A 288,358-nucleotide genomic window follows, 5' to 3' on the forward strand; every position below is an offset into this window, starting at 1 on the left:
TAATTTTATATAGTTTTACATGTTCTCTTGCCTCTACCTCAGATCTCTTCTTAGGAGTTCTGTAATTACAGACACTGCTGCATATTTAGGTTTTATATGGCTTCTAGTGAGTCAAGCAGAGGTCCTTACTCTTCTGTCAACTAAACCATCCATCTCTTTGTCCTTAGTTCATATCTTGACTTACTTAGGCCAAACAGATTCTCTACTCAGACATGTGCCTTTTGAGATATAATCATGCTTTCCCATGTAGTACTGTACACTGGGTCCAACAATTGTATAGACATATGGTCACTTATGGCTTTAAGGCAAGCCATAACAGCAAGGAAAATGAGACAGATTAGCACAAATGCTAACTTAATGTTTGAAAGAAGTTCATGTACCCTAGGTCTATAGAAAGATGGAGAAGCATAAGACAGATGTCACCTGGTGACATTTATCTCTTTGGGATCCTCAGAATGTGTTTGCCAAGTTTTTTCATTTAAGCTGTGTCTGTGCATGTAGTAGAAAAAAAATTAATACAACATAACAACACTCGCTTTCTTGCTGGCAGTGCAGCCTTTGCTGTCTCACCAATACTGATCTTTATTTCTGGTACACTGATGGGCGGGAAGAGTTGATATGGCTGACAGTCTGTAAGTATCCAGTTGTCTTCAGGGGGCCTCCAAGACGCTTGATGCAGCAGCATGTTCTTGTTAGTCCCCCTGGGAAGATCTGAGGCATGCACTCTTACCTTTTGAATAATAGTAGACCTCCTTTCTCTCCTTCTCCCACAGTTTGTTAGAAATGAGTGATTAAAGCAAGGAGTATTAACTAAATGAAGGATAACTCACAACAACAACACAGTTTTGTCATCTGAAGCTTAGAGTGATGATTTCTTTCTGTGTTTTTTGGTGGATGTGATAGAAATATGCTAAAACCCAGCAAGGCTACTTTCTCTGCTAAAGACATTATTAGCCAGCTACAATCTGTCTGGCTGCCCTTCACTAAGACCAGGGATCTACTATTTTTATAAATTAGAAAATGGAGGTCCTAACAGCGTAAATGAACAGTAGATTAATACTTTGAGGGGCATGCAATTTTATGAGGTCCCATTTGTCAATTCTTGATCTTAGATCATAAGCCATTGGTGTTCTGTTCAGGAAATTTTCCCCTGTGCCTAGATATTCGAGGATCTTCCTCACCTTCTCTTCTATTAGTTTCAGTGTATCTGGTTTGATGTAAAGGTCGTTTATCCACTTGGACTTGAACTTTGTACAAGGGGATAAGAATGGATTGATTTGCATTCTTCTACATGCTGACCTCCAGTTGAACCAGCACCATTTGCTGAAAATGCTGTTCTCTTTCCACTGGATGGTTTTAGCTCCTTTGTCAAAGATCAAGTGACCATAGGTGTGTGGGTTCATTTCTGGATCTTCAATTCTATTTCATTGATCTTCCTGCCTGTCTCTGTACCAATACCATGCAGTTTTTATCAGTATTGCTCTTTAGTACTGTTTGAGGTCAGGGATGGTGATTCCCCTGGAAGTTCTTTTATTGTTGAGAATAGTTCTCGTTATCCTCATTATTCCAAATAAATTTGCAAATTGCTCTTTCTATCTCTATGAAGAATTGATTTGGAATTTTGATGGAGATTGCATTGAATCTGCAGATTGCTTTTGGCAAGATGGCCATTTTTACTAAATTAATCCTGCCAATCCAAGAGCCTAATATAGGTTTCTCCTTAGAGGTCTGCCAGAGTCTGATATATTCAGAGGCAGATGCCCACAGCTAACCATTGATCTGATCAATGGATTCCCAATGGAGGCATTAGAGAAAAGACAGAAAGAGCTGAAAGAGTTTGTGACCCCATGTGGAGAGCAACAATACCAACTAACCAGAGCTCCTCAGGGTCTAAACCACCAGCCTGGGAGCACATAGGAAGGGACCCATGACTCCATCTGTACATGTAGGGGAGGATGGCCTTGTTGGGCATAGATGGGAGAGGAGATCCGTGGTCCCATGAAGGCTGAACACCGAGTGGGGGGGATTTTGAGGGTGGGAAGGTGGGAGTGGGGGAGTAGGTGGGGGAACATCCTCATAGAAGCAGGAGAAGGGGGGAATGGGATGGGGGTTCCTGGGTGTGGGGGGGAATGGGGTAGGGGATAAAATCTGAAATGTAAATATAATATCCAAAAAATAAAAATAAATAAAGAAAGAAAATATTCTCGGAACAGAAAAAAAAAAGAGAGGGCATGAACTGGGCAGGGTGGGTGGTGGAGGTAAGTCCTAGAAAACTTAAGAGAGTCTTGAGAAATAAAATTCTATTACAACAAGGCTACCATGTAAATGATAGCACACAACCTTACTAAACTGCTAGACAAAAACTGCTATTTAAACTTTGCCACATATGTTTAAATGCATAAGCAGTTTACTTTTCAACCCATTGGGATACTCTTTACTCCTTTTCAGCTTTTAATTAAGTCATCAGTAGATATTCCATTTGAAGCGATGCTGTGTGCAGTGGACTGTAGTAACTGCACAGATTCACTTCACTAAACTGACTATTCTGGTCACTTGCAGCTGATTAAAAATGAAACAGTCTTTCCCTTCTCCCTACATCTCTTCCCTTTCTTTTTCTCAATTAGATTGCCTATTAAGATTACTTCTGTACCAAATCCAGGCCAAGACAGAAGATATGAAGATCCCATATGCCTTCCACGCACATTTTGAAAAGTCTTGGTTATTTACTTCTCGATCTGTAACATCATTTCATATAGAAAATTGGGAGCAAATGGCTTTTCAATGTGAAGAGGCATTGCTTGTGAGCTGCTGACTGCACGGGCTCTAGGCCTCAGCAGAACACAGAACACAGCGAACGCAGCAGGTGGCATTATCCTCGCTGCCTTTATGTGAATCCAAAGATTAGTGGGAACCATTCTTGCCTTCCTAATGAGTCCATAATGCAACAAAGCAATGTAAGAGCTTGTCACCTCACCCCTCACCCTCTTATTGTGTTCTGGAGGAGATTTCACCATTGAGTTGGCATTTTATTTGAAATCTCATACTGAAGAGAGAGAATGTATGAAACACTGGAAAATGATGCTTCAGAGTTTATAAAGGAAGAAAATGTGTCATTAGTTTTTATAATTCTTCCTTTTATACATTTACAACAAAAAATGCTTTTCAGATTCTTTAAATTTTTTTTTGGTGCCTACTGCTGAAAGTTATAGTTCTCATTTTAGAGCAAAATTGGATTTCAATGTCTTCTATTAGACTCAGATCAATTTTTTTTAGCCAATGTAAGTTCTTAAGACCCAGGTCTACTTACTAAATTATGACATTTGGATATGAGTTTCTGGGATTTCACATTTTAAGTAATTAATACATACTAAAATTTAAATAAATGTCATATAAATACTAAAATTTAATATAAAATGTATACATATTAAAATTTAGTGTGTATAAAAGACATACTGATGAAAAATATTTAAGAGAATTCACAGTATGTATAGTAACTGGCTAAAACAGCCATCAGTTGATTGATTCTGTAGGACCCAAGTTTTCTATGACAGATTACAAAAGCTTTGCTCTATTCAAATGCAGTGAAGAGAGTCAAAATTGCAGCAAGAAACCGAGAACCTGGCTTATAAATGAAAATCTGATCATGACATAGATTTCAGAAGTTTTTTGACTAAAAGAGGATATTTTAAATATCTATACATGAAGATTTTCATGGCCATCAAATTGAATTACGAGTGCAGAAACGGCTTTCACACAGACACCACCTAGATAGATCACAAATGTGTCCAGGGCTATCCTGAAATACTCCGGTGTAAGCAGGAATACTGAATGCTTCCTTTCTCAGGAATCCATGTTATGACTTCTGTGAACCACATTGGGTGGAAGAATGGGAACATTCCAGTTGGGATTCAGAAACCCAACTCTGTGGCTCAAGAGTCATGGTGGTTATTCTGCTTGCACATAAAGCCCAACCATGTTTTTGCCTGCTGAGGAAAGATGGCTTTCAGCTCTCTGTGGTGGTACACTGCCTCACTACATACAAAAGGACAACTTGCTATGGAAGGACATGCTTTGGCAGCTTTGAAAGTGGCTTTCATTACCAACACTCTCATCCTAGTAACTAGACCTAAGTCAAAAGGGATCCCTAATGTCTAAGGGGCTGGAAACCAGTCTAGGAGAAGAGCCAGCAGGCTTGTGCTTCACTAACCTCTGCTATGCAAACCCTCTTGTTTCATGCTTTTTTTTCCTTTTCTTTATTTCAGATGTTTTTGTGCTGTTTTGTTCTCAATGATTCTATAAATTATTGATTTTCCTCATAACTCTGTTCTAAGTCATACTGTCTTTGGTTTTCAAATATTCCTGAGGCGATCTTACTCGTGCACTTGGCTTTAAAGCACATCTCTGGCTCTTGAAAGCATAAAAGCAACGTTCAGTTGCACAAAAACTCTGCACCTTAGTATCTCAAAGGAACAGAGCGCAAAAGCAAGTATCTTCCAGTTCTGCCCCGTGTCTTCCTGGACACAGAATATGGCACTGACCATCACCAAATAATTCTAATCAGAGGTTCAGAAAGAATGTTTCCATGAATTCCTGCCACAATCTACTCTCTGTGTGACAACCAAGGTACTATTTATGACATTAAATCATATCTTATGTGTGTTTTAAAAACATACAATGACTTTCCTATCTCAGTGCATTGAAGTGTACCTCTATAACATGGTTTTTGTCCTTTCTTCATGATTTGATCATCTCAGGATGTGAAAGACCGCCGCCCCCTTGTTGTTTGCGCATATGACTATGATAAAACACTGTTAAAATATGGTGAATGCAGCACTAGTGTTAATGATAAGCTTTTTACATTGTTAGCAGAAACACTTCATCTGCTATTCATTTTCCTGTAAATAAGCAAAGATGTTGAGAAAGTGGTGTAATCTGACTCCCTAATTTTAGAAGCTGTTGCTGCCCTGGCTGTCTTGCCCATAAGCACTTCAGTCAAGAAGCCAGTTGGACTGCCCTTATATAATACTAAACTGCCTGGAATAAGTACTTCAATGTGTTGAAGAAACATGACAGCTGCTGCTGGTTGCTCCCCGACCAAGAATTCCAGAAAGCTGTCAAGACTAGCCAAGGATCTCAAATTCCAGGCCAAGAGTTCTAACACTCGCAGGCTGCTTAGTGTTATTGGTCTTAAGACAGCATTTCTCAAATGGTGGGTTGTGACACTTTTGGGGAGTTGAAGGACCCTTTCAGAGGGGTTGCATATCAGATATCCTGCCTATTAGACATTTACATTATGATTCATAACAGTAGCAAGTTATAGTTATGAAATAGCAATAAAAATAATTTTATGGTTGAGGGTCAACACAACATGAGGAAGTGTATTAAAGGTTTGAAGCATTAGGATAGGTGAGAATCAGTGGTTATAAAGGCTGAGGAGTACTTTAGCAAGCCTGGGGTCCTTAAAACCAGACACATCTAAAGACTAAGCAGACCAGCAGCAATAGTGTTTGAGATTCCAATATTCAATACTCACATGAGGATCAAGAGTAGAGGGTATTGTTCACTGCTGCTGCCCTTATCTGCTGCCTCTGCTCACTGCTGCTCAACCCAAGGTAAAGGAAAGCTGCTAAAGACCAGGGAGATGTTCTCCTTGCCTGCTTATAAGTTATATCTAGGAAGAGCAAAAGGACCCCTCATCTAGCTGATTGGCAGTACTCCTACCATCTGGCTCATCATTGCGTCTGGACCTCCAACTCCCCACACTCAGCCCTTACTATTTCCTTTCACTTAAAGTGGTATTAAATGTTTTATTTTATTTTTAATTAAAATATTAGTAAATCATTTCCCCTTTCCTCTTCTCTCTCCAGTGTACTTCCAGTCCCTCTCAAATTCATGGCCTCTTATTTAATTATTGTTGCTATATACATACATACACATATACATACTTACATACATAGTGTGTGTGTGTGTGTGTGTGTGTGTGTGTGTGTGTGTGTGTATACAACCTGATGAATCCCTTTTGTGTTGCTGACCACTAATTGGATAACCCATTAGGGAGCTCATTCTGAGGAGAGACTAATGTCCCCTCTCTTTCATCTTAGACAGTCTCCCTATGGTGTCCATGTTGGCCTCAAACTTCCGTGCATCTTGGGCTGGCCTTAAACTCATGATCCTTCTGCTTCAGTTTCCCACGTTCAATGATCTACATATGCCAATACTTCATTTAGCGTTTTCTATTTCTAAAATAGAAGAACTTAGAATAAGTTCTTGGTCTTGGCATGCTTGCTCAAAGGCTGCTTCTGCCCTTGTAAATTTGATGCCAGTGTTGCCTTTATTTGCTTTGGTTATATTAGGCTCTTTGGTTATATATTCAAATATATGATTCTGTCTCTTTTAGATCTCTGGACATGCTGCCTCTTTAACTTAGATCTAGATTTCTGACCATTTTGAAGCACAAGCTCCACTTATTTTGCCCACTTATTTATTGAGCCTATATAATGTTTTAGGGACACACACTATGGCACCCTTATGGGGGTCACAGGAATAGTTTGTGGAATTGGTTTTCTGATTACATCATTATATGGATCGTGGGTATTGAACTCAGGTCATCAGGCTTACATTATTGGGCAGCAAGAACCCTTAGTCACTGAACCACTTCATACCCCTTTTCCTTTAGTTTCTTTCTTTCTTTCTTCTTTCTTTCTTCCTTCCTTCCTTCCTTTCTTTCTTCTTTCTTTCTTTCTTTCTTCTTTCTTTCTTTCTTTCTTTCTTTCTTTCTTTCTTTCTTTCTTTCTTCTTTCTTTCTTTCTTCTTTCTTCCTTCCTTCCTTCCTTCCTTCCTTCCTTCCTTTCTTTTTTTCTTTCTTTCATTCTTTCTTTCTTTCTTTCTTTTTTGGTATGTTCTTTTTGTTGTTGGTGGTGGTGTTTTTTTTTTTTTTCCTTTCATGTCTTGAAGGTCATTTCCCTTTAGAAAGATAAGAATCTCTTAGTTCAGATTATCTACCCTGCTAAGGTTTCTTATTTAAGATCTTTATTTACCCCAGTATTCAGCTGTATCCCCAAGGTTTGTAGAGGACACGTAGACATTTCTGATGAGTAAAGAAAGTTATTAAGAGACTCAGACAGCTACTGACAATTTCTGTTTGTTTTTAATCATCTGAATTGCTGCTTATATGTCCCAGTTACAATCACTGTGAAATGACTTCCTTATCTTGCCAGCACCTCCAGTCAGGAAGAACGTCACTGACCTTTGTTCATAACATTCTTGCTCATTCTTATCTTACTAGATTCTCCAGCAACCTCTGCCAAAACCAAGAAGTAATTTTCATAATATTTCCCAAAGAAACTCAATAAAGAAAATCTGAGACATGTGTGATTTGGCTAGATAATCCATTAGTCTTCCCTGAGCTAATGATGTCCTTGACCAATGATGATCAAGAGGGATAAGACGGGCAAAGAGAGGACCGTGAGGCCCAATTTGGTACTTTCTAATACTAACACCTTTTATGATAGGATTAATAATTATAATACCAACCAAGAAATGTCCACATATCAATCATAACCCTAAAAATATTTGGAATGTTTTTCAAAATACCAATTTATATTAGGAAGCTTCCTTGACTAAGGGAAAAGCCTTGTGGTAACCACCCCTCTGGCATCTTTCAGCAGTGACAGATTGGTTCTTCCAGCTGTGGAGTGCTGGCTGTTCTCTTTCAGGATTTTAGCAAAAGGCCTTGACCTAGTTTACACCTTTATCAGGGCAGCATGTTCAAGGGACCAGTTGACTTGACCCAGTTCTTACAGGTGTCTAGTAAAATTTGAAGGTTTTCATAGTCTTGACTGAGGCCTTGCTTGAATACACCAGCACCTATATTCTTTTCTGTCTACCTTTGCTCACTTTTCTCACATGGCTGGCTTGAGCACCGGGACCATGTTACCCTTTGTGAACATTAATCTTCTTTTAAGGTTCTGTAATTAGAATCTCAAGTTCTGTATGGTAAATCAGAAAAATCAAATATGGCTTCCTCAGTGCTGTGGAGGAGGAAGTACTGTTAGGTTTGGCAATGGAGGTAGGCACTGGAATGTGTGTGAGAAGACAGACGACTCAGAATATTTAGCTTTACCTGCATGGAAATGTTTAACCCTCTTAGTTAAGCCGTAGGTCCTATGAGAAGACACCTTTCCTGCCACTAACTTATATAATGCTTTGTGGCCACCAAAAATTCTGGCTTTATGTTTTGCCTTCTACTAGTTTACCACATTTTTATAAGTACTTTATTACTTAAGGCTGTTTTCAGAGACTTGTCAGACATTGGCTCTCCCTAATCACAACTTTTATTTTTCGCTTAATATCTTGGACATCCTGATAGTTTACAGATACATTTTAAGTAATAATAATTGAATATTGATGGATAAGATGAAGTTTCTTAAATAAACAAGGCTTTTGCCTGCTCAGGCCTTTTCTTTTCCTCAGCCTGGCTCATCCATGTTACAACATTAAAAAAAAAACCAAATCCGATATTAAGATACTGTTAAAAACACTTTAAAGTCTGGGTACCTATACAGTCTTTTGTATTTTCTGTATAATAATTTTTATTTAGCTTTCTATGCATCTGTCATTAGCACAACCATTGAGATTCAGAACTCAAGTGCACACAAGCCTAATATGTCCCAAGGTCTGGCCAGATTGCTGTATTTTGACAATTTGTTTTGTTTTTTTTTGTTTTTTTTTTAAAAACAATTCTACACAGTGTACTTTTCCTCTTTGTTATGTTTTATTGTGTTTATATCCTTTACAAATTGGCAGTCAATTTAGGAGCTAATTAGACTAATGTTTCTTAATTAGAGCACTTGATTAATAACAAAACAAAAACTCATATTTGTACTCACCATGTAACAGGAAGCCTAGGCACTGTAGTCATATTTCATCCCAAAGTACTCAGCAGTAAAATAAAATCTTATGGGAGACGGCCACTCATGCCAGCCCACTGGGCCTTCTTTGACATTTTATGACCATGACCTATTTCGGTGGCTGTTGGAATTGCTTTAGTTTGTCGGTGGCATGGTGAGCTTGCTTCCCACTCACTTGATGGGAGGGAGAAAGCTCATAGAACCAAGACCATTAAAGGAGGACAGAATAACTAATTAAACATACACACTAGTAACCTGGGAGAGAAGGTAGAAAGTGACTATAAACGTTCAAATAGAAGAGTAGATTAGGAAGGGATGTTAGCAAGATGGCTCAGTGGAGACAGACACTTGCGGGCAAGCCAGATGACCTCAGTTTGACCTCTGGAGATCCCATGGTGGAAGGAGGAAACAGACTCCTGTAGTTTGTCCATTGGTTAACCCACTCACGTATGCGTGTTTGTGCACATGAGCGCACATACACTCACACACAGACACACACACACTCACAGACACACACACACAAACAGATAAAAATAAGTTAAAAAAAATGGATACAAATGTTCTGTGCAGAACAGGATCTGGCAAGAAGAACAAGATTAGAAACGTCTCAGTTCTGCCTTTCCTGGATCCACCCTGTAGTCAACACTGGAGATGCCCATGGAAACAGACCATTGATGGCCTTAGGCAGGTGCTGACAAAGGAGTAGACAAAAGAGTACTTAGAGGAAAGCCAAAAGAGTACTGACAATTGGACCTGTGCCTGTGGCAAGCTAAGCAAGTTTTCTTGCTTGTATTTTAAATGGTTATTTCAGTAAATTGGGGGTGAAAATGCCCATATATTGCTTGACAGAGTTATGTTTCCAAATGCTCTGCTTGAGAAAATCTTGACATTTAAAATAAGAGATGGCCTGGAGCAATATAACTTTATAGTCGTATTGATAGCAGGATTAGTAGAATTATCTGTGGGAAATGCACCTTTATTCATTCTCTCAAAAGATCGGCTCCATATCCAAATTGTTCTGAATGACCAGAATCTATTTTCTGCATTTACTTATATAATAAAATGAAAACCATACACTTCTTTCCTGTGTACTTCTATATGATGCAAGGGTCTGCACAGCTGAGATATTTCCACTACATCTCAACAGAAGCAGGAAGAACCAGGGAGGAAAGGCAGTGTGTAGATGCATTGTCAATAAGTCAGGACATTTGTCTAGATTACAGACCCCACTGTGGAACTTTAAGTATACATTTCTTGATCTGTTCTTTCATATTTAAAGAATAAAAACTATTTGAATATGACAGAAAGTAGTGGCTACAACAGATCACTATGGTCTGAAAATATGCCTTATTGATAATTATTTTATGCATGTAAGAGACAGAATTTGGATGCATGTTGACTGGTTTAGCTTCCACCCACCTCTGCCACTGGTTAATTGCAACGGAATCCATGATTTGACACTAATTAACCTAACATGTATGTAACCATGTCTCAGCTTCCTGGCTGAGTTCAGCATCTTTAAAATAAGCAATAGTGCAGCTATATTGATTTATTTACAGTTGAAACTGTTTTTGTAAATACTCGTAAATTTAATTTGGGCTTTAGGTATTTTTGTTGGACAGAGAGAAAAATCTTTCAGCTAAGGGAGACAAAGTTGTTTTAGGATTTAAGAGTGAGCAATGAAAGCTAACAATGTCTCCTATATTATTCATGTCTAAAATGCAATACCACTTAAACAATAGATCATATAAAATCCAGTGATTATATTACAAAAAGCACTTTAAGGGGTATCAAAGATTAAGTTAACTGTACTATTTTAATGTAAATAAAGTATCAGAAAGTACAGGATGCTGTGCTGGGAGTGGAACTTACAGACACATAAGTTCTCTCATGCTATAAACTCTGTAAAAACAAAAGGACAAAACCCTCCAGCTAACTTAAGATGCATATATTTATGTATGAGAAATTGCTGCATATAACGGGAAAACCTTAAATAAAGTAATGACTTAATCAAAAGGGATAACTCTATTTCTTACAAAAGAAGGTTTGATTGCAGAGCTTCCCACTCTTTTGGGCAAATCTTAATGTGCCATTAGAGCCCCAGTATTCTATATTCTTATTCCCTGTCTTTAAGATTTACAAAGACTAGACTCAGTTCGAGCTACCTTGTGGTCCAGGGCAGCTACTGAATGACAGGCTTCACATCCGAGTATAAAGCTCTAAGCAAGAAGGAAAGTAGAAATGTTACTTGTTCTTTCTATCTAAACAAACTTCCCAGAAGTCTCATGTAACACGCACAGCACACATGTGCATCTGTCTTTTATTTTTGCCTAGAACTAAATCATTTGGTTATATCATATAAAATGTAGGGTTGGCTGAGAAGCATAGTACTTTTCTGGGTAGCAATTTACACCTCTAAAAATATTTGACAAGAACTGATAGTCTCTGGTGTAGACAGGGAATAAAGAAATGGACAATGTCTTCACTGGCAATTTTACAGAAAATTCAGTATAGCTTTTGTAGAAATGCATTATCAGAAGCAAGAGCACAATGTCTTGTGCTCATAAAATGCATGTTTATTGCATTAATTTAGGTCTCAGAGAGTGAAGGTTACAGCCCCAGAGAACTTAATAGACATTTCACAGCAGGGACCAATCAAAAATTTAAATATATTAAATATCAAATTGAGAATGTAAAATAATATTTTTTAAACTTTTTATTGGATCTTTGTGAATCCCACAACCTGTACCACAATCTCACTCATCTCCCCCTCTTCCCATACCTGCATGCCACCCTTACAACCTCTCCCACAACAGAAAAAAATACCTCACTGTGGAAGTTGTAGGGTGTCACAGTGTGTCCCTCAGTATAGATAGCCTTTTGTCCACACTTCTTTGTTTGCAAATGTTTATCGTAATGACTCGTTGGGTAGTCTAGTATAAGGCCTCTGGCTTCTGCTACTTTATCAATACTGGAACCACTCTAGGATGCCTCTCAGATATTCTGTTCCACCACTTGCTACTCTTAGTGATGCCTGGGGCCTAAGAGTGTCTGTGGTTGTCTCAGGAGTGCTCTCAGGAGTGTTTTACCCAGCTTGTGCATTATGGAGCCAGTAGGAGTTTCTGCAGTTTTTGATCAGTAGGGCTGGATCTTTATGCACTCCAGCCATTCATTGATGGGGTAGATGTTGAAGTGGGCCAATTCAAAGCCTTGGATCTGGACTGGAGAGGTATCTGAGCTGGTCAGACCCCTGATTCTCCCGCTATCACTCCTTGGGGCTGGCTCACCTAGCAACCTTCTCAACCAAGGCCAGCTCTACCCTGCTGTGCAGGTGAGGTGCTACAGGGCTTGCTCTCCCTAGTGTTTTAGCTGGTGAGGGACATGGCCAGTTCTCTTAATCTCATTTCCTAGGGCCAGCTCTCCATCCTGCCAAAGATAATGAGGGTCAAGGGAGGCAAAAAGGTCATCTATCCCCCACCTACACTGCCTTGCAAACAGGGGCAGAGCCAGCTTCCCTACATTCATGCTTTTGGGGCTCGTTCACCTGCAAACCCCATATCCAGGGTTGGCTCTACTGTTTTATCCAGGCAAGGTACTGGGCCAGCTCTCCCAAGCACTGCAGCAGGTGAGGGACAGGGACAGCTCTCCTGGTCTCATGACCCCAGGTCCAGCTCTCCAACCTGCTGTAGGTGGCAAGGGGCAAGGATAGAGGAGGGCATCTCTCCCTCTTCCAAGCTGACTGATGACAGACAGTTGTGGGACCAGATCTCCATGCTCACACCCTCTAGGCTGCAACCCTATAACCAGGACCAGCTCTCCGGTGCTGCCCAGTTGAGGTGCAAGACCTGTTCTTCCAGGTGCTGCAGTAGGTGTGAAGCAGGGCCAGCTCTCCTGCTAGTGTGATCCCAGAGACAGGCCCAGGTGGTGAGAGGTGAGGGCGAGGAGGGTATGTCTCTCTTGTCCATGAGCCACTGTATGGGAGATGAGTGGCCAGCTTTTCCTGCTTGTATCCTTGGTGATGGGGGTGGGGGGGTGTTGGCTCACTGTAACTCCCTTAATGAACAGGGCATACTCTCCAAAGTACTATAGTTGGCCAGGGGCAGGGTCAGTTCTCCCGTGATACACAAGTGAGGAATGTAGCCAGTTCTGTATAGCCCTCAGACATCAACTTGCCTTCCTGGCTTTTGGTGGTTACAGACCCCTGCTGCTGCAGGGCCATGAATCCAGAGATAGGCTCTGGTGGTACCACAGGCCAGGATGCCATCATGGTTCCAGGTGGCATCACTGGCTACTTACACCAAACTGCTCCTCATTACTCTCGTGTCTCCAGTTCTGCCTCTCTTCATTGTGCCCATGTCCTTCTGTTTCTTTCTCTTCTATTTCTTCATCACTTACTTGCTACTCTTAGTGGTGCCTGGGGCCTAAGAGTGTCTGGGGCTGTCTTGGGAGTGCTCTCAGGAGTGCTTTATTTGGTTTATGCACTATGGAGCCAGTCACGAGTAATCTTGGGCATGTGCTGGTCATCTCAGATTAGGTCCCTGCCTGGTCCCCATGGCATCAGTCTGGTGGTTGTTTGGTGCTTGATCCTTGTCTGCCTGGCCCACCCAGGTGGCCTCATGTAAGGGTCATCTGTCTGAGGCTCACTTCCCCCACTTTAGTCTTCATATCCCCAACTGCTAGGAATCTTAGCTAGAGTCACCCTCAAAGACTTCCAGGAGCCTCCCCCATACCAGATCTCTGGCACCTCCTAGAGATCCCCCCCCCATACATAATAATTTCTGGCCATTCTCCAGGCCCTTTCTCTCCAGCTCTCCCTATACCTGATCCCTCCCCTTTATCCTCCCCATCCTCTCTCCCACCCAGTTCCTTCCCTCCATCCAACTCTGATGACTATTTTATTTCCCCTGAGTGAGATTCAAGCATTCTCCCTTTGGATTTCCTTGTTATTTAGCTTCTTTGAGTCTTTGGATTGTAGCATAGGTATCCTGTACTTTAAGGCTAATATGAGTACAGACCATGCATGTCTTTTTGTGTCTGGGTTATCCATTCCTTATCCATTAAATTTTTTAAAGATGATTTAATAATCCATAGTGTTATTTTCCTTTGACCACCTAACATATAATAGCTACACAAAATGGTCATTTGTTGTTTCTGTAATAACTTAGTTATGGAGAAAAGGCTTTGCACATATTCAGTGTAGACACCAGGAGTTACTCTAGGTCCATAGATTGATTTGAGCTCCATTTCTTGAACTGGAAGACCATAGCCACTTCCAAGGTTCCCAGGGTACATTGGTGTCTCATACTCATCCCTGTCTTTGGCCACTTGCTTCTACCAGTTGGTTTTTTATACATGTTGTTCTTTGTCCATACTATATAGATCTTGAGGTAGGGCTTGAATATTTTCCCCATACAAATAAATGCAAACCCAAATATATTCTTCTAGCTGAGCTCTCTTGTCTGGCCTTAATAGGAAAGGACACATTCAGCTCTGCAGAGACTTGATGTGCCAGGATCAGGGGATACCCAGAGGGGGCCTCCACCATCTCAGTGGAGAAGGGCAGAGGGGATGAGGAGAGGGCTGTGGGATGAAGGAGACCAGGAGGGCCAGTAATCAGGATTTAAAGTAAATAAATAAATAGGAAATAAACCAACCAAAAATAAAAAGCTAGAAAACTTCAAAAAAAAAAAAACAAAACAATTCTGCGATTCAGCATTTCTTGCAATATATTAGTGTACATGTATATCACATACATGTACATAAACTGTAACAGTTGATAATGTTGTGACAAAAGCCACGTAGCCACCAAAATTCTGGGTATTTTTTTTTTTTAGGAATATCATTTTCATTTATGCTCTCGCTAATTTCTATCAGCCACAAAATAACTTTGCTGGCTTCTCTTAGTTTGAACACTGTCTATGTGTTCCTTAACCACCTCAATATATTCATAATGCTATTAGCTGCACAGAAGGTTCACTGGTACGGTCTCACGTGTGTGCTGTGGCTGCATCTGGTTGGCGCTGTCCTATGACTTATTTGTAGGATCATAACAATGAAAACTGGAAACCTTGGGGAGATGAAATGAAATGATAAATGTAAAAGACAAAACACAATGTCTGCAAATCTGTGAAAGGCCATCTTTCATAATGGATAGGCGTTATCACAATACACTTCAACTGATATACTTTTTTCCTCATTAAGAAAAACACTCCTATGGAGCAGAATGTTTCTAATTTAAATACACAAGCCTCTAGGATATGAATTTGGGGGATGAGGTTAAAATAAAGATAAGCATTCAGGTACTTCATGAAATAGGTCAGTTCTTAGGATGGTTGTTTGTGCACCCTGAGCTGCTGTACTATAACTGTGTGGTAGAAGGCTGAGGCTAGTCATGCAAGAGACAAGCAGGTAGGTTCCTACCAGTGGTCAATGAACTTCCCTTCTTAAATGTCACTCTCACTGAGCTGTTTGGTTATAGTTTCCTCTGAGTTTCGTCCTCAGCCTGAATGAACACTAGAATTGTGGGCCTACCTCATCTTCTGCATCCATCTATCCATCAGTTCTTCACCTCTGCTCCTTACCTTATTGTCTTCTTTTTTCCTATCTGTTCTTTCTCCCTTAAAAAAATTGTCAACCTGTTTAAATCTCTTATTTTTATTGATCATGATTGGTGAACTGTAGTAATTATCTGTTCCCTAGAAGTTATTGTATGCACTAGATAGATGGTCATTTTCAGTTTTAAGAGGAAGCAGACAATATTTACCTGTATCTTCATATTTTGTAGGGCTCAATAAATTTCTCATTTTAAGAATACTGTCCTTTATGCATACAAGTCTGGATATTTTACCCACTAGGTTGTGGGTTACCACCATATAGCTTTTCAAGCTATATGTCTTGGTTACCTCCATATAGATTTTCAAGTTTCTTTCTTTCTTTTTTTTTTTTAAAGATTTATTTATTTTATTTATATGAGTACACTTTAGCTGTCTCCAGACACACCAGAAGAGGGCATCAAATCCCATTACAGATGGTTGTGAGCCACCATGTGGTTGCTGGGAATTGAACTCAGAACCTCTGGAAGAGCAGAGGGTTCTCTTAACCACTGAGCCATTTCTCTAGCCTGCTTTTCAAGTTTCTTAACAATCATCTCTTGAAGATTTACTGTAGAGCATACAGGGAGACAGATGCTTCAGATTAAATAAAACTCAATCCCCACCCTCACCCCCAACCCTGGCCCCTCTCAAGGAACATGTAGAATATTTGGAGAAGCAGCTCATGAAATCCAGAAGATACAATTAGAATAGTGGTTCAAAACAAAAACATATACATGCCTTATGGCCCGTTCTCTGAGAGGGTTTGAAATGAATTGCTCAGGCACAGGTAAGCAATGTAAGTACATTGCCCCTAGTTTCTGAGTACATCTAAATTCTAGTGAAAGACTTCTCAAAGTGCTTTTCAAAAAGAAAAGCAACAGTAAAATCGTTGACGATACTTCCGTGAATCCCATTAAAAAGAAGTATTTTCTACATTTTGAAAATTATCCTACTGCACTTTTTTCCCTTATTCTATATTCACTGTATGGCACTCATTCAAAAATAGAGTATCACTTTGAATCACTTTGTGCAAGTTATTTCTTCACTGATACCAATGACTAATGTTTCATTTAAAATGTCATTTTAGATGCGATAGTCAAATTCCTGGACTCAAAGACATAAAGGGATCAGGATTCTCCAGAAAATCACACAGATGCATAAAAAAGATAACTTTATTCTTTTAATTTAGGAAGAGACTATTTCTTGAGTGTCTAACTAGTGGTCTTGAATGAAGAATAAATGATCTAGTTTTGAGATGTCCTTAGTTCTTACCCAGCATGAATAAAGCATCTTTTATTATTGTAATCTTGGGGACATGTGAAAGAAGATGACATCTTTTACCATCAAAGATGAGACATATATTTCTCTTTTTGAAATATTCACATACCTTGTGGCCTCAGCTAAGACCATAGGTTAATACAGAGAAAGCAGCTGAGAATTGAAAACAGTTTCACATTATTTTTTATATCTACTTGCATTTCTGAATAAGTATTCAGAAATATCATCTTCAGTCTATGTGGAAAAGCAGATACAAGAGTAGAATCCATGGGGAAAGTCATTGTTGATATACGACTTGCAGGCTCTTGTTTCTCTGCTTGTTGGCAAAAGTATCTTCCCAGAGCCTTTCGACTGTTTTGAGCTTAAGAAAACAAGGCATAAAGTAGGAATTCGGTGTGTAGCAGACAGAGGACCCATGTACTTGCCATGTTGTTAAAAATAGGGGCAAAGAAATGAAGGGGCACACACAAAAGAATACTGACTTGACAGGTTGGGAAATGATCGAGAAGTTGGAGATCCATATTATAGAAGAGACACAGACCTATGAAATGCTTGAAATTCAGTAAAAACAGACAACTTAGTTTTTTTTTAAAGGAAATTTTTAGTCTTTAATGTACATGTTGAAATTAATAATATATTTGTGTTTCAAATGTTTAAAAGGTTCATGAAGGCACAGCATTAAAATGTCCTTTCATTCACTGTTCTCAGCCCCTTAATCACAACCACAGAAACATCTGACATTACAAGGTTCTTATGTATTCTTCCAGACATATTTTAAGGATATACTATGGCTATGCCTGTTCTCTTACTGTGTCCATATGGTAAAGGAGTTCTCAAGCCTCTTGTTAACATGGTTATCAGTGAACCGACTGACAGTGGCATGCTTCCTCTTGGGTAGAAAGCCCAGACTATCAGACTTGGTCAAAAAACCTATGTCTTTTTCTGAGAGATGAAAAGGAAAAATAAAGCAATACATACAATTGCTCAGCTAGATGTCATTACTTGTATTTGTATTGTATAGAGATACCACATTTCCCCCTATCTCATATTACTGGTTGTGGGGGTTTAAATATGTTTGGCCCCCTCATAGACTTATGTGTTTGAATGCTTGGCTCACAGGGAATGGCACTATTAGGAGGTGTGACATTGTTAGAGTAGCTGTGGCCTTGTTGGAGGAAGTGTGCCATTGTCAGGGTAGACTTTGAGGTCTACCTTTGAGATTTTATGCTCAATGCAGAAGAGAATCTCTTCCTGGCTGCCTTTATTAGTTATTAGTGCGTACATACCATGCATGTCCTTTTGGTTTGAGTTACCTCACTCAGGATGATATTTTCTAGTTCTATCCATTTGCCTGCAAAACTCAAGATGTCCTCATTCTTAATAGCTGTGTAGTATTCCATTGTATAAATGAACCACATTTTCTGTATCCATTCTTCTGTGGGTTATTTCCAGCTTCTGGTTATACAAATAAGGCCACTATGAACATAGTAGAACATGTGCCGCTGTGGCCTGGTGAGCCATCTTTCAGGTATATTACCAAGAATGGAACTGCTGGGTCTTCAGGTAGATCTATTTTTAATTTTCTGAGGAACCACCTGATCAATTTCCAGAGTGTTTGTACCAGTTTGCAATCCTACCTGCAATGGAGGAGTGTTCCTCTTTCTCCACATCCTCACCAGTATCTGCTATTACCTAAGGTTTTGATCTTAGCCATTTTGACTGGTGTAAGGTGGAATCTCAGCGTTGCTTTGATTTGTATTTCTCTGATCACTAAGGACTTTGAACATTTCTTTAGGTGCTTCTCAACCATTTGAGATTCCTCTGTTTAGTTCTATACCCCATTTTAAATTTTTTTTTTTTGTGGTTAGCTGCTTGTTTTTTTTATATATATTTTGGATATTTGCCCTCTATCAGATGTGAGGTTAGTGAAGATTTTTTTTCCCAATCTGTAGGTTGCTGATTTGTCCTGTTGTAGGACAATATGCCTTGGTCATGGTGTCTCATCAAGGCAATAAAACCCTAACTAAGAAACTGGTCATACATTTAAATAGTGGAAGTGCCTTAGAGATATATTTTACAATTTATTACATAAGAGTTATTGGGTTACTTAATGATTTTAGTTTTGAACTTTCAGGTAACTATTTTCAAATTTGAGTTAAAAAGAAAGGAGGTAGCCTTTAATTACTGAGTTATTGACATATTCTGTTCTTCATTTACATGAAAACTTGTCAAGGTGAAATACTGGCTTATTTATCTATTTAGTGTTTAGAACATAATTCTCTATAGATATGTGCTGATCAAATGACCAAATAAATACATCTATAAATAAATCATCCAACTCATCAATTAATTGATTTAATTCCTGTATGTCACAGCAGTAACGATTTCCACTTGAGCTTTGATGAAACTTTGGAGCTGGCATAATCACTTAGGTCTTACAGAAGTTCTTTCAAAAATCATTGAGTCTGAGGCGCTGGTACTAGGTGGGTTTGCTAGGTTAAAGTTTAATGCAAATAAGCCATGAAACAGAAGTTTATTTTTTTTCTATTTTTTTTCCATTTTCAATTGTTCTGTCTTCATTTTACAAAACAAACAACTATATATCTGGGGGTGGGTTTGGAGGACAAAACAAGAGATTCATCAATTGAAGCCATTTTAAGGGATGATTCTTTAGCTCCATAGAGGTGGTAAAATAAATCACTATGAAAAAAATAATAAATAAAAATAAAATTGTAAAACAAATGCAATGTGCTTGTATCGCAGGGTTTAAAATGTACCAATTAATTGCACATAAAAGATGCATCAACAGTCACAGCTAACATACTAAGCAAACAACACAAACATTTACAGATTAACACAAGCTTCTGAAGAATTGTTCGCTAAGTATTATAGTTTCTGGGTAGGAATAAAAAACAATGTGCTTTGCTTTGTTATTAGGAGATTTCACATTTAACATTTTAGAAGCAAGAGAAGCAAATGGCTTAAAAAGGTGAAAAGCCAATTCACCATGATGGGTGACATTTGGAAACTGATGTTATCATTTGCAATTTAAAATTCAGAAATGATAAAGCACAATCAAAGGGCCTTATTGAAATATATGCACTCATCTTTGAAAACAAGACAGAGGGGTTTGAATTTGCAAGTTTATGCCTTCCCATCTCCACTTATATTTTACAAAATGTTTCTATGTTCTGCTCACAGAAAACTATGTCCACTTCAAGAAGATAAACAGGATTGTAGACCCCTAGCCCACCTAAACAAAAGAAGTGAGATGAGACCCAAATTAACAGAATCACAAGCAAACAGGAAACATTACAACAGACACCAAAGAAATTCAAAATTTTGTGATGAATACTTTAAAAATCTGTATTCCTTTAAGGTGAAAAATCTGAAAGAAATGGATGAATTTCTAGATTCAGCCAAGTCACCAAAATTAAACCAAGAAGAAATCAACAACCCAAAGAGACTCATTATTAATGACAAGATTGAAATAGTAATATAAAATCTTCTAAGAAAAAAAAGTTCAGGGCCAAGAAAAAAAAAGTTCTGGGTCAAGTGGATTGACAGCAGAATTTTGCTACTTTCAGTCCCTTTTAAATTTTAAAAAATGAAAAGAAACAGAAGAAGCACTCTAAAATTTTTTCTGTGGAGCCAATATCACTGTAATACCCAAATGAGGTAAAGATCCATAGAAAGACCCACAAAAAAATAGACTTGTTGAACATAAATTTTAAAATGCTCAATAAAATACTTGCAAACCCAATACAGACATACATAAAAAAAATCTTACACCATAATTATGTTGGCTCTCTCCTTGAGATGCAGAGATGGTTCAGCACACACCAGTCAATAAATGCAATAGACTTGAAAACCACATAATGGACTTAAGTCAAAAATCACATGATCATCTCAATATACTGAAAAAGCTTTTGAGAAAAAAAAAATCTAACATGTCTTCATGATAAAAGTCCCAGAGAGAGTAAAACTAGAGGGCACAGACTTCAACATAATAAAAGCCCTGTGAAAGAAACCCACAACCAACAGCATCCTGTTGAATGGAGACAAACTTGAAGCAATTCCCTGAAAACAGGAATAAAACAAGGATATCTGCTGAACTCATTCCTTTCCAATGCTGTGCTGAAAGCATTAGCCAGAGCTGTAAGGCAAGAGAAAGAAAATAGAGGTATTTAAAGAGCAGAAAAAGAGGTCAAACAATCCTTTCCAGATGACATGATACTGCACATTAAGGAGCCCCCAAATTCTACCAAGAAATAGCTGGAAATGATAAACAATGTTAGAAAAAGGGAAGGATAAAGTATCAATTACCAAAACTCAATAGCTTTTCTACACACGACCAACAAACAAACAGAGTATGAATACACTATTATTATTCACAATATCCTCAAAGAAAATCAAATCTCTGGGAATAAACTTAAGCAAGGACTTGAATGGCATCTTAAACCTCTGAAGGAAGATGGAGAAAGACATTAAAACTATCAGTGGCATCCTGCGCTCAGTACTGATGGAAGTGCGAAAATGACGATTTTACTGAAAATTATTTACACATAGACTCAGTGCAATTCCAGTCAAAAAGCCCCATCTCATTCTTCACAGAAATGGCAAAAAACCCAACAACAACAACAACAACAAACTCTGACGTCCATATGGAACCCCAAAAGACCCCATAATCCTGAAAGGGAAAGGATGATGCAGAAAGGGATTGGCATTTTAGATCTTAAACTGTATTGAGTTGTTAACAGAAAGGAGAATAAAGTTACCACCAGGATGTCTGAAAAAGTCCCAAGAAGCCGCACTATTAACTATCTACCTAAAAGCACATATAATATGTGTACATCTATTAATATGCAGGTATAGTTTAAATCAAAAATTTCCATCTGGGTGACAGTGTTCTCATCAAGAGTCAAAGACTAACAACAACAACAACAAAAAATCCAAAACAGGTGTGAGAATTCTTTTGAGTTGTTGGTTAGGGTTGTCTAAGGGACTATCAAAGCCATTTTTCAACCTTTTTGTCATGCCTGAGACTTCTTGAACACATGTGATGTTGTTTGTTGGTCCTTTGTTTGCTTTATTTCTCTTTTCTTCATAATTTATTTATTACTTTTGTTTTTATCTGATTAATTAATTTTTTTTTTACTTATTCACTTTACGTCCTGTCCTGCTCATTGCCCCACCTTGGTCACCCCCTCCCACAATTCCTCCCCATTCCTTTCCTCTTCTCCTCTGAGTGGGTGGGGATCTTGCAGTGTATCCCTCCCACCCTGGCACTTAAGTCTCTTCAAGGCTAGGCTCCTCCTCTCCTCCTGAGGCCAGACAAGGCAGCCAGCTAGTAGAATATATCCCACATATAAGCAACAGCTTTTGAGATAGCCCCCGCTCCAGTTGTTCAGGACCCACATGAAGACCAAGCTGTACATCTATATATCTGTGGGGAGGCCTAGGTCCAGCCTTTGTATGCTCTTTGGTTGGTGGTTCAGACTCTGAGAACCCCAAAGGTCCAGGTTAGTTGACTCTGTTGGTCTTTCTGTGAAGTTCCTACCCCTTTTGGGGCCCACAATGCTTCCTCTTATTCTTCCATAAGTGTCCCCGAGCTTAATCCACTGTTTGGCTGTGGGTGTCTGTCAATCACAGCCCCCCTCCCAACTCTCCTCCCAGTCCCACCTTTGCAAATCCCTTTCTTCATCACCTGATTCCCTTCTCAAGGCACAGGGAGATGTGGTAAGAAGTTGACCAATGGAAACCAAGTTATAGGAGGATGTGTTATTCATGGCAGAATAACTTAATATGTTAAGTACTGTATGACTCAAAAATCTAGACAAACAGTAGTTGCTACTTTACCCTGAAATAGTGATAGAGCCAGGCAAGTTTACCGTGATGTAACCATTACATAACGTGTACACTTATTTAAATACAACATGCTACCCATTAATATACATAATTTTGTTTTACTCCATTAGCTAAAAATCAAACTACTATCAAAACTAAGATAAAATAAAAGCTAGAACATTTAGAAGGTCTTATTCTCCTGGCGTCCTAAATCCCCTTTGGCTCATAAGCTCTTAGGGGAGGAGTTTGATGGAGACATCCCATTTAGAGCTGAGTGTTCCAAGGTCCTCTCTTTCTCTGTGTAATGTCTGGCTATGGGTCTCTGTATTTATTTCTATCTAATACAAGACGAAGTTTCTCTGATGATGGCTGAGCAAGGTACTGATCTATGAGTGTAGCAGAATGTTATTAGAAATCATTTTTTTGCTGTTGCCTTTATTTTTTTAATATTTATTTATTTATTTATTTATTTTTAGAACAGTAGTATTTCATTTTACCCCAAGTTTCTGAGCTACAGTCTCAGGTTCTTGGTCACCTAAGCAGTGTTGGTTATGAGCTCCATTTTGTGGAGTGGGCCTTCAGTCAAATTAGATATTGGTTGGTTACTCCCATAGATTCTGTGCCACCATTGCCTTAGCATATTTTGTAATCTGAACACCAATCTAAATTAAAGTTTTGTGGTTGGATTGGTGTTCGCTTTCTCTTTTGGTAGCCTGTAGAGTACATATCTTCCCAAATCAAAGTGACAAGAACATAAGATGCTCTATGTTCTATGTAGGCACAACTTCGATGTCTCCATGTTCAATCAATTGTCACTTTGTGGAGAGCAATATGTTGTCTTGGCAACAGCCTGGGTCATTTGAGGATTTCCACGAGACCCATTTGGTCAACAATTCAATTGGTTGTAATGCAGTCCCAGTACTAGAAGCTTTGTTTAATAACAAGAGATGGCCACTTAGTATTCTCTTTCCTCCATTATTTTGAGACTTTATTAGGATTACCTTTATATGTTTTAGGAAGATTCCACTAAGCTAAGTCTTCATACGACCTCTCAAATACCCCTCAATTCTAGCTGTTTCTCCCCACATTTTTCCCTATCCTACTTGATCCTCCCATTCCAGTCCCCTCCACCTCAATGTACCCATAAAATTTATTTTATTTCCACCTTCCACAGAGACCCATGTGATCTTTTTGTCCAGTGGTTCTCAGCCTTCCTGAGGCAGTCACCTTTTAATAGAGTTCCTTATATTGTGGTGATTCCAACCATAGAAATGTTTTTGTTGCTAATTAGTAACTATAATTTTGCTACGGTTATGATTCTTAATGTAAATATTTTTGGCGACAGTGGTGTGCCAAAAAAGTCTTGACCCACAGATTAAGAACTGCTGTCCTAGTCCCTTCCCCTATACCTAAGCTCTCTTGGTCTATGGAGTATAGCTACATTATCATTTATATTATGGCTAATATTCACACAAGAGTAAATACACATGATATTTACATCTCTGGGTCCACTGTATCTCATTCATGATGATTTTTTTTCTAGTTCCATCTATTTACCTGGAAATTTCATGATGTCACTTTTTGTAACAGCTAAGTAATACACCAGTGTGTAATGTACCATATTTTCTCTGTTTTTCTGTTAAGAGACATCTAAGATTTTTCCAATTTCTGGCTATTGTAAATAGAGCAGCATGGTTTCACAAGACCGAAGCAGAAAGTACAAGGTCTGCACAGATTGCCATCAAGTCCTCTGTGTGTATAGTGTGGCTTTCAGTTTAGTGATTTATGGGACTCCTGAGTGTGTGAATGACGTGGTCTCTGATTCTTAGGACTTCTCTTGAGCTGTTTTCCTTCTGTTAGGTTGCCTTGTTCAACATCGATGTGATGGTTTTTATTTTATATTATTATACTTTATTTTATGTTCCATTGTTATCTCTTAGGAGCTTATTCTTTTCTAAAGCTCTCATCAGAAAGTAGCAATAGGGTAATCAGGAAGGGGGCTATCATTTGAAACATAAATGAATAAAATGATTAATGAAAAAAGCATCAAGGGACTGGGTCTGGATGGGAGGGAAGGTGGGGAGGGAAAACTAATAAGAATACATTTTATGAGAAAAGAATCTATTTCAAATAAAGGGGAAAATAAATTTTAAAAAGTGTGCTATTAACCATATGAAAGGATGTGAAAATCTGCCCATACGTACCAGGAATTCTGCTGTGAGTGTCAGTAGGCATCTCGTGCTGCATGCTTAAAAATAAATCTCCTGGCAAGGGACCCCTATCTGCTGATGCAAGAGATATTCTCAGTAAAATCTTCATCAAAATATGCCCGTTTTGTTTTTTTTTTTAAATAAACTGTGACTACAAAAATCACAGATACTGTCTTTCAGAGTTTTAGAGCTTAGATGAACTATGCCCACATCTGACCATCCCTTCACTTTTTGTGAAGGAATAATGTTGGGCTCGATTTTCCTGGTCTGGAGTTGACAATTCTTGTCTTTTGTAAAAGATTGTCTTGCCCTGTGTTCTATGCTCTGCTTTCTTGTAGTCACTCTCAAATGAACAAAGCAAAATATTCCCTTTTTTCCATCTTTACACCTGCTGCAAGAAAAATGACTGAGTTTAAAAAACAAACAAACAAACAAAGACCCCCTCACATTCTCATTAACATAATCCAGAAGTGCTTGGTCATCACCTTATGGTCAGGCATGCATTTCACCGCTACTCCATGATCTAATTCAGAGAAGAAACAGCTGCTGCATTTCAAATTGATTTATAAAGTTAGCTGGTTGCAATAGACAACATCTGACATCAGTAGAATCATTAACAAGCAGTGACCAGCATGCTCAGTTGAATCAATTTCAGCTCAATGTACAGGTACATGAATCCTTAATTTTTCCTTCCTCCCTTCCTTTCTTCCTTATTTCCTTCCTTTTTAACTTCCTTCTTTCTCTTCTTCTTCCCTAATTGTCATCAGTCGCCTAGCAAACATGTGGGTGTGATCCATGATTAAGATCTTTTGACTAATCCCTGGTACATAATCATCTGCAAGAGACCTGCTGTGCTTGACAAAGGTCTCTCTTCTGTCGCTGTGTTTGACTTCATGAAAGTGCTCAGCAGAATCTTACCTAATTTCTCCGCCTACTCTACTGGTTTCTCTACTGGTTTCCAATGACAGGCCATTGCCTTGAAACTTCTAGAAATGATTGAAGCAGGAAGGTACAAGACTGAATAGCAAGTAACATGATGCCAAATCTTATTTAAAATTTCAGAAGTTGGAACTCATCTACAGAGCCTGATATGGACATAAAACTATCAGAAGAGGGACTTAAGGGTACATAGTTCAGTTGGAAGAGTGTTTAGCTAGCATGCATAAAGTCCTGAGTTCAATCTCTAGGACCACATAAAATGGAGCATAGCAGTAAATACCTGTAATCATAGCACTGGGGAGGGAGAGTCAGGATGGTCAGGAAAACCAATGTCATCCTTAGTACATGGAAAGTAATAGGTGAAACTGGGCTATATGAAGCACAATCTGTTTATCTATCTATCTATCTATCTATCACCTATCTATCTATCTATCTATCTATCTATCTATCTATCTATCTAAAGTCATTCAAGCTTTGAAGTGCAAATCTGCAAAGTCTACTATCTCAGACCCATGAAATGTGCCTGGCCCTTTCCCCCAAGTAGTGTCTCACTTTTATTCCTCTGGCTCAACCTGAGTCTTGCCGTTCTGCCTATGACTTTGAAGGAGTCTCACCTCATCACTTTGGTATCAAGTTCCTTTCCTTTCTCTTCAGACTATTGGTTTTTTTTTCCCCCTTAACAAAAAGATGTTTTCTGGACCCTTGTTCATAAACATCCACTTCATCTTTCACCACACCAGGTTTCAAGCCTAGTAAAATAAAAATCTGAGTGGGTGAACCTCTTGCCTGATAATCACCAATATCTTGCTAAGCAAGAATTCCCCATCTCATATACCTTAACCAAACTATTTCATCTATAACCTAGCAGGAAGCCAACTGACAAATAGGCTTTTCTTGTTCGTATAAGCATTTACAGGATATAGTATGGAATTTGACCAATAGTGGTACACAATTAAAATATTAATTTTATAAATGGATGATTTCCTAGTTATTAATTGAGAATAATTTTTTTATTTAGTCAGGAATAAACAATGAACATTTTTATGCCCAATACTGCAGCAAGTGAAGCACTGGGCTGTACACCATTCTTTATAAGAATTTTTTTTAACTTCTCTTTACAATTGGAAACCACGTGTGTACAGGAAGATAGGCTCTAATCTGGCCACTTTAGATAAGAGGGGTCTTTGTGATTGTTAATTGATGTCTGAAATTGTGTTAGTTAATTGTCCAGGGGAAGTCAGACCTTGCTCTTTTGTTTAAGTGCATCAATAGATGTATTTATAGTGTAGTGTACATATACACAGTGTAGTTAGTCACCAAAAGCTATGATCAAGCAATGCCAATGGGAAACAAAACAATCAGATTAAATCAATAAGGATGACTGAGGGCAATTACCAAAGAGGTGACATTGACTTTACGTTGTGTGACCTGTTTCAAGTTGTGTCTTTGATTTAAATATATTTGCTTTAAGAACCAATTCCTGACATTATTATTGATACTCTGTTATGCTTGCAGACGGGAGTCTAGCCTGGCTGTCCTCTGAGAGGCTCCATCCAGCAGCTGACTCAGACAGATGCTGACACCCACAGCCAAACAGTGGATGGAATTTGGGGACTCTTATGGAAGAATAGGACGAAGGATTAGGGCCCTAAAGGGAATAGGAACTCCACAGGAAGACCAACAGAGTCCATTAACCTAGACCCTTGGGACTCTCAGAGACTGAAATACCAACCAAAGAGCATTCCCTGGCTGGACCTAGGCCCCTGCAAATATATAGAACATGTACACCTTGATCTTCGTGTGGGTCCAGAACAATTGGAGAGGGTACTGTTCCAAAAGCTATTGCCTGTAAGTATTTCTCTAGCTGGGCTGCCTTGTCTGTTCTTAGTGGGAGAGGACATGCCTAGCCTCATAGGGACTTGATGTGCCAGGATGGGGGAAATACTAAGAGAGTCCTACCCACTCAGAGGAGGAGGGGGGATGGGAGGATTGTGGGAGGGGGTGATGGAGGCAGTGAGTGAGATATAAATAAATTAAAAATAAATTCAATAAAACTTTATTTGCTGCAATCTTATGTTTTATGGGTGGCATTTTAGCACTCCTTTAATTAGAATAGCCTTCAGTTTTCCAGTCATCTGTTTTCTCCTTTCTTCCTTCTCTTTCTTATTTTGTTCCTTCTGTCAACCTTTTAATTTAATACAAAGAGTATCAGCTTGGGAATTACAGGGTCCTGATTTGTAGTCTCACTTCCATACTTTGTATTGCTAAAATCTCTTGGTTGTCATCCTGTCTTCACAGGGCCTGCTCGGCCTCCTGCAATGCCATCAAGCTGGATAAGTATCAGTATCTTTCCTACTTGTCATGCCACTGTGTTTCTTTGACTTACCTCCTGGACGCCTTTGTCCTGTTTTCTGGTCAGCGAGACCCACAACGACTTACTTTTATTTCTAATTTATTGCACAGATAGAATATCGAATTGCACATTATCGAGAATTATTTCATTCGGGCAAATGAAAATATTTCTTAAATATTTTAGTAACTAGTAAAATAGCCATCGTTCTAGTTTTACCATGAGCCATCTATTTCCACTGACTGGAGTTTAGAATCTTTCTTCATTGTGCCACATGTCCACAGCTAATTACTTTCCAGTTAGCTATTGTGCTCTTAACTTAGCTGAGTTCATCTAGAATCGTACTGAACCAAAATAGAAATGTGATTGTGGTTGGAAAGGAGGTAAAATGCAAAGAAAAGACAGCCATTGGTGATGCAACCTGGTGAGACGATCTGTACTCAAAGACCCTGGGTGAACACTACTCTTTTCTTATTAGTTTTGTAAGGTTAATAAGTCCTGGTCCTTAGTTTTTTTCTACTTATAATATTGGATACATGTCAGGCTAGATATTCTTATTCAGATAAGGTAATGCACGTGTTCGGTTTCTTTTAAGAGAGAAAAGCATTCTAGACAAACAGATAAAATTTTACCTTTGTCATATACTTTGTTGATCTGGCTCACTAAATCTCAATAGAAATAATTACAGGGATTGTCATCAGGCTCACTCTGTGTCCTGGTGTCTCCCAGATGCTAACAGTGGGCTCCTGTGAGTCACATAGTGACAATAGAAAAGGCTCCTGAACACAAGGTTCTGAGCGAAATGAATGTGGAAACAGTGAGGGGCGGGGAAAAATAATTACAGTGTAACATTATAAGCGCATATGAATAGCACCAGGAATTTTGATGCACGGTTTTTATATATTATTGATCTGATTTACCTGTTATAATTAAAAAAGCAATAATATTCTCTGTAATTATGGCTGAAAGAACAGTTTTTTTTTCAGTGTATTTTTTCCATTTTTATTAGATATTTTATTTACACTTCAGATGCCATCCCCTTTTCCCATTCCCCCCCTTAGAAAGCCCCTATCCCATGCCCCCTTTTCCTTTTTTGCATTTATACATTTTTTAAAATGTTAATCATAGGCTTTATAAGTTTGGTATTGTTCAATCAGAGGTGTAACCCACTACCCAACCTAGATATATCAACTATCTTTGACTGTTGGAGATACATGAACATCTGCCTCCCTGTCTCCCCCGTCTTTCTCTATCTCATCACCTAGCTTCTACTCTCCTTCTTCTCCTCCTCTCCTTACTCCTTCTCTTCCTCTCCTTACTCCTCCCACCTTAGCTCCTCCTACATATCACCCTTCCTGTTAAAATGAAACTTTTCTCTCAAAATACAATTAGAGCATAATTATGCCAATTTGTACCAGTGAGGTACAAGATAGTCCTAATACCCAGTCCATCATTTTGTTGACTAACCAGAACCTCTGTCATCTATCCTAACTGAAACATTTAGTTCTGAACCTGGCTTGAGGATGAATGTCAGCTGAAGACCATCCACTCAAATCTTTTCTCTCAAGGTAAATAGCCAGGATTGGCTATGAGGCTATAAGTTTTCAACCCCGTCAGAAATTCAGAATGACTGAGTTAACTATAATTGTGGGAAGCACAAAGCATAGCTTCTAAAACTTAGCCAATTTATAGAGACCTCTGAACACCTGGACACTCCCTCTACTACAAAACATTGGAGCATCTGTTCTTCTGCCTTCTGGCCCAGGATCATCTGACAGACCTTAGTGTTGCAGAATTGTTAAGGGCTGATTACTCTGTCTAGGCAGATATAATCAGTCGACTATACTGCAAGTGTGTCCTTTTCTGGACAGTAATTTGTCTGTAGATGGAAAGAGGCAATTCTTGTCTAGTGGCTGTCTCACCACAACTGGAGTAACTCCAAAGATGCTCAATTTCTTCTTAGAATTCAATATATGAAGCTGTCAGGAGCAGGCAGGTCTCTAATGAAAATGAACATTAATACAGAAATGTTTGTCACGTCAATTCTGTGGATTTCTGATGTTTTGAAAACCAGCTATCCATGTAAGGTAATCTGGACTGTTGTCTGTTAACTCCACTCAGCTTTCTCTAAATAAAACATAGGAAACACCCTAACAATAAACTCCAAGCCATGAATTTGCTATAGTCCCTTAACTTACAGGCTGTCCATCTCAAATCAGTTAAAAAAGTTAAAGAAGGACTGGGTCTAAGCCTTGTATTCCTAAATGTGTTATACTGGTACAATGCCTATGAGAGTAACAATATTCATCTCATTTTTATATCAATAAGAACCTCGTACCAATGAAAACCTTAAAATTTGTAATCAAAGTAAATTGGTGCCATTTAAGAATTTATAACTTCATCTGGATAATAATTATACAGATTTCTACTAATAGGTTATGGCAATGCAATAAATCCTAGCTAATCCTCTCTATTCCCACAAAAACACTACTTTTCCCTAGAAAGACAGCCCAACATTTACCACCTTAGTCCCCAAGCCCAGGGAATAGGGGCACTGACTCTTCATTAGCTTCTTCAAGCTGATTATGGGCGTTGAGATATTAGAAGAAGAGTGAGGGGGAAGAGCAAATTGACAATCCTCTGATGCTGTGTCTTCACTGCATCCAGATGGAATTCCCGGACCTCAGAGGTTTGAGCAGGTCTGCCCAGCTTGCTTGTTGAGTAGATACACCAAGGCTGATCATTCTGCAATATACAATTCTCAAACAAATTTCAGTATCAAGATTTTTTTAAGAGGGCTAACATTTTATTAAGGATGTTGGTTCTAACTGCTTTTCTTTTTTTCCCCTCTTTTATTGGATATAATATTTACATTTCAAATTTTATCCCCTTACCGCATTCCCCCCACCACCCAGGAACCCCTTATCCCATCCTCCCTCCTCCTGCTTCTATGAGGGTGTTTACCCACCTACCCCCCAATCCCCCACCCCACCCTCAGATTCACCCCCTCAGTGCTCAGCCTTCAAGGTACCAATGACCTCGTCTCCCACCTATGCCCAACTAGGCCATCCTCCCCTACATATACAGCTGGAGTCAGGTTTTTAAGTAATGAATTACAGTGGTAAAAGTGATACAAACACTTATCATCCTTGATGTTATTTTATTTGGAGTTGCTAAGACATCACCCATCTAAATACACTAATGTCTGAATCTTGGTTTCATAATTTGTTAGCATATAAGGACTTCAGTAAGTTTGTATTGAACTTAGACATGTAAGTTTTGGTTTCTATATGTAAATATCTGTTGCACTCACCTCTTTTGTGTCCCCTTCGCCCGCGAAAAAGGACACGGAGGCATTAATCGGGTATCACTACAGACGAGGCTTTACTTCTTGTAACAGCAGAAGCGGAAAAGGCCCCAAGCCCGGGAAAGGCACTGCTATGTATACCCTAGAGTGGCGTGTTCACTTCTGATTGGCTGTTCACCCATCACCCCATATTACGCCCTTTGACTTTGGCACGCTTTCTGCCTTTTGCAACTGCGCAGTCAATTGTTTACTAGTGGGAGGACAGGATGCCTGCGCCATCTTGGAATGGCAAATCACTGCGGCTCCCAACAAATATCTGATAAGTGATTACTGCATAAAAAAAACAGGAGAACATGAAAGGTGTTTGCTATAGGTTAGATTCTTCTAGTCTTATTATTTGTCAGAAACAAAAAACACATAAAATAAACGGCAAAAGCATATGATAAGGGAAATAATTTAAAGCACACATTACAAATAAGACTTTGATTAAAATAATTTTATATAGTGATATTTTAGAGTCTATTTAAATACTAAATAAAACATTTTAAATAGGATAAGCTTTGTAGATCATTATTGTTTTAGTAAAGTAAGTATTGAATAACATTATTGTTACTCATGTAGGCCAATGAAACAGAAATGGTTTTATCTAGGTGTCTTAAAACAGAGATAATTCTATTGTATCTCTTAAACTATAACATTTGTGAAGGTGGCAAAGATTTAAAAAGGATATCATCTGTGTACTCATTCTAATTAAGAAGTCTATAGAGAAGTATAGTGAAGAAGTTGCAAAGAAAAGGTACTCTACTTGAGATAAGGAAGCTAACTACATTGTCTTACAATTACATAGAACCGTTAATGTTACTAATGCTGTCCAGGTCTTGTGTTTGTTGCACGGGCAGTATTATATAAACATTATGCTCCAATGGGCTTTAGGTCAGTAGTACTTTTAATTTTAATTTTTTTGTTGTTGTTTTAACTTAAAATCACCGAACAACTCGCACACTGAATGGTAGCAATATTCTTCAAAAGAATGGACGTAAATGAGAATATACTATTATTTTGCACACTTCCATCTTTCCTAATCCATGACTTTCCTGAGTTCCGGAGTATTATATAATGTGTGATCAGGAACTTTCCAGATGTAACTAGTGAAAATGAAGTCACCTTGAAGTGGAATTGACTGACAATTTCTATAAAAGAGGGAGCACACAGATAAAACATGAAGAATGATGAGGTGAAGGTGGAGGGAAAGGACCACTAACATGTCAAAAAGCCAAGGAATGCTGGGAATTTCTTGGGATGTGTTCTTCCTCAGAGCCTACTCAAGGAAACAACCCTGACAACACCTCTCATGTTCATCGGACTTTTTAGAAGGAACAAACATCTAAGAGTAACAACTTAGAAGGAAGCTATTTGTTTTGGGTCACTGCCTCAGATGCTAGTGTGTCCACAGTCAGACAGTTCATTGGTACATGTGATAAGGGGGAAGCTCATGGAGGAGGGATGGTACAGCATAGCTGATTTTCATCATGGAAGTCAGATGGAGAAAAAGGAATGAGGAGTGAGGAAGAAGGAAGAGAGGAGAGAGAGGGAGACACACAGAGAGAGATAGAGAGATGTAGAAATAGACACACAGAGAGGAATATAATGTATCCTTCCATGGTATTCTTTAATGGTTTATTTCCTCCAAATAGGCTTAAATTTTAAATTTCATGTCTCTCTCCCTCAAATTGTTCCACAGCTGGGAAACATGCCTCCTGCACATGAGTCCCTGGAGTGCACTTCTATCTGTAAGATCTTGACTTCAGGCTTAGAGTGTCCAATCAGTGTGATAGTAGACTGATGCTGGTTGCAGCTGCTTAGCTGGTTGTAGAAGCCCTGGAAGTCAATGTGCCACTGCTAAACCACATCCTGGATTTCCACAATTAATAAGACACAAATAGCTCCTATGCTCATCATGTATGGTGAGCATCTTATATTTTTTAGTATTATCTTAAAACTTGATTTTTGCATACTACAGTTTTGGTTGGGATAGCTTTTCCTTATTAGCCTCTAAACTGCATTTGATAAAAGGGCACCCAAAATGGAAGTGTGGCCAGAGATGGAGTGTTTAAATTGGTAGCATCTAATTTATATTGTATTTAATATTATATTATTTATATTAAAGTTTAAGAAGATATTCTACAAAAGTCCTATAGCGTTCCTAAATATTAATACTCAGATTATTCTTTATTCACTTGTACCTCATATCAGGTACCAAATATATTTGGGTCAGTTTATATCAGCAGTGACCCAAAAACTTGGCTAATGACTTCAGGATATTTTGCTATTATTATTAGTGAAAGAGACATGATTTGCTGCCATCAAAGCTCTAATATTTTCTTTTTGTCAAACCACTAATTTGGCACTATCAGCCTCTTCTGGGAAAGCTTCTCTGAGTTGTCTATTCCTTCATTCATGGTAAGAAATCTAGCCCACGTCCACACTATGGAGTGAACCTAATCCTTCCACATCCCTCATAACATAAGATTTTTTTCTTATCTCTTTAAATGAACCTTTCATTTTATTTTACATTTTCTGTGGTGCTTTCAGGTGGTATAATTTTGAATGGAAACTTAAATGAATTACTATAGGGATATAGATTTTTATAGTTGTCAACTTTAATATTTCAATAAGAAAATTTATTACTAGAATACGAATGGTGATTTAAAAACACTGTTTTTCCCAGGCTATGAGAGCTTAATATTGAAAAGATAGTTTAAAAATGAATATAAAGTATGTAAGCCTGATAATATTTTTGCTTTTATAAGTTTAAAATAATCTTCAGTAAAAAGCATGAAAACTCTCAAAACAAGGTTTAGAAGTTCTTTAATGTTTGTTTGCTCTTTTTCATCTTTCCAGGATTCAGAATGGATGTGAATGATCACGAAGCAAACCTACTGAGTAGACACCCATTCATATGACGTGACTTCCGAGGTTGGCCAGTTTCTTGTAAAGGACATCTTCTGTTTGTGTCAGAATAAAACATTTTATTTTGCTTTTTATTTTATTTTTTTGGTTGGTTGGGTTTTATTTTTTTTGTACCAGAGCTTCAATTTTTCTTTTTCAACCAACATCTTGACCTTCTCAATCCACTTTTATGGCTGCAGGCAGGGTAGGAGTGACCAGTATGTACTTGTCTCTTTATGTTTGGGAGCAATGTGTTCTAGGACTTCTGTGTATGTTAAATCTCCAGAGATTATATCAACTCTACAAACAAACATAGTCTCCCATATACTTTAAAATCCAAGCCCTATACCTAATGCAATATCAAATCTATACCAATAAGTCTCACATTGTACTATTTAGAGAAACAAGAAGAAAATAAGATCTGCCTAGCTATATTTTTTAATATTTTCAATCTATCAGTGGTTGAACCCATGAATCCCTGGATCCACTGATGTCAGAGCCCCAGATGCTGGAGCCTGCAGCTATGCATGACAGGCTGGTCTATACTATATATGTTTGAGAAATAAGATTGGGCCCAAATAAGACAAGTGATACTAAATTCTGTTTTAAAGGTGAAACTATTAGAAAAACATTTTGTTCTTCATGTGGATTCAGCCTGAAAATATTTTATATCAATGTAGTCAGTGTAGAGGGAAAAACTGAAAGAAAAAAAAAATCAAGTCTCTATGATACTATTTGAGGCTTCAACTGCCGGTGTAACCAAAACTACTTCTCTTTCTCTTTTTTTATTCCAATTGATTTGAAAAGCAACCCTTCATTTTTTCCTAGCTTGAATGAATTTGAGTTGATTTGTCTCAGGTGGAAACAGAACAGATGAAAATCAGTTCAGACAGAGAAAGTAAAATCCGAACAGCCATTCTGTGGGCTGAAATGGATGCTAAGAAAGGCAGCTCTGTGAAGTCAGGTGAGAATAATCACAGGCCACACCACCATGCCAAGGCCTCAGAATAACTCCTACTTGAGTGAAAGCAGTTGTCTAAATTCTGGTAGCACTTACCAACATCTCCTTCCCTTATGTAGGATTTATGTCACTTTGACCCAGCAAAGCTACTCAATTCACTGCCCACGATCCAAGCTTCCAATACGGAGATTGTGCATGCAACATTGCACATCTGCCTTCTTTGTGATGTGGTCAGAAGCAAACAATTGATGCTCTTATCTGGTCCTTCTTTGCTTTGCATCTACTCTATACAGATATCATCGACAACCCTTTTTTTTTGTACACAACAACGTCTCCTTTTCATTGACTACATGACTCATGCTTCGCTTTCTGTGTGATCCCTCTCCTTAATAGATGAATTTGATTTCACCCAACTTCAAGTTGTTACTAGTTGTATGTGTAGTTAGCCGTGGGAAAACAAAGAAGTGTAATGATTATAGTCTTTCACTTCTCCATAATCACTCTATTCAAATTAATTTTATAATTGGTTACCTGACCATTTAGTCATTTCAAAGTTTGTCTGATGGGAAATTTGAACTTTAAATCATGTGTTGTAAAGCTGGGTTCTGTATCTCTTTTATCAGTGAGAGCTTCTTAGACATGCACTCTAACAATAAATTACTACCTTGGTTAATTGAACTATACATTTAACCAAGTTTACCAGGAAAGCATAAGTGCAATAAAATTTGAGCTATATTTTTTGGGCAGTCCCAGAGTTTTCCAGGGATTCTTGGAAAACTTAGAGGCAGGCCCACTGGCCTTTCCCTTAAGAAAGTCAACCTTCAACATACTGTGTTGTTTCATGTTCCCGTGAAACCCCTGTATAGAGAATATTTTATGTATTGTATGGATGCATCATCTGTCAATTAAAAAACGAATAGCCCATGGCTTAGGCAGCAAATGGAAAGTGGTATGTTTAGGAGGAGAAAAGATTCTGGGATAGAGCCAGGCAGGGGAAATCCTCAGGAAAGATGTAATGAGATGGAGGCATAGTACCTGTGTACAGGTAACCAGCCATGTGGCAAAATGTAGGTTAAAATGATCAGGTTAATTTAGTTATGATCTAGTCATAGAGGAACCTAGCTATATGACTAAGGTTTTGTAAATATATTTTGAGTCTGAGTTTTATTTCTGGGAGCATGGGGCTGGGAGTAAGAACCAGGGTTTAACAACAACCCCCCTACCTGCCCCCATTAAAGTAAAACTACCATGTGAACCACTGCTATATTAAATAAACAAAAAAAAATGTGAAGGAACCCATAAAATTGTGCATAGGAGAATGAGTCTCATACTCAATGTCATTATTTGCTCATCTCTACTGTGGGAGATTCAGAAGCCATTGGTTCTCGGACACACATCAAGTGTCCTCCAGTGTGTCTAAACGATGGAATCAAGAAATAGGCTTCTCAGGCATCAATTTTGAGAGGAGAAAGAGCCAAACTGACATGTTTCACAAAAATCTATGTGCACTATCTCCTCTCTTTCTCCCCCTCCTCTCTCACACTACACACATACAGTGTTTAGGTGTGCCAAAGTCAGTGGTAACAGAACAATATGGTGGCTGCTATTAGAATTCTTTTTTATTACAATTATAGATTGTTTTATTACTACAGTTGTGTGAGTGTATTTGTGTGAGAGTGAGACACACAGAGAAAGAAAGAGTGGAGGAGGGAAAGGGAGAGGGGGAGGGGGAGGGGGAGGAGAAGAGGGAGGGAGGGAGAGAGAGAGAAAAAGAGAGAGAGAGAGAGAGAGAGAGAGAGAGAGAGAGAGAGAGAGAGAGAGAGAACGCACAGACATGCCATGATGTGCAGGTGAAAATCAAAGAACCACTTATGAGAGTTGTCCCATCTCCTTCTACCATGTAGATCCTAGAGACAAATGCACATGTCTGCCTAGATGAAATTCATTAGCCATCTCATGGGTCATGTCCTGTCCCCAGCCCACAGGGAGAAAGACAAAGACACAAAGAAATAACAATCAAAAAACAAAATGTGCTGTCTCTCTAATTTTGGATAATTACTAAGATGTAAGGGTCTTGAAGCCCTTCCATTAGGATGCAAACCACACACCCATGTGAACAATATACTCCTCTACTTTCATAATGATGCCTAGCTAGGTAAAGGTAATGTGCACTAACAAGTTTATGGGCCTTAGTGAGCAGGAGTAGAGACAGGAGACTTCAGAGGTCATTGAGACAAAAGAGTTACCAGCAGCCAGTAGCCAGTGGTGGCCCTGGAGGCTTCGACTAAACACAAAAGACACACCTTGAATTCCTTTGGCAAGAGCAGGAGTCTTGCTTGGAAACAAGAGTTGGTAGATTTGTAGTTTTTTTTTTTTTTTCACAGAAAAATGAGGAATAGAGAATTTTAACAAGAAACTTTTTTTTTTTTTTTTTTTTTTTTTTGTAATCAAAATATGATCCCACGGTTCTTTCTTAATACTTTCGGTACAGATACACTGTAAATTAAGTAACCTTAGATGTAATTTTTCAACAAAGATTTATATTGAATGTAACCGTAACAATTTTTTTGTAGGCTCGGAACAATACCATGCAATATATTTTCTCTAAAATTATCTCCAAATTTTTAGTATCCATCAAAAGAAGCACGATGGTAAAAATGCTGCCTTCTTTGTTTTCAACTGGCCTCCTACCTAAAAGCTCTTAGCACATACATGGTTTTTATGTGGCTCTTGTCTGAGGTTTGATTAAATCATAACTCAACAATTTTAATTGTTTTCAGAGGTATGTTAATGCCTGTTTTGTACAGGGAGTATATAAATAATAAACCTATGATTTTTTATTTTCAATGCTTATATCAAAGATTTTTTTACTTTTATTGCTTAACATGAAGATAACTAATAATATTTTATCAGTTATGTTGAAGTAACAGTTTTCAAAATTGTTTCTTAGAGAAAAAGATGGGTGGCCAGACCATATGAGAAAAATTTGCTTATTTTATAGAATCCAAGAATTCTATAGGGGTTCATAAAAAAAAAAAACAATATCAGGGTTCTTAACCACTCTTTGCTTGTTACTTATGGTCATACTTTCTGTAGTTTAATGTCATTTTGCTGTGATTCATTTTTGTCTAATAATTCCATATATTTCCAGGAACACTTTTAACCACAGGGTTGAGAACCAAATTCGATAGCATATGTTCCATTACACTAGGTCGTTTCTTGTCACCTAATTCTACTGTAGACCTTATAAGGGATCCTTACCAAGGGCATACTTGAACTTCAGTTTTAAAGCCAATATTGAAATCTTTTACTATGTTATAGGACATCTTTCCACCTGAAAGCAAATGCCTACCCAGACTCCAGAAGATGTTTTTGTTACTTTGACCCCAGCTATCACCTCATTGTCGTCTGATATACTTTGTATTTGATGGGTCTCCTGATTGAACTATAGAAACCCATAGAAACTATAAAACTGGGTATCATATCAGTGATGTGACAGGTCCTGTGCATCGAAAGCAGCTTCTTTTGAAGCTTGAGGGTGAGGAAAAGGAAGGTCTAGGGTAGGCAGAAGACAAGAGTAGAAGACAATGATGTGTAGATGTGGGCAAAGGAGAAAGAAGGTTGTAGAGTAGAGCATAGAGTAGAGGAGGGCAATGGCAGAGGGAGGACTAGGAATTGGGAGGACTAGGGATGGGGAGGACAAGGGCAGAGGGAGGACTAGGAATTGGGAGGACTAGGGATGGGGAGAACAAGGGCAGAGGGAGGACTAGGGTAGAGGAGGATAGAAGGAAGAGGAAGGATGAAAGGGAGAGGGAGACAAAAGGTAAAGGAGCAAGAGTCAACTGGGACAAAAGATGGCTGAGTCTATTGCTTTTCTTCTTTATAGTTCTCAACCCATGGCCATCACACCACACTGAGCTTGTACCGCTGTGAGCAGGATCTGCTTGCATTTACTTGTTGCCATAACTACCTTATTACTTATTTTGAAATGACTAATAAGAATTAAGGATTAATTAAGAAGGGTTCCTTACTGGTTCCCAGGAATGTCTATCTATGTTTGAGCATTTTATACTTTAGAAATACTACTTAGAAAAGGTCACTGAGTTCATTTATTTGCTTCTTTACGGAGCAAAATCATGTCATTTGTTAGATCGAATGAAGATGTGTCAAATATGTACTTTATCAAGTTTTCTAAGAAACAGTTTAGAAATGTTTTGCTTTGCTTAGTGGGAACCTGCCATGCAAAGGATAAATATTTGCTGAACCAAACTATTGAAATGTTTCACAAAGGATGCATAGCTATAATCATGGCAAAGACTATTTGTAGAACTCCAGTACTTTCTAAATGCAGAAACCATTTCAGCTTTATAAACAGAGAGCTTTCAATGTCTAGAACCTACATCATACATAACAGTCTGGGGTTCTGTTCTGAATGTTTTTTTTTTTTTTTTTTTTTTTTTAAACTAGAGTTATCTGGGTTAAGAAACATTAAAAACAAATATCTCTAGGGTCGGGTGTGGTAGAGTATGCTTTTAACTTCAGCCCTCTGGGAGGCATGGACAAGTTGATCTCTACGAGTTCAAGGCTGACCTGGTCTTCATAGTGAGTTCCAAGACAACCAATGTTACACAGTGGGACTTTATCACAATGGCAACAACAACAGTAAACAAACAAACAATAACCAACAAGAAAATGCCAACATCATATTGGCTTATAGTAGTATTTGTGGGATATTTTCTTGATTAATGATTGATGTGGGAAAGCCGATTCCACTGTATGAGGTGCCACCTTTGGTCAGACTCCTGGGTGGTATAAGAAAGCAGCTGAGCAAGCTGTGGAGAGAAAACTGGTAAGCATCCTTTCCCTACAGCTTCTGTCTTTACTTCAATTCCTGCATCCAGGTTCCTGGCTTGTATTTCTGGCCTGACTCAGTGATGGATTGTGGCCCTGGATTTATAAGATGAGATAAATAAACTCTTTCCAAGTTGCTTTTGGTCCTGGTGCTTTTTACAGCAATAAAATCCATACTATAACTAGTGGATTTAAAAAGTTAATTTTCAATTATATTTGCTTGTCAAATTCCCTTATAGTACTATTATAACAGACATTTTTTTTTGTAAAGTATGATATGAATCTCAATAGTTAGGAATATTTGGTGAAAATATTTTCAGAAAATTTAAGAAAAATTTCATTTCTGAAAGAAGTATCTCATGTGGTAGATACAGTGGGAGCTTATCGGGTTATTTCTCTCACCTTAAGATTTTAGTTTGAGCTGCTTTGTAATATCAGTAAGTTATATTAATATATTGTGTGTTGACATTGAACTTATGAGTGATGGTATCAAAAAATAATTACATTAAACATTAAGAGACACATTTAACATAAACAAAGCATGCAAAACATTCACTTTATTGGTACAGAAGCATTTTTTCTAAAATAAATCTTGATGTGATGATGTTTTTGAAGATGTTAATTATATTTCACTTGAGAGATGCATTTGTTGCTTATAATGAAGTATAGATGAATATAAATCGAAAAAACTAAACATAACTGGTTCCAGGACTTTATTAGGCAATTTCACTAGCTACAAATAAACTTTTTTTTAACATTAAGAACACAATTTTATATCTATAAAAAAAATCACATTTTCTATATAGACTATATAGGCATGGATTTTCATTACAACACATTTACTAAAGTATCAATGAACAAATCCTAAAAAGAGAAGGCACAGATCTGACTTCCTCTGGTGAACTCCCGGGGTTAATGAAGGAAACGTCACCAGCTCTACACATTCTTTTTCTCCAGAAATGAAGTAAATCAACACAAATATGTGTAAGCAGCGATCACAATACAGAAACATACTATGGCATTTGAGTTTTCCTTTTTTTCTCATAGGAATTTCAAAAGAAGAGGTAGCTCCCATAAATTTTTCAGAACTCCATCCATGTTCAGACTAGGAAGGGCTCGGTGAAAGTAAAAAAAAAAAAAAAAAAAAAACCACTGGGAATTACTTTAGGAACTCCAGCATGGTTTTAATCTTTGAAAGATAACTTAGGTACCAGACTTAGATATCTTAATTCATATCTGAGGGGTTCTTCAGTTTCAGTTCCTGAAAACCAATTGTTCAATACAATCTGCTTCAGCAATTCTCTTTGTCATGAGTTTTATCTCAGGGACCACTTTCAGTCTCTACCTACTGCCCAGCACCATCCCCTTCTGTGGAAAAAAGCTCTCAGGACTAGACTGTACTAACCTTGGATTCTTTTCTCTCTTTTACTCAAGAGTTTCTTTTGACAAATATTCTACAGTCACTTAGATGACTTCTTGTGGTTCATAAAATAACTCTGAAGCATGACTGATAGGGGTTGGGATGATGGATTCATTGGATTCCTCTCTCATAGGAAAACACACTGAATTCTAGAACAGGCTCTGGTCTTAGCGTTAGAAGGTACTCTCACTTTCCAAGAGCAGTTTTTAAAAATGCATGCCATATTTTTGGTTGTCTCAATAGCTGGGAAATACTATTTCCAGATATAATGGCGTCTAGTCCTCCAACATGCCATTATAAGAAAAATTTAAATTTGATAGCATTCATCTAATGAACAACTCTTTTGATTATTCGAATGACTTTGAGATGATTCTTGAAAATCACTGAATGTGAAACAGCATTTTATTCATGAAACAATATTTCTTCAGATTTTATGATTGATCTTAATATAGGAGAATGGCCATCTCAGAGTTCACAGCAGCCCTGCTGAAAACATTGGGAGGAATTATGTTTAAAGATTTAAAGGAGCAACACAAAATGTATCCATTTAAAAATTGAACTTTTGTGAACATTTCTGAGCAACGTAAGCAAGTATTTCTGATCAACTATATAAAAATCTCAGTAACATGTTATTAATCTGAGATTTGAATTTCACTACTATTTTGTATTTTACTTGACAACTGTAAATATTAAAACAAACAAACAAACAAACAAACAAAAACAGAGACTGGAGGAAATAAGGAAGCTATTTATAGACAAAGTCTAAGCCTAAAATAGACTACAGTGTTGCTTCCAACGTGACCACCTATGTAGATTGTTTGGGTGTTTCCTATTGCACGTGGAAAAGAGATGAACGTTGTGTCTGGTTTTGCTGAGAAGCCAACCAAATAATGGAATCAACTCATGTTAATGAACCTTCCACCATTCTCATAGATCCAAGGCAGCCTATGTTATGTCTTATGATCCAAATTTCAAAGGCAGTGAGAGAAATGCTGTTCCACAGAAGCCTTATCTATTGTCAAATTAGAAACAACCTGTCAGTACCAAATACTGTGTTGGAATTTTGCTGTTCATTCTGAAACTGCTGGAAATAAATACGGATTTAGTTTTCTAGTATAGAATGAAGTTATTAAGCTAGATGATTTTTAATAATCACAAAACATGGCTGATTCATTCATAAACCGGACCATGGAGTCGTGGGAACTCAGCAACTCTCTAAAGCATATGCTGCATGAGATTGCTTAAGTGACATCTTTAAACAAAATATAATTTCTGCTAAAAAAAAATTAAATCCAATTGCAGCAACTAAAGCAAGCCAAACAAGGCAAGCAAGCTGGCAGTGAGTTAAGGCCAGTCATGATGTGCCCTTTTTCTTTAGGATAAGTTTCTTGAGAAGATACAATATAATTACACTTACCACCGACAAGCACAGAATTTTGACTCTTACAAATATATGATCAGAACTAAGAGCTACAAAATTGTTTCACAAGTCAAATAAAAATTACACATTTTTTTCAATTAACACCTTTTACAAATTCTATAGGATGTTTTATTATCAGCATTGGGAAAACAGACAATTTGGAACATTATGTTTAAACTGTGCGTTACACAGGAGCCACCAGTAAGTTATGGCAAATAGAGCATTCACACCATGGTGTCACTGAAAACTAGAGAAAAAGACCAAAAGATAGCAAGATCAAACACTGTAGGGAATTCATTTAGCATCTACTGAGGGCCACTGTGTGTTATTTTCTCTTAGCTGTTCAGGGTGCAAGCACTTGATCTATCCTGCTCCTCTTTGGTTGACCAACCAGAGGAAAGTTAGACCATTGTGTCACTAAATATTTGTAAAACAGTAGAACCAAAAAACTAACAAAAGCATGCATTTCCTGAGACTTCTAGCTCTCTAGTCTGTAACTCCAACAGGTAGAAACCTGAACAGATAGTGCTGCCTAAAAATACCTTAGAACTTCACAGGACTCAAACAGCGTTGGGTGAAGATGTATGTTCAAACATTTATATTTAAATTTACATTAGATCTTGCATCTTGAGATGTGATTGACAGTATATTTAGAGCACTACTGCCCAGTGGTTCTAGTTTCTGATGGTCTTACTTTTCATTATTAATGATTTGCTCCTTAAATATTCAAATAGTCGAACTATTCTTAACCCTGATAACATAGAAAATATTGATTTCAAGAGATAAAATTGCAATAAAACCAGTTAGGCCAATATAGGGTGTGCTTCAATAGTGTGTGTGTGTGTGTGTGTGTGTGTGCGCACGCACACACACACACACACACACACATGCACTTAAACACACACATGCGTGTCTTGCCAAATATTTTATGCTCTGATACATTCTCTGTTAGGTGGCGTTCTGTGAAATGTGAGTTTTCCCAATATGGCTAAAAGTGAACATTGAGGTCACCGTATAAAATATCCTAAGGCTTTTAAAGGATGCCTTGCCTTCTCTCTGCTCACATGACTGTGTAGTAAGAAGGAGACATAAGTCGTAATGGCAGAAGTCTTTGCTATATTGGTCCTTCAGAGTTACTGACAGGAAAGCAAATGTGAAAGTGGATTTATCTGAGTATTTTCCCTCATTACACTCACTCCACAGATTTGTTGTCCTGGATTGAATAACAGTTGGATTTTAGTTTTGTTTTTGCTTTGTAGGACTTGGAACATAAAGTGTCTTAAGTGCCAGCAAAACAAAAGGTACACTAAGACGTCCCTCCACTTGAAGCCTATGGGTAGCCCTTGTGCTCCTAGGACTCAGGAAAGACAAAGCAGAATTGAGGGTCCGATTGATCACATACCACCATTTCCTACAAAAGGCCCACAGTCTGCTTCAGGAGTGTATTCCACCTCACTGCCAGTGGCCAGAAAACAACCAAAGGCATCTTCCCTCTATTTCCATTTTTCTAGGGAAATCTTTTAGGGAATTCTCTCGTGGTTTATTTCTAGTTATTCCCTCTTTAGAAGTTAAGGCAAGTCCATTTATCTCAGTGCCTACTGCCTAGGAGCTAACTGTGTATCCACATGGAAATCATATGTTCAGATTGAAAGTACTTTCTGTGCAGACATCATTAATGGCAGAAACAACAAAACAAACCAACAAACCAACAAACAAACAAACAAAACCCCCTCTTTCCTAGTCTGAAAGTTTCAGTCAAATTCTTCATGTATCCACATAATAAATATCACAAAGATTCTAGGGAAGCATCCAAGTTCAAGAAAATACAATACAATCACTTCTACATTGCATCCATTTTTGCTAAGAGATTAAGAAGCTCTCTCTGTCATATTGTAAGATAGGTAATCGTGTCACTGCAACTGTGCTTGGCAACAGATGCTCCTAAGGTATCAACATCGAGTAGTCAGAGAGCAAATTTATAGGGCACAATGTGGATAATCGATAATCTCTTTTAAACAAGTTCCTGTTTATTTGCTCAAGAAGATCAAGTGAAATAGACAGATACTAGACTTGCAAAAAGATGGAGAAGTTAACAGGGAAATCATTATATTTTGTTAATATTAAAGTCCCAATTTATAATATCTTATAAAAACATTTTGTATGATGCAGTACTGCATTCTCAAATGTTTTGTAACATTTTCTATACATTGCTAAAGGATGCTATCTTTATTTTATTGTTTAGATTTTTGAGATAGGATCTCCTTATGTAACTCAGGGTAGCCTTGAGCTCACAGTGTAGCCCAGGCTAGACTGTACTGATTTTCCTGGCTCTCAAGTTCCACGGTTATAGGCATGTACTCATGCCTGGCTCTGAAATTCTTCTTTAAATTAAATTATTTACTAATGACAGTGTTTTTATTTGAAAAATAACTTTACTATGTTTGCCTATAATCTGTGTATATCTGTATTTGTCTGCACCAGAGTCTGTATGACAAAATACACAGAGAGATCTGGAATTATAAACATATCTGCTGTGTGCATATGCAAGTTATTTAGTCTAAACACATTTTTCACAAACATATTCTTCAATAAAGACAATTTTTATTCACTCTGCAATTGTTGGTCAGTACTGTATTCTAATGAAGAGTATTTATAATCTAAGTCAACTCTTGGTTGTTTATAATATTGAGATGTATACTTGAAATCAAGTCCTTATCTAGAAACAAAAGAATTAAGTCATATGTCTTCCATTTAAATTAATTAAAAGCCAAATGAATTCTTTTTGTCTAGGAGTCTGATACGCATGGAATTTCTTTGTCCGAAGAAACTACTGGTTTGATAATTTCTATGTGTGGAGATAAAGTAATGTGCAATTTCAGGAGCTTCGGCAATTGTAGAGATTTTTACTAATCCCTCACATTATTCCCATGAAACATATAGAGAAGGGTATTGTGCTCTTAGAAGGTGGCCTTTTAGAGTTGTTGAATACTACAAAGATACCACGAAGGATTCAGCACTCAAAAAAATTTTTCCCCTGGCTTACCAAAAGTGATGCCACAGACATTTGTATGAGACTTCAGCTCTTTAGTCTTTGTCTAGTCTCAAGTAGTATGGAACTTAGAATGCTAATTGTAAATGAGTCTATAGAGATCATCCATACTGAAGGAATTTATAAAGAGACTACAAAGATTACAGGGAGAGTCTCAAAAACATTATCCTAATTCCATCTGTATCCCTTCATTTTTTTCTTTCTAAGTTTTAAATGTAAATAAAGCTTCTTTAACCTTTTATTGTGATCTGGGTTTTAGACTTGTGCATTTAGAATTACAATTTTATAGTAGAGTCTCATGGTCTTTCCTTTTCAACTTTTGGAAAAAAATACATTTATTAAGAGAAGTTTTTAAAGTTTAAAGATTTAAAGAAATCAGATTTGTTTTTTTCTGATTTCCACACATTTGTAGTTTGACATTTGCAGGACATTATTATTTAAGACTTTGCTGAATTAAAAAAGCATCTATGTATACACCATTCTTTTTTTTTCTTTTTTACACTGTGAAGTTGATACTCATAGTCCATCCAAAAGTCCGTTTGCATGATAGTCATAGCTGCCTCACACAGAGCCTCTGTGAAATGCACTTGTTTTCATGAAACACAAAATCATTCCAGACTGCCAATATTACTGATGCAGAGAGACTGATTTGATGCATATTTTCTATGACCAAGAATTAGCTATGATTGCCCAATTGCAGATGACTATGGAATATTTTACCAAGTCTCACAAAACAAACACATTTCGGCACAACAATGCAACACACACTATGTTGGGCATTCAATTGTTTTGAGACCCATATAGCATCTAATTAGAAAGAGCGAGCAAGAGAGAGGGAGTGGAAAGGGTAGGGGCCATGAATAATACAGGAGCCCGAGGTTGAAGTTAGAAAATGCAATCTAGTAAACACTCATGAGTTACACAGCACAAACATTAATTCTGAAAAATGAAATTCACTGCTCTTTTCTATTCCTAACACTAGAAGTAGATCTTGGTCACCAAATTGGAAATGACATATTTATAGCAATGCAGAGTATGGTTACAATCACTGAAGACATGGTTTACCCTCATTTCCCACCCATGTCTAAGCCCTAATTCCTTCAGAGACTCAGTGGAACAGGAAAATCAGAGGGCTTATTGATAATATGTCTAATACAATGAGGCTTCTCTATCTTCCTCATGGACACTTCAAAGAGTAATATCAAGTGTTGGCTTCTCCTTCATCAAAGACATAGTTGAGTTTTATGACAGTGCTGATAAAGTCACCAAGTTCTACAAAATCAGCAGTGACAATATTGATGCCACTTTCTCCTGGCTTCTGGGTGCGGATCCACTGCATCATGGCAGGAAGAGCTCTGAGAAAGGAAGCAGAAAGAAAAGTCAAAGAAGGCATGGTGACATCAGTCAAAGGTCTGTGGCTGTTTAATTTACCAAAATAGATATCTCAAATACAAGTAGAACTGGTAGAAAATGACCCCAAAAAACTAGAGTGAAATCTTAAGTTTATTTAAATTTATTCATGTGTATTGCTGGCATATGCATGAGCCACAGTGTGCCTGTGGAGGTCAGAGGATAACGTGTGGGAATCGCTCTCTCCTTCCACAGTGTGAGTTCCAAGGATCAACTTAGGTTGCTATTGTTGATAGCAAATGCCTTTACCTGTTATGTCATTGTCATTACCTGGATTCTTCACTCATGAATAAAACATGAACAAGAGATTTTTATTATATTGGTCTATATTAGACTTTTACCTTTGCAGCTCTCAAATACTGCTATATTTTACAATGAATCAGAAATTTCTCCTCAGGTTTTGCATATTATAATTGCGTACCCTACAAAGCTGTGGGACAAGGTGAGCCATCTATGGTGTGCTTGGCAAATGTTAATGACACTCCCATTGTTTTTTATAAAATGTATAAATAGGTTGCAGATAAGCACAAAGTAAATATCTTGCTTTCAAAAACTCTAAGGTTAAAGCAGGTGAGCAAAAAAAAGTTTCAATATAAGGTATAATCATGGCCCTTTCCTTCCAGCCCACTCACTAAGCATCTAGTACTTACAAGTTCCCACTGTAAGCACTTGAAATATCCAAGAGAAAAAAATACAAATCTGCTAGCTTATAGGATCAGCTGGTTCCCTCAGCAGTTAGGAATGCTTGTAGTCAAGATTGATGACCTAAGCTTGATCCTTGGGTCCCACATAGGGGAAATTAATAACTTGTTCTTGAATATTGTTCTCTGGCAGATGCACTCTGGTATACGTACCATCCCTTGAACATACATGCAATGAGAAAACAAAAAGTGTAGTAAATGTAAGCTTATAGTCTAATATATTAAGACATGTAACAAATGATAAACTTAAGTACATTATTGGCATAGTTGGGCAATGGAAAACGAATACTACAAAACCAAATAAAGAAATGAAAGTATTGGCAGAAAGCTGAGAAAGAGCGGTGTAGATTGCAGCTTAAAAGTGGCAGCTTATTAGGCCTCGCTGATAAGGGGACATTGTGCAAACTTCTGTTGTTTTGAAACAGTTAGTCCATGGCTTTCTAGGAAAAGCATCCTAGCTACTGAATGGCCCGAAAGGGTAGGAGAACTAAACTTGGAAAAGGGGAAAGGAGATTAGTTAAAGACAAGGTAAGGTGTATGAAGAAACTGTGAGGTTCCTATCAGGAACATGGCTCAGCTACTTTTTCTAATGCTGTGACAAAGTAACGGCAAAAGCAATTTGGGGTTTTATTTTGTAGCAGAGATAGCTTGGCCACAGGAGAGTGGGAGGCTCGCCACATTGGGTTGACCATCAGGAAGCAGAGGCAGATAAACACTGGTGTCTTTCAAACTTTTCTGTTTATTTCTTCCTTTTTATCCCTTTTGTATACCCTAAAACATATTTAGAGTGAGTCTTTCTTCCTCAGCTAAATGTCTCTGAAAAAACTCAGAGTTATGCCCAAAGGCTTATTCCTAAGTTATCCCAAAACCCAATCAAATTGACAATAAGAAATAAAGATCACAAACCAATTCCTTATCAGCCTGAGAGTTAGTCCATGGCTGTGCGTACCTAAATGCAACAATTTTTAAATTACTTTTTATTTTTATTTCTTGAGATTATAATGTAATTACATCAACTCTAACCAATAGAAATGCGGAACTGTGGAGCCCAGGGCCAGTGCAAACATCTATAAAATAACTGGTATTTAAGGCTCAGGGATCATTGAGAAAGTGGAGGCAGGAAGACTGTAATAGCCAGAAGATCAGAGGGTTTGCCATGAGAATGTGCATCTTAGGAATGTCAGAAGCTACAACCATAAAGTCACACCAACATGGCTGCCTAAACATGAGCTGAACAAGGACAACAATAGCCATGCTAAAGTGGATGTGGGAAAGCCCACAAGGCACCACAATAAGAAGTACATCACTTTTAAACCATAGCAATCCACTACTTGTCTCTATGGGCTCATGGAAATTTCATACTTTAAAATATATCCAATCTAACTTCAAAATTCCCATAGGAATTGAACAGGCAAGATCAATAGCACTCAAAGCCAAAAGTCTCTTCTGGGATTCAAAACAATCTCTTAACTGAGAGCTCTGGGGAGAAATGTAACAACTAAGTTATATTCTTCCAATATACAATGTTACAGAGTAAACGTTCCTTTTAAAAATGAACGGATATGAGGACAACAAAGACCTGACCAAAACAAACTCAAAATCTAATAGGGCAAATACAAAATACAACCCTGTCAAACATCTGAAGTCTGTGTTGTTGCCATGTGGACATCCAAGATCTTGCACAGACCAACCCTTCTGGCCTCGGGACCTGTCTCATTCCATGATTTTATTGGCAAATATGCAACAATCCGGGCATCTCCAACATCCTGAGTTATCTACTGTGACTTAGACTTGAACACAGTTTCTTCTAACACACCCCAAAACCTCTTTGTTGAGAATTTAATTTTATCACAGAGTTTTGTAGCCTTAGCTGCTTTTCCAAAGCCTCATTTCAAACTTCTACCACCTATACATTTTTTTTTTTTCATTTCATAAGCTTGTAAAATCAGCAATCTCTGAATGATGCTGGAAAATTCTACTGCCAGGTCAAAATGCAGTACAGCCCTTCTATCATAGATGTAATGGTCTTTGTATGCCTTAGTTACTGAACATAAGAAGAACATTCTTAAATGCTTGCTTTGGAGCAGGGCATCCCTTCAGTGATATAGCTAATTCAGTCTCTCTCCTTTCAAATGAAGGTTCTCTCTGACTGGGAGCTTTGGTGGTTGATGTCTTGCCCTTAAGGAAAATTCTTATTTCTCTACTCAAAATACACTATTTCTCATTATTTATTGCTCCTCTTACGGTAAAGCTAGGTAAGTTCAGTGAGCAGAAGCCACACCATGGCCTGAAAGCTCTGTTGCTTTGAAACATCTCCCATTGGGTTGCCAAGACTTAAAACAGAGATGATGGGGAATAATGTGGGAATATCAGAGATAAATTTGTGCATCTGTAGCAACTGATCTTCAAAAGTGGTGCTAAGAATATGGGTTGGAGAAAGGATGTTCTTTTCAATAAGAGGTAATAGAAACAAGGTCTTTACAAACAGAAGAATGAAGTCAGATCTCTATTTATCTACAGTTACATAAAAGAATCAGTGACTGAGCTGGTTTAAAAATGCAAACATAACTCATAATTACAATACTGCTAGAATAAAATATAGTTGGAACACTTCAAGACATTAGAACAGACACAGGATTTTCAGAAATGAGATCATATATTTTTCTTTTCCTTTTCTCAAGTGAAAGTAAAAAAAAATAAGACTAAATAAAACTTAAAGGCTCTTCATAGGTAAGAAAACAGTCAACAGATCAGAGTTAACTCGCAGAATAGTGAAATATGTTCATGCAGTATACATTGAACAACTGAGTATATCCAAATTGCAGAAAGAACCTAGACTATTCAATAGAAAAAGCAAAGTAAATATTGTTCAACAAATAATCTGTTCTAAAAATAGACAGAACTAGATACATATTTCTCAAAAGAATATGTAAATAGCTGACTTGTATGTTAAAAGTTTTCAGCATCGCCTATTGTTAGATTATAACAAAAATAAAATAACTTTAGTTAGATTAGTTGTCATCAAAAAGAGATGGGCTTAGGGATGAACTCTGTGGCCCTAAATTTAGAATGTGTGAAACCCTGTGTTCAATACCCAGGACACACACACACACACACAAGATAACAAATAATTGTGAGATTACAGAAACAATGAAACACTTTGGGCCATAAATTAGTAGCCATTTAGGAAACAATAAAGATGTTCCTCAAAAATTTATTAATAGAATCCATTCTATATGGCTGGATTTACAGTCAAAGCAATAAAAATCAGTGTGTCAAAAATGTATGTACTCATATATTAATGCTTCAATATTAAAAAAAAGCCAACAAATGGTAGCAATCCAAAGGTCCATCAACAGATGAATAGATGAACTTAAAGGAATACTATTCTTCCTCAAAAAGAATAAAGGATTTTTATTTTCAATGATATTGATTGAACTGGATGGTACTACATCAAGCAAACTAAAAGGTAAGTACCATGTAAATTCACTTACATGTGCAATCTAAAAGTGTTTACCCTCATAAATGTTGGTAGTAGACTGATGGTTACCAAAGCCTAGGAAAAATTCAAGAAACAGAGTATGAAGAAGGCTTAGTAAATAAGTTGGTAGTGAGATAGAAGAAAGAAGTCCTGTGTTCTTATACAGAGAGAAAAGTAAAGCAAAAACTTGTATTCAAACAAATGATAATGAAACATATTATATATTTATAGAACAAGCTAGAATTAATAATTTAAAATTCTTCCCTCACAAAGAAAGAATAAGCATTTGAGGAGATCAATGTATTTACCTTGGTTTGGACATTACACAGTATGTGTATAATGAAACATCAGCTGGTGGTTCATAGTTATCTATAAATATGTGTCAGTTAAGAAAAAGCAATGAGCCTATAGGATGATACAGATAGAAACAGTATGTCCAGCTGTGGAATAGCAACAATGTGTCTTAGAAATGGATAGAGGTGACAAATGACAACTTGTATAGGATTGGATGTAGACATGCAGATGCTACTCACTACCTAAAAATTATTTAGGTCATTCACTAAACCTCTGACAATAGGCACAGACACGAGAAAGAGCACCATGAATAAAATCATCCAGAATTGTGTGGACAGAGAAGAAAGCAACACACTTGAAGGTCAGCAGTTTTCAGGGGATGGGTAGGAATAAGAAGGGAAAAAAATTAGAGGTCATGAAAAAAATAACTTTGTGGGACTGAAGCATGGGATGTGTGTCTGGATGCTTCTCCAGATGCTGGAAAACACCCGTACAACTCAATCCATCTGGGCAGGGTTAGATGAGGAACTTTTGGCTACACTAAGGCTATGAGACACACTAACATGGCGTAGAGTAAGTAACCATTGATAGTGATTACACATCATCATTGTTGTTTGTTTGCTTGAGAAAAATGGACATTCTGGGACTTGCTTTGTAGACCAGGCTAGGCTGGAAGTCAAGCAATCTTCCTGCTTCTGCCTCCCAAGTGCAGTGATGAAAAAGACCTTCACCATCACAACTGGCTCTATACTAAAGTTCTGAATCATATCTGTAAAATTTTGGTCCATGTTCCTAAATCTCTCCTTATTTGTTTATAAACCCACTGAGGATATGGTTGCTTCTCAAATTCTCTCAAAGGTTCCTTGCTTTCAAAAACAGACTGGTGGGTAGGGAAATTTGGTTCTCACAGCAGCAAGAGTTACTGGAAATTCCTAACTTAAAATAAATATCCTAGATCTCTAAAACAACGACACATAAGCATCCTTGCCTATTAGAAGTGTGCTACACTGACGTGTGTGCAGCCACTCGGGTTTGGAGCCCATCAGTCTCTTTTGGATTCTTTTTTTTTTTTTTACGGTTCCAAGTGGGGTTTATTAAGGAGATAGGGCAAAGATGGAGAGGGGAAAAGTAGATGAAGAAGATGGAAAAAGAGATCGAGGTCAGGGAGTTCTCTGTTTTGGATCCATTGAAGCAGATGAAGTATCCCTGTTCTGGGTACATACAGTATTGTTCTTGCATTTACAAAAGATATATGTATCTGGGAAAGAATTCTGTGAACCGAGTCCATTTCCCAGGAAGAATATTTTTCCAATGTCTAACTCGTCCTTCATCAGTGAGAGGAGGAGTAAGTAACAGATGACAGGCCCAGTGTTGATTCTATTCATCTTAACTGAAGGGATTGTTCCCTGGATCTCTAGGGTACCAGGTAACCAGAGGCTCATGAGCACTCAAATCTCCATCTCAGAACCATGACCACTGTAGATAGACGCAGAGGCCCTCACAACACTGAGATTAAATTCCTGGTCCCCAAATTTTTATCCCTATGGAGAGAGGTCAGGAGGACACAAACAAGCACTCTGAATATATTATTATTACTATTATAATTTTATTATTATTATTATTATTATTATTATTATTATTATTATTATTATTATTCTATAACAGAAGGCTTTGATGAGTGCTGGAACATTCTTTCAGGGTAGCATACATATAGTCCTCAAATGGAACACAAGTAATAGGTTGGAAATATTTCACTGGGCCATGAGTATATTTCTAATTTCTGTGTATACATACAAACATACATACATACACACACACACACACACACATACATACATACATACACACATACACACATACATGCACACACATTTTAAGAGTCGATATGATACTAAAGGCAAAACCAAGCAATTATGCCAACTTGATTCTCAAATACTTAGGCAATCAAAAGTAGAATTATGTTAAACAAAGACCCACTACACTTGATTAAACTAGCAAATACCACCAAACATTTATATGGAGTAGTGTCTCTTTTATGACTGTTCCTCTAGATCGTCTTTGTTTAAATTTTCCTGTTTTCTCTCTTTTTTAGTGATATTTTAATACCATAGATGAATGATTGTTTATCTATCTATGCTCATACTGTTTATATATTTATGATTTATAAGTGTATAAAAGTAAAAAAAAATTTTTAATTCACTTCATCAAGAATCAATCTTTGCTCCTTGGAGGCAATATTGCCACAGAGAATATATAACGTACAGCTAAGTGACAAATACTCAATTCTGCTTAGCATCAAGCAGATAACTAGAACAAACTGACAAGTCTGTTCTGGCAAAACAAAATACCAACAGTTGAACAGTCTTGGTGGGTTTTCTTAGTTAAGTGTTGTAGTAAGAAGCCTGGCCAGGCTCATAAACAATTGAAATTTATTTCTTATAGTCAAAGATCTGGAAGGGCTAAAATTAAGGTGCTATCAGTTTTTGTGGCTAGTGGGGGCTCATTCACTCAGAGAACTTTATGACTCTTGTTTAAAATTATTATTTGTGTTTTGTTGTTGTTTGTTGGTTTTGTTGTTGTTCTACAAATAATTTCTTTCATTTTTCTGCCTTATTACTTAGCCAATTCACTCGTCTTTAGATGAAAGTTTAAATGACATTTCTTCAAGAGAGTCGCCAGAAGTATCATGTTTATGCCTTTAACCAGTGACAAAGTCTGCCTCCTTCACAAAACTGCAAATATTTTAAGCAAGTGCACTGTTTTTATGCTGTAGCGTTCCTGACACCCGGCACAGGGCCTGGCGTGAATGCGGTAGTCAGTAGGTCAGTAAACACGCAATTGGATTTGGAAATAGAGGCAGAAGACAGAAAGCAGCCAGTAAAGCTACTGCTCAGCCCCCTCGTGACTACTGCCACAAGGACTAGCTCCGACTCCTTGCTCTTCTGTGGGGATAAAAATGACTCTCAAAAAATTATTGAAGAATTTTACAGTTTTTCTTCTCAGCAGGTGCAAGCACCCAAGTTTCAAACTGACTAGTGGACTTTAAAGTGTCTTTCCCCACCAACACAAAGTGCCACGTGATTCTGTATGACTATAAATGTTGTAATTATCACCTCCCCTTTAAGAATGATATTTACTAATTGTGTCTAGCAAGTTCATCAAATTTATTTAACATTCATTATACTTACTGGTTATCAGCACTTCTATTTAACTAGAATTTAATTTATTAGAAATATATTAGGAGTCTATGTTGCATTCACATTGAAGGGTACATGCATGTATGATACACTTACACAACTATATTTTATGCATGGTACTCCCATTATTTCTTTTAATTGCTGCATTTTATAGCCAGGAATAAGTAATTATAGACAGTAAAACAATTGTGTTGTTCATAATTTTATTTTGAATGCATTACCTTTTGGCAATATTTTCTTTACCAAATGATAGGAGTTTCCCAAAACAACGCACTGATTTTTATAGCATTCTTTCATGCACTTAAGATATGGGTTGGTATGAACACTAAAAAAATCAGGGTTTTGTTACTGTCTGCCTTTTCTTAGAGCCTCAGGCCTTGGCAATCAGCAGAGTTGTGAACAATGTCAGATATTCTTCTCTTAATTCAAATTAAGGCTAAAAAACTTTAAATGTAATTTCCTAGCAATCTGGCCAGTTCTAAAGGTTTGGAAGTTTTGCTTCAAATGTAAAGAGAAGAGAGATAAAGCTGGAAGAGAATCTTAGCCTGAAGGCTGACATTTTGTACGTGGAAGCACGTGGTAGCCCACAGAGAAAATTTATGTCTGCAGGTTACACAAGGGCAGACCTTCAAAATAACCACAGGTAAACTGGTGTGCCTCATACGTTATAAAATCCTCAAACTCACGCTGACACACACACACACACACACACACACACACACACACACCCGCACACATCCACACACATCCACATGCACACACATGTGCATGGCTGGAAGTAGCATCTCTGATTAATACTTGATAAAAATAACTGATTTAAATTCTTTCCCTAAAATTACACTCTGGGAAAGAATTTTGTAGTATGATCCCTCCAACCCATTCACTAAGCACGTAGTGTTTACAAAGTTTCCATTCTAAGCACACGAAATGGTCAAGGAACAAAAGAGAAAAATATGTTTACAGGGTTAGCCAGTTGTCTCAGCAGTTAAGAGTGCTTTAACCATTTCTGATGACCTAAGTATTGATCCTTGCCCTGTTAAAAACTATCCCTTCATTTGGAGAGATGGGGAGAAAGGGATAGGGATTAAAATTGCATTCAACAGTTAACCTCAGTTATAAAAATAGAAATGATAGTGTTCTGAGATTTGCTCTCTCTCTTAGGGGATAAGGTCTTTGATAGCGCTCCTCAGATGTAGTCCAGGGTTGTAGAACACAGCTCAGCCACAAGAGATGTGTTCTGAGCACTGCAAGACACAGGCACAAAAGCTGCAGACACAGTAGAGAGATAGGGGCACAGGAACTGACCAAGCGTCAACCCCCTCCAAAAGGTATGAGCAGCTTAAGATTTCCAGGGAGAAGATTGCAAGACTTCTGAAGCTTATGAGATATTTCTAAACTCCTTCCCATCTCAGAACGTTCAGCTCAGTTTTGTTTTTGTGCTGTTTGTTTAACAGAAAGTAATGAAATCAAAGCAAAGCAAGAGAAGTCATCTTTTTCCCTTGATGATGGCAACAGCAGCCTGTTTTGTTGTAACTAGGAAAACTGTTAAAAATCCATTTTCAATTAAAATCCGATCATATAAAGTACAAGAAAAATGAGAGTTCAGAAAATGGACTGTGTCCTCGGGCTCATCACTCGCTCCCAGGCAGCGTTTCAGAGTGACTCACAGCCCTGGTAGGAGACAGAATGTGAGTTCAGGCAACCCTCTGAAGGGCCCTCCTGGTGTGCAAGAGCTATTTTGTCTGTTAATATTCTGAGGGAATGAAGCAAGAAAGAAAACTACAAATTCTAAACAAAGAGACCCTTCAATATATTAGTAAGATTAGATTGCCGGAGGACAGACAATTGTTTTTCTTTCCACTGCAGAATGTCAACTTTAACAAACAGTTCTGCATAGGACCGAGTGTTCTCATTTCACACTCTCTTCCTTGGCATCAACAGCCCCCGACTTATTACCACTGCACCGGGGAATTTGAGTATTCAAAGCACAGGAACGATTCACCTTAGTGCACAGGACAGTGTCTATCTGTTAATGCCTCTCCTCTTTGGAACGAGTCCCATTTGCTAAGAGCTGCTGCTGACCTTGTGAGGAAGCGCCTTAACTGTTTCTGTCTTTGCTAGGGAAAAATAACTCTCAAAGTCGCTCCATGTTTGTTTCTCGGGTCACTAAGCGCCTAGTGCTTACAAAGTTCTCCTTGTAAGCATCCGAAACAGTCAAGAGAACAAAAGCGAGAAAGTGATTCCCAAGTCAGACCTAGGAATAGCAGAGGTAGCAATGTTAAAGGCCACCATCTGCCCACCATCTGTCAGCTTGTGACTCAGATAAACTGCTTCACGGATTGACTGTTAGTAAGAATTTTTGAAAATCAGTTCAGTAGTTTTTTTTTTTTTTTATTAAAAATAATCATACATATTTATTGAAAAGACAGAATGATATTTAATCCATGTAGCACCACCATGACCTTATCTTTCCTTTATTTTTGAAACCTTTTAGCTCTTCTTTCTTAAAAAAAAATATCACATTCCTTGATTGACTGGAGGAAGGCTTGTGGATATCATGGTGCATGTGTGGATGTCAGAAGACAATTTGAAAGAGTAAGTTCTCTTGTTCTACCATAGGGATCCCAGGGATAGATAAGTCAACAGGAAGAAAGCATGCACCTTTAACTGCTGAGGGGTCTCATTTGTCCTAGGTCTTCTTTTGTTGTTCTTAAATATACAATAGACAATTGTGAACTACAGCTCCCTCACTGCCCTGTAGAACACTGGACCATGTCATTCCCAACTCTTTTTTGATAAACATTATCTAACCCCATTCTGCTTCCTCTGCTTCCTTCTCTCTCTCTCTCTCTCTCTCTCTCTCTCTCTCTCTCTCTCTCTCTCTCTCTCTGCAACCATGCTTTTACTTTAGGGTCAACTTCTTTGTTTCAAGTATGGAAAGCCTGCAGCATTCCCTTTCTGTGTTATTTTTTCAGTCATTTTGACTGAACACACCATCCTGTGCTTCGATCTATTTTGTCACAAATGACAGGCCATTATTCTTTTTATAGCCAAATGACATTCCATTGTGTATACATACATCTTTTCTTTATCTATTCATCTATCAACTAATAACGTGGTTTTTTTTTCTGCAGACTTGCTGTGCTGATTCCCACAATGAATTCCCACAAGAATGCTAGCATCTCAGGTAAGACAAAATAAATGACTAAAGATAAAATAAGTGACTCGTAAATGGAACAAGAAGGCAACAGTGCTCCATCCTCAGCATTAACACGGACACTATGTATGTAGTTAGCTCTCATCTTTCTGCTTTGAGGTGACTTTTAGGCATGTGACTGCTAATAGCTGCTCTGTTACTTAAGTGTACAGTGTGTTGGGTCAGTTGAATTATCTACTCTGGTCCTAGCTGCTGAACAGAGGGTGATATTATTCCATCTTCTAGGAAGGTTGCCAGCGATCAGATAGAAGCTGGCTTTTTTTTTTTTTTTTTTAAAATAAAAATGACCCTCAGCAGAGAGCCACTTTATGAGAAAATGTGCATGTATTGTTCTAGCACATATCATGTATCTAATGGTTATCTTGGAAGGGGTGGATAGATGCAATTGGTTCAAGGTAGGTCAATCCAGAATATCCATCACAGCTCTAGTTTCCTGGGAAGTTTGTTGGAGCCTTTGTTCTAATGACATCAACGTTTCATTTCTTCCTCAAAATTCTCTTTTGTTCAGTCTCCCATAAGACTTGATTTCAGCTGACTCCAGAATAAGCCTTCAATTCTGAAGTCCAAGCATCCTAGGATCTGTTATGGAAACCAACCCACAAGTCTTTAATTTAGATGGAGGGCTTTCTGTGATTATGAAGTTCCTCCTTCATTTAGAGTGGTCACTAAGATAGACTGATAAAGGTGACTAGCTCCAGAAACAAAAACAATTTCTCAGTTTTCAAAAATGTGAACAGAAGAGGTCAGTTAGCTGAAGGAAACAAAATTTATGCCCAGTGCCACAGACTGCCGGGACTCACATGGGCCTCATTTTCTCTTGATAAAGCTGCAAGGCTTGAAAAGGCAAGCTATCCCTGGCAGTGACCAGAGAATCTCCCCTCAGGCTTGTTGTTAGGACCAATGTTCTCAACCTATGGGCTAAAAAGCCTCCCAGGGCTTTTTGACCCTTTCATAAGGGCTACCTAAGACCATCTCCATATCAGATAATTATTTTATGACTCATAGTTCATATGTATTTAAATTACAGTTATGAAGTAGCAATGAATATAATTTTATGGTTGGAAGTCACCACAACATGAGGAATTGTATTAAAGGGTGTCAATATTAGGAAAGTTGAGAATCACTGTATTAGAATTTCCCTCTGGGAACCTTTAAGTGAACAATAATGTAAGAGAGATTCAGGAACTCTAAGCTGGCCTATAAACACTCCGGTCCAAGCCTCCTAGGAAGAAATGAGTGGAACTGATTATATCACAGGGTTTTGTGTATAGTACTCTATCCATCTTCCTGTTCCTGAGATACATCCTTTTAAAGATGAGCATGACTATTAAATCCACGTCAGATGTTCAATTTTAAGAGAGCCATACATATCCCATAATCATGCCTAGTACTAGAAATCTAGCTAGCTACCCAGGGCTAGTAAAATCGTGGATCTTAGAGGAAAACCTACAACTGCCACTCTATTAAGACACCATGATCCCTAAATGCATTCAAAATATTTGTCCTTTTATCCACAGGTGACTGCAGTCCTCACCTCTCATCAAGTAAACTTCTCTTTGCAATAGACAGAGACTATTACAGAAATCCGTAACTAATCCTGGGAATTGTTGTGGAGCCCCGATCCAGTGGATACATCTACAAAATAACTCCTATGCCTAAGACTCAGTGATCATTGAAAAAGAGAGGGTAGAAAAAACAAGCAAGAGCCAGAGGATCAGGGAGTTTTCAGTGAGACTCTGTGTTCTAGTAATCTCAGAAGCTACACTAATTAAGTCTGACCAACTTGACCATCTAATTATGAACTGAACAAGGGTAGCAACAGCAGACATGCCAATATGGATAAGGAAATCCCATGAGGCCCCAACCCTACACAAAGAACTACAGGCAATTAAGAAATGTGGAGAATGGAGAAAAATGTCTTCTTTATGGAAGTGTACCAACTGGTGATTCAATACCAAATGGGCAGCCATGAAAACATGTACACAAGTGACATTCTATAGAATGATCAGGAAGTATATTGGAAAATACATGCATATACATACATGCATGTAACAATAATTAGTGAAAAAGAGGCCATGAATTTGAAAGAGAGCAGTGAAGGCTAAGGGGGAGGGGGGGAGTTAGGAGAAGGGCAAATGATGTAACTGTGTTATCTCAAAAATAAAAAAAAAAGAAACAAAATTAAATCTCTAAAATTCCACATTCCTTAGAGGAAATTCTACCAGGCAGAAATGAACACAAGCCAAACTTAATTTGATCACAATAAGCCAGGTGCTAATGAGTTAGTGTATCTGTGGGTCCATGCCATCCTGGAAGATACTCAAGGGTAATTTCTTTACCTTTTCCTTTCTAATAAGTGACACCTGCAGCTGTAAGGATAGGATGATGTCATTTGTACTGCAGGAAACTAGCGTTCACTAGGTATTTATTTATAATTTCTTCTTGACAAATAACTTTAGAAAAACCAACCTTTTATAGTCCAGGAGATAACAAAACTATAACTCAGTCTAAGTTAGAAGACTATATTATACTGTATTATTTATTGTTTGTATTGTTGGAAATTTATTCTACCAGACATCCCTTCACTTGAACCCTTTTTCATTTTCAGCCACATTGGCATTCCTGAGGACTACAGTAATATATGACAAGTCTACCAAACCACAAAGGTGTCATATCTGTGCCCTGCTTGCCTCTTGCTTCCTACATACTACGTCATTATCACATTCTGAAATATGATAAAGAACACCAGGCTTAAAAGTACCTTAATACAGTTACAATCGCTGACTACAATCTCTACAAAACTCTTTCCTAAACTTAATTCAGTTGGAAACAATGCATCCTAAGAAATGAGAAGACTTTCCCAAGACAAAAGTTTCATTGACCAAATTGGTTTAGGAAATGTTAATGCCCCTTTATTATTTGCAACACACACAACAGTCCACGAAGCCTGTTATTTTATTAGTGTTACTGAGATTATATAAAACTTATTTCTATGTCTTAACATGGTGTTCTAAAAACTTACATGATCCAAGAGCATCCTTCCATTTCCATTTCTAACACATCATTACATGTTTGTGCATATGTGCACATACACAAAAGCTCATAGGCCAGCACCAGGCACCTACACAATACAGTATTTCTATATTCCTGCAGCATTATTTTCAATGGCTTGACATTACTTTACATTTTAGTATCTTTGGAGTTATACAGGCTACTGAACCTTACCTTTGGATCACCTCCACTCTTGGGAGGATCTTTTTGACAATTAAATAATCCAAACTGGGTTTACTCAGAACAAGTCTATTCTTTAGCATAGTATTCTTTTATATTCTGAAAATAATTACTATTCTATTTCTACCATAAATTGCTTCCCCATTCTGTCCTTAAAACATCCATTTCCTGTCTTTAAATAAATTTGAGAACCTTCTCTGTTCAGCCTTCTGACCATTCCACTTTATCTATGGTTCCTTAAAACGCTACATAAGAGTTGATGCAGTTGTCTAGCAGGGATGTAGAGAATAGCAAGTTGTCTCCATCATCATTGTCTCCATCATCATCTGGTTCTTTTATTATTCACAATGGGAAATTTAACTTCTAAACACACCTCTGAGGCAGAACATTGTTGGGTGAGTATTTTGCTCAGTATAAATTAGTCTGACTTTTTCTACTAAGACCTCTTCTGAAACATGGTTTGTAGCACTTTTTTCTTTTTACATTAAAGTTCCACTTGAAACATTCCATGCTGTACATACAATAAAAAGACTACCCAAGTTTATTTCTTCATAGTATTTTGTGGGTTTCAATGTCCTATAAATAATGATTAAAGCCCACCATTGTCTCCACTCGATTCTTAACAATTCATATTTATTCCAACAGTACCTTCCTCTTGACAGTCTAACTTCTGAGCACCTCAGGCTGGTTTTTGCCTCAGTGAGATGAAAGGATAGAGAAGAAGCAGCTCCACTCTTAGGGGAGGCAACACAAGCGTTATACCTTATGAATTCTCCTTTAGTTCATCCCCATAGAACTGTAAGAAAAGCTCTCAGTGAGAGCCCAAGGCCATTTAGTGGTTAAAAAGCAGAGGAGCAGTAACAGGTGAGAAATCCAGAAGCTGGAACCCATGGCAGGCAGTTCTAACTGTTAGGAGTCATGGTTTGTCAAAGGATGACAGCTGCCCTTGGATGCTACTGAGTGACAATGACAGCGAATAAGGGAAGAATGTCTAATTATTAAAAAAAAAAAAACTACAATCATACATATATGTGAGTATTTGACTATAAAACTAACCAGTTGCTTGGTTGAGACTATACTTATAAGAAAACAAAGAAACACGGCTTGCAAGGTGGTATAAAGACCATGTTGTCTTTCCTCAGGCTGCTACTCACAGCGGTCTTAATGAAGTCATTAAGAAGCTATTGATTCCAAGAGTCGTTGAACATAGAATATACTATGAAATAGAAGCATTGGAACAATGTTCGACACTGTGGACCTTAAATACCTTAATTAATTTCATTTAATTCTATATCCTAAATTAAACCCATTTTTTAAAAAAATGATGTATAATGCTGTATAACTCTATAATTCTACATCACACAATTCTAAAAGGTATAATTCTAAAATTATAATTCTAAAAGGTAAATAATTCTAAAAGGTAAAATCAAAAAATGTTGCATAACAAAGCATACTCAGTCCTAGATTATTTCAGAGATCTACAGGGAAAAGTCTTTAGAAGTTTTTGAATTGGATGTGGACAGAAGAGAAGGAAGGATAATAGCTGTGGAAATAATCAGGGGAACCTTACATACAAATTCCAAGCTTCTAATGAGACTTATGTTCCTAACAATATTAGCAACACTGTTTTTTGTTTTCTTCCTGTTCAACTTTTAGTTTGAAAATATCAAGAAGCATTTCTGGTTGTGTGTATGTACATTGCATGTGGTATATATCCAAAGTTTTAAGAGTTACCTCTTGAATCTTAAATTGCATCAATTTTATTTTCCGTCCCTTTCTTTCTGTAGATTCTACTCTCATGGTCCTGCTCCTAGCAATGCCACTCTGAAATAATCAGGAGGTTTCTCAGTGACAGAATGCACAGATTAGCATTTACTATTACCATATAACAAATTTGGCACACAAGTCTACTTATGGTTTCTAAGATCAGGTCATATAATATTATGTAATGATCCAGTTAAATAACTTAGGATGAAATAGCAAAACTACTTAGAAATAAGCAACACATACAGGTTTCATTAATTAACATGAGTTGTAAAAAAAAAAATCCCCTTGCCCATTTCGTTTTAGACTAGAACACGATCAAATCTCCTGTTTAGACTAAAAATCAAGAGCTGGTGTTTACATTTGCAAAAGACTTATCAAGAAAGGTTGGTGGTAGGTTAGATAACAGTACTGGTGATTGTCTTTGCTGCCCGCTTAGGGCAGTTGCTCATTACCGGATTAGATCTGCCCTTCAGGAAAGGCTAGACCAAGGGAGACTCTTCTTCAAGAGAAAAGTGTTTTAAGGAGATTCTGCTATTTTCAAGGGAAGGAATTAATAAACACTTTCAAACTAAAAGTCAAAACCAGCAGGAAGGAACATAAATAATTGTGTTGCTAATTTTATTAGGAACTCATATCCCACCGGATGCCATTAAGTAGAAATCATTTGAAAGTGTGTGGCTTTCTTAGCTACTAATAATAGACTGTATTTCATAACTGGTCTTATTCCTGTCACTCAGTTCCATTTTAGAAGATAAAAGGTTTTGAAATAATAATTTAAAAAATAAAGACAAGAAGTCTTTGTTAATGCTAGGCCAAAAAAGTGGTCTAAATATATATAAATATATAAATAATATATAAATAAATGTATGGCTGTCAAATTCCTTTACCTGCTCCTTACAATACCTCCTAATGATGGTCTACTTTTTGTAGTCACATTGATGCTTTTGGAGATAGCTAAATCTGGTGAAAAGACTACAATCTGTAGGAGATACACAGTTGCCTTAAGTATGAAGAATTGACTTGACTTGAAACCTGGTTGCTCACATAATTCAGAACTACCAGGATCTGCAATGTTACAGGATTGATCTTAACAAGACAAAGACTGTTTGCCCCCAACAGTGTGAGTCTACTTGCCTTGTGTCTGCAGGTCTCAGACCCTTTCTATTCAACATGTAGAAATAGAAATTCCTCACTTTGGCTCAATGTTATGAGGAAGTTAAGACTTAATTGTGATGTTGAACTCACTTAAAAATTATGAAATGCCTGGAAATTTGATACAAATAAACCCATTACTTAGGATTATACAAACTAGAAATGTTCCTGCCTGTAAACTTTCCCATCCACTTACAAATGGGCTGGAGTGCAATTATATTGTTATTGGTTCATTCGACTTGTCTGACCATGCATTGAGAAGCCAGAAACAATGGTAGAGAAAATAATCAAGGTCATAGTTGGAAGGTTTTTATTATTCTTTTTATATTTGGTGGAATCTTCCTTATGATGTTAAAAATCTAAATGAAGATTGGTCCTTCTAACTCATATTGTACCTAGTGGCTGTGAACTAGTTTGGTACGTGCCAAAGTGCCAAATAGCTACCGGGTGGCAAAGCTATTTTTACTCAAAGCCATGTGCTTTCTCTGTCTCTCTTCTCTGTCTCTGTCTCTCTCTGTCGTCTCTCTCTGTCTCTCTCTGTCTCTGTCTCTCTCTCTGTCTCTCTCTGTCTCTCTCTCTCTCTCTCTCTCTCTCTCTCTCTCTCTCTCTCTCTCTCTCTCTCTCTCTTTCTCTCTCTCTCCTCTCATTATTTTGTTGTGGCTCTTTTGTTTGTGGATATGAGGCCCCCAAACTGGCATAGAACTTGATACTGTAAGTAGATGAGGCAAACCTGAAACTTTCAAAACTCCTCCTATGTTCCTGCCCCAAGGAACCCAGTGCTGGGATTACAGGTATGTGCTGTGTCACAAAATCTGGCTTCATCCATCATGTTTTTGTTCAAGATATGGTTTGATAAATGCTCATCATTTTGAAATTTTCATTGTCCACAAGAACACATTATTCCAGTAGCTGTAATACATTGAGTACTTGACTTTTCATCTGACTCTTCTAACACAAGTCTGGGGAAATAAATAAGGATATCCTTCTGGAATGAATACCTGGCCACCATCCACTATTCTACATGGCCATTCACTGACTGAGCTACAGTTATAACAGCCCAGGTAAGTTAGCACAAGGTAGAATCTCTTTAGCTACCTACACCACTGTTTTATCCAATCCAGGTGTGACAAATCAGCTGTTAGTCATGAGGGCTGCTTTAGGTGCTGAAGTTTGAGCCCTGAAGAGACTATGGAATGAAATACTAAAATTTCTACTCCAAATTTGAAAGACTGAATGATTCTTTGGAAAATAGTGTTGTTTATAGTATCTAAAAAGAAACTGCCTTTTGAATGATTCTATTCATTAAACATATTTTAAAAAATAGTACAGAAAGTTTGGGCCCAAAAGCGGTTGGAGCTAAAAGAAAAGTTGATTATGGAGATGAATGTTCACAACCTATGTCTTCTTGGATATATACACTGTGTCTCTGAAGCTGAGATGTCTAGAATGCTTTGTAAATTTAATGTGGATATGCTATTGTCTGTTTCAACATCTCATTATTTATTGGCTTATGACTTCAGTATGTTCAGTCAATAAAACTATTAGAGAAAAATTCCAAATAGAAACAACACCTCCAAATGAAACATAAATATAAATGCAAGTCAACAAGATGATTGATTCTAAACCCTAAACATGTAAGAAATTTTAATGTACTTCTTTATTCCAATAAGCTAAAAGTTTTTACTTATATAAGAACATTTTCCCCCTTCCCTTCTTCCTCTGGCTCTGAGCTCCACCCACTCCAGACCCTAGATCATTCTGGGACCCCATTAGCTCCAGCCTGTCTTCAGGCACCTCATATGAGAGCATCAGATATCATTACGGATAGTTGTGAGCCATCATGTGGTTGCTTGGATTTGAACTCATGACCCCCGGAAGAGCAGTCAGTGCTCTTAATCGCTGAACCATCTCTCCAGCTCTTATATAAGAACATTAACCAATGGTATTTCCTTTTATTTTCATTTAAAAAATGATGTTAAAAGGATAACACTTAGACAAAAACAAGGATAAGAAATGAGACCTAGAAAATTTTATGCTCTGAAAATTAGAAAATTAGCTATTTCAAATATGAATCCTTAGTGAATACAAGCATAGTATGACCATGTTTTATAGTTTTATAGGAAGAACATGGTAGTTTAATGATAACTACCTAACTACTGTCACCTGCCTATACTTTTAAAGTTCTTGCAGTGTCACATAAATTACAGTATTCTCACAACTTATGCCAGATACTCTTGATTGTTTGGGGATCTTATTAATTTTCTGGGCTGCTAAATAGACAGAGAGACATAAAGAACTTTCTATATATCACAATGATGATAGAAGCATTAAAGTCATGCATCTTCCTTTAAAAGAAAGCAGTGTCCTTTTCCAGACAGCTTAAAGATTTTATGATTATTTGAAATCTACTCATTTTGCTTCAAAAACGTCTGTTACATAAACAGAAAAAAAAAATCAATCTAAGCACAAACAAAATAGCTCCATGTACCTGACAAATATTTTGAAAATGATGGCCAAAGGAAAAATCAGTTGTTTATATGCAAAGTTAAGTGTCTCTCTTTGGGCATAAAATAAATGGTCAACTCAATTCTAAAGCTAAATCAAGGCTTATAGTCCCAACAGGAAGTTCCATGATATACCACCACAAAAATGACTAAACTCAGTTTGAATCCACATCCCAACACTTTGGATTGAAATAATTTAGACCTGTCACATAGTGTCTAGACTGAGAACATTTTTAGTTGCAATAAAAATTCAATATGCTTTAACCTGGCAAAAATAAAACACAAAGTCAGCTTACAGTGAATGCTGACATTTTTCTGACCCTAATGACAATGTTCTGTTTCTCTGTCAAGACACGGCCATGTTAAAACACGTATTCCTAAAGTTCAGGTGTTATATTTGCTATCCACAAAGAAATGATTTTAAGCATTTTATGATTTACTTAAACTGAATTAAACAATCTGTTGGTTGGAAAAGATTTTGTTTCACATTTCAGGCATCTTCTTCTCTTTTAGATTAGAGTCAGAAGTTTCATTGCTGTCATAGTCATAAGTAATATAGTTTGCCCTCTTGAATTTGCTCTCTGGGTTTTAAGTGCAATCAATGCGTCTTTGCTTGGCACACAACATTATCTTGAACTGAAGGAATAATCTTCTTAAATTGATCTTCAGAATTAATGGGCATGTTTTAAAGGAATGATTTCAGACAGACTCCTAAAACATGGATGATAAATTGTCCAGAAAGAGTCAGCATTAGAAATAAGCATTAAGCAATCACAGTCCTCTCTATAGACACAGACAGAAAAGAAAAAAAAAGACAGTCTGCCCAATGTTGTATTGACATGGTTGATCAAAACACTAAGTGCCACATCAACCAAAAGAAATATAATGTATTTCTGAAAAAAAAAGACTCAATAATTAATGTTTTTAATTTTGTCATCTCTTATTCAAATAAAACATGTTACATGTTTCTGTCATGTTTCTACAGCAAAGTGAAATTTTGATTTTTATATGACCAAGTTATCAAGTAAGGAAATATTAGATTTCAGAATGAAGTATTCATTTCAGCTTGTCACTTAAAGACACAGATATTTTATGAGTTTTCTTTGTAGAATAATTGTCATTAACTTATGATTATAATTTTATTTTAATTCACTGTTGTGTCTAGAAATTAATCTAGCTATGAAACAAGGAAAAGCAACTGATGCCTCTGACAGGATATCACTTATCTTACGCACAAGAAACTAACAGCGATGGCTATAATTAAAATTTCTAAATCCCACTAGCAATTTCTCTATTCAAATCTTCAACTTTTTAGATAAAGTTTCCTAAAATATACAGAATAAGCTATGTTTTAAAAAATGTTAATTTTTCTTTAATTCAGATAATTACTGTATTTATGCTATATTACATTAATATAGTGAATCATTCATTTTAATGCACACACAGTGCCCACCTGCTCTGAGCACTGACTATATAGAGAGTTGATGGTGCATCCAAGTAGATTGTTCTCTGCCCTTATATAACCCACAATCTGGTGGCCTCTATCTGTGTTCAGGACTAACAAAATATTCAGTAACCTAAGGTGGTCATTACAAATCACAGTGGTAGGCACAGAAGGAGTCTAAGCAGCTCAGTGAGATCTTACATTAGGGTGGGTTTTTAACCTACTGAGCTGAAACAGGCTACTGATTTGGGTATTTTTTTTTCTGCATCGGAAGGGCAGAGGCAAGTCAACATTGGATTATTCCCAAAATGAGATGCTTTGTGCACATGGATAGCGTCTTTAAGAGTTTCTAATTTGCACCATTGGCTAGTGCATACCATGTAACTACTACATGATCTGATGGTAGAACTTGAGAGGGACATGTTTAGAGAACAGGCCACCAGATTTAACAGGTGGAAACTGATCAAGAGGACAAATTAGAAACTTCGCTTACACATTGTTCCTGCCCAGAAGGTATTCTTGACAGCACCACACAGGGGCCATTTTGCCTAACATTAGCTACTCCAATGTAATAAAGCAATAGCTGAAAGAGCAACATGATAAGAATTCCTACAGAATATTCATGCAGTCACACAACGCTCTGAATACAATCTCTTATTTGGCTCAACCCACTGGCATCTTTATACATTTGGCCAAATATCCTAGTAAGTTGTACAAACTATGTTGTACAAACATATGTGCTTGCATACATGCCTACATACATATATTTTTTCAAATTAACAAAATCGCAAACTTCTAAATTTTTTTCACTTAAACTCTACTAACTCCCATATTTATTTTTTGCATTATATTTATCTTACTCAATATAAATAAAAGGATGTTGAGGTTTGGTTTTTTTTTCCATATGTTGTAATGCTAAATACCAGAAATGATTGGGACAGGGATGACAGCATCCTCGCGTGCACAAAGTAATGTGATCTGACCTTGTCCCTAATTTAAAACTATTCACTGAATAACGTTGTTGACAGGCTATATCTGGGCAGAAGAGAGGTAGGTGGGGTTTGGACTCCTGGGATTGGGTTCTGAGTAGGACCATGAAGGGGAAGATGGTGGAGAGAGGAGCAGATGACATGAAGTAGATGATTGCGAGAATTGGCCAAGAGGGCTGGCCAGTCTGAGTAAGAGCAGCCAGATGGAAGATAGCAAGTTCTATCACGGGGCTATTAGCAAGGAAGGACACATAATAACATAGGAGGTAGATATATGCCCAGCTCTAGTGCTGATTAAAGCTTATTATAAATATAGATGTTTGTGTCTTTTTTCTGGCCTCTGAATGATCAGAGCTGGGGTAGAAACCCCTGATTGAGATTAAATATTTAATACAATAAATGGACACTTAATAAGTTATTTTAAGGTAATTTAAAGTTAAATTTATACAACACAGAGAGTGCCTATATATCCTTTCACTGTTTTTATTTTTTTTTCTGTGAGTAACATCATGCATGGTATATTTGGTACACTGAGGAGTCCATCACTATTCATCATCACTAACTGGTATCCATCAGGTCCCATTTACATCAGGTTCCATTGAATGTTGAACAGTTCTATGGGTCTTCTCAGATGTGTAGTGCCCCGAGTCCATTATTCTTTCATTAACATTTGACTGTTCTGAAAACGCTTTGTCTTCCACATGTTCACCCCACTCATCCTTTAAAACACTGCCAACTGTCAGTCTTTTGCTGTCTCTATAGCTTATGTATATGTGTCATGAGATAAATATATTGGATAATATAAAATTATAGTGTTATTTCTAAGTGAATAGTTCATTGGCATTTAGTATATTCAAATTGTTCTGTAACTAGCACCACCAATTGTCTCTCAATGTTGTTGCATTTTTAATAATATATAGTTGAGGAGATGGTTTAGCGATTAAAGCACTTACCACACAGAATGAAGACTGGAGTCTGTACCTAAATTCTGGCTGTGGTGGCCCACATTTAATGCCAGCACTTGAAAGAAGGAGACATTGGAAGCCTTAGAGCAAGCTTGCAGATTGGACTAGCCTTATAAATGAACTCTGGGTTCAACTGGGAGTCAATAAATAGATATTTAGAAATCTTTAAATTAAAATGTTGGAGAGAGAGAACAACAAAAATCACTTAGAAAACACATTTCTTGATCTAGTAAGATGATGTCTAGTTCACCACTGACAAAGCTTGTTGTCTGCTAGATCCAATCTGCTCTGGGTATAGGCTAAATCAGTTCATAGTTCTGTACAACATCGGACACCAAGGCAAAGCATCTAAATTCATATAACCTTTCACCCTGTGCATTACCCCATTATTTGCATTTCCTCTAACACCATGGTGTTTCATGTCAGTGCCAGGTTGTCCTCATTGGAGTTTGATCTTGTAAAGAGAGAAAACTTGGGAAGGTGCACTTGCATCCCTGGGCTCTCTGCCTGTGTGGATACATCATGGTTATCAGGTACAGTAACTCCTGGAGATGAGACAGGTCAGTTGAGTTCACAGGAGAACACTTCAAATTCTGGCTTTGAGCTATAGAAGTTACTCTTGAACATTTTTGCCCCGATTTATAATTGGTCAATTGTTTCAGTTTTCTCCTACATTTACATTAGACCATATGAAGCTCAATAGCTCTATCAGTACACAGAAGAGAAAAAGAAAAGACTTAGAGAAAAAGAACAATATAGGTGTAAATCAGGAAACAAAACCGTTAAGTAAAATACTGGCTAAATTTATGGTCTTTCTCCTCACTTTGTCTGTCCTTAAGATATCAAATCAGAGAGTTGTAGACATTAGTCTTTAAAATGTGTCAGGCAATCTTGTCAATAATTTTCTATTCAAGGCTTTAAATAAACCCCATTTTACCATCCCATTATTTTCAAATATAGATGACTTAGGAAGCATAGTAAAGTTGGGAAACAAAAAGAAGTAATTATTATATAAATGAGAATTCCTATAAGAAAATCTCTCCCTCAATCTTTTCTTACCCCTCTCTTTTGCTCCCTTCCTTTCTCCTTCCCTCCTTCCCTTTTTCCCTCCCTCCCTTTCTTCTTCCTCCTTCCTTCCTTCCTTCCTTCCTTCCTTCCTTCCTTCCTTCCTTCCTTCTTTCCCTCCTTCCATCCTTTCCCTTTTCTGTTTTATTTTCTTCCTTGGAGTCTTTAAATATGATGCCACATGAATGAGAAAAAACATGTTTAACTAGAAAATCATAAAATAAATCCTGGTAATTTTTTTTTCAGTGATGACATTGGGTACTCCAGTTAAGATAGCATGCTTTCTGTAAATGCAATGAAAAAAAAGAGTTTTCAAATATGACAAAAATGTCTAAAAAATTTGTAGAGATTGTTTCACAATTCATAACAGATGCAATGTTGTACATGTGAGATGACTGATAGTCTCTGAAATGTAGTAAACTGAGTAAAGAGGCACAGAGAAATCTGAAGATGACCTAAGAATGCAAAGAAGAAAGTCTTCATTTGAAAGGGATGAGAACAAGCCATGTTTTTCCAGAGAATATATAGCAATACTAAGCTATAGGAAGCCTGCCAAGGGTCATAAAAATGTTACAGGATCAGCCAGGCAGTAGTGGCGCACACTTTTAATCCCAGCACTTGAGAGGCAGAGGCAGGCAGATTTCTGAGTTCTTCGAGGCCAGGCTGGTCTACAGAGTGAGTTCCAGGACAGTCAGGGCTATACAGAGAAACCCTGTCTTGACCACCCCCCCCCAACAAAAGTTACAGGATCTAAAATCATCAAATAATAATCATGCATCCAAAAATTAGTTCTGCTCATTTAGTATCTGAATCTGAAACACTTAAGTCAAAATTACCATCTGACTAGAATGAGACTTACCCACTGACAATCTTATCAGCCAATAGTTCTCATTAGTGCAAGAATTAAAAAGATTCCAGATGTTTGTCTGTTGCCAGCTGTGTGTTTGCAAAGTCCCTATTAAATGCTAGATTCAATGGTCAGAAAAAAATGTTCTCATGCTGTTTCTCATTTCCAAAGCAAGATTTGTGTTTTACAAAGCAGAGCCGAACTCTTTGGGAGTTGTGGAAGAGCTAAACATGGACTTAAAAACAGAGAAGAAAACAGAAGTCCAAAATGAAAAATGTCATCTTGATCATTAAAATGCTCCCAAGGAGGGTTCCATGGTCAAAGAAATAACTCAGAATCCAAGATGTTCATATACTCTTGGGAAAAACATCAAAACAAAATTCTTTAATCTTTTGTTATACTAACCCCTGTCACATGCTTGCTAAGAGACCCCATTTCAACTTTCGTCTGAATTGTAAATCCAAGGGTGCAGGGTAGAGGTCAGGGGCTTACCAAAGCACCCTACATTCCTTCAAATGAACTGGCACAAGAGATTGAGGGAGTGGTTCTTTTACTTGGAATGTTTTAACAGCACTTGAAGTTAGATATCTGAGCACAGTTGAGGACAAAAGAATCACAAAAGCATTAAACTGTGTCACCCCTGATCATTGCATAATCACATGGCCCATGGTGTCTGCAGTTGCCAAGCCTGAGCACCACACTGTTCTTTTGGCTTCCGGTTACTCAGCCTCCTGCACTAGCTGTACCCTATTCAATTCCCAGGGCAAACACAGGAATGTCTCAGTAAACATGCAGCCCCTGTTACAGAAAATAAGTCCAACCCTTTGATGTATTTTCCAACCTGCTTAGCTGAGAAAAATCTCTGTCTATGGATGATTCAATGAAAGTTGAATTGATGAAGACCCTACTTATAACTCCTGTACCAGAAGTTTACATCATTATGTTATATTATTGTTATGTTGCATTATATTATTGTCTGGATACAGCTCCCTCTTGATCAAAATTTAACATCCTTCAATATAAAAGCATGTCTTAGTTGAAGGGTCAAAGGACTTCAGAACCTGAAGTATTCTCCTTTGACCTATAAATTATATCTTCTTTATCATACAGATTAGTAGTAAATACAAAGGGTAGTTTATTTTCTTTACTTTACAAAGTATAAAGAGTAAAGTCTATGCATTGTTTAAAGTTGACAGTTTACTGTATATTATTGCACAAAGCTATTTATGTGCTATTATTTTAAAATGTTCAAAGTCACTTCCACTGTGGGTATTAAAAGCTTGGGGTCCCCCAAACCTGGCATAGGCTCTCCTCTCCTCTCTTCTCTTTATGAACCCAATTCTTTCATTACTTCAGTTAGGGCTCTATTCAATGAAACTGAAATGTATGTATTCCAGGCCAGTGAGCATTAGAACTAAGGGATGTCTAAGAAAGCTCTGTTTACTGAAACATCCCACCTCCATGTATGGAGCCATCTCCCTCATGCAACGCGTGTGATATTTCTTGTCTTTGTTTGACCATCTTTCCTCCATGTGTACTTCTTCCCACTTTAGTTATTTATTGTTTTATTTTTCTGTCTTATGATATGAAAAGATATAATCAGAAAACATAATTTGAAGATATTAGACCCTAGCTTCATCTTCCATCATGATATATATATATATCATCATGATATATATATATATATGTATATATACATATATATATATATCATGATGGAATTCTTTCTTAGAGCTTGGACAGAATTTTCAGAAAAAGAAGTTTCCTTCCAAGACATGGCGGAATTAGACAAGCCAATAAAAATATTTAAAACCACCCTTAAAACAAAATAGGGGCTAATAGTGGTGCATAACATGTATTAGAAAACTCAGGTTGTTACTATCCATAAATAGGTACTAGAACATTTTCCTGGGGTAGTAGTCATCCTGGAACAGGTGGTGTGAACAAAGGCCCAAAGAGCTTCATGAAGCCGAGCATCGCACACAGTATTTTTCTTCCTAGGAAACTAACTGCTCTGAATCTCTGTCAAACATATTGCACAACCACAAACATTCCCCCAAGTCTTTCAGCTTGTAAATTCCTTTATAGAGCTTTGTTGCTGTTTATTTGGGTTGTTTGTATAATTCGGTACTGATGCTATGATATGTTTTCTTGTCTAGTTTTGACAACTCAATGTCTTTATCCCCAGTTTAAGGGAAAAGCTCTGTTAAAAAGAAAAGTTCTTCTTTTACAGTGGGCAAAATTTAATACAACTACATTTAAAACATTGTGTATGTCAGGGATAGGGGAAAATGTTAAATGGCCTGGTGGTATGGTTTACAACTATCAAAGAAATCTCAAATCCTTAGAATAAATACTATTTTTAGAATGAATCTTGTTCAAATCGTTAGATTTCTTTACTTTTTCCCAAGAAAAAATTAGTGAAGGCACCCAAGCACCCACAGCATACAAGTCATACCATGTCTGTTGGAAGCTGCAGATGCAGGGAAGAACCTGGAAATGACTCAGTGTAAAGTGTCAGTACAGCACAGATTTCACAACACAGGCCAGAAGCTGCTGACCCAACAGAAGCTCCAAAACCAGCCAGAACTGACAGAGCTTAAGGCACCCAGGAGTCAGGAGGTCCACAGTACTCAGAAGCATCTGTGAACTCAAGAAAGATGTTAGTGCTGACACAGGGTAAGATGCCAAGGTATATGGTTTTCACAACAGGTAACAGAAGATAGCTGCAGGGAGGGGCTGCAGCTAACCCAGGGTAGGGTGTCCAGACATACTGAATCCTCGAACAGGGCAGGAAGGATGGGGAAGCAGGTGTCTGGTTAGAGCTAGCCTACATAAGGATGTTTGGACACAGAAAACCACACTGAATGTAGTAGACATAGGGAAAAGCCAGGAGTTGCTGAGCCTGTGTTATTGTAATGATGTAATGATGATGGTGAACTCTGAGAGCAGGGTAATAAAATCTGCAGCCTTGAAAGCAAGTCTCACAGAAGAAATGACAATTTGGCCCTACAATAACTTAATCCTCTCCCAAACATTGGAAGCAGCTTCACCAAAAGAAGAAAGGTGACTTAAATTAGAAAGAAAGAAAGAAAGAAAGAAAGAAAGAAAGAAAGAAAGAAAGAAAGAAAAAGGGAGGAAAGGAGGGAGGGAGGGAAGGAGGGAGGGAGGGAGGGAGGGAGGGAGGGAGGGAGGGAGGGAGGGAGTCTCAACCAAGAAACATCAGATACACAAATCTAAGCATAGAAACAGAACAACATAAAAAAGGACATTTCTAATCAAAAATTACTAATCTCATAGTAAGGATTGTCAATGAGAATACTTGGAAGAGTTTTTAAACAAAGAATTTCTTTTTTTAAAAAGTGATTATAGTTGTATTCCAACAACTCAGAAGAGGCAGGATGTACTCCAAGTGTACAGAAGCAAAGAGCTTAGCAGACTTCAGGAGATGAAACTAGAATTCAGGAAAGACACTGAGTTGATAAAGAAAATACAAATGGAAAAGATGCTGGAAGAGAAAGACCCCGTAAACTTAGTGGAAAGTTCAATAACTCCCATCAATGGAATACAGCATGTGGACAGCAGGCATCAGGCCTCAAAGATGTATCAGAGAAACCTGGCCATGTAGTATAGATCAGTGACAAGATTACAGAAAAGAACAGAGTGAGGACCAATTTTGGAACACCATGAAAATAAGAATTTTGTCGGTGTATAGACACTTGGCCATATTTTCTATTTTAATTATGTGTATATGTGTGTGTTTGTACATTTGTTTTTATTTAAATTTAAATTATGTGTATGTGTGTTTGGGCTTGGGTATGTGTATATGGATGCAAGTGTCTATTGAGGCCAGAGGTGGAGCAGGAGTTTCTGGCACCTGTGAGCCTCTCAAAATGGGTATTGGGAATCAAACTTGGATCCTTAAGAGAAGCATTCTGTGGGGGCTAAGCTTTATATGGTATGTCTGTATCACTCTCACCTACCAACCCTATCCTGACAAGGAACATTAAGGAGCAGCATGCAGAAAGAAGCATGGGGAGGAATACTGTGAAATACTGTTTTTAGGACCTGTGATGAGTGTTGAACTTAAGAACTTAAGAACTTAAGAACTCTCTTCAGGTACTTACTCAAAACAATATCAAATCAGTCAAATGTCAGCACTGACAGGAAAGAGAATTTTCCATCCTTGAGAAGCTATTGGCTGTTGATGGCAGCTGGGGGAAGGAGGATCATTTTTCTTTGGGATGGTAGCTCCAAAGGCTGCACACACTTCAGTGGAGAGCTTTACACTGATGCTCATTTGGACAACACTGACTGGACACAATTTGATGTATTAAAAACCAGAGAACACGAAGTTGGGAGAGTGACATTTTGGGGTGGTATAGAGTCTAGAGAGAGTCGAAGTGGAAAAATCAAAGTATATGAGTAAAATACCTTGTATTCTTGTATGGGATTCTCAAAGAACAAACAAATACACACACACGTGTGTGTATGAATATATACATGTGTATATATATTTATACACACACACACATGAAGTTAGTCAGGCTTTAAGCAGAAGCAAGAGGGTAGTGGGCTTGATTATTGTTGGTATAACAGCTTTAATTCCATTAATTGCTAGCACCACTGCTTCTGCAATTGCTTTGACACAAGAAGTTAAGACAGCTACTTTTGTTAATAATTTAACAAAAATTGTTACTAACGTGTTGAGATACAAGATTTAGATAGGCATTTGGAACAATGGATTGATGCTCTTTATCCTAATCAAATTACTGGAAGGCGTGTAAGAGTTTAAGAGTAAGGATCCATCTCCATTGTCATGCCAAATACCATTGGATTCATGTTAGTTCTAAAATTTACAGGGACAGTCATTACAATTAGGAAAAAGTTTAAAGATACTTGCAGGGTATTTGGTATAATTCTAACAACTCTCTGGATGTTTTAACATTGCATAGTGAGCTTATGAATTTAAAGACCACTGCTCTGCTCAGTGTTGATGCAGCAGATACTGCTGATAAAATTATCCAGGGCCCGAGGTCAGTATTTCTATTTTGGTAAAGCTTCAAGAATGGCATATATAGTTTGATCATGCTAGCCTGTTTTTGTCCTGGGAATACTTTTATTCCTGCCCATATTGTTAAAGCTTGTCATTAACAACATCAACATGTTGGCAGCCAAAGTACATGGCTTGAACCTGAAAATGGACCCCCAGACAGAGTTATTAAATTAACGGGGTGGCAAACCAAGGACAGGTAAGATTCTCCACAGAGCCTTACCAACCTAAGACAAAAGTGCATTTCCTTTGATAATGAGTATTCCATGATGGGTAAGGAAGGCATTCTTGTCAGAATGATCTAAGACAGGTTCAGTCTTGTTTATGAAATAAAAAGCAGGGAGAGGCAGAGAGCTTTTGGGGCTGCTTAGGAAGAATCTGACATGGGCCAAGGACAAGAAAATGGGCTGCTTGGCAGTATGATATTGGCCAAGGACAAGGAAGTGGGCTTCAGGCAGGAATCTGACATTAGGCTAGAATAAAGAAGTGATTTCAGGCAGGAATCTAAATCTTAGGCTAGAACAAGGAAGTAGGCTTCAGACATGAAAAGGACTTTGAGCAAGGACAGGGAAGTTGGCTCAGATATTTGGGGCATCCTGATAAGCCCTTAAAAACAGTAATCACAGGAATGTTCATGGAATTGTATTTAATGCCTTGCTTGTTCTTTTGTTCTTTGACTATTTGTGTTATTGTCTTGCTTGTTACTTGACTATTTGCATCTATTGTATTGCTAGTTCCTCAACTTGGAACTAACCTTAATACATGCATGTAATTAAAATGGTATAAAAGCAAAACGGAGGATGGGAATGGTATAGGGGGTTTCTAGGGAGAGGAAATGGGGAAAGGGGATGTCATCTGAGATGTTAAAAAATAAAAAAAGAATTGCTTCTCTGTGAGATGTTCCCCAAAGTCCTGATTCATAAGAACGGGAATAGCTTCTTACTTAACTTTAGTTCAGTCAGCAGCATGTAGTAACTTCTGATAGTATGGATGCTAGAGGTTGAGAAATGAGTGAATAAGACTTGGCCCTGGCTTATGTCTTGGCCATTTTTCTTAGTGTACTTGGAATAAAGGTAGCAAGATCTCACACAAACATCCTTTCTCTGTACTGAATTCTTCAGAGCAAAGTCTAAATATTTTAAGACCCAATTGCCCTGCTTTATCTAAGTAAAAAGCAAACGTGCCTGTGAACTATCTCAGCAGGTTAAATACTTGTTTAGAAACATTCAAGGGAGACAAATATTGAGGCAATTTTTAGAAATGAATAATTCTTTCTGAAGTAAAGAGGGGTTTGTGTGTGTGTGTGTTTCAGGTGGGTTTGGTTTTTTTTTTTTTTTTTTTTTTTTTTTTGATGCGTTCTAAATAGATGGAATTAATTTGAAGAAAGTCCATCACGTCACTGGCCATAGACTTGTTTCCCAAAGTTGGATTTACCTGATGTCAAATATCCAGGTGGAAAATTTTAGAGAGCAAGAAGTAATGATTCATAGCTGAGGAGATTTAAGAAAAGTTTTGAATAATCCCCACAATACAATGAGCTTTCTGGGAATCAAAGTGCTACATGATAGAACTTTAGACAAAATTCAGTATTTTGAGCATTCAGTGTTTAAGACAAATGCAAGAAAATAAATTCCTACCAAGGTTTCTAAATAAATATACTATTCCCTAAGCTGTATATAAGGTCCATAGTTTTATTAGTATTTTATTCATGTGATAAATAGTTAACAAATATCGACTCTATATCAGATGTTGTGTCTGACAGACATTGGGATTTATGACTCAGCAAAAGTGATACAACCAATAACTTGAGTGAGAGTTTTGGTAGAGCTTGAGTTTTATTCAAGAAAAGAATATAATAAACAAATTTCCAGGTGATAAAATAAAGTTGTTTATTTTGATTTTATTTTATAATGAAAAATTTTATTTGATTTTATTTTATAATGAGTTGTTTATTTGATTTTATTTTATAATGAGCACCTTTTATATGTGCAGTTGCTGAGGATGCTTCTACTTCTGGGTTTGTTTTAGCTTTGGACTTGTAAGCAAAAAGATTGATAAATGTTTCCCTCTGGGCCCCAGCACTTCTCCATGTCTCTCAATATCTGAATTATTACTGAATCATCTTTCCTTTCCCTGGAACTTGAATTTCTCTAGAGACAGACTGTATTTCTTTTATCTTTTTATCTTCAACACCACAGCTATGTCTTTCTTCCTTTAACAATAGCCTTTGTTCGCTTGTGAGAAATCACTGTCCTTCCATCATTTCTTATTTTTTTCAAACTTTGGTACCGTCTGTTTTGTTCTACCAATTTTCTTCTACCCAAACTTCAAATGGTGATTGCAACAGTTCCATCCACTTCCTTTTAGATTCTAATTTCTTTCCTCATCTTTTGTTCATGACAAGCTTGAAGCTAACTTAGCAGTCTATCCCACGCTGCACTGTAGGAAACAGGATGTTTCTGTCTAGAAAACTTTATGATCACCATGCCCTGAATGTCCTGCTAACTTCTCAAAATTCCTGTGTTTTCACTGCTATATTAATCTCTCTCAACCTGAATAAAACCAAAAATGTGTGATCTCAGTGAATGGTAGAATTGTGACTAAGGCAGGAACCTATATCTACTTTGACCCTGAACTTTTCTCCCTGGTCTCTGTATAGCATGCATTAAATTTCTATAAGTTCTAAACCTACGCATTTATTTTATATTTATATATTTATATTTATGTATATGATTAAAATATATTTATAATCTATAGCTACTTCTTCAGTCCTTATTGCTTATAGCTTACCTCCATCCCTCATCATGTAATTTCTCAGTTGGTACCACAGTCTCACAGTGGCAAAGATGTATGGACCACCTGTTATGTACCCATATCCTAGGGACAAAGATATAGAAAGTTTTTGTTTCACTGGAGATTTGGGTCTGGGAGACCTTCTCTTGTCTCGTTCCATGTGCTACAATCCCACTTGGAATTGTTTGTTTTACTGCCCAGCAATTCAACTAAATCCAAACATGATGTACTACTGTATCCTTAAATATAACCTTCTATTCATTTCTCACTCTTCTCCATAAAGCTCATGCTTTTAAGTAGAAAACACAAGGAAGCAGTTAATTTTGTCTCTAGAATAAACTTATACTCTAAATCTCAAAAGCCATATTTCATCAACAACAAGACAACTTTCTAAATACAATGTGTAACTTCTTACCTCCAGGCACTTGAATTTTGCTGGAATTGAATATCATCAGAATACAGGTATACATATACCATGCTTCTGGTGTCCCAGTAATCATATAGCTGCGCTTATTCCTAGAAAAGTTCACTGTACCATAATTTCTTCCCTCCTATAACACTAGACTGTCACCAGGCCTTGATCTATGAAGAGTAGAAAAAGAAGAGTCTCTCAGAACTATGATGGGAAAATAGAATACATATGGAGTCTTGATGTATCACTTCTCCTATCCCCAAATTGGGTTATGTGATGTAAATGGTTCTATAATCTTTAGATGTTATATTTTAAAATGAACAGGGTGACAAAGAATTACATGCCACTTGAATTACATTTTTAAAAAACATTCTAAAGCACACCTGCTTTGCTTTATTATCTTTGCTGAAGTGATGACATTATAGGTCATTTCTCCTCCAAGGTCCAGGTTTCTGTTTTAAACTAAGGTTACAACCTTTACTTGAACCTCATCTGAGCCTGAGGTTGCCAGTATCCACTCATATTCCACACAAATCCTTTCCCAGGTACTTCTGAAGAGAATCTCAGTACCAGCTATGAGAACTAAAAGACTGTTTTTTCCCCCTCAAGTGCACTGATCTAGAATACATTCAAAGGAAAGAAGCATTGCTTCATTTACCTAATGTTTTGTTTTCTACCCTACCCAAGAGGGTTTGTCACAACAGTCGGTACCCCATAAAACAGGACTCTGGTTTCACATGCCAGGGCATAGGAGATTGGTGTTTATGCTGAAATTTGCTACATGTAACAGCAGAAGGAGAAGATAACTTTTTCTCAACAAATATTAGAGCCTGCTTATTTTAATTCTATACCAAAAGATTTCTTTGGCTTCATTCTTAATTTCTATGAGATGGTTGTACAACCAGGCCATTTATCTTTGCTATTCCATTACTTCTTTAAAAAAAAAAAAAACCGTGGGCCTCTTAGACCAGTGAAATGGCTCAACTGGTAAACTAAACATACTTGGTATGTTGAGTTTGAATCCTAGAACCCCATTAGAAAGAGGGAAACAATATAGAAATGTCCTCTAACGTCCACATGCTAGCTGTGACATATGAGCACATTAGCACATACCTTGGGCACATACCTTATATGCACATACACTATATACACACATTGATGGTGGTGGTGGTGGTAGTGGTGGCGAAGATGATGATAGTGACGAATAGTAGTAAAGAACCTGGGAAACTTGATGTCCTTCAGCAATTTACAGCAACAATAAATGTTGCTGCTAACAGATGGCTTTATGACAGTGGAGGAAATAAATGGTTGTAATCATAAAACACTTTGATTCTAGGGGAAATGATGCAAGATAATTTTGACATCATATTGCATGTGTAGATTAAGAGCATAGGTACTGTCAGTTGCCAGGTGCAGTGATTATTGATTGTCTTTGAAGGCATTTCTTTTGCTTATTACTTAATTAATACATATATTATGATTTTTATTAAAAGCAATGTTTTCAAATCATGGGTGTGGATCTATTTTATAAAAATGAGAATAACTGACCCTCTAGAGTATCATGTCTGACACTGAAGCCTTTTTAGCGGTGACTCTCAGGAGATAGGACACATGGTCCTCCTGTCTACATCCATGTTGATGCGCTGCTGTGGTAAGACCTCACTAAGTCACAATCTGGAGGGCCCACAGAAGGATGGAAAGAAGTGACACATGCCAAAGCCTTCCATTAGCTGCTGTAATTAGCTACACAATTACACCATTCACACCAAATTGTCACCCACGGTGACAAGGATCTTAGTAGTGACTTAATGACATGTTTTCAATTTTGCTATGACAACCATGCTTTTATAGACAAGCTTGCATGGAGCCTGAGATGCTAGGGTGGTTCATGGACTTAAACACTAGAAATATGAAAAAAGCACAGTTTTCCCATTACCTTATCCAGTTAACATAACTCATCAACAGTTTATTGAAGGAAAAGTATCTAAATCATTTGTTCATTGCAGATAGTCTTTTCTCCTTAAAATATTATAATATGGTTATCAGAAAACGATAGAGGTTGAATTTTATTAAAATTATTGTTATTGTTATTGTTATTATTATTATTATTATTATTATTATTATTATTATTATTATTATTAAGGAGATCACCAAACAAGTATGAATTTGTCAGTTACTGATTTTAATTCTCACTTAAGACATGTAAGTATTTAAACCTGTAACTTTATTACTTCTGTTGGTGTCTGTAACACATGATCTGCATAGTATAGGAAACAAGGACTATGAGGTCCATTTAGAGGGTAACAACTGGAGGGCCACTCCTGTTTTCCAGTATCCTGCTGCAGTCTATGTATATTTCTCAGACCTGATCTGCCATTAAGACCATATTGATTCACCCACCATCCAGATCCACTGTAGAACCCCCAAGAAATCTCTAAAAATACCAGCAACTATGTCTTTGTCCTTTTTAAGCAAGAAAAATTACAGCAGATAGTAAAACTCTATGTATCGAAATTCACCCAAGCTAAGCAAATAATCTTTAGCATAAGCAGAGAAAGACAATTTTAATAACGTAGAATTTGTTTATCTTGTTTTTCTAATCTATGAGGTATGGCTCTAAAATAGAAGAATTTTTTTTTCCTGAGTTGTACCACAAACTTGCAGGCTGAAAGTGAACGATGGTTCAGAGTGCTGCTCACGAAGACGGTTGCTCATTTATCGCTTCCTTGACAAGATGACTAAAGCCTCGCCATGACTCCTCTACTAAAATCAACTTCAAGGTCTGTTCATGGGGCTCACATGAAAAATTGATCTCATCATTGTTCTGCTTGGATTTTTCTCTCTGTCATCCGCTTTGTACACTCACCTTATTTCCTGAACTTGACTCCGAATGAGTTTTGGTTGCTTCAAAAACCAATTCATTTTGAAAGGATAAAGACATTTTTCACCCCCCACTAAAAGACTTCCAAAATTGCTACAGCACCACTCAGAGAGATGAGTAAATTCCAAAGATGAGTAATGCAAAGGTGTCAGCAGACAGACACTAAAAATGTGTGAGTTCGGTTAGAGTTAGTTTAAGCAGAAAACAAGCCACACAGCTGTCTTCTGTTTCCTTAAGCCCCGGGCACACAGTTCTATCTACTTCACAGGCAAAGAAAGCAGACTCTTGTGGGGGGGGGGGGAAGTAATTGACTGATCTTTGGCTCTAAGGAAGCTCTCCATCTGTGTACCTTTCTCAGGGTTGGAGGTATTTGGAGTCTCTGAAGACCTTTTATCACTCTCATGATATGGGGAAGGGGTCTTCTCAAATCTACTGACTAGAGGCCACAGATGCTTCAGAACATCCTGCCATGCATGAGGCAGTACCCACGACAAATTGCATCATCCAGAACGATATTGCTAAGGCTGAGACCCTGTTCAAGGCCAAGAATCCTGACATCCAATCTCCTACTGTCTTTAACTACAGTTTAACTACAGTCAATGCTATTATTAACATGCCCTTATGTTTCCATAATTGTGTCTTTAGCAATTTTTTCTCTGATAATGAAAAAGCAGCCTCTTTTTCCATGTTATTCTTTGGACACTTAGAATCTCTCTTTGCTTTAGGCTCCTTTACCAAAGAATACTACATTGTCACAGAGGTTGCCTGGAGATACACTTGACATCTTAAATATCTAGTTGGCAGGGAAATTAAAGCAACTCAAAATGTGTATGCTTCTCAGAGAAAGGTGCTTTTCCAACCCTGTATTATTAGATCTCAGAGACAGCTGGGGCCAGAGGAACAGGGACAGCCAGCACTGCTGTGTTTGTCAAGTTGTTGGAAACTTGTCCCTTCTTTGTAAACCTGGAAAGGGGAGAGGAAAAAAACGGCATGGAGGCCAAGCACACTTGTCAAAAGTGACTTCTCAGCTGTCTTTCAGAGGTTCCAACAGTGACTCCATGTGTGTCATGTTAACTCAATAAGAGAACATTTGCCTCATTTGATGTGTGCTGTTAACAATCAAGGAATACATTTTAGAAGAGAAATGATGCAAGATGAGTGGCAAGGCTAAAGCCTATTTTTTTTCCATCTCAGATTGCTATCTCAGATTGTTGAAACAAAATATGCAGCAGAAGGCCATCAGATTTTCAGGAGATTTAATAAATTTTGTGATTGAAAACCATTTTTTAAGACTGGCCATGTTTTTGCCTCCTTTATATAGGCTGTCACCAATAGGCACACAAAGTGCTGTGTATCTGGATGGAGTTTTCAGACATTCATGGACATTCCATTTGTTGTATAGCTTGGATCTTTTTATTTAGAAATGTTTTCAAAATCAGGCTCCCCCTTTTTTTTTTCTAACCACAGGGAAAAGTAAATGTGCACATACACATGTGCTTCTGTGTGCACGTGTGTGTGTGTGTTATGCTTGTTTGTGTGGCTGAGAAAATGTGTGCACACATATATACACACACGAATGTGTATGTGGACAGCCCGAAGTTCATATTGGGTGTCTTTCTTTATCACTCTCCGGCTTTTATTTTGATAAGGTCTATCCCAGATCTTAGTCCTCCAGCTTGACTGATCAGCAAACTTCCCAGGATCCTCCTGTGCCTCCCTCCCAGCACTGGGACTACAACTGCATGCCACCACAACACGCTTGGGTTTTTACTGTGGGTTCTGAGGGCATGAATTTAGGCACTTGGTCCTATGAACCATCTGTCTAGCTCAGACAAAGATATTTTAAAAGACCATTTCTTGTGGCCAATGATTGGATAAGAACATTTGAAGAAGAGAAATATTTTATATTAAATGTTCAAATATTTAAGAGCTAAAACCAAGATGTTTTAAAGAAAAAAAAGACAGGAGAGGTCAAAATATAAATGTCTTGTGGTATGGAGCTATATCATCTATCTATTCCGTGCCAACAGAATATCTCATCTACAGGTTACAATTTTAATACTTAGCTGCAATGTATGTCTTGTGCTATTCTATAACAGTTTCTCTTTTATAAACCTCACATATCAAAGATATTGTCCTTTAGCACAGAGACAAAGATTCTGAGGAAAAAGCTCATAAGGAAATGACATCATCCCTATCTTGTTCCTCCTACAAGTTCCTGTCACATCCTTAACATCATCCTGTTTTCTGAGTGGTCACTTAATATGTGAGTAGATTTCAGTCCTTAGATATCCTGTGGCATCCAGGGGTGAGTCCTACTCTAAAAGAGAGAAATTATAATTCTCTAAATCATAGCATCTTAGTCACCAAGTGACTTATGAGTTTCTCCACCCCCCTGTTCCCCCACAAATGACCTCTGTGTAGATTTTTAACAGGAGTCATAGGCAAAGAAGATGCTGAAAATATCAGAGAGATAAACTACATAGTGTTGAAAGCAAAGTGTAACTTTCATGATTATTTCCTTCTACTCCCAATGAAATTCTCTGCAAAAATTACTGAAAGGAAAGCTAGTGTCCCGAGCAAGATAAAAGAATGTGAATGCTTCTTCTGGGGCATGAGCATAGTAGGAGAGAGAGCAGGCACATTTTGGGGAGCCAGTTATCTCTGTCTTCAACTGGGAGACAGGGACATAATTTATGGGAAATTTATCTCATCTTCATGAGCTGCAAGAAAGAAATGTAACTGGCCAGTTCAATGCTCATTTTCATTACACCACTCACCTCTTCTAACACTTTCACATAAACACAACACAACACAACACACACACACACACACACACACACACACACACACACACATTCATACACACACACATGTTCAATCCCAAGCCGACTACCCTGTGAGAGTAGGAGTAGGGAATAAAACAGTTTTAACTCCACACACTTGTGCAATCAAAGCATCACAATGTTCCAGCTCATGGTTCACAGCATTAAAGCGTATCTTCAGCTTGAAGAGATGAGTCCTCAGCTCTTATTTGTGGGCCACTTGCCTGTAGGTGAAGCACTGAAGAGTAAGCATATCACTGCATGGAATTGTGTGTGTTCAGGTGAGTAAAATCCTCCTGCCAGATAAGACCAGACAGACATGCCTGTGGCAGTCTGCTGTTCCTGATGGCAACAGAATCAAGTTTCATTATGTAATCCTTTAAGGACCAACCAGTAAGTGGGAGACAAGAATAAAATGAACTCGTCAGGCCCCTGAGACACAGAGCCATCATATCTTTTAAAGTTCCACATGGTTTCTGTGACTAGTGAATTTATATTGAACTCTGAACCTACACCACGTTGCCACGATGCTATTCAGTATATGTTACATATTATACGTGTTTTATTTGAACAAACAACCCAAAGACAATCCTGCAAAAACTAACCACAAAATGGAAAGATCTGTGCTTATGAATCACTATTGACGGTTTAGATGCCATTTACTTTCTCATCTCGATTATATTTAAACCTCAGTTCAATAGTATAGGCAAGGTCTTTCCTGTTTAGGGTTCCAGCAACACATGGCTGCAGAGTGGACCCAGTGGTCATACTGTCCGGAACTCACATGCACTTTCAAAGGGCATCCTGTGCTTTGAACATTGCTAATGAAATCACACATTACAGTCTTGTTGCCTCCCACTGCTCCTCTCAGACAGGATGTCACATCCCCTGTAACAACCTGTGAGCTGTTCAGCTTTTCACAGCTGAGACCTCAAGGACATAAGTGATAAGCTGGAGGGGTAGGAGAAAATATTTTAAAGCAAAATTTTAAGCTCTGCTTGTGATTTTTTTTTTATTTTAAAGTCAGTTATGAAAAGTAACTCCCTAGCTATTCTTGTCTAATTATTTTTAGTACTTTAAAATATGCTCATTAACAATAGGCTATAATCACAGACAGAACAAAAGGGAGAAAAATCTGTACTCTGATCAATGAAGCCAAATATTAAAGTATATAGACAACTTGTGTGATTTTTTTTTCTTCTAAAATTCTCCAAGCTCAGATATTTTGGAAAAGTTTTCATATTTCTGCTTTATTATTATTATTGCTGTTGTTGTTATTTATATTGAAGATATTTTAGAAAATAACACCTTCTCAGTTTAGTTGGTGAGTTCAAAGTAGCATTCTTGTTGCCTGGAGTGCTATTAGCACTTGTGTGACACTTCACTAGTGGGGACATGGGAGCATCTCCTAATTGTCTCCTCTTTTGGCAACAAAGATTTGGCTCCTCTCACTTCACTTAATCAAATGTTTACATTTTAAAAAGTAGATCAGGATGGGGCAGTGGTGGTCCACACCTTTAATTCTAGCACTCGGAGAAAGAGGCGGCAGAGGCAGAGGCAGAGGCAGAGGCAGAGGCAGAGGCAGAGGCAGAGGCAGAGGCAGAGGCAGAGGCAGAGGCAGAGGCAGAGGCAGAGGCAGAGGCAGAGGCAGAGGCAGAGGCAGAGGCAGAGGCAGAGGCAGAGGCAGAGGCAGAGGCAGAGGCAGAGGCAGAGGCAATCTCTGTGAGCTCAGGGCCTAGAGCTATAGGGCAGGGCTACGTAGAGAAACCCTGTCTTGAAAAACCCCAAAAAAGTAGGTCAATCACCACATAATTGTGTGAACTACTAACAAAACTCAGCATATCTGAATGTAGCAATAGTAGGTCATCTATTCACCCCCTAATATTTCCTCATATCTGGCAAACAGGATGGTAAAACAACTGGGATTAAAATATGACAGCATGTAGGAGCATCATTCACATGAACAACCTGTCTCATAAGAATTTTATGTTTCCCTTCCATCTTCTGCCTCTTTGTGCCCCTAGAGAGTTGAGAGACCTTGAAGAGCATGTTCTTGAGTTTCAAAGGGTCAAGAGGTTCTCTTACAAAGAACCTTGCTTTCACATTTCTACCTTGTATCAAGGTACTTTGGTCTCCACCACCCAAGAGTCCCATATATGTCTTAAAAACCAATTCCCAGAGTTGTCCAGTGATTATGGATAGACTTTAGATCACAGAGGAGGAGAAATTGATTGTCATTATCATTCAACTTAAAGAGCTTGCATTTTTTAGTAAATAGTCCATAGTCTAGGATATAATTTAACTCTTACTTCTCTCAGTACCAGAGTGGTCATAGTCTAGGATATAATTTAACTCTTACTTCTCTCAGTACCAGAGTGGTCTAGGCTTTTGAAACAGGCATAGCCCCAGTTACTTCAAGCAAAAAGATTACCACAAAGACAAAAATCCACAGGAAACCTCACTCATGGTAAAGCTTCCAGGCCAAATGAAGGCAGCAGAAGCAGAGCGCAGCAGTTCCTGAGTCTCTCAGACCATCCTTAGACAAGGTGACTCTGTAGTCCTGAAAACAGAAGACTTTTCTACCCTAGTTTATTTAAGAACAAAAGTGAGGTCTGTGCACCATAAGCAAATAATTAAATATCCAGTTCTCTTGGCCAACATGAGTGACTCTGACTTCATTGTCAGTTTCACTGTATTCTGGTCTACAGATAAGATTTATTGAGATACCCAGTTATGGAATTGTCCTTGCTTATTTTTTTTTATTGACCTAGAGAGATCCTGTATTTTTCTTTCTTTCTTTTTTCTTTTTTAATCTACTTTTCATGCATACAATACATCCTGACTTCAGACTCTTCTCCCTCCCCCCCTCTCAAGTCCCATCCTCCACACTTCTCCCCTTTCCCAGATCTCCTGCTCTTCTTTTTCTCTTCACCAAAGGTCAGGCTTCCAAGGGATATCAACCTAACAAACTGTGGTTGTTTGAATATGCTTGGCCCAGGGAGTGTCACTATTAGGAGGTGTGACCTTGTTGGAGTAGGTGTGACCTTGGTGGAGGAAGTGTGTCATTCTGGATGTGGGCTTTAAGACCTTGGTCCTAGCTACCTGGAAGACAGCCTTCTCCTGTTTGCCTTCAGAACAAGATGAGCTCTCAGCTTCTCTTGCATCATGCCTGCTGGGGTGCTGCCATGTTCTTGCCTTGATACTAATGGATTGAACCTCTGAACCTGTAAGCCAGCCCCAATAAATGTTGTTCTTATAAGAGTTGCCTTGGTCATGGTGTCTCTTTACAGCAATGCAAAACCTAACTAAGACAGAAGTTTCTACCAGGGACTGGGGTATGGCTGCAGTAGGGCTGACCATGCTTTTGCTAGGAAGAATGTGGATTTTTGAACTTTAGATTTGGAATGCAGTGAAATGCTTTAAGTAGGGCTTAGTGGGCCAACCTAGTAGGAATATAGAAGACTTTGTTGCTGAGGATGATTCGAACTTGGAAGCCTGGCTCTAGAGGTTTCAAAGGAGAAGGATTTTAATATGTGGCCAAGAGACTGCTGTGGTATTTTAGTGAAGACTGTGTCTGCTTTTCATCCTTATCTGAAGAGTCTATCTGAGGTTAAGGTAAAGGAGTTTATATTAATTGCTTTGACAAAGGAAGTCTCAAAACAGCCTAGCATAAATTTTGTTGTGTGGTTATTATTAAAGTTCGCTCTTATAAGGAGTGTTTTATTGAAAAGGAGCAAGGGGAGAAAGGAAAAATACAAAGTTTATGATTCACGTATTAGGGGAGCACCAGAATGTGTAATGGAGCTAAATCCTGTATTTGAGAAGATAAACAGATTAAGAAAGTAGTGACTTTGGGGCAAGATCCCACCCAGATAAATTTATGTACAGACATGGTAGTACAAGCCTTTAATCCCAGGAGATTGAGGCAAGCAGATACCTGAATTCAAGGCCAGCCTAGTACAGAACAAATTTGAGGTAAAGAAAAACTTAGGCCCTGGAGTAGTGGTATACCCCTTTAATCCCAGTATTCAGGAGACAGAGCCATGCAGATCTCTGAGTTCAAGTTTAGTCTACAGAGCAAGTTCCAGGATAGCTATGTTTAAGCAGGGAAGGAAACCATTGGAAAACAGAAAGCTGGAGATAATGTAATATAACAAGGGGACCATGTTCCAGCCCCAGCAAGCAGACAAACTTGGCAGTTTCAGCCATTTGTCTCTGGTTTTTATAATCAAGAGAAGGTAACTACTTCTGGAAAGTATTTTTTTGAGAATACAAAGAAGCTATGTTCCATATATAGCCAAGGTTGTACCTTCTGCTGCAACTGTACTTGGTAATGTATAGGAATCATCTAGGTGGTACTGGTTTTGAAGGCATAAAGGGGTCATGAAGAACAACTGAGGCTTGGCACTGTGAGAGGCCAGGGAATGCTATTGGTGAAGATACAGCCTCAATTGCAGTTGATGACCCATGACTAAATGGGTCATGCAAGGAAGATGAGTCTTGACACCATGAAGAAGCCCAGTTGCAGCAGAACACCCCAGTATATTGGAGATGCCAGTACCATAGGATGACCACCCAAAACAGCAGCAGCATTGGAGTGGAGTCAACCACAGCCAACAGTGCCTCAGAGGGCAGCTGGGAGAACTGACCCAAGCCTGTTGGAGAAGCTGTGCAGTTGAAGTTTCCTCGAAGACCCCCAAGATGTTAAAGATGCCAGAGCTGTGGGGTAATGGGCTACCTGCCAAGGAAAGCTGTTAACAGCTATTGAAAACAGCCCAGGAGAAAGAAGTTTGTTGCAGTCAACAAAGATGAAAAAGGAGTTGGAGGTTTGAAGAGTGCTTTGACATCAGACATGGAGAGTTTGGAGGCAAGGATGCCATCCTGCTCCTGCCTTAATGATAGTAGATTGAATCTCTGAACCTGTAAGCCAGTCCCAATAAATGTTGTTCTTATAAGAGTTGCCTTGGTCATGGTGTCTCTTCACAGCAATGCAAATACTAAGTAAGACACACAGCATAATAAGACGCAATAAGACTAGACGTAAATGTTCTTAAGTCTTCCCTATCGTTGTCCATCCAGGGCCCCATTTTGTATCGGGTGCCTACATCCTCTTAGTTGGTGTCTCATGGTCCCTCCTGTGACATGCTCACCCTCACTGCAGCAAGTAATAATGCCAGCATGTTCAACTATACATTAAAAGCTGAGAAATATTCTCTAAAGGATAATTGCAGAATTTCTTTGCCCTTTCACACTACAGTTTAAAATTTGGTTCTTGCTAGAATGAATTTGTCACACCTTAGATGAATTTTCAACTGAATGGTCTTGTGACCCACTTCGAGAGGTCTGTCTACATGAAGTAGAAAGAACAAGCTGTACTGAAGACCTGAAGGAGTCTTTTTTCATGGCTCACAGTGTAACCTGAGAGGGCCAGATATAGTTCTCTTAAATAAAATATAGCTTGCTTTGTACAAGTAATAGATCCCAAATGAATATGATCCTGAATAAATCTCCCTAACACCGTACTTGCAGAATGAAGTACCCAACAGCTGAGTTACAATTTACTTCATGAAGTATCGTACTTCCTAGAAACTTACATTCTTTATTCTTTCTGTACCCCATCAACCTACTTCTGCTGAGTGTTTTGTAATATCTCTTTATCTCTGTTGTTTATGTAACTCTCTCTATATGTCTATATCTGTATCATCTACAGCTATATAATCTGTATATACATGTATATGTCATATTTTTATTCTAGAGAGAATTAGAGTTATATATTAGGCTAGTTTCTTTTCCATGTTGAACTCAATTGGCCCAGGAATTCCACATAAGAAAAATGGGATCTGGCAAGGCTTACTAAAGTATGCAACCCTCCATCACATGTTATAATCTCTCTCTCCATATCTGTACTTCTCTCATATCCACAAATATCCACATCATATAAATTGACTAGATCTGACTTCCCAATAGCTTAGAATCCCTTGCAGTCTTTGACTTTGCTGATGGAGACAATTTAAGTTGTCTATGTTACCATCAGCTGAATGGAAGAGAAAGAACTCTTATTTTTTGTTGTTGTTGGGTTTTTTTGTTTGTTTGTTTGTTTGTTTGACAACATTTCTCTGTATAGCCCTGGCTATCCTGGAACTCACTCTGTAGACCAGGCTGGCCTTCAAACTCAGAAATCTGCCTGCCTCTGCCTCCCAAGTGCTGGGATTAAAGGCATGCGCCACCACTGCCCATCTTATTTTCTTAATGTTCAATTTTTCTTAGGCTAAATCGAAGATTTTTACAGATAACCCTTTCTTCCATACCATAAAAGATCCATGCTGAAGCCACTTTAAGTCACAAAGTCTTAGGGTGAGATGTTTTCAGTAATAACAACACTTTCTTGCCCATCCCATCCTGCTTCTCTTTCTTTTCTTTCTTTCTTTCTTTCTTTCTTTCTTTCTTTCTTTCTTTCTTTCTTTCTTTCTTTCTTTCTTCCTTCCTTCCTTCCTTCCTTCCTTCCTTCCTTCCTCTCTCTCTCTCTTTCTTCTTCTTCTTCTTCTTCTTCTTCTTCTTCTTCTTCTTCTTCTTCTTCTTCTTCTTCTTCTTCTTCTTCTTCTTCTTCTTCTCCTCCTCCTCCTCCTCCTCCTCCTCCTCCCCCTCCCCCTCCCCCTCCCCCTCCCCCTCCCCCTCCCCCTCCCCCTCCCCCTCCCCCTCCCCCTCCCCCTCCCTCTCCTTCTCCTTCTCCTTCTTCTTCTTCTTCATATTACTTGAAATCATCTTAGGAACAAGTGGAATGCAAAGAGCCAAAATATTAATTGATGCAGTGGAAACAAGTGAGTCTGGAAATTACTAAGCTCCCGGCATGAGAATAAATGTGATTTTTAGAAGAGGGGAACAAGGATTCCTCAGAGAAGCCATTTCCTTGTGCTTATATCTTCATAATAACCCTGGGATCAAGCTGATGGCATAAAAGAGATAGTGCCAATAGAAAATGGCTGAGGTTTGGAAATCACTTACACGTGTTTTCTCCTGAGTGACAGACCCAACAAAAGAACCTTAAATTGGGATCTTGTGAGGAAAGAAATAATGACTTCAGTTCATGGGAGAACTACCTGATTCTACAGAGGAAGACCATCGTGGGTGTGGAGATAGGTTAGCCCCAGATTTAATGACGGGCTTAAGTACAGCTTGTCTAGAGTCACGAGCAACGCTACTCAAAGTGAATAATACATTATGCGGGCTCACTTGAGTCTTAAAAATGGCAGTCTTTGAGTCACAGACTGTTGAATCAGTCTCTGAGGGAGGCATTGAGAAATCAGCATTTTAACAATGTCACTATAAACATGTTCCAAATTGCCAAGCTCAGAGCTGGGGAAGGATAGCTTTCTGGACCTTCCTTTATTGTCCATTTATACTGGTTCAAACAAATTCTAGGGTATGAATTGACCCCAGCACTGGCTTCAGTACCAAAGTAAAATATCTCATTTTTCTGACCATAAATTTCTTAAAATACATGTGGAACTAATACTGCAATCCTAATAACATTTCATATATGAAATGAATCTTCAATGCTTTTCCACAATGCCATTAATTTTCTTGCTCCTTAGACATATGCAACTGAGGAGACACCATTGTCCTGCTGAATAGAAAATCTGTTACTAGTGACTCTTCTGATTTATCTGAGGGCAAGTCCTGGTTAGGGGGTAGTGACCACAAGCTGCTCATCATGTGGTTACCACTGCCTCATGTCACTTTGCAGCTGACTTGGAGCCATTCTTAGACTCAGCCGCTTGGTAAGGCTTTTCTTGGCTTCAAAATGCAGTTAAGAAGTTTAATAGTGTCACTGAATAGCTTCCAGACAATAAACTGTAAATAGAACAGCAGAAGGCTCAAAGCTGGGTTGTGTTTCCACTGGACAAAAAAAGATGCAGATGTGTCTACTAGCTTCATGGCACAGAACTAGAGAACCCAGAGAAAGTCTGCCCTGTAAAAATTGATCCACCGATCATCAGACCCCATCTTGGGTCTGCTAAGGAAGACATCCAGAACACTATATTATGTGCAGACTGATAACTAGCTTATCCATTCCAGGTGGTTTCTGTACCATGATGTTTTCTGGCCTTCCCTGAATTTCTTGTTCCTTCTCTGGCCATAGTACTTCCATGGGGGTGTCTGTTCTGGAACCTAGAGACTTGGATTTTAATCTCATCTTGGGTGCCTGTTGGTTCTAAGACTTGGGGCAATTGCTTTAGTATTTATTTTGGTCTTAATTTTCTTACTAAGTCAGAAAATGTTAACTAGAAAATGGATACAAGGCAAAAAAAAGAGATTAAACTCAATCATCTCAAAGTTTCCTTCCTATTGTTCTTATATATAAGTAATCTCCAGTGGCCCCATGCCAGAACCCTATGTCACTCACTTCAGACCCCCTTTCCTCATGGCTTCACCCAACCCACATTTAAAATGCCCCCCCCAAGCATTTGCTTCCTAATGTAAACAGACAATATATTAACACACCTTTAGTGCTAAGCTGTACAGATTTGCAAGAATAAAGACTGAAGTGGCGGTAAAACTGACCCATATAATAATCCTAATTTGTTAATTATGGCATTTAAAAAGTATTGCTTATTTTTATTTTATACGTATGGGAATGGTCTGCCTGCAAAAGTCTATGAGCACCACATACATGCAGTGCCTGCAGAGACTAGAGAGGATGTCAGGATCCCCTGAACTGGCGTTACAGATGGGTGCGAGTTGCTGTGGGTACTGAGAATCAAACTCAGGTTCTCTAAAAGAGCATCCAGGGCTTTTAACAACTGAGTCATCGCTCAAGCCCTAATTATGGGATATTCAGTATGAAAATTTGGGTTAAGGCACTAGAAACCTAGTCTCAAATTTTTATTGCTAATGGATTCAATATTACCTACTTTCTATTTCTTCACTTCTCTTCTTTCTTTGCTTTTTAACTTGTATTTTAGTTGTGTTCTTTGTCTTGATGGTTAATTTAGATTAAATGCTCAACGTTTAGCCCAGGTTGGCCAGTTACATGATATTATTTCTCTACCTTCCACATGCTGTGATTATAAATATATCCACAGTGTATAGCTACTGATACCCGGGTTGGTACGAAGGGTTCAATGGACACAATTCATGCAATTCATACAACAAAGTCCCTAGCACATTGCAGCAGCTCAGTAATTAAAGTCACCTTCCCCATGTTTGCTCAGTTGGGCATAGAACAGCAACCTGGAAATTTTACATCACAGTCAGGGAGCCTGTTGATTGGGATTTAATAATCAGAACTGCCCATTTTCTGTATTTTAAGGGATGTGTTTGTCTGATGCTATGAATGGTTTTCTAGGATTTCAATGGGCAGCACTCCCAGTAGAACCCAAGTCATTCTATGCTAACATTTCTTACTCAGAATTTTCTTCCCAGAACCTACTGTTTCCCCCCTTTGAACTAGTAGAAGTGAGCATAGCTTTAGTTTTTCCCATCTTCAGCCAACCTGCATATCTGAGTTATTTTTCTCACTGAGTTCTAGATCTGATCTGACCATTCATTTCCCTTTAATTCTCTTTAATAATTGTATTAAATTCAATTCCCTTTAATAATTGTATTAAAATACAATTCGATTAAACTTAGTCACAAGATGTTCTTTTCGGTTTCCCTAGACCCATTTTCCATGTTCTTTGTTTTCCAGCTTACTGTGCTTTTATTCTTCTCATAAATTTTATTGATGTATAAAGCATAATTAACCTATTCATTTTTAGCAGTAAAACTACTGTATAAGATGATGCCTTAATGCTCCGATTGGAGTGACTACATTTTAGACAATTTTTTTTTTTACATCTCCATTGATCTTCTCAGAGAATTAGAAAAATTTGCAAATTTAAACTAGTTTTCTCCCTCTTAAGATGTAGTCTTCTCTTACCAATTGTACAGTCCCAGACTTTTTCTCTCAAGAACCTGAGCCATCTTCTTGAGATCCGGTACTCAAGCAGATCTACCTCCTCCATCTGTATGTAAGGATAGGAGTCTAACTCTCCTCAGCACCAATTAGCAAACCTAGATGGTCCAGTAATATTAGATAACCTATCCCCTTATCTTCTGTGTTCTATTTACATCACTCTATAGTGATCAATTCTATTTTTTTTCTCCAAAATGTTCTGGGTCTGTACTTTGTTCTTTCTGATTCCTCAGCCTGTGTAGCCACCTCCTAAATATCTCTGCTCATCAAAATGACATCCCATCTTTTTAAAGCTAAATCAAAGCAATCCCGGGTACCAGGCATCATTCCTATAAATCTATAAGTTTTGATCTCTACTTCTCTCACTATTATGCACTTTCTATGTAAGTTATGAATATTCTATTTCAAACATTTAACGTGTGATCATAACAATGGTATCTTACCAATTTTAATAAAGCTCACACCTCAATAGATAAATCCTCAATAAGATAATAGATAAGTCCTCAATAGATAAATACTAAATTGAACCTAGTCCACTTGAATATGCTGCCTAATTTGGTTTCCATATTATCCTTTAATGAAATCTAAACAGAATTGCAGTCACATTTTAGAACTTCCAGTTAACAGAAAGATAATACAGCGATTTTAAGACTGTCTACTGCCACACACATAAAATATGATGTTCAAAGCAGAATAGGAATACAAACAGAAATTAATAAATATAGCAGCCTGGGGTTAAATCTTGAATTTCCCCTTTTTAGTTGCACTATGAGCAGAAATTGTCTAACACTTCTAATACTTATTTCTCCCATTTTGAATATGGTAAGGCAATAACACCTTGATGTGAGAGATTTTATGAATTCTAAATCCAATAATTCATGTAAATAATTAGTATGGGATAAACTAGAAGTGACCTTAAGGCAACTGATGAAACAGTATGATTATTATAATGATACAACGTGTTGAACAATATTAATTTAATTTACTTACAAAGATACATTGTCTCCTAAAAATCTAACAAGTGGTATTTGCTTAAAAAAAAAAACCAACAACAACAACAGCAAAATCCCAGTAGTTTAATAAAGTTCCACATATTAGGAAAAGAATTGACCAAGACACACACCTTCATTTTAAGAATGTGTGAATTCCGTGGGGGTGAGGTGCAAAAGCTGGTGTTTGAAAAATAAATTAAAAATAGGTCTTTAAGAAATAAAAGTCTGTGTCTTTTGGCATTGGTGAAGTGTGGGAAAAACATCTGTAGTATTTAGAAGTGATGGCCAGACTGAAAGCTGAGGTCCTTAAATCCAGCGTGGATTTGCTTTCCCTGAAAGCCACTTACGACCCTAACTATTAGCTCTACAATTAGATATTTGGGAGTTTGTTAGCCAAAATACTAGAAAGAATTTTTAGAACTGTAGTGAAACAAGCTATTTAAATGCAGGATTCAGCTCAAACTTCTAATTTTGGCTGTGGATACTTAAGCCCCCAGGCCTGGCGACCACGTGGTGACTTTTTTTTTTTTTTTTTTTTTTTTTTTTTTGGTCACAGAAAAGTTCATTACGTCTTTTGGTTATAATTTGGAACTTTTGGCATGAATAATCTCCGCAAAAAATTCAAGAGGGTAGTTGAAAAAAATTAATTTCTTTTTAGGATTCTTCATATGATCTGAAGAAAAGACAGTAAAAAAATTTTTCCACACCCTCTTTTAGATGGCAGCAAATTGCCTTCGCTAGCCAGTAGTCAAGGGCAGAAAGAGACCTTTTTTCCTATTGTGTTCTGTTCAGAAAGCTAGAGCATCCCCTGTCCCCGCTCTGACTCCATTCCAAAGGTAACAAAGCAAAATCCCAGACTTCACATAACACGTTAACACTCGATACAGTGATGCCCACATGTAAAATGCAGGTGACTTTAGAATGTGTCAGGCCAAGCACAGTTGCAGAATGCTCACAGCACTTGTATGACGGCCAGGATACAAGGCAGATACTTTCTATTTATAGGATCCTCTTTTAAAAATCCCTTTTTCCCTTTTCTTCTTCGTTTGAAGCAAAATTAAAGTCCACTAGGCTATAATATAGGTTTAATTAAGGGTGTTATTGGTAGAGCAGGGCAGATGACAGTTAAGCCTGGGTAAGGACCTGTCAAAAAGTATCAGACTTCTAAAGTCTTCCTATCTGTTTAAAATTCTCTTCCTGCTGTTTTCCATGCTTATTTCTCTCTCTCTCTCTCTCTCTCTCTCTCTCTCTCTCTCTCTCTCTCTCTCTCTCTCTCTCTCTCTCAGCACAGCTCTACTATTTCATATATATCAGCCTCAAACAAGTGAGAGCTACTGAGCTAAAACAGATGGCTGACGACAGTTCACAATTAATTTCATCGGCTATTATTCAGTATTATCTCAAAAATAGTATGTGGAAAATACTTTCAGTTAATTTTAAATCAGATTCTTTAATAAAATATTTGCAAGTGTCATTTATATGGTAATGTACATTGTGATTCTGGGAAGAGCTGTGGAAGTAGAATTTTCAGAACTTTCTTAACATTTCATTGTTTTTACTCTACAAGTTCTATGTTAGTAGAAACATGCCAGAGCATAAATAGCCAGAGAGTTGTTTTAAGTACGACTCAGAAGCTTCCCAAGTATATCAAATGCCATAATAAGAAAACGAAAGCCATTCACTCTGTTAGTGAATTCTTTGTGGCTTTTCAAGGGTAATTTTCCTACATGGACAATCATGGAATGGCTCTTGGCCAAAATACAAATCAGTCTTTTAGCATGGGTAAATGTTCCTAAATAGAAAATTGTATGTTGAAATGGCTGTAGTCTTGTGCACTCGAAGAGCTTATAGGAGACTTGTGTCATTCCTAAAATAGAAAAGTTAAGGGCTTAGGTTCTTCCCTCTAAGATGGAGGCAGAATGGCAACAGGTGGGGTCAGCTCACGCTGGGACTTTCTCTGTTTCTTCTCCATTTCCAGTGAAATCACAGGGTTTTCTCGAAGTCTGGAGCCTTTATGGGATACAATTACTAAAGTAGCACATTCTTGTCTGTACTCTTTTGCTTCCTGATTTGAGAGGGCAAGGAGTCATTCATCAGATCAATTAATATCAGCGGAAAGTTGTGCTAGTAGATAAAATACTGTCTTGACTTGGTGAATATGTTGACGGAACGTGGTGAGTTTAGCCTTCATCAGTAGGCTGTGGAAGGCAGGAAAGCGGTGAGACCACCAAGGATAGGAAGGAGAGAGGACTCCACCAGAGAATGGCTGGCCGAGGTACAAAGTCATCAGGAGAGATATCCAGAAGATGTAAAATTACAGAGAGACCAAGGGAAGGGGCGGACATGGAAGGACTGGAAAATAAGTGTGATTGGGATGCATGATGTGAAATTTCCAAAGAATCAATAAAAATATGTTGAAAAATTACAGACAAAAGCTGAAGTTCTGTTTTCAATTTATATATATATATATATATGATTTTGCAATTTCTCTTATTGCCATAGATCTTCAGCAATATCTAAAAATCATCGTAGAAACTGAACCTGGAGCAGTGGAGTACATGGACAGATCATGAGGGATCACTCATCTATCAAACAATGCAGCAGTACTGAGGCTGGAGTCTTAGGAGAAGAAAGGAAGACATTACAGGAAACAAGAGGGAAGGGATTACAGTGGTGTGTGTGTAGAATGGATGCTTTGAGATTGCATTTCAATCTCAGAGCATGGAGACATCCCAGGTAGTAAGTGAAGGGCAGAGGAAAGTTTTGATGCTGCAAGGAAGACTGCTTTCACTCTGGTGATCTGTGGCTCTCGCCTTCCCTAAGTGCCAATAGCCCCAAATAAGTTGGCTTGTAATTTTTAATGCTCAGTTGGCTACATCTACTTGCATGCTTTAAATGGCTTTCAAATTGAGCACGACTCTAACTGCATGGTCTCCTTTTTCCTACCCAGTGTTTTCAGTTTCTGAACACAATGGTTCTCCATTTTGCTTGTCAATTAGAAACCTCATCCTTACTTCTCTCATCCACAGCACAGAGATAACTAGTCACTGGAGCATACCATCCCCTTCCAAGTTTTTCTTACTTCACTTAGTGTGGACTATCTTGCTAAAACTGGTCTAACAGCTTACCCAGTTACTCTCTATTTATCTTGCCACCTGCATCAATTACTAACAATGCACATCTGAGCATCAACAGCTGGCTCTTCATCACTCTCAGGATAAAGTTCTCTGTAGCTTAGCTAAAATATCTATATTCAGCTATATTCTTGTCTTCTACTGTAGCTCCTCTGACTGTTACTATCCACATGACACATGATACTACAGGGTCACCCTAACTCTTTTACTTCAAAGTTTTTCTCATTTTCCTACCTTTTCACACAAGATTTTGACTCTCATCAAATCATCCATCCTTTGTCTCATTATCACAATTTGAACTATTAATTAAAAGATTAAAAATATATTATATGAAAAGAATGTGTATACCCTCTTCTTATGTTAACATTACTTAATATTTTAACCAAAGTAAGTAATATTCCTGGTTTTGGATGATGCTGTAATTCTCACAGGAGGAAGCTACAGAGATCTTTGTTGATGTCTCAAATTATACCTCACAGGTAATCATGGGTTTATAGTGTTAGCTATTCTTGACCAATGACATGTTCTCTCTCTCTCTCTCTCTCTCTCTCTCTCTCTCTCTCTCTCTCTCTGAGCAATCCTTTCTAAAAAGGCAGAATGTGTAATGTATAGTGTAGCAGATGTGACTTGAGAATGCGGTTTGAGTATCTGTTTCATTGAGAAGGAAGCCTAAGGGAAAGTATTAGATTTTCCTGGACCTAAAGTTTTAATCTGTAAGATAATATCTACTTCTCATTGTTGTTATATATCAAATGGCATTTGATGTATAAAAAAAAGACTACAAAAAACAGAGGAAGATCCTTCTAAAGTATGAAATGCCACACAAATACATAAAGGAGTCCTAGGAATAAGACCTTATTTAGATAAAGGGTACATACAGAACTAATCAATTTGAGATGAATTAATCTAGGCAGATCCAAAGCGAGCATTATCGTGTCCATATAAAAAAGGAGGCTCATGGGAAAAAGACCATGTGAGAAAGGTGCAGTTGGTGAAATAGCTATAAAGCAAGGGACCAGAACTGCCAGCCATTGCTAGAACCTTGGGAAGCCAACTCTCTTAAGGCACAAAATTACAGTACTGTGTTACTCTAGCAAACCAATGCACATAGGTAAGAGTTTTAGCTTCATAACTTTTGTGCTTCATGAGTTTGAGTTTAGATTACTGGGAAGTTCTCCTTGTTCTCTGAAGGGCACTTACCTTTCTGTGATTGTTTCTCTGAGGCCACTTGCCACACCCTTGACCACAGTGCTTGCTTTGGGTGTCAGCACCACCTGAGATATAAAAAACGAGCCCTTCTTTCTTCTCTCAGTGATGGATGCCTGAAGAAACTGGATCAATTTCTCAGGGTCTGTCGTGTTTGCCCAGGGTGCTGGCATCATCTGCCCAGGCCAGAGGAAGGGCACTTCTAGCGCCACTGGACTGTGGTAGAAGACCAATACTTGATAGTCCTTCTCCCATAAGTACTTTAGACTCACTTCCTGGGCAAAAATGGCTGGGCACATTTTGTTTCCATAGATGTCTTTCAGCATTTGGACCAGTTTTTCATGGTGATATTTCTGCATCCCATAAAAATGGTTGAAGTCCAAGAATACTACCTCTTTGTGATGGTCTGCGAGAAATGCATTGATCTCTTCAAGACCCTCATTGACTTTGGCACTGAATAAGCCATGAGCAAAATACAGTTCATTGTCTGGGTCTCTGGGCTTGGTGGAAATTCGAAGGTCAAAGTAACGGATTCCAGCTCCCAGCTGACCAGTGAAGCTCATCGTTTGAGTGGCTAACCATTTCCGCATCAGCTTCTTGGCTACGGTTCCAAACACAGAGACAAAGTTTTGGACAGTTTCTGGCTGCTCAGGGCCTACTGGAGAAGCTTCATCGATGTAGAAGCTGAAGGAATCATGAGACCCTGGGAGAGCAACAAGGCATAATGTGGTTAATTTTCAGTCCTTCATACATTCATTTCTTTCCCTCCTGAAAGGCACTCACTTTCCCCTCAAATGAGTCAACTGAACTATAGAACAATATTTACTTAATGCCTATGTATTGTGGGCTCCTGGTGTAGGAGAGAAAATACTTCAATTGATCAAAGCTTTTGGCAACATAGTGAATAATTTCCTTCAAATCAATATGCTAAGACCCACATAATCATCTACTCTGACATAAACTTACAACACTCCCAAAGATAGGCTTTCTACATTGCCAGTGTAAGTGACAATTCATGAAGTGTGATATATGAGAACTCATAAGGACTAAATACTCTGTCTTCACTCTTACTATCTCTGATGGTTCATCTTGTCAATGGGACGGGATTTAAATCACCTAGGAGAATGTTCTCAGAGACAGCTGTTTTCAAGAAGATTTACTCAGAATATGGGCAGTCCCATTTAGTGGTTGGGGAATCTAGACTGAATGAGAGAGAGGGGGGAGGAAGAGAAGGAGAGGGAGAGGGAGGGGAGAGAGATGGAGGGGGAGGAGGAGAGAAAAAGGGAGATGGGGGAGAGGGAAAGGGAGAGGCTAGTGTACCAGCATTCACCTCGCCGCTGCCTAACTGTGGATGCCATATGACCAGCTGCTCTCTGCTCCATCTGCTCGGTATAGCTCATTACACCTCCTGCACTGTTACTCACCCTCAAACTGTGAGGGAAAAATAAATTCTCCATTCTTCAAGGTGCTTTTACAAAGTATTTTGTCATAGCAGCAAGAAAGCCAATACACCAGCTCCTGTTGGTCTAAACATACAAGGGCTGTCTCGGTGAATAAAGAAGTCCTTTACACAGGTGGATGATAGGAGTATGACCTTTCACCTCACACATTTGGGTAAGCAAAAGTGACATAGTAAGATAGAAGACGGAGAGTTAAGAGTATAATACATCTTGTCACCTTTAATTTCACTCCTCACCTTGTCTGTGGCCTTGTACTTGTGAACTATAATGAGACCAAATGTTTTTTTTAACATATTAAATAAACAGTGAAAAATTATTTTGAAAATTAATACAACTGACTGTTTTAAAAGTAATCAATAGACCCTATTCTTCAGAGATATTTTCTCTCAACAAGAAAACCTCTCTGTAGAGTTGATTCTCAATTTCATAAGATTTTCTTTGTTTGGATAACAAGCACTATTTGTTCAGTTATCTACTTTTGGGAAGTTGTGAGTGTTAAGGATTCATAAATGCAGTGATCAACATATTTATGACTTGCTTCTAAGCACAGAGTGCCATTGACAAGTGACCAGGACCTATAAAGAAAACGATTTCAAGGGTGAGTTTTATCCTTGAAATCATCTTTTTTGTTCTTGGTCATCATTACTGAATCATTAAAATGGAATACATGTATCCTGGATGTTTGACACATCAGAAAAAGTAGATGGGTTTCCAATTTTGACATGTTTTCTCTCACTTTCATGACCTTGTCTCTGAGCTGTTTTTCCCCATCTGCTACTTAGCTTCTCCTGGGTTCATTCAGTTGCCTTTATTCTGACACAGGTCCTACAAGACTCTGATTGTTTTTGAAAACCTTTGAATTCTCCAACCTAAAACTCTCTCTCTCTCTCTCTCTCTCTCTCTCTCTCTCTCTCTCTCTCTCTCTCTCTCACACACACACACACACACACACACACACACACACATGCACAGACACACCCTCCTCTAATGCTTTGGAGGCAACCTCTCAGGGAATTTGTCAAATAATCTATTTTACACATTTTCCCGTGAATGCAGTATTTATCCTGACTGCATTCTATAGCTGTACCTCTGTGTGCTCTGCCTCCATACATGCATATAACAATTCGCCTTTGCAGAGTCCATAGAGAAAAACCAAAGAGCAACAACTTTGGATACTGTGGTAAATTCTGCCAGAAAATGATTTGAAAATGTACTTTGATACTCAGAAAACTATGACGTTTATGATTTAGAACAGAGAATATATCAGAGTTTTTAGACTTCTAAACAATAAAAGATAATCCAAAGAAACTGAAATGCTGTATTGAATTTAATCTCAAGCAACATGATATATTCGTCTTTAATTGAGAGTATGGGAAGAAAATTTCAGTCATTCCTGAATAAGTAAAATTGGAAGTTTGCACCCAGCACTAGCATATAGGTATTTAAATTACTTAATATGAATTTATTTCTAACTGTTTCTGATTCCTAATTTAAGTGAAGAAGCTGAATAAATTCTACTGTAGATCAATATACATAGAGTAGAATATGAACTTAGGAAGAATTATGATTAAATGATGTAAAATCAAAATAGTTAAATAAGCACATATATTCTAGAAAAGTCAACAAAGACTTATGACAAAAACAAGATGCAAATCCTGGCTATATCTCCAAGCACATAAAAGATGCTAATGAGAAGCAGGCAGAATGAAAAGCAAATATAGGTAGATTTCGTATTCTACAAATGAGCACTTTAGGATTCTCCTGTATCTTCAGTTTTTAGTACTATATATTATTTATGCGTGACAATGAATTGAATTTTTACTGTTGCATTTTTATATGTATATACAGTGTATCTTGATCATATCTAGTCTCCTTTCTTGTCCTGCTATCCTTGCATATATTTCTTTCTTCTCTACAAGTCTTCCAATGTCATGTCCTTCCTTCCCTCCTTCTTTCCTTCCCTCTACCACACCCTTCATCCTTCCTTTCTGTTTTCCTTTGTTTTTAAAATGTGTGTGAATTTAATTACAGCTGCCTATAGCACCATGAATAAAGATTATTCACAAGAACAGGCACATCCTACTCAAGCTGAAAAAAAAAGGGGGGGGGGCTTCTACTTCCCCCAGCAACCATTAACTTTATATCTTCAGGAAAGAGCAGAGCCCCAGTATTTCATCTTCTTTCACGAGTTTTCAACATGGCTTTAGTTTCACCATTCTCCATGTAGAGCATAGTAAATACGTTTTAATAGAAGAAGGCATGAAAATGACCAATTGCAAAAATCATATGAAAATATAAAATAGTTGTAAAATGATGTAGTTTGTTGACCTTCAAGGGAACTATATCATTGAGGTCAAAATAAGAGAACGTTAACACCAAAACCCATTAAAATTACATAGAAAAAAAATAAATTTTTAATGCCTTCATCAGTATTCTTTTTAGGTTATGTTGCCCTTTGGTATATAAAAAGCAAGTGTTGGGGTGATGTACCGGGGCTACTTTATCTTATAAGCATTATTTGGAAAATGAGTTAAATCAGTTGTTACAAAAGACAGTCTATGCATTAGTGTGGGATTCTTCCAAAGGAAATATTTTAATGTCTTTAAATTCTATTTAGAATGGTGCTTGCAGTCTCTGACTTAATATCTTGTTCCATGCTGACTTTGTGTTCCTATATTCTTGACATCTTTCACACTTTGCCTCAAACTAACAGCCTGAACCTCAACTAATCCTCACTGTTCTGGGCTGGCTTTGTCCTGTCTTCTCAGGAACTGCAGCTGTTCTACAAATCCAGGTTCTTGTGTTTTCTCTGGCATTTAATAATTTATCTCACAGAGGCTATCCTCTCACATCTTTGGACATTGAGACTTTGAACAATTTCCCCTCCATTTGATAACTACTTTCTTCTCTCCAGTAGAGTGGTTGTAACAGTCCTAATACTTCTTATTTGATGACTTTTCATGTGCAGTTGAGAGGAATACTCATTATGTTGCACCTGATTATGCTCTAAATGTATTTTAGGTTGATTTTGCGGGTGATATTGCTCAACCTTTCATATTCTTGTTAATTTTCTCTTTTGTTAAGTACTAAGAAAGGAGTTTCAAAATCAACCATAATGATTTTTTAATATTTTTGTCATTGTGGTTTGAATAAGAATGGTCCCTATAGGCTCATATATTTGAATATTTAGTCATCAGAGAGTGGCACTGTTTGAGAAGGATTAGGAGGTGTGGCCTGTTGAAAGAGATGTGTGGTCTTGTTAGAGGAAGTGTGTCACTGGGGGTGGGCTTTGCGGTCTCAGAAGCTCAAGCCAGGTGCAGTGGCTCTCTCTTCTTCCTGCTGCCTGCAGATAATGATATAGAACCTGCAGCTCCTCCAGCACCATGTCTATCTGTGTGCTGCATGTTTCCTGAAATGCTGATAATGGACGAAGACCTCTGAAACTGTGAGCAAGCTTCAAATAATGGTTTACTTTGTAAGAGTTGCTGTAGTCATGGAGTCTCTTTGGAGCAATAGAACATTGACTAAATCAGCCATTTTATTTATTATTGGTCTATCTATCTCTCTGCTTTTTAGATTCTGAAGCTTTGTTAATAAAATCATAAGCATTTTTAAGAACTGTATCTTCTGATCCTTCCAACATGCCTCCTTCTCTTTTCCTTGATATCCCTAGTCTTAAATGCTAGTTCAGCATTTTCACTGTTTCCTTTTAACATCCTTGTGTTTTTATTTAGAAAGGAGTTGATTCTCTATTTACTAGAACAAAGTCTGTCCTTGAATTGGATTGACTCAGTGAGACACATGAGACATTTTACTACAGTTTTATGATTGACCCATCTGTTTCTCATTCCTGATTTTTTTTTACATATTTTTTCTTCCTTTGGATTAATTAAAACTTTCCTGATAGTTCATCTGTTTTAAGAAATTTTATTATTAATATCTTATTAAAAATATTAATTTCTGGGTATGATAAGCAACATCCACATGATGATTTAAAATATCATTTAAGAGGTTCTTTCACATTTAAAACAAAGCTTGTATGAAAAAATTTGACTAATTATTTTATAAGCCTAAGTAAAATAGTCTTTCTATAATTTAATTGAACATTTTTATAATCAAATATCATACATTGCTATTAGGTAAATAAAACTGATATTTAGAATCTGATATCAAAACAGACTAGTTTCTCAGCTGTACACTTTAAGAATTTCATACATTGTTGGTTGTGGTGTCACATATCATTGATCCCAGCACTCAGACGCAGACGCAGATGGGTCTTTGAGTTTGGAACCAGCCTGGTTTTATAGAGCAAGTTCCAGACAGCCAGGGCTACAGAGAAACCCTGTCTCAAAAAACTGAGAGAGAGAGAGAAAGAGAGAGAGAGAGAGAGAGAGAGAGAGAGAGAGAGAGAGAGAGAGAAGATTAATTTAAATAAACCCTAGATTAAACTTCACTAGACAGTGTAATATACTGTAGGTGGCATTAAAGGAACTGTTGGAAGATAGATGGTCTAAAGTTAGTGGCTTCAGACTGGAGGGTTATCCAGTATTAGTAGTGAAAAATCTTCTGGACAAACTTTCCGTTGCTCTCTGTGTTTGACTATGGGTAATGACATATACTGAAGATGCATCAAGTCCATTTCAGAGTACACAGCCCTGCGAATTAAAGTCTGAATGGAGTATCAGCAGTCATTCCAAGAGCCACAGCTCTCCCTTTGATCCAGGATCTGACTAAGTCACAGTAAAAACATCGTTGCCCCAGCAGAGCACTGAGCTTGCTTGTGACTACCCAGCTCTTCCAAGAATCCTGCTTCTGTTAGCAAGTGTTTCTTGGATACTTAACAATCTGGCTGTCACATGATCACAGAAGCATGGTAAGGAAGCATGAACGTTGTCTTCTATTATGAAGCAAAATGACTCCTGCATGAGGACATAAAAAGTTGGACTTATTTTTGTGACTGTTTTCTCAGACAAAACAAGCATGGCTGATGTTGCTACCGTGCTCCATGAGAAGAGACGTAAACTGGATTGAAGTTTCCTGTTTTATCTTACCAGTATAGAAGTCCAAAACCTAATTTCATTTTTTTTCTGTGTGGTGAACCTCTCTTGGCAATCACAGTGGACTTCCCTTCCCCCAAACTTCATAATTTATCTTTCGACAACTATTTCTGATCATCACTGGGTGTTGGACATTGCTACTGATACTTGGTTATCAACTTTTTCCTCTCTCCTTCTCTATCCAGCTAAAGCTTTCCACTTACACACACTTGATTTTAAACCACATGAAAGCTTTCAAAAACAAAACAAACAAAATGTATTTTAAAAGCTAACTTCTAAACATCCAATTTCATTGAGGCATCCAGGTATATAAATACAAAAAAAAAATATTTTGTCTATCTCAATCAAAATTGTTTACATTGTTTACACAGGAAGTACTACAGAAGTGAAATAACTACTTCTATTAATAATAATAATTTCCGCATATTAGTCCAGACTAAGACAGTTTACACGGGATCACCAGGGGTTCTTCCTCATACTGAATTCTACTGTGGCTTCTCAGAAGAATAGTTGGTGTAGATTAATTAGGCTCTGGTTCTGTCTTTTACTCCAATAAGACTATGACTACAGAGGCCCAAGGGAAACTGTAGGACTATTACAGATGTCTGTGAAAGACAACCTTCTTGTCATATCTATAACCTCAGTACTACTTCTTGGTACAGAACCTTGGTACAGGTAGGTACATGGCTAATGTAACAAAGAAAAAGCAAAACAAACAAGCAAAAATTCCCCAAAACCTGCTCAGCCATTCTGAGGCACTTGGTGCTGGTACACTTCTTAGAATATTTATCTTTTCCCTAGTTTCTTCTTCTTTTTTTTGTCATTGTATTTTCTCAGTCTCCCTCATTTTCTTGTTCTTTCAGATCTAACTGAATCTATACCAAAACAACAACCATAGTCTCTCACTTCATTTTGGTGATACATTCAGATTTTTAGCTGCTGTTTTCTTTCTATGGATGTGTCTAAAATCTACACCATCTACTTTGGCCTACATTCCAGACCCCTGTCTGGAAGGGAAGTAAATTTCATTGCTTTGTTGATATCTTGAATTTAAATGTCTCAAGTAGAGCTCAATACTCCTTCAGACCTGCCTTTCCCCATGTCTACCAGCATAGGAAACTAACTCATAAACATCTGTCAGTCTTTCTTCAATATTTTTATACCCATCAAGCCACACGGTCTTCAGGTTGCACTGTGTTGAGGCAATTATGATTTTAGAAATAAATATCCTGTCTCAAAGCTTGGTCTTCCTTCCTTCCTTCCTTCCTTCCTTCCTTCCTTCCTTCCTTCCCTCCCTCCCTCCCTCCCTCCCTCCCTCCCTCCTTCCTTCCTTCCTTCCTTCCTTCCTTCCTTCCTTTCTTTCCTCCTCCTCCTTCTCCTCCTCCTTCTTTTCTGTCTTTTGTTCATTCTAATACCAGTGACCTGGTGTCCTCTTTTCAAGTACCACTAAAACAGTTTTCAAGTACTACTTTGAGATGAGCAGTTCCTGCCTCATTCCTGTTGTCACAATTCAGCCTTCCTCCTTGCCTCAGTCTCCAGAAAGGATTTGATCTGAGAGAAACTGACCCATGATTCCAACCCTACACTGATCAACAAGCTCCTGCTTTCCATCTTTCACTAACAGACTTAGTGACCCAGTGATTTTCCTTGTCTGCAACTCCGCTAATGAATACTTCGACAAGTCTCTGTTCTCCAAGAATTCAACCACACTATCACTAAAGGCTTGACTGATAACCAGACCCCAACCTGATGAAGCTATGGGCTTTCAGTGTATCTTTTATACCACTATCTGGAGTGCTGAATAGCTCAGTCCCTGATTCCTTCTTTTAAATCTCTAAACACCACCCTCTGTGAGACTGCCCACCCAACTGAGGACACTGAGGACTTTGACCTCAGTGCACTGTGCAGTCAACAGGTAACATCTCTGAAAACACAGTAATATCTACTTTTGTTCAAATAAATGTAATTATGGTGAGAAATTATACATATTAACAAAATAATAGTTCTACTTAAATTACTTTTCCTTTGTGTGGAAGGCAATTGATTCTCTCTAGTTTTGACTATGAGGTGTTCAAACCCACAGGTGAAAAAAAAAAAAATAAAAGCTTTCAAATTACTCACTTGTTTCTCACCTGGCAGCCTATAATTAATCCCATTAATTTTTGTTTATCATACTTATTAAACCAATCAGTTGTTTGTATTTTTGTGAAACTATGCATAAAACCTTAAAGGTGAAGAATTATTTTTCATTTCTGGTGCATGCTCTTGACTTAATCCTCCAGTATATGACTGGGTCTTGAATTTAAAAAAAATTTTTTTTCATCAAAGATAATGAACATGTATCACACATCAAATACTTCTAGAATCAAACAAATAATTAAATGGCACAAAGTTGTAGCTTAATGTGCATACTTCATCAGACATAACAGGTGCATAGAAAATGCATTTTTAAACATTAAACATGACATGTCTGGTAAAACGCTGCAGTGAATTCTTTTGCAATAGAAAAGCCACATTCATGCTTTAATTTTAATGTCTCTTTGGAAAAGTCTAGGAGTTCATGTTGTTTGAATTCTCCCTCTTTATCTTACCCCAGAGACCATAAATTAAAGAGGTGACTTATCTTTGATATGTTGGTACAGGTTTCCAGATGCTAAATGTGGAAGTCCTGTTACACTGATGCCTCCCAGGAGTAAGGAGGCAAAATATTCATTGAGAAGTCTGTATACTTCCTGTATCCCTTTCCTAAGCCAATAGAGGTACTCATGGCTAATCCTTTAAAACTGACAGTTCTAAGTCAAGGGGCAGAAAATTGCAACCCTTGCTGCCAACTAGCAACTCTCTTATGCACATAAATTTCTTCTTCAAGATTATCAACAGATCTATAAGAAAAGCAATTGAAAGACTAAAGTACTTCCAACTTCCTGCAAAGTGCTCGTAGCGGGCCTCTCCCTTTCCAAAGCAATACGCTCACTATTGGGCACTGCTCAGCATTAAGTTAGCCGAATTCATGCCTGGAAGCTTTGCTGTGCAGTGCACTACTAACCCAATAATAACACACAACAACCGGCTAACCTAGAATCACAACACTGAGTAAAAGAGCTTTCACAAAAGGCAGATAGTGGGACCTAGACAATATATATATGAATTACAAAGACTCAAAGCACTGTTTGCCAGATAGTGAAATGTAGTAACAGGCTCTTCTGCCCTTGATTCACTGCAGTAGTGGGATTTAGGCAAGGATGATTTTGATTCCAGCATATTTGGAAACATATAAGGAGACACTCTGGTTGGGACAACACAAAGGAGCTACTGCTGGCTTATGATGGCTAGAAGGCTAGGGATGCCAGTAGGCATCCCATAATACCCCCAGAGAACCTTTGTAATAAAGAACTGTATTGCCCAAGATATCAATAGTAACCAAGTAGAGACAACTTTCTCTAGAGCAAACCTTACAGGCAGTTGACTTGCAGAGTCTGCCAGCAGTCTGAATTATTCCTCACTGCCTGCAGTGTTCACCTCCCCCCACACGGCTCATATGCTTGGCATTCTGCTTTCCTACACTGAAGCTATTCTACATGTACACAGTGACACAAAACACATACAAGGGATCACTTTTGACTTTGATTGACTATCAATAGAATGCATAGTTTGGGGACTTAGTTCACCCAACTACTTGTGTGTGTGTGTGTGTGTGTGTGTGTGTGTGTGTGTGTGTTTGCGTTGTTATTGTTGTTGCTGCTGCTGCTGCTACTGCTGCTACTGTTTTTTCTTCTTAATGGTTTCTTATTCTTCTGGCCGGTTTCCAAGAGAATCTTTCAGGCTAAAATGTAATTGTCAATCTCTATCTCTACCTTAGAAGCTTCTATGTGGCACAAGTTTTACTGAAGAATATTTATCTAACAGTTTTAAAAATCATTAAATAGTCTGAGAACCTACTGGACACATGACACTGTAGTGTATGATCTCTGTATATGCCTATGAACAGACAGGGATTAGGAGAAAGATTAAAAAAGAAACAAAAACAGTAAGGATGGGAAAGGAAGTTAATCTTACCAAGTGTTTCCAGTGATTTACTTCCTCCGCTGAAGAACTGATCATTTGATAGGTAATTACTGAACATCTGTTATGTATTATATCATGCATTAGGACAAGCATTTGGAAATAAAACAGTATACAAGCCTTATCTGAATGTTTCCTTATGATGTTCATGTTACAGTGAGGAGAAACAGGTAGGAAAATCACAAAATATGATAAATGCTAGGATAAACTGCATAGGACACCTTCAGATACAACAGTAGTTTAGTCCTGAGTAGGATGTGATCTGCTAGAGGAGATTACCAGCAAATGCAAAGGGTGAGAACAAACCCCCAAACACATGCAACCATTTAGACAAAACTTCCTCAATGTTAATGTACATCTGCTTCACTTGGGAGCTTGTTACAATTTGACTAATTGGTCTTGGGTGAAGCACGAGACTTGGCACTTCTCAAAACTCCCCCGTGCTGTGAATAGCATAGTCTCGACCACCACTCTTGGAACAGTGAGTTTTCAAGATACTCCTTAGCTCACCAGCTGCCTGTGACAGTGTCTTGTCTCCCTAAATCCTGTCTCTCGTGCTTTCTCATTTTCAATGCCTGTCTTTTCGGGAATAGATAAATGCATAGACACACATTGACACATATATCACATGCACACAGAGACATAAAAACACATATAAACAGAGATACCAGCATGCATAAATGGATGAGCATGCATAGATTTTTGTGTATGGTATGTAACCTGTGTTATGTCTATACGAGGCATTTTCAAGTTTTGACTGTATTATATTGTTCGTGATTTGGGTTACTTTTTAAGTACTGAATCAAAAAATAAGGCTGATCATTTTCTATTGATAAAGTGTTAATGTTTCTAAAATAAATTTGGCAAACTTTATGAGTTCATTTCTTGATACTCAGGGAAAAAAAAAAAAACCTCTGGCAGTGGTTCTTTGTCTTCTAATGGAGAGGCTGAATTTGAGTCCATAAACCTCAGCACAGGTAGTTCGTATCCCTCTCACCCCTGAGACCACAGAAATTCATTATCTTTTGAGCAGTTTCACTTCCAGATTCATAATGATCACCCTTCCAGATGCAGTGAGTCATGAAGAAGGGTGAATCAATGCTGACTAAAGGCTAAGCAAGGTGCAGAAGGAAGGTTTTTCCATGAAGGAAATGTAACAAATAGAGAAAAAAACATAGCGCATTGTATCAAGAATTGCGCTTGACTATTTTGGCATAGCTCAGAGGGAAATTCAAAAGAGACTTGACTGCAATGGAGTGATTTGGAAGAGACCCAGAAAAGACAACCACCTGGCTCCTTGTGGAATTCTGCCCAACCTCAGCCTCCAAGGTCCCGAACAGCTTAAAAGGATAGAAAGGTCTAGACCAAAAAAAGACATGTGCTTTATTTATGATTAAAAACCCATAGAAATCTGTTTTTCACAGCAAGGTTGTGGATTCTTTGCCCAGACACTGCCCCAGAATTGTCCTATTGAAATTAAAGAAAAGAGTATTTTCTGGTGTTTTTGGTAGTAATCCAGTGCTCATGGAGTACACTTAATATGAGCTGCTCTCCACAGTTCCAGCCACATTTGGCTTCTTTCTCTTTCTTGAACACATTAAACTTATTCTCACTTCACCTTGTTCTTACCATCCCTACTGCCTGTTAACCTACATATTCAAATGTCAACTTTGACACTGTCTCCTTAAATAAACTGCTTAAATAAATCCAACATGTGTGACTCATCCAAGCCTTTGTTTTTTGTCTTGGAGCATAACTGAATTATGTTCTCTTCTTAGCATTTATAACTAACTCCAAGCTTAATTTTTAATTGTTTATTTTCTATCCCCCCAGTAGATACTGAATTCCATAAGAATAAGATGAAATCTATCTTATTATTGCATTTCCTAACAAAGCACAGTGGTTGGCATGTGAGAGACATCTAATAACTATTACACGAAATAATGAAAAATGATCTTTCCTTCTCTGTACATATCAATCTCTGCATCTATCAGTGGGACTGATGAAATTGTTTACAATGATTATAAAATGAATTAACTGGTAAATATAAAGAATGGTTCACTAAGAAATTAATTGAAAAGGATTAGCTTTTACTGTCACTCTGGGTCTGTGTTTCTACACTTAACATGGAGCCCTGAATTCTTGGCACAAAAGTGTCTTTCAAAAGTAGGAGTTAACTGGAAGAAAGCATGGATAAGAATTGCACTGAAAGGCTGTAACCACTTGTGGCTGTGATAGATAACTTGTTGCAAGCCCTTGGTAGTTTTCATTCCTTGGACCATGAGTTGCTTTCTCTGTGCTAAATGTCATAGTATCACTCAATCCTCTTCAGATCCAAATGCTCTCTTTATGCACATGGGGTCCAGACTCTTACTGAGAGGGTTGGTTCCTCTGGTGTCCAGAAGTATCACCAACAGCTTCTCCTCTACTCAAGCTTCTGAAGGGTCCTCAAGTCGGGGGTGGAGGGCAGCTTGGTGCAGAACACCTCTTCCCCGCAAACATTGAGCTCTTATGACAGCAAGCACAAACTGCACATCATACATTGGCCACTGAAGAAGAAGCAGAGGAGGCTCAGACTCCCATATGGTGAACATACACAAGGGGAGGAAGAGACGTAGGGATCTTTCTAGTCAGCCCAGGCTTCCCCACTCCTCTTTTGGAGTTAATTTTATGAGATGCTGAGGTTTTGTTTTGCTTTTTAATTTCATGTCTTCCACCGGCTTTTTCCTTATTTGCCCTACTGTTGCAAGCAGTTTGGGGTAGCGTTTGATGTCTGTAGCAACAAAGAAGATCTGACTGGCTAGCCAAAGAGAAAATGATCTGGAGAAAGGAGAGGAGAAGGTTGGCTAAAGCTAAATCTACATTACTAAAGTCACCTGCTCTGAAATGAAGCAAGACAAAGCACCCTATAGAGTTTGTTTGTTTGTTTGTTTGTTTGTTTTTTCCCCACGTAAGATGAAAACAAACCTGGGAACAAATAAGCAGTCTGGTTATTAAATTCTTATATTTGAGAGCCAGAAGGCTTCTGAAGTCCAACTATTTATTTTTGTCTTGTGTGTCCAGCACTACTTATTTTTCTTTTATGGATAATGAAAACCTAAAATAACACACATTACCTTTAATCACGTTTGTGTTACAGAAACAAAAAAGTCTCCTTGAAATATGAGCCTTTGATTCCATCATGCTCACAAAACACCACTTCTTGCCAACAGCTGGGGTGTTTTTCTTATCAAAGGCATGTTTGGGTTTGGGAGTTTTTCCTTTGTTTCCCTTCCTGTCTCTCATTCTCTTCTCTTGTCGTTAGTGTTTGAGAGGGAGCTGTGTAGAGAACAGCATGCCTCTCTTGCTTCCTAGCCCTGCAGCAGGAAGGAGACAGCTGCACACATCAGACTGCTCGCTAAATACCAGAACATGGGTACCACAGCTGGATCTATCACAAGCTCAACCCACACAGCATTGCCAGGATGCTAGAGAATCCTTTGTCCCATCTCATATGACATGGCGTCATTCCCACAATACTCATTCTCAAATATATGTTATAAATCATTGGGTAGTTACTGCACTGGGACTAATCATGTACTGTATTAAACATGTAATATTACATTCTGTCTGATGTAAACAGACAGAAACATATCAAATATATTAAATTTTGGCTTCAATGTTTTCTCATAGTGTTGCATTGTCTTCAAACAATGTAAATGATTGCATTTTGTAACACACACTAATAAATACTTAAACCCCTTATTAGACTGTATTTCTGAATTTCCTTTCCTATACATTATATTGAAATGAATCCCCTTCTGTTTTTCAGTCAAGTCTCAGGAATTCCATGGTCTCATTTGTTATCAGGTAGGAAACTCGTCTTTTCTGCTGTATTACTCCTTGATTCCCCGTGGAGTTATGAGGCTACCTTAGGCAAAGGACAGTTATAGATTTTTTAATTGGAAAATGACAGCGACCATGAGCTTCTGTGGCATTTGCTCTGAAGAATGTTCTTCCTACATCGTCCACGTACCTTTTTTTCAGTGAACTCTCCCCTAAAACAGAGGCTTTTCTTACTTCAGCCTTACATTAATATTAAAAGATTTATTTATCTTTATTATTGGTCCTTAGCCACTATGTCTAGTCACTCAAGGACATATCTCAGAGTTCCCCAGTGCCTAAGTGATTGATACTGTCTGCACCTGCTAATGGACTTTTGAGAGCTCTGATAGACACAGATGCATCTCATCAGATACTCTTCCTAGGGAAGTATTTTTTCTTTCTTTCAACATTCATTCATTCATTCATTCATTCATTCATTCATTTTTGTGTTCATGTGGAGTCAAAAAACAATTTGCTACCGTCCATTTTCTTCATGTCCTATTTGGGTTCTGGGGCTTAAACTCAGATGGCTTGGCAGCAGGCACCTTTACACACTGAGCCATCTCTCTGGTGTGCCCACTCCCGTCTCACTCTTCCCCTTCCTTTTTCTGGTAGGAGACAATCACTACACTTGTCTGTTATTCATTTCAATGTCTTGGAGCTGTTGGAGGTTTAAGCTAACTGGTTCAGGTTCTTGTTCCAAAATTTCCCCATTTCCATAATTAATCCAGGCAATGATCATCATGATTATGTTTGAAGAGGCTTTCAAACTCCTAGTGTAAATTTCAATTCCCAATGTGCTGAAGAGTATCGAATATTTGTAGTTTACAATCCGAAAGGTCATGTTTATTTTCTCAAAGCTCTTGCTTCAAGGTAAACTCGTGAAAACACTTTAAAGTATTTATTTTAAAAGTCCACAGCTGGGCTACTCAAAAAAATAAAGAAAAGTCTCCTGTTTGACTTGGTGCAACCAAATCCAGAATTTACTGTTCTTGAAGCTGAATGTCCAGAGGACACTATTGATTTAAGAACAATGGGCTGTGTGTGTTTTATAGGCTCAGAGGAGCAAGGCCTTGGAGGCAGTGCTGCATTCACATGGAGTCAGGACCTTTTGAGGTACAGATAATAGCCTCATGCTTCATTACAGCTCAGTGACAGTGTGGCTTGTCCATTGCAAAGGGAGGTTTAAAAGCTGTTTGTCTATTTTGGCCCTGGCTTTGCATTCACATGAGCCGGGAAAAGAGAGAGAAGGAGAAAAAAAAAGTAAATTCTCTGACTCAGAAGGATGTGATGTGGTATAAATTTGCATTGCCCTTGGTGTAGTTTATTTCTTAATCAGAAAAGGTCTTCTGGAAATAAATTACTCATGGACTCAGCACATGTCTGCAATCAGTGATGAAACTAAATGAAGAGTTTGTCGTGGTATCAAAATTTCCTAACTCAACAATCACGTTAAATCCAAACATAATCCCTCTACCACTGCTCAAAAAATATACCTGATGAATTAAGCTTGACTGAATGAAAACTTCTAAATAATAATAAAAGTTTGGACTTCTACTATTGAGTCGTAGCCCCGTGAGGGTGGATGTCAGACCACCTTCTACATGCAGAATTGGAATCAGATCCAAAAGCTGTACTCAGGAGCAGATGGAGTCCGCTGCCGTCCCCAGGGCCAAGTGAGTAAAATGTTCCAAACACCCAGACCCACTCTGCATCCTCTTGCTAAACAGTGACACACTCAGCATATGGCACGCTGGACAGTGTGAAGTGTAGGACTATAGCCAAAGACAGATTTGGTCTGGTTTAAAAGAAAAGAGCTCGTTTTAAGGATTTGAGAGGTAGCTCTGTGAAGCATCTTTCCATGGGAAATGATACAGCAGATTGAAAGAGCCACAGAGCCTTGGCTACCTTTTCCTAATGAATAAGATACCTGGTCTGGTCAGGTGAGCAATGAAGCTCTAAAATGCAGAGGTTGACCACAATACTTTCTGAGCTTGTGATAAACCCCCTAAGTTTCCACTGCCATGAGTCCCAAGGTATACAGAGTGAGGAGTTTACCTATTCTGGGAATGAAAAATCTCATCCAACAGGAGAGGAGATACTGAATAATCTAGCATGAACAAAGATACTTACTTTCTGGGACCAGTCTTAGACAACAAGAACAACAGCTCCACCATAATCTAATGAATCTACTTTCTTTCCTGGAATCTGTGTCTAATTCTATTGTAATTATTCTTATTTTGATGCATATATCTCATTGGATTCTGCTATACTTGTAGACAGAAGCCTGGAATAATCACCATCAGAGAGGCTCCATCTAGCAACCAATGTAAGTAGACACAGAGACCAATGGTCAAACATTAGGCAAAACTCAGTGAACCCTGTTGAAGAAGGGGGAGAAAGGATGATAGGAGCCTGGAGTCAAAGACACCCACAGAAACAACAAACCTGGCCTTGTAGGGGCTCACTGAGACTGACCTGACAACCAGAAAGCCTGCATGAATCTAACATTGGCCTTCTGCACATATGTTAGAGTTGTGTAGCTCGGTGTTTTTGTGAGACTCTTAATGGAGATAGTGGGGCTGTTTCTAACATGTTTGCCTGCTTTGGGGACCCTTGTCATCCTACTGAGTTGTCTTGTCCAGCCTTAATCTGAGAGAAAGAGCCTAGACATTTTGCAATTTCATATGCCACATTTGCCTTTCTCTGAAGTGAACCAGAAGAGAGGAATTCAGGGAGAGAAGAGTTGAGGGGTGGAAAGGAGGAACGGAAAACTTGTCAGGATATAATACATAAGAGATTAAATTAATTAAAAAATGTATAGCTTCTGTATGTGACACTACTATTTTATCCATTTTGGACTGAAAGTTCTTGGAGGGAATAGCCATGTTTGCCAGGAACATAATTCTGAATTTCACCATTGAAGCTCACATCACAAAGATTCTTTGCTCTAGTTTGAAAACCTCTGACTTCAAAGGAGTCCCTGCACAGTTTCTGAATCAGCTTTCTATTTTCTACCTCAGGAACTTGAAGCTGGATACAGATGACAATATCTGGCTTATATTAGGAGAGAGCAATGGGGTTCTATTGATCTATTTGATCAGACTATGAAAAAAATTCCCTAGACTTGTGGCCCACTCAGCCTACCATGAATCAGTGACTGAAGAATTGTTAGTGGTCTAAGAAATGATGGGAGAATTTCCAAGGGAGGAAAGTAAACTCCTGGAATAGAATATCTTCATATTGAGTGCTTTTTGATTAGCAGATAATTGTTGCAAATAAGTCTGTCAACCTTTTCCCTGACAATCAGGGGAGTATTGCTGTCACAAAGCTAAAGATCTGTGATGCACAGATCTATGAAGATGGGATTTTCCCAAAGAAACTGAGATAAAAGATGCATCAATGACTTTTCTATTGCTGTGATGAACGCATGACCAAATCATTTTATAGAAGAAAGCTGATTTGGGCTGACAGATCCAGATGGTTGTATTCATGATGGCAGAGCAGAGGCACAAAAGCTAGAGCCAAGCCCAAAATTTACATCTTAAACCACAAGCAAAAAAAAGAGAGAGTGGATTGGAAATACTACCAGTCTTTAAACTCTCAAAGTCTGTACCCAGTGATAGGCTCTTCCAAGAAGGCCACACCTCCCAAGCTTTTCAAACAGTACCACCAACTGGGGACTAAGTATTCAAATGTTAAGCTTACAGGAGACATTCTTACACAAACCATCTCATGTGAATAAGGCAAGCATCGATAATGCCAAAGATTATCAACAGTGGAACTTAGTGTTGTGTATGTTTAAGATTGGCTTAATATACTAGGCGTGATTTCTTGGAGTTAGACATAAAGAAAAGGATCATTGCAAATTATTTTACTCACTACCCACAGAGTAGAATTATCTATGTATTTGTTGTGAGAATTCACATGGCATATTAAAGCAATTGAAATCAAAATAACCCCACAAAATATAACTTTATTAGTAGAGAGAAAATTGTTCAAGGTGATGAGTATCTATTCCTGTCAAACCACACTATGAAAATTAGCAGTGTTATGTTCTAGAATTCAATACAAGCTACATAGCATATGATGGTAGGGTATCTTAATTTTATTTGATATTTGAAAGAAGGAAATCTTTGTATTTTAATTTAAAATTCTTTTGTATGCAAGCACAGTTTCAGAAGAAAAATTTAGGACAAATTTTGCTTTTTATTTTGTTTGTAATATAAAACATAAAATTTCAGAGACATTTCTCCCCTTGACAAAATTCCATAGATATCATACAGATCCACTGGGCTCTGATCTTCATATATAACCAGCAGACTTACTTGGGTTGAGAAATCTAAGAAACTATGGATAAATGAGCCTTACATAATAGCAGGAAGAAAATCAGTAGAATAAACCTGTAAAGTCTTTTAAAAACTTAGAAATCAGACACAAAGAAACCAAATGGAAACATGTACGAATCACATTAATTGGAGGGGGCAGACATTACTCAATATTGAATGAGTTTCCAGCAGCATAATTGGTACTGAGCTAAATATAAAGGTGAATAGCCTCGGATCTCACTGCAAGTTCTCTGATTATTAGTTCAACTAGATTAAGTGTTGCCAAAGTAAAAGTGATACCTGGCTTCTGATTTATCTCTTCATATTGCCACTCTGCATTCTACACTACATCCTGGCTCATAACTGAGTCTGCTCATGAGTTGTGCTAATTGTCTACTGTCCTACAGGGACATTGTTAATCATGTTTTGGAAGCATACAACCCATTGCACATGATTCACAAACATATTGTGACCAATTATACACAAAGGGTGGCATTGTCACCAAAGACACTTTGTACATAGTGAGAAGTGGGAGGCCAAAGAAAGATCAAGGCTATAAGACAGCCAATAAAGGGTTAGCGATAAAGAGTTACAGCTATTGATCAGTGGTTTATCAATTACCTCTTCTTCAATCTAGATGAAATTTGGGATGTTTTGTAGAGTCAGTAGGTAGAAGTAACCATTTTGAAGAAAAATATCATTCAAATGGTGGGGTTTCCTGAGATGAAATAGAACAATGTAGCTATCTATCAAGTGACCCCAAGCTTTCCAGTTCTGTTCAATGTCGCATACTCACAAATATCTTAACTCATATAAAGATTCACTTGGTAATAAAAAGGACCTTAAACATTCTATGCAATAGGACCAGCTATAGTAAAACACACCTTTGATCCCAGTACTCAGGAGTCAGAGGCATGTGTGTCTCTTCCAGTTCTAGGTCAACCTGATCTACGTAGCAAATTATAGGTCAGCTAGGTCTACATAGTGAGAACTTACCTTGAAAGAAAATACTATCCAGTAAATTGTGGTTTAAGATACTAAGTACTTGGAATAGTAGAATCACAAACTGAGTAGGTGATTTGAGGGGTTCCATAGAACAGTATTTTCTTTCCCGTGAAATAGTATATCAATCCATGCTCTCAGGCAAAATCTCCCAGATGTCAGAAGAGTTAGGGATTTGGGAAAACAGAAGATAGAAAATCTGATCCATGCTCAGTATAGATTTATTTGTAAAATTTTAAATTTATTTCTTTTTGTGTGTGCACGCGTGCCTGTGCATGTGCTTACCTGTGCTTGCACACTTGAAAGCCAGAGGAAATCTTCCCTGTATGCTATCCACCTTCCGTTCTGAGACAGTTACTCACCACACCTAAAGCTCACCATTTTACCATTTCAGAGAGATTGCCTAGCCATAGGGTTCTATTATGTGCCTGTGCACTCCCCTGCCAACCAGCCACACAGTGCGGAAGTTGCAACTATGTGCTGCCACATCCGGCTTCAACATAGATACTGGAGAACCAAAATTGGGTTTTCATGATGGGACAACAAACATATTACCCACTGATCTTTCATCTTCCTGGCTCCATCGTGAAATAATGCTTTAAGAAATACTAAGACTGTCAGATCCAGCAATGAAAATTCTCTTGTTTCCTAGAATAGTATAATCTTAGGCATGAAAAGTGGAAAGCCTACTCAGTAGGCTGGAAAGAGAATCAGATGAGGCATTACATGAAATTTACACAGCACAGTGCTTAAAAGAGTCACTTAGCCATTATAAAATCCTGCTGTGATCTAGATGGCAATTCAAATGATCCTTCAGTGAAAATCCAGTGTTCCTCACCCCTCTGAAGCAGCCACCATCAGATGCCACATGAAACAATATTATAACAATCATCTTTTCCTTCAGGAAGCTTTAGAGTCAAAAGGTGATCCCCTTCCTGGCTGCAGTAAGTACACAGGCTGTACTGTCTATGCCAGACTGCCTCTGGCGTGTTCTGATGAGCAAGCCAACCCTTCTGCTTCTCTGCCACAGGCTACACCTCAAGTACTTAGAAGAAATTGCCATTTGGACAGCATATTAATAACAGAAAATAATCAGAGACATGGAACCCAAAAACAAAATGACAAGGTTTCTGCATTGTTAGTCTTTCTCCAGTCCTTGTTTCTTTCAAATTGTTTCTACACTGTCTTTACAAATATGTCTTTCAGGAGTCCATTTCTGCAGCCAGATATGGCCAGAACATTCCACTGTATGGAGCTAAAGGCAACAGAATCCTACATTTCATGATGCCAATAGATTGAGAATCTTCTCCACTGTGACCTCCCTGTTCTTTTTCCATCAGCCTACAAGTAGACCTTGGGTACATGTCTGCTCTCTCACTGGGAACAGAATACATGGCCAGCAATGCTATCTGATCTCCAAATTTCTATGATTTTCTTTCTGATCACACATAAATGGAAAAATATGGTTAATGGGAGGTTTCCAGATGCTAAGCAGAATGTGTCAAACTCCCTCTTGTGAATGTTATTTGTTTATTCATTTTATGCAATTTATTTTTCAGTCCCATCTTGCTCAACTCTTAATTGCCCTTTTGCAAAATTGTGTTCTGGACCATATTTGACAAGAAAGTAAAAAATTTGAGGATATGTAGGGCCCATTTGTAATGTAATGTAGTTACATTTCTTACAATAGTCTGAATAGTCTATAGAATACTATAGTATTTTGTAGGTGCTTAAAAACTCTAGTTGGTAAGTAACAGATGAGTAGAAAGTTTAAGCATATTCACAAGCTACTTCCAGCTGATTACAAACAACATATTCAAGCTCAAATCAGGAGGCAAGATCCCATGCCTGAAATACTGACTAATAAAACAATTTCGATATGTCAGCATAATGTTCCTTCAAGTGTTTATTACCGTTTCCAATATTGATTACAAAATGATAAATACTATAGATTCTCTCAGATACAGGCATTTTCCTAATGCATTGATGGGTACTATTTCAGACTTGATGTTAGTGTTATTTCTATAAATGTTCGCAGATACTTGCATATTATAGGTTTTCATCCATTAGAGCCAGAAGAAAAATGTGCGTTGTTGTTCAACTGCATTTAGTATCTCAGTTCGAAGTAAACACAATCAACCGTTTCTTCCTCCCCATCCATTCAAGCTGATACACTTCCTCCCTTTTCTCAGTCTTGGAAATGCCTCTGAAGTAAGTCATCTTCATGAGGAACATGGTGGTGGATAAAGAGCGTAGACTGGGCAGTGGTAGGCTCTAGTTGCATCCTCTAATTTCACTGTTCCACACACCTGGATAGGATGCATTCCTTTTTCTTCCCTTTCCCCTTTTGTTAAAATTTCCTTGGTTCATACTGGAGTTTCATTCTTCCATAGGATACATGATGGAATACATTTTTTCAGATTTATTGATAGACTTATTGAGGTTTTGCTTGAAATTTTATTAATTGATGTAATAATTTGGGAAACATTAGGTATTGACTCTTCTGATTTCGAATGCCTGACTTCTCTGTATTTATTCAGGCCTTCTTTAATGCCTATCTGTAAATGTTGTACTTATATCCTTATATTTGCATTCAAAATACTCAGGTATATTCTAGCTTTGTTTGCTATGAAAAGGTGGCAGTTTTATTCATTCCTTTCCAACACACATTCTCTTTTTTTCTCACTATGCTATGTGGTCCTGTAAAAACTGCTGACAACAGAGTCTTTGTCTTACTTCTAAGCTTAGAAAGCCTTTTTGAGTGCTAAATACAGCACCAGGATTAGTCATGCCATACATATGTCTTATCTGATCAAGAAATCTACCTGATTTTTCTAGTTTGCGAAAAACGTTGATTTTCTTTAGGTAAGAATGAGCTGAATCTTATTAGTTGCCTTTCTGTGTTTGGAAGGTGATCAAGGTCATCTCTTACTGTTGCATATCTAGTATAGTGAATGACATTAACACAATTTCTAATTTTAAAGGATTCTCACATTCTTGTCATGAGCTCTTTCTGATTTGAATTTATTATATTAGTTTCCCCCTTCTCTCAAAACATTCATATGAAGCATGGGGTTATGTGTTCCTTGATGGCTTGGTGAATTATGATTACAAGAAGTCTGGATCGAATGCATTTTTCAGTTAGCTAACTTTTAAAGGTTTGGCTTTTGTCCTTAATCATTAAAGATTTTGAGATTTTTCTATTTCTAATCGAGTCATTTTCAGTAATTTATATTTTTTAAATGTATTGATATAAAGTAGTTCTTGAAATTCTCCTAAAAGTCTATTGCATAAGTAGTTATAATTCTTTATTCTAGGAATTATATCTACATTTCCTATTTCAATTCTGTAAAAATTACTTTTTGAATAATAGATATTCAATATTTGGCTTTCTCTATTCTGTTGATCACTAGTATTTCTTTCCTCCTCTTAGTAAAGATTTTTCTTTTCTGTATATTTATTAAGGCATTTTTAACAAATATTTAAAATATACAAACACTTGAACTTATTGTGTTGTGAAATAATGCTACAAGTTAATTAGCATATCCATTACCCTTCATGCTTTCCCTTTCTTTTCTCTCTCTGTTTCTCTCTGTCTCTGTGTCTCTGTCTCTGCCTCTGTCACTGTCTCTGTCTTTCTTCCTTTCCATTGTGTGTGTGTGTGTGTGTGTGTGTGTGTGTGTGTGTGTGCTGAGAATACTTGGTTTCTATGCTTTTTGCAAACCTCCACATAAAGTGCAATTATCTGCCATAACCAACACTAACTTTTCTCTTCATTCAGTCTTAAGTATATTCCTTGCAAAACTCAGAACTTTTCTCTGTACCCACTCCTCTCCACTTCTCCTCCCCTGTCCTTTAGTAATGATTTATCATATCCAAGACATAGTTTGCTTTCTTTCTATATTTTTAACTTTGTAAGTTAACTGGTTTTCTAAAAAAAATTCTTATTTTTCTTTTCTAACATGTGCACAAAGGACTGAGTTTCACTTGTAAAGACTAGTTTTGTTTAATATTAGGAGTTTTGATAACCATCTTACTGATTATCACTTTTTGTTTGACCCAGGGATTATTATAGATGTTTATTCCTCTAATTTACAAATTAATTCACTGTATTTTTATTATTTATGTCCACTTTGGGCACTTTAAATAAGAATTTTTTTAGTGCATAAGACATTATTCGATAGATATAATCCAGAACACAATGCAAAAGCAGTTAAAGATCTAGCAGTGTGAAACTGATAATAAATTTAATAAGAGTTATAAAAACAATATATATAATTAATTATACATGTCAATAATATTTAAATGTATTCCAAGTGCACATGAAAAGAATGAGTGTCTTTTCATTGTGGGAGAGAAATATGCATCAAAATTTTACTGCTTTGTAAATTCTTATGCTTTATAATTTTCTAGTTGCAGGATCTAGCAATAAAATTATGATAACCAATATATACCATAATATATCATAAGACAAATTATTAATTCTCATATTAAAGTGCAAAAAGCCATTATTTTCTACAATTTTGGGCAGTTTCAATAAGTGCATGTAGCTTTGGGGTAATTAGAACCTTATGGTAAATTGTTCCTTTACTTACTAAATAACATTAACCTTTCATAGCATTGCCTTAGACCTTGCAGTCCCATGTGAATGCAGACACAGTGACTTTCTTTGGTGAATATTTACTTGGTATGTTTCTAGCCTTTTCTTTTCAATTTTAATATGTTCTTATATCATAGGTGAATTTCTCAAGCACATCATAAGACTAGATTTCTTTTCATTAGTTTTCCTCCGTTAACTTTTATAAAACTTTTAGGTTCACAGAAAAATTGAAAACTAGATACAGAGATTTCTCATGTATGCCTGGCTTCAACACAAACATAGGGTACACTGTTCAACATTCCTCATTAGAGTAGTATTTAGTTTCAATTAAGAACTCACATTAGTACACTATTATACACCCACAGTTAGCAGCATGGCAAGATATGCATAAGGATATAACAAGTGGCACACACATGTATGTGTAGATGACAGTCGTCTAATTGGACTTAAGAACTATTTGGCACAAGGGAAATAATACCTAGTAAACCTAGTCAGATCACTGGGGCCAGTGTGGTCATGAACCTTAGAAAAGAATCTCCTACTACCACTTTAGTAGACTAGGATATTCTTTACTGTATTCTAAATCTTATCCTTACATCCACAGATGAATGTAGCTTCCAAACCTCATCAAAATAAGCTTCTCTTTATAGCAAATGGAAGCCATTACAAAAAACCACAACTGGACCCAATGCAGACATCAGTGGATCACAGGAAACCTGCCCTGAGGAAATCCTCTATATCCCAGTTTCTACATCTGTAGCTCAAAGAAATCACAGAAGAGGGGAAGAAAAGATAATAAAAGTCATACCAGAAAGTCTGCTGATAAACAGTCTTTCCTAAAAATGGGTGAGTAAACTAGACAAAGCAATGACAATATCAACAAATATGTTAAGGTGGAAGGGGGAAATTTTCATGAGACCCCACCCCCAGATGAAGAAACATAGGAAACTGTTGACTGTTGGAAGGAGGAATAATATCCTCTCCCATGGATGAGCCACTTACTAGTTGTTCAATGTAGAGTGGTCAACCTTGAAACAATATATATGTATGTGTATGCATATGTGTATATGTATACATGCATACATGTATATGTTTATAACAAACAGTAAGAAGCATCAACTTGAGAGCATGGGTATAGGAGGAGTTTGAAGGAAAGTAACTGTGAGAACCCAGAGAAAAGAATGGGAATGAAGTTATATAATTCTATTTTAATTAAAAGCAAAAATAAAAAGAATAGGGTTCACTTTGAAGTTGTGTACTCTGGGCGCTTAAACACAGGATGACTTGATGCAACAGTACTAATAGGAATTCCACTGTTCTAAGAAACTTCAATTTCCAAGCGAGCCACATCATTGTACATCTTCAATGGACTCAAGAGAGCTGCACTGATGCTGTACCTTTCCCAGCAGTGGAGGTATTGGTGGCCTCAGAGTTGGGTACTGTATTTGGCTGTTGCTTTAGTTGATACTTCCCTGATGACAAATGATGGAGAGCATCTACTCATGTTCCTAGTTGCCATCTATCTCTTTGGTGAGTCACACATGCACACACACATGCACACACACACACACGCACGCACACATGCACACACATATACACACATACCACATATGCACACACACACATGCACGCACACACACACACACGCACACGCACACACACACACGCATGCACACATGCACACACATATACATACATACCACACATGCACACACACACATGCACGCACACACACACACACGCACACGCACATGCACACACACGCACGCACACATGCACACACATATACACACATACCACATATGCACACACACACACATGCACACACACACACACACACGCACACACACACGCACACACACACACGCATGCACACATGCACACACATATACACACATACCACATATGCACACACACACACATGCACGCACACACTCGCGCGCGCGCACACACACACACACACACATTTGACCTATCTTTACTGCTACTTTGCTTAATTGTATTTTAATTACGCTTTCATTGCAGCAGGTTTAGATTTTTCTTCCTGTCTATGTCTTTCATTTCCATACATTCCACTCTTTCTAATGGCATTCTCTGTCTTTTATTTCTTAACTACAGTGCTTTATCTCCTTCTTCTGATTTACAAGTCACACATTTTGTTTCTATTTAGTCTTTGTCAATCAAGAGCATTTAGCATGCTTAATTTTAAAGAATCCCGTTGATCTTCTCATTCTTCCCTTGAAGAACATAACGGTATTAGAAAACTGGCTGCTGAGACTGAGGAGATGGCTCAACGAGCAAGAGCCCTTGCTGTGACAGTAATAAGATCTCAGTTCAGGTCTCCAGGATGCAGGCAGAGCCACAAGTGCAGTGTTGGAGAGAAGGGGGTTGTGGCATATGAGAGAGGTCTATGCTGGCTTATTCGGGGGGCACACTGGCCAGTCAGCGAAGCCAGTATAACAAGCATGCATGCCTTACAAAAGAGACAGGGACAGTGGAAAAGACATGTTTCCTTCCTCTGGGTTCTGCATACAGGCTTGGCATGCATACACTCATATAACACACACACACACACACACACACACACACACACACACACACACACACAATGTCCTCTTCTACCTTGTAAGGTACTCTTCTCTAGAATTTCAGTCCCATTCCTTTATTTTAAAAAATTTCTCCTCCCAAATCATTGTCTCTATTAGGGTTTGCAATTCATGTTCATTTAGATGTATACATGTGCTTATTACTTTTTTTGCTTACCACTTTTTGTTGTTCTAAACATGTCTTGCTTTTTGCTCACTAAATAATAATTCAGTTGTGTAAAGAACTTTAGGATGACTGTTTTTAGTATCCATATTTTAAAGATGCATTTCCTTCTTGTCATTAGTGACTATAAATTCGGATAATATTATTCTTTATAAAACATCAGCCTTTTCTTTCTGTTGTTATTAAGACCTTTGCCTTTGTTCCCTAATTACTTTTTAATACATTTCCATGTAGATACCTCTTTCTATTTTCTTCTTGGGACTCATAGGAGCACTTCAAAATAAGGACCTACTTTAATACAAATCCATAGAATATCAGTAGTGATTTCTTTATCATTTATTTTCTATCTCGTCTAATTTTTTTTCTGGAACTTTCACTGGCTTTAATTTGGGTTTTCTTAATCTAGTCTGTGCTGCTTGGCCTTTCTGTCCTATAGCAATCCCTTTCTTTCTGTATTACAAGCTGGTTAATGTTCCCGTTTCGTTTTTTCTAGTTCATAACATTTCATCAGCTGCTACTAACCTGCTATTTGTCCACTCATTGGATTTTCAGTTCAGTGAAGACGACCCCTCTATGCATGGAAGCTTTTGTATATTTTTCATATCGTCCTTGCCCTTCTGCTCCTTAGCTCTTTCCTTCAGTGTCTGAACTCTATTTTCATTGAGTAATTCTATGTTTATGTGAAATTCTCTTTCAGGTGATTTGTCTTCTAACTCAAATTTTATGAAAGATTGCCCTGTAGTCCGAAGTGTTTCTGTTGTCTCATAAATGGAAGAGGTGATGCCTAGGTGAGTTTCAGGGCTTTGTATTAGGGAGTCATTTTGAGTAAGCATTCTTCTTCCTAAGAACACTTTGATTCCCTTTCCGAAGGTAGGGTTGTACGATATCCTCAAATAGATGGGAATTTCTTCATTCACCCACCCATCCCAATAGCATTATACATAGTGAAAAAAAATGTTTTTGCTAATCTTTCAGCATGGGGTTGAAGTACATTTAGCAAGCACAAACTCTGACAACATTGCAAGCACATGAGAAACATTTAAAAAGAATTCATTAAAACGCAGAATATAGGACTGAAGTTGGAACACAGTTGTATAGTGCTCATCTTACTTATGCAAGACACTGAATTCAACCCTCGGCATCATCAAAACAAATACATACCTTTCTTCTTCCCCTAGCCACATGGTGAATATTGCTTTCTTTGTGTTAGGGTACTGGCCATTTAACAGTGGGTTGGGGATCTAATGCCATATTTCTACCTTCTGTGGTACCTGTTTCAATCAACATATTGATTGAAATCAATCTACTATCAATATATTAAAACCTTAAGCTTCATCTTTCTCCCTATACTTGTTTCACAAAATAGCCACACTTACACTGAGTCCTCTTGAGGCTTTTAGACCTCATTCTGCCCCCACAACAAAAGAATTCCTGCATCTTTCTCCATAGAACTATTGGATATTGATAAACTCTGGGAAAGGGAGAATATACCTTTAACACATGTGGCCACTGATGAGCCTATCAGACTATGACCGGAAGAGTCAAATCCATGGGCACACAAGTATCCTTGGTTAATCTCAGTTGATTATTGAAAGGAATAAAGAAAAGAACAATAAGGAACATGGAAGAGAGATTTATGAGGAAGCACGTAGGCAACAGTGGAAAGTATGTATTGTGTACACATGTGAAATTGTCTAAAAATAAACTTAATTAAAAATAAAAAAAAAACTACAGTAGTCAGAGGAGCCCTTTGTCCCATGACAAGTAAAGCTCCTGGAAGTCAAATGAAGCTGAAAACTAGGAGGACAAAAGTTGCATTGCTTCTGAAGAGGAAAATAATTAATTTAGCATTTGAAATAATTTACGTAGAAAGTACATGAAGGGAGAAGTGAGTGGAAAGAAGGAGAGAAGCTGAGACATAGGGAAGGAAGAAGGAAGGAGGAAAGGAAGAGGGAAAAAGAAGGAACTAATGAAATTCTGTCACATTACCTTTGCAATGTGCCTGGCCTGAGGGAATTGGAAAGTTCTGTTAAACTGGATATATAGAAAATGACTTAAGGAATCCCCCTGTGACTTTGTATCTTACAGGGCTTAGATTCCCATGTTACAGAATTTGGGCTCCCAATCAACTTGACTTCAAATAATAAATAAAGGCGCAGATCAGTTTGGGAATGGATGTTAGAAATATGTGGGTGCTTTGGGAAATATATGTTCTTTTAACAAAAACAAACCAACAGACAAGAAAGTGCTATAAGGCAGTAGGTTAAAAAAAAATGGATAGAATTTATATTTGAAACTATAAGAGAAATGTTGTTCAGACCCAAACAGTTGAAAACCTATAAAATTATGTGAAGATCAGTTATAGTTCCAAATTATGTTTCATATTCTCAATTATTTCAGTGAGAGAGCACTTTCCAGGCATATGCAAAGTTCTGCATTCAACTCCATAAGTACCCAGGAAGATATTATTATTCAGAAAGAACTAATTATAAATACAATAGCAAATATTAAAATGTATTTAGCTTCCCACCATTCTCTATGATATTGATAACACTCATACGTTTATATGAAAGAAACGTGAAATAAATATTACAGATGTGCTTAATGTCAGCTAGATAATACATCTTGCCATGATCTGATACACAGGCAGACCACAGCATCACCCTAACTAGATTTGAATCTGTTTTCCTACTTGCTAGATGAGCAAGCTTGAGCAAGTTGCTCATTGTCTCTGTGCTCTACTTCCCTCACACGGTAAAAATAAAACAATTTACCTCCCACAATTCTTAGCATATAAAAGAGTTGCATTTTAAGCCATATATAAATGACATTTAAATGTAAGGACATACATAAAGCTTCTTAATCTGCTCTCATGGGAGAATAAAAAGCCTCACAAAATATGGACAACATAAGATTATAAAACTAAAGATGTAGAATCAGAAATTATTGCCAGGTAAAACATGTTAAACAGCAATAACTTCATCTATTAAAAATTGCTGCAGTTAAAACATCAAAAATAAATGAACAAATAAGTACATACATGCACATCTTCCACTTATTCTGGCTTATAGCAGGGAAGATTCAGGACAAACACACAGGGCCTCTGCTGTGTAGTTGAGTTTTGGTTTGTTATTGTTATTATTGTTGGTTTTGATGTTGTTGATGTTGGTGGTGGGATTTGTTTTATGTGGGTGAGTTTTTGTGTGCATGTGTGTCTGTATACCACGTATGCACCTGGTGTCTTCTAAAGCCTCAGCATTGGCTCCCCTGAGGCTGGAGGCACAGACAATTGAGGATTGCCATGTGGGTACTGGGAGCTAGCAGATCCTCAGGAAGAACAGCCAGAGCTCTTAACTGCTAAGACATATTTCCAGCCCTGAGTTAAAATTTCATTTGCATCTTTGCATGGCTCTTTTCTGGTGCAGATTTAAGATGACAGGGGAAGAGAGAATTCCTTGGCATGATGTGTACTGACTGAAGAAGGAAGTCACTGAGTTGTTCTGGTCTTCATTTCTTCCTGGACATCTTCAAGAGAAACATTAGGACTCTCCAAATTGCGAACATAAATTACTGAAAGAATACTTAAGAAATGAAATATTTAACATAAAATCATATTTTAAAACATATTGCCAGGGCTGGAAAGTTGGCTCAGCAATTCAGAGCATTTGCTCCACATTCAGAAGGATTGTACTTCAGCCCCAATGCCTGTTATTTAGCCATGTGGCAAGCACACACCAGTAGCTCTCACTCTGAAGGATCCAATACTCTTCTCTCACTTTCACACACAACAATACATGCAATGCACACAGGCACACACACAAACACAGACACATACATAAGCACAAAACAGACACACATGAGCACACAGTAAATAAAACAAATATTTAAAATAGCTAAGTAACGCTAATAGTTGAAATATGGATACTTCAAGAGATTTGCTCTCCCAACCCACTTTCATCTCCTACTTATCAAACTGACTCTAGGATCAACATCTTCCTCAGCTTTGTGGCAACTATAGAAAATCAAATGGTATTTACCTAGACACAGGTAAGAAGCATTCTCTACTGAGGAGCTCGTTATAAATTAAGCAAGAGATGGCGGATAATATAAGATATTCTATTGATAGAGAGGAGGTGAGCCATGACGATTCCCTGGGCTGGGATCTCATTACTTGACAGTGATGTTTTGTACCAGATTTGGTTTTCTTGTTAAAGTTTTTATTTAATTGAAAATAAAATGGCTACAGATAGCACTGCTGGCCTAGTCTCTGGCTCAGAAGGGGTGAGAAACAGTGATATTTATGTGCCCTTCTCTATGTGTGCGCTATATGTGTGTTACAGAGTGTACTGGGAGCTTGTGTAGGTAAAAGGCACACTTTGTACAAAAACTTCTTGATTCAAAACTAAAATTCTTATACTGTACTTAGTTTTGACTTTGGCATTAACTTACAAGTTTATTCAAACTACACAGTTACTGTCATGATGAAATGTATCTTAAATTTCATGGCACAGTAGACTACTTTATAGAATTCTAGAAATTATACAAACATGCATTGTAAGGAAAATATTCCCTAGATGTTACAGTAAATGGCTTCCTATCTGTCTATATATTATACCTCTTTGTTCTTCATTCAAACAGAAAAATAAAAGAACAAAATTATTTTCTTTCTCTGATTTTCCCAGAACAAATATAGACTATTTTACATTAAATTCCACAGAGGGAAGTGCCATTGAGCAAGCTGGCTTGCTGTAAATCTCTAATGGACACAAGACAATTGAGTGTAAAAAGCAGTTAATTTTAGAATTCAGATGGCACCTTTTAGACATGTAGGAAGGCAGTAGCATTGTAATGACATCTTATTCTCTTTCAACTGGTCAATGAGGGGCAACAGAAGCCAGCCTATGGGAAAGAGTACAGGTAGGGAGAGAAGATAAGTGAGCATTGTGTTGTCTTATAGATATACTATCATTTCCAAGTATCGTGTCCACAGATCAGGAGCCAGGCTTTTCATGTTTCTCTGCCTCTAGTTACTGCAATAATATTTAGCCTTATAGCACAAAGCAAATTAAGGATTTCAGAAGTCCTCCAGGCTATTTTAGACTTGCACTTCCTACTGTGTAATCCAACAAACATAATCATACATAAATCATCATTCTTAAACTTATGCCAAAAGTAGAGAAACTATTTTCTAAATGAGCCAATTATGAAATTCTAGTAATTGTTTCAGAGCCGGGAAGCTCTGACTTCTTTAGATGATGCTATGTTCTGATGTCCAGCATGGATTTGGATTTGGTCTACAAATTAACAAAACAAGAAGGGAGTAGAATAAGAAGAAGACAAGAAAGAGAAGAAAGATAAAAGATGCATCGAGTAAAGGTTGGTTGTTCTTTATTATTTGATAGAGTTCTAAAATTGTGTTACAGACTGAGCCTTAAGAAATAGCATTGAAACTCCCCCTTTACAGAGTCTAATCTTCCAGAGGAGACTGAGTAAGAGAACCACATCCCAAAAGGAAAGGAGCCACATCCCAAGAGAGAAAGTGCCATGTTTCAAAGGGGAAAGAACTATGCATGTCCCCAAAAGAAAGGAACCATGTCCCAAAGAGGGAAGGAGCCATGTCCCAAGCGGGAAGGAACCATGTCTCAAGATTAAAGGAGTCGTGTCTCAAGAGGGAAGGCTTCAAGTCTGCAATGCTTCAGCACCCAGTCAGGTCCCTCATGGTGGGATAGATATTTGCCAAGTAAATGAAAAAAGAGCAGGTAAAACATCTATATGTTTTTTACATAATGCAACCAACAGACAGGGAAAAACAAACACAGTGAATGAATTGTTTTGCTTCAGCAAATACCCAAGCTTTACTGCTTTTAATAATTCACCAAGCTGACCTGTTTGCAGTTTGATTTGACACTACATTGTTTCTCTTCCCGGGAAGACACAAGAGTGTCTTCTTCGAAGGCTCAGTCACTCTGACTCACCTTGCTTTTCAGCCCCGATCATTCAGGTGCATCACAGAGAGCTTGACCTTAATTTCAAGGACCTGGCCAGTGAGTTACTGCTGAAGGGGACCTCAGTGTGGCAGCAAGCAGCTCTTTGCTGCTGACCTTCATAGGGTCCCATTTTCTGCACTATAAGGTGGCATGTGTGGTGTGGATTCTCTGCCTCTGTAGCTATTTCTCTACTGTAATTAGACCACGTTACATACAGGACTCTGCTATTTACCACTCAGATAATCTCAAACAAATCTTGATTTCTAATACCCTCAGAGCCTCTATCTCAAGGGAGAATAATTACACGGACTTCACAACTTATACGATGATTATTTGACTATAAGTCCATAATGATCGTCCCTGGGATATGTTAAGCATACATTTAATGATCTCCATTCTTGTTACCATTTGGCATCCAAATACTGCTGAAGGAAAAGCTAGAAAACATTGAGAGTGGCTTCTCTAAAGGCCCGAGTGTCCCACTCAATTACTGCTAAAATATCTTTAGTCCAGTCTCCCATAAGAGCATCTTAGTTAATTGTTCAGTAACCTCTGGAAGTTTTATAATTTTTTCCATGTTTGTACCGGCACAAGAGAATAAAGACCAGAGCTCTCTTGGTGCTAAAGTATCTCTTCTGTTAGTGACTCACAAAGATGACATTAGAAATAGGGACCTAAAGTGTGAATCCCAAGAACAAATGAAGGAACTTGATGACAACCTCACCCATCTCAGCCAACTCTAATCAGCATCGGCAGTCAGGAGAAAAGATTGTTTCATTACCTACCCGTTTATACATTAAGGCCTCGTGAATCAGTTCTTTAAATGGGCAGAAACAAAATCATAAAACGACTGTTCTCCCTTGAGCTAATACAATTTTTCCTCATCCTCTAATCTTTGTCTCTCGAATGTTTCAGGAAGAAAAAGGCAAAAAGGCAAAAAGGCAAAAAGGCAAAAAGGCAAAAAAAAAAAAAAAAAAAAAAAAAAAAAAAAAGTGGGTTAGCCGTGTAATTGTGGCATGGGGCTGATGAGAGCCGCACTGGAGGATGTCAACAGGGCTGGGTAAGCATCAAAAACTTGTTCACAAAAGCCACATCCATTGCCTCCCATTGGGATACACAGGAGAACTGGGAGATGTGCAGGTAGCAGGTGATGAAGACCCTGGATGTTTTATGCCCCAAGCAGCAAGGAGTTATGGTTCTTGACTTTTCTTTGCTAATTTCCATTGCTCATGTTGGCTTTTACTCATGCAGATGTATTTCAAGCCTAGGCTTGAATTCTGAAAAAGATTTGAGCCATTCCCATTACAGCTCATTCCTTTATTACTTTACTCATCAAACGTTGACAGAAATCATCTATGTGTTAGACACTGTACTTGGTGCTGGTGGTAAGATGGCTATCAGAGGAAGACTTGCTCTTTCTTGGTGGAATATAAGATGAACCCTGATTACAGATAACTGATCAGAGCAGAAGGATCTAAATTAAGCTTGGGGAAGGGAACAGAGATCCGGGCTGGAACAGACAACTCTACTCTCCATTTTCTTCTCTCGGTTGCATGTTTTTGCTCAGAACACTATAAACATGGAGGTCATACAACCAATGCTGCCATATGAAATTTTTAGACGAGGGACATCACTGGTGTGGTGACTTATAGGCTATCAATAATATGAGGTTATTGGGGAAAAGTTTGCTCTGGACTCAAGGATGTTGATAGCTGGTAATAGCATGCTGGAAAGTAGGGGGCAGGCATTGCTCTAAAAAGCAGGAGATAGGTTAGTAAGCACTTGGGTAAAATTAAACCTTGTTCAACTACACTATGTAAGGAATGGCTCCAGGGGGCTATTGCCTGGAGCTGCTGTTAGCATGAAAGGGGAGAACCAGTAAAATAAGGTAGGAAGTTACAGGCCAAAAAAAGGATCTAATATTTTGGTGTATGAGGTAAATGGTATCAAATTACTTTCTCCCCCTTGATACTACACATGAGCACATACATTTTACAGCCAGGTAAAAAGGAAAAACAAAAGGGGGTGAAAATTACATGTGTTGACACCTTTCAGGGAACTTGTCCACTTGCATCACGTGAAGACAATATGTGCAAATGATTTTTAAACAGTGTCATGTCGAGAGAATGTGGTTCATGCTTATAATCTATATTCATCAATTTTTATATGCCACTGGGATTTCTCCAGTTCAGTGTACAGTGCTTCAGTCCTTCTATGGAGGTGATGAATGTGTGTGTGTAGTTGTTCTGCACACTGTGTAGGGGTAAATAGTATTTCTCAGGTTTAGGCCATTACATGAAAGCTTACACTAAACATTCTCAATGGATTCTGAATATGCAAAAAAACAAACAAACAAACAAACAAAAAAACCAGTTAACAGTCCTTTGAAACCTAAGATGAGTTCCTAGTTTTGCCAGCTGACAGCTGTTATCCATCACATGATGCTCTCATGGCCGCCAGTTGGGGGAAGGGGTGTACATATACAGGTATGTTGAGATGTCACTGGCTCTGAGGATAAAAATTTGGGTTTACGTCTCTGTTCTTGACTTGAATAATCTTTAAAAGTCTAACCCAATCTCTTTCAAGCTAATCTGTGGAGACAGGAGGGAAAGACATTTTAGGTTAGGGAGAACTTCTAAAAGGACTAGTTCTCAGGAAGTAGGAAATAATAATTGACAAAAATGAGTGATACTGTAAAAATGTTTAGAATGCTGGATACACTTATGGAATTAAGATTCAGGAAGACTGAAGATACTGAGTTTCTGATGAGAAATAGGAGAAGAAGGAAATTCTCCATCAAGAGGCAGGATCCAATACTCAGCATCATATTAAGCATGGTACTTCCTTAACTTAAAATCTTTATGTGGTCCCTGCTGGATGGTGGCTCCGCACCTGACAGGCAGTCCTGCCTGTGGATACCTTCCTTTGGTGAGAAGTACATGTCATGTCTGTTCTGCATGGGTAGCATCTATTCTGATTAGATGACTTACACACGTTTTGAATTCTACATTTGTTTAGATTCATAACTGTCAACTCTGAAAGATACCTTGGTAATTAACATAGCAATTTCTATGATATGTGCCAGTGAATGGCATTCCTGTAAATACTTGCTAATGCCAGGCAATGTAGTAGTGTTTAAAGCAGTGGAGTCCTTTATGAAATCCAGTAAAGTTTGGAACCTTTCTGTGCTTCTTACTATGTGATCTTTTAAGAGGTACTTAGTGTCTGAGCCTGGGTTGTGTCATCTCTAAGCAGAAACTGCTGAGATAAAGTACACCCACAAGGTTAGTTCAGAGTTTACTACTTCATGTGCTCCACAAATGCTAGCTACTGCTATTCTTAAAGCATCTGAAAAGTTCTCAGCATTAGGTATAATGGAGATATCAGGAGATATTTCACTAAAACAATCCCACAGTTATACCCTTCAAATATAACCCATCATGTTACAAGAGCCCAATACTGCACAACCACTCCTCACTTAAGCACTTAACACTGTGCAAAACAGATGAGCACAGGACACCAGATCCAAAGCTTGGAAAAAATAATTAAGCTATATAAAACAGTTCTTTAGGTCCATGAACTGCTGTGCAAAAGATAGAAGCCTCTGTCAGCACTGGTATTTCAAAAATAAACTTCAACTATTGGAAATGGCAAGCCAGAACACCTGAGTTCAACCAGCAGAACTCAAATGGAAAGACTAGGTTGTACATTTGCAATTCTAAAACCCTAACAGCAACATGGGAGGTGGGCAAGGTCAGCTAGCCTGCCAGACGCAGTTCAGCACAAACAACGAAGTCCAGACTTACCAAGGTAGGGAACAAGAAGAACCCCCTGAACGTTGTCCCTTGACCTTAATTTTAAAAAGAAAATGTAATTGTTTAATTTCACTAAAGATCTTTATTTTATTTTTTTTAAATCATGTCTTTTATTGACAGACGCCATCTAGGAAAGACTATGGCAGCCGAGTTTCCTGGAGATGGGGCACAGTCTTGCATGACTCTGATGGGTACACTCTGGAAAGGCACAGCCCCAGAGATTTCATCAGGATTGCTTCTCGTTGCTGATGTGCCTTTTCTATCATTATTACATACACTAATGATTCCTGGGCATCAGCCCACCCTATTGAGCAAATTTCCTGTGGATCAACATGGAGATAAACTTTCATAAATTAATACTATTTAGATGAATTAATGACTTTACAGCATTCCTGATGATCCAAATAATTTTAGGAAGTTTAAGAAGGTGGTTTTAGGTGTTTTGCCAGAAAGATATAATAAAATTATAATCAAGAATAGAATGGTCCCCCTTCTCATAAAGTAGTAAATAAAGGCTGCATTATAAAGAATGCAGTGTGCTTTCATAAATTGCACCAAGAAGAAAAATAGGCTTGGGACAGATTTGTGATCAAGGAAAAACATTCACTCTAAGTTAGGTCCAAGGATGAGGCCACAGGTGTTGCCTGTGAAAAACCAAGGTCTTGTGAAATTGTTGCTTTGGACTTATAATGAGCTTACAGAGTGAAGCACTGCTTTGAACTTACCATTGACATCATTCCATAACCCCCCTTTTGTGTAGCATTTTATCTTTGAGGTAATTTTTTTTATTTTTATAATTAGCCCTAATAACGCTAGAGCTGGGCAGATATTAACCCTCTCTGTTAGCTGTTCCCTAAAGAACTTTTATCTACGAAGGTATAAAAAGGCTGAGAGAAGAAAAAGAGTGTGACTACTGGGGCTCTGCTCCATCCACCAAATATGTATATGTATATGCATCTCTCTGTCTATAAGTATGTACGTACATGAGTATGTAGGTATATGTGTATGTACATAAGTATGCATGTGCAGTTGTGAAATTGATGAAACAAGTGATCAGGCCCAACCATTATGGGGCCCCAAAAAGTAAGAGTTAAATGCCAGAAGCCACCAGCTTCTGGCTCCTAGAACAGTAAGAGAGTTACAAGGTTATCAGCCTTTGCCTTCATCCAATGCTGTTCCCACCTCAATACTTGACAATACAGGGCTGGCCCCCAGCATTCTATATTTTTAATTACTCAGTATAATCTAGAAGAAGTATCAATTTAATAGAATATATCTCCTTGAATATCTATCTATCGATCTCAGTTATTAATGCATAACATGAACTAACCTATTTACAGGATCCTGGGGAATAATGAAAATAACTTAATTCTTGTCTTAAATATTAACTCCCTCCCCTTCAAATTTTCAAAATTCTGTTTCTACCCTTTCACTTCACATACTTATACTAGTTGAAAATTTAAAAGACAAATAAAATGAAATCCATAACCCTTTGGGGAGGGATCTTACAATATGAGCACCATGAGACAGGGCTATACATAAAAGCAATAGAGTGTGGGATACAGAGACATCATGCATGCTCAAATGGCTGTGGATTTACATAAACCAATGGACATACCAAAGAGAGGCTATGGTTACAATAATTTCCCAGGTAAGTGATGATTAGGATGTAGCAAATAAATACTGTAAATAAATAAATCCACTATAAATATAATTTCAGAAAATACTAAGTATTTGAGGATACTGATGTGACAGTCTCACTGGTAATGTGGAGAATTTGGAGAATAGTTGGATGTAAATGTGACATGTTAGCAACAACTGGACATCTAAAAAGCAATGGTGAATGTGGTTGTCTTGGGGCTCCATTCTTGACCCACACATAGCAAACTCATGGGCCTTCGAATTAAAAAATAAAAAAAAAAATGGTTGGCAAATTCAAGAAAGAAAAACAAGCCATTGTGGCCAAATCTATGTAGTAAAAGACTTGTCACTGGCCAGTTAGATGTCCTCTCTCATTTTTAAAACAAGAGAATTTTATTTAAGAGTTAAGGTACATAAAAATTGGGGGTTTATTCAAGAATCAGGGATATTTATCAGAGATCTCAGATCAAGAGACTGACATAATCTAATTTGTCTTTTCAAAAATTCTTTGGCAGAAGGTATGTTATGGGATATACAGAATGGATGAAGAGACTAACTTAGGTTTGTGCTAAATATAGATTTGGCAAAAAATCCAATTTTGTCATTTCCCTGGACACAGGTTGTCCAGCCTGCTTTCCAGCCTCACTCGTAGCCATGACATAGTGTTTGTCATTGGAATGTCAGGAAGGTAAAGGATGCAATTTCTTCTACATATTTTTGGAAATACCTCACCTCACTGAGATATATGATAATTAATTTTCCCTTTTTTCTGAAGTTGGCTAGAAAGATGGTCACTACAAAAATTGTTACTAAAACACTGAGTGTGTAACACAGCTGCTACCAGTTTAGAATATTCATATTATACTTTTATGTCAGAGGGAAATTAAATTACTCACTTTCAAGAATGATTGGCTTTCTTTACTTCAGCAGTGTGATCAGTTTATCTTAATTATGAACATACAGTGAAAGGAACATATCAACATATAATACATAAGAATACAGTCTCTCTACTAGACAAGCCCAAAGTTGGTAACTTAGGCAATGTCTTATTCACTGTTGTATTGTTGTGAACAGACACCATAACTAGGCATCTCTTATGATAGAAAGCATTTAATTGTTTGAGGGTTGATTACAGTTTTAGGTTAGTCCAATATCATTTTGGCAGGATGCATGATAGCAGGAAGACACAGGGCTGAGAGCTTACAGCTTATATCCTGAACCTCAGCAAGTAGGCAGGCAGACAGATGGACAGAGGTGGGTAGTAAAGAACAGGAAAGGAGAGAGAGGGTGGGGGAGAACCTCAGCAAGTAGGCAGGCAGACAGACAGACAGACAGAGGTGGGTAGTAAAGAACAGGAAAGGAGAGAGAGGGTGGGGGAGGGAGAGAGGGAGAGAGGGAGAGAGGGAGAGAGGGAGAGAGGGAGAGAGGGAGAGAGGGAGAGAGGGAGAGAGGGAGAGAGGGAGAGAGGGAGAGAGTTGAAGACAGAGACAGAAAGAGACAGGCTGGGCCTGGCATAGACTTTTGAAACCTCAAACCCCACTCCCAGTAACACACCTCCTCCAACAAGGACACACCTGGAAATCCCTCCCATACAGCTTTACTCATTGGTGACTAAACGTGTGAATATATGAGGCTATGGGAACCATTCTCATTGAAACCAGCACAGGTAGTTATTAGTACTGAATCTATGAAAAAGACAGGGTCTTTACAAGCCATCTACGCAATCTGAAATAGAACACAATGACAGCTAAATGTTTCCCTTTCAAAACAAAGTTTCACATCAGTCTCTATGCTTATCAAAATATGTTTATCAAGGTAAATTTTGAAGTTGTTAATTTTCATGTTTTACTACAGGGGAGAGCCTGTTTTTAGCCCTCAGCAGACAAAAACAGAACTATTCGTGCTCTGAAACAATTATTAAGAACGTTCCTGACGTTCTAATTTTGTACAAAGTAGACTGGTGTTCTGTACTTTCCAAGAGCTGTGTAAAGCACCCTTCCATTCCTTACATGAATCACAAGCAAAAATTTGCCCATAAGTAATCAAACATAGATAAAGAATAGCTGATCAATATGTTGTTCCTATTTTTCTCTCTGGCAAAGACTACTACTTTCCTAGCTAATGTTAATTTTTTCCCTTCAAGATTAATACAGGAACAGCAATTTTAAGATGGAATATGCTAAAGAGAGTAACACTTAAAGGTAGGCACTGCTGTGTGAAAAGTTCCACTCAATGAGATATGTTATCTATTGCCTGAATATTTTAGGATATATCATTATAAATCCTTCAGGATTGCCTGAATATTTTAGGAGATATCATTATAAACCCTTCAGGAAGTTTTCTGATGGAAGAATATCTTTCCTTATTGTTTGGAATGAAATCATAGCATCTGGTGAAGTGATCTTGATGTGGATACCAAGTACAAAGAATGCCAGAATATAAAGAAAGAATTTGAGTACCTGAAATTATGACTCTTAACATCAGGGGATCAGATTCTCTCTTCTGAACTTCTGTGCACCCTCATTATCTTTTTCTCTCACCTCTCTCTCTCAATCTCTCTCTCTCTCTCTCTCTCTCTCTCTCTCTCTCTCTCTCTCTCACACACACACACACACACACACACATACACACACACACACATGCACACACTACTACCACTACCAACAACAACACACATGCATGTACATAAATAAAATAATTCTTTTCAAAAAAAACCTTAAAGTGTTCAAGGATGTCCATATCAAATCTTTATAGGAAGGGTAGTATGTAAGGGAAAGTAGAGATTTCTCTGTTTTGGGCACTTTTGAAAAAAAAATGGTATGATCAGAGGCATGTGTATTTATATCTGTGCCCTGAATTCTATTCCATGGTCAGTGAATACCCTTGAGTAACTATATGGACATCCACAATTGGTCTCAGTGAATTATTTTTTGAATGGAGTTGTGAGCAGGGTGGGATATGGGAAATGGATTTGAGAAAAGTTAGGAGGAGTGAATACTACCAAAATATAATGTAAAAATTATACAAGGATTAGTTAAAATATTATATTAAAAACCACATAACTATGTTCATCTACTTTTTTACAAAGATGATGAGAATACAATTTGGAGGAAAAAACCCACTCTCTTTAATAAGCAGTGGGAAAATTTGGGTACCTACATATAGAATAGTGAAACTATATCCTTATCTCTCACCCTGCACAAGTTTACCTCAAATGTATCAAAGGCTTTAACATAAACCTTAAAACTCTGAAACCATTACAGGAAAAGTAGGAGAACACTTCAAAATATAGTATAGAAAAGGACTTTCTGAAGAGAACCCAGTAACTCAGTAAACAAATATAATAGATATATCAGACATCATGAAAGAAAAAAGAAAAAAGTTGAGTAAAGATAGCCTATAGATTGGGAGAAATATTTTGCTAGTTCTACATCTATCAGGGGACTGAGGTCAAGAATACGTAAAGAACTGAAATCCTAAATCACAAGAAAATAAACTAGCCAATTAATAAATGATCCAATGAAGGGAACATACAGTTTTCAAAAGAGGAACTACAGATGGGCAGGAAGCACAGGATGAGATGTTGAACTTCGCAAGCTATCGGAGAAATCCAAATGAAAACAAAATCGTATGTTTACCTTGGTGCCACTCAAGATGTCATGAATCAAACAAACAAAGGTAAGAAAGGTAAATAAAGGTAAGAAATGCTGGTGAAAATGAAGAGAAAAGAAAATCCTTAACACTCCTGGTTGTGGTGTAAACTAGTTCAATCTTTAAGGAAATCTTGTGGTATGTAAAGACTAAACGTGTGTGTGTGTGTGTGTGTGTGTGTGTGTGTGTGTGTGTGTATGAAACAACAAAGAAATAGAGGCCATGAATATGGGAGACTGTCATGTGATGCATGGAAAGGCTTGAATGGGAAAATAGAATAAAGAATTACTTTCAATGTAATTATATTTTAATTTCAAAAACATACTTTATAAAAAAAAAGAAAGGATAAAACTCAAAATAGGACTATCTTACATAGGTTAACCACTCCTGGATATTTACTCAAAGCATTCTGATTTAAAAGATCACAGATACTTGCAATCCATTGCAACAAATGTTTATTGTTCACAATAGCTAAGATATGGAACCAACTAGGTGTCCAACAACAGAAAAATGGCTAAGAAAAGCTGGTGTGTTTAAATAATGGATTGATTTTTCAGTCACAGAGATGAATAAAATCATTTCATCTAGGTGGAAATGGATGCAAATGGAGACAAATGTGTTAAACAAATTAAGCCTGTCTCAGAAAGAAAAACAGTGTGGTTTCTTTAATTTGTGGCTCCTAGATTTTAAATAGTCACATAGAATCCCGTGTGCATGTAGGAATGTCAGGAGACTTGAAGATGTCTAGGAGAACAAAGGAGAGCAAAAAGAGGTGAGATAACATGAAAAGGTAGTGTAGGGGGGTCTGAGAAGATATTCTTAGTGCCCAGTGTGTATCTACAAGAGAAATTTAAAATATCAATAAAATTCCTTTTATTATAGTACTAAAGAGAGGTTGAAAACTATATCAAGACTCGTTTCAACATAGATATGTTCAAATGTGAGTATATTAATCCTGATAATGAGTTAGACAAAATCCATGTCAAGTTACAATGAAGAATTGGAACTCAAGTAAATGAAGATGACCCAAAACCACCTTTGGAAGAACTTTTAAAGAAGGATAGGCCTTCAAGAAGAATGTGATTTTCAAAGAGCGCAGCATCACAGCTGTTCCGTGTACACTGAGTAGTTCACTGAAGACTGAATAAACAGTGCAGTAAAATCACACAAACATGTGCTTACTTATGTCTTTATGATAGGAAGAGAATGTATTTGGCTCTAATTATATAATAATTAAAAATAATAATTTTGGAAACTGTAGCAAGGGTATGCCTTACTTCTGTTAAAGTTACATCATGCACATTTTATACTATATATATATAGTTTATATTTTGATACAAATAATATACAATATGTTAATGTACATAATATAATTTCAGTAATTGTCTGAAATTCTTTGGGCCAAAAGTATTTCCAGCTTAACATTTTTCAAATTGGTGCTGTGCAACATTTATGTCTACAGTAGAGTCAAAACACAGTGTGTGACCCTATTAGACTACAATGAAACTGGAAACCTCCTTTTATGTACTGATAACACTTGTGATGTGTTATCTTTTCATCCCATTAGTTGAAGCACTCCTGAAATGTCAAAATCAAAGACATGTAAAACAATCCTTGGATCTACTTTCTTCTTGAGTTATTTGACCTGTATCTAGGCCAGTGTTTCCCTTTAAGTTTTATCCAATAATTTTAATTAGAGGTTAACAGTCATGGAAATTATTATATAATATGTATACACAGTACTCAGTAGGTTACTTGTCTGTTATTTTAAATGTGCCTCCTCGCTGAGCATTGGTTTCTCCCTCAGATTAGTGTTTATTTTTATGTATGTCCCAAATGTCTGAAATGTCTTTCTTACAATTTTAACACTTTTGTTCATTCATTCATTCATTCATTTGTGTAGGGTGCATTCAGAGGCACTCATACAGGCCACACCAACCAGCTATCCATATCAAGGTCAGAGGACAGTTTGCAGGAGTGGGTTCTCTTCCTCTGTTTTACAAGTCCTATGGACTGATCCCAGGACTTGGTTGTAAGCACCTTTACCTATTACATTATATTGCCAGCTCCTCAATATTTCTTAGGAATTATGATATTATAGCAAATTATGTCTCAACGTGGAAGAGTAGGGTCAAAGAAAGAATTTCTAATTTTACCTTAATGTGGAATATCAGGAAAAATGGAGTCAAATTTTTGTTTTAGTTTGGAAAGATTTATTTAGTGCATCTCAGGAGGTATCAGCCAATATTTTACACCTGGTAGTAACATCAACTTTGCCTACTAAGAATGACATATGAATCTGTAATTGAGCTACATTCCTCTTGATGCCTATGGTAGTTTGTATGACAATGTCCGTCAAGTATTTAAGCACTTGGTCCCCAGTTGGTCCCACTGTTTGAGGAGGTGATGTGACCTTGCTAGAGGAAGCTGGTAACTGGAGGCTTTGAAAGTTTATATTCTTAACCCACTACAGTTCACTCGATTTCCCAAATGGACCATTATTAATTCTCAATATCTATTGAATTATGTAGATATCCTTAATAATTAGACATTATCTTAGGAACAATTAAGGATTATCTTAGATATCTTAGAATCCTTAATGATTAATCTAATCCATAATTCTAATTCTTTTTATTATTAATTCTAACCCTTAATCAGTGAAGCCCCGCCACATGCTGCACATTAGTAAGACCTGGGCTAATGCAGGCAAACTCATCTCAAGCAGCACCTCTGTAGCTGCAGATGATAATACAAATCAGCAAACGGCCAGCGCCACTTAAACTCCACAGACTGAAGTCCATTAACTGTGCGTAAAAGCAAATTACTCTTCAAAAAGTTATGCCAAAGTTATTTATGAGCTTTTAGATCATGGTGGCATAGACTAAGCTCCTTAGAAGGATTTGCTCTTAGTATGAATTTTATTTTGGCAAAAAATAGAGTGCTTTGGGGTATTGTTCTGATTGAAAGAATTAAAACTCAGGAAAAATAATTGGCTTATGCTCTTGATGTGAAAGGGAGAGCTTATTTGATGAACTTTTGACAAAACAGCTGGAAACAAGTGTGTGAATATGTAAATATGCTCTCTGGAAGTATCTCCAGAAAAATTCATCACTAATGTGACTCTAAATCCGTGGCCCTGAGCAGAAATATGTTTTTTATATAAAAGTGCTGAGCAGAGTCAACACAGAGGAAGGTTGATTTTGATTTGTGGCTTTGAAGATCCTGCAGACTGAATTTATAACAAGGCCTGTTTATTGCATTGCAGGAAATAATTCCTGGTGACAAACTATTTTCAAGGACCAATTTATTATATCCAGTGTTGAGGCTCTCTCAGTATAAAGGGCACATAAGTCAGACCATCCTGGCTCTCACAACCTGAATTATGCTGATGGGGATGTGTATGCCACTGTCACACGTGGAGAGACAAAGCAAAACTAAGCCAATGCCTTAAAGGTGTGACAGCACGTTGAAAATTCAGAGGTAAAGAAACATGTATGCCTTCCAGACTTCTGTGGGAACATCACAATCTGCTACCCAGGCTCCTCATTTGGAAACAGATTCTAAAAATAACTCAAATGGGTCATCATAGTCTCTGAGGGAGAGATCAAGGAAGTCAGATTACCAAAAAAGCGAAATGTAGCACCAGATGTAGTGGGTAGGAGGATAAGAAGGAGACATTACAATCCAGAATGATCTCAGAATGAATGTCTCTATGAGCAAAGAGGAAGTGGCAATGTCGGGTTTCTTCTCGTCAGTAAATGGACATGTAGAGGCCATTGCAAGGGCTCTTTGGCTTTGGAAGACAGATTGACTGTCAATCATATTCAGACCAAAGTATTTAGCAGGTAATGAAAGGTATGTTCACTTAAAAATTGATTGGATGGTTATGTGACTCAACTACTCACCTCCAAAAAATACCTTCACAAGGATGTTTCCTACTGAAAAAAAAAAATGGAGCCTGTGTAAAAATCCCTATGGAAAGAATAAGTGCTAGATTTGACTGAATAAGCTTTTCCATTTGGAAGCCAATCTTCTGTATAAATGTTAAATTAACTATGTAATTTCTTTAGCGTGGATGTTGTTGGGGCTGCATTGTAGGGGTGCTGTAAAAACTGTTCAATGCTTGAAAAAGCTATTAATGTTCAGAAATAACTTCCACCTACCTACCACCCATGCCCAAAGCTCTTATGCAATGGTTGCATGTCTGGAGGTGGAGGTCAGGGGACTTCATGCAGGTTGGCTTAGAAATTAGGCTGGAGAATGGATCTATTAACCTTTAGTGCTTGTAAAACTCTCACCTACTTCCTGGTTCATGTCTGATTATGAATCAATTTGGTTGTGTTAATAGAGCTGTTGCCCTTTTCTTCTCATTGCTAGGCATTAACAAGTTATCAGAAAAGCGGGCTATGAAAGAGACGGTCATTAGCTAGTGTTAAAGATTCAATAGTAATTGAAGTGAATGAAGAAAAATAATTTGGGCAAAAAAAAAAAAAAAAAAAAGACAAGGGCAAAATATCTTTAAAAGCAAAGGGCAAGTATACAGGTACTGTTTTCTTTGGGAGGTATCAGCTACCTATGTTACATCATTTTTCAGGGTCCTAAATAACTGGCTGGATTCTGCGAGGGGATGGATGGAAGGAAAGACATAGTGCGGGGTATTGATAAATGGAACCAATATTCTTAGAGACCTTGTTTAACAGCAGCACATTGGAATTAAAAGCCAGCTCCGTGGAATGGCCTCTTATTCTAAACCATGTGGGTGGTCCTGGTTGTGGAGGATTTTGCATGGAATCACCACCTTTAAAGGGCAAAGGGGCATTGAAATGGACCAAAGCCCAGAGCAGAAGGAAGCCAAAACACTTCTCTCTGCAAACAGACTTGAAAATATGTCAGCGCAAAGTGATAATTTCTTCTTGTATCTGCTTAGCTTCGGCTGACAAATAAAGCTAGCATAAACCTCCAAACCTGGGACTGAGAACAGTTACCTCATTAAGGCAAAGCCCATTAACTTGCCATCATCATGTGGCGGCATGCTGTGCTATGAATACATTAAGGGTAGATTCAGAAGCGGGTTTTTCCTGTTCCTGGTGGATGTGCTCTCAACCTATGCAAATGTCACCAATCACTCATATACCAAAGCAAAGAAGGACAAAGAAGGACAAAGAGGGATATTTGTCCTCAAACCTCAGTGCAGCTCTAACCAAGGCCATTAGGATGGAAAATGGCGTTCATGGATCACATTTTTTTCAACAGCTTCTGGCCCATAACCGACATCAGAGACTGTGGGCTCAATGCATCGTCAAGGTGCTCTTCACTAGCATGTGGGGCGCATTTCCCCTGACTGATTTAAGTTTTTTTTAAAAAACCTGCTCAGAGAGAGAGATAGAGAGAGAGAGAGAGAGAGAGAGAGAGAGAGAACCTCATCCTGACCATGAACAGGATGAGGTTACAGGCAAGGAACACATTGACTTTATAGAGCCTTCAAACTCCCCTCATCTCAAACAGGCCACTTTAAAAAAAAAAAAAAAAAAAGAAAAGAGAAAACTATTCTTCTTTAATAATTCCTTGGGAATTGATGATCAAAGAATAATAGAGAAACTGGATACGGCTTGAGAGTCAGACAAAACCATAGCACTTCTCTCACTGTAAACTATACAGAATTGGTGTGAGAGCTCAGGTAGCCTGCAGTAAGCCTTTAGATTGGGGGAGGGTCGGAACAAACCACAAGTAACACCTCTCCAGATTTAAGTTCCATTTTTATTTGCTTAACTCCTCAGTCATCTGAGTCACACTTTGATCCTTTTTCTTTGCCTGCCAAGAAACAAACTAAGCACATGACGTTTCAAAGATCAAGCAATTAATGGATGGGTGAATGAGAAAGTGAATGAATGTTACTACCTTCCTTTAAATGAGAGAATAAAGAGAAAAAGAAAAAAAATACACCTTTCAAACATTTTAGTTTGAAAGTCTTCAAAACCTAGGAGTGTGTGCCTAAAGCTATAGCACTTGCCCAGAATGTTCAAGGTCCTGGATTTGTTCCCTGTTGCTGTAAAAATAAGTAGATAGATGTTGAAGTCTCATATTGTTTTAACTGCTTTCCACAAGACCATGAACAAAAGCAACATGAAGAGGAATGTGTTATTTGGTTGATATGTCCTTGTATGTGTCCCTCATTGGGGGAACCCAAGACAAGAACTAATTCAGAAACCCGGAGGAAGGAACTGAAGCAGGGGCCATGAAGTAGCTCTGCTCACTAGCTTGCTATCCATGGCTTGCTCAGCTTACTTTCTTATACAGCCCAGAACTACTCACCAAGGATGGACTGACCATCATGGGTCTAGGGCCTTCCACAGAAATCATTAAATAAGAAAATGCCCCACAGACTTGCCTCCAGGCCAATGTGATGGAGGTATTTTCTAAATTGAGGTTATCAATACTTTTGATGACCCTATCTTTGTCAAGTTGACAAGAGACTAACAACCACAGATAGATAGAAGATTGGCAGGTAGTAGTAAGTCTATAGCTGAAGCCAAGGAGACTGTGTATATATGACTATTAATTTAGTGGTCCCCTAAAAGTTAGACCTAGATTCACACCTGCCTTCTGTACCTACGAAGTTTTCTTTTCATTAAAACTATCTTAGCTCCTTCCCCAGGGCATTGTTTTTCATATCCGTATCTTCCCCTTTGACCTCCTACTGTGTGTATTACCTCTGTTTTCATGCTGTATTTTATCATTTATTCCTCATCATTCTTATGCATTTCATTGTTTATTATCATTTAATTCTATGAATGCTCTCACTCCTATCAATAATGCAAACTAGTTCTGATAAGTATAAAAACAATTACATTTATGGATATCTCCATAGCAATCTTTATCAGTGATTTCTTAAAATATTATATATCAGGAAAAAAGCTAAAATGAAAGAAATAGACAAACACAAGGTTTCCTCCTGAGTAGGTCGTAAGGCTGAATCAGGTTGAGACTTACTGAGGTCACGTGAGATATATTATAGATCATTCCCACGTCTGTCTCATTTGTGAATTAAAGAGGTTGTGATATTTACCTCCCTGTTTTCTTTTGTCATTGGTTAAGGCTAATCCCCAACCTTATTCAATCATAGAATATTATATTGAAAAGTCCTGGAGAGATGAGGGGGTAGAAGCAGAACACTAATTAGGTCTGCTGTGCTATGCATCTGAAATGTCAGTGTTGAAGAGGCTGTGTAATCCCAAGAAAGGGTGCTTGGACAGAATCCTTCATTTCAATTCTAAAGAAGAATTAGAATTCTTCTCATGGTTTTACTGAGAGAAGTACAAAAAAGAGTAAGATCATTGCAGATACTTCCACATACAGAGATGTTAAAGGGAAAGACTGTGTCTTACAACTATGAAACAGCATGTCCTTTCTTTCTTCAAGCCTGACCTTGCTTTCAGCTTGGGTTTTCCAGAACCAAGATCTTGAGAAGTTTGGTGCAAGTAAGGATGGTGCTCAGGCCTAGGATAATGCTGTTTTAAAAGACTGACGTAAGAGCAGAGAACCCGCTGGGTTTCTGACAAGGTAGAACTGGCAGAAAATTAACATTTATAGCATCCTTGACACAAGAGCTTCCAGCTGGGCAGCCACTATATCAGTTCTAAACAAGCATCTACACTCTGTTTTTCAAAGGTCTCTGAGAGAAAGGATGTGAAGTTTTAATTAGCAAGTTTCAATTAACTGAGATTGAAAATGTAACCTCATATCCATCAATAGTTTCAACGTGAAGTTCCATGGGTAGAAGCTGAAGAAAGCATCTATCAGGAGAACTCAAAGTTCACAGCTTCTTGCAAACCCAACATAAAAAAAAGCAGGCCAGAAGTTTCTCCTAAAGGCATGTCCAACTTCAGCTCCCCAATGTAAAAGAAAAACAATTTTCTGGGTTTTTTTTTGTTTGTTTGTTTGTTTTGTTTTTGATTTTTATTTGTTAGTTTGGGTTTTTTCTTTGTTTTTGTTTTGTTTCTCCCATTTTCTTTCTGTTAGCGTTTTGTCTAGGCTTCGATCCACAATTATCTGGCAACAGTCAGGTGTGACTGGCTCACTATAGAAGGGGCTGCTTGGCCCCTCCTCTCTCTCTTGCCTTCTTGCTCTCCCCCTCTGTCCTCTAGTACCTTCTCTCTCTCTCTCCATTCTCCTCCCCTCTCTCTTCACATACTCATGGCCAGCCTCAACATCTCTATTCTCTGTCTCTCTGTCTTCCTCCATCTCCACTACCCACTCAACTCCCCTCCTCATGCCCTGAATAAACTCTATTCTAAACTATGCATTCCTGTCCCTCAAGGGTCCCTCAGGGGGAAGGAATGCCTCAGCCTGGGCTCACAGAGGCACTCTCTAACCTGACTACACATCCACCATATACTCTCTTCTTATTTATTTATTTTTTTATAAAATACAACACTTCCACTTTCTCAGGGCATGCCACATGTAAGAAATTTTGACACATTTAGATATAGGCATCCTACATTCTTGGGTGGCTTCTGATGACTGTATAAAGATCCCCCTGCATAAGGTTCAGGGTGAGGGGTTGAAGATATCCATCCATTCTCCTCTCTAGACAAGGATTCCACAGACAGAGAAGAGCAAAGAGAGACATGAGAAGAGCAGAGAAGAGCTGGCTTGTGGCATAGACCCTGAAAAGTGTAGAAGCAGTAAAGAGAGGCATGAGGAACAACAGGCAATCTAACAAAGGAAAGTATGACAGCTCTTCTTTCTACTACAAATTAATGGCACAAGAATATGAGCCTGTATCTTCATCTCTGTTCTGGAGGTGATCTCGGAGTTCTTATGTCAGATAAAGTTTAGAAACAAAGTGTTGTATGTATGTTTGTTTGTTTGTATACATGACAAATGTATGATTTTATCTTAGAGTACATTCATCATGAGGTACCAAAGGCCAAGGCTTTAGCATACTACTATTTACCCAGTGACATCTCAATTAAAAGTAGAAATAAATAATAAATATGTTAATTAATTACTATGTTGTAATTTTTTTTAGCTCCAGAAATGCATATGGAGAAGGACTTTTTCCCCATAATACATAGAATATGTATTTTTTCATAGATATGACTTTTTACATAGATATGACTTTTTCCCCATAATACATAGAATAAGGGCTATAGAGATGCCTCAGAGGTTAAGAGCATGTACTGATATTCTGGAGGACCGAAGTTACATTCCGAGAACACCAGCAACTTCTCCCCCAAAAGATTCACAGCCTCTTTTGGCCTCATGGCTCCTGCATCCGTACCCAGACACACATTCATACCATAATGCAAAATAAAATAAATTTAAGAAGAGAGATGTGTAGAATAAATGCCACAAGATAAACATTGGCCAATGTTATAAAAATATGTAATTATTTGAGGAGAGAGCTGGTAATTCAAGATAACGGGTAGTTAAGTGTTTATTATTGCAAAATCAATTCAGAGTTGTCCTTCATATCCACAAAGTCACTCAAAACAGAAAGGACAGGTACAATCAACTGTGACAACAAAGTTAAACCGTTCAAAGGCTTATGCGGAGGGGAGGGAAAAGCCCTCTGACAAATATTTCTAAAGATAAGCAAAATGTTTGTTTCATCAAAAAGAAATGAGACATTTTTGTTTTACCTTGAGTATCTGTTCCAAATTTTAGAATCTGCAGATGACCAGATAACTCACCTAATTAGGCGTGCCAGAGGAAAACTCACCTAAAGAACGAGCTCTCTTGTGGTTTGCTTTGTTTTTCATTTTGCTTTTGGTGTTTTATTCTAGAGCTTCCACATAGCACTTTTCCTTAAACAATATAAACAACTGATTCAGTGAACACAACAATAAAATATTGGGTTTTTTTTTGTTGTTGGTACTTATATACCTCAAAGACTTGCTGACCCTTCAAATGATATTTACCCAATGCTCAGTTTCATGACTGTGTTGGAAAACACTGAGCTTTTGACTGTCATGCTGTTAGCCAAGTCTTGCTTCCCAAAGGAATCACTTTCCTAATTGAAATAAAACCAAGAACCATATCTTAATTTGTTTTCCCATTACTATAAAATATCCTAACACAACGACTTAAAAGGGAAAGTATCTAATCTTGCTTGCACTTCACACTGCAGTCCAATATGGTGAGGAAGTCTAGGCAACAGGCGCTTGAAGCACTTGGTTACATTGCATCCATAAGGGATGCCTGCCAGTGCTCAGATATTCTCATTCATTCTGCACAGCCCAGAAACCCCTACCTAAGTAATAGTATCACTAATAATAATAATAATAATAATAATAATAATAATAATAATAATAATATGGGTATTCCCAAGTCAGTTAATCAACATAATCCCATATAAGCATGGCTGAATTTTCTAGATGATTCTAGATCCTGTCAAGTTGACCATTAACACTAAACATAAACCTTAAGATGGAGGAAGAACTGTTCAAGGAGGGGAAGACTGAGCTCTGACTCTGTCTCCCAAGTTTAGCCTTCCCTTGCTGATCCATCTTCTACATTTTGCTAAACTTGATTTGTGCTATGTTGCTTGTGCAAATTTGGACTGCTTCCCCTCCGTTCTCTTTAGCTCAACAGTGTTAGGATTCAAGACCATCAAACCTTACTAAATACTACAGAAGGTCAAAGAAGTGATTTGAAAACAGTCTACATAAAATACACACAATACAGAGCTGGTTAGCTTTCAGCCAAATTCAGAAGATACATTGAAGTAATCTAGACTTTATAGATATAATTACTGCTATCACTTAGGCAAAAGAAAACAAGTCAGTAATGATGACACAGCCCGTGTCACACACAGGCATGTGAGAGAAATCATATAAGGGGCCTCTGAATCTGCTGTTAAAGTTATATGCCATAGCCTCCAGAAAAATCATGCAATGAAAATTCTCACTCTAAATCTAAAATAAAAACCATACAGGCATACACAAAGGCAATGTTGCACACCCAAGCTTCCCCAACCTGGCTCCAAAGAACATTTCTGTATACTCTACTTCAAGGTCAGTGTGGGCAGAGACATATTTATTCGAACAATGGTGACTGATTTTCTTGAAAATTGCTAGCAGGCTCAGCTATTACCAGGGATTTAAAAGCATTTATAATTAAAGGAACAAAATTCTGGGCTGGAGAGATGGCTCAGCAGGTAAAATTGCAAGTGAAGCCCAAATATCTGTATCTATGATCACCAGACCCATAGTGAAAGCACAAGACCAACTTCTAAAAGTTATCCTGTGACATCCACACATATGCTAGGGCATGTCTATGCACATATTCACATATCACATACACAAATCAGAGAGAGAGGGAGAGAGGGAGAGAGAGATAGAGAGAGAGAGAGAGAGAGAGAGAGAGAGAGAGAGAGAGAGAGAGAGAGAGTTTTCTAACTCTGGAATTACCTTCTTTTTTAATCCTATAGACTGAATGTTTGTGTGTTCACAAAAAATATGCAGAAGTTGAACCCCTACAGCAAGAGTATTTGAAGAAAAGCTGTGGGACTAGGTACTTAGTGTCTGAGATAAGAACCTTTTGAGCATGATCTGTATCCTTGGAAAAGATGTGCTTGTTTTTTTTATGGAAGGACACAGCAAAAAGATAGGAAGCAATGTCTACGAGCTAGGAAGCAGACCCTCACCAAATACCAAGTCTACCAGTGCCTTGGATTTCAGAGCCTCCAGAACTGTAGGAAACTAAAATCTATTGTTTATAAATTATCCGGTGTATGGTATTTTGTTATGCCAAAATAAATATAGGTTGTTAAGGAAGGTTACTTTCCTATTGGCTTCTTTCTTAGAGAAATGTTACACGACAGCACATTAACGCTGGTGGGAAAACACAATTATTTAACTCAGATTAACCCACGGGACACAAATGCTTTCCATAAAAAATATATTTTGGGATTATTTTAAAACATTTTTTTAAAAAAGTATAAAATACTTCAGGTCAATGTGAACACTATTTAAAATTCAACTTTATTAGGTAATCAAGTTAAGAAAGTGTTGACATCTTTGGATATGAGGATGGCCTCATATCCATTCCCATCCAAAAGCTCAATATTTTCTTTTGGAAATAATAACTTCTAAGCATGAGAATGACCTAATAACATTAGAGGTAAATATGATTTCTCTGACTGCAACAGGAATAATGCAATGTGATGCTCCTGAACTTTGCATATGGCAGGTTACTCGAAGAAGAAAGTTTCCATTGTCTGATTAGAATCTATAATGTATCTTTCCAGGAATGGCCAACCTGTGGGAGAATGTATTCCTGGGCACCCATGCCTCACAGTGATTTCTGGAAGGCCATTTAGCAGAACTCCACTCTCACAAAAGTAGGACAATTTCCCAATTGTGCACTTTACCAGATTCTACATGAACTCTTTTCTACCTGTTTTTGATTTGGAAAACTTCCTATAAGATCTAGGCCTTTCAAGACTGGAATATGGATGTAAGTTTCCAACATAGCCTATCACCCACAAGAACGGGGTGCTGGAGAAAGTACAGTGATGCTACACAGGGAGACTGAGTCTTCTGCATTTTATACACCACGATGTTCCAACTTGTCTTCCCCACTTACACACACACACACACACACACACAAATTCATAGTTGTAAGAAGGTAGTTATAGATTATTGAAACACAATGCTGCTGTTGATGCAAAGGAGGGGGACTGTGTAGATATATGGTGAAAGAAACAAAAACAGATGCACATGTTCAATTTCAGGAAAATCAACATCACTGTACAAAATGTATTTCAAGACATAAAAGCAATTTTAAAAAACTAAATGGGAGTTGTCGCTGGTATAATATTTAGCTGCCATGCATGGATGCATCCATGGATGGTCCTTTCCTCTTGACAACATCAATAATGATGAGTTTAGTAATAATAAAGATTAGTTAGGTCAGAGAGAGTTAGGAGGTGACCAATATAATGCGTAATAAAATGGACCCAAGTGACTCAAATACCTGAAGCTTTAGCAATTCAAAAATTCAAAACTAAATATAGAAGGAATAAAATGCCCAAGGAACAGATTAAGGAGTACTCAAGTAGATAGAAACAGAAAAGTTTAAAATACAGAATTCATAAAGATGCAACTGTATGTGTAATGGCAAGAAGAAGCAAACCCAGAATGAATAAAAGATGTGATGTATCATATGCAACAATGACCTAACATTTGTCAGTAACAAGAAAAAGAATAAAAAAAGGGAGCTTAATGTTTTTCATTCCATAAATGTTAACTGAATGCCAATCCTAAATACCGGGTATTATATCATGTGCTGAGATCAAGGGCTGGTTGAAACAGTGGTTTACAGTGGGTGCCAGGGAAAGGGCTGCATCATTTCATGCTAACGATCAACTACCTTGGAAATCATTGTCAGTGCTATGAAGTAAAGCCAAAGCAGAAGGGACAGACTGATTTTTTTTTTAAGTGAGAAAGAGGGTTTCAGAAAGAAAGACTAATGGCATCTGTTTGAAATGAATTGACTTTATTTTTAGGAGCTACAAACTTATTTAATAAAATACTGTTCCTACCAGACAAATGTGAACATGGTTAGCTACAGGCATGTAATGTATTACTATCTAGCAGTGTATTTCTAAATTAATAGACATATTTAGAGTATGTAGTCAAACAATTTATTTCCTTAAGACAAAAGCATCTATGATGCCAACTATGCTTTCAAATGGCTAATATAATAATAATAATGATATATATTTTTTTTGGGGGGGAAGGGCTTGTCACTCAGGCCCAAGGCTGCCTGAAGTATCAGCAGAGAAAGATAAATGACAACGAATGAATTTTCAGACACTGTAGTGTTTGAACAGGTTAGTAAGATTCGTGTCCTGATTCTTCACAATGTAAAGGGCAGCAGAAGAGACAAAAGTGAAAACAAACCCATCTCTAGAATTTCAGAAATGCTACCAAAATGTCATTCACACAGAAGTGGCAGAGAAGCCTGTGTACATACAACACAGTTAGCTCTAGATTCCTTTGCTGTAAACACAGGGCAGATTAATGGCAAATTTGACAACAAATAACAGCACAACAAATAAAGGCCACATTACAAGTCCCATCCAATCCTGCTAACCGTGTCATAATGCTACATTCATACGTAGAGAATGTATGGGTCATGTCAAATTGCTCAAGTGTCACGTGGCTCAAGTCTTGGCTGCAAATGTTCCTAAAATACCATGTTTGTAATATTGAAAATAAAATTTCATAGTCCTGGCTTCAAGACTGCCAACTAGTTGTATCTCTAACAGCTTCGTAGAAGATTCTACTCTATTCCATCAGAGAAACTTCCATACAAAAAATTTTATATATCTTCAGATTCTGTGGACATTGTCAATCAACACTTTTGAAGTACCTGTGATAATCACACCTTTTTTTTTTTCACCAGCTTTCTTTGTTCCCAACTGTGATGCATTGAACATAGGCTCATAGGGAGTCACATTTTACCTTTTGGAGTAGGTGTGACCTTGCTAGCGGAAGTGTGTCACTGGGGGTGGGCTTAGCAGATTCAGAAACTCACACCAGGCTTAATGACTTATTGTCTCTTCTGGCTGCCTCCAGATCCAGATGTAGAACTCTTAGCTGCCTCTCCAGCATCATGTCTGCCTGCATGCCACCATGCTTCCCACTATGATATTAATGAGCTAAACCTCTGAACTGTGAGCCAATCACATTTAAACACTTTCCTTTATAAACGTCACAATGATCACAGTGTTTCTTCACAGCAATAGAAACCCTTACTGACACACCAACTTAATGCTCACTTTCATTAAATGTGTAATCAAGCAAACAATATGTATTCACTGAACTTGTAATCTGTGCTTGTCATTGGGCTCTCATTATGGATGAGAAAAGAAAGAGAAATTCTACATCACAAATACAAACCTAGCAAGGGACAAACTAAAGAGTTCAACATATTGCACAAGACAAAGCCTCAGACCAAGGTCATAAGCAACAAAACTCCTGTGCATTACAAAGTGAAAATGAACTCATATCTTTGGTTGCGAGCCCTGCCTTTAATGGCTGAGCCATCTCTCCATTTCTACGGAGCATAAAATAATGGTCCCCAGTTTCCACTAACATGCTCTTCTGTGAGAGCTTTGTTTCTGTTCTGCATTGCAAACATTTAATAGACCAAGAACTTCGAATGCTTATCACACTGGTCTCTGTACTGCATATTTTCAACAGCACTAGCTGTGTTTTGATGTGTCCAGCCTTTTTTTTTTTTTAACTATATTTACATCATTCAAAGCACACACAAGCTTAGATGTTTAGCTGATTTTGATGAGGAATACTGCAAATGTGCTCCTAACTTGATAGAATGCATGCATTATTAGAGCTACTGCTTTGAAAGCTGGAGAAACTGTAGTGTCAGAAAGGTAAATGCTAGCATGGAAATCCTGTTTTATTGTCATCACTTGTGCCTAGAGCAGACTCCTGACACTGAAAGAAACCAAGAAGCCTATGTATCACTTTTGCATTAGTGCCTTTGTGACTTTGGTGAGGAGATACAAGTGTCTTTTCATAAAAATAATTATATCCAGTGAGCCCCAATACTCTGCAATAATGGAGAAACTCACTGCCATATTGTGACAGAGTTGTTATATATTTATAAAATGGAGTTTTATTTTAAAATAGTTAATGTATTCATGTATTGTCATCAAGTGGGTTGCAGTTTGCTTTTTGTTAAGTATTTTATTTTCACTTCTATTTAGTGTGCAGAGCTTTGATTATTTGTGGGTCATCTTTTTCTTCTTGTTGCTATTATTGGTAAATATTTCATGTCTCAGTTCAAAGAGTTTATAACATATTATACCTTCCAAAGCAGTATAAGGTAAAACTTTTTAAAATATATTTCATCAGCAAATGCTAATATTGTCAGTAGTGTTGAATCTCTGACCTACAAAATAGGTTGTTGGGTCTAAAAAGATGGATCAGAGGTTAATAGCACTGACTTCTCTTCCAGAGAAGCTTATTTCAATACCCAGAACCCACAATGCAGCTCATAGCTATCTGTAACTCCGGTCGCAGAGGACCCGACACTATCCTCTGGCTTCCCTGGGCACTATACACACATATGGCATAAAGACATCTATGCAGGCAAAACACCTATACATGAAGGTTGTTTTCCAAAAGGACCAAACTTATCTGCCCTAACTACTAAGGATGAGATAAGCAATAAAATTATATAATACCTTCTGGTATTATGTTAGTTTCCAATATGTTCTTATTATTGAAACAGACTGCACATACTGACTTAGCAGACAAAACTTAAAGTGAATATTAGTATGGTATCAATGGAGATGAAGGAAAAAGAATCTTGAACTACATATTGCATTGTGTGTATATTAAAAATGTCATAACAAAACTAGTATTTGTATAATTACTACTAGCTAATGAACAAGTCCCCAAGAAGAGTGTAATATATAATTAAAATAATTATTCTCTCTCTCTCTCTCTCTCTCTCTCTCTCTCTCTCTCTCTCTCTCTCTCTCTCTCTCTCTTTCCCCACCCCTCCATTCTCTGGCAACCTACTAAAAGTCAGGAAATTATCCCTCTTACTTAAAATAACCTGTAGAGTGTAATTCCCACTGAGTCTCTGAGCTCTTTCATGAACATTTAGAGCTTTCTGTTTTCTCCTCTATTAAGTGGGTTACAAAGCCACGGAATTTTCTCTTTCTAAGAGTATTTGTTGTTGCATCTTCCCTTGTTAGCCTACACTGGTATTTCTATGTTTCCCTTATTTCACAACATTTCAGCAGTATCTGATCATCTTCTAAATGATTAAACGTCAAGACAATCACAAGAGACAATGAGAATGACTGGAATTTTGTTAGGAGTAGCAGCTTATTCCATTCCCCATTGGATCAGTGGACCGGGTCAGCACTGAGGCAGAAGTCAATCATATCCTACAGTCATATAGGAAGACTCACTAGAAATCTAGCTGTAGTAATTCAGTCCTAGACACCTATGCTTCCTAGTGGCAAAGTTAATTTTAATATAGGTACTAAATCTACATAAGAAATAAATCTACATAAGAATCTACATAATCAATACATAATCAATTCTATCTAAAGATATATTTGACATTTCCTCTCTATCCAGTTACCAGGAGAACATAAATAGTGTATGACTCAAAGGTCAGATCATAAGGTGGTAGGGAAGCAGGTAATGGTCAGAGGAACAGTTTAGATGTACTTGTAACACCTGTGAGACAATACAATAGAGGCAGTTACATGAGCAGCTAGAACGTTCAGTGACTGCTGGTTTGGCCAAGCTGGTAATGACTTTGAAAGAATATTTTTAATAGAAAGAGAAGGTACTAACAACATGCATTTCTGTAAAAAAAAAATACTAATGGAAACTAAATTAAAAACAAACAATGCATTAAAACTAAGCAAAACACTCTGAAAAAATTTATATGAAATGTAGAGGAATTTTAATACAGAACATGGCCATTCTGGCAAGAAATTAAATTCGAAGACTTTCTAGGTCTGTGTGATCTGGCAGGAATACAAACACACCCTTCCCTACACAGCTTTAATCCAAAATGTAAGTTTAGTTTGTAGAAGAAAGTAGCCGTGTTTGAAAGTGAGAGCCAGATAAAGCAGTGATTCAGAGAAAGATCTGACAGAATGAATCAGAGATAGGATATGCCCAACTCACAAGGACAGGACACAGAGCCTACTTAAGAGAGCATTCCAAAGAAAGAGGTCAGTTCAGTTTGATGCAATTCAGTGGAGTTAAGTTGAGAGGCGGTTTTACTGGGACAGTTTATAGAGACAGGATGCAGAGAGAAGAAGCTAGGCACAGGTAAAGACAGAGTGACCCAAAGAATAAGAAGTCAAAGGTTAGAATATATTGACAAAGTTAGTATAAGGCCAAACATAGCAATTCGATCAGGAATCAAGAGAAGCCAATTTGAATCAATCAGCTTGGAGAAGAGTTTGGGACAGAACACTGGAGTTGAACTAGTTAATGAAAGTTTGGAAAGAACTAGAAAGGATGAGCTTATTCAGCAGTAAGCCTCCGAGATAACAATTACATCTGGTGAATAAAAGTTACATTTAAAATAAAATGCTTTCCAATATCTTTTATAACCAGTTGTAAAGGACTATTCATCCACCCAACCACTCATCTCACCTATCTTAGTCAGTAATGGCTGCTATAAGCAAGTGTCACACAGTAACATAAAAGAACATAAACATTATTTCTGCTAGTCCAGAGACTGAAAAGTGTGAGATTTAAGGGTCAGGTTCCTATACAATCCTTTTGCTTGTAGACTGCCAACTCTTCGTTGTTCTTGTGGCCTAAAGAAGGCAAGAGAATGCTTGGGATCCTTTTAAAAAGTACTCAAATTTCATTGTCTGTCAGGATTTCACTGTCATGACCTGAGATCTTCCAGATGTCATTACATCAAGAGTTAATATTTCAACATATAATTCGGAGCTACATAAATATGCTATCCACAATATCATCTCAAAAGAATATGTTGTATCCTATTGTGTTTATTGGAAGCAGTTTGCGTTTCTGGTGTTTCTCTGCTTTCCGTCTCTAATCTACTCTGTGTCTTTTTAAACATCTGCTCATACATTCCTAAGTGGGTGATTGCTAAGATTGTATATTTCCCTTGATGCTAAACTACTATGACACAAAAAGCTTGCATACCTAACTGGCAAGTGTCTGATTTTCCTGTTTATATCTTCTCTATGCTTTTGTGTGCTGTGCACTGACATTAACCACTACTCACTTAGCATATACATTATATTTTTTAGTATATACATTATAATGTTCACAGTATATAAGACAGTGGTGCCTGCAATTCGTTTTTTCTACTGAATGTAGCATATAGCTTTTAAAATGTTTGGAGTTCATTGAATTAATTTAATACGGTTATTATCATTAATTTTTTTAAAAAAATAGTGTTTCCTGAACAAAACAGGCCAGGTGCACATATGAACTCCCAGCAGTTGTGACAGCATGAAGATTTGTGCAAGATTTAGTCAGACAAAATCTAAGCCTGGGTGGGAAAGGAGAGCCTGAATTCTACCCCTTAGCTGAGGCGCTATTGGTAAGTGGTAACTGCCAGGAGAAGGAGAGTTAGTTTTATTTAATGTTGCTTCTGGTAGGTGGACCATGCTCCCATGGTTGGTCATATGTATACAAGCAGCATAAGTTGGACTCAAATGGATTTAAATAATGAGGACACAAAGTTGAGTGACTATAGCTTGAGATAGTTACTCAAACAACTAATAAAAGTATTGAAAATTTTAAAAACTGTATTTATTTCTAGTCTTGACTTTGACAAGCTTCAGCTCCTACTTGTCATTTTATTTCTTACTCAGTGTTCTGAAAGTACTCCAAACCTAAGACTTCCCTCTTATTCTCTGGGGGATTCTCTAACATTAGCTCTTTAAATACTTCTCTACATTTCTCTTTGCACTCTCCTTTGTTAGTCAGTATCATAGGAATGCTGGACTTTCAGGATCTATATTTTTCATGTCTCCCTACCCTTCCTTCATTGTGTCAATGTTCACATCTTTATACCACGTTGTTCTGCTTTATCATTTGCTCCTTAGATGTTTTCTTTCCTTCTATTCAATGCAATTTTTTTTCTTTTTACCACTACAACTCTATAGCAAAAATCTCATAAGTTGCAATGGCAATTCTCAAATTTCTTCTTGATTTGCTCTCATTATATTATCTCCTGGGCTTTTTCTTTTAGTGTTCACACATTCCTTTCTTTATTTCTTAACAATTTTTAAAGTATTTACTTGAAAATGTTTCTGATTGTTCAATTATTCTCATTTTGTGGGACATGGGTAGCACAGCTTGATCAATCTATAACATGTTTTTCACCATTTTGATTTTTTCCTAATTGTAGAGTCATCTCCTGTGCCATCCATCCAGGCTCAACACCAGCTGTGCAGCACTCAGCTGTGAAGGAAACTCAGTTTCAGAAGACAGTTCAGTTCCCACTTCCCAGATTTCCCTCTCATTTTTTTTAGCATCTCTGCTGGCAATCATTTTCTGATTCCATTTAAATAATTACATGGGGTTTTCATGATTTTGAAACAGAGGGAAGGAGACTCAACATGTTAAATTTCCAAACCATTCTCTTGAATCAAAAACAGTTCATTGGCTTTTCTCTTAGCTTTGTTTTTAATCCAGGTATAAACCAGAATTCTTTTTTTTAATATGGTTGAGTAAGGAAGTGACAGAGACAGCCTGTCACTGCGTATTCTGAGATGGTGCTCTAGGAAGGCATGGGGACAGGGAGCATGTGCCTGTGGGAAGAGCGCTGCACTGACCATTGCCAACATCTATTTTTAGCTCTGTTCTGACTTTTGAAATTGCCTGAGGGAAGAGCTGCCATCTCCACTCCCTTATTGATGCTCCTCACTAATCTTTCCTTTCAAATCAATTTATCAACTTCTGTTATGAAATTGGCCAGGAGATTGTAAGCCCTAAGTATTATGAACCTATAAACTAGGCTCTTAAATAAAGGAATTGGCCAATTATGCCTTTCTTTTTCATTTCCTCTCCTTATCCTTGTGCAAACACAAGAGGAAATCCATTCCTTTTATCTCTGTACCTAGATCTCATTCACCACACTAAAGAAAGTATTTCTGTCTTTTATATACCCCTTTTCAACTTCCTGAAGTGTTGTCGTCTGCAAATAGCACAAGATCTTACAAAAATTTGACCTTACCATTCTATGTAAATGTCTAATAAAACATGATAAAAGTAAAAACATTATTTCTGGAAGATTTCATAAAATATGCTTAAATGTATGAAAAGTGAGAGTAAAATACTTAAAGTATGTGGAAAATCAACAAATGACTCTACCTGTAATGGAAGGAAAAACCCACATATTCCATAAAAATGCATCACAATTACAATTTTGTAAAGCAGTGGTTTTAAAATTCCATCAATGAAATAATTGGTGAGAAAAATATTAGTGTATGCTTCATCCACGCACTCATTAATGCTGATGACATTCTCATCATTGGTTTCCTTAGTAATGTGAGCCACGGCTTGCCTACTGTATCCTTTCACCCCAGTGAGGTGTCTTAGGCTCTCCAGAGCTTATCCACAGTCTCGTCCTTCCTAAATGTCTTATTTTTTTTGGAGAGGTGGGGGCTGAGAAGAGCAGAACAAAAGGTGAGAATGGACCAATTGAAAACTACTTTTAAAGGAACCAAGGAGACTTCTTCCTTCTAAAATACCCAATTAAAGTAAACAGGTCACAAAACAAAACCAACAGTCTGGGAACAAAAGCAAGAATCCGTGGAAGGAACTTGTAGCAATGGAACTGGGATTGACCCAGATGGGAGATATAAGAACCCAGGCAGAGAAAGTAATCAGAATTTCAGAACGTATGCCACATGGACATGTGTGAAATTGACAAAGAAAATTTTAATTAACAAGCAAAAAAAAAAAAAAAAAAAAAAAAAAAAAAAAAAAAAAAAAACAAAAAAACGTCAAGATGCCGACGGAGTCCTGCTTACTAATTTTCCATGTGACGGGACCAACAGCTTTCTTCGGATACTCTTGACAGCTCAGTTATCATGTAACAACACAAACTAAATGTAAGTTTAAGAAAGATGACACACTAAATAGGCATGTTTTTCTTTATCTCCTTTCCAAGGACAAAGATATATATATATGCTAGGAGACTAAGAAGCTTAACTACCTGGAAAATAGGAAGTGAAAACATGAGAGTGATAATAACTGAAAACAAAACCCTGAAGTCTAATACATAGGTGGGAGGAAAGATAGGCAATCCAAGGATCCTGAAAAAAAGCCTTCAATTTGAACCTGTCATGAAGATCAGCTTGAGAAGTGATATGAAGATGTAAATGATGTGATCACAAAGGCTAGAGCTGTGATCTAGAACAGGGAGCTGGAGCCTGTCAGGAAGGAGCAGACCCACATCCTACACAGTACCCATCCCACACAACGGAAAGAAAGAACCAAGGTTTGCTCTGGAAACTTGTTCCGTGGGGAATACATATAACCTGGAAATAGGAAGTGTCTAACATCATTAAATAGTTAAGAATACCTGTTTTTTTTTCTCCTTGCCACGTTCTAAAGCTTGAACAACCAAAACACTAGAGTATTACTTTCCATATCACATCAAAGGCAAGCACCTTTCCTAAACGGACCTAAGAGCATCCTTGTGAAAGTCGGGCTGTGTAAGCTTGTCAAGGATGAACACTGAAGGTCAACGCTCTGAAGGATACAGCTACCTGACCAGTTGAGACAGAGAGTTTTTGTCATTCCCTGCAAGTGGACACATCATTACAATCCAGCTGCTGATAAGTATGAGTGGTCACAAGGTACATAAATGAAGCTTCTAACATGAACGAGAGGGGCCATAGAACACGAGAATGAGGGCCTCTAAGAACACAGATGAATCAAATGTTTATAAAGACAAAAAAAAGTAGAGGAAATTAGCAAGGAAGCAATATAAAATAATCTGAGTGTCAAGAACCTAAGTTTATAGATTAAAAGAAGCACCAATTACACACCAAAGTGAGTAAATAAAATGCCTGTCAGAGATCAAAACACTCACGGTAAACAGGAGATCTGGAGACTTCACAGAAGCCATTCACACATAAGCCAGATACTGGAGCAAAGGGAAAATGTCATTTTATTTCTTAAAAGGAAATTCTGGTGGTAGAACGCAATGTCTCAAGGCCTCCAAGCTTTGAGAGTCATGTCACTTGCAACTTAAAATTTTTTTCCTAGATAATAAGGCAATCTATTTACTGATAGGAATAGCTTTAAATTTCATACCCCAAATGCATTTTCTTCTCTACTAAAGACACATCTTGAGAATACGTAGTATATTAAAATGGACAACACAGATATTAGCATAGGAATCCTGGGTTTGGATCCATATTCCTCATCTACCTAGCTGCATGCTGCAGCAATTGCTTTACCCTGTGTGACTTGATTTCCTCATTTGCTTGGTGGAATACCAAGTAGTATCCATCCCAGGAACATATGGTTCATTGAATGCATGAATATGAATAATGCCTGACAAAATATGTCCATTGGGATCATCGTTTTCTTTGCTAAGTCACAAAAGCTACAGACTTATTATCCAAGGTAGAGGCAATTCTATACATCATCTGATAAAGTAGCCTAGATAAACGCATCATGCCTAGAGAGCATTCTGTACCTGAGCATGGTATTAGAGGGCTAGTAACCAGAGGAAATGAGCTTGCTATACCATTCGAAGGCATAGACATGTGCATAAGTTATCATGGGTGAATAGCAAGTCTGTGAACATTTGCAACATCATAACCATATGCATAAAGAAAATGTAGCAGTTTAGAGTCAACTCTTAAGATTTAAAACTGTAGAAACAACTGCATAATCATAGAGTGTTATTATAGTGCAATTGTGCATAGTGCAATTGTGGAAAACAATGACCTCACCACAGAAATACAAACAATGGCTAATTTAACTTAGATGTTAATCTAGGTATAATAAGAGAATGATGGAGGGAGAGGGGGATAAGACGACAGGAATCAACATGAGAGCTGAGACTTCAAGTTGGATGCCACAAAGTCAGTAGGCACATCCTAAAGCCGACATCCAGGGACTATCGACATGAGTTTATTACGCAGAGATATGGAAATGTGTATCACACAAAGCTGCTAACAGGAAGATCAAAAGAGTTTCCTTACCTTGAAGGAATGGAAACATGGACGTCTGTTTTCCACAGCTGGCCTTTGGACAATAAAATTTGAGCTCTGACTTTTTAACAAATTAATTATAATAAATAAAGTAAAAAACAGAACAATCCCATTATTAAAGGGAGCAGTGGTACATAAACATGCACTCACCACTGAACCGTTGTCATACGCCAATGACGTTAGATCTTAAGTGTCTTAGAATGCAAAACTTGTCCTAAGTCCAGCACATTTGTAAAACAGAGATAAGTTAGTAGAAAGCTCCTAACCATATAGAGTTTGATAACTGTGGCTGTCCATGTATAAATAACGTGCACAAATGTGAAGAGTGGACAAATCTGTTTGCTCTTCCTAGGCAAGTGCATAGATAACATAAATATACATTATAAAACGACATAAGGAGGCCCATTAATAATGACCCATGAACTGGTAAACAGTTATAGTCTTCATTCTGTAATTATATTGTTTGGTTTTTTTTTCATGATTTTGAATTTTTTTGAAAATAAAATTCAGCAGGGAATTTAAGATGATAGTGAGTCATATACATCAAATTGTGTGCCGTGGACTTGGAAGTGGTTGTGTTATTTCAAGAAACTTTCTTTGAAGGCCTTAGACAAGTAAAACAGGCTCTTCCAAAGTAAACTATTTTAGTATAATTTATATATAAGAAAGCAGGCTGAAATCTCACTTGAAGCTAGCCACATTCTATTTCAGGGGAGACACTGAGTGGTTTATGGATGTTCTTTGGAAGAGGCAATGGGAGATTCAGAGGTTATAGTGTTGCCTGAGAAAGCTAGTGTGTTACAAAGTTGATTGAGCTCAAGTTGCTCTCAATGCCTCAGTATTCAGGGGACTCATTAGCTGACAAGCAAAGAAAAGCCACCATGGTAGAAGCTAATATAAGTCTTATTTATGTGCCCATTACAAAAGGATGATTTTTTTTCCCTCCATCAACAGAACAAAGATACTTCTAAAAATCATTTTTTTAAAAGAAAACTACCTTCAGGATTTACTCATATATTCACACCAAGTTAGTAAATAGTATGAAATTACTATTGAGATGAGGATCTCCTAGTTATATCTTCTTAACATTTCATACGATATTTTGTGCAGCTGCCTTTAGATACTTTAATCTCTAAAGCATTTTTATTGCCTAGAGAAATCTACACATGACACAAAAATATTCCGAATTGCTAGGGAGATCCTGTCTGGCATTAAAAATTAGCATGGAAATTAGCCACCAAGTGGAAAATCCATTGACAGATAATTGAGGATTAGCAGTGTCTCAGGGAGAATAAAGGGGGTCTCTGGCTTCTCAGGTTTTAATGAATCAATTATAACTGCAGAGATTTTTAAAGTACAACATAAAGTATCAACTAGCTCCCTCATGCAAATTAATGGCGTGTTTGCCGTCCTTTCTTGGTGACAAACAAGATAATATGATGCCTCAACTGATAGAGCCATTTTACATTTAAATTTTCTTAATGGAGAGTAAGGTATGTAGCAGATACTACAGACTAATCCATAGAAATAACCTTGTGTTGTCAGTTACTATACAGTTCTCCTGTATTTAGGAGGAATCTTTTAAAAATTATCTCCCTCTTGTTAATTTTAAACAAATATATGCAACTTTAGGAGACCATAAGGAGAAATATTCCTCACTTTTATGGGACCTGTGAATCCCACGATGACATTGTCACTTGGGCCTGGAATTCTCTGTGTCGCCGGTAAGACATAATATTCAACAGATAACCAGGTAGGCCATTTTTAAATATAGATCTAGCTTGACAAGTAAAATTAATGGTAATTTTTATGTAATGTCATGTGTTGATTAATGATTCATAAAGGATATGACATCCACAAAGGAATATGCCATATTTAAGATGCTGTGGGATATTTATTTATGTCCATCTTGACTCATGGTTCATTTACTGAGATTGAAGTATGCAGGATTTCTTTCTTTCTTCCTTCCTTCCTTTCTTTCTTTCTTTCTTTCTTTCTTTCTTTCTTTCTTTCTTTCTTTCTTTTTTCCCAAAATGTGGGGGTTGTTATTCTTTGGTAAGCATTACTGAAATAAATACATTATCATATTTACTTCTTTTAATTTCAGAAAAATGTGCAGAAAGAAGTTAGCATAGAGTTCTTGAATACTACCCAGAGAAAGATCTGCTCACAGGACAACATCCCCAAGGCTAGTCTTTAAGAAGTTGGACTCCAGAATGGTTCCCTTCATTTCAGATTGTTTCTTCACTCAAATTACTGGTATAAATGGTATGGCTTACAGTAAATGTCCACTTACCTGCTAGATGTCTGGAATTTTATATATGCTAAGTTCAACTATACACATCCAAATAAAAATCTCTTAGTGCTGAGAGTCTAAGGGGATTTCTAGCAGTGGAACATCTTATTTGTGTTGTCATGCCTTGTTGCTGAGAGAATTAAACACATCCTGTGCGAGTCCACTGGGAACGGCCCATTGAAAGTTTGTATCTGGTTCCCCAGACTTTTCCCTGTACCGATTTGTTCAGTATCCCTCGCTGTAGGAAACCATAGATGTGTGACCGAATGTTGAGGCCTCTGATCCCTGTTAGAATAACAAGAATGTGGTTCTTGAAGTCCACATGATCTTATTCTTCACATTTTACACAGGAGGGAACGGAAGTACAGAAAGGTTAAGGGCATAGCAGCATTCTCATTAGGCTTTCAGCAAGAATCGAAAATTATTCTTAGTATTACCAATTACCATTCTTGTTCACTGTGCTTGAGATGACAAGATATCAAGATATACCTTCCATGCATTTCCTGATGTTTCCATTTTCCCACTTCTCCCTTTTTTCCCATATATATGACAAAATACACACTTATTTTATACGCACACACAACACAGCATTGTTAATTGTTAGACCGGGAATCAATGAACTTTAGAATGAAGGCCTACGTCTTGCTTCGGTACAGCCTACATGTTATGAATGCCTTTATACTTTGGATGACCAAAGTTGAGTGGTACATTTTATGTCACATTGTAATACCAACAGATCAAAATTTAGTATTCATACAAAATAATTTTACTTGTTTGCTTTGCTTTGCTGAGATAAGGCCTTACTATGCAGCTCTGGCTAGCGTGGAACTATGTAGCTGGCTCAGACAGTTTGCGAACTAGCAATCCTCTTGCTTCTGCCTCCTGAGTGCTAGGATTGCAAGCTTATCCAACATGCTCCACTAAAGATATAGGTATCTATTTTTTCTTCCTCTGTAGTGATAATATGGTATAGAGTTTACTATAGATAATAAGTTAAAAAATATTAAAAGCACAAAAATATCAGTTTTTTTCACTACTCAAAATATGTAAGAAAACAATTTGAAGAAAAAAAAAAGGTTGATTCTGGCTCACAGCTTCAAACAATTTTGTCCCTGGTTGGCAGACTCCTATTGACTGAGCCTGAGGCAAGTCAGGACATCACAGTGGGAAGTCTGTGATGGTGGCTCAGGATTGCTAAACTCAGGGTGACCAGAAGGTATTGAAAACAAAGCACCCGAGTACAAGATGTTCCCTTTGAGCACTGACAAAAGGGATCCCTCAGAATTCATCCCTGTCCCAGTTACTATCTCTTTCTACTTGGCTCCACATGTTGGTTTCTGCCACTTCCCAACAATGCCATCAGATTACTGATCCATTGATAGACTAAGCTGTTAGTTCATTGATAGACTAAGCTGTTAGTTCATTGGTGGACTAAGCTGTTAGTTCATTGATGGGCTAAGCCGTTGATGGAGTCAGAATATTCACGATTCAGTCAATTCCAACAAAGAAGACCAGGTGAGCACCAGTGCATTTTTTTTTTCTGGACAAAAGAAAACTTAATTAATTACTGATTCATTCTGCAATGGATCTATCAGATGAAAAGGGCATGGGCAACTTAAAGGATATAATTATGAACAAAGAACATTTCCGTACCCACGAGCTCATGCTTCATTATGCAATACACCAACCATGGAAGCCAAACACTTTTTAACACATGAACTGCTAGGGCATACATCAAACTCATCGGTGTAACAGAAAGTAAGCAGGATTCTGGATGCAGAAGACTTAGAACTAATTCCTGTATCTGTTAAGAGAATTTGGTGCCATGTGTAACCCCATTTTTTTTTTAGGTGAGAATCATCATAGCTAACAGGCCAATATTTTTCTGGCTTCACTTTGCACGGTGGGGCAAAGATTTAGAAGATGCTTTCTCCGTCTTCATCCATAGGGGAACAGATCAATATGTTTCCCCAGATTCAGCTTTCCTATACCTCCTGTATTCTGGAGGTTTTAGCCATTGTAGTTGCTTTAAAGCAACACTCATGGAGGCATTAGCAGTGATGTTGATGGAGCTCTCCTTTCTTCCCTTAATTTCTTACCTATCCACTTTAGATTATCTCTTGCTTTTATCAAATTGCAACTGACCTAATTTATAAAGACTCCAGAGAAAGGAACACTCATTAAAAACCTTTATCTTTTAGAAGTCGGGCTTTCTTCCCCCAAATGACCTAGGTCAATAGGATCCAAGGCGAGGAAGATGACAGGGTCACTCACGAACCTTCTGAAGAAAGCTTGCAAAGAGTAGAAGCTCTTAGGGTGAGAAGCAAAGGAGCAGATAAGTGCTGTCTGAGGGTGGGGCTGGTGGCACTTGCAAAGATAAAGGGGCCTAAGAACAAAAGTATAAGTCAAAGTATAAGAATGACGACTACTCCAGCCTCCCACATAAACAGTTCAGGAGCCTCCTGTCACCAGTCTTCCAATGGAAAATAAATGAAAACAGGAAATATTTTCTGTGATTTAAAAAAAAAAGATACAACCAAAGCAATTCTCATTAACATACTCATTTAATCAGAATTTATAAAGTCGACTGTATGTAAGGACTGTATCAGTTACATAATCCCGCCAAAAGTGCTTCATACCAACTTGAAAACCTAAGTTCACTTCTTGTTCTTGTTTGATTTTTTTTTTAATTATTATTATTGTGAGTGGGAATGCATATCCATGCTCTCACTCTCACATGTGCACACAAAGGTCTGTGTTGATGGGAGAGGATAATTTTAGGGGCTTGGCACTTTTCCTTCTGCTGCTGGTTGTGGAAAATGAACTCAGATCACAAGACTTTTTGTGCAAGCCCCTTTTCCCATTGCCATCTCGCCAGCTGTTTGTTCACAGTTTTGACATGGTGGGGGCTGGGAGGACCCAGCTTCAGACAATAATAATGTTCTAGGTGGCTTCTGTTGTTCATACCCTCTCCTCCCATAGTGACAGGCAGGCTGTGCAAGCAAACCAAACTATAATAATGACAAAAGACATCTTTAATGCTCAGGCTCAGAACAGCCCAATGGATGAACCGATGTCAAGTGGGGAGGTGTAGGTGTGGGTAATTTTGGTCAATATTTCAATCAGCATAGTCATGAGACAACGTAGCCACTCGGAGTCCTTTTTATATTTCAGAGAATATTAAGGTTATAAGGGAAAGATATTGTATACCAGAAGAGTTAATAAATAATATATGGCTTGTACCATGACCTATCTTCCATGGGATTAGGATGCTAGGAAGATTGAGTGACAAGATCCTTCATAACCAAGGCCCGAGTGTTTGGCTTAATTCACAAATCAAATAATGGAGGTGATTTGCATATGTTATGGCTAAAAATCTAATATTTAATAATTACAGAAAACTGAATATCAAAGTCTTCACCTGTACAACTTTACTGCTACTCTAAACTTTCTTTTAGTACAGCTCTTGGTGATGACTACAGACAGTTGTACCTCCAGCAAGTTCAGTGTTGTTTTGTTTCTCAACAAGTGCACAAAGGCTTCTGTGTGAATTCAATAGCCTATACTTAGACCCACTTGGTATTGCCATAAACCATACAAACATTCACTTAGGTCCTAACACAGACACACAATAAGTGTCCATAACAAATAATTTAGGAGTCTTCAAAGAAAAGGGTACTGCTGTGGATATCACTTAACGTTAGATCTACCATTAAAACAGATAGTCACACAGCCAATGTCTAGATTATAGATTCTTAATACAAATACCTACAATATTCTCCCTTTCTGTAAGTCACCACTCCTTACAGTGTTTTTTGTTTGAAATGCAATTTAAAAGTTTAAAGCATATAAATTAGAAAGAACTTCACTAACTGAAATAGATGGCATAACGTATATTTACCGAGCTGGCTCCCTTTCACTTAGACATCCCTCTAAGTGAAATTGGTATTCCTTAGAGCCAATTTTCCTTCATATCACAGGCAGTGTGTAAGAAGGGATGACTAGATAAGAAAATATTGCTAATGTTAAACATGTTAATGATAAAGAAAAATGATGAGAAAAGAAAGATCAAAATTATAACTATCAGATGGCTTTAAAATTATGAAGAATTATCCCATGACCCAGTAATTTTGCTTTTAGGAATATATCCAAAGTGAAATCAAAGATTTAACCCATATATTCATATACCACTATCATGGCAGCCTTATTCAAAAGGGCCAAAAAATAGACACAATTGGAGTGTATATTGGCAGATAGATGAGTAAACAAAGTGTGACACTGACATATAACTCAGTGCTAGTCATGTTGACAGAAACCCGGATACAGGCAGCCGTGTGGATAAAACTGGCAGACATTTTGTTGCAAGAAACAAGCCAATCACAAGACAGCAAGAACAATATGATTTCGACAATTTGAGCTTTCTGAATTAGTCTTATTCATAGCAAAAGAAAAATACTGGGTGACATATAGGGGATGATGAGCAGTTAATGATTAATGGTTTCTAAATCACAGTTGCAAAGATGAAAAGGTACCGGGGATGGATGATAGTTATGCCACAATATGACAAATAGCATTACACTTAAAATGCATTAGAATAATAAAAGTTATGCCCTGTATATTTACCACAGCAAAAATCTATAATGTTTAAAATGATGCTGTTGTGTGGAGTAGTGAGTACATGTGTAACTCTTAGGCACTTACCAATTGCTCATTTAATACCTGATGATATATGGTATGATATTCTAATAACAGTCCTACACACATGCGCGCGCACCACACACACACACACACCATTCAATTGTAAAATTGTGATAAATCTAGCAGACAGGAGGGGGGAGGAATAAAAGAGGGAGAACTAGAGTGAAAGGGAACTTTTATAAATTGTGTGAACCAGTTGTAATCAATAATGGTGTCACATGAAGGAGGCCAATTCTGTAATCTAGAAAAAGATCCCATAGGATTCTTGCATATCAGTGCCAAACAGCATTTGCCAAAAGACCTAGCACACTGCCCAGAATCAGAATATAAAACTTCAATGCCTGTTTTCTTTGCTACATTTTATTGAAAAAAAAAAAAAACAAAAACAATTTACTCCCAAGATGGAACCTGTGTTCCTTATTATTGTTAAGTGTTATTGCAAAAGCAAAACGTGTTTAGAGTGATATGACTTGAAGCTTTGTCAAATTCTGTTCTTAGTGTAGTGAAAAAAATACTCCTTTCAGTGCGGGGGGGGGGGGGAAGGGAGCAGGGAACAATTAGTTTTGCTTAAACATTAGCCAAGAAAACTTATCTGAAAACAGCATTTTGGAGAAGGTTCTAAGCTCTACATAAAGATAACAATCAAAATCAAAATGCCATCTCAGAGTCAGAAACCAAAATGTCTCCCACTGAAAGATTCTCCAAGACTTACTTCACCTTCCTGCAGAGTCCCTTTGATCCACAGCATGGGATTCAATGTTCTACTGAGGTAACTGTGATGCCAAAGCTGCTGCACACGTTCTTAACATTTGCTTTTTTTTTTTTTTTTTCATCTAACAGCACATGGTACAATGACATTTTGCAGCCTGTGGTAGGACCCCAGAGAAAGCACAATTCCTGGTTTAAAATACAAAGCAAACGTTTAATCTCACTCCTGCAGAAATTCAGTAGTCATGTTGCATTTGCTCCTTGTAAAAAGGATTTATGAAAACATCCAGGTCCATTTTAAAGAGTAAGCTAAAACGTTAAAACACACTATTAGTATTTCTAAAAGCGTTTTTAACCACTTGAAGGAGAACCATGTAATTTATAATTGTCAATGAAAAGAATCCTGAAGGAAAAATATACCCAAAGATCTATTTTTTTAAACATTTCTGAAATTGGTTTAATGTGATTATATCCAGTAACATCCATTTTCCTGTAAGCAACATGACTTTGTTCTTTATGGCTGAAAAGAAGTTCATCGTGTATATTACCTTCACTTTCCTCCCGTTTCCTCTATTTTAGACACCTAGTTTGGTCCCATAACTAAGCTGCTGTGCATAGAACAACAATGAACATGGATATGCAAGTCAGACCTAACTTTTAAAATTGGAAATTGAAAGGCCTCTATTTTCATAACTTGGCACATCTGTGAAGCGAAGCACTTATGCTTTAATTTTACACCTGCAAAATAAATGATATGATATAATGATATGGTATGATATGATATCATAGGGTTATAATAGAGAAAATAAACACATCAATAAAAGTATTTTAATATACATCCTTTCAAACATTCCCATATAGCCCCTATCACTCCCCTTGCTCTCTTTCAAATTCACAGCCTTTTATTTTATTAATTGCTGTTATAAGCACACACACACACACGTATATATATGTATATATACATACTAATAACATTATACAGAATAAGCAAATTGAATTTATGTATAACATATATATGTATATATAATATACATACATATGTTCAACTTGCTTATTCTGTATAAATTTATTTGTATGTTTTCAGAGTTGACTATAGATTCCTGTTAAGTGGTAGCTAGCATCACAGCCCCCCACCTCTCTATGATCACAATGCTTTAATACATTAGAAACTTCTCTGAAAGACTTCTGCCTATACAAGAGCTTTCAGCTGATGAAGATATGTCAGAGTGGAATCACCCACTGGAGCACAAACAAACACTGAGAGCCAGACCCACTCAAAGCTTTCTTGAAGGCCCTGCTAAAAAGACAAACGGAACTTAGTTCTGTGTCCCTTGCTAGGACCAGACTTGGTAAGATCCAGTCTCAGACTGAGACCAGAGCCTTGAAGGAGTTGAGGTTTTGGTTTCTGGAAACTTGTTTTTTCTCTCACAAAGAGACTGGAGTTATAATCCCAGGGCTATTGTGTGCTCAGTCTCTGACATTCTTGAGATATTCTGTATTCCTTTTGTACAGCATTGCTTGATTAACTTTCTGTTGACATTGTTCCATTTCTCCCATAAAAACTGTATGTAAGATGGCGGGCGTACTTCTTAATATGCTTGCTTGGCATAGACATAGCTTGTGTGAGACTTCTTGATTCCAAAATTTTCTATTTTGTTGTCATCTGGTCTCCTGGTCTCTCTGGCAACAACTTGCCACTGAGAAAAACCAGCTGCATTCAGGACCACCCACCACTGTCTATGCACCAACACCATGACTTCCCTCAGCTTCTACAGAGTGACTCTAAAGCATAGTAAGTCTTACCACCTAAGCCAATAGTACAAAATAGAGACACTTTCCTACAGTCCTGCCCAATTGAAAATCTAAAATTGAATACACACACACACACACACACACACACACACACACACACACACACACGTAAGCAACTGCCATCAGGCCTGGAAGAAAACCATGGAAGAAATTGGATCCAGTTGTAAAACAGGTAAAGGTCAGGGAGGGGTCAGATTAAATTACTCAGCCACAGGTTCCTTTCTTTCCTACCCTTCTGAGACAAAGAACAGAAAATGAGGCCACAAAACTATCTTGCCAAAGGTAAAATGCTCAAGTTTTACCTGTATATTTAAAGCTGTAAAAAACACTGAACTTCTCAAATATTTAATTGGGTATCAGAGCCCACCTGACAGGGACAATAAATATTTGAAGGGACAGAGGATCTGCAGGTGGTAGCTCCCAAACTATAACCATGTTCTATATTTTGATATAAAAATGAGAAGCAGATCTCTAAAAGAGTTCTTTTATTTACATAAATAATTCAGCTATTTCTATGGAAATTAACTTAAGGCCTCTTCCAGTATGGCTTTCCATACAGCTTTCTTTCTTTCTTTCTTTCTTTCTTTCTTTCTTTCTTTCTTTCTTTCTTTCTTTCTCTCTCTCTCTCTCTCTCTCTCTCTCTTTCTTTCTTTCTTTCTTTCTTTTTTTGCTGTCTCGTTTTTGTCAGTAGAAAAGAAATACCTAATCTATCTTCTACACTTCCATTTTCAGCCTTTATTTCCAGCTGATGTATATTATTAATGTATAAGTTATGTATGAATGAATCCTGAACCCAAGTAATACTATGGTGTTATGGTGTTATACCATCTCCATCCAAGAAGAGACATTACCCTCAGAAGTCTATGCAGTGTGAGTCCTCAAAAGTTCTCAAAATCAGAAAGATGATTCAAGAAGTGTTTGAAAGTTTTCCTTTAGATTTCCCCACAGCCCTTCCCAGCAGAACCCTGATGATGACAAAGTCTATTAGTCTCTTACCACACTGAAGAAACTCGCCTAAGGAGGTAATGCGATTTGGCTGTTAGTCAGTAAGACAATGAATGAACTAAGATGACAAAGTAAGGTTCTTATCCTTATAGCTGGAAGCAAAGTTAAAGCCTTTCTTGTGCTAGACACCGAAATAATTATGAACACCAGAAAAAAAATGAGACAAACAAAACCCTACAGGACAAAACTTTAAGTAGTTTTACCAAAGATAACTTAATCTAACCAGGCAGGGTCTGTCCTGTTTTTCTTTCGTTTTATTTCTTTGGGTTTTTTTTGTTTGTTTGTTTTCAAATATGTTTAAAAGCATGACATAAAGCTATCTTGTTAACTATTTAAATGTGCAAATACTGAAAGTGTAAAACATACTCACATTATTACAAATGATATGCAAAACATAACCCATTAAACAACCCTCCATACCGCCTACCTTCCGGCCCCTCACAAGCATTTTTGTTTTCACAAATTGTTCCATAGATCTCATACACATGGACACATACAGAGTGCATACTCTCATGATTAGTGACGTCACTAAGCATAACGCTCTCAGAGATCATTTACCGAATGAGTTCATCTTAAGGTCTGTTTTTAAGTATACCATATAAAGCATGAATGACCAAAATGAAAGTGACACTGACCAGATCTCAGAGAAAACTCCACAAATCTCAAATACTTAGGATTAGGAGACAATGCCTATAAAGCAAGTCCAAAGATTAAAGTAGTTTACTATAGAGTTGAACACTCGGTCACTTAAAACCACGTCAAAGGGACAATGGGTTACTGCAGTATTACCCATGGGAAATAAGCAATAAAAATCACCACACAGGGTGCCAGCTGACCTGCCTTCACGTCCTAGTTCTCTCACACAGCCAAAACATGGGCAACTTACAAGACATTTCTGAGCTTTTAGCTTCTAAATTCTTTAAAAGCTTGCTGGTCCATAGGCAAAACACCTGCTGCACCTTTAAGAACCATGTTGTTAAATTAGTTTTAAAGTAGATTTCAGTGAGTTGTTTAATATAGACAGAGCTTCAGTTTTGCAAGGTGGAAAACATTCTGAATATGAGTGTCACGATGCTTAGCAGTGTGAGTGAATACAATGTTACTGAACTACACATGGAGGGGAATTAAAATAGAGCATTGAGGTTACATGTACTTTCCCCTAATTATTAAAATAAAGGGCTGTATTTATACACAAACTTGGATGTAAGTCTTGAGAAATTATTGCTGATTTGGAGAATATATTTTAAATGTACAAGCTCACATTATTTTTCTTTCATATTAATAGTACTGTGTTCATATTTATATTTGTGTGTATGTGTGAAATTATGTGTTTGTGTAGGTGTGTGCACAGGTGTTTGTGCAGAGAGATGTAGATGAATGTTGAATATCTTCCTCACACACTCTCTTATTTTTGAAGCAAACTCTCTCACTGAGCCTGGTGTTTATTATTTGCTTAGCCTGACTGGCCCATAAGATATGAGTATCTCCCCAACCCCAAAGATGGAGTTACAGATATATACAAGTGTATCCTACTTTTATATCAATGATGGAACCAAATGCAGGTATTCATGATTTCTCTGAGCACACTGCCAACTGAACTAACTCTCCAGCTCTCCCCCCTTTAAAAAATTATTATATAGATTTTGAATAGACATTTACCACCATGTGCAAATATATACCCTCCAAGTGCATTGGTGTATGATCTCTCTTTTGAAGAAGACAATTATTGCTATCACCATCTAACAGGAAGAAGAACAGAAGAAGCCTTTGAGTGTTAAAAGACTGTTAGTCACGTCTTCTCCCAAAATAATGCTTCTTTTAATATATACATGAGGTGCGTTGGAGCTGATCTTATGTGTATAATTTTCATTACTTATTCTGATAGACTTATAAATTCTTAATACTTTTAAGCTATTTAAAACAAGAGCCAATGCACACAAACACATACATGCATACATAGAGACCAGTGTTCTGCAATGCGTACATGCACATTTATTGAATAGTTAAGACAAAAATAAATGGGCCATGTTAAGTGAGTCACATGCATTTATTTTTGAACAATTCTTTGCAAAATGTTTGTTCTTATATTTCTAAGTGTCTTTCCCTTCACCTTTTATTTTACCAGCATATAATAAGCAAGTATTTTTGTCAAGCATTATTTCCTATCACTCAATTATTTAAATCTTTCATCATCATTTTTATTGGCATAAAGTTTGTGATATGTAAGTTGGCTTGGGGGAGAAATATTATTTGTGTAATTTCAAATTTTCCTCCAAGAAGTTAGTTTTCTCTTCAAGATTATTGCTCAAGGTATGTGGTTTAAGAGTATTATCCAGCATATTCAGTTCAGAAATAGCCTAAGGGACCCTGTGAATGGGCAAGGGAATAATGCAGCCTTGAGGGTGTCTGTATACCTCTTATCATAGGAGATTGACTCAATAATTACATTGACAAATACAGAGAACAATAAACTCCTTCTACTAACGTGCTAAAATGTTTGTTCTTAATTGAATAGCTATGAAAATAACATTCAGGCCCTAGACTAAAATTTGCTTCTGCTGTACTTAATTTTCAGTTCATCTCTGCCTGCCAAGAAATTGTTAAATGACTCTAGGTAGTGAAGTACTAGTGATATCTCATAAGAACGTAAAAGACTTAAACATAGTATGACAGAGAGTAAGTTATAAGTAGTGAATTTGATTTATCTCAGTCGAGAATTTACTGGGTTATTTTATATCACACATAACTCATTCACTGAGACCTTATTAGATGACAAGCACTATGCTAAATATGCCACACTGATTATTCCAAATGATTCACAGAATAATCTTATGAAAATTGCTTCTAACCTCAATTTTAATAAAGAAATTGATGTTCAAAGAGCTTACACAATGTGCTGTAAACTACAAAGTATGTGAGAGCCAAGGGAAAGCCTCAGAGGAACTCCCTCAGATCTTGTAGGAATTGAGTTGAAAGATGAGTATCCAGGTTCTCCATAGATGCATCTGCTACAGAGGACGCCTTTTCTAAGAATCACTTTGATAAAGGTTTCTTTCTCAATTTTGATTTGTGGAAAAAATCTTCATTTTTTAAAGCTTTATCTTTTATATGTTTTAACTTAAAACTCTAGAAATCCAATGCTTTGCATTTCTGAAAAGAGATGGTCACATGTCTAGCTAATGCGGACTTAAAGCCTTAAGAGTTAGCCATCTGGCATAAAACCCCATCACAATCCCAAGTCTCTATCCTGACCTTATCTTTACAAAGCACAGTACATTTCCAGTGCCTTTGCAGAAAGGAAAGAAAATATATCTAATGTTTTAATCTTTTGATTGTCCATCCAAAAAGCTAGTTTCTATTGATACCAATCTGGGGTTTATTTAGAAGCTACTAACCTAACATATTCTAAATGCCTAAGGTCCTCTGAGACTTAAGGAAGACTATATAGATGGGTAGATGATAGATAGATGATAGATAGATAGATGATAGATAGATAGATAGATAGATAGATAGATAGATAGATAGATAGATAGACAGACAGAGCAAGCAAGCTTGCAAGGGTATGGTCCTACTTCAGATTCTGTGGAATCAGAGAAAGCATAAGAGATTACAGCTTCTAGGTAAAGATTTCAGCTAGTGTTCTAGTTAGAAATCCACAAATAACTGCCCAGAGAAGATACAAATACATAAAGCTGAAGATGTCTGGAATCCATAACTTGACTAGCAAATATTTTTCCTTATATGAAGCTGGTCTATAAAGATGAGAAACACTTTCAGAAGTAATGACATCAGCTTTAAGGCATAAAGAATGTGAGGAAACTAGAAGACAGTCACATTAGGAACTGAAAGAAACCTTTAGAGCCCAGTTTTGAGAATACTACCTTACAAGAAATCCTAAAAGGCACTCTTCAAAATCATATAAAACCCACAGAGAAGTATTAATTACACAAGTATGTAGCTCAGAGGTAAATACAGAAAAACACAGATGATTATAATAATGGTATGTTAGTAATAATGAAAGTTACAAAGAAAAATATAAGAATTATAGCTATCAAATACCTTGTAGATATAAAATATAAGATGTAATATGAAATCTCAAACTGTGTGGAGTGAAAAAATTAAAATATAGCTTTATATATGATTGAAATTAATTTACTATCATTCTAAGACTGAGTGCTAAACATATGAGATTCTTCATATAATCCTCATGCTATCAGCAAATAAAGTACCCAGAAGAGGTCCATATGAGGAGAAAAGGACAGGTCAAGTCCAGGAAAAAGGTTATAAGTAAATAATATATGACACATATTAACAGTACAGATTAAATAGCTCCTATCTAAAATACTTGAAACTAAGAGTATACCAACTGCATAGTTTTGAATCCTTTTGGAAATATTTGCATAGACTTTACCGGCTGAATATCAATAATCTGAAATCTAAAATATTACAGCTTTTTGAACATCATGTTGGCATCCAAAAAGTTTCAAATATTTTTGTAGTGTTTCTGATTTCAGACTCCCAGACTAAGAGTGCTCATTTTGTATATGACTTCATAGTCTGCATCCAAAAGTGAATGAGCTGTATATATAGAAAGTGAATTTTAAAACAATGGATTTGAACTATATCCCAATGCCTAAAACACCTACATTAAAGAAGAAAATTCAAATCACAACAAACAAACAAACAAACAAACAAACAAACAAAAAAAGAACAAGCTAGAACTGGAAAAGATATAATAAATAGTGAAGCATAAATAAATAAAACAGAAAATAGAAAAAAGTCAACAAATTTGTTTTTTAAGAAGAACAAAATTGCCAAACATCTATCTCAGCCAAGAATAAATACAAAAACTCATTTAGAACTGAAAGAAAAGACATAACAACTAAAGCCACAAAATAGAAATGATTTTAAGAAATCACTATGAAAATGTGCACACCAACAAAGATAAAAAGGTTCGATGAAAATTGTAATGGATCATCTACCAAGATGAAGTTCTGAAAAATATAAAATCTGAGTATAGCTGCAATAAGAGAAAAAGACAGCATTTTCGACAAACTGTATTAGGAAAACCATACATCCACATGCAGAAAAACAAAATTAGAGCTTTGTTTTACTATGAACACACACGCACACGCACACACAAACAAACTCAAAATGGTCAAAAGATTTACTGTAAGCACTAATACTATAAAAGTTAAAAGAAAACTAGTGGGAATTTTTGGTAGAAATTCATGAAATTAGGCTTAGTGATAAACCTTTGGTCAACAAAAAAGAAAGGAAGAAAGGAAGGAAGGAAGGAAGGAAGGAAGGAAGGAAGGAAGGAAGGAAGGAAGGAAGGAGAAACGAGGGGAGGGGAGGGGAGGGGAGGGGAGGGGAGGGGAGGGGAGGGGAGGGGAGGGGAGGGGAGGGGAGGGGAGGGGAGGGGAGGGGAAGGGAAGGGAAGGGAAGGGAAGGGAAGGGAAGGGAAGGGAAGGGAAGGGAAGGGAAGGGAAGGGAAGAGAAGAGAAGAGAAGAGAAGAGAAGAGAAGAGAAGAGAAGAGAAGGGAAACCCAAGCTCTGAAATGAAAACCTCTCAACTTAGCTAATGACATATCTGGCCTCAGGTTTCAGGTGAAAGCCTACTGCTATTACTCTATTAAGTGAACACACCATTAAAACAACTCCCAATGACAAATACCCTCTCCAGAGAAGCTTCTTCTTGCAGTAGATGGTGATTAAAACAGAGAACAACCATTGGAAAATGAGCCTCAAGTGAAAGACTTTAGAGTACGGGCCATGAATAGGGAGGGTTTATTACTCTGGTCCCCTCCAGGCTCTTGGATCATGTAGAAGAAAGAAAAAGACTGTAAGAACCAGAGGTGGTGGATGTTTTTTTTAACAAAACAACATTTTCCATATACAACAGGGCATGTGTACATATGAACTCACAGAGACTGGGACAGCATTACAAGACCCACTCAAGTTCAAGGTAGACACAGATCCCAGCATGAAGGAAGGGTAGTGGACACAAAGTCTCACCCTTACAGCAAACAGCTATTCACAAATGCTGGGAGAAGGGAAATCTGCTTTCTTCAATGAAGTGACATTGGGTGTGTCATACACATTCCAAGGCAAAATTTATTCTAGGCAGTAGCAAAATTAGTGAAAAACACAAATCAAACTTCATATTTTTGTGGCTTTTTATTTTATTTTGTATTTTGTTTTTGTTTTGAGAGGAAAAAAACATGAAGCTGGGTAGGAAGGGAGGAGGAAGGATCTGGGAGGAGTTGGGAGATAACATGTAGTGTATGAAACTATCAAATAATAAGTAAAAACTGTTCAATGGGACTATGCGCAAGCTTCAGTGTGACATAAGAAATGGCCAGAAGAGAAAAGAGGTAGCTTACGGGTCAGAAAAACACTCCTACACATAATGTCTGATAAGTGGCTAACTTTCTAAAATATGTGATGAAGTCCTACAAGTAAATAGCAAAATTATTAAAACAATTTTAACAGTCTGATGCAGCCAATTAAAAAAGTCAGCCTTGTAACTAGAACATACATTTTTCTAACAAAAACAAAATAGCTAAGAGAAAACATTTTTAAAAGCCACTGGTGGGTGACTCTGAAGATCCACCTTGGGGTATTTTCTACAAAATAACTGAAATCAGAATCTTGACACTGGATGTACATCTATGTGTTTCCTGGATGATTGTTCACAATCTAAAGTCCAAATGTGTAAGGAAAAGTAGCACCCAGATCCAAGAGTTCTATCTATTGAACTCTCAAGAATAATGAAAGACAGACACATGTTTTTTTTTTTTAATGGATGAAATTTGAGGACATTATATTAAATGAAACTGACCAGTCACACAAAGACAAACATGACATGATTCTACCTATAGGATGCACGTATCCCTAAAAGCAGATAACAGTGCTTGCTAAGGTAGTAGAAAAGAAATGGAAAATGCTGGTCAATGGATGTAAGTAAGTCTTATGTTGAGTATTATAGTGGTAATTACAAAATAAAGTATATTACAAACCTAGACATATGTCTCAAGATGAGGAGTGTCATGGTCCATATCAACTGCAGTTGGAGGGTCAAATGAGACCATGGAGAAAGGAAAGACAAATGTTATGGACCATCTTAATAGAAACAATTTTATTGTGGCAGTGAGAAATAGTGAAATTAATATACAAGAGAAGAAGAAGAAGAAGAAGAAGAAGAAGAAGAAGAAGAAGAAGAAGAAGAGGAGGAGGAGGAGGAGGAGGAGGAGGAGGAGGAGGAGGAGGAAGAAGAAGAACAACAACAACAACAACAAAAACAACAGCACCCACCACCTAACAATAGAGAGGTTATATCTATGAATACTATAAAGTTGTTTTGTAGACAGAGAGGTGGGTCCGGCATATTATTAATATAATGCTGAGTGACTGAGAAGATAAAACTGGATCCTTCCTGCCCCTGGTTACTCCACACTGTATAAAACAGTAGTTTTCCTGCTGTTCTTTGTCTTGGGTGACACCATTTTAAAAGTAGCATTTGACTCTATTTTGAGTTAAAATGCAAAGGAAGAATGACTCTGTGTCATGAACACCACTTCCTCTCCAGTACTTCTATGAGGCACAGACAACAGGTAAATAACTTAATATCAAACTTAAAATTGTACTGCTTAGAAACTTATTAAAGCTTAGTGGGAAACTATGAGCAGATTATTAAAACTATATGACAAACACTGGTCTGAGAACTTACTAAATACACTAGACTAACAAAAGCTACAGAACCTTGACTTTGAACCCATAAGCAGGAGAAATCTACCATTGCCATGGCAATGGTCCTGCTGACCTGATCATCCAGTGTGTATTATATTAAAGGAATGACAGGCAGAGATTGTTCAGTTCAGTCCCCATCAGTCCTATGGCATGCCTCAACTTCCAAAGTCCTCAACTTCTGTAACTTGGATCATCCCTGAGAACAGAACTGGTCCTGTCGCCCTGCATGAGCCCTGTCACTCCACAGTTCTTCAACCGGATTTTTTAATTCCTGTAGTTTTCCCATCTATAGGAGAAAAGGCCTCGCTGGCAAGGTGGTGGCTGCTTCCATATAAATGTCCGTAAACAGCGAGTGGTGGAGGCAAAGTCCACAGGAGGACTAAACTGAAGCTTGCCTGAGAGCTTAGAGATTGGAGATGCGGACAGTGACAACCAATCAGGAGCTGCCACTTGGAGGACACATTTGCTTGGGACCAATGGAGGATAAAGGGTGCTCCCAAGAATTAACGAATGAGCTTGGCGCTGCATTCTGACCTGCCGAGAATCTCACCAGAGTCTGAGCCACTGATTCTGCACCTTCTCACTCATTGCCTCCAGGGCAGGGACATAGAGAACAGAGGACTCAAGCAATACCCATCAAACGAAACTTGACATCATCTTGAACACTTTGTATTGGGAATGGCTCAGGCTAGGGTCATGGAAAGAGTGTGTTTACTCTGAGGTAACACAGATGTATGCTTGACCCATGCATTGAAGTAAAGTTCCCATTAGGTCGACAGGACTAAATTACACACATCTTCTTCACCAGCAAGCATAGCAGGGAAGCCTCCAGGAAAGCTGAGTAGACAGCTAGTCACCATATCTCATTCTCCTTCTCAAAATACAAATTCTTCTATTGAACTGAGCAACTGAATTATCATTGTCTTGACCAAGGGTAAACGTAATTGCTTCCTAAAAGTTAATTCACAGGAAGACTGCATCTGTGTAAAGCACTATAATGGTATTGTAGGTTTGTCCACTCCTAGAATCTGTAACGAGGTACAAGAACATAGGACGAGCACATCAAGCAAAATGCACTGGCCATCTGTTTCAGTACCTGACCTCCGGAGGTGACTAATCCTGGAAGCTTCTTGGGAATGTTTAACCACCTCCCCCTGCCCCTCAGCCTGACCCATCTTCCTCTCTTAACAGAGCGTAATAAAAGCATATGGTGCCGTAGAAAGCTTCTGGCAATAGAATTCAATCTGAAACGTGTTGGGTTTAACACTATTTTCTCTTTCTTCTGGAGCATGTGCTTTATGTGCTTTTCTTATCATTTGCCTTCTGAGACTAATCATAACTCTACACAGACCTGAAAAGATAAGACAGTATAGTATATGCTTTAACATATTAAATTTGGCATAGCCACATCAAGGAAACTGTTGCATTTCCAACATGGTGAGAAGCTCTTGGGTTTCCAAAAACTAACGTTTATTTGTAAGTAGCAGGTAAATTTCTCTCAAGAGACAGTTTCTTCCCTTAAGTAACATAATTAAAGTGTGTGTGTGTGTGTGTGTGTGTGTGTGTGTGTGTGTGTGTGTGTGTGTCTGAGTGTGTGTGTCTGGGTGTGTGTCTGTGTGTATGAAATTAATGTCCCTCTTTTTTAGAAGGGCCAAAGCACATTAATCATTTCCATACAAGTAGAGTTCTTGTATTATTTCGGACCACATAGATTATTTGGTTCCTTTAACACTCACTCAGACTAAGTGGTGAGAAAAATTCAGTTTGTACTATTATTTCTACCCCAGACCTATATGTAAGAATGAACACATTGCACCATCCAGAAGCATCCCTATAGAAAAAAATTCAATAGCTTTTGTAAAAAACAAAGTAGTACACACACATACTGTATCCACATGCAATGTGCCTACATATATATGTACACACCTTGAGAGACTGAGCTAACAAAAAAACTAAAGAAGAGAAAATGGTTCTACCCTACATGCTCTCCTCTGTCATCCCTCTACACTGGAGCCTGAGTCACAGGACCAAATGGTAATAACTACAGACGAAGGGATGTAAAGGCTTGGGCAGTGCTGGTCCATGTGGCATCAGCACTGATGCAGAGTCCATGCCAGCAGCAGCAGCATTCACAGTGAGGAAGTCAGCTCTCAGAAACTTTGATCCTTGCTAGATACTAACATTCTCAAATTTGGGCCTCTAAAGACACAACACAGCATATCAAAGCAGCAAAAATTTCCATTCCCTAAATACTCACTGAAACAGGAAAGTGGAAAAACCTAGACTGTACTGTGGCCAAACTTGTGATTCCTGTGGAGCATACTTAGAATCAATCCCAGGATGTTTGCAACTAATCAGAAATCCATTTAGGATGAATGGGGGTGGATTATCCAGTCTCTGATTTGGGTTGGGAGCTAGTAGTCCTTAGAGCATGTTCTTGTGTATCAGTATGTATCGATTTATTTGTATTTCCTTGAAAATATTTCTGGAAAATAAAGTTGTAAAATTGTGGCTTTTTGAGAGTGCATGACCTTCAACATTTAAGTATCGTGTTATTGACTTTGGCATGTGAAGGGTGTGTGTGTGTGTGTGTGTGTGTGTGTGTGTTGTTTATGCATGATACCTAACTATTTTAGAACATTTTTTATTGTTCTAAACAAATGATATTCAAACAAGTGGATTATACATTCATTCATGTATGTTTGTATTTCATGAAAACTATGCTTAAGTAAAATATAAGCAAGATTAACTATTTTCTTTCTATCACAGATCAATTTACTATTTACCTGTGATTTTTTTTAGCATTTTCTGATGCTGACCATTAAATAAATTTTATGTTTATAAATATAAAGTCACTTTCGCTCCAGAGAAATATTGAAAATCCTACATCATAGATAAAGTAAACAAACCTCCACCTTATAAACAGTACATACGTCCATGTTTCTGTGCACAATAAGGAATAAGAACAAATTGATGCAGAACCAATGCAAGGATGTTTCTTTCCTTAAGCTGGCACCAGTATCCACCCGCATCACCAGATGGACTGTTCTTAAGTGCTGTTGATAGCCAGTATCAGTGAGCAGCAGGGCTTAAAGAAATGAAAGGAAAGGTTTTACATTTATCACGGTGGCCTAATCTGAACACTTAAATAGCAATTAAGTAGCATTTATTGCTCAAGGTTCATGATGAACTATAATGTCAGTTATCAGAAATATTCCCAGCCTGAGCAGTTAGCTTTGAATCAAATATGGAGTTCTGGCTTTAAGCTTGATTGAAAACTTGAACCCTCATGGATAGTTGAGCAGAAAGCCTACCAGAGACATGTATATTTAATTTGGCTCTGCCACTCACATAATAAAGCTCTCCTTTAGCAGGGTACTAAAGTATCTCTTAGACTGCAAGTGTGTGTTTGAATCAGCTGGATATCTGGTTAAATTGGAGAATATGATCAAATAAATTTAAAAAGTGGAATATAGATGCTATATTTCTATCATGAATCTACCTATGATGAAGGTAATGGTCTTGGCTGGACAACCTTGAAGAACAGGGTCCTAGAAGACCATTGATAGGACACATTAAAATCACACATGTATGTGTTGTCCTTTGATTGGTGGAATATTTACTTCATATGATCATTCTGACCAAACATATACATATTTTTAGAAATGTGTTCAAGTAGATTCTCCACCTGAACCCTATAGGTTGTTCCATTTCAATTAAAGAAGAAATAGAACATTGCAAAGAGGAGAGACGGGGCTGGAGAGAGGGCTCTGAGGTTAAGTGTGTGTACTGCGCTTGCAGAAGGCCCAACTTCAGTTCCCAGCAACTACATCAAGAGACTCAAAACTGCCTGTAACTCCAGCTCTGGGGCCGTTCATCACTTCTGGTCTCCAAAGGCACCTGTAGTCACGTGCACACACCCGCAGAAAAACACATGCGCATGAGTAAAAATACAATAAAAATCTAAAAAATTAAAGAGGATGAAGAGGTAAGTTAACTCTAAGAATGTTGGCAACGTGAAGGGATTACCATGAGACAGAAAGTTAAAATTGAATTAGAACCCAAAGAGGTGGAGCACTTGCTTTGGTATACAACGTCTCTTTCTCTCTCTCTCTCTCTCTCTCTCTCTCTCTCTCTCTCTCTCTCTCTCTCTCACACACACACACACACACACACAAAACCAACCAAGCAAGCAAGAATATAAATGCAAGTTAAGTCAGACCAGAAATCAGAGTTGTGCAAGGGTTTAGTTTACACAAAACTATTCTTTTGTGTTGGTATTGGCATTTTTCTGAAGGCAATAAAATTTACCCACATAATCACTGATTTATAAAGCATTCTTCTCTTTAAACATAGTCAACTGATCGCTGTTCCAGAACTCACTCACATTCTTTCTGACACTCCAGTCCTACTACATTTTGATCAGTTCTTCATTAATGGTTGTCAGTTTGACTCTGGGTAAGCGGTTTTTCACTGCGTATCAGAGGGTGGACAGCAGATCTCTCCTATAAGCCAAGCCCTCAGTATGTTTGTACTTCAGACTCTGATCACCAGCACATTACACACTGCCTTGTTAAATCCCCTTTTAAGGGCTCTAAAAATACTGTGAATTGTATTAAAACTCTGCATTAAAGATAACAAATATAGATCAGATTCACCTTCACCTGAGCTTTACACTTTGTCATCCTGCTTTCTTATTTTGTTTTATCCTCTCTGACCTGTTTGTGCCAAAAGCCAGCATCATCCATACTCCAAATGCCATGTGTTTGGCTTCATTGGAGAGAAAAAAAATGACAAATAAGACTGAAATTTGAACAGTTGTGTGTTCTGTCAGCATTTTGCCATTGAATAATAAATTTTAAAAATTTACTAATACCAGCTACTAAGTTAATGGTTTAGCTCAGTTCATCCCAAATCATGAAGCACTTAGATACAGAGCAGCTCTGAGACTTAGTTCTGAATGCATTCAAGACACAGACGTTTGGGAAACATTCAAGGACACCAGAACTGCACACATGATGCACACACACACACACACACACACACACACACACAGAGAGAGGCTGCTCTTGGCTATAGGATAAGGAACTATGAAGCAGCTGCTCTAGGTAGGTGGCCTCATAATTAGTTGGCCCTTCACTCTCTATCTGCTTTACCTAAGAAAACCTGAAGCTTTAAGGATGGCTGAGCAGCAGTTCCCCTCCTCAGAAACACTTGCGTTGTGCAACAGACGTGGTTTTAAATGGTGGAGATAATTGCTTAATTCAAGCTAGAGCAACTGGCCAAGTAAACATGTAGCAGCCAGAAAGCTATTAGCATGATTTTAAGGCAATTATTCCATTAGTGTTTAATAGTCTCCAATTAGTCTGCTCTATCAAAATTTGAATGTCTTCTTTTTTCTTCCAAAAAAATTTTGTGTTGAATAATGCAGAAAGGTAGCAGACTAGTTTTAATCTTCGTTTTATAGATACGAATTCTGCTAAACCTATTTTGCAAAACCATATGGGTATTCAAGAATGTATACTTAGGGAGAGAGAGAGTCTTTGTATCTGTGAGCTGTGTCTCTGTGTATGTATATATGTCTATCTTTGTGTGCTTGTGTGTATCTATGTGTGAATGTGTATGTGTCTATGTCTGTGTGATTTTGATTTTGTGTGTGTGTATGTGTGTGTGAGTCTTTGTGTCTGTGAGCTGTGTTTGTGTGTATATAGTATGTATATGTGTCTATCTTTGTGTGCTTGTGTGTGTGTGTCTGTGTGTATGTATGTATGTCTGTGTCAGTGACTTTGATTTGTGTGTGTGTGTCTGTGTATGTATGTATGTATGTGTGTGTGTGTCTGTGTCTGTGTATGTGACTTTGATTTATGTGTATGTGTGTGTGTGTGTGTGTGTGTTTCCCAAAAGTATTGGGGTTAAACTGCAAGGCTTTATACGCCATTTATTTTGAATCTTACACTAAATGGACTTGAGAATACAAGGAATTCTGTATCACCCAAATCCATCATCTTTATGTCTCTACCAGAAGACTAACAGAAAATTGAAGCCTCTGACCTCAGAGTTCCACTTAGTCCCATGAAGGGGAAAGAAAAATTACCCTATTTCTACAGATATCTCACTCCTGACCTCAGTGAGAACTTGTTGCTTCTGCGTTATGCTCACATAAATCTCAAAGTCCTTACCCCTGCATCCCTAGGAAATATTCCATAAAAATCTCTTTTAAGGATCAGATCACTAGACTGATTTTAGGTCATTTGCTTGCACTGAGTTCCTGGGTCTTACTTTGTTTTGTTCTGAGGGGCATGTTGCTTGTTTTGAGTCTATGAGATGAAAATGGGAATCCTAGCACTGCCTGCTTTACAGAGTTTGGGGAAGGATATGAGCTAGCAGACATAAGTTGGCTTTGAAAAAGTGAAGTGTTACAGACATTATGGTAAGCTTTAACTGTGCCATCACTCCATCCCTCAGAGCTGGGATGTAACCTCAGGCATTTAACCCTTGAATCTCAAGAGACTGCCTTCACAGAGAGCTAGCACCCCAGTCCTTGCCCTTATTACCAACTCAGTTCAGGAAACTGAGTTGAAAATAAGTGTCTAAGAAATCAAATAAAATGTAAAAGAGGATGTGGAGGCCTGTGGAAGGGAGAGAGGTGTTTCACTAGCAAAGCTGTGTGCTTTCTACTTCTTCAAAAGAGCAATCCCCAGACTCACGGGTATGGAATCCATGCAGAGGAGAAGCTGGGTTGTGCTTTGCCAGACAGATAACTGGGTCCCAGAAAGTCATCTGCTGAGGAACGGCAAAGGTAGAGACAACCGTTTTCTGAGGACAGAGCTCTCACCAACCTGTGCCTGCCCTTGCCACCAAACATCCACTGCAATTGAGTTGTTACTGGTTAGTTCCAACGCTTGTTGATTAGACACTGGGTTTTTTGTTTTGTTTTGTTTTTGTTTATTTCCAGAATCCTGTTTTATTTCTTCCTTGTCTTATTTCTTAGGTCTCACATCCACTCTCTTCCTCCAAATTCCATCATGTTTTCCCCCCTGGGGTGGTGAGGCTGGGTAGGAGGTAGGGGCAGCTGTAGATAGGGCAGATCATAGGAAGTAGACTAGAAGGTTGAACTTAAAAAACTTATCTCTACTCTGGGCAGGGGCTTGATTATCCACGAGTAATTTGCCCTCCAGCCTAGTCTTGTTAAAAAAAAAAAAAAAAAAAAAAAAAAAAAACGGCTGTGCACACCTTCAGCCAAATTGCTAAAGAAATGTTAGCATTTCTCCAGCTGCCGCGTTCACAAACTGCCCAGAAACAATCTTTCCTCTTAGATACCTGAGTTAGAGACTATTGTGTACTCCGACCCAGAAACCTGGCCAGTGCTCTGGTCCGAGCCACAAGCACTGGCCAGAGAGAGTACTAAAACCTATTGATGCCACATATCTATACCCTGCTGTTCTAAGCTTGCTTTCCTCCAGATCACCTGCTAGGTCACCTTTTCCGGGGCCATCTGTTCATCATTCCCATCTCTACGCTGCTGCTCACGGAAGCGAGGCTCACTGCCTGGCTTCTGTCTGGAGCTGCAAATGTAGCAAGGGTTTGCTTTCCGACCCAGGAGCTCTAGACCTGAAGCAGCTCTTTGACCAGACTCCCTCACAGTGCAAGACAATTAGGAAAGGCTTGCTTTCAGCTTCTTGCCCCATTCAGCTCCTTGTCAAGGACAGTGATCCTGCTGCTGCCACTGGTCCCTGAACTTTCATCACTCTTCAGAAAGAGCTTTGTGACTTTAAAGGAGACTGTGGACGAATATTAACGATTCCAGTAGATTCTAACAGTGAAGCTATCAAATTCTCCCAAGTCCATGCCGGGGATGGACTCAGTGATGTTCTGAAGCCGAACTCTTAAGAGAGCAAGCTTCCTCCCACAGCGCACCAAGGAGCCACAGACCAAGGAACCTGACCTGCCTACTCCCCAGCCCCCGCCAGAATTTTCAAGAAAAACCATAGCAAGGGGCTCAGGGCGCGATCCTGGAACCACCTTCTCCTCTGCCCCAGCCCTGTGGACACAGCCTGCTTCTGAAGCCCAGGGGAAGCAGTCACCTTGACTCCCGGGTACCAGGGTCTTCCAAGATTTGGAAAACCCGAGGACCCACCCCCTGGACGAGCATCCTTCCCACAGACACAGGGGGAAGTTAACACTGGGTGTAAAATGAAGCAGGGCGGGGCAGGGGCAGCGGGCACCTACCTGGGATGGCTAAATTGGTGAGGGGGATGCTGTGGATGCTCTCAGGCAGAGTTGCCATCCAGTCGGCGAATTTCAGCTCGTTTTTCCCCTGAGACGAGGCCATGGTGCCGGTCTGCTTGCCGCCGCGCTAGTCCCCACACTCCTAGGCACAGGCTGGCAGCTGCTGCCGCTAAGCCAATGTTTGCTTCGGCCCGGCTAGAGTTTACACTCCGCTCTGCGCCACACCCACAGGATGGCGCAGACACATGCTCATTTTAATAATTATTCAAAAACACCCCATGCTCCCTCCATGCCTTGCCAGACTCCACTGCCGGGGCTTTTGTTCCTGACGTCCGTCCGTGCTCTGCTCTCTGCTCTTTCCCCTCCCTCCAGACTTCCTCCTCCCGTCTCAACCCTCCTAGGTGGCTCTGCCTTTCCTTGCTATTCTGCAGCTCCCCACCGCTTCTTATTAGTCCTTTAGCCTTTTTAAAAACTTCGTTTTCCGAGCTGCTTTGTCCCTAGTATTTCTCTGTCCCTTGGTATGAGTTCCTGGTCCAGTTTTCATGAAAGGCAGTTTTGGGGTAGAATCTGAAAATCCCGGTAGACTTTGGGATGTTATTACCTCCTGAAGAGCAGACTCATTTTTGGCTTTCAGGACTTTGAGTGTTCCTTTCCCTAAGCCACAACAGAGTCTGCCCTTTCTCAGCAGAGAGTCCTCGGGCTTATTTATACAAAATGGTGGTCTTCATTTATCACTTTGCCTAATTTTTAAGGAGCTGATACACGTGGTGAGCAGGAAGGTTCTTAATCCCTGGTCTCAGACATTTCACAAATCAAGAAGCATTGCTACAGGTTGTGGTGACCCTCTGTTTCTGAGGGAATGAGTGAAGCAATTCCTTTCTTGCTTTCATGACACTCAGGATAAGATGAAAGTCTGGGGCTGGAAGAAAATCACGTCTCATGCTGTAATTACTGCCAGTAGCATTTGGTGGAATGTATTTGGCACCATTTGAAGTGATCTATGTGATTGTTTGGATTTTCATTCTTTGGCAGACTGGAGAGATGTGTCTCTCCAGAGAGAAATCACTCAGTGTGGCTCCAGAGAACTGTCTGGGTGCACCTGCTCCCCAGTGAGAAAGAGAAAGGATCAAGCCTTACAAATGTGTCCGAGACCAGCACTGGCCTGAACAGGACTGTATGAGTCAGAGTGAGCATGCGCTGGGCCTTTGCCACTCAGAGACTAAGGATGGGCAAAAGGAGCTTGTTTTCCTGCGGAGGGGTGTGTAAATTCTTTTCCCAGAGGAAATACTATTAGGTTGAAGAAATTAGAATCAAGGTTGGAGAGACAGCACCAAGAAACATGAGAATAATCATTTCAGCTCAGTAAACCGATTTAACATTTTAAAAGCCCGAGAGCCTTTTTATTTTGTGCAAGGATGCTGTGACCATAGAAAATTTCCTATCTACTCGAAATTACTTTGGGGAAGATAGAGGGAGGAGAGAGGATGTCTAATTTTTTTTTGATCGAATTTTCTTATTCTCCCCATGGAAACAGTTCATAGTGTCTTGAAGACATAGTTGGTCTATCTTTAGAATAAGAATGAGATGTACCGAAACTTCTGCTCAAAGAACTCTTTACATTCTCACTAGCATAACGGATCCTCACATGCTTTTAGCTGGAATGAGAATCATCTCTGGTTCAGCTTGTTGGCCGAGAGATCTATAAGAACCGCTTTTCTGACTAATGCTAGTGTTTTACAGGCAGCATTTTTGGATCAGCAACTCAGAATCACATCGGAGAGTTAGCCACACTGTGTGTGAGGAAAGTTCTTTAGTGCTTGTCAGCCCTGTTTTGTCCAATGCATAGTCGTGACAACTGAGAGATCTGTGGTGATACTTGCAGGAGTGAGTGTAGATGCTTGCTGAAATAGCAGGATCTACACACTCACTTTTCTTTGTCTATTTTGAGGCTGTTCGAGACTTTGAAAGTATTCTTTCCAGGGTGGTCAATTAATTATGCAACCTGGGAGGTATTGTTCTGTGAGATGTACTTTAAAAATATTCTTTATCCAATTGCATTGTGAGGGTGTGTCCTAAAAAGTTTAGGAAGCGGTTTATAAAAGATGACTGTCCTAGAGTAGAGTTGCTTCTTCCTTGGGAAACTTCAGTGTTTGCTCTTAAGGCCTTCCAACTGATTGGATGAGGTCAACACATAGGATAGCAGGCAATCTGCTCCATTCAAAATGATTATAAATGCTACTTCATCTATAAATGTCTGCATAGCAGTGTCTACTGTAGCATTTGAACAAATAGCTAACCATCATAACTCAGCCAAGTTGTGACAAAGAAATCAACACATTCACTGTAAAGCTAACGTCAATCAGTGTTTGAACAGCTAATCATCACAACTCAGCCAATTTGTGGTGTATTAAAGAATTCCATCCCAATCACTGGAAAACTAATACAGAGATTGACACCAATTCCCAGATCACTTTAGGACTCTATTATTCTGTAATTCTGTTGCCATTAAGAATATCACACACACAATGAGTAGAAATAAAAAGAGAAAAAAAGCAGAGGTATTTGTCTTGCATTTTTAATCCATGCAAGCAAGTTGAGGCAATGGGTCTGAATTCTTATACCCAGAACATGGGGAATGCCGTTGAAGTTTCATTGTGGGATGCCATTTATTATTCCAGTTTCATTTAGTTGCTGTGATAAAACACTTTAACCAAATGCAATTTGAGGAGGCAAGGGTTTATTTCATTGTATCCTTCCATGTTATGTTTATCTTTGATGGAAGTCCAGGCAGGAACTCAAAGGCAGAAACCTAAATGTCCCACTGCTTGCTGTTCTGTGCATTATGACCTCACTATCCTTTTAGCTGGCTTGCTCTCTTGTAGACTCATGCTCAGGCAGCTTTCTTATACAGACTTATACCTGCCTATGGATGGTCCTGCCCACAGTGGGCTAGGCTCTCCTGTTTCAATTAATAATCAAGAAAATCAATCATAGACATCCCTCCAGGCCTATGTGATCTAGCTGATTCCTCCATCAAGGCTTGTCTCTCAGATGAGTCTGGGCTATATGAAGCTGACAATTTAAACTACCTAGAATACCTACCTTTAAAAAAAAATCATAGTACGAGCACTACAATAAACATCTCATGTTCATTCATTTAAAAAAATTGTATAGTCTTTTAAGCATATGTGGAAAAAGTAAAGTGAGTTAAAGTAGGAAGACCCCTGAAACTTGCTGTCCATCAAATTCACACTGTACAGAGTACCTAAAAATCTCTTCTCCTCTCTAACATCTACTTACCTCCACAGTTTTACCCATAAAGATGCAGTATCTGCTTGCCTTAGCTCTTCAGTCAGTTCATGGTCTCCCTTAATTGCTAAACTAAGTTTTATTTTTAAGCTAAATTGACTTTGAATTGAATTAGGAAAAATAAGAGTTATTACAGGTCAGGAAACACTACAATACATTTAGGTCAGATAATGTCTCAGAAGGGACCATCTGCTTCAAGGAATTCAATCAAACTGTTTTTTAAGGTAATGTTTGCAAATTCTTTTTTTTTTGAGTCAAGCTTAATAAATACATACACAAAGGACAATAATCTTGGTAAGATTAACATCAAGAAACATGCATTTCTTATTCTCTACAACATCTACCTAGATATTCCATCCAAAGAAATTTACTGTATTTGAAGTCTGGATTTTAACCAAATATTTCAAGCCTCTCTTTGTTCCATTAGTTTAATACTAGAGAGTTCTCTGTCTTAACCCCTTTCTTTCTGTATTTAAAGTTCATAAGTTATCCAGAAAAAGCTACCTAAAGCTCACAGATATAATTTAGAGACTTGGAATGATAAGCCGTGAGATCCGGAGACCTAGATTCTTACTTAGGCTTTCACACTTGGTGCTGTGTGTTACTTTTTCCTTTTCTGATGCATAAAGAAAGACAACCGTTGCTGGAGATGGGGAAATGGGAATCCTATGAAGCTGAAATTAAGAAAGAAAATTTAAAGTTTATGGGACAGAATGAGGACTCAGAACACTGGAGTTAATTCCCTGTTCTGCTTCTCACCCTCTGTTCTTCCTGCTCATGGTATGTGTGCCCTTCAAGCTTTCATCTGTCAGGATTCTTTCTAGACTAAACAACTCTAATTTGCAAATGCCTTACCATGTGTCCTCGTAGCCAAACCTATCCAAACCACCAAATAGGTATGGCTCCTAAAGACTCATGTGTTTGAATACTTGACCCATAGGGAGTGGCACTTTTAGGAGGTTTGGCCTTGTTGGAATAAGTGTGGTCTTTTTAGAGGAAGTGTGTCACTGTGGGGGCAGGCTTTGAGTTCTTGTATGTCAAGCTACATCCAATGTGGCATGCAATCTTCTACTGCCTGTGGAACACGATGTATAACTTAGCTCCTTCTCCAGTCCCATGTGTGCCTGCCTGCCTACTGTGTGTCACATCATGATGATTGATAATGGACAGAAACTGCAAGTCTGCTTTGATTAAATGTTTTCCTTTATAAGAATATCCTTTATATCTTGGTCATGATATCTCTTCACAACCATAAAACCCTAACTAAGACACAATTCAAACAACAATACCATGCATAAACAGAAGTAACCTTTCTTCTATGCAGCCATTGATCTATGTTTACAGCTGTGAAGTATCATGTTTCTAGCTCCCTAGTTGATCTTAAAGGACAATTGGTGCAGAAATGGTGTTATTTAGCATTCTAAAATGGATGTCACAGTGACTAAAATGAACAACTTCATTCTAATAATTAACTTTACTCCCTTATTTCATAAATATTTATTGACTATTTTGTATGTGTTCTCTCCTACAGGGAGAAAATGAAGCATAAAGTCACTGAACTCTTTGAAGTTTTTGAATACATGTTCTGTGGAAAAGGTGCCAAATGATCCCTCAATGGATGAATAAATAAGTTATGTAGATATGTCTCTCATACTACAAGAAAAACTTCCTTCAATATCTCTATTTTTACCCCCTCATTAAACAAAAAAATCATCAAAAGTTTAGACCTTATTGTTGAAAATACATGCTGAAACAAAGATTGGTTTAAGAAATTGGCTGGTTACTTTGCCTCTCTATCAGTTTTCCTTTGTTTTCTTCACATTGTTATCTTGATAATTGAGTAGTGTCATTTGAAAATAGCATTCTGTACTCTTTTAGGTCTCTAGAGGTTCATTACTATAAAATACATGGTTTCTCAAAGCAGAGATTGTTAGGGATGGGAATAGCCTGAAAAAGAAGAGAAAATTTATTTCAGGTCAATGCACTGATTCAAGAAAAGAATGAGCCAGAAAAAGCTATTCTCTTCATTGATAAAACTTACAATGTTTGTATCAATGATTTTTGTACTTGCCACAAGTTAAGAGCAACTCAAATAATCACAAGGAATAAATATATCAGCATTATTGATCAATAAATATTGATGAATAAATAGATCAGTATTATTCAGCTCTGAAAAGTAATGAAGTGCTAATATGTGCTATAAAATAGAGGAAATTTGAAGAAAATATAACAAAGGATAAATACTATATGAATCCATGAATTTTAGGTTTCTGATTAGTCCAAAATATAGAAACAGAATGAGTATTGACTATAAGGAGAGAGGTCAAGGAGGATTCTGGAAATTATGTGTGACGAAGCACAGTGTGGTGCATATACTTGGAGTCACTCAAATGTACACTTATAATAGCTGGGATGTTATTGACTGTTGGACAGAAGTATTATGCTCATTTAATTGATTATAGAGACCTCATTACTTGACAGTTTATCTTCCAGGCAATAGCTATAAATAGAGCACTTTAAGTTGATCAAATCCCATTTGATCTGCTATCTGCTGCAGAGAGGCAGCACAATTACCTAGCTACAGAATGAAACTATATTATGTATATTTCCATAACAAGTTTATAAGGCCTTGTGACAGGACTAGCACAATTCCTGATGCCATGAAGGATTTTCCTCTTCCCAAGAATAAGCAGGACACCGAGCAATATAATTTATTTAGGGTTCCTCAATGTTGACAATGCTGAATGTCATTGTTAATATTGACCTGTGCTTCCTATCAGTTACATTTTTATTTATATTTCATGGGGAAAAAAGTTGATACAATAATTTTTTATTGTCGGTCATAGATGTGCTTGCACAGGTAAGCCAGCAAGACCTTTTGTACATTCTCGACATTCTCAAACTGTCTTACAGTTACAAACAAGTGAAGATAATTCTTGCTGCAGGGCCTTACATTCTATTTCCTTTTTCAGCCTCATGTTGCAAACCCCCAAGCATATATGTGTAGAGTTGCCTTGTAAACTTGGTAAACTTGCCTGTGCTATAGGACACTTACTCCTTGTGAGAGGAGTCTGATGATTAGACTTCATCTTAGTCTCAAAATTGGCCCATGGAAAATTGTGTCAGAAATTGGATGTGATGTGAGAGGAAGCGGCATCTGGCTCTTGAGGGAACTCTATTCAGTATTGGCATATAACATACTATGGACTTTGGTATTTTGTGCCTTTTCAGGTTTTTGCTGCCGCTTTTCGTCACTTATGATTAAAGCCTTTTATAAAGTTTTATTTTGTTTAATTTTGGAGACAGCATCTTATGTAGCTTGGATTGCCACCAGCTTTGGTTGGTGAATATTGGACTTGAAGTCATAATACTCCTCGTTCTTCTCCCCCCAAGTGTTGATATTATAAGTTTGCCCCACCATACTTGGTTATAACTGTAACTTTGACTAACAAAAATTTGCTTCATACATTGGATATTCATCTTGAGTTAGTAATAATCTTTCGTTTAAAACTCTGTATGGCCCTTGTTGCTTTTCTTGTTGCTGTGAACAGATACCTGACAAGAAGAAACTTAAGAGAGGATGGATTTGTCATGAAATGATAGTAGAATTCAATATGATATGGAAGGCACACTGATGGAGGTGTGAGGGCACGGTTGATGTCATATCTCACCCAGTCTATTTCCAGTCAGGAAATAGAAACATATATGCTGATGTAAAGCTCACTTCAGTTTCCCTTTTGGTTTGATTCATGAGCCTAGACATCGGGTGACAGTGTCTACTTCCCTATTCAACCTTTAACCTCTTGAAAATTTAAATATTAAATGATTTAAATATTGAACATTAAGATATCCATTTCTACATTTGGGCTCAAGAAGTAAATAAACTATGCATCACAGAAATCTTACTGTATACTCTACAAAAGCAAATACTGTGTTATTTATAGCACCTACAATAAGCAACTATAGTGTACATGACAAAGAAGTTTTAAGAATGAGAATAAAGCAAAGTGTTTGATTTTATTTTATAAAATTATTCATATTTTCAAAAATTAAGAATAAACTAACGGTAGAATGTCAGGATCCTGCGTTGGTTACAAACTAGAGCACCTCAGGGTAGCTGTCCACAACTCTAGTGCTGAACACACATAGCAAATTTTGCTCTGGACATGTTGTCACAGCCTGCTATTACATGCCTGTAACTAAGTCATTTGGATGGAAAATACTAAATGCGTTTTTCGGTTTTTAACCATAGTTGGCATTTAATATTTTAAAAATTTATTCTCACATAGTTGCCTTTCAAGCTACATGATTTACAAGCAAATTCCATGTATTTGGGGATTTACTGTGTAAAGTTTCAGTGTTAAGCTTAATTAGTTAGTTAGTAGTCAACCAATTCATATTTTCAAAATTAATAAAATAATAATTATTAAATTAACTGACCATTTTTTTTTTAGTATGGCAAACAACCTAAGCAAAAGATCAATGTGAAGTTTAAGATTTTTTTTTTTTACTTATCTCAGGATGAATGTAAAATAAATATGTGCAACTTATACTGTAAGGAAATTATAAATAGTAAACTAAAGTTCACATTTGTAGACCACCCTACATTTATATCCTTTGGTTACACTTTAGTGTGATACATTAAAATACTCACTAGCTTCTGTGTATCTATCAATCACTGTAATCATATGCATTCCTAATCATCAGAAGTATCCTCTTTTAAAATGATTGATGTCTGTTTATTTATTAATTTAACCCTTTTTAATATAAAACATATATGTCTAATAAACAAAGCTAAGATGTGAACCTTGTTCTTCATACAATATACCATGTTAACATGAATGTTAAATCATTTTATCACATGGCACATTTACATGGCATAATATTTTTTATATTCCATGTAGGAAATAATACAATTTTGTTTAATTATTGAAGTCAAATTGAAAACAACATCTGATAAAACATTAAGGGTACATTTGCAGATGCCTTTTTAAATACATCTAAAGACAAATGGCACATTTCTAAGAAATGGATATGTATTGGAATAATAAGCTAATATTTTTACTGTGTGTTAAATTGCTATATTTGGAATCACAGTGTCTTTGAAAGCATATAAAAAAAGCTTGTATACAAATGTGCTTTTAGACACTGCAGAGATTATTACAACATTTATGCCCTATCAAAGAAGAATGTGTTATCAATGCAAGATGACTTAAGAGCTTCTTTTCTGGCCCCAGCAAAGACAGTTGTATCTCTAAAGAAGATAGATGTCAAGATCTATCATAAATCACAAAGCCACTGACAGAAAAGCCTAAAAGGAGACTGCAAATGGCTCCCACCTCAGTTTCCTGGGTGGGATCTTGTAAGCTTTCAAAGACAGCAGAAGACAATGAGACAAATGAGAAAACTGAAGACTTCCTCTCACACATTTTCTTATGAAATGAGGAAATTGTGGAGTTACCTCCCTAAAATACAAATTTAGTAAGCATGCAGCTTCCAAGTTAGTCAGGAAAAAAAACACATGGCAAGGACAGTGGGATATGGAACACTTCTCAAAGTGAGTAATGATTTGCAAACACAGAAGTCACAACATCAATCATGATTTTGCAAGAAATTTAACCACATAATACTTACATTTATAGTTAAGTAAGATAGCCATCTGTTAAGAAATAACATATTCCACTATATAATCGACTACACAGAAGGAAATTTTAAATATTTTATAGTGGCTAACCATAATGGCACACACAGTTCAGTAGGAGAGTGCTTTCCTAGAACCCCCAAAACTCTTTATTTGATCCTTAACTCTGAAACACATACATGCATACATACATATATAAACTGTTTAAATCTAAAACTTACACCCCACCATTGTCATATATAGTACATAATGATAAAACTTAATTCTTCATACATTATCACTGATGACACCACTTTCCAAAGCTAATACTCATATTAACTGATTAGTAACGCTGATTATTGCAATTGAAAAAGATACATATGCTATTGTGCTTGTTCATACTGTTTGACCCAGTACCCACAATGAAAAAGATCTAATTCCCTCAGGGAAGAAGTTAATGGGTCTGAGTTGACTGAAGTTCATTATTATGAATATAAAAAAGATAGGGTGACCTTCATGCAAAAACTATTTTAAATTCAATTATATTAAATAATTGTCAGAAATGTGAACAATGAGATGTTAAGGATGCACATTTTCACATACAGCATGTCTGATGAGATTATTTGATGGGTAGATACATTAAAATGATTGGAAAATAAAATCAACACATAATAGCCAATTTAAAGTTATACAGACATTTTATAGGAACATTGTAACTTAACATGATACAATGAATACATTTAAGTGCCTTTCACTATAGTAGCTAACTTTTAAAAATTAGCTTCTAAATAGGGTCCTAAAACCTGTCCTATATAAGTCATTAACTGGAAAAAGAAAAAGATATCACAAAAATATAGGAATAAAAACTGCATAATATTGGCATAAAAACAGACCTATTGATCAATTGAATTGGAGAACTCGGAGGTAAATGCATGCTCCTGCTGCTTCCTGATTTTTGACAATAGGCTAAAAACACATATTGGAATAAAAGCAGCGCCTTTAACAAATAGTATTTGTCAAACTAGGTCACTCCATATAGATGGAACAGCAGATTCTTGTTTCTCACCTTAAATAAAACTCAAACAAATTTGGATTGGAGACTTCAAGATAAAAATCTTATTTTCTGAATTTGACAGATGAGAGAGTAATGAAGATGCTCAAATTATAGGCACAGCAAAATGCTTTCTAAATGGGACCCCAGAACAAAGGCATTAAGACCAACAAGGATCAAAGAGAAGTTACAAACCTAAACATCTTCTTTATAGCAAAGAACACCATCAACTATCATTTGACTGAAGAAGCAATATACAGAATGGTGATGATGATGATGATGATGATGATGATGATGATGATGATGATGATGATGATGATAATTATTTACCACCTGTGGTAGATTGAATGAAAATGACCCCCATAGACTCATATGTTTGAATACTTGGTCCTCAGCTGGTAGAACTGTTTGGGGGGATTAGGAGGTACAGCTGTGATGGAGGAGGCATGTTACTTCTTCCCAGGTAGCTTTCTTTGCGTATGCCTCTCTGCACCTTATGTGTGTATATCAAGCTTAAACTCTGAAAGACTGCTCCAGAGCTATGTTTCTGTGCTCTTCTCCATGATGGTTACAGACTCTATCTGAAACCATAAGCTCTAAATCGAATCTTCCATAAGTTGCCCTGGCCATGAGATATTATCACACTAATGGAAAAGTAACTAAGATACCAGCTATACATTAGATACAGGATTAGAATATACAAAGAATAAAAAAATCAATCAATCAAACAAACAAAAAAGGCAAAGAAAACTAAACATCAAGAAAACAACCCAGTTAAAACTGGGGACATGAGAATAAATAGATGAGAAAAAGAAGAAACACAAATGGCTGAGAACATTTTTGAATGTTCTGCATCCTTAGTCATCAAGAAAACCCAATTAAAACTTCACTGAGAGTTCTTCTTATTCCATTCAGAATAGCTAATATAAAAATATGTCGAAAAATGTTAGGATAGATGTGGGGAAGTGGGAACTTATTCACTGCCGATAGAGTTGAAAACTTGTGCAACCATTATGGAAGTCAGTATGAAACTTCTACATATGATCTACCTGTACTATATTCTACCATATTCCCAAAGGATTCTGTATTATACTACAAATATTGTTACTCATCTATGTTCACTGTGACTTCATTCACAATATATGGGAGATGAAAACAGCCCAGGTGTCCACCAGCTCGTGAATGGCTAAAGAAAATATACAGTGGAATATTATTCATCTTTAAAGAAAATTGTTAAATCTGTAGAAAAAATGACAGCACTGGTTAAGTCATTCTGAGGGAGATAACTCATACCCAGAAAGATAAACAATGTACATATGCATGTTTAAACTGGAGTACCCATAGAAGTCATGAAACCAGTAAAGCAGTCATGGGGGAAAATTTCAGTGGGATAAGAACAGAATGTAGGTAGCATGAAGCAGGTAAGAGAAACAATGGGATGGTAAGGGTTAAATGAGGTACGGGGTCTGTGGCTAAAGTAGAAGATCCAGTATAGGGAAGAACAAATAATATAACATTAGAAAACCTTGCATGGAAATCTACTACTGCAGACATTTCATGTGTGTGTGTGTGTGTGTGTGTGTGTGTGTGTGTGTGTGTGTGTGTGTGTGTGTGTGTAATTTGAATAAGTATGACCATCTGCACAGAGTCATGCATGTGAATGCCTGGCTAATAGGGAGTGGCAGTACAATGAGGTGTGTGTAGCCTTGTTGGAGAAAGTATGCCATTTGAGGCTGGCTTTAAGAGCAAGAATTGGCCAGTGTATTTCAAGCTCCTTCTGCTGCCTGCCAATCAAGATGTACAACTCTCAACACCTTCTACAGTACTATGTCTCCCTGCATGTTTCCATGAGTCTTGCCATGATGATAATGGACTAAGTCAGGCCCAATTAAATGTTTTCCTTTATAAGAGTTGCCGAGTTCATAGTGTCTCTTCACAGCAATGGAAACCCTACAGCAACATCTGTATCTTCATATGCATGTATAAAGGGAGTTTAAGTGGAAAACAGAGTTTCTTCCAAACAATATAGACTATCAGATAAAAGACCCAGGAGCAGGTATGTTACTTCTTCTCAAGTCATGGGTCAGTAGGGTCCTATTAGCATTGCTCTTGATTATCCACCATAACACGTGGTAAAATCATTGTTACAGACACCACTTATTTGAGTCATAGGACTTGGAGAAATCAAGCTGTTAGTAAACTGGAAACTTTATCTGAACTGGCCAGATTTCATAGTGCTGAGATTTGCTATGCACGCTACCAGGTAGAAGCAATTAACAACCCTATCCAGATTGAGGCTTCAAGATGCCATAATGACTGGCCAGGTAAGATATGCCAACTGGTACAATAGTGGCACTGATGTTATGGTAGCAGCTAACTTCCTGACTGGATTTAAAGACTGCTGTAAAAGACAGACCTCATGCCCAATATCATTAACTGGGCCAGAAACTCATGGTTGGCTAGGACATGGGCCCTATGAGATAACCTAGTACTGTTATTCTGTGAAATGGACACTGTAATCAACTGACCACTAAATTTTTATCTTCAGTCTTATAGACCAGCGTATCCCTCAATTCTCATCAGAGAAGCTACTTTGGCTTATAGTAAATGGTAACTAATACAAAGATCCAAAACTGCTCAGCAGGCATAGATTAAGAGACTGCTAAAGTGTTCATCTCTAAGGGGAACATCTGTCTCACACCCCTTCTACCCAAGTTTCAGGCATCATTGTGGAAGAGTCAGGAGTAGGGGACTTCTGCAACAAAACAGTATTTGTCACACACATCAGAACTATGGCACACATAATTCGTAGCAGCTGAGACTGCACATACAAAACCTGCACAAAATCAAGCCAGCCAAAATACCAGTATGGATGGGGGAGAATCTCATGAAGCCCCACCCCTATTCGAAGGGCTATTATATATATTATGTAGTATATAGTATATAGTATATATAGTATATATAGTGTATATAGTGTATATAGTGTATAGTATATAATATATAGTGTATATAGTGTATATAGTGTATATAGTGTATATAGTGTATAGTATATAGTATATAGTATATAGTATATAGTATATGGTATATGGTATATGGTATATGGTATATAGTATATAGTATATAGTATATATGACTGCTGGAGGTTTGCACTCCCTGAGAGGCTACACATGCTATACAGTAGATGGTTCTACACACACACACACACACACACACACACACACACACTCGTACTCACATGCAGGCAGCACTATGTGAACTCAATGGGTTTAAAAGTGAGTGGGGGAGAATACATGGAGTTGGAAGTCAAATAAAAGTGGTGTTGGGTACATAGGGGTAGATTTGGTCAAAGTGCTTTATATGGATGTATGAAATTCTCAATTTTGAATTGTAATGTTTTTTTGAGGTTATGATATGACTACATCATTTTTCACAATCAAAAAAGTTAGAAATATGACACAATATGAGATACACCAACTATGAAATAAATCATGAGTTTCCTTTTGACCAAGTACAACAACAAAAATTAGAAATTTAGAGATTATCCCGATAACTCAATATTATTGAAAATTGATTAGTTCAGATTGAGATGCTAAGTTTAGCACTCACAGACCTTTGTGTGTGTGTGTGTGTGTGTGTATGTGTGTGTGTGTGTGTGTGTGTGTGTGTGTGTGACTGATTAGACTGTTCCTCTTTATTTTACACTGTGTCATTTGGAAACGACCCAAAGCTACACACTGACAAAATACCCAAGTGCAACAGCCTGATTCATTCAGTTATACAATTGTTTCTGCCCATGTTAATAAATCCTGGATCTTTCTTCTTTCATTCAGATATTTTGAGCATTTTTATCATTTCAAATCAAATGCAAGTTGTAAATTTTTGTGTCACCTGGGACATATGACAGGCTTTAAGATGGTAGAGAATAGCATGTTAAAAACAATTTGGGGGGCTGGAGAGGTGGCTCAGCAGTTAAGAGCACTGACTGGCTGCTTGCTCTTCCAGCGGTCCTGAGTTCAATTCCCAGCAACCACATGATGGCTCACAACCATCTGTAATGGGATCCAATGCCCTCTTCTGGTGTCTGAAGACAGCAACAGTTTACTCGTATAAATGAAATAAATAAATCTTTGAAAAAGAAAATAAAAATAATTTTTGGCTAGAAACTGGGAGGGGAAGTCAGAAAGAAGTAGGTTCCAGATTCAAACTTCTCAGCATTTCGCAGGCCTCTCAGGAACTGTGATTATAATGCCAGACACATGACTTGCCCTGGAAATGTCTGGGTTTTTAGAACATTCCCAAGTGAGGCTCCTCCAATCAGGTCTTCAGGTGATTGCTTCAAGAAAGAGAGGAACAGTTTGTGAAGAGAATCTGGGATAGTTTTTCCTTCAGAGTGACAGTTTACCCTGAGGGTAAAGTAGCCACCTGGATGATGAACATGAGGCAGCCATGCTTCCTAGTTCAGATAAGAAGTATTGCAGGCAGTGATGCTGGCTGCCTTCTACAGACTGTCTGTAGGGACTGGGAAAACCCATCCTCCATTAGGCAGCTTTGAGAGCAAATTGAAACCAGTGGTGGCATGGATCTGGCAAAAAAGAAAAAAAGAAAAGAAAAAAGAAAGAAAGAAAAGAAAAGCAAAAAGAAAAGCAAAAAAAAAAAAAAAAAAAAGCACCCCCCCCCCAAAAAAAAAACCCACCTCAGTTTCAGCAACAGTGACATTTCAGAGATGGAAATGAAATACATACAAAGAGTTAGGTTCATTGCACAACCTGGAATCTCAGCTCTCTCGAGAAGCTGGGGTACAAGCAATCAGCTTTGAAGCCAGAATTGACTACATAGAGGTACCTTGTCTCAAAACAAACAAAACTTAAGTAATTTTTTTAAAAGGCTGAGTTATGTAGGTATATATCCACATATTTCACTCTCAGAGCTTGGCTTGAACCTACATACTGACACACTGCTAGCTTTGTCTTAAATAGTGAAACCCAACCCTCCTTCCTGTAAACTCTGGGTGTATCTAGCCTGAGGGAGCACTGCTGCTCTCTCAATTGCACACTGCTGTGCATTGCAAAGCTGAAATGTCAGGTATGGTTTGGGAGAACTTTGGGTTTCAGAATGAAATTTGGAACATTGAAATCTAAAGCCTGTGTGAACCAATTCTCTCTCTCTCTCTCTCTCTCTCTCTCTCTCTCTCTCTCTCTCTCTCTCTCTTTCTCTGTCTCTCTCTCCTTAAAGAAATGGTAAGTTGTTTAGTCTCAGACACCTCATGGTATTAATCTATTTCTCACTCTCTCTCTCTCTCTCTTTCTCTGTCTCTCTCTCCTTAAAGAAATGGTAAGTTGTTTAGTCTCAGACACCTCATGGTATTAATCTATTTCTCACTATAAATCCTTACAAAACAGGGTTTACAACATTTCATGTTATCATAGAAAATTCTTCCAAAAAAAGTGAGAAAAAAAATATTTAATCAGAGCTTAATGGTGGAGGAAGCTAAACCAGAACACAGACAGGTGATTACAATGGTAATAGTCTTTAAATATGTCTTTCTTAAAACTCAAAGGACTAGTAGTAATATCTTCATGTTAAAATAATTGAACTAATTAAGTTTGCTTAGAGATATGTAGTTTTTAAATTATATTGGTGAATTTAACTAATTTTTATAAAGTTCTCTGCAATGATTTCTTTTTCATATGTTTATGTTGTTTCTCTATCCTCTTTCTTCTGTCAATTGTCATTTTGTGTCATGGTGCGATATGGAGAAAATAATGGCTCTGGGAGAATGCTTAGTAGAAAATTAAAATGTCTCTCCTTGAAAAATTAAATACATGAACAAAATAATAGAATTTACCTTCACTGACATAATTAAAGTAGAAGTTAGCACCCACATTTCATTCAGAGGGATAGACCATCAAACAATAAATATCACCGTGTAACAATTACTGGATCCATAATACATACTGTAGGCACTAGCATATTAACATATTCTCTAACTGTTTTATAGTCTCACATGGTAATTAAATATACTAACCAACTGAGGGGTGAGCCCATGCCAAGCTCAAACTTGTAGTTCAATTAAGAGACACACATAAAGGTCACAGTTAAGTATATTATATAAATATATTAAATATACTAAATATAACCCACACAAAATCACTTGCCATTTGGTTCAGAGTACCCATGTTCTAAGTATTTCTTCTTATGTTGTAGTAAATCCAACATCTCTTCCTTACTCAATTAAAGCACTTTAGTATCCACTAATATATGTTCTTCTAATAATTTCCATTTTGCTATGGTTGCTACTGTTGATATTAGGAGAGGGGATATGTGAGAGCCTGGAAATAGCATCAAACCATCAGTTAGACATCTGTCCACAGTTTTATAGCATGGTTTTATTAAAGAATATCCTAGGTTCAATCTTCAGTACTAAAAAAATAAAAGTACTGTTCATCAAATTTGATTCTTCCTTCCAATTTTGATATCTTTTCAGATAATATTTTTTCTGTAGAAATTGAATTCACAGCATATTGCCTGGGTAAACTTCATCTTCATATTTTCAAATAAAACTTATTTTTCACTAAAACCTATCCTTTCATTTTTTTCTTTTAGATTTTTTTCTTTTATTGGATATTTTCTTTTATTTACATTTCAAATGTTATCCCCTTTACCCGGTTTCCCCTCCACAAACCCTCTACCCCATCCCCCTCCCCCTACTTCTATGAGGGTGTTCCCCCACCCACTTAGCCACTCCCATTTCCCCACCCTGGCATTCCCCTACACAGGACCAAGGGCATCTCCTCCCATTGATGCCCAACAAGGCCATTCTCCAATACTTACGCAGCTGGAGCTATGGGTTGCTTCACGTGTACTCTTTGGTTTGTGATTTAGTTCCTGAGAGATCTGGGGGGGTCTGCTTTATTGATATTGTTGTTCTTCCTATGGAGTTGCAAATCCCTTAACTGGTGGTATACATTTTGAATCTTTTGAACTATGGAATAATGCAGATTGTTAAGGCCATTTCTATGATGGGTCAACATATAAAACAAAAGCATAATTAACTTCATCATAAATCTCATTGTGCTCTCTGTAAAGAAGCCTCTCCTGTGCTACAGGAAACTCTCTGAAGAGCCTGGGTCTCTGTTTTCTTTGGGGGGGGGGGGCGAGGCACGGGAAATGGGCAGACCATGGTACAGAGAAACAGCAGGCAGGAAAGTATGTGGTTGTATCCCAGTGTTTCTAATATACCTAACTTGTCATATTGAGTTCCTTATCACCTCAGCAACCTCAGATTGAAACACAGTACCGTCCATGATCTTTCACACAAGCGCACGCATGTACATGTACAAAATGTAGCTCAACATTTCTCTCTTTAAGAACTGTATTTCCCTTTAAAAGTCCACCTTTCGATTTCTCATCTTTAAACACAAAAATTAAATATGACTATGACCTCACTTCGTCTCATTCAACCTATAAGGCAGTGTGTTTTTAGTCCCTTATCCCTTTTAGTCCCGTTTGCAGAATTCAATGACTTTACAAAACTGTAGTCAGCATTGAGCTTGGGAAGAGTAAAAGACAAAGACAAACTTGAGAATAATACCATTAAGTCTGTAGAGAGTTAGAGAAAGGACTAAAGGAGCTGAAGGGGTTTGCAACCCTATAGGAAGAACAACAATATCAACCAACCAGACCCCCCCCCCCCCCCGAGCTCCTAGGGACTAAACCACTAACCAAAGAATACACATGGAGTGATCCATAGCTCCAGCTGCATATGTAGCTGAGGATGGCCTTGTCTGGCATCAATGTGAGGAGAGGCCCTTGGTCTGTGAAAGTTCAATGCCCCACATGCCAAGGTGGGGAGGTGGGAGTGGGTAGGTGAGTAGGGGAACACCCTCATAGAAGCAGAGGGAGGGAGGATGAAATATGGGGTTTGTGGAGGGGAAACTGGGAAAGGGTATAACATTTGAAATGTACATAAAGAAAATATACAAGAAAAATAAGAGAAAGACTGATTTTAAACATGCATCATCCTCTTCTGATGAATGCCTCTTCACAGACTCTGGCCTTTATATTAATGCAAAACTATAGAAAACACAATTAAATATAATTAAGATTATATCTTCATGTTTGAAGCATGATTGTCTTATGTTAAGTACATTGGTCCCTGCTAAGTGCTTTCCAAACAAAACAATTGGTAAATGTCAGATGTAGCAAACATTTAGGACATTCAAATGGATTGTTTCTTTGACAGTGGATTTAAAGCGTTCACAGCAAGATCGTATAAATAATAAATATTTCTCTCTTACATTTTCTCTCCTTTCATGTAAATATTGTGAATGAAATTTTACTCAGCTCCTCATTGAGATAGACTAGTAATATTTAAAAGACCACAATAATTAAATTTGGCCAGTCAAAATCAGTTTTCAGTATAGATTTTAGATGATCTGGATTTTCTAAGATCAATATAGTAATTTCTTTAAATGATTTTTCTACTTCAAAAATTAACAAAATCAATATGAGTTACCTTCAGATTTTGCTTGCTCCATACTAAGAAAAAGTGACCTTATAATATTTTCAAGTTGCTTGGTTGAAAATTTTCTCTCTACTTCATTATTTAATTTTATTTCCTGTTGCTGTGATAAGAGTACCCTGAGAAAATTCACCCAAAAGGAAGAAGAATTATTAGTGCCCACATTTCAAGGACACAGTCCACTGTGGCAGAGAGCTAATAACAGCAAGTTCATGAAGCATCTGGTCGCACTGCATCCACAGTCAGGAAGGAGAGCACAATGAATGTTTCTACTTAGCAAGATTTCTTCTTTTTATTCAATCCAGGACTCAAGCCCTGGGAATGGTACCACCCAATTTTAGTCTGAGTATTACCATCTCAATTAACCCAATCAAGACAATTCTTCACAGCTGTTTCCAGACACGAACAGGTGGATCTGGGGACTAGCTAGTCTCCTGTGTGATTCCAAGTCCCTCCATCTTGGCAACTAATACTAAGTGTAACAGTCATAAAGAATGGCTCCTGAAGAAAAACCATCATCAATCAAATTTGAGATAATTTCTCCTCCTTCAACCTATTCATAACCATCTATTGTTAACTTATTATCTCTTTCATTTTATATATATTGGGGGGAACTTTCATAACTAATTATAGCCCAAAAGTCAGAAAAGAAAGTACACTAGATCATAATTTTTGAAGTCATAATTACATTATTTCCACCCTCCTCTTTCTTCCCTGCAGGCCTCTGACAGACCTCTCCTCGCTCGATTTCAAATTCATGGCCTCCTTTTCTTTATTACATACATATGAGTATGTGTTTTATATTTGTATGCAATGCAAACATGTTTCTAAGAGTACAAATACAAACTGTTCAGTCCATATAACATACTTGTATGTATAAGTTTTCATGATTGACTATTTGGTATTAGAAACCAAATCAGTGTGCTCTTCCCTAGAGAAGACTTGTGTGTGTGTGTGTGTGTGTGTGTGTGTGTGTAGAGTTGGGGTCTTGTGAGATTTCCCCCATCTACTTTAGTATGTCTATTGGTGTCATCATTCTCTAGCTTATGTTCAGCCAATGAGACTTTGTGGGTGTAGCTTCTCAGACATCCCTAGGAGGCCCAATCTCACCACAAACTTCCCGTTCCTCTGGCTCTTACAATTCTTTTGCTCTCTCTTCTGCAATGACCCCTGAGCCTTAGGTGCAAGAGTCTTGTTCTTTATGTATCAGCTGAGACTGATCCCCTCAACACTGAATTTAGATCAAGTGGTGTTTTCAGTAATGGTCTATATCTGTTGCAAGGAGAAGTTGTTTGTTTGTTTGTTTGTTTTGTTTTGTTTTGTTTTGTTTGATGAGAGGTGAGAACTATACATAACTGTGGGTATAAGGATAAATTTTAAAAATATTATTAAGGAGTATACTGGTTTAGAAAAGCAGATTTTAAGTTTTTCTCCAAGATCCATGACTTCAATAGCTCTAGTTAGTTAGCTAGGTTTCCACCACCTGAAATAATTGAGCAGGATTTGGGTCCAACTGAAGAGTTGTTGGTTACTGCAAAACTAAGTATTCCACTGTGGCACTCTTGGATTTCCATTGCTGTGGGTTGTTTATGGTTGTTATAGCTGGGTAAAGCTATTTGGTTGCTTCCCTCCTGTGGAACTTACATGGTTCCTTCTGCTATCATGAAGGCCACTCCTTAAGGAAGGATATTCAAGTCAGATACAGTTATGGTCTTTTTGGTTCTATATCCAAAATTTATTATTGTCTTCAGCAATCAGGATATACCTTCTTCCCCCTGTGGTGTCACCAAAGAGAATAGAAGCATCCTATAATGTTTGGGGAGTTTCTTGGATGAAACTGATTAACGACACAAAAGGGGGCTCCTAGTGTTTGGTATCTGAGGTTTTGTTAGACAGCTAATGTTCTTAAAGAAGCATTGTTAGCCTGGGTGGGAAGATTTTTTGCAGTTTATGTATGCACACAAATAGGTCCTTTCAGGTAGAACATTAATAGCATGATTCCTTAGGCCTTTTTCAAACATCCTTACCATTATTTTCCTCTCTTCTCTCCTTCTGCATCTCCTTTCCCCTTCTCGCTCTAGATCCTCCATTTTCCCCATGTCTCCCATGGGATCACTGGTACCCTGCTATTCCTCTCTCTCTTATTCCCTACCCACTCCCCTACCTTGACCGTGCCCTTCTACCTCTCTGGCTTCTGCAGTCACTGAAGAACATGTACTCACATCTCAAGATTTGAAAGCTGAGAGCCTCAGAGGAGAGAGACTATGCAATGCTTTTCTTCCTGAGTCTGGGAAGTCCCACTCAGTATGATCTCTAGTTCCATTCCATTTATTAAACTACCATTTGGTATTCATGGTTTTGGTTTTCTTCACAACTGAGTAGTAGTCCATAGTACATATGTACCACATAGTTGGTATCTTTTTGTCATTTAGGTTGTTTCTACTTCCTAGCTATTATGAATAGAGCTGCAATGAGCATGGCTGCGTAAGATCTATGGAGTAGGATGTCAAGTCTTTGGGGCATATGCCAAGGAGAAGTATAGCTGGGTCACACGATAGGTTTATTTTTAATTTTTAGAGAGTTACCCGCACTGATTTTATAGTGGCTGCACCAGTTTGATTGCCCATCAACAGTGGGTTAAGGGTCCCTTTCTCCCTCACTCCATTCAGCATCTGTGGTTGGTCATATTGTTGATCTTTGCCATTCTGACTGGGTTATGTTACAATCTTAAATTTGTTTTCATTTGCATTTCTCTAGCTGCTAGGGACAATGAACTGTTTCAAAGCTATTTCTTAGCCATTTTCCCCCCTTTGGAACTTTTTGTTCAGGTCCTAGGCCCATTTTTTTTTTAATGAGTCACTTGTTTTTCGCTTTTTAGGGTTTTATTTTTTCTTTTGATTGTCTATTAGCAAAAAAAATCTATTTGTATAAATGACAAGCTTAAATCAAAGTCAGGCTAGAAAACAACTTGCATTTACTCTAATACTAAAACCCTGACTTATTACTTATTTCAAATAATTAATATAATGAGACAATGTCAATGAAATAACATGGTATGAAAAACAAAGCATAGAAAAATAAGATCCATTTCAGGGCAGCAGACATTGGCCTATTAACCCAGCTCCTGAGCTCAACCTCTCTCATTTTTCACAACTACTTTGGAACTCACTTCTCTGCACCTGGATAAACAAAAGTTGAAGTGATTATTTCCAGAACTCTTTATTAACTAGAATTGAGTCTCTTCTCCAGTGCTATCCTGAACTTTCAGTTTCCATAATTTCTTTCTCAAGGAGCAGGAATATTATTATTAGGTGCTTGTATATTATATAATATTATTACAGAAAAATCATTGCATTAAGAAAGTTCACTGAGATTTTTATTAAATCCTAGGCTAGGAAATTTACTTTTGGCTAAAGAACTAGCTTTAATTACTGAAGAGTCTCTTTACACATCATGTGAAGTATAAAGTGGGATACTAAGTAGGAGTGGAGTTGGATGTTCAGTATACACTTCTGAGTAGTAATGCTTTATTCTCTTACAGATGCATATACTCTACTGACAATTTCTCTAATGCTTTTTTTATCCATCATGGCCTCAAAGTGGGATAATTTACAAGATGAACACTTTCATTTTGTTCTTCCTGGACAGGTAGACAGACGCTTAGAGCAAATTGTACAGACACCATACCCTGGCTATGAAGTGCTCAATAAATATCAGCAACTAGAAAGCACTTCTCTCTCTATTCCTAGTAGGAAGGTAAACTTTAATGTGGTACTTTTTAAAAAAAAAAAAAAAACAGCATTTAAGTGGTATATAAGCAAAGAAAAAATGTATATATTAGTGGGGGGTTGATGATTTGTTATTACATAATGTCTAAATCAGTTTAAAGATCTGCCTTCTCAGATTTTTAATATTTATTTATGGACAAAACATTCAGAATCACTTGTTCTGGCTTTTTAGAACAGGCATCGTATTGCTGTTATCTAGAAGCACCCTGCTAAGCAACAACACACCAAAGCCTCTGTTTAGTGATCTGAATGCACTGGTCACTTTCCATCTTTCATATCTTAACCCAGAGTAATCTTCACTCTACTCTCTGCTTCTGTGAAGTCAATACTTTTAATTCCATCTATTAGTGAACCATGGAGGAATTATTCTTATTACCTGTCTCATTTCCCAAATTTTACTCAAGTGCTTTATCCATGTTGTTACAAATGACAGAACTTCATTCTTTTGTATGGCTGAATATTGTGTGGGGGCCAAATTTTCTTAGTCATTCATCATTGGGTAGATGATTGTGTTTGATTCTTTATGAAGAGGATTTTGCCCCTTGAATGCAACCACATTCTTTGTTTACTGGTAAGAAAGCATGGGTATTCAAAAAATAACTGGCTTATACAGAGTATGTACGCTGACTTTTGGGTGAGTTCTTAACTACGAGTGTAGATAAAGGCATGATAAGGCTTTTCAATTTAAAAAAAAAAATACAATTAATGACTGGAGCATTGAGCTGTTCCATCGAGTACAAGTGTTTGCTGCAAGTCTGATGGCCTGAGCTTGGTTACTAGGATGCACATTGTGGAAGGAGAAGGAGAGTATGCACTCCAGCAAACATTCCTCTGACCACACTCACCAGCAGTGCTGTGGCACCTGTATGTTCACAAATAAACACATGCTTGCACATAGGAATACCCACACATTCTCTCTCTCTCTCTCTCTTCTCTCTCTCTCTCTCTCTCTCAAACACACACACACCTCGAATACCATGTTAAAACTCAAAAAATTATCAGTATCCTTAGTGGGAGAAATGAGATGAATTTTTAAAGTACATTAGGTAAATGTAATTGAAGAATCGTCTGTCAGTGGTCTGCTTTCAAAGAGCAAGGCATTTCCTATTGTGAGTCCTATGTTGCTTTCAGCCAAGGTTGAAAACCAAGAGCAGTAGTCTCTTTAAATTATGTTCTACAGGTCACCGTCACTGCCACCACCACCACCACCACCACCACCACCACCACCAAAACGAGAGAGAGAAAGAGAGAGAGAGACAGAGAGAGAGAGAGAGAGAGAGCTCATTTCCCTCTTCTTCCTCTGCTCCCAGTCCCTTCCAGAGAAGATCCGGAGTTTCTCATTGGATGTTGTGTCTCTTGTATCAGTTTTGTAACCTGATAGGATGTATTTGGGATCTAAGAAAGAATGGGCTTCACAGCCTTTACTTACAGAGCCTTTCATATTTTAAATCAGTTTTATAATTAGCAATATGAATATTATATCACAGACTATCAACAGTGGGTCTCACCCTATGGAGTTAATTAAATACCTATAAATTAACTCAGCATGTGTGCCCAGGCTCAGTAACCTCACGATTTAAATATTCACTTTAATTGCAGATGGGATGAGTTTTAATTCCTTTGAGTTTTATTTTTACATTGAATCTCTCTGCCCCTTCTTCCTCTTGATACAGAGTTTGTAACTGCGATTGTTCACTTAATTATGTTTCCTGTGCCAATCTACTGCAAATCAAATGAAAAGTACAAATAATGTATGACGTCAAGTAGGGAAAACCACATAACATTAAATGTAATTCCCAGAGAAGAATTCTGCATTTTTAATGGAGAAGAGGTTACCTTTTTGGAGCCTCGTAGCATTTTATTATACAGTATATCTTTTTCTATGACTTCTCACCATGTCTCTGTAGTTTCTGGAAATAAGACCAGAACCCACAGGAACAATCCTTTAAAAGAGAATTTTTATTGATTGTCATTCGATCAAGACAACTCTTCCCAGCATGCTAAAACATAATAATGTTTGCTGTATACACAGCTGGAGGATGCAATAAGGAGTGAATTTTCCCTTGTCGGATTAATCATCCCTTCTTTCTCTGTGGGGTTTCAATTCAGGGTAGATTGCCCATTGATAAAACTAAGCATCCTTTGCTCAATGACCAAATTGGCCCTGGACTCATACAACAGTAGAATTAATCATTTCAACAAGCACAGCACAGTTCAGTTCTGTAACTTTGTTCTCTAACAAATCTCTCCTGTAAGTTAGGAGTAGTGGTGATATGGGGGGTGGGGGGAATCTGAGCTCAGTAAGATGAGTGATAAGGAAGCGCCTTGTTGCTAAAGCAAAGGGCAGTGATGCTTCTCTTGGATAATGAGAGAGCTGGGGTATATTCAGGAAGTGCTCTGCCCCAAGTGGGAGGACTTCCTTGGCTCCATGTCCACATCTGAAGACAACATGTACATATGCCGATTGCATCACTGTGAATCCTTGATAAAGAAAGCAAAGGTGAAATCTAAGAAATCTAACAGACATGGATTCCTCTCTAGATCCAAAGTGCAGGGAACATACCTCTGTCTTAATCTGGTGGGCTCCTATAATCAAACACCACAGACTAGAGTGGCTCAGAATCAATAATATCCTGATTTTCTCAGTTTAAAAGCAAAGGATTTTAAAGGCATGGTAGTGGCAGATTGGTATCCAATGGGGACCCATTTCTGATTCATAGATGGTGCTTTCCTGGTATAAGACAAAAGGGAAGGAGAAACTCTTGGGGGGTTTTTGTTTTGGGGTATCAATTCTATTTGTAGGGGCTCATTCTTGTGTCTTAACTCCCCCAAATCCCACTTTCTACCAACATAAAATTAGCTATGTGAGTTTGGGGAGAACTCCAACATTCAGACTATAGCAACCTCATGCTGCCTATAATTTCCAGTTGGAAATTTAAGGGCAAATCATGCAAAAATACATAGTTTGTATGTGTTACTAGACATCATGCAAAAATACATAGTTTGTATGTGTTACTCCTGTATTTGTGGCTGCTGCAACTGTAAGCCTACATATGTGTAGAAAGCCGTGGTCATGACGTGGAAGCAGGGGCAGTAATGACACTATGCTGTGTGTTGATTTCTTTGCTGTTTCTCTAACTGTTTGCACTGGCTAAAACGTGCAGAACTGGACAGAAAGGAAGAGAAGGACCCATAAATGTGAATAATGTCTTCCCAGGGCAATGAAGAAAAGTAATGAGTAAAATAATTATATCTATTATTTATCATTTCAGATGCTGAATAGTTAAGATTTGTTTTCATTCATTTCCTTCTTAAAATTTGCTGCTATGTTTTCACATTATTTATATGAAAAAAAAATCACTGCCACTTCTTGGGGTTTTGAGATGATTTAATAAGGTTTTCTGACACTTCCTGAGCCTCTAGCAAAATGTGAACTATCTTGCCTTACTTTCCTCTGGCTCCTGATTTTAATCTTTGAATGGCTTGTCTCGTGGAGCTATACGAAAACACTCTTGTATAAATGCAAGGAATCCCATCCATGATGAGAAAGAACAGGAAGAGAGGATACTTACTTGTTAGAGATTTGCAAGCTCAACGGTAGCAGATTTTCCTGGGGGAAATTCCAGACCTAACAACCACAGCCACTCAAATGTGCTGGCTAAAGCCTCTGGATTTTAGTCTTAACTTTCATTTACCAGATGACCTTGAATGGATTTCAGCCATATACACTACCTACTCTCTGGAAATTTCTGAATATCAAATGCGTCCTAATCATCAGAACCATGTTGTAACTGAAGTACGGATGTGGGCCAAGAAAAGACTTTGCAGTTAGAGCTCTCCGTTGCTTTGTGCAGTGTGTCAACTCCAAAACTCACTTTTTTTTAATCTTGATATTGAAAGCAGTCTGTGAGGTTTTAACAAGCCTGTCTGTGAGTACCAACACTAATGTCTCTCCTTTATAACAACATCTTAGAGCTCCCTCCACCATGATACCCAGGACTAGATGGTCATGAGGATATTCTTGATTCAGTTCGACTTACAGACTGGCGCTCACCGTGAGGAAGCTTAGGGAAATCATGAACAATTAGTTGAATAGGGTTTTTTGATCATAATCATCTATTTTAGATAGCAGTGTTTGAGGATGTGACTTTATTTTTTAATATTAAAAAAATAAAACTCGTTCAGTGAACCAACTACCCCTGCAGAAAGGATTTCAAGGCGTTTTCTAACATCCTTAAATAATTTTACCTAGTGATACTCTGTGGGCCATGCCCTGAAAGCGTCTCAACACAAAGAAGGTCTGCACTGACTGGAAAAATGGATAACGGACAAAATGCTGGCCTCCAGGGTCAGTCTACGTCAAAGGCATCCTCCAGAGGTCTGCTGGCAGAAAAAGAGAGCGCAGTGCCCAAAGCTCTTCTCTGATTGCTGGAGGCAGATGGACTTCAGAGTTCAGATGGACTGCCCGCGGCGGCGCTCGGTGCCCTCTTGTCTTTTAAGTATTAGTGTCCCTTTGGTATCAGTTGAGCCTTCCGTGGGAGCGGAAGCTGCTCAGGCTGTTAAGCTGAACTGAAATCCTGCATGCACTATTATGTTCACACTGCCTGCTTTTTCAGCACATATCTGCAATCTGGTTACTGCATGGGTTATGAGAGCTGAGAATCTGCATACATACTATTTGCTTTCATTGATTTTTTTTCCTCCTTTTTTTTTTTTTTTGGTTTGTTTGTGTTTCTTTTTGTTTTTATTTGATTTGTTTGCTCAGGGAATGGAGAGACGATGGCTCAGTAGTCAAGAGCAATTGCCGTTCTTCCAGAGAACTCAAGTTTAGTACCCATCACCCACGCTGAATGGCTCACACTCGCCTGTAACTCCAGAACCAGCAGTCCTGATTCTGGCCTCTGTGGGCACCTGCATATGTGTGTAACACAGACACACAGACAGGCAGACATAGACAAACAGACATACACAGACACACAAATAATATAATTATTTTAAAAACTAATTGGGCTTGCTCTCTTAGTTGAAATAAACCATCCATTAAACTGCATAGAATACATGGGTCTTCTTTACATAGATGGTGCGTTTTAAATAAGCATATTCCTTTGCACATATCATCTGATTTATGGCACAGAATATATCACGTGTATCCTAGTAGTTCTGATCTCCCAAAGGTCAACACTGTTCTAACTTCTGTCACAGATACATGTGTTCTACTGTTTTTTACTTCATGTAAATGAAATAAGAACTATGTAATATTTTTGTTTGGCTTCTCTGAAATAAATATGCTGATTCTTATCCAGGCTGTTGTATCAGTAATTTGCTCATTTTTATTGTAGGCAGTTTCTAGTTCTATAAATGCATCATGTTTTTCAAACATACTCACGTTTTGATGGTCACATTCATTAATAAGCAAGCATATTGGTTGTTGTTTCAGCTATTAAAAATAATTCCATCAACATCCTTGTTTTGGTCTCTCTTTATGCCTTTCTAGTTTACTCTTCTTTTCCATGAGTATATTTTGTTGATGGCTGATAATATTGTTTATCCTTTTATGTGCTTATTGGTTGTTTGGGTATGTTTATGAAATGTCTGTTTCATATTTACAACATTTAAGTCCTATTAATTTTTTCTCCCTTTTTTTATCACTTCCTTAGAGAATTTTATACCATGTCTTTAGATCAGACCCACCCCTCCTCAACTTCCCCTGACCCACTCTGCTGCCTTCCCTATCCACCCAACTTTGTGTCCTTCTGGGACTTAGTACTTAAAATAATTTCTTTTGTTTTTGAGATTATTATAGACATATTATTTCTCCTTTCCCTTCATTCCTGCAAAGCCATATGTGTGTGTGTATACATATATTCCTTACTTTAAAAAATATTATGTCCCCCTTTTCATTAATTGTTGTTATACTATGTGTACTCATTACATATTGAAGTTACCATGTATGCAAATTACAAATATTTCTTCCCAATGTGTGCATGCTATTTTGTTTTCCTAGTGACTGCCTGTTGCTGTGATTGTTGCTGTTGTTACTCAAAAATAATTATTTCACTCTCTAGTTTATCTAGACCTTATTTTTATACCAGTGTTTACGCCCTGCTCCCTAAGATCATAAGACATACTTCTGATCCCACCTTGAGACTATGTCTTTCTCTTTTCTCACTAAAACTATATTCCATCTGTTGATCTAAATTAATATATCCTGTAATGTAAGACAGAGACAATACCTTTAATGTAAACATATAGTTCTGAATCACAATTTAATGACAACTTTTCCTATTTGTCACCTCACCTACAGCAACATCCTGTGTATATGTGTGAGTTTACCCCCGGACTCTTAATTCTGTGACACTGGTCCATCTGTCTTTGCACACAGAATACTATGTTGTCTTAATTACCGGGGCTTAATTTGACAGTCATAGTATTAACCTATAGCTTTATTCCTCAAAACATACAAGCTATTTTCCATTCTTTCATTTCTATAAATTTTAGTAACAATTCTAGCTACAGTTGTGATTAAGTATATTAAGTATATTGATCATTCTGCGTAATATGACATCTTATAGAAGCCTTGAGCCCACATGCATGGTGGTTCATTCCTTTAATCTCAGTGTCTGAGAGACTGAGAAAGAAAGATCACCAATTTAAGGTCAGCCTGGGCTATAGTAATGAGACACGGCATCAAACCAGCTACTTATATCTTCCTAATTCACAAATATGGCAAATCTTTCTGTGCTTTTATTGGTATTTTAACATCTTCCAGAAACACATTGACACCTTTATTATAGTTATCTTAAATAGTTTTTATTAAGCTTAACTTGCATGAACATGTTTAGTGTAGGTAATGTTTTATTTTAAATTCTGTTTTAACTGTGTTTTATTTTGGTTGATAAAGTAACTTTTCTGTATTGATATTAATCCAAAGTTTGTTAATTTATTAATTCTAATAATTTCTAGTTTTTTAGAGTTCTTATGCACAAATTCATGTCATTTTTAAATAAAAGAAGTTTCATTTCCTTTATTCTTTGGTCACTTTTTTATTTTAATGCTTCTTTCTTCTATTGACCAGAACCTTTGTAACTGTTTTGAAACAGTAATAATGAACATTTACACTTCTATATTTAAGGTGAAATAGTTTAATAGCACATTTTTAAATATGTCATCTCTAGGCTTTTGTACATGTCATCGATTATAATATTAAATCTGTCTTCTAAACGTTAATTGTGTTCTATTCTCTATACCTTTACAGATGTGTGTGTGTGTGTGTATGTGTGTGTGCTCACGCACATTACTGAAATCACGACTTCTATGAAATTCCTTTTTTATACATACTTAAGTAATGATCTGTCTTTTGTATATTTTATTATGAAATAATATTGATGACCTGATTTTTAAGTAGTAAGCTATCACACATTTCCAAAATAAAGGATACTAAAGAGATATTATGTTACTTTTGTAGTATCCTTTACAGTATTCTTTATCCCAATTTATTCTGACTTTTTAATGTTTTTGAAATGCGCATAAGTACTGTACTTCCATCATTTGCACCTCTCCACCCCCTAACTTTATCTGTGTCTCCCAGTACCCCTTCTTTGACAATTTAAGGCTTGAGGAAATTATGTCACAGATGTAGAAACTGAGGTTGAACATGGTATGTATGGTCACCTATTCGCTACAGTTTAGCTGGTTGTAGGTTTCTCTAAGAGTCTCATTCATGACGTAAATGAGCTTGTTGGATGAAGGCTGATTTCTGAAATGAAAGTGGAAAGCATTTTGTTGTTGTTATTGTTGTTGTTGTTGTTGTTGTTGTTGTTGTAAGCTCCTATGTGGAGACATGATAAATTGGAGGAATTAATCACTGAAGCTACTTAACTGACATTTTCTTTGTGGAAAGTCTTCGATTACAGATTCAGTTTCTTTGGCAAGAGTAATAAACCTTTTGAGGTCTTTCTTTTTTTTTTTTCCCAAAACATTTTATTTATCAGTATTTGTATATACATACATACTGAGATACTGCCCTGGTTAGAGCTCCTGGTAGCCCCACTTCATCTGGGTTTTGTGAGCTTGGGTGCAGAGCTGCTGCTGGTGGTCCCCTCAGTGCTCGGGCCCAGACCAGAAGTCCTTGGGGTCTTTCATATCAGTTTGAGTAAGTTGTATTTTTTTAATCTAAGTTTTCAGTCTTATTTACATACAATTATTTATATTGTTTTCCTCACTTTGTATATGTAGGAAAAATCTGCAGGACTGGCTGTGCATACAGGCTGAGCCTTCTTTGTGGTACACTCCTAGCTCTTGTAGAGTGCTACCTAGGTTTTAATGTTTCAGGTTTTATATTGGAGTTAATAATTGTGCAAGGTGACAGATATGGGTCTAATTCTTCTACAGGTGGACATCCCGGTTTTCCCAGCACTATTTGTTAAAGATGCTATCTTTTCTCCAGTGTACGTTTTGGCCAATGTGAAGTGGCTGTGTCTACATGAACTCGTGCTTGGTTTTTCTGTCTACGTTTTTGTGTGTGTGTGTGTGCTAGTACATTACCAATTTTTAGTAATATAGTTCTGTACCTATCTTTAAATATGTACAACTAACTTTTAAGAAGTTACAATTTACTAATAACCATGCTAAATACGGAGAAGTTCTTGTTCTATTTCAGTTCGGGTATCTAGAGTAAGCCTCACTAGGCAGCATGAGAGATAAAGTTTTGAAGATGGTAAAGGATGAGCTATGCAGAGCTGTGGTAAAGACTGTCCCAGGGATAAGATTCCTGGTGCAGCACATTGAAAGCAGTGCTGCTCACAGGAAGGAAGAGGCTGGGAACACTTAGAGAGAGTGCTGAAGAGGGAGCAGGAAGGTCATAGGGGTCACTTCGTGAACTGACCTTTGTTTTCAGAGAAAAAAAAGTCCACTCCTTGGCTTTTTCTATTATATCCAAGTGTCATGGATAGTTTTACATCAATTTAACATAGGCTAGAGATAGCTGGAAGAAGAAAACCTTAACTGACAAAATGCCTCCATGAGTTCCAGCTGTAGGGCATTATCCTAATTAGTGATTGACAGGGAAGGGCCCAGAAGTGCCCACTGTGAATGGTGCCATCCCTAGGCTGGAGGTCCTGGGTTCTATAAGAAAGCAGGGTGAACATGCCATTGGGAGCAAGCCAGTAAGCAGCATCCCTTCATGGCCTTTGCATCAGCTCCTGCCTCTAGATTCCTGCTCTGCTTTAGTTCCTGTCCTGCCTTCCTTCAGTGAAGAGTGATGTGGAAGTGTAAGCTGAGTAAACCCTTTCCTCCCTAGCTTGCTTTTGGTCATGGTGTTTATTACAGCAATAGAACCCTAAATAATCATGATGTTTCTTCACACCAATAGGACACTGACTAAGACACCAAGAACTTACTGCCAAGTTCAATATTCTTTCCTCTAATAAGAGTTTTGTTATTTACCTCTTATGTTTAGATCTTAGATCCAACACTACATTCTAGATTGAGTATGGAATAAAGGTCCAACTTCATTCCTTTACATATGAATATCTCCGTTAGAGCCCAATCCACCCTAACCCAGCTTTTCTGTGTGTCTCTGTGTTTGTTCTTTTTCAGTTGTCCCACTTAGGACAAACCCTTGTAGCCAGAAAGAGTCCTTCAAGGTTGACATTTCTTTTAGAAGGATTCTTCAAGTTATTTAGTCTCAGGATTCCATAAAAAATATTTAGGTTGGTTTTTCTAGTTCTAACTCATCATCATTGTGATCTTGATACAGACTGAACTGAATCAGTGTATACCACTCTGAGTTGCATGGACATTTTAACAATATTAAGCCTAATATAAAAAAATATAGGGTTTCCTTTATTTGTACTTGTGACACGCTACCTCGCCAATAAGGAGCACGTCACATTCAAGATTCTTCTGACAGAGTCTTTTATTGTTACAGCTCTTTTAGTTAGAAGGATGCAAGATGGAGAACAAAGGAAGGACCCCAAGCCCCAGAATGTACTGACTTATATACTATCAAAGAGACATGATCTGTCCTCATTGGCTTACAGACTGGGGTCTCATATACATACCCACTGATAGTACTATCAGAGGGAAAATTCGCACCTACGCGTGCGCACAGCTGCAGACACCAAGGCCAAGAAGAACCAGGAACAGGAAGCCAGCACCATCTTCTAATGGCGAGCGTATAGCTACTTCAGCAAACACAACATGGCTCCTAACATGTACTCAACATAATTACATTTCAGAAATGTTTTATCATTTTCAATGAGTAAGTCCTTTTCTCCTTGGGAAAATCTAATCCTAATTTTTTTTCTTCTTGCAATTGTGCATGGAAAAGTTCTCTTAATTTATATTTAATTGGTCATTGTTAGTCATGTAAGTAATACAGTTAATCTTACATCCTGCACTTTTAATGAACTACTACTTTTTAAGTTATAACATGATGTGTGTCTGTGTGTGTGCATGTGTGTGCAAATGCACACATACAAATGTGAATTTTTTTGTGTGTTTTAGGGCATTTGACAGAGAATAACATATAATCTGAGAACAAAGTTTGCCTTATTTATTCTCTTCTGATTTGGCTGGGCCACTGTTTTAATTTCGGTTGCCATATTTTAATGGACTAGTTGCTCTAGTTGCAACCATTTCTTCATCTTAAAGGATAAGAAGCTATCAGTACTTTCATGTTGAGAATGATATAATTGGGGGTTTTTATCAATAGCATTTCTTACTTAGAGTCAGTTTCCTCCTATTTCCAAATTGTTGAATTTTATTTTAACCACAGGACAGTATTGAATTTTTTGCATGCCTTTTCTGCATCAATTGAGATAATCATAAGCTCTATTCTTTATTCTGTTAAAAGTATATATTGCGATGGTAATTTTCATGTTAGGCAATTTCTTTACATTTAATTTCAGTTTTCTTACCTGTAAAATGGATCTAGTAATATTTACTTTTACTGTCATATATATATATATATATATATATATATATATATATATATATAGCTATGTATATAGTACATTGCTGTGACTGTAGCATTCGAATCAAACCTGGCAACTAGAATCAATGTTAGACTAGTGGGATACTTTTAAGCTAGAACTAATAGTAAGCAATTATTATTGAAGGCAGACAAAGGGAACAAAACATACCTTTAAAATGAATTTAAATCTCCTTAAGTCTCAAACTATTATTAGAAAAACCAATCAAAAGAGCCAAATCCTTAGTGAATGATCTTGGGCATCTTAGTCAATAGCTATAAGAACATAACATCTTTGCTCTCTTGTCCCTTGGGTTCAAATATTATACTATTGTTTCTGCCGGAAGGAGTGTAAGTTGTCTGCTATCTCGTTTGTGAATGCAGTGTAGAAATAAGGGCAATGGAAGAAGAAGGTTCCATTAAGATTTAAGAGTGATTCTTTTAAAAAAAAAATGTATAGACATTTAAAATAAAAAAAGAAAAATTCACTTGTCAGTGTATCAGGCAGCTGTTGCCAGCTGTAGTCAAAGGGACAGAAAGTCTCCACACCTGCCACTCATCACAAGTCCCTGCCAGTCCAACATACCCTGTCTCACCTTCCTTTCTTCCCTCATGTTCATCTATCTCAGGTCTTTTCTATCATGCCTGCATGAGGAAGAAAAACAAACAAACAAACAAACAAACAAAAGCAGTGCGTAGAATTGGATGTACCATCAGCTTTTCATCTTGCCTTCCTAACATCTCCTTTAAAGATATTCAGCTTCCATTCAATATCCATGGAACAATGATATCACAGTCACCATTTCAAGTGTCCCCTCCTATAGAATTCATGTCCCAAGGGGATATACAGACAACAAATTCTCTAAAATTATGTGAAATGCAGTAAGAAAGCTATGATGTGAATCATAAAGGAAAGACAAAGTAGCATTTGTATTTGTGGATACACTTTCCTGGGGTATAGATTCCCTGAAGAGGGAAATCAACATTCTGAAGAACACACACACACACACACACACACACACACACACATTTTTTAACACTTTTAAAGAATTTACTTTTTTAACTACTGTGCATGTCAAAGTAGCACATTTTCTTTCACATCCTCTTCCATAACAACAAAGGGAAATCCTAAATGAAAACCCACTCCCAGACTAGCCAGCACACAGTCTCCAGAGCCATGTTGCCTTACACTCTGTCATTTCATAAAAGTTCTTCAGTGTTTGTTAACAGACAATCTCCCTGGTCAGAATGTAGACTAAATCTCATATCCAATCAGGTTCTTCTGTCACTTACAAGTTGATGTTTTTCTTTAAACTTTTAAATTGAGTTTTCCAATAGCCAGCTCTGCCTACCTAAAATGAAAACTGAATGCTCAGATGGGTAACTTCACAATGGTATAATATATAAGGTGAAAGTAGGTTTGGGGAATAAGAATTCATGATACTTTAGAGAGGAAGATAATTAACCTTCCTAGGGGGTTTGATTGCTATACCTGAGCCTTGACGTTCAAGCATTCCTTGAAGTTTTTTTTTTTTTTAAAGGAACATTCAAAGAATCAGGAGTAATACAACAGTAATAAATTTAACTCCAAGGTAATCATTTTCCATCTTTGATAAGATCCATCAAAATTTTGACGCTACCTCTCTGTCTCCTCTAGCAAATGACTATTCCAGTAGAAGGTATTTTTTTTAATTTCCCCCAACTCTTCAAGATTCTCAGTAATAGGCTCTAAAAAAAAAAAAAAATGGGTGAATCTGCCTAATTATTGAATGTCTAAGAAGCACTTTGAAAATTCCATCATCAAAGATGCTATTTCAGTGAAAGGATCATTAGATTATATATTTATAGTTGTGTAAGATGAAAAGGATAATGATAAGCAATACAGCCATTAATCAAGAAGGCGGTGAATGAATCCTTTCCCACGGTAATAGTTACTCTCAACAAACACACTCACATGTTTTTCTGAAAAGATTGAGCAGCTGAGCAACAGTGTTCTTAGTCTTTCTGGATGTTCTTGACGCCATATCAAAGTAAGTATGTCTTACAAGTAACAGTTGCGTCAGAAGACTATCAACAATAGCAATAATTTTCTGATCACTGTGCTATTTTCCCCACATGTACCTTATATCAATAACAGTACTTGGAGGTGTTGATTATGGCTGGAGGTTTTAGGATTGCTGGTCAGTGACCATTCACTCTTGCAGAGTTTTGGAACTGTGTCCATTCTCCAGCCATCATGGTGGTATGTTGCCTGAGGAGTCCTCATTTTTTTCTGGCTGTTCAGTTTCCCTACAAATTTATTCCCCTAACATTTTACATTTACATTTATAGTCCAGAAACAAGATAGAAAGCATCTCCTGGGTGATGGACGCTTCCTGTGTCATTTTAAAAGCTTTAACACATCCTTGGGAACATTTTGTGCAATGCGCATTGATTTTTCTAACATGGTTAGCTTCAGAATTCAATAATACATAGAATATTGTGTTTCAAAGATAATGTATTTTTCTCTTTTGGGGCATAGTGTTATTGAGACATTTTGAGTCCTGTGAAGTAATTAAAAGCTATTTAAATTGACAATAAGGGGAAGAAATAAAAGTGAGTAAATTTTGACAAAAATATCTTCATAAGGGTCCTCATATCTCCATACAGAGTATATTCCTTCTAAGTCCAAGCAATATTTTCTTCATATAATGTTTAGGTACTTTCTTAATATTTTCACCACATGGCCTTAATATAGCATCAGAACTACATGGAGCCCAAGAGACCAATTCTTGTTAGATTGTACTTCAGGCCACCTAGTCCCCAGGGATTGACCTAAGCCCAATGACCTCTTCAATTATCTTGATAAAAAGAACAGAAATTTACACAGTTTTTCTTGTTGTTGTTCAGCTCTGATATTACAGAGACTAACTTTCAGGACTCAAGACCAGTTATTCTGCAAGCTGACGTCAAAGTTCATATAGCACAGCAGAGTTCAAAGCAGTACAGCATGAAGAGCCAGAGCTGCTGAGGGGCTTCTTGAATTTTCATTACAAAAATCTGGGGAGACAATCAACAAATACAATTAATAAGGAAAAGATGTGGCATAGCGGGTAGCAAGATACAAACTGTATTAGTCGTGTAGATCTCCATCACAAAGCACTACAGACAGTAGGTTAAAATCACAAAGAGTTATTCTTTCCTCATGTGTGGGTTGGAAGTCTAAGATAAAGCTTCAGCAAGATTCTACCTCCTCTAGAACCCTGGATGGGAATCCACCTCTCTTATCCACAAAGGTTCTAGTGGATTATGAGTTCTCAGTGACTCTAGTTTATTTAGCACCTAGATTAATTATGTCCTTTTTGTATGCTTTGTCTACACCTGATACTTTTCTCCTATTTCAAAATGAAAGTCATATTGGATGGGACCTGACCATAACAACCTCAACTCAACTTGATTTTGATCTAAAAGATGAAACAAAATGAAATCCCCTATTTTAAATAATATCACATGTATAGGCACTACCAGCTTAAGATGTAAATGTACTCCTCTTGAGGCAGCAAATCAACCAATGACAAATTTCATGAGAAACAAAACAGAGGATGAGTGTAGGTGGGAAATGGAGAGGTCATATCTGGCGTAAAAGTAGCCATGTAATCCTGTTTGAAACAAAAAAGGGCATGTCACCATCTACAGACAAGGGAAACACTTGTAGATCTGGACAAGAGCAGGTGCAAAAGCTCTGTGGAAAATAGACATATTCAGAGAACTTTGAGGATGTTCCCATGATGATAGCAGAATAAATGAGCAGGAAGAAGCAGGGAATGAATTCCAAAAAGTAAAAGTAGAAATGGGATTGTGAGAACTTTGCCTCTTATTCATGGAATGCTCTTGGAAGTTCTGCCCAGAGGATGTCATATCCTGACTTGTATTTTAACAAGACCTTTCTGTAAACAGACTATAGAGTATCATGGAAGTAGAGGTCTGTCGTAAAGGACTAGTGGAATCATCCAGGCAATAGTCAAGGAGGGAGACAAGCCATTTCTAGTTAGTCTTTGAAGGTAGAGATCCATGGTTTTTTGACAGATTGGTGGGAGATTTGAAAGCAACAAGAAGTGTCAGAGGTGACAGAATGTTTAAGTGAGGGGAACTAAAAATAAATAAACAGTCATCTAAATACACAGGATATGAAAATGGGAAAGTACAGATATCATTAGGTGTTAAGCTTTAGGTGGTTTTTCTACAGCTATTTACTTGAGATGCCTGAGCAAGAAAAAAAAACCAGCCCTGCTCTGCCTCTCACCCTGGCAGTACCTGTAAAACTGGCTTATGTGATCCTGTCGCCAGTAAAAGTCTAAGTGGCTTGAGAAAGATCCCAGAGAAAAAGTATCAGCATTATAATGCTTGCTCCTGACACAATTTCAGAATTCATCTATTTATTCAGTAAGTAGGTATTTATTGAATAGTTTAGCATTTTATAGAACACAGCAGCTTGATGTGGAATAGAACGGCATTTGGAACAAAGTGTATTGTGTTGAGTTTGACCAGGGCTCAAGGACCAGCAGCTAGCAACAGGACAATCTATGCTCACCATGTGCTCTAAGGCAAGGATGGCTGTTCCTATAATCAACAGCATTAATCACATTCTTGTGAGAAAGAGAAGGGAGGTAGTAAAATATGTGTATAGCACTTTGTTGTGGAGCTGAATTCAAATATTAACTCATGGGGGAAGACTTAATATTTTACAGATTTCTCCCCATATGTTTTTTTGTGTTTATTTGGGTGTTGGTTTGTTTGTTTGTTTTTGATTCCTAAGTCTGTTAATTCTATGATACTGCCATAGAGTCTTTGTTAGTTCTCATTCTCTTCTCTCTGTTCAACCTCCAAGACCTCCCAGGCCACAGAAACAGTATAGTCACTTAGTGTGCATGTACATCTGAACTACACACATCTGGATATTTAGTGGATGCTATAAACCTTCAAGTGATTTTGAAAAATCAAAAAAGTATGCAAATCCCAACTTCTCCATGCTAAAATTTAATAATTGTTTTAAAACTTAAATCTTAATGTGATCAGGACATTTATTTATATATAAAAAAAAGTTCAGTGGATTTTTTTTTTGCAAGAGTTAGGGGAGCAACTTGGTTCATAATTCCCTCACAATGTTACACTCTGCCGATCATTGAACTAAGGAAATGACTCACAGCTCCTGGCTTCCCAAGTGCTTTTGTTGTTGTTGTTATTGTTGTTGTTTAATGTCCTAACCAATTAGCTGCCAGTATTATATTGACAGTATTTTCAATATTTGCTGCATTTTCTGCATCATTTTTATCTCCTTGGAAGAAGTATCACTGGGTGATTTTCAAGATCTTGAAGTCCTTGTAGCCATGAAAAGCAGATAATCATGACACAATGTAAGGACCACAACTTCCAAAATCAGGAAGATGCCTACGAATCTTGTCTTGGGTATTCTGTGGCTTGGAGCTTCTAGTAGCCTCTGTTTCCTCATTTATAAAATGGGAATGGTAGTACACCAAAGACTGGATTTCAATTCATGTTATTTTAAATTGCAAATGATTCAACACAAATTATAGAAACCTGTCATGCTTAGCATGTGTACATATATAATAATAGAATGATTGAGTAAAATTAGTTGATACATCATCACCTTGCTTACCTACCATTTTTACAGTGAAATATTTTAAAGTTACACTATTTTGCATTTGAATATATGTCATTCAGGCTCTGCTTTTCTGCCTATAGTGTTATGATTAGCTAGGGATTTCAATCAGTGAATACTGAGGGGGAAACAGGGCAGGAGTGGAAAGACCTCAGGCAGTGGTGAGCATTGTAAGAACAGATTCTCTGGAGACAGCTTCAATGAGACAGTTATGCAAGGATGAGATTTTTATGAAGTAGAATAGGTGCTGAAAAGTCTGAATGACTGAACCCAGTGTGTAAGCCATGAAGCACAAAGGTGACTTAGAGACAATGGGAGTAGAGAAAGAGAGACAATGGGAGTAGGGAAAGACAAACAAAGAAGTTCATCTGGGAACATCAAAAGGCAAATAATACAAGATTTATGCTAAAATGAAGTTCTTAGTGGTAGGGGGAAGAGAGGAATGTTAGAAATGTGCACACTGTGCTAGCAAGCTTCTGGAAGGCTTTGAAACTTGAATCATGCATGGTTCACAGGAGACACCAATGATGAAACAGTACAGGTAAAATATTCTAAGTGTATCCTCAGGCAGTTGGAGTCCCAGAATCTATACATTCTTATCCTAAATGAAAGTATACCACAGGTAGAGTTTGTTCATCCAGCTCAGGACTCCTTCAACCAGACATGGCCAATGGGAACTCAAAGGCCACAGTGCTAGGCCAAAGTGTGTTAAAACTGAGTGGCTAGCTTCTGTGGCAGGCAAGGTTGCTTAGAGTCATACAATACAACCTCCCAGCTTTCCACTGTTAGCTAGTGATGGCAATGGTGGTGCTAATGTTGGTGTTGATGGTCTGGCTGCTGCTGCTTCTCCTCCTTTCTTCTTCTTCTTCTCCTCCTCTTCCTTTTCTTCATCCTCCTTCTCCTCTTACTTTTCCTTCCTTTTCATATTTTTCTTCCTATCATCATCATCATCTTTTTGAGAAAATATCACTGAATAATCAAGGCAGCTTGGAATTCCTATCTTCCTATTTCAACCTATTCAATACTACAATAAGAGCCAAATGCCACTGTACGAAGCTTTTACTCCGAATCTTTGCCAACCTGAGTGAATTCAAATTTTCTTAGATTCCACATATAGATAAGGACATACGATATTTTACTTAATACAGTGTCTTCTGGCTTAAATAGATATTACGATTTTCTTGTCTGTGTAGGTTCAAAACACTGTTGATATATGTTACATTTTGTTTATATATTCTTGCGGTGATGGACACACTTTTGCTGATCGACTATTATAAAGATATCAGAATGAATATAGATGTCAGAGACATGCCCTCAACACATTGACTACAACTTTTAGTTATATATTAGAAGTACAATCATTAGAGTATATGGTGCTTCTGTATAATTTTTGATGAGCCTATAAACAGTTTTCATAATGGTTGTGCTGATTTGCAGTATCAACTACAGGAGAAAACTGTTTCTTTCCCTCTAATACTTGTCAGTAAACATTTTTTTTTTTTTATCTTTTGCCTTTCTGATGAAAGCTGTTCTAATAGGTGTGACATGCTATCTAATTACAGCTTTAATCTTCATCTCCCCAAAGACTAAGGAAGCTTAGCATTTTTTCATGTAGCATTTGCAAGTAGTTTTTGACTGTATTCTGTATGTTGACAGGTTCTTTTCTCACTTTTAAATTAAGGTACTTTATTTGTATTTGTTTTGTCATTGGGCTTTTGTTTTCTTTACATATTTGAGTTATTAATTCCTTATGAAATGTATACTATGTGCTTTAGTTACTTTTTATTGCTATGATTAATGTAGACCCAAAAAGTGACTTAAGGAAGAAAAGATTTATTTGGGTTACAGTTCCTACACAATTAGGTTATAGCCAATTGTGGTTGTGGAGACACAATAATAGGACAGGAATAGAGAAAGAGTGGGACATGGAGATAGACTACAATGCCTTAAGGTCTGCCTCCAGTGACCTCCTTCCTCTAACAAGGCTCTACTATCTAAAGGTTTTACAGCCTCCCCAAACAGTGTCACCAGTTGCAGACTGAGCATTAAAATACAAAAGCTGATGGAGGGTATTTTATACTCAAGCCTCCATAATAAATAAACAGTCCCTCATGTTCTATGGATTATCTTTTCACTCTCTTAGTTGTTTCTTTCTTTCTTTTGGGTGGAGAGATTTTCCGTTTGTTTGCTTTCTGAATTTATTTTGACGTTTGTTTGTTTGTTCAGTTTGGCTTGATGAAGTCCTTTGTGTCTAGTTTTACTTCTTTTTGTTTGGGAGGATTATATTTTTCTAAAAAAAAGCATTGCACAAACTAACAGTATACATATTTTTTTCATTTAGTTGTGTTGCAGTTTCATGGCTTACATGTAAACGCTTAATTTACTTTTAGTTCATTTTTATCTATGGTATAAGATAATGACCCATTTTTTTTCTGTTAAATGTTGATATCCTATTTTCCCTACACCATTTGATGAAGGGACTTTCTTTTTCCTGATACATGTTCTTAACATCTTGGTCAAAATGAACTAACCATGAATTATCACCTTATAGCACCTTAAACTTGCTACTGCAAACAAGACCAATAAGTTGATTCAATAAGGCTACAAAATAACAATAGCAACGCACAAAGATCAGTAGCATTTGTTTGTACTAATTAATGAACTAACTACAAAGAAAATTAGGAAAGTCATCCAAGTTACAAAAAAAATATGCAGAGAACTGAAAGAGTCATATTCTGAGAGCAATTTTTAAAAACACATATACAAAAATATTAAAATACAATACAACAGATATAATTTTCCATGAATCAGAAGATTTAATTTTGCAAATATTCCCAAAGCAATCTAAAGTTTTAAAGTGTAACTATAAAAATTTCAATGTTATTTATGAAAAAAGATAAAACAACCCTTTAATTGACACAGAATTACAAAACACCCTAAGTTTATCTAGCAAAAACAATAATGTGGAATATGATAAAGACATTTTAATGGAAACAACCAATTAATAGCATCAAGACAAACACACTGAACAATGATGAAACAGGACAGTAATGTCTGAACAAATCAAATACTTTGGGTAAGTAATTGCAGTGAAACATTTAAAGAATATAGTAAGTTCTGAATAAATAGTAGCTGCCTATTAACAATGATAATTGGTACTTTTATCAAAGCAAGGCTATAAAATGAAGCAGTTTTCAAACCAGTGGATAGTTCCTGAAACTGGTAGTACTTCATTTGTAATTAAGGTCACAGGAAGGGCATATCTCAACCCTTGAGAAACTGATTTAATCATAAAGTAAACCTAGTTTGTCTTTACTATAAAATGGTTTTTAAGCCTAAAATAGAAGTACACTGGGTCATCAGAGGCAGAAAAGCTGTAAACAACAGAGGAACAGGTGTTTGCTATAAGAATATCTTCTAGTAAAGTAATGTCAAAAGCCACACCCAGAAATTCTCACCACCATGATTACCTAAACTTTAGCTGAACAAGAACAATAGACACACCGATGTTGATATGAGGTGGGGGAGGAGCCCAAAAGGCTTCAGAACCTAGAACACAAAGAATTACAGGCAACTAAGAAAGGCTGACAGTGAGAGAAATAGTCTTTCTCAGGGAAGAGCATAGCAGTTGATTATCCACTGGTTATCCAATAGCAAATGGCCAACACTGAAAACACATATAAAATTAACATTATACAAACTGAGCTGGTTATACTTTGTGTGTGTGTGTGTGTGTGTGTGTGTGTGTGTGTGTGTGTGGAGAGAGAGAGAGAGAGAGAGAGAGAGAGAGAGAGAGAGAGAGAGAGAGAAACAATGTAAAAGGAGGTCATGCATTTGATAGAGAGCAAGGAGGAGTATATGGGAGGACTAGGAATGAAAAGAGGGAAGGGGAAATGATACAATATTATAATCTTTAAAGTATAAAATTTTAGAAATATCTGCAAACCATTGTCTTTTCATGGAGGAAATTGGTGAATTGTAAGGCATCCTTCATAACATGGAGTTCAGACAAATTTCTAAAATTTAACAGTGTAATAATCCTTATTCTTACTATGGACAGGCTAAGGAAAAAAGTGAGCTTCTATCACCGAACTGTTAGTGAGGAGTAGACAGAGAATCCTCAGGTCCCATATGTTGGGTGTAGTGTGCCTGTGATTCTGTTGTTGGGTTGAATTGTGGGTCCTACTTCTGTCTCACCACACAGCTAGGGCCTCTCATGGGGAAGGGTGGATGTCAGCTATCTGAAGCCAGAACTCTGCTTTGGGGGTGAGAGAACACAGACTGAGATCCCTTAAAAAGCCAGAGCTCTTGGTTTGGGAGTTCCTGAGACAAAAGGTGGCCAGAAACCGGTTGGTCCTCAGGTTCTTGGGCTCTCAGGTGCTGCTGGGAGGCCATGGAAAGGTCCAGACTGAAGTGGATGCATACAGGGTGGTGGGCCACATCTGGCTTTGTCTTGCTGAGATGAGAGTTCTTGGTCAAGGCAACTCACTTGGCTGGGTCACGGCTGGCTCGGCCTCCTTGTTTGGGTTGCTAGGCCTCCATGGCTGAGAATGTGTAGAGAGGTTATCTGGAGACCTTCTCCATTGGTTCCCCATAAAGAACAGTGGGTCCCAAAGAAGAGAAATAGGTTATGGTCTTAAGATATTTATTGTCATGGCAGAAAATGGATGACACTATACTCAGGTATTTTCAGAGTGGGCCTAAAGTTAAATACCTTTTGCAAGGAGGAGGGTCTGGGTGGGAATGCTTAATTGGCTACACCCCTCTGGACTTTAGGTATCTCATTAATGTCGAGATCTGTCTTAATGTTCTGTGGCCTGTAGTCACTCCCTCTACCTGTGGAGGGGCTAGTGGGCATTGTCCTACATGCCTGGAGGACCTCACATTATGTAGGTCTGCGGCCTTGTGTCAGGAGGCTGGAGTCTGGGAGCATGGCAAAATGCATGCTGTCCCTTAGTATCACCTGGGGTCTCCAGCAATTTCTAGCTGGTGTTCAACCAGAAACCATGCTGTCCTTTCACAGTCCAACACCATATGGCTGGTGTTCTACTCAAAACATTCAACCTAACTGAATATTGAAAAGCTCTACAGTATGATTTCTGAAGGAACAAAGATGTTTTGTGTGCCCTAGAGAGTTGGCTCTTCAGAGCACTTGTTGTTCTTGCATTGTTTTAGGGTTTGGTTCCCAGTACCCATATGTGTCTAATGAACTTTTGTAAATCTAGTTCCAGAGGACCTGACACCTTCTCAGGGCCTCCAAGTATACTGCATGCAGAGGGCGTACAGACATACATGCAGGCACCATATACATATGATATATAGGATGCTTTTATAGGATGCTTTTCAAAAGGGGGCCCTTGCCTCACTTCTTTTCATTCTAGCATTTTGGGGGGAGGGGGGAAACTTACTTTTTTCTTTGTGTTTCAATTTTCTTCCAGCCTAGGAGAACCTAAGATGCACTCTGATTTCCTCTCTCAAGTAGGTGGTACTGTTTTCCTCTATTGTAACACAATTGGCCAACTTAATGAGGCCCTTGGGGGAGAGTTTATGGTTGCCATTGCTTCTCTCACTCTGGTTGCTGATTACAACACGGCATCAAAGCTTCAGAGAATCTATTACCATATGTTCCATTTCCCTTTTTAGCACTGTTTGGGCTCTGTGTACAGAGGCAAGAGACAGAGTACTTCCTACAGCTAGGCTGCAGCAGCTTTTAGAAGATGATGAGCTATAACAAGAACACTGAGCTTTGTTAAAGACACTCTCTAAAGAGAACATTCACACTCTCATGAGTAGTTATGTTTCGGGACACAATGATATATTCCTGTTACTAACTTCAATTAGCTAGACTGAGCAGGGAGTTTTTCTTGCTGAACTCAACTTACCATGCACTCTGTCAGCCTCTATAATGTTAAACATGCTTGTCAGGGTTTAGCTTCAAGGATATCTCAGAGAGCTATAGTGTTGTTTTGTGGTTAGAGAAACAAAATAGATTCTATGCATTAACTTCTCGTGTTCTTCTGGAGATGATTTTCCAGTAGAGTTCACATGAACAAAGATTTTTTTTTTCCTCCTGCAAGTCCTAAGCTCTGATTATGAAAGGAGGGTTTGTAGAATTAAATCCTTATGTTATCCCTTAAAGCACCAAAGAATTTATTTATAGCTTGGCATAAGAAATGATGTACAAGTGTAGCTTGTGTTTACATTTCAATATGCTGACCACCCCCACAAGCCATGTAGTATGATCTATTTACTGAGAAGGATGCATAATGCAATATTTATCCCACAGACAGGAGGCTACAGATGCTTATAACTATTAACTTCTCACTGTAGAAATACAATTAGTCCATATCTTACATGGCTTTCTTCTTCTAAGACTCTTAATACATCTTTTTCCAGTTTTTTGGTTATGATTCCCAAAGGAAAAATCCCAAGGCTTCCCCAGTTTCCTTAGCAACAGAATGAGGTATAAATTGTGCTCCTATATTTCCTAACATCTGTATCCAAGCAACATATTAAAGTGTGCTGTCAAGTCATGCATGTTTAGTCTGCAGGTAAGCTTAACTTTACAGAAAGACACTAAAAGAAGGGATGTAAAAAGACTGAAAAAACAAAATCAAAATGAAATCACAAGGAAAAAAGGAAAAGTTTTCATTCTCTGTTCAGTCTGAAATAAAAACATAGTTAAGCTCTTAAAGATTAAGATGATGATGATGGTAGTGGTGGTGGTGGTGGTGGTGGTACTGGTGGTGATGATGGTGATGGTATTGATAATAAGAATTAAGTCATTTAATGGTAATGAATTGGAGTAGTTGTACTTAGAGATAATTAATATGCTTTATGATATTATTCTGTAGAAGCTTTATGTCAAAGGTAATTTGGGAAAGTTTTCTATGGTTTCTATGTGGCAGGGATTACTCTTTGACAAGTGAAAGAGAAATCATAGATAGCTATAGCCCCAATCCTGTGTGAGGAAGACTATGGAAGAGACTTCACTAGCCAGATCTATAAGAGTGATACATTAACTTTCTAGAAAGAACACTGGTATCCCAGATCTCAGATCTTCAGTGGATCCAGAAGCTTAAAGCATAGAGTGTGATTCCTAACTGAACGTCTATACTGAGTCCAAGTTAAACAATTGTGGACATTTCCATGTATCCTTGGGACACAGGTTTTTATTTTCATTAAGCCTTCGCATTTTTATCTTTAAATTAGAGACAAAAGGAGTCATTGTTTAATAGGTACAATTTCACTTCAGGAAGATAAAAATGTTCTCCAGAGACTGTGGTGTTGTCTGTGACATGATGTTAATATATTCTCTAGTTTTATTTCCATTGCTGTGATAAAATACCCTGAAATAAAGCAGCAGGAAAGGAAAAGGTTTATTTGGGCTACAAATCAGTGTTACAGTCCTTCATTTAAAGGAATTATAGATAATAACTCAAGTAGATAGACACATCAAGTCCATAATAAATACATCATTGCTTGCTTGCTTGTTTAATTGCTCTTAATTACCTTTCTTTTTGTTTAAACTGTTCAGGACACTCTGCCTAAGGAATGGTGCTGCCCACAATGGGCTGGGTCTTCCTACATCAAGTAACAACTCACGACAGACATGTTAACAGACCAATAGAACCTATATCCCTCTATGAGACTCTTAGGAGATTCTAGGCTGTTAATAGTCTATTTATGGCATATAGAATGATTAAAATTGAAAGTTGTATGTATGTATATGTATGTATATGTATGTATATGTGTGTGATTTTTTCTTAAAGTTTCATAAAAGTTTAATTCTAAAATAAAATATTTTAAATTTAACCAACAGTAGAAAAATATCTACAAAGTGACTAAATCTTTCACAGTTGAAAACACCAGCCATTGGTAAAATGAAAAAAAAAAAAGTGTGATTTCTGTATTTTTCTGTCTTCCTCAGACAGAATTAGTACCAATCACCACTTCAGAGCCTAGGCTAGCATTCATGGGGGTTCTGTCATTCATTTCATTTCTGTAAGGAGATAACCTAGGACCACTCAGTGCAGGATGTCATTCCTGGCCTTGAACTGTATTGTGCTCTGGGGCCTTCATACACTCTTGAAACTTAACATAATTCTTCTTCTAGACACAATCCCTCCCTCTAGGCACTCAGAAATATAAATGTCTAGAACTAGAAATCCTTCAGCGCATAACCCCATTTCACCAATAAAAACATGAAGCGTAACATAGCTAATTATCCATAGTCACTCTCGATAGCTGCAATTTTCTCTTTTTACAATTATTCAGCATCTCCCTTTACCATCTGTTTTTTCTCACCATTTAATAGCGTCCTTCTGTCATCAAACCCTTCCCTTTCAGGCTTAGAGCTCCAGACCTCCTCATCTCTCTCAAGGCCCTCAACTCCTGTACTGTGTATCCTGCTGTGGAAACCTCAAGCTAGATTGAGCCTAACCATCTGCTGTCTCTTCCTTCACCTCACCCACACAAGTGGAATAAAGCCATTTGAGAGCAAACTGGTGATGGGACTTGTGGTCTCTCGTCTCATTAGGTTTCTATCATGGCTTGAAAGTCCTTCTATACTTTTAATCAGCTCATTCTGCTTTCTGCACTCACTGATTATCTCAAACTCTTTATACCCAGCATAAACTCTGACTTTTAGACCTTCCCATCTTAAGAAATGGCCTTGCCTCCTACAGTGGGCTAGAGATAATAACACCATTTGTGATGACTGGTCTTGATTGCCAAGCCAATGAAATTTAAAATCACCTTTGAGAATCACACCAACCTGAGGATGTCGCAGAGGGCATTTGCAAACAGGTTTGAGATGAGAAGAGCCACTATGGCTATAGGTTGCACAGTCTCATGGGCTCAGGTCCTGGACCACGTAAAAGGAAGACAGTGAACTAATCTCCAATGTCCCTGCCTCTTCCCCAGTCTCTCTTTCCTGGCTGCAGATACAACATAACCATCTGCCTCAGGCATCAACACTGGAGTCTCTTTTCACCAATCTTTCTTATGGGCTGTATCCTCAACATGTGAGTCACAACTAAATTGTTTGCTTCTCCAAGTTACTTTGTCAGGTATTTTATCATAGCAAAAAGAAAAGTAATAGATCACCAAAGAGAAGTCAGTGTTTTCTAGAATTCACATAACAAATACATCTCCAGAAGTGCTTTCCACTTCTCTTGTGGCCAGAGGTCTGTTTTCCATGCATCTGCCCTGCATCTCAAGATCTCTAGTGTAACTTAAGATATTATACTACACTAAATATTTGCCTCATTATAATTTGCATATAGATAATCAAATACCTATTTGTCACCCATCGAAGAATGAATCTTCTGTCTGTAATTTCTTCCCAACCCCAATGTGTGTTTTTCTCACAGAGCTATTCCTCAAAGGAGTTAGATTCATTTCTTCCATTTCCCCACTTTCTCTTACGCTCCAACACTTGATGTCTGGACTCATAGCCTCTGATGTCTACACAGTTGCTCTTATGTTGCTGTAGCCACATTCCTGGTAGAAATAATTTGGGCAGGAAAGGTTCATCTTGATGCGTGGTTTCGGAGGGTCCGTTCAATGGCCACTTGTTCCCGTGAGCGCCAATAAAGCATCATTGTGGGGGAAACCTGGCACAGAGAATCATATTCACTTCCTAGTGAACACAAATTACACAACAAGGAAGAGGAAGAGGACAGAGCAAGATACAATCCCTGGGAACTATTTGCCAGTAACCTACTTCCTCCTATTCAGGTCACTTTCCAGTACTGTCAAAATACTGATTCCATTGTGGAATTTGTCTACTCATTATGCCAGAGCCTCAACACCCAATTATATGTAGGGATCTTCTCATAATCTACCTCCAGGGAGTTACTATGGGTCTTTATTTTCTTTTTTATTTTTATGTTTTTTTAATTTCTACAATGTTTGATCTCACATTGCCCGTGAAACTCTTAACTTCCACCTCTTTTCTAAAATGCCCTCCTTCTGACTTTCTTATTCCTGTCCTCTCCATCCTTCTCCAGCTTTCTCTTGTCTCCTTACATAACTGCTTTGTTCTGTCCTTGCACGAAAAGTAAGTGTTGCAGGGATTTACCCTGAACAATTTCCTTTTGATCTTATTTTATTAAACTCTTATTGAAATTTTTATGCTCTGAAAGCTTTAATTACTTTATTGGCCAACTCTTCCTTCCTGCGTTATCTACCTAACAGCCAACATGATGCTTCTGACTTGATGATCTGTGAGATACTTCTGTCTCATTCTATGCAGACCAGTTTTCTTTTAAAATATTATCATTCTACTTCACTTTAATAAATGGTCTTACTACAGTTATAACTGCTAAAGTAAGAATCCTGAAGGCATTTTTGCTCTTCTTTCTTCTTTAATCTTGGGTTATTCATTCATACTTTTATCATACAGGATAACTGAGGATTCCCAGAACTCCTGTAGAATGTCTTAACTGACTAACTACTTACCAGAGTTGCTACATCATTAGGTCTTATCTGATCAAGTGCAATAATACACCATTGACTTATCCACTTAAACTCTTGCTTTCTTAATTCCTCTTCATTTCACAGAACTCATCATCCCTATTACTTTTAATTATGTAAATCTTCAAAAACGTTTTACAATGTGTATGCATTTACTTTCTACTTAGATTCTACAATCATGGCATCTGCTTTGCTATATCACATGTGTATATGTGAATACTCTATACTCTCATATTTTTATTTGTTTTATTTAAAAGTAACTTTTATGTATACAGTCAATCTTCTCTGTGTGTGGATTCTGAAGCTATGTGTTCATTTAATCTCAGGCAAAAGGTGGTTAGAAAAGTGGAATATATATATAGGTTTTTCTTGCTGTTCATTTAAAAAAAATAACAACTATTTATATAGCCCTTATAAGTAATTACCTAGAGGCAATTTAAAATAAATAGAAGAATGTATGTGGTATATATGCTAATAGGAAACTGTTTTATAGAAACAACTTGAGCATCTGCAAATTTGGATATCTGAAGGGAATAATGAGAGAGGGAAATTTTATAGGAAAATAGTTTACATGTCCGAGGAAGATGGTAAGTTGGGGAGAGATGTAGGGCTGGCTATCCAGCAGTCTAAAATTTAGGTAATATTGCAGTTTTGGCTCCAATTTCTGAAAGACAGTATACTGAGAATGAAACTTTTTTCCTGTTGCACTCTTGAAAATTCCTCCTTTCAAAACACCAATCTCTGTTTCTAAACCCTTTAATGGATATAATGAGACCCATTAATATTGTAAAAGATAATTTACCTGAATGGTACTATTTATTTGGGGAAAGAGGAAGAGAAGAGATTTTGTTTCAGCTTACAGCCCATCATTAAGAAAGTCAAGACAGGAAGGAACTGGATCAGACCAGAACCCTGGAACAGAGATCTTGGAGAAACACTGTTTACTGTCTGGCTTCCCCATGGCTTGCTCAGCCTGCTTTCTTGGGCTGGGTCCTTCTACATCGGTTGTCGATCAAGAGAATGTCCCATAGACTTGTCCATAGGCCAGACTGCATAATGGAAGCATTTTCTCAGCTAAGTTTTTGTTCTTCACAGATGACCCTGGCTTGTGTCAAATTTCCAACAAACTCACAAATACAAAAAGCAACCTGGACTTGTAAACCATGTTATTTCAAGTGTAACATTTTAAATTTTTTTTCAATTCCTGAACTCACATTTGACCATATCATTATAATATAGCTAAGGAGAAAAATAAAACCATCACAGTATCCACTTCTGATCACTGATGGCACCAATTTTTAAATTAGAATGATCTTTCCAACAGGCAAATTTGATCAAAATTTTCACGTGCAAATTCCTTCGGTTATTTTCCATTACAATGAAGTAACAGTTAAGATGCTTAGAATGTTTTCAAGGACTCTTCAAGGTCAACTTTTTTTCATTTATCTCACTATTACTCTCTAAGTTTTCTTTACTTAGTCTGCCTTCATAAGTGGCACATCCTCTCCCTTTCCATCTCCCTCTCCCTCCCCTCCCCCTTCCTGTTCCCCCCTCTCTCTTTCCTTCTTTCTCTCCATCTGTATCTCCCTTTCTTCCCTCTCTCTCTTACAGCCCTTGTTCATGCTTATCATGTATTTCTCTTTTTCTCTTCCTCCTCCTCTTCTTCCTCCTTCTCCTCTTTCCCTTTTTTTAGTTTTCTTCTTTGATATTCTATTCTGTCTCATCAGGGAAGTTTTATCTGAACCAAAGCAGCTTTCTTCCTAATATATCCCATTGCATCCCGTATCCCTCATACTCATCTCTGTCAGAACGCTCATTTAATGTCTAAACATCTAACTATACCACACACTAATGGAGGAAGTTGATCAATCCAACATTTAATAATGCATTTGACCTTCTAACTATCTGCCTTTATGCCTTTTGTGTTTACTTTTGGGTTGGAAAAAAAACCAGATGACTTAAAGCAAAGCAGAAAGTCTCTGCAAAGCTAGATAATAGTGTTTTCTTTTAAGCTAATCCATTCTGCAAAGCTGCGGATTCTGAAGGTTCTTAGTAGGCAATAGAGTGCCTGCTTCTTTGAAATAATAAAATATCCAAAAGCTTTGCCCTGATTTCTGGCTCATAGAAAAAAGAATAGGGAAATCACTTGACTGGCCCTGATAAAAATGCTCTCCCTGAAGTTTCTGTTCCTTTGCTTCTAAAAGGAAACAAACAATAACTTGTTTAATTTTTCTTCCAGAAATTTTAGCTCTCACTAATTTTCATTTTTTAAAGGTAAAATCAGCCTCAGTCTCTTAGGTGTTTATTGTTCCTGTAAACAGAAACAATAATTACTATTCTCATTATGAGTGTTATATAGCAGCTGTACCTTCATCCTGTCACTCAGAGAATACTAAAATTCTCAAAACTCATTAGCATCTTTTCAGGTGAAAGAACACAGCTGAGTTGTCCTGAGGACAGACAGGCTCTGTGCATCAGATGCAATACTTTGAGCTATGGATGGATAATCACCATTTAAGTCAGTAGCCGAGTGGCAGGTGACTTAGGGAAGCATTTGCTAAAGAAGACAATGCAATGTGAATCAAACTTGCAAGTTTCCAATAAGATATTTAGTCATGCCTATAGTGTAAATGTTAGTGAGCCAATTAGGCAGCAATTCAACAGAACCTTCTTCTACTTGTGTTTACCTTTTCAGTTTCCAGTGCATCCCAAAGAGTATTATTTTTTTCAGTCTCAAAGGTATCTTAGTTTTCTATTCTGTCACATTCACAAGAAGGCGCTTCTTGATTCCCACCACTTCTCCAGTTCAGAGCTTCCTTGTGCCTCATTCTTTAGTGTAAAATCCCAGCTAATTTAGTTGCTGTCTTCATATAAGGAAAATAAAATATATGTATAAAAGAAACCTTTGGAAGCCAAACAAAAAAGTTGTTGGTCCACAGATGATTGTTTTAAGCCTAGAATAGCACAGTCCTTAAGAAAACAAGTTAAAGGTTTGCTAGATAGGGACCATAGGTGGGTGTCATTCTCTAAGACCCACCTGTAGGTGTATCATTCTGGTTTCACAAAAGACACTATTTTCATTCTGTACTTCTCTGATCCCACCTTCTAAAAAGCTACTTCTTTATAGGAAGCCACTCAATTAGTAGAACATCTTAGTAAAGACAGATGGTCTGGACCATGACATCAAGTAGTCACACAAGGGACATTTCCTCAATTGTGTTATTTATTCAAAGCGCCCATGTTAAAACTCACAAAAGTCAAAAGCTATGGAGCACTGAATTAAGTCAGTACCCTTATTGGAAACACATTTGCTCGAATGTTCTATTATAAATAGCTGGAAATGCATGGGAAAGTGTAGCTGGTTCACTGTAGTTAAAATGTACAAGTCAAACTGCATTTAATATTTAGAAAATACTGTTTAAGCATGTTCTTGATGATAATGGTAGACGTCCTCACTCACTAAGGACCAACACAGACACCTCAACAAATTACAAAGTATTACTAAAGAATTAACTATGTAGAAAGTGATCTGGTGATCAAAAGGCAAAGGGTGATCACCAGAAGAGGTAGAAAGAAAGCATATGATGAAGAAGGAGTCTTGAGGAACTAATAGACTTGAGTAGAAATATAAATAGCACCACATTTCAGGCCATAGGGAAATGTAATGATATTTCCATTTTCTCTTTGTGATATTTTTCCAGAATGTTTTCCACCCTAGATTTGTTTACCCATCCACAGCATATTCCAGCTACTATTTCCTCAAATGACAACTGGGGAACTTGAAATATTGCAAGTGTGTCAGGAAGCTAGATAGCACTGACATAAGAGTTGGTCTTAGAACTTAGGAAGTAATAACTAGACTGCATGCGTAGTAAAGTTCATTGAAGCAAGTGAATAATGAACTACTAATCTGGAGAGGAGAGGAATAGAACTAGAAGATTTTCAAAGAGTTGTCATGATAGATTTGAATCTTCATTGTATGAAGAAAGAAAAGTGAAGATCAGAGTTTGCGTTGACCTTGACTTGATTAGATATAGCATTGTCCCAAAAGTATTACATACATAAGTGTGCAGAGTGGGTGTGGCAGCCTGCTAAAATGGCGCCTAAGCTTATGAATGGCCTAAGCTTATGAATGGCACCCGCCAAAGCTTATGAATGGCACCTGCCTAGTTTTATGAATGGCGCCTGACTTCCTCACCCTCCGCCACCAGCTTACACTGAGCAGACTCGCTGCCACGTAGTATCAGGCCATTTGACGTGTGCCAATGGTGTGTGCCCACGTGGCAGGCTCTGAGTGACCAGGCATGGGGATAAAAGGGAAAGTGGAATTGGGAACAGGGGCTTCCAGAGAGATTGTAAGAAAGGTTCCTGAGTAAAGCTTCATTGGGAAGAATCTCGTGTTGTGTTGCATCTTTCTGCTGGTCAGATAGCGGCGCAAAACACATAAGATATAAATCTGAAGAGTCAACTCATCCTTACTAATGTGGGAACAGAACACATAAATTCACACCATTAAATACCATGTGCAGAGTAACTCATCCATTTGCTAGACATACTTGATTATAAAAACCCAACTAGCATTTTTGCACCTTGCTTTCAATAACATCTCCTGGGAGCCTCTGATGCTATGGACTTTATGCTATATCACTTTGGGTGGCAAAAGCAACACACTTATGATTGCATTTTTCCCTCATATTTAGTATTTGGGCAATCAGTTATAACTTGCATTTTTTTAAATATATGCCAAATTCCTTTGGGAGCCAGTCATCTCCTGACAAATTGACACTCAATTTACATTTAATGTTTTTCCATAAGCTATTTCTCCACATACGGGAGATTTCTAAAACTGAGAGAGTGCATAATGAGTTCTCCACTTGACTAACTTCATCTCTCTCATGCAGTAACTATCTGCTCTGGATCTTGCACTACTGACAAATGAGCTGCTGTCAGTTAATCTAAGGAAGCCTTTCTACATACAGTCAGTCAGATGCTGCGGCTAGTAGAAACTTGCCACTGTCACAGGCAATGTCACAGAGATGCTGACCCTTGGTTTCAGTTTTCTAGATTTGCAAAGGCAAACTACTAAAAACCTTAATGTCTTAACAGTACATGAATTCATCATCTTCCAATCTGGAGGCTAGATATCTAAACCCAAGGCATCAACAGGACCACACTTGCTTTGAAGTCTCTAGGGAAGAGTCTGAACTTGCCCCTTCTAGCTTCTCCTGGCTCCCAGGATTGGTTTCTTGCAGTTTAACTTCAATCTCCTCTTCTGATTTTATGTACACATCCTTTCTGTATGTGTGTATCATTCCTTTGTTAATAAGGATGAATAAATAGGCTTTTCTATTTGAAGCCCACTGTAAATTTAGGATATTTTTGCTTAAAAGTCTTTGCTTACATCTGTCAAGATGCTACCTCTAGGTAAGATAACATTCTGAGATTCTGGTTGGACATGAAATCTGATGATGGGAGATACTATTCCTGTGCCCCTTAAAAAGTGAACCCAAGGGAAGATGAAAGCCATTTGTACTTTGCAGAGGTGTTGTGCTGGTTTTCTTGTCTATTTATCTCCTGAGACAGCACTGTAGCACAGCAGGTAGATCTCAGCAGCTGCTGTCTTTTGTCAGCCCTGAGAGAGCTGCCCTCTCATATACAGCTCAAACAAATGGGCTTCTTCTTGTCTTTTAACAGCCATTTCTGAGTCTGTCTTAAGACTTCTGCATATCTCATACACTCATGGGTGTCTTAAATTACCTTTCACCCTGTGTCTTCTTCAGGGTTACTGATTGGTGAGGTTTTCCCACCCACTGAGAACTGCCTTTTGTAATAATTTTTCTTGAACCCAATCTGCATTCTAATAAGCAGAATTCTAAATGTAGCTCAGGAACTAACTGCTGTGTCCATTTTAAACATGTGTCTTGTGTTCCTTATGTAACTTTTCACTATGTGACAGCTTTCTCATCTCAGCCAATTTGCCTATGCTTTCCAAGTGAATACTGGAAAATTGGTAAAATCTATATGGCCCTTGCTATCTGTGTAATGCCAATGTTTTCTGAACATTAAGCCCAGACACATAGTCTAATCTGGATGAGTGCACTCTAGGGAACAAAAACTTCTCTGAAAATGTAAGTTATCATAAATATGAGGATGCCCAATCATCACCACGCCATGTTTTTGTAAGCAGCTTCTAACCACAGTACTTCTGATTTCTATTAAGAAAAAAAAAAAAAAAAACCCAAAAAACAAAAAAACAGAAAGTTCCATGAAAAGAATACCATTGTAATTTTCAATTTCAACCACTTTCATTCAATTTAGACTCAAAATTAGGATTAAGAATAGATAAGGTAAGTCAGTTCTAAAATATTTGATGCAAATTGAAGGTCAGTCTAATAAATTTGGAGGTTTATAAGGTGATTCATAAAATGAGTTATCTAACCATTGAAGACTCTTATATTTTACACAACAGAGAGGCAAGGACATACAACATAATTGATTCAGTAATAGACAAATTATCTCTTGAAGTATATAGTCTTATAAGTTGTTGAAAATGACAATATATTTCCTTTTGTTTATTATGACTACTTTTTACAACTTGTCAACTAATTAAAACAAATATATTCATTTTATTTTATAAGTTTAAAATCATGTTTAAATTTAATAATTAGGCCATCCATTCAAAATATTTAATTTCCTTCTTCTAGGAGAAGGAGAAATTTCAGCCTGTATTTCTTCTTTATGTCACAATTTAAAAACACAAACATATATAAAACAACAAACAAATACACACAAAAAAAAACCCTCCTCTTTAGCTATTTTTGGCAGAAAAAAAACACATTCAGCTCTATGTGTCCTTATTTCAGAACAGGTCATTCCTTTTTTTTAGTTCAGTAAGAGCTTAGATGAAGTGTAACTCTTATCTTTAGAGTACAATATCAGTAAACAAATGTAGTTAAAATTCATAGAGCCACTTGGAGGAAAACAGTGTAGCCATAACAGCCCAGCTCCAAGCTCCACCTCTAAATGCTTAATTTTTATGTTTCTGTATCAATAAACTGCTCTATCAGTGGCTGGAAGGTTATTTTAGTTCATTTTCTTTAAGTTGGTATTACAAAATGTCATAGGTTATTTGGCTTATAATCAGTAGAATTGTGCTTCTCATAGTTTTAGCAGCCATGAAGTTAGAGCTCATGAAGTTGAGAGCTCATTTCTGGGGAAGGCCCACTGCTTCCTTCATCATAAACAATAGCATCTCACCGTGACTTCACATGTGTGAAGAGATGTGTTCTCTGTGGGTCCCACTATATAATGGACTAAGATCAATGCTTAGTTACTCCTTGAAGTCCTAACCTCCTAATGCCATCATTGTCAGGATGAGGGTTTGAATATGTGAATGTGAGGGACATAGATATTCAAAAGACAGCATAAATATTCAAAGGACAAGATGTCAGCATCTTGGAAGAGGATCCATACTGCTCTTCCCCATTGTTTCCTTTGCTCTAGGCTCAGCCACCCTTCCAGAGGCAAACTCCTCTTCTGTGCTCTGCCTATCACTCAGATCCATCTCCTAGCCTTTCCCTCCCTCATAACATTCTCCAATACATCAGCTCATTAGACACAGATTCCAGGCAAAACTGCAGGTGCAACAAAGCTCAGGCCTTATTCATGTGCAGCCTACGTGGTAACAGACATAGCCATACCTGATTACAGGCCTCACTGAGATTGAGCTGGGACAGCCTTCGTGCTTTCTGCTAAGTGATTGCTTCCAGTTAGGACACATGAAATCAGGCTGGCCCTGACCCGTACTACTATGTTTCCTTAGCAATTTATAGCAAAATCTTTTTTTATTTATAAGAAATCTTTTAAGATTTAAATAAGATTTCTTATAAATCTTATTAAGAAATCTTATTTAAATCTTATTTAAGATTTAATTTATAAGAAATCTTTTAAGAGATGTAAGAGAAGCACATAGCAGAGACCAGGAGTCCTGGCATCAGTTCCCAGAAGCAGTTGCCATAGAAAGCAGTCCCACTCCAAACGCCAGTGATGAGTCACCTGATTCCAATAGTTAAAATCTCCTACATTCCTTTATCCAGCTGACTGGGGTCTGTTCTTTTCCAGCCCCTTTTATGATCTGGCTCATTTTGTTTCTAGCTGACTAACTCAAAACCTCTCTCATTTCCACAACTCCATTACCATAGACCACCTACTCTTCTATGTAGACTGATGCTAAGTTGGATGGATGTTCATAAGGCAGGGGGATCTGTATTCTTGTCTCAGAGTCTAAGAAGAAGAATCTTGCACTGGTTTCTCTCTCCCTTCTAACTCTGGCAGCACTTGTGTGTGTCTCTTTCATGTGCTTTTAGATTTCTGATTTCTTGCAGAGGACATTTGTCCCTTACTCATCAGCTGTGTGTTGGGACATGTAGGTTTGGGATTTGAGCTCTCAGCCTTTTCTGTTCCATCCTAGATATTAGATTTCCTGTAGAGTGGAAGCTGGGCAGACAGTAGAATCAGCTGCTTCTTATACTGCACTATCATCTGGCAGATGGAATCCTAGGACTTGGGAAGAAAACATTGGCAGAAAAGAGGGTATTATCTTTATGATTCACAAAGTTGTCTTTTATAAACATTGTCATTTGGGTTTCTTGTCCATTCTCAATTTTCCATGCAAAAGGAAAATGAACTTTAGTGTATAGTGTGCCCAAAATACTATTGGCAAGATAATTTAGGAGCATATCACAATATGCAAATTTTAAATAGATATATTTTTTTATCTGTGTTTTTTTTTCTTGACTAGTATTAAATGGACACCCAGCCACTGTAAGTCATTTTATGGGGAACAAGAAGCAATGAGTAAAATCTAGGTGTCTTAGTTGGGTTTCTATTGCTGGGATAAAATATCATAACCAAAATCAATTTGTGGAAGAAAGAGTTTATGTCCTCTTACGTTTTTTAATCCATCATCCAGAAAAGTCAGGGCAAGAACTCAAAGGAGAAGCCTGAAGGCAGGAACTGATGCACAGGCCATGGAAGGGTGTTGCTTACTAGCTTGCTCAACCTTCGTTTTTATACAATCTAGAACCACCTGCACAGGTATAGTACCACTCACAGTGAGCTGGACCTTCCCATATAGAACATTGGTTAAAAAAATGTATCAAAGGCTTGCCCACAAAACAATCTGCTGGAGGCATTTTCTTAATTGAGATTCTCTCTTCCAAAATGGAGCTAGCTTGGGTCAACTTGACATCTAACTAGCCCAAACACCAGTGTATGATTTTTTAACTAGATGGTAAAAATTCATATATAGCTAGCTTTTAAAGTGCTGATTTCACTTAGGATAGAGGGACAGATAAAGTAACCTAATTAAAGTATAATTCAGCATGTGTTGAATATTTCTAAAGAGTAAAGTTACATCACAGAGGAGGTCTGCTTCAAATGTACCAAATAAGCTTGATTCTGCATATAGTTTGAATTGCTTTTAAACTATAAAAAAGCCAATGGGTTTGTGCTTTTGATTTGAATTTACTTTTTAAGAAGCTCAAAATAGTCATTTTACTGCACAGTTAATTTAGGTCACTATTCTGCTAAAGCTCCCTAGTATGTCCCAGCTCTCAAGCTTTCTCAGTGGCTTTATGTTTCTGCATATTGAATATGAACAGTGTTTTCTCTAGTCTGCCAGCAAGACTGCAATTCAATAGAAGATGATGAAGACCCCCAAAATGCCTTGCTTCCAGCAGAAGCCCACACTCATTCTTTAACCCTCAAGACTTGGATTAAAACTGGACACATTATCAAGGCTTTGCATGTATGGTTTCAGCTATCCTGTACAAATTGATGAGAATACTGTGTCAGAGTCAGAGAATTAAATGGTCTTCATTTGGCCTGGAACATGGTCTATGATATAGTACACTTATTGCTGAACACATTTACACAACTCGTTGAACAAAGAGAAGTGGAGCTGTTGTCAACATAGAACCTTCACCCTCACCCCTGCATGCTAGTCTTTGGTACAGGAAGGTACTCAGCATGCTACCAAAGGAGAAATTTAAACATCAACTCAGCCAAAAATCCTTTGATCTATAATGGTGCCCTGCCTGCAAAATAGGGTAGTGTAATGGTGACACAAAACTTGTAGAAATAACTAAGCAATATTGAATTAACTAAAGGCCCACTCCAAGAAATGGAACCCATACCCAACACTGCTTGAGTGACCTGGGGCCTGTGGGTAAAACCAAATACTACTGTTCTACTAAAAGAACAAAGCAATAACATTAGTTACACCTAATGACATACTGCCATACTCATAGAACAGTGCCTTGCTCAGCCATCATCAGAGAAGCTTTCTCCTGCAACAGATGGGAACAAATACAAAGACCCATAGACATATATTATTCAGAGAATGAGACATCTTGGAACATACAGCCCTAAATGCAATGTCTCCATCAAATCCCTCCCCTCTGGGCTTAGGGAACCCTCTTGAAGAAGAATCAGAAAGACTATAAGAGACATCGGGGATGGAGGATACCAAGGAAACAAAGCTCTATAAATTGACAGGATCAATAAACATGAACTCACAGAGACAGAATCAGCATCCACAGGGCCTGCAGTGATCTGCATAAGATGAGTTCTTAGAGCTGAAAGGAGAAGTGGACACATGCCCCCTTCTATAACCCAGAAGATATCTTGAATTGATAACCACTTTCAAATGAAAACTTAGTTTTCTTCCAGAGAGTCTCACTGGGGAAGCAAACTATGCTTAAGTGTAGGCTGCATGTAGGTAGCAGTAGATGACCAACAGAAAAGAAACTCAATGAAATCTTTGAAGGTTTTTTTGTCTCATACTCATGTGGGAAATTTTTAAACATTATCTCATTTTTAATTTTTATATTATGTTATTTGCATTTTCCATCTTTTTAACCCTATAGGTCCTTTGTATATATGTGGCTTTCAGTTTAGGTTTTTTTTTTTTTTTTTTTTATGAGATTCTGGAGTGTGCAAAAAAGTGAGTCTCGCAATCTATACCTGTTTCTTGTGCCTTTTCTTGGAGTTTTTCCCCTCTGTTTGTTTTGTCCTATTTTGATGTGTTAGTTTTTGTTCTATAATATATTATATTAATTATATTCCCTTAAAATCCTGTTTGATTTTTAACAAGAGGCAGAGAAGAGTTGAATCTGGATGGAATAAGAAGTGGAGAGAAACTGGGAGGAACAGAGAGAAGGGAAAGCCATAATCAGAATATATTATATCAGAAAAAGTGTATTTTCAATAAAAGAAAAAATAAATTTAAAAAACACTTTCCATGATTCAAGACTTTTTTTTTCTTTCATTTCTTTTTTAAAAATAAATCTATCCATGATTTAAGACTTTCTTTCTTTTCTTTTTTTTTTTTAAATAAATCTATGAAACTGCTTCTGCATTGTAACATGAAATTTAGGGTAACCTAAATCTGTGTTCTAGGGAAATGGTCACTCAAAATGGCTATCTCTTATTCCCTTTAAGATGAAACTATCTCTTATTCCCTTTAAGATGAAAGCTGTGCTTTTTGGCTTGACAAAGAACTCAATTCCTCAATTTCTGTCAGGTATTAGCCTAAGCTCATTTGGCCCCTTTAAAAATATTATTCCATTATTAACCACATTGGGAATAAAGCAGCCCATCTTGTAGGTGAAGAAATTGCATATATAAAGTATGAAGTAACTTACCTTCCCTGAAGTCATAAAGACAGCAAGTGACATGGTTAACATTTTAATTTATGCAATCTAACCCCAATCTTCTCTCAAACACAAACACTGTCCCTTCAGCCTTGCAAAGTTATCTGAGCCACAAAGCACTTGGAGATGTGGCATTGATCTTATTATTAAAGGTCAGTTAACCTGACAGTTTGATTCTCTAAAGCTTAGTTTTATAGGATTTCAACTTTTTACATGTAGTATGCAAAACTAATCATGTAATTACTAATAACTACCTATGCTTGATTCAACTAAGTAGATCTCTTTATTTTGGGTTCCATAAGCACATACAGAGTGTTGCATGCAAGCATCTCTCAAGATATTGGGCTAATTTTATGCTATGAAGTGTTCCAGTTCTTAAAGAATCAGCAATAGGCTTGTAGACGAGACCTATAGACTCCATAGAAGCTCAGTGACTAGGGTGACACCTCCCCCCTCAGGGCAATGACATCAGTCTTCCCTGTTTCTCCACATATCCATTGTAGGTGCTCATTATAGGTCCTAAGCTCTCAAAAGATAAGAGACTGTGTTATTATTTATCCTGTAAGCTATAGAGTCTCCTTCACAAAGAAAGTGTTGTAAATATTTGTATAATGAGTGGGTGACTGTTTTAGAAAGTTCACTGGCAGTAGAAAGGAAATTAAATTGGTGCAGTGTTTGGACAACAAGCCACGAAGCTGAGAGTCCTTAGGAGAGAGACACAGGATGCCAGGTGAGCCAGGATTCTGATCCAAGCAGCAGGAAGTGGAAGCGAGTTTGAGGAGATGAGAGCAACTCTTGAAATCAGTTTTTTAAAAAAATGGAGTCAGCAACAATAGCTGAATATGCATCTAGACATAATTTAAATTTTGACCATGACCATGTACACTTTCTACCCCTGTAGCATACTACCATCATCCCGTTCCTGTTCCTTTGACAGTCCAACAGTTAGTTGCTTTGATTCTCACTTCTTTGGTCATTTTTATTTCCACTATAATGGATGCATTCCTCAAGTGACTTAGGACTTTAACCACAGGGATCCTTAGTGAGATAGTATGTCCTGGCCCTTCTATCTGCAGGCTTCAGATAGATTTTCCTGCAGAAAAAGAGTGAAACTCAGCAGGAAGTTCCTCTGCCCAAAAGCAGAGCACCTGACAAAACTTGCTTTTCTGGAGATGTCATTTCTCCAAAGATAAGGAACTGTTGAAAAGGTTAGTTAGCTTCTGGAGCTAACTAATCCATGACAGTGTGACAGCCTCAATGGAGTAAAAACCACTTACAATTATGAAAATGTAAAGTTCCAAATCCTAGGACTTATCACTGGCTTGGCTGTTTCATCATGTGAACATCATAAAGTTCACTGACTGCGTCAAGCATCTCAGTAAATACAGTCCCATAGCCAGCACAGGTGAACCATAGTCTTCAGATTTGTTACAACCAGCTTAAATCACCCTTGGACTATTTCATGTATGTGTTTATCTGAGTTAACAATCCCAAAGTGAGCAAGAAGGCATGTAGTAAGTTGTTTTATTTTAACGTTAATTCGCGTTAATTTAATTGTTTTGTTTTCTTCAGAAAACTTCCCCAACTACCTGACCTTCCTACAAGGAGCAGGATAGCCATTCCCCCAAATAGCCCTGGGGCTACTCTAATCACTTTGGAATTCACTTCTTATCTTGAACATTCTGCTGTAGCCAATCCAGCCTTTTCTCTTTCTCCAACACTCTCTGCTGTGATAACTACAAACACAGCTCATTGATTCGTTCATAGTTTCTGCCCTTTTTTAAAAATGAAGTTTCTTCATAAACTCCACCAACAGGTCATGAGGAGATTGTCTAGGGCAGTCTGGCTTCTGAATGCATGATCTAAGATGGAGAGCCTCCTGTAAAATGTTTTTCTGCTAGCACACATTAATTATATATAATAGTGGGTTTCATTATGACCTGTTCATTGATACACGTTATGAATTTCAACCATCTTCATCCCCTATTACCCTCCTATGGCTCTCCCACATCTGCTAATTCCTCTTCTCTGCCTACTTCAGGCACTGGGATTTTCATTTAATAATCAATGGTTTATTAGATGAGTTCTATTATTCCATGCAGGATGCCTCTGGTTCAAACTCTTTTAATTTGATTTCATTTCATTTCTATTAGCTTACCAATGATCAGATTCCCTTATGCCTTCTTACATATCGTTAGTCTTGGTTGAACAGCACCACTACCCTACACCCATAAATGTCCTCTAAAATATCTGTTGAGGACTCGATCTCGAAACAAGAGAAGTTACAGAAGCAGAAGGGAAAGGTAAGCAACAACATTCTAGATTCTGCTCACAGGTGGAAGTCTCCCAGAGATTTGTTTTAGAGAAATTTCCAGAAAAACTAGAGTTGTGAGAGTTGTATCACTAATAATGATGAGGCCAAGGAGAAAACAATGAAGCATGTGTTGTGAGGGAGTGCAAACATTTTGTCTGAGCAAGCTCCAGGAATGCTGGGGTGGGGTTCTCAATTATACAATTGCTGTTGGGTCACCCATGTTTCAGCAAATATTCCCTTTTTTATCTTTTAGTAATTCCAGTAAATTCCTAAGCTTAACAAATTGGTCTTGAAAGCCATGAGATGGGAAATTATAATGAGAAATTATAAGGAGATCTTAGGCATTATGTTTGTAGGGCTCTCATAAGGCTGTAGTATGCAAACATGTGTACAGTATTCCTGATGTTATAATTTTCTGAGAGGAGCGATAATCAGAGGGAGAGATCTATCTGAGGGGAGAATGGGATGAAACACGATATTACAAAATGTCACGTGTTTCTTATTTCTTCTCTGAAGTTGCTAATTCATTCTTTGATTGCTGGATCAGCTAATCATACCCATGTTCAATACTTATCTTCTGCTCCCCTCACTGCATAGCATGACTGCATATAACAGTAGTTGTACATTAAAATTGGAATTTACACAATAATACAGGGTTGGTAGCAGCTACAGTTTATGGAGAAATTTCCACCTAAGACATTTACTTATTCCCTAATTGGGTGTTGTTTGCTCCAATGCCTTCAGATGGATGTAAATGCTTTCAGTTCAGAGGTTTAAAACATTTGATGTTGATGGGTATTACTCAACTTTATCTTTTTATGACTCTTCCTAGTTTGGGAGAGAGGTCTTCCTCTATCATTTCTCCTATATATTTCTTACCAGTATTCATTAATGTGCTATTCCCCACACCCCTGCCTTCTTCCTGTTTGCAGGGTGAGCTCATCTTTTAAACTTGAAAATCTGGCTCTGCCAATCTGCACCTGCAAGTTATTGAGCTACCCCTCTGCTCCATAAACCTGGAATTGGGACTCTTCAGCTTCACACGACTTTTGCTAGATGGCTCATAGACACGTTCCTCCTATAAGGTACACTGATAAGGGTCTGGTGGCAGTCAGAGGGAGAAGAGCCATGCTCTGTCCTGTTTCTTATTCTTAGAATCATCTCAACAGCAGATCTTGCCCTAGACTGGAACAGTTGTTCTGGTTTCTAGTTTTTCCCATATTTGCAGAACCGTATCCCTAGTCTTTCCAGTGATGCCAGCACTGGATGCTCAGGGTCATCCACAGTAGACTCTGGGCCCCAGGTCTGGAAAGCCCTTGGACCACAGTTCCTCTAACCACTTTACCTTTGTTCCTCCTGCCATTTCTGAATCTGTAACATCTCAGTTCTTCCTACTTTTTTCAGTTGTCAGTTCCTCACAAGGTAACTAGTGATGTTTCTGTTTTCCTAAGTAAACACTAGGCTCTGAATTCTAACATGTTTTTGATTTTTTTTCACTCTTTATTTTTTTTTTCTTTGTAAAAACTGAATGAAGGAGTAATACCTTCAAGATTCCTCAGGGAAAACTGATGAAAAGAAAATACATAAGAAGGCAGACTCATGTTATGAGACATAGACAACAGTGTTGCTTGCACCACTAATTGTATACTATTTCTGACTGATATCTGTGCAACACTAAATTGTGCATCCCCCCCCCAATTTATTCTGATATAAATTCTTGATACCTTTGAATATAAAATTATTTAAAATGGGGTACTTTCTGTTCATATTAGGTTAGAGAAGGCTCTGATTCAATGATCAATATCCTTACGTAAAAAGAAATTTTCCATATAAAAACAGACACACATAAAGAAGAAAGGGCCATGTGACAACCAAGGCAAATAATATGGGTATTACAAGTAAAAGCCAATAAACATCAAGGATGGTGGTAGAAACCACCAGGAGCTAAGACATGAGCAATGGCCACCCTCCTCTACAGTCTCCATAGAGAGCCTGACTCTATCAACATCTTAACTTCAGGATTTTAGTCTTCAAACTATAAGAGAATAAATCTGTTATCTTAAGCCACCAAAATTAAGGTAATACAATAATCAGCCTTAGAAAGCTTATACAATCTCCATTTAAAAAAAAAAAACTATCTATTAAAGTATTTGTTTCTTTTATGTGCATAGCTTCAACATTGTCTCTGGAAATAAGCCTCTTTGTTGAAGAAACAATTTCATTTGCAGAGATACGAGAGGAAACCAATATTAATTAATATTATTAACTGACCTCTCACCTGGTTCAGAACGAAGGATTTCTAGTCATTTTAAAATTTAAGCACAGGTCTTTTGGCCTGGGCTTTTATACTGTGGCATCAGGTTCTTATGTAATCCCTTAAACATTAATACTGAAAATACATTTATCTGTTTCTCTATTCACAGTCTTCAAAGACAATACAATATATTATTAACACAGGCAGAGAGACATTTTCTACTTTGCCATTTAGTTATATTTCATTTTTAATGAATTACTAGAGAATCACAATTACTATGTCAGTGACCTTTTGTTAGCTTTGTTATTCTCCCTCACCAAATAGATCCTTTGGGCAATAATAAGGCAAAATGAATTCTGACCTTAAAACACAGAGAGAAACAAATCCTAAAAGTACTTTGCCATGTTAATTAATGGTAAAACTTTGGTAATGTTCTTCTTTTTCAGTCCAACCAGACTTCAGAAAAATTGAAAGCTAATTACTGAAGTCAGATTCTCAATTACCACTTGGGGGGGGGGGGGGGGGGGGAAGATTCCACTCAGGATAGTACAACTGTTGCAAGATAAACTGGACCTCATAATCCACTTCCTCTCAGCTATGAATGCATAGACTATGCTCTCTGATCACTGTCACGACTTGACTTCCTGTAGCCCTAATGACCGGTAGAGACTAAACAGCCTTGTTCATGAAGACAATGGCAAAAAAATAAATAAATAAATCTCTTTCTCCTGGGCAGTATTGTAGGCATGGAGTTCTTTATGAGACTATTACTTAGTGTTTTCTCTTTATTCTAATAAAGGCTCTGTCTCAAGCTTAAAAACCATTCAAGTAGAGAGGTCAGAGGTAACTTAGCACTTTATCACCTTAGGCCATTTCTGTCCATCTGCTCTAACCCTGGATGCTCACCAGGCCTTCTTTTTTTTTTTTTTTTTTTTTTTGTTTTTTTTTGTTTTTTTTTGTTTTTTTTTTGTTTTTTTTTTGTTTTGTTTTGTTTTGTTTTTTGTTTTCGAGACAGGGTTTCTCTGTGTAGCTCTGGCTGTCCTGGAACTCACTCGGTAGACCAGGCTGGCCTTGAACTCAGAAATCCGCCTGCCTCTGCCTCCCAAGTGCTGGGATTAAAGGCGTGCGCCACCACCACCCGGCTCACCAGGCCTTCTGGAAGGGAAAGAAACACTGACTCCTTTATGCTTTGTTGTGAAACTCCTTGCTTTTATTTTTTCCTTCCTATGAAACAAGAGGTAATAACCAAGGGCTTTGAAATACAATGAAAAGACTTGGATTTAAATTCTGACCTTGATCACACATTTTCTATGATGAGACAGTATATAAACTACTTGGTCTTTTTGATAGTCTTACACAAAATTGAGTACTGTCTTTTCCTCCTCCTCCTCCTCCTCCTCCTCCTCCTCCTCCTCTTCCTCCTCCTTCTTCTTCCTTCTCCCCCTCCTCCTCCTCCTCTTCCTCTTCCTCCTCCTCCTCTTTTATAAATACTGTCTATTTATCTATAGGCATATTCAGATTGAGGAAAACTGTGGAATATCTTGTATTTTAAAATTCTAAGTCTTAGGGCAAATGAAAACACCAGTTTTGTTCCATTGATTATTGTATGTCTACAAAAGGATTACTGGCAATAAAAGGAAATGAATAATTATTTCATGCATGAAACAATGAGTGGGTATAGTAGGTTAAATACCAGCTTTCAAAATGTACTGTATTGTACAAGAGACAAATGAGAGGGAAGAATTAAATGTAAAGTATTCAGTGAGATTATAACCATCCTCTGCTTCTTTTACTTGATGATGTGTTTCTGCTCTTTAGTTTAGTTGTCCTGTATAACATTAAAGATGTTGAATTTTGATCCAGAAAATTGAACTCACAGGGGCATAATTTGTTTGTTTTCTTCTGGAAAATATTGCATACCATTGCATCCAGGAACAGTGTAATTAACAATCACAGGCATTGAGTTTTCAAAGTGTGAATGAAATTATCACCAAAAGCTTTGTTCTCCATGTTATTAAACCCAGTCATATTTGTACCTCACAGTTACCAGCACTCCAATGTCAGATTCCATAGTCAGATTCTCTCAAGTGCCTTGAACCAGCCTCTCCTGACATAGGCTACCCATTTTAGAATGCACCTTTCACCCAGCCTTTCTCCTCCTATCACAGAAAAAAGAGTAACAACAGGAGTCAAGAGCTATGGGAGATGTTGCCTGAAAGCACAGGAAGCCATTTAGCTTCTGTTCTAAGTGTCTCCTCTGAACACAACCTTCTAAGACTTCCTATGATATTCCACAGTGACAATGGATCTTCCTCCATCTACACAGACTGTCCCTTTTCCTTTCCCTCACTCACTAGTTATTACATCTCCTTTCCAATGATCAGAGAGAAGTAATAGACTTGAACATGACTCTAGAGGTTTGAACCTGCTAGTTAAGTCAGCTCCTCCTGCCCAGCCATAGCCCATGTCTTCTCCAAACAACATGCTTGCCCCAATTTAATGGGCTTTATCCTCTTGAACTAGGAACCATAAAACTAGGACAATGAACCTTTGTTCAAGAAATTTTTATGCTATCTTAGGTAAGAAAGTATATAAATCACATATTTATGGATGATAGGTCATAAAGAAATTCATTTAGGATAGTTTCTTGTGTTACACACACACACACACATATATAATTTTCCATTTATTAAAGACAAAAGTAAATTTCTACCATGATGACATAGATTGATTTGTTTACTTTTACATAATAAATTAAATCTTGGCAGAATATTTGCTATTACAATATGCAGAGCATCTTCAATGTTTTTCAGAACTGATCAATATTTGGAGTTGATGATTGGCAATGCTTGAGGATGCCATTTTGCAACAATGCATAGTATAAAATGACTTGAGTGTGTTTGGGGACATTTCAAAAATCGTTGGAAGTTCTCTCCTGGTCTTAAGCCAAATTTCATTTAGTATTTTTTTTTGTCAGATGCAAATCAGCAACACAAAGAGTAATTTGTTTACAATCAAACATTAGAACATTATATAATCCAAATACATGCCAAGCTGATACATGCTGAGGAATGCAGATAGGGAAATACTATGTCTTTGCTTTCTATAGTTCACTATTGTATTTCCACAGAAGCCAGAAACTTGTCATGTACAGTAAAGACACTGTGATTTGTTTACCCAGCATACAGTAGCCTTCAATCTGACCTAAGGTGTTTCAGTTCAGTTGGTGTCCGTGGCATCTCATGGCATTACAGCATGTGCAATACACAGTGTGCAGAGTGTTTTCAGAACCACAGATGTAGTGACGTCACATGACACCGCCTAGGCAAGTTCTGCTAGAAGCACCTCCAATTTGTTATGTGTGCTTTATTTTTGAATTAATCTTGTCGCCATTCATTCAGAATTCTTTTTCTATCACCACATAGAATCAAAATACTGATCGACTCTGAAAAACATCAAAAATCCTCTGCATACTCCATCATAAAATATCCACATATGATTTAAATATTTATGTAGAACAAGCAAGCTGATACATCTCATTATTGTGGAAATGTACCTTTTGCCTTTTCATAGATGGTCTTAACCTGTAATTTAAAAATTTGCAGGATAAACAAACAGATGGGAGATAGATGAGAGAGATACACAGATATCTATGATAAAGTGATATAGATATGATAGATTTAGATGATAGATGATAAATAAGACATAGGCAGATGATTGATAGGTAGGTACATAGATGCATACATACATACATACATATATACATACATACATACATACATACATACATACACACAAAAGAGATATTATGGGAGAGTCTCAATTAGTATGGCTAGAATCAAGTCCGAAAGTCTCAGAAGCAGAGAAGCTGATGCGGATGATGTAATTTTTATCTGAGTCCATACACCTAAAATCAAGGACTCCTGATGTGCAAAGATGAATAAAAAGCAGTGTTCCAGCTCCAAGAGAGAAAGAGAGCAGGGGTAGGTCAGGAGAAAAAAATTGCCTCAGTGATTATGGAAGCTGAGAACCTCAGTATCCAAGAATGAGTCAGGAACATGTGCAATTCCATCCCAAAGCTTAATGACCTGAGACCCAGAAGAGCTGATGTTTCAATCCAGGAACACAAGCATGAAACCACTTGAGTACTTGACTGCAGTCTACAAAAGGAATTCCCTCTTGCTTGGGTAACATTAGCATTTGTTCCTGATAGACCTTTAGCTGGTTGACCTAGACCTACCCTCATTAGAAAAGGCAATGTGCTTTACCCAGTTTAATATTAATATCATTTAAAAACACCTTCTTAGAAATAGACAGGATGTTTGATCAACTGTCTGAACATTCATGGCTCAGCCAAATTCAGACAAAGTTTTCTGTCCAGGGACATAAATCATGCTTGGAACTGGAAAGCTAGCCGGGGGCTGGTAAATGCAGGAGACTTAGAGGAGAATCAGTAGGAGCATAACTACACTCTGAAATGTATCCTCATATCCACAGGCAGGTGTGGCACTCATTCTTCATCAAGTAAGCTTCTCTCTGTAGCAAATGGAGCCCATTACAAAAACCCACAGCCGGACACAGTGCAGAGATTAATGGGTGGTAGGGAGCTTAGTTCCAACAGATACATCCTCCACACAACTCCTGAGCCTATGTAAGGTAAGGCTCAGGAGATATTATGGAAAGGTAGGCAGAAAGACTGTAAAGGCCAAGGGAGTAAAGTCTGCTATGAGCTGTGTCTCCTAGAAATGGCTGCGGAAGAAAGGCCAGAGCAATGGCACTATTAGTAATCATGTTAATGTGGAAGGAACAAACATATCACAGGGTTCCACCCTTCAACAAGGAACTCCAGGTAACCATGGCTGCTGAGGGGGAGAATCAACCTTTCTCCAGGACAAGGCTACTAAATGGTTATACACTATAAGTAGTCAGCCCTGACATCTCATACATATAATAAGATTCATAAAGCTGCATCTATACTGTATTTATATATTTGTGCATAGAAACACATTTATACATGTATATATATGTGTGTGTGTATATATATATATCTCACATACACACGTATCGATCATAGAGAAAGAGACTATCAATTTGAGAGAGGGGGATGATGGGAGGGACTGGAAGAGAAAAAAGATCTATTATAAACAAAACAAAGCAAAATTATCTGCTCTGTTCTTCCAGTAAACAGAAATAATTGAATAAATTATAAGCAAAAGAATTTTAAAGTGTTTTGAAGGAACAGTACATCAAATTATCCCTATTCAAGTGTTAACCAGACTGACCCCACTTGAGTTCTGAATCCTCTTGAGACACCCAACCAGACATCCAGACCAGTGTGGACTCTGACCATGGATAGTAAGTCAGGAATTCTTGGTTTTCATGGTAAAATTTCCGTTTTCACATATTAACCATGTATGTGTATAAATTGGTTTAAGTTAACCAGTTTTAAGGAAATGAGACTGCTTTGATCAGGTCTTTGCTACCTCCCATTCAGTTTGCTTTGTTTCCTAGTAGAATGTATTTAACCTCAGGTATAAAACAAAGAGTTCATGACTTTGAATTTTATACATTTCTTAAAAACAAATGTACCACATTTTCTGTATTTATTCCTCTATTGAAGGACATATGGGTTCTTTCCAGCTTCTAGCTATTATAAATAAGGCTGCTATGAACATAGTAGAGTATATGTCCTTGTTATATGTTGGAACATCTTCTGGGTATTTGCCCAGGAGTGGTATAGCTGGGTCCTCAGGTAGTGCTATGTCCAATTTTCTGAAGAACAGCCAGACTGATTTCCAGAGTGGTTGTACCAGCATGCAATCCCACCAACAATGGAGGAGTGTACCCAGATGTCCTTCAACAGAGGAATGGATACAGAAAATGTGGTACATTTGCACAATGGAGTATTACTCAGCTATTAAAAACAATGAATACGTAAAATCCTTAGGCAAATGGGTGAAACTAGAAAATATCATCCTGAGTGAAGTAACCCAATCACAAAAGAACACACATGGTATGCACTCACTGATTATTGGATATTAGCCCAAAAGCTCGAAACACCCAAGATAAAACTCATGGATGACATAAATCTCATGAAGAAGGAAGACCAAAGTGTGGGTGCTTCGGTCCTTCTCAGAAGGAGTAACAAAATACCCATGGGAGCAAATATGCAGACAAAGTGTGGGACAGAAACTGAAGGAGGGGTCATCTGGAGACTGTTTCACCTGAGTATCCATCCCATGTGCAGTCACCAAAGGTAGACACTGATGTGGATGTCAGGAAATGCATGCGGACAGGAGCCTGATATATCTGTCTTTTTAGAGGTCTGCTAGAGGCTGACATATTCAGAGGCGGATGCTCACAGCTAATCATTGATCATGGGGTTCCCAATAGAGAAGTTAGAAGATTGAAGGAGCTGAAGGGGTTTGCAGCCCCATGGGGAGAGCAACAATACCAACCAACCAGAGCTCCCAGCGTCTAAACCACCAGCTTGGGAGCATAAAGGGAGGGACTCATGGCTCTAGCTGTATATGTAGGGGAGGATGGCCTTGTTGGGCATAGGTGGGAGAGGAAGTCCTTGGTCCAGTGAAGGCTAGATGCCCCAGTGTAGGGGAATTCAAAGGCAGGGAGGTGGGAATGGGTGGGTGGGTAGGGGCACATCCTCATAGAAGGAAGACAGGTATGGGATGGGGGGTTTCTGGGTGGGGGGGAATGGAGGAAGGGGATAACATCTGAAATGTAAATAAAATATCCAATAAAAAGTATAAAAAAGGAAAATAAATAAATAAATGCTATATATTCATATGATATGAATATATATGAATGTATACTTAGAGGTTATTCTAATATATAGAAATATAATAAATCAATGAAAGAAAATGAAAATACCCATTTCAGATTGATTATAAAATTCCTCTATAATGTCAACTAACTGTTAAAAATCAGGCCAAATTCACTGAATATTTCTGTCAACCATGATGTTTATAATTGTGAAAAGGGAATTTTATTGTTAAAATATAAATTGTAACTGAGAAAACATCAAGTAAACTATAGATTGTATTTTTAGGGTAACAACATGAAAAAGATACAGAGATTCCCAAGTGAAGAAAAACCAGAACAAGATAGAGTTCCTTGCTGGATTATAGATAACCTGGAAGTTTCTTTCATCCTGGAACTGATGGGAGGGCTGAACATACATAGCCACCTGGAAAAAGAACAGCTAAAATGTAAGCTGCTAAAATATAACTGCCCCTGTAGGATACTGGCGGAGATCTGGATTACCAGGAACCGTAGACAATGAGCTCTTGCCTATGGTTCCCCCTCCGCCCCCCAAGATTTGACCCAGTGGATGGATGCTTGCATGACTCTGTAAAGCAAAACAGAACATCCAGTGGTTGACAATGTCTGCCCAAGCCATTGTTGGAGAACTCATTATACATTCCTCTTCCCAGGCTGGAATTCAACAACATGTCAGTAGCTCAAAATTGCCCACTGTGGGAGCATTTATACTGTGAAAATCAGCAAATGCTCCAAATCAGACATTCTTTTTTGTTTAATCTGTTAAGTACGACCAAGACATCATCAGCTATATTCTATGGCCCAGAATACTTCTTCGGGCTGGCCAGATAACCTGCGGAGGTATGTATGTGTGTATGTATGTGTGTATGTATGTGTGTGTGTGCATGTATGTATATAATGTGTGTATATATGTGTATATATACTACACATGTATATATGTATGTATATTTATACGCACACACATATGTGTGTGAATTAAAAGATTTTTAATCTTTTAATTTATATATATTTAAAGATTGTTTTATGTGAGCACATAGTTGCTGTCTTCAGACACACAGGAAGAGGGGAATCAAATGCCATTATAGATGGTTGTGAGCTACCATGTGGTTTCTGGGAATTGAACTCAGGAGCTCTGGAAGAGCAATCAGTGCTCTTGACTGCTGAGCCATCTCTCCATCCTGAGGAAAAGAAAAATCCCTGGGTTCTCTGCAAGAAAAGCAAGTTCTGTAAACAGTGGAGCCATCTCTCCAACCTTAGGATAGTACTGAAGTGCTTAACAACCAAGCCCTACCAGAAGAAAGAACCTTAATATTCCTTCAAATCACTGAAATCGGTTGTCACCAACCTGAAATTAAACAGAGCTGCAGCCCAGCTCTAACTCAAATTAATTTGTGATTAGAAAAAAAATCAGCTTTTAACACACAACAGAGGAAGTTGTGTGTATATACCTTCTAAACTGAGATATTATAATTACAATTAGATAGAAATAGCTAACTTTTTGTTCATAACACTGGAAATCCATAGAAATTAGCATATTAAAATATACTTTTATAAATTCTGATATAAAGAAAAAAAGTTCACTGTGTTCCATGTGTTCAAGATATGGAAATGTGAAAATAAATATTTAAAAACACAGAGATAATAAGTGAGGCAGGAGAAGAGTTAATGTGTTGGGGTCAACAAGATACAGAGCAGAGTAGAAAAAAAACCAACAAATGCAAAGGTCAGTCAACAGAAATTATATAAAAAGAACCACCCAAGCATGTTTGGATATATTTACACATACCATATCCATCTATAAATATGCATGCATATTATATAAAATGTATGAATTAATTATGCTAGTGAAATTTTTGAGTTGGCAAAATATCAGCTCATAAATTCCAAAAGAGGAAGTGAATCTAATAATGTCATAATAAAACTGCTAGAAAACTCCAAGTGCAAAGTAAGTTCCTAATTTGAGCTTTGGTTGACACGTCATGTAGTAATTGTCCAAATAGCTCTGTGACAACTTAAAGTAAAGTGATTTTAAAGACAACATACTTTTTTAACAGTAAAATTTGTAACCCCACATTGACTAGAAAATCACGGTGTTCTTTGGAAGACACCCTCCCGCTCAGGAATTAGTGTTAGCTCAAAATAAAGGTAAAGTTAAATATTTGGAAACATATTAAATACGTATGCTTATGTATTCTTATAAAATACCACTAAGCATTTAAGGGAAATGATTGATTTTTTTTATTTTATAACATTTAAAAAAGTATAATACGTGGCAATAATTGCAAAAAGTGCTGCAGAGGAGATAATGGGGCCCTGATGATTAAGGCTTTTCCTCTATGAAGAAATAATTCGCTGTAGACTATTACAAACTAAAGATGGATAGCATGGAGGATTTGTTAGGAGCAAGCAAAGGAATTCAATTAAAAGACTAGGATATGAAATGAAAATGGGACAGAGATCTAAAAAAAAAAAGAAAGAAAGAAACAAAGCAACACTGTATGTGTGTGTCTATCCTAATAGACTAAATTCTCACTCTCATTATTCTCTAAGCCTATCTCCGCTATTATTCCCCTCATTCTTTTAATCCATTAGAAATCTTCTCATTGTTTTCATGAAGTTGGAAGCACTAGACAGAATTACAGAAGGATATTTTTGAGAAATAATGAGCTGATAATTTAGATGACTCTGATCTGAACGTAGGCTCTAGTTTAATAGGAACAACTAAACCCCTTTCAGTTTAAAGGGAGAAAGTTATCCATTTGTATCAAACATAAATTGAAAGCTCCGTGAAGGGATATCATCACAAAATGTCGAGAATTTGATACTGGTATTGCAATAAAGATTGAGCACGTATGTCATACATGTTTCCTGATAGAGCCATAAGAAGTTCTATTAGTCCATTCTTCACTATAAAAATTTTGGGATGGGGCTCTGGTTAATGCTCTGATATTGAGGAGGGTGTTAGCTGTCTGATCCTAGACATGGTCAGGAAAAGGTATGTCTGTGTCCATCTCTATCTCTGTAACAGAAATATGCTTTTACTTTCACTTAAGAGCTTACTAGCTTCCAAACTCCTTTCTCTTGGGTGTCTATGATGGTGACCAAAAATACAGGGATCCTCATTGTTCTCAAGAGATACCACTCCAGGAGGTGGGGGGTGGGGGTTGGGGATTGGGGTAGGGTGGGTAATGCCTCATATTCAAACATTTTGGTAAAGACAATCATATAACTACAAGATTGATCTTGTTAACCTTAATAACTACAAGATTGATCTTTTATTAAAGTAAAAATCCATTTAGAAATAAAAAGCTAGATGTATTTCCTAGGTTCCTTCAGCCATGGGGACTGTGGATAAACAGGTCCACAGTTGGAGTCACGATAATATGTGACTGTGTCAGTTGAAATCCCCAACAATTTCTTGTCACTGTGATGAAATTCTATGGTTTGGATAATCAGAGTTTTATGCATACATATGCAGTCTACCATTTTTCTCCTCATATTTCACTGACTGTAAAATTGATATTCCAAGGAGGGGATAGTGTTCTATTTCATCCATTCACATATGCTGATTTAGTTTCTGATTCTTTATTTTTAACGTATTTTTATTTAATATTATTTTATTATTTATTCACTTTACATTCTGCTCATTGCCCTACTCCCAATGGTCATCCCTCCCACAATCCTTCCCTGAGTCTCCTTCCTCTTCTCCTCTGAGTGGGTGCCGAACCCCAGGGGGTACTCTCCCCATCTTGGCACTTCAAGTTTTTGAAAGGCTAGACATTTCCTCTCTTACTGAGTCCAGACAAGGCAGCCCACCTAGTGGATAGAACACATACTACATACAGGCAACACTTTTTGGGATAGCCCCTGCTCTGGTTGTTCAGGACTCACATGAAGACCAAACTGCACATCTGCTACATATGAGCCTGGAGGCTTAGGTCCATACTGTGTTTGTTCTTTGGTTGGTGGTTCAGACTCTTAGAACCCCCAAGGGTCCAGGTTAGTTGACTCTGTTGGTCTTCCTGGGGAGTTCCTATCCCCATCGGAGCCTTCAATCCTTCCTCCCATTCTTCCACAAGAGTTCCCAAGCTCCATCCACTGTTTGACTATGAGTGTCTGTATCTGTCTGAGTCAGCTGTTGGGTGGACACTCTCAGAAGACAACATGCTCCTGTCTGCAAATAGAACATTAAGTGTTAGGCATTGGTGCTTGCCCATGGGATGGGTATCAAGTTGGGCTGCTTATTAGTTGGCTGTTTGTTCCATCTCTGCACCTTCCCTGTGCCTGAATTACTTGGAGACAGGTTACATTGGGACCTCTAAGCTATCTAAGTAACCAGCAGCAGTACCCTAAGCAAATGTCCTTCCCCAATTGGGCTAAATTCTTAGCATAAGCTATCAAATAACAATGCCACAGGTATATTATCTTCTGAGAACTCATAAAAATGACTATAAAATAACGGGTTTTTTTTGTTCCAACTCACAATCTCCTACATTTGAAAACTGAAGATCAAACCCTTTTGAGGTGAGAAGTTTGGGCTAAGAGGAAAATTTTGATAAGAGATGCTGTGATGTTTCCAATCATTTCTTCCACAAACCCTGAGATTTTTATTATTACTTATATACAATCATTTGAGTTTCTAGCCCTGACATTAAGATTTCCTAAGGAGTCCCAGTATCCTTTATTCAAATGGATACATGATAAGCCTTTTCTGCCTTTGATAAGATCATACAAGTCTAAGGTCCAGAGACACACTGCTTAGGGTCAAGTCCAGGTAGCAAGTGTGTGTGTGTGTGTGTGTGTGTGTGTGTGTGTGTGTGTGTGTGTGAATTCATTTGTTTAAATAAAATGAAAGAGTATCTATGTGTATCTAAGGTTCCTTCTGTATTTATTTTGTTGTTAGAGTTTGAAAGCAAATGTCCTTCAAAAATTTCATGTGTTTAGTTCCAAGTGGTAGGTACAATAATTAAGAGATCATGAGATTATGAGGGTTCTGATATAATACATGAATGAATGAATCCCTTGATAGGTTCATACATAATCTGATGGCTTTATTTAACAATTGGTAGAGCCTAGAAGGAAGCAGGTCCCCTGGACATGTCCTACAGGGGTTTATCTTACCCTTTTTATCTCATTTCTGCATCTTGACCACCAACAGGTTCTTCTGCCATGATGCTGTGTCTCACCACAGTTTCATAAATAATAGACTCAGATGACCATGTACTAAGACCCCTTTAAACCATAAGCCAAAATACACCTTTCTTTGTTTGAGTTTTCTAAGATATTTTTCATGATGATGGAAAGGTTAACACACTAAGAACTGAGAAACTGAGATGTTAAATATTAAGTAATTAGAAGAACTTTTGTATTCTACACATTGATTTAGTTTAATTCCCTTGCTGAACTGGAGTTTAAATGAGAGAAATAACCTTGGACTTTAAGATGGGAGCAAATCATGGCTCCCTAAGGATAAATTAGCATAGCGCTAACCATGCTGAGAGAAACTCCCAGAATTCCCTCCAGTCACACACACTCTGTGTGACTGTTCACAGTAATAGGTGAAAGTGGTCTCCACATACCAGTGAAACATCTAACCATCTTAACTGGGGTATGCTTTACATTAAATACTAGAATAAGTGTCAGTCAGAAAAGTCTTTGTGGTTTTGTTTTCATTTCTACTTTAAACTCACAAATGACATCAGAGAAGAGAATGAGAAAAGCACACAATTTAGCTCAGATTTCTGGGTATGAGGGTTAACTCTCCTTGCTGTTTCTTTTTCCTAAATTTGTACTTATTACCAAAATTAGAGAAAGGTAGACATGTTGTCTCAGAGGGAGTTTCAAGTTACCAGAGATAATTGTTTCATGGAAAGAAAACTCTGCCAAAATGGTATTTGTGTGGTATTCTAAAATGATCACTGACATTTGAGAAAAGTAATCAAGTACAGCCTCCAAAATTTTCAAGAGAAATAAAAGGACATTAATTATATCAAAACCTTTTGGGCTACATTTTCAAACTGTACCCACTGACTATATTTCAATTTATGCGATAGCTGGAGCTTGTGCTATGAAATGTTAGTGTTGTGTCTACATAGGTATTATTAGAGCTATTTCTTTTACAGACACTAAAATGAGACGAGCTGACATTCCAAGGAAATGAAAAGCTACTTGCTTGATGAATTGTAAAACATCAGGTGAATAGAACAGCTAACCCCACTTTTCTACCAAGTCATCCTTCCTGACTCTTGGCATGTACCATAGAAAACTATCTTTAAAACTGCCACCAGGCCCTTACAAACATTCAAGAAAATGCTATTATCAGTGAGCTCATTATGGCAGCTGATACTGTAACAAATTTTGATGATATCTATTAAAGCAAAACTTGATATCTTCAGAATTACTCCAGGGAATATTTTCTTATGTCTGCGTGGAGTTCTTAACACCTTATTTCACAGATATTGATGATTCTTAGAAATTGGACATCCATTAGGTAAAGATATAAAAGTGAGAGCTAAGAAGTGCACACACACACACATACACACACACACACACACACACACACACATGTTTACATTGATGCATCTGGCTTATGGAGTATTTTAAGCCTGAGTTCAGAAATATAGTAGTCTAGTCACTTCCAATTTCTTGGATTCCAGATAGCTACTTTTAACTGGAGCAAATGATTCCGTAGACATTAACCAGTCATAAATAGAATGTGAGTCCATCCCCACCCATTCCTCCCAAATGTGTTGAGAAATTGCCAGACGCCATTATCCCATAGAGGACCAATTCTCAACTCAGCTCTATCTGATTCTATTTCCTCTCCCTGCAAAGGAAGCCAGGTTCTGACAGTGTAAATTTCCTGTCGATGCAGGTTAAAATCAAAGCTGACCGAGAGAATGAAGGGACATGAACTTGTGTGAGAGAAGTATTAGAAACAGAGTGAGCCAGTCCCGCCATACATAAGACTGTTTATGTCAAGTTGCGAGTGGTAGAAAACCCAGTTCAAATATCTTAAGCAAATGGGGAACATGAGTCCCAGAACTCAATCAGAAGTATATGAATCTATTTAAACAAACAGAGGACCAGGATGGAGGTCCAACTGTGATGTTTCTGCTCTAATCTTTGTTGTTCCAGTTGAGGTTTGCTTCCACACTTCCAGAGCAAATCCCGGGGGGGGGGGGGGGGAGACTGAATCGAGTAAAAGTTCTAGAATGAATTTTCCTGAGAAATGTAAAAATAAATACATAGTTTGATGCAGACACTATGCTATGGTTATGTTAATCTCCATAGGGAGAGAGATGTGATTTTTTTTTTCATTCAATAAGTTTAGGTCATTCAATAAGTTTAGGGACCACATGTAACATCAGTTCTGAAAGCACCAGATGCTCTGCCAGGGTCAGGTCACCATGACCACACACACACACACAAAACACACACACCCACATGCACATACACACTCAGCACACATCCACACATGCATATAGCACATACCGCACACAAATACAACACACACAAACATACACACACATAGATACACACACATACACACACTAATAAGTACTAATAAGTAAGTAAAAGTATTAAAAACTATGGGAAGGTAAACACAATAACTAACTACTAAACATTCTTCAAAGTTTCTTCAATCTATCTATATATGATCTCAGAAACTTTATGTAAATATTATAACCATATAAATATACCAGGGCTTTATCATTTTAAAATTCTGAAAGATTGGATTCAAGGCTATGAACTGGAGGTTTGAATTGTGCAAATGCTCTTCAGATAGATGATTCAGTCAGTCCTAGATCACCAAGTGGTGTCAATGAATTCATTTATGAAACAAGTGTGGTAAAATAATTTAGCCATTCTCAATCTTTCCCAGCTGTGAACCACTTACCACCCAGAACCCTAGAGCCCACGTGTGCACCCACTCACACTTCATCTGCACCAGACATGCCTCCTCCATTGACACTGCTTCAGTAGGGGGCCACTCAAGAGAATCTTTTCTTCAAAAACAATTCTAACTAGGACTCCTAGTTCTGCCCTACTTACAACACTGTGCTCGCCAAGGTTACCAGTGTTCCTTAGAATTCATTTTTCAAGTCCATGATTAATGAAAAAATTCATCTTAGCTAAATATTAAAACACAATATGTCCAGTACAGCAAACACTTTCCTCTTCTTTTCCTTTCCACGTCACCACTCTCCCTGAAGATCACCACAGACCTTGGCACTACATGACACTTCACTGCCTTTAAAATAATACATCATGGGGAGGGGGGCTGGGAGTAGGTGGGTAAACACCTTCACAGAGGCAGGAGGAGGGGGGATGGGATAAGGGGTTCCTGGGTGGTGGGGGAAATATGGTAAGGGGATAAAATTTGAAATGTAAATATTATATCCAATAAAAGAGGGGAAAAAATAGAAAAGTGGTTAGAACCAACATTCTTAATAAAATGTCAGCCCTCTTTAAAAAAAAAAAAACTATCTTGATACTAAAAGTTGCTTTGAGAATTGTATATTGCAGAATGATCAGCCTTGGTGTATCTACTCAACAAGCAAGCTGGGCAGACCTGCTCAAACCTCTGAGGTCCGGGAATTCCATCTGGAGGCAGCGAAGACACAGCATCAGAGGATTGTCAACTTGCTCTCCCCCGCCACTCCTCTTCTAATATCTCAACGCCCATAATCAGCTTGAAGAAGCTAATGATGAGTCAGCGCCCCTATTCCCTGGGCTTGGGGACTAAGGTGGTAAATGTTGGGCTGCCTCTCTAGGGCAAAGTAGTGGTTTTGTCGGAATAGAGAGGATTAGCTAGGGTTTAGTGCATAGCCATAACCTATTAGTAGAAATCTGTATAATTAATATCAAGATGAAGATATAAATTCTTAATGGCACCAATTTACTTTGTTTACAAACTTTAAGATTTTCATTGGCTTGAGTTTCTTAGAGATATAAGAGTGAGATGAATATTGTTACTCCCATAGGCATTGTACCAGTATAACACATTTAGGAATACAAAGCTTAGACCCAGTCCTTCTTTAACTTTTTTAACTGATTTGAGATGGTCAGCCTGTGAGATAAGGGACTATAGCAAATTCATGGCTTGGAGTTTATTATAAGGGTGTTCTCTGTGTTTTATTTAGAAATAGCTGAGTGGAGTTAACAGGCAACAGTCCAGATTACCTTACATGGATAGCTGGTTTTCAAAACATCAGAAATCCTTAGAATTGACATGACAAACATTTCAGTATTAATGTTCATTTTCATTAGAGACCGGTCTGCTCCGGACAGCTTCCTATATTGAATTCTAAGAAGAAATTGAGCATCCTTGGAGTTACTCCAGTTGTGGTAAGACAGCCACTAGGCAAGAATTGCCACTTTCCTTCTACAGACAAATTACTGTCCAGAAAAGGACACACTTGCAGAATAGTCGACTGATTATATCTGCCTAGACAGAGTAATCAGCCCTTAATAATTCTGCAGCACTAAGGTCTGTCAGATGATCCTGGGCCAGAAGGCAGAAGAACAGATGCTCCAACGTTTTGAAGTAGAACGAGTGTCCAGGTGTTCAGAGGTCTCTATAAATTGGCTAAGTTTTAGAAACTATGATTTGTGCTTCCCACAATTATAGTTAACTCAGTCATTCTGGATTTCTGATGGGGTTGAAAACATATAGCTATTGACCTTAAGAGAAAAAACTTGAGTGGATGGTTGTCAGCTGACATTCATCCTAAAGCCAGGTTCAGAACTACATGTTTTAGTTAGAATAGATGACAGAGGAGCTGGCTAGTCAACAAAAGGATGGACTGGGTATTAGGACTATCCTGTACCTCACTGGTACAAATTGGCATAATTATGTTCTGATTGTATTTTGAGAGAAAAGTTTCATTTTAACAGGAAAGGTGATGTGTAGGAGGAGCTAAGGTAGGAGGAGTACTGAGAGGAAGAAAAGGAGTAAGAAGAGGAGAAGAAGAAAGAGAGGAGAAGCTAGGTGAAGAAAGAGAGAAAGAGGGGGGAGACAGGGAGGCAGAGGTTCAAGTATCTCCACCAGTCAAAGATAGTTGTTATATCTAGGTTGGTCAGTGGGTTACACCTCTGATTGAACAATTCCAAACTTATAAAGCCTATGATTAACATTATTTTTAAAAAATGTATAAATGCAAAAAGGAAAAGGGGGCTTGGGATAGGGGTTTCCTAAGGGGGGTCGGGGGGGGAATGGGGAAAGGGGATGCCATCTGAAGTGTAAATAAAATATCTAATAAAAAAAATTTAAAAAAAAAAAAAGAATCTGACATGGGCCAAGGACAAGGAAATGGGCTGCTTGGCAGGAATATGACTTTGGTCAAGGACAAGGAAGTGTGCTTCAGGCAGGAATCTGACATTAGGCTAGAACAAAGAAATAATTTTAGGCAGGAATCTAAATTTTAGGCTAGAACAAGAAAGTAGGCTTCAGACATGAAAATGACTTTGGGCTAATACAGGAAAGTAGGCTCAGATATTTTGGTCATCCAGATAAATGCTTAAAAACAGTGATCACAGAATTCTTCACAGAACTTTGTATATTGCCTTGCTTATTATTTGACTATTTATGCTTATTGTCTTGCTTGTTCCTTGACTATTTGCATCTATTTTATTGCTAGTTCCTCAACATAGAACTGACCTTAATAGTTGCATGTAATTAAAATGGTATAAAAGCAAAAAGGAGGAGGGGGCATGGGGTAGGGGTGTTCTAGGGAGGGGAAAAAGGGGAAAGGGGATGGCATCTGAAATGTAAATAAACAAAATAGCCAATAAAAATATTTTTTACAAAAAAATAATAATAATAATACATCATGTGTTCACAGCTATCATGGTAGAGTCTCCTTTCTTTCTCACTGCTCCCTGGGACCACTGGTCAGCACATGACGACTGATTCTTCTACCCCATCAGCATCCATTCTCCTACCATACATTTATGTCCTTCCTCCAAATTAGATCTCAGAATTGAGGAGGTCAATTACTCTATGCTCAGTATTTCTTTAGATATTTGTTTGTTTGTTTGTTTGTTTTCCAGCTCCTCCCTTAGTTTGCATTCAAGTAGCCATGTTTTGTTTGAGAAAAATCTCAACATAAAAGACTTATTATGCTATTCCTGTTCTCAAAACCCTCTTCCTTCTCCTGTGAAGAGTCCTCTCTATGCCCTAAAACACAGTCACACATGTTCATTTTGGGCTCATTCCCCTCGTGTTTTACTCTCCCCACTTGATCAATCTTGATTAGCCTTCAAAAAGGCAAGACTCTTCCTGCTTCTGGATCCTTGTATTTATGGCTTCCCTTAGCTAGAATGTTCATCTTCCAGATGTCAACAACTATCTCTTTGTTGTTTCATTTAGTTTTTCACTTCATTCCGATCAACTTTCTTCACCCTTGGCTATGATATATAACAAATACCTATTGAAAGCTCTGGTATCTTTTCTAAAAGCACCTGTCATCACCTAAAACAATGTATTTGACACATTTATGGTAATACGTAATCTGTGCCTATTTTCCAGTAGATCTAAGTTCTGTAGTGTCATGGAACTTACTTCCTTTGCTTCTCCACTTCAAACCAAGACTATTGATGCCATTCAATAAATATTTGTGGACAAAATAAACAAATGACACAAGTCTATTTTAGAATTGCAACTTTTGGGCCACTCACTTCAAATGAGCCTTGGGAATACCTGGACATTATGTCAATTTATATTTTAAAAAAATTCAATGTCCTAGTGTTACTAATAACTATTATAAAACTTAATTAAGGTCTTTAATTCTCTTAGCCTCTTATACACACACACACACACACACACACACACACACACACACACACAACTACTACTACTACTATAACTACAATACTATGATCCATAATTACCTCTCCATAGTAGACCACCCTGCTATTTTACAAAAAAAAAAAAAAAATGATATTTACAGAAAGGAAATCTGGTTTATTCTATTACAAAACCTCCATCCATGCTTTTCTAGTTCCTTGAGTTACAAGAGAAAGGTTTATTTCCTCTTCATTAAGGCAATCCTCCATTTTGATAGACTCTATTTTCTTTGCCCTTCTACAGAATCTATCTCCTTCTTAATTTTCAAATATGTCCATGACCATTCCTCCTTAAAACAAAATGGAAATACCTCTTCCAGCAGTATAGCCCTATAATCTGAAGTTTTCTAATTGAATGAGTCTGGAATAGATCTGGAGGCTTTTGAGTTCAGGGTTCCTCAGGTGATTCTGATATATGATCAAGTTTAAGAACCAATATAGAAGGCGGTGTTTGTTGCATGTGCACGTTGTACCAGCTTAGTGCTACTGCAGTGATTGTACCAATGAACATGAATTCAGGTGACATGGTTTTCCAAAACAACGTCCCTGTCAGTTAAGAGCTCTGAGTAGTAAATGGCAAAGCACCTGGTACTCACAGGTGTATAGTGATGAATGCCTCTAAGTATCAAAGCGTCTATTGAAATGACTCAAAGTCATTCTTCCAGCCTACTGGCTGAGAATGTGTGACTTACTTTTGAAAGAGGCCACACAGATGCTCAGCCAAGGCGGCAGTGCTGAGTCTCTCGAATCAAGGGTTCAGCCAGCTCTGTCTCTGATGAATCAGGGCCACAGGCACACTCATCCCGCAACAAGGTCAAGCATCTAGCTCTCAACCCAAAATAGCTGAGTTTTAATCTTGGCTCTGTCACTTGCTTGGTTTGTGAACTGGATCAGTCCTTTTGATTCTGAAGACTCAGTCCCTAGTTTTAATTCTGGAGGAAAAAATAAATGTATAATAAAGTTTTTAGTCATAACCATTTCAAAGCCTTAGTTTAAAAGCCAAATCAAATTATACATATAAAGCATTGAGCATATTTCTTGGCCCAAAGTAAACATACACCAGTTACTATGAATTTCTCAGGGTGAAACTGGAAATTCTAGCAAAGGATGGGGACTTTTCTGTCTGTGCCCTAAAGCTCATTTGTAAGTCAGAGGAAGTCAAAACTAAAATTGAAGAATATCTTGAGCATAATAATGTCACCAAGGACTGTACATCAGTCCTCTAAGTGATTCTAAGTCTAGCTAAGTTGAAAATGAAGATTAATCATCAAAGTAACAGCAGCTACCTGGTCATGGTAGAGCGCAAGGCTTCCATTAATGAATTAAGTGGGAAATCATAGAATTAATTAATAAATATTTATCAAGTTCTTAAAAATAAATAGAACCCTAGAAACTGTCAAGTGGGAGCATGGGAAACATAAAGCACAAGCTTCAGACATGGAGGGACTTGCCCTATATTAATATTTACATTTTGATTATTTTAAGTTTTATAACTTTGGCATAGTTTGAACTGGTAATTTGAGGTTTGCATGCTGTATGAGGTCCATCCATTTTATTTTAGTTCCCAATACTCCATTAACGATTTGGGGCAAGCAATGGTAGCTCTTGGCATCTTTGAGTCTAGAGGAGAGAGCTGACCTGGATGGGTTTAATTTCTGGTGCTTTGTGAACTAGTTGTTAAAGCATCCAGTGAATTATTAATTGCAGTGTTTTTGCAGCAGGTTATCATTTAAATGAATAAGTTCATCTCTTAGTGTCTGTTACTGAAGAATTCTGCATGCCACCATCCGTAAGCATAAGCACAAATCTCTAGGGAGGGCAGATGTACTAAAACCCACAGGGAAAAATATAATTGAAAGGCATCTTTACTGTGATGGCAAAGCCACTGAAGGCTGAAGTTCAAATTGCAAGAAGCTTAAAATACCAACACTTAGTTAAACCACTGGGACCAGGGCCCGACGAGAAACTTAGAGAACATGTTTTTCAGTATTTACTTTTTTATGTCAGAAAAACTTTTTATTCCCTTGTTTTGTGGGGCAAACTTACACCCCATTGGGTCTATAACTAGGCTTACAAACAGAGAAATGTCTTCCGACTGCTCCTACGAAGGTTAGTATTATAAACATTTCGTTTTCACAGCACAGTCCCAGCAATAACTGTACTGTTTACCAAGAACACAGAGTTCAGGAACCTGGGTGTTCTTTTCTATAATGTTTAGAAAAGGACTGAGCATTGGAATATAGAAGTTTTAAACTTTCATGCAATGTATATGTATATATTTTATAAAATCCAGTTGAACTGTGACTTCTGCTCTTTAGTTCACATTTCTGATTTCCTCTGTATTTTTCAAAGCACAGTACTGACTTTTTTCTGTAGTTTTAAAATCCTTATTTATAGGTGTTATTTTTATGTTAAATTGGAGACCTTGCATCTAGCCATATTTCTTACCCAGTGCCTCATACCTTATACAATACATGATGTGCACACACAAACACTCATACACGCACACACACATACATACACACATACATACATACATACACACACATACACACACATACATACATACATACATACATACATACATACACACACATGCATATACATACATACATACATACATACATACATGTGGCTGGTAAAACATCTTTCCAGGGAAGAGGAAAGCCCTGTTTGTAGTATTTTGTTTGTTGGTTGGTTGTTTTGGTTTTTTTTAATGATTCATATGTGTCTAGCCAGCTATCTCTAGAACTGTATGCACCCTAGGAATGTTGTGAATGTAGCTCAAAATGAGTTTGTAAACAAGCTTAAAACATTATAAGATTTACTTGAGTGTATGATTTACTTGTTGTAAGTGGATTGCAAAGTTCGTAAACTCAAACTTTGTAGATGACAAAGGCCTATCACAAGATCAAAGGATGGCATGACCGAATGAGGCTGATATTAGGCTAATAACTAAAATCAGCTCTCATCAAGGTCACGTTCTAAAAGCCCTTTTCTGTGCCAACTAATCTAAACATCTATCTTCTCCTTTATCAGATTCAGTGTCTCAAGAAGTATGTTGAGAGCCTTGATCCACTTGGAATTGACTTTGTGTGCTGAGAGATAAGGAGAAAACCTAATTCTTTTATTTGTATCTGTCAAGTCTAACCAGCACTAATTTTTAAAGATACTGTCTTTTCCTCAGGTATTATTGGCATATTTTTCAAAAATCAGGTGGCTATAGAAGTGTAGATTTATATGTGGGTCCTCAGTTCTATTCCATTGATCAATGGGTCTGTTTTGATAGCAGTAGCATACTGGTTTTATTGCTTTAGCTCTGTAGTAGAACTTGAAGTTTGTGATGGCGGTAACTCTGGTAATTTTTATTTAATTGTCCTGAATCATTTTGGCTATCCTGGCTTGTTCACATTTCCATGTGAAATTTAATATTATATTTTCAGTTTATGTGAATAATTGTATTGTAATTTTGATCATTATTGCACTAAATCTGTGGATTGTTTTGGTAGAATGGGCATTTTCACAAAATTAATCCTACCAATCCATGAGTATGAGAGGTCTATCCATGTTTTGCTATCTTCTTTCATTTCTTTTTTCAATGCCGTAATGTTTTCATTATGTAACTCTTTTACTTCTTTGGTTAGATTTATTTCAAGTTTCTTCAGAGGCTATTGTGGATGTCATTGTTTCCCTATTTCTTTCTCAGATTGTTCATCATTTGCATATAGGAAGCCTACTATTTTTTATGTATCTCACTGTTTCCTGAATGTGTTTATCAGTTGCAGGAGCTTTCAGGTGGGGTCCTTAGGGTCTTTTATGTATAGAGTCATATCATCCACATATAAGGATACTCTGAATTCTTATTGTAATGTTTTAGTCACGTATTACCTCTTTTACTTTTCTCATCAGGTCTGTTAAAGCATGCCATTATCCAAATTACTCTAGAAACCTGTGTGTGTGTGTGTGTGTGTGTGTGTGTGTGTGTGTGTGTGTGTGGCGGGGCTGGCGGGGGGGGAGGCATGAGGCAAGATGGCAAACTCAGTTCAGCATGTCTTAGCCGATGCTGGGTCAAAACTTCTGGAGTCTGACTCCAGGCCAGTTTGTTTTAGATATATTGAAATGCAGTATAATTTAGTAACCAAAGTTTTCTGTAACCATCATTCCAATCCACATGCACAAAAAAACTTAAGGCATGACTACATCAAAACTCATTTGCAAAATGCATGATCTCTACCATTAAGATAGGCTGCATAGCTAAAGTGCCTAGGATCTGCTGGGTTTGATGACCAAGATAGCATAAAGGTCAGCAGGCTAAAGAGTACACGTGGCATTGTCGGGTATAGATGGGAGAGAAGTCCTTGGTCCAGTGAAGGCTGAATGCCCCAGTGTGGGAGAATTCGTGGGTGGGGAGGTGAGAGTGGGTGGGTGGGTGGGTGGGGGCACATCCTCATAGAAGCAGGAAGAAGGAGGATGGGATGGGGTTCTTGGATGTGGGGGAAGTGGGGAAAGGGGATCATATCTGAAAGGTAAATAAAATATCCAATTAAAAAATGAATGATTAAAAAAAAATACACGTGGCATCTCCTGTAATGATGGGTCCCATTAACTAGAAACAACGCTAAAGGTGAGGGTGTAAAGAGGAAGAAGCTGGGTTTAACATTCTAGGGAATTTGGATGAGGTCTGGTTCTATAGATAGCAAATGCTGTCAGGTCTTTAACTACACCCACTCACAACCTTCTGGGTTAAAGAACAACTTCCTCCATTGAGGACACAGCCCTACCTAATTAACATGCCTGGTTTCTCCCAATGCTTGTCTGTGAGCACTTTGTGCCTCCTACAGAGGCTAAGGCATGAGGATCTCAATGGAAAGGTTTACCTAGGCTATGGAGCACATTTAAGGCTATCCAGGAAACTTAGTGAGACCCTCTTCCAAAATAAAACAAAAACCAAACGAATAACAGAAGCAAGGTAGGGCTGGGAAGATGGCTCAGTGGGTAATTTGCTTGCTGCTTAAACATGAGGAACTGGGTTTGAACTCTCAGTGCCCACATTAAAAACAAACAAAACAAAACAAAAACAAAAAACCCAGCAAGGCAGAATATACTTATATCTCCAGTGCTAACCAGCTGGCCTGACCAATCAGTATATAGACTCATTGGGAGAATCAGTATCAAAAAGTAAACTAGAAAGTGATAGAAGACACTGATCTTTTCTTCTGGCCTTAGCAAGTGAACACGCATAGCAAATATATTTAAAGGAGGCTAAGACTAAAGCTTATATGTATGAAGCCCTGTCAAGTCTCCAGTACCATGGATACACAGACACACAACACACAAATAAACACACACACACACCAGTAGTAATTTAAAAATAATAGACTAAATTAATACAGTATATTTGACTATGGTTTTTCTGTATCTGATCCTCACTCAGAACACTTAATGACCAGCATTTTATGAACTGAAAACACAGACACAGACACAGACACAGACACACACACAGACCACAGACACAGACCACAGACACACACACAGACACACACACACAGACACATACACAGACACAGACTACAGGCACAGACCACAGGCACAGACCACAGGCACAGACACACAGAGAGAGAGAGAGAGAGAGAGAGAGAGAGAGAGAGAGAGAGAGAGAGAGAGAGAGAGAGAGAGAGAGAGAAGAAATTCTTGGGCAACAATGTACGTGGTAGTGTCATTTTGCTAATGTCAGTTCCATTAAATATCAGTTACATTATTTGGTGTACAGTTGGGATGGGGTCAATTCAATGTGAAATCTCTTATTTGAAGATATCCATGCTTGCCTGTTCAGAAAACTGTGGCATGTGAGAGAAGTAGAGCAGTACTGCCCCCCCATACTGCCTGACAAGCCAGCTGTAATCTGAAAACGTAGGCAATACAAACTTGCTCAGAGTTCCTGAAAATCTACAGCACCACAAAGAACTAAAGTAAAGAGTTATCAAATAGATCACACAAGCCTTTACTGGAATTGTTACATGTAATTCAAAAGAACATTTCACATGGGACATAGAAACAACAGATTCAACTGTGGACACAGTTGTTGTTATGAGTAACCCCCAAAATTTCTGGTATCTGAAAAGATCAGCTATCAATCCAGTCTGTTGCTGGTAAGTAAGTGACAATTCCTAAGCATGACGTGGATGCAGAGGAGCCCACTTTAAGCATCAGTGCATATTTTTCACATATCTTTAGCTAGAGTGATACTGTAATTAGTCACATGTTGAACAAGAAGACAGAGAGAAAGAAAAGAAATCTAAGAGTGTCTCTGGAACCATATGGCCTTATTTGGCTGTCTTTTGCTATGACCCAGAGATTTCAGAATTTCTTTGGATAATAACAGGTGCTGATAGATAAAGGATAATGGATGTGATGGTCTGAATATGCTTGGGCCAGGGAGTGGCACTATTAGGAGGTGTGGCCTTGTTAGAGGAAGTGATTCATTGTGGGGGTGGGCTTTGAGAGATGTCCTTCTTAGCTTCCTGAGGATCTTGGCTGCTTTCTGGTAGATGTGGAACACTCAACTTCTCCAGTGCCATGCCTGCCTGGATGCTGCCATGCTTTTTGCCTTGATGATGATGGACTGAATGAACCTCTAAACCTTAAGCCAGCCCCAATCAAATGTTGTCCTTTACAAGAGTTGACTAGGTTATGGTGTCTCTTCCTAGCAATAGAAATTCTTAGACATTGATTTATGGCATATTAAGTGTTTGTTTCCATTGGTTGTTTTAAATCCTTTGTTATGCCTGTAAATGTTTAAGGCAAGTATTAAAGGGTTCACATTAGAATATACTGAATCATCAATGTAAGTTATGCTTTTTAAACCCTGAGGCAAAAAAATGAGGCATATGCAATAGGATGGTATTGAATGGGACAGCATACAATAGTGATCACTTTGCAACCTTTGGGAGTGGTACATGATCAGCTGTACCACTGACCATTTGATGGAAATCGCACAACATAATTGCTAATACAAGAATGCATTCCCATCTCCTCAAACATCACTCTTTTGTAAGTGTTGGAAATTTCATACTCTTCTCTCATTTACGTTGACCCAAACATGTCATGGCTAAAAAGAACCGACCCAGGCCCTACCCAACCTTCAGTAGCTTCTCTTGGGTGGTGATGACTTCAGGAAGAACCTATGTGATTCATATAAACATAGAATCCCTCTGGAGAAGGCAAACTATACTCAAACTGTGTACACAACCTGGATCCCAGATGTCATTAGTTTTCAAGTACATGTTCAGTATATATATCTAACTCACTCCTCACTGTAGGAGGTTTGATGTATCTGAAACAAACCCATATTCCAAGTATGAAATATCTGGGGATATATGCTCATGTGAATTCATGAACAGAGTTTGTCTATCTAAATGTCACTCTTCATTCTTAGATTGTAAGTTCTTTGGATTCAATGTCCATGGCTTATTATTGTTATTATATTCAGGGCTTAATAAATCAGGCATTTGGTAGGTGATCAATATGCATTTGTAGAATTAATTAATGAACTTGGCTCACATCAGACTATTACTTAAGCTTGCTAGCTCTAAGTGACTTCCTTTTTATGTATTATTTTTAGACATTTATAGGGGCCTCACAAATGACTCTAAAACTATTCCAGCTATGGTATCCCTTCTGCTGTTCAAGCCTAGATTTCCTGCTTTGTTGATGTAAACAGTTCCTTTGATGTTGTACTCTGTGAGAAAATCTGACAGCAGAATTTCTTAGACCAAAAAATGCTGCAGAGTTCCAGTGTATTTGTGATGCACCTACAAAATATCAGGCTACATGGGGGTCAATAGTTATACCCTCTACCTAGAACCAACACACTGCTAAGAATCTCTCCTCACAGAGGCCTTCTTTGTATGCGTGGTATCTCTTCTGTCTCTTTAATCCAGAAGGCTAGCTTTGATCTTCACTCTAACTCCCTCTATAACTGTTCAGTCATATCTTTCATCTCTGAATTCTATAAAAGTCAATGCCTAGAAGCTTCTTGGACTCCCATGGACATCAATGAATGTGAATAGATACTTGGAAAGAAAATTGGTTAAAAGCACATTCTCTCTCAAATGAGACTGATTCAATCAAATCTCCACTGACCCCACCCATCCATTCTATATTAAAATACATACAGCTTACTTTGGACATTCTATTTCAATTAATGTGGTTTTTTGTTTATTTTATGTGTATGAGTATGTTGTCTGCATGCATGCTTGTATTTTGTGCACCATTTGTGTGCCTGGTACCTGTGGAGGTCAGAAGAAGGTATTAGATCACCTGGAACTGTCGTGATGGATAGTTTTGAATCCATGTGCATATATTGAAAACCTAACCCAGGTTTTCTGCAAGGACACTAAGTGCTCTTAACCACTAAATCATGGATTTAAACCCTTTTGGGTATATTTAGAGAAGCTTCTGCAGATGTAGAATTTGTTTCCCTATTGATAAGTAGACAAATTGATAACGTTTATTCTTCTCAGAGAAATACCTCTAAATCTCTCGGTGGTACTGTTAAGAGGTAACTTTAACAACTTAGTACATTGTACATCCATAATGAATAGACCCTAGTGGTCAGCCTCTCAGAGTCTCAGGCTAAGTAGGTCATGCACACTCATAACAAGAAGTATTCATATCTAGAGCTTCCAATGCAACAAATGCACAAAGGAGATGAACCTTCTTGACCTGAGCCAACAGGAATCAGAATGATACCTTATAATATGAGGTTTTCTAGAGTAAGAATCAATAGATTCTTTTTTTTTTTTTCAACCTTACTGCTTAGCATGGTAGCTTCTATGCATCACATTATTATTAGGGGTATGGAATGTGGGAAAAGTGAATAATGCCCCCTTTTTCATCTATCACATAATGCACTGTACATGTAGAACATCTATGAGACTAACTAAAGAAAACTAAATGGGCTGTTTCTTCATATGGGTCACACTTGTACCCTACCTTCTGTGTCCTTCTCTCCTGCTCATTGACCTGACCACCAGATTTATCACATTAAGGATGAGCTTCTGTGTCAACCAAGTATGTACTGGATAATTCAGACTTTACTGTTTCAAGATATATTCCAAAGCTTTAGTAATCAAATATGCAGTCCTGGTAGATAGACAGAGAGACCAATGATGCAGAAAAAAAATTCAGAAGGAAACCTCTCACATGTAGAGTGGATGGATCTTCAACAAAGGTAGCAATGTCATTTAACATGAAAAGAGTAATCTCACAAATAACATTAGAAAACTGTTCAGATTTTGATTTGAAAGTAAAAGCAAGAGCAATAAAAGCAAAAATCTTGCAAGTGGTACCTCACCAAACTTTAATATCTTTGTATGTCAAATGACACTATTAATATTTTTTAAAATAAAAAGCCTTTGGAATGAGAGAAAACACATGCTAATCCAAAACCTGGCATTTAAGCTCAACAAAAAAATCAAATGTGAATAAGTAATCGAATATACATTTCTTCAATGATGATCTACAATAAACAACAAATATATTCTAAGATCTAACTGCAAATAATAAGAAAAATACAAATCAAAGCTGCAAGTTATTATCAACTCATTCTCATTAGAAACACTAATATATGTAAGTCTAGGGGTTTGTAGACAACCTGAAAACCTTGTGCAGAGGTATAACATAATATAATTACTGTGGAAACAAGTGTAAAGAATCTTCAAATCATTAAAACTAGAACTGCTATAGGGTCCCAAAATAGAATTTCTTCACATATTTTTTTAAGAAGTAAAGGCGGGATCTCAAAGAACTACTTGCACAGTGCATTGGTAGCATTAACAGTCGCAATGGCTGCTATATAAAAGGAACATGTACATCCTTTGTCAAATGAAAAAAAACTAAACGCTGGACTGTGTACAGATCATGAAAATTTATCCAGTCTTCCAGAAAAGGGAGATCC

At 37.6% G+C, this 288,358-nt stretch overlaps 1 protein-coding gene across 1 annotated transcript; it reads right to left on the reverse strand.

Moving 5' to 3' along the window:
* Positions 1-46,581: 46,581 nt before the first annotated feature.
* Positions 46,582-194,493, reverse strand: Plcxd3 (phosphatidylinositol specific phospholipase C X domain containing 3). The gene is made up of 3 exons (XM_034523552.2): positions 194,072-194,493; positions 101,593-102,301; positions 46,582-47,438 (listed from the first exon to the last, which is right to left on the reverse strand). Exons 1-3 carry the CDS (start codon positions 194,172-194,174, stop codon positions 47,285-47,287), a joined length of 966 nt encoding a protein of 321 aa, XP_034379443.1. The 5' UTR covers positions 194,175-194,493; the 3' UTR covers positions 46,582-47,284.
* Positions 194,494-288,358: the final 93,865 nt, after the last annotated feature.

The sequence above is a fragment of the Arvicanthis niloticus genome, chromosome 19, assembly GCF_011762505.2.
Source record: "Arvicanthis niloticus isolate mArvNil1 chromosome 19, mArvNil1.pat.X, whole genome shotgun sequence".
Lineage (NCBI taxonomy): Eukaryota > Metazoa > Chordata > Mammalia > Rodentia > Muridae > Arvicanthis > Arvicanthis niloticus.

Coding starts and splice junctions, on each gene's coding strand:
- Plcxd3 (XM_034523552.2), bottom strand. CDS start 194,174: ATGGCCTCGTCTCAGGGGAAAAACGAGCTGAAATTCGCCGACTGGATG. Junction 102,302..194,071: donor CACCAATTTAGCCATCCCAG/GTAGGTGCCCGC, acceptor TTGCTCTCCCAG/GGTCTCATGATTCCTTCAGC. Junction 47,439..101,592: donor AGAGAAACAATCACAGAAAG/GTAAGTGCCCTT, acceptor TTCCTTTCTCAG/AGCTCTTCCTGCCATGATGC.